The sequence below is a fragment of the Mobula birostris genome, unplaced genomic scaffold (assembly GCF_030028105.1).
Source record: "Mobula birostris isolate sMobBir1 unplaced genomic scaffold, sMobBir1.hap1 scaffold_296, whole genome shotgun sequence".
Classification (NCBI taxonomy): domain Eukaryota; kingdom Metazoa; phylum Chordata; class Chondrichthyes; order Myliobatiformes; family Myliobatidae; genus Mobula; species Mobula birostris.
The window spans coordinates 452,998-741,355 of NW_027276019.1; the positions used below are offsets into that span (position 1 = coordinate 452,998).

Genomic DNA, 288,358 nt, shown 5'->3' on the forward strand with positions numbered 1-288,358 from the left:
CTTGGCTGAACAGAGAAGCACTTTTGGTAATAGACTAAGACAACTGTGCTGCTCCAAAGAATGCTACATGAGGTCATTTACCTCTGCCATTAAGCTCCTATGAGTCAACCTAAAGCCAGGGAAGTGATGACCACCTCCTGTCAGACTGTTTGTGGTAACTTATGTTTCACTCTTTCTACTTCTCTTCTAATATTTATATCTGTGACACTAATTTCCTTTGGGATCAATAAAGTATCTATCTGTCTAAAATGCCAAGTTCCCGGGATGCTCAATATAAGCTTGAGGAACAACATCTCATCCTCCGCCTCAGTCCATTGCAACCTTCTGAACACCATGTCAAATCCACCAACTCTAAGTTAAAGTGATGAATGGCCCATTCTGAAACAGATGAAGAGAATTTATATAGTTTTTCACTTTCTACTGGTATTTATTGTCTTACTATTAGCCGTACCTTACACAGACAAAGAACGTCATAGACTGTCAACTGCTGCATTAAGTTACCTGATCTTCTATCAGAGTAGCTCCCTACCTGCACCTTCCTGCTACTGAAAGCATATTCTCTCCCTTTCCCAATCTCGGGCCTAAAACGCCTGTTTCTCCTTCCACAGACGCTATCTGATCTGCTGGTATTTGCAGCAGTGTGTTTCAATGTGAAGTTAACTCTTTTGTATTTGGCAATGAGCCAATGCAAATAAAGGGCATTGAATGTAAACAAATCCATGGAAACTATGAGAGCTTATTTCCCTCCCACCCCGGTCTACTTTGTTTACAATTGGGAATCAATTGTCCAAAAACTCATTTGGCTTAACATTATTCCAGTTTTGAAAATGCTTGTTAAAATTACTTTGTCTATTAGTTTCAATCTTTCGATTAGTAAAAAAAAAGTACTTTTGTCCTAAGTTTTAATTGTTTTTGTCAAATTGAATAGAACAATACAGTACAGGAACAAACCATGAAAATAGAGCTAATTAAACTCATAATTAAGTGTCTTACTAAATTATTCCTGCCTGCACAATATCCATATCTCCTCATTTTCTGCACTTCCGTGCCTATCTGAAAGCCTTTATCATATTTGTTGCCTTTATATATTATAAAAGTTATCCTGCACCTCTCCTTTGAATTTAGCCCCTCTTGACTTAAATACACACATTAGACATGCCAACACCCACGAAAATGATACTGTTTTTTCACTCTAACTGTGCCTCTCATAATTTTATAAACTTCTATCAGATATCCCCTCAATGTCTGCTACTCTTAAGAACACAACCCACATTTGGCCAGCCTCTCCTTGTAGCATTTGTTCTCTAATCCAGGTAGCATCCTTGTAAACCTCTTCAGCATTATCTCCAAACCTTCACCTCATTCCTATAATGGGTTGACAGGAACTACATGTAATACTCCCGGATAATGACCTAACCAAAGTTTCATAAAACTGCAGGGTAACTTCTGATTCTTGAGGTTAATGTTTTAATTAATGAAGGCAAGCATGTCATTTGCCAGTTTTTTTTTTTACCTCTGTCAACCTTTTTATCCACTTCAAGGATGTTATGTAATGGATCCCAAGAATCCTTCTGTACGTCAACATTCTTAAGGGTTTTGCCATTAACTCCCTTTACATGTGATGTCCCAGAATGCAATACTTTGTATTTGAACATAGAACAGTACAGGCCCTTCACCCTGTGATGATGTACCGATCTTTTAGCCTAGTCTATGATTGATTCAACCGTTCCATCTCACAAAACCCTCCACTTTTTTTCATCCATATGCCTAGCTAGAAGTCTCTTCACTGTCCCAAATGTATTTGCCTCTACCACTCCTGGCACCCACCACTCTTTTCTAAAAAACAACAACTACCTCTGCCATCCCCTCTATACTTTCCTCCACTCACTTTAAAATTATGCCTCCCTTCATATTAGCTATTTTCACCTTGGGAAAACATCTCTGGCTGTGCAGTTGATCCTATGCGTCTTCTATGCCTGTTTAGTCATCTTTGCATCCTCCTTAGCTCTAAAGAGAAACGCTTTAGCTGGCTTGACCTATCCTCATAAGGCATGTTCTCCAATCCAAGTAGCATCCTAGTAAATCTCTGCACCCTCTCTTCCACATCTTAACTGGAAGACCTGAACTAAACATATTACTCCAAGTATTTTAATACTAAACAGAGCTTTATAGTGCTGCACCATTACCTTGTGGCTCTTGAACTTAATCCCTCAGCCGCCTTAATCACCCTATCAACTTTAAGGTATCTGTGAACGTGGATCCTAAGATTCTTCTATTCCATACTGCTAAGAATTCTGCCATTAACCCTGTCTTCATGTTCAAGCTTCCAAAGTGTATAACTTCACTCTTTTCCAGATTGAATTCCACCTGCCACTCCTCAGCCAGCTACATTCTATCATGGTCCTGTTGTAACCTACAACAACCTATATTATCCACCAACTTTTGTGTCAAGATTCAAGTTTACTTATCATAAGCGGGCTGAAACTCCTGAAGACAGGTGGCAGATCAACTGATGATCCCACTGGTGATAGCACAGAACAGTTAACATCTTAGTCCACATGTATTTTTTAACTCACATGTTGATTGAAACATACAGTGAAATACTTTGTGTTAACAACCAAAACACCCACGGGTGTACTGTGAATAGCCAGCCAGTGTTGCTACACATTCTGGCATCAACATACCATGCCTATGATGCTCGGCAGAACAACACAGAACACAACAAGCAACAAAACAGCAAGAGTAAAACAAGCTCCATTCTTTCCTCCCACCCACACACGTACATCTTCTTTGGTCTCTGGTGGACTTGAACTCGGGCCTGTAGACACTGGGCTTCAGCTTAGATTATTGGATTCACAAAGATTTGCAGATATGGCTCCAGCTAATGGGTCTCAACTTCCAGATGTCAACTTTCTGTCATCTACAAACTTCTGCTTCTTCATTCAAATCATGAATGAACTTATTAATGCACTCTTCTGTTTCCTCATTCAAATCATTTATAAAAATTAGACAAAACATGGGTCCCAGAACAGATCTTTGCAGAATACCACAGGTCAGCAACCTCCAGACAGAATACACTCCATTTATTACCACCCTATATCTTATGTGGGCAAGCCAATTCTGAATGCAAGCAGCCAAGATTCCCTGGATCCAAGCATCCTTACTTTCTGAATAAGCCTACCATGTGGAACTTAGCCAGAAGCCTTAGTAAAATCCAGTTTCATGACATCTATTGTTCTATCTTCATCAGTTTGTTTTACCACTTCCACAAAGAATTCATCAACCTACCCCTCACAATTCATGCTGGCTATCCATTCTACACTTTCAGAACTAAATGACAGTCTCATGGCACAGACACCAATCATCATGAAGTGCTTTGAATAGCTGATAATAGCACACATCAAAAACTCGATTCCATTCACATTGAATACTCACCAATATGCTTACCAACAGAACTGCTCTACGACAGATGCCATAGCATCTGCCATGCACCTGGCCCTGGCACAGCTAGAAACCAAGGAAGCTTATCAGAGACCTTTTGTGAAGAAACCCCTACTCTTCAGTCTAATTACACCACTATGCATCTGGGTGCTGGACTTCCAAAGCAACAGACCAAAGATAGTCAAGATACTCAACTACTCTTCCCTTCCCACCATCCTCAAAATGGCTGCCCCCTAGGGCTGAGTGCCGAGCAGTTGCTGTACACTCTGCTCACACACGGCCAAACATCTGAGTAATCACATTGTCAAGTTCACCGATGACACGAGAGTGGTGGGGCTCATCACCAACAACGATGCGATGACCTACAGAAAAACGGTGGAAGACCTCATGGCCTGGTGCCAAGGAAATAACCTATTCCTCAATGTCAACAAGAAATCAGGAGAACTCTATCACTCGCATGTCTTTACATTGATGGTGGCAAATGGAAGCCGTGAGCAGCTTCTAACTCCTCTCGTGATCCCAATGCCTCTATTTTCTGATGAGGCTGAAGCGAGCTGGACTATTCACATATATACTCACGTCATTCCACAGATGCACAGTAGAGAGCATCCTCACATGGAGGGAAATTGTACTGCAGCAGACAGGAAGGCTGTGCAATGGGGAGTTAAAACTACCCAATACATCACTGCCATCAAGGACATATATACAAAAAGATGTTGAACCAGTAACATCGTGAAGGATCCCACCCACCCTCCCTCCTCATGAATTGTTTGTCCCACTCTCATCAGGGAGGAGGCTACATAACATCCACGCTAGGGCAACCAGAAATCAGTTACTTTTCCCAAGCAGTAAGGCTGAACAACCCACCCCTCCACACCCCTTACCACCTCTACTTTATCATTTCCTGCCTGAGTCACCTTATGTACAGACACTCATGTGCCTAGTGTCACCTTATGGACCCACAATCAATTGATGTATACAGTACAAGCTATATTTATTTTGTTTTATTTTATAACAGTGTCTTTATCTTATTGTGTGTATTTTTTTGCTGCATCATATCCAGAGTAACAAGTATTTCTTCTCCTTTACATTTGTGTACTGGCAATTAACTCTTGAACAATCTTGAAATCCTGTCTCTAAGGATCCTTTCTAATAATTTTCCCACCACTGACCTAAGATTCACTGTTTATAATTATCAGGATTATCCCTATAACCTTCCTTGTACAAAGGAATAACATTTGCCACTCTTGAATCTTTTGGTACTAATCCCGTGGCCAGTGAAGACACAAAGCCAAAGGCTCAGCAGTCTATTCCCTTTCTTCCTGGGGAAGATGCTGTCCAGACCTGGGGACTTATCTATCATATCAGCCTCTTTTACACTGCTCTCACCTTTAAGGTCCCTCCCATTGGTGAATATTGAGCTGAAATTTTCATTAAGGACCTTTCTACCTTCTTCAGCTCCAGGTATGTTTCCTCCTTTATCCCTGATTGATCCTTCCCTCAGTCTAGTTTTTTTTGTAATTCAAATTTTTATTATTATTTATTCTTATTTTACAAAGCAGCACAGCATGTCACAGAGCAGATAGAGTACAGTATATTTACACAGCCATCCCATGACAGGAAAACAAGTAAAACTCAGAAGGAAGTTCTAATTTAAGATTAAATTAACATACAACCAAAACTGATCCCACGCATCTTGTACTTTTCCCTCACTGTTAATCCTTCCCAACGTGTTCATATGATGAAATCAGATTAGATTAGATTATGAGGACACGCAGTCCTCTTTTATTGTCATTTAGTAATGCATGCATTAAGAAATGATACAATGTTTTTCCAGAATGATATCACAGAAACACATGACAAACCAAGACTAAAAAACTGACAAAAACCACATAATTATAACATATAGTTACAACAGTGCAAAGCAATACTGTAATTTGTTAAGAACAGACCATGGGCACGGTAAAGTCTCAAAGTCTCTCGAAAGTCCCATCATCTCACGCAGACGGTGAACCTCCAGCGCCGCAAACTTGCCGATGCAGCACCCTGGAAGCATCTGACCACAGTCCGATTCTGAGTCCATCCGAAAGCTCCAAGCTACCAACCAGCTCTCTGACACCGAGCACCATCTCTGCCAAGTGCTTCGACCCCGGCCCCGGCAATAGGCAAAGCCGAGGATTTGGAGCCTAACTGGCACCCATCTGAAATTAAATTGAGATACTGAATTTGAAAAGCACAATTTTGACATTGGCATAGTCTCAAATTTATTGCAGTTGATTTTATAACCAGATACCTCAGAATATAATTGAATTGTTTTCATTAGTGGGGGTAAGGAGTTAGGAGGGTCACTAATCAGTAATAAAATATCATCAGCATATAACATCATCTTATGCTCTTTTCCGCCTCCCTTCACCCCTCTAACATTTGGATCTGTTCTAATCATGATTGCCAGTGGTTCCAAAAAAGTCATGAATAACAGTGGGGAGAGGGAGCAGCCTTGGCGTGTACCCCGTGAGATGTTGTAAAATGGGGATATGATACCATTTGTAGTAACTGCAGTCTTAAGATTTTTATACAAAATTCTAATCCATGATTTAAAGATAGAGCCAAACCCAAAGAATGACAAGGCTGTGGTTAAAAATTTCCACTCAACCCTGTCAAAAACCTTTTCAGTGTCCAGGGAGATGGCAGTCACTGGGATACTACTTGGGGAGTTCAGCCATGTTAAGTGCAGTAACCTCCTTAAATTGTCAGCTGAGGATCTGCCTTTAATGAAGCCAACCTGGTCAGTATTAATTATAGATGGCAATACTTTCTCTAATTGCAAAGCCAGTATTTTAGACAGTATCTTACAGTCCACATTAATTCAGCTTATAGGCCTATAATTGGAGGGATCTATTGCCTCCCTGTCTTTTTTTGGGATCAACGATATTAATGCTTCATTAAATGTATCAGTAAAGATTCCAAATTAAGTGATTCTGAATAGATTTTTGTGAGAATAGAAGCCAATATGTCCAAAAATTTCTTATAATATTCAACTGGGAAGTCACCCATACCTGGAGATTTCCCCATTTTCATAGCCGCAATAGCCCGTCTGACCTCATCCTCAGTAATTGGGACATCCAAGGACTCAGCTTGTTGTGGGGATAATGTAGGCAATTTTATGTTAACAAAAAACTGATTCAGCTCCTCCTGGTCATGGTTAAACGGTGATGCATATAGATGTTCATAGAACTGTCGAAAGACTTCGTTTATTTCTTTAGATCAGGGGTCCCCAACCTTTTTTGCACTGTGGACTGGTTTAATATTGGCAATATTCTTGCGGACTGGTGACCCGGGGGAGGGGGGTGGGGTAGGGTTGCCAACGGACAAGAATAGCAGTCAAATACTTTGTGTTTACCCCGAGAAAGACTACAATGACCATGAAGCCTTGTGCGGGCACCAGTGCTCATGCGTGTATTTTTTTTTGATTTTTTTCTGCAGATCGTTTTTGGCGATTCTCTTCGGGGGGGGGGGGTGGTGTTAATCACTACCAGAATATAGGTGATAAGTGGCTAATAGACTCAATTTCGTTTCTAAAAGAGATTATCATTATAAAACGAATTTAATATTAAACACACAACGCATATTTTCCTCGCATGAATATAGTGATAAGTCAATTATCAGGGGAGGACGGGGGAGTTTGAAGTAAGTGTTGAAAGAACTTCCAGTAGAAGTGGTAGAGGCAGGTTCGATATTATCATTTAAAGAAAAATTAGCCAGGTATATGGACAGGAAAGGAATGGAGGGTTGTGGGCTGAGTGCAGGTCGGTGGGACTAGGTGAGAGTAGCGTTCGGTATGGACTAGGAGGGCAGAGATGGTCTGTTTCCATGCTGTAATTGTTATATAGTTATATAAGTCACTTATAAGTCAATAGCATCATAACATTTTAGGTAACGTTTGGATATTAAACACACAGCACATATTTTCCCCGTATGAACATATAAAATCATTGCAACACACCAATATTGCTGAATCAGTGGGAGCCCTGGGCTTGTTTCCCTGCAACAAGACGGTCCTATCGAGGGGTGATGGGAGGCAGTGATACTCGAACGGGGTTCCTTATGTCCAGTCTATTCCGCAATTTAGTTTTCGTTGCATTCATTGCAGAGATATGTTGGAAATGGAAGCAATGTTTTCAGTGCTTTCGTGGCTATCTCAGGATATCTAGCCTTGACTTTGATCCAGAATGCCCGCAGAGATGTTATGTCAAACATACTTTTCAGCCCGCCATCATTTGCAAGCTCGAGGAGTTGATCTTCTTCCTGCGCTGACACGAATGACACGTGGGTAATAACCTTGCGCGCGTTCAAGTTCAACAGGCTGCGACAGGGAATGAGGAAAGGTGCAGCTGACTCATATCGCCAAATCATATCGTTTCCTCGCGGCCCGGTGGTTGGAGACCGCTGCTTTAGATGGTGACACTAATGTATCCCCTTTCTTAATTACAGGTATAACACTATTCGTATTCCACTGCTTTAAACATCGTGCCAGCAGCTCACCAGCTCTGTCACCACCTTCACAGAAACTTGTTTTTAATCTAAATAATGCATATTCTGCTTCTTTGTTATATATGTTATTTAGCTGGAATTTCAAATTGCACAGATCTTTGTCTAAGTCATCGGTGTATTGTCTTGCTAAAACCTTTTCCAATGTGGTTGTTTCTGCCTCCAGATTTTTTATTTGTTCCATACCTTCCTTCTTCCTTTTAGATGTTTGTGCTATTAATTTTCCTCTTATATACACCTTGGATGCCTCCCGTACCGAGGACAGCTTTACTGTGGTCCCTACGTTCAATACAAAAAACGAAGTCAGATCCTCAGCCAGCTTATCATTGAAATCCTCATCTTTTAACAGCATAGTATTCATTCGCCATCTACCCTCCTTCCCCTTTCAGTATTTAAATCAATTTAAATTTCAACTGGTGCACGGTCTGATAATGCTGTTGGGCCAATTTTACAGTCTATCACCTGTTCTACAATGGAGTTGGATATTAGAAAAAAACTATTCTAGAGTAGGATTTATGTCGATGAGAGAAAAATGTATATTCTTTTCCCGATGGATTCACCAATCGCCATATATCCACCAGACCGATATCCTCAATAAGTTAACGTAAGGCAGCCCTGTCCCTGGGTACTGGTGATGTCTGAAATTTGCTTTTATCAATAACAGGGTCCATTACTTGGTTAAAGTTTCCTGCTAAAATTATTTTTCCTTCCTTGGTGCCTAAAATTTCGTTCACCTTGTTAAGAAAGTCTGGGTCTTCCTTATTAGGTGCATATATGTTACAAAGTTCTACTTTCACCCCATTAATAAGTGCATCTATACAAATTATCCTGCCTTCCTTGTCTTTAAATTCTCCAAGCAATACAAAATTAAGTTTTTTGTTAATTAAAATCATTGTCCCATTTTGTTTTTCCCTCAGTCTACTTATCCTATTCTGCACATACGTGTATAATGTCTTGGGGTTTTCATTAGTCTGATTCACCAGGGCCTTCTCATCTTCCCTTATAGACCTCCCAAATCTATTCTTTACCCCTACCTGGCTATGTTATAGCTCTCTTAAAGTCCTGGCTTCATCAACCTTAAGCTTCCTTCAAGACCATATATCCTGCCTTCTCCCCGTAACCCTTCATGCCCTGGGTAATCAAGAACCCATCAACTTCTGCCTTAAATATACCCAAATAACTTGGCCTCCACAACCACCTGTTGCAACAGATTCTACAGATTCACCACTCTCTGGCTAAAGAAATTCCTCCTCATCTCCATTCTAAATGGACGCCTCTCTATTCTGAAGCTGTGCCCTCTGGTCCTAGACTCACCCCCATATGATACATCTTCTCCACATACACTCAAGGTCTTTCAATGTTTGATACGTTTCAATGAGATCCGTCATCATTCTTCTGAATTCGGTTAGTACAGGCTGAGAGCTATCAATTAGTCCTCATATGGTAACTTTGCCATTCCTGGAATCATTCTTGTCATCCTCCGAACCCTCTCAATGTAAGAGGCCCGAAATTGCTCACAATACTCCAAGTGAGGCCTTACCACTTCATTATAAAACCATAACATTACATCCTTGCTTTTATATTCTAGTCCTCTGAAAATGAATGCTAACATTGCATTTGCCTTCCTCACCCCTGACTCAACCTGCAAATTAACCTTCAGGGAATCCTGCATGAGGATCCCCAAGTTCCTTTGCACCTCTGTTTTTTTGTATTTTCTCTCCATTTAGGAAACAGTCTATACTTTTATTTCTTCTACCAAAGTGCATGACTGTACACTTCCCAACACCGTATTCCATCTGCCACTTCTTTGCCCATTCTCCTAATCTGTCTAAGTCCTAATACAGCCTCTGTACTTCCTTAATACTACCTGCCCCTTTGTGTTACTTTTGTATTATCCGCAAACCTGGCCACAAAGCCATGATCATCCAAATCATTGACCTACAGCTTTTTACCCCATTTTTAGAGATGCAGCTTGTTAGCCCCTCGCTGACAGCCACTGGACCCAGCAGTGAGAAAATCACCTTTCTCAGACTCTATACCTCTAGGGTCGATATGACTTGGGTCCTATCAATCCCAGGAAGTTGAGATGTCTTGCCCACTCAAACCCCAATCTATGTGAACACTTTGTAATTATTGCCGCTTTGCAAATGTCCATTGGCAAAAAATAACAGACCACACACTGCATGCAATATTAGAGAAAGTATATTTACACATTTCAGCTTCGTTGGACAGTTAGTAGGAAAAAGAAAAGGGAAAAAAAGGGCCCAGTTAACCCAATCCAAACGTGCACATAAGTCGGAGCTCATCTCAAAGTTGTCTTTAACTCGCGCACTGGACCCACAGTCTGCATGAAAGCTCACACCACCTTCCAAATGTCGCTCAACTCAATCTTGAACAAACAGGCTCCATCCCCATGGGATTATTAGTCCGTTTTCCTTGAAGCCATGCATTTCCTTGTGCAACAGAGACAGCATACTCAACCATCATCCCTCTCGTCTTCTCCCAGCTCCCACCGAAAAGCTCTCGACCCACACCAGTGTCCATCACAAAAACCTCTCTGCCCAGCGTTCTCTAGAACCTTTTCCCAATTCCACCATCCTGGTTGGATGACACTACATTTCTAAGCACAGACATCACAATCCCTTATCTTTAGCACAAGCACAAACATGCTGAAAGCAGAAGAGACCATCCTTACAGAACTGCTACAATGAAATACCTACAACATAGCAGTAAAAATCTTAACCATAGAATTACCTAACGTAAAAAGGAGTGATCCAAACACTGACCCCCGTGGAACACTACCAGTCACCGGCAGCCAGTCAGGAAGTCTCTCTTTATTCCCACCCTTTGCCTCCTGCCAATCAACCAATACTCTATCCATGATAGTATCTTCCTGTAATACTATGGGCTCTTGTTAAACAGCCTCATGTGAGGCTCCTTGTCAAAGGCCTTCTGAAAATCCACTGATCCTCCTTCGTCTACCCTGCTTGTTATTTCTTCAAAGAATTCCAACAGGTTTGACAGGCAAGATTTTCTCTTAAAGAAACAATACTGCCTTTGAACTATTTTTTCATATGCCTCCACGGTACCCTGAAATCAGATCCTTAACAATCAACTTCAACACCTTCCCAACTACTGAGGTCAGGCTAACTGGCCCACAATTTCCTTCCTTCTGCCTCCCTCCCTTCCTGGACAGTGGAGTTGCACTTCCAATTTTCCAAGTGTCATGGTCCTCTGAAACCATGCTAAAATCTAGTAATTTTGAAAAGATCATTACTAATGCCTCCACAATCTCTCCAGCTACCTATTTCAGAACCCTTGGGTGTAGTCCATCCGGTCCAGGTGACTCATCTACCTTCAAACCTTTTAGCTTCCCAAGCACCTTTTCCCTAGTAATAGTAATTCCACTTAATTCTGTCCCCTGACACTCTTGAACATCTGGCATACTGGCTGTTTGGGTGTCTCCCGGTGGTTTTTAAAAGCTTCCCAATCCTCTAACTTTCCATTAATTTTTGCTTTATTATATGCCCTGTCTTTTGCTTATTTGTTGGCTTTGACTTCCTTTGTCAGCCACAGTTATGTCGTCCTGCCTTTAGAACACTACTACTACTTTGAGATATATCCGTCCTGTGCCTTCTGAGTTGCTCCCAGAAACTCCAGCCATTAAATTGAATTGACCTTATTTCTTACATCCTTCACATACATGAGGAGTAAAAATCTTTATGTTACATCTCTGTCTAAATGTGCAATGTACAATCAAAGTAATTTATAATAAATAGAACAGTCAATGTAACATAGAATACACAGTCTGATGGCCTGGTGGAAGATGATGTCCTGGAGCCTATTGGTCCTGGCTTTTATGCTGCGGTACCGTTTCCCAGATGGAGAAGGCAGATGGTAGCAGCTGGAATAGATCGTGATTGGGGTGATTTGGGTCCCCAATGATCCTTCGGGCCCTTTTTACACACCCGTCTTTGTAAATGTCCTGAATCATGGGAAGTTCACAACTACAGGTGCACTGGGCTGTCCGCACCACTCTCCTGCAATTAAGGGAGGTACAGTTCCCGTACCAGGCAGTGATGCAGCCAGTCAGGATGCTCTCAATTGTGCCCTTGTAGAAAGTCCTTAGGACTTGGGGGCCCATATCAAACTTCTTCAACCGTCTGAGGTGAAATAGACACTGTTGTGCCTTTCTCACCACACAGCTGGTGTGTACAGACCACGTGAGGTCCTCGGTGATGTGGAAGCTGTTTATCCTCTCAACCCCAGATCCATTGATATCAAAGGGGTTAGCCGGTCTCCATTCCTCCACAACCAGCTCCTTTGTTTCTGACTTCCACCCACACTGAGTGATTGGACGATCCCTCCACGATGTCCTCCCCTTCTGTAGCAGTGCCAATCCTCCATCTCTTTTACCTCCCTCCCTGTCACCTTTTGAAACATCTAAACACATGAACATCCAGCAGTTATTCTGCCCTTGTGTCAGCCAATTCTCTGCAATGGCCACACTTAATTATGCTCTAAGTTCAATACCCTTGTTCCTGATACATCTTGCAATAAAATAAACACTTTCCAGCCCATCCAACTGACTGAAATTACACCTCATCCACTGCCTATCCTTCCTCACAGTCCCTCTAGATGCTGCATCTACTTTTACACCAAATGCTCCATTCTCTGACCATTCCCCTGCCAAACTAGCTTTAACCCTCCCCAACAGCTCTGGCCAACCTGCCTGCAAGGAATTTGGTTCCCCTTGAGTTCAGGTGTAACCCATTCCTTTTGTACAAGTTGTAGCAAGAGGAAGTGCCAATGATCTACAAATTTGAAACCCTGTCCCCTACACCAATCCCTAAGCCACACAATCTCCTGCCAGGTCAACCTATTCTTACCCTCTTTAGCATGTAGCACAGGCAGCAATTCAGCGATTGCTTCCCTTGAGGCTGCAATTTACAGTTTCCTGTCTAGCTCACTATATTCGCTCTTCAGAACTTCATCCCTTTTACTAGCTATGTTATTGAAACCAATGTGTTCCATGACTTCTTGTTGTGATCCCTCACCCTAGCACCTGGGAGGCAACATACCATCTCGGAGTCTCTTTCCGTCCACAAAATCTCTTCTCACCACCGCTCTCGTCCTTCCTGCTTCCCTTCTGAGCTCAATACCACAGACACTGTCACTTGCAACTTTCTCTGGTAGTACCCAAAGCATTGTACTAGTTATTGAGGGGAATGGCTATACAGGGCATTATCAGTTTCTTCCCTTTCCCTCTCCTGACAGTCACCCAGCTGCCTACCTCCCTGCTTCCCCCAAGTGAGCTGTAGGTCATCTGGCTCCATTTCCCTAATGGTCTAGAAGGAGGTGCACCCAGATACACCTCCCACAGGTATAGCAATCATTCTGAATGAGGATCACACCATTGACCTGGGATCCATTTTCACCATTGTAGCTAAACACTAATAAAGAAAAAATTGACAGAAACATCAACATAGCCTCCACCGCTTGAGCCAAAGCCTCAGTTCCCCACTCTATTCTGTCCCTGGAAGTGCCACTTAAACCTAATTTATTTTTATTGGCCCTTGTCAGATGATCTCCAGCTCTGCAGGAAGTCCTGACATGTGGTGCTACTCTCTACAAAGTGACTTTCTTGCCATCTCAAGCTGTGTAGAAAGTCCAGACAGGCTCCACTCAGTTTTTAAATCTGGGGTTACCCTGAATGATGCTACTTTGGCAGGATTAAACTCCATATGCAATTTCTTTGCTCATATCTGCAACTGATCTATAACATTATATCTTTTGGCAATCTTCTACATTATCCACATCACAACAAAGCTTTGTTGTCTGCAGACTAACCCACTCATCCACATTTTCATTCTAGTCATATATATATAGATCAGGGACAGCAGAGATCCCAGTACAGAACTGTGCAGAATATTGTTAGTCACGGATGTCCGGCCACAATCAGTCCCATCTACCACTATCCTTTGTCTCCTATAGACAAGTAATTTATTAATTGAGATACAGTGTGGAATGGGCCCTTCGAGCTTCCCCGTCCAATAATCCACCAATTTAACCCTAGCTTGAGCATTTAAAACGACCAATTAACCTACCAACCGGTACGTTTTTGGATTGTGGAGGGAAACCAGAGTAAAGCCAGGTGGCCATGGGGAGAAGATTCAAACTCCTTACAGGCAACCTGAGCTGCCTGTGCAGTAAGGCATTGTGCTAACCACTACACTACTCTGCTGCCCCAGCGTAAGTCCTTGTCTGTAGAAGAATGAGGTTGTTGTTGATGGAACCTGTTCTCCAAATGGTTAAATCACCATGGATACCAATGTATTTTAATCTTTTGGATGATCTTCCATGCGGGTCTTGTCAAATGCCTTACTAAAATCCTTGTAGACTAGGGGTTCCCAACCTTTTTATGGCATGGACCCCTACCATCAACTGAGAAGTCCACGGACTCCAGGTTGGGAACCACTGATGTAGACAAAATTAATAGCTCGACTATTAATGACTTAATGTTCATCAGGAAACCCAACCCTATGTCTTCCTTAATCTCAAAACACCCAAGCATATTAACACGCTTACTTCGCATTCTTCTCCTTGGTAAAATGATGAAAAGTAGTCATTTAGGACCTCACCCATATCCTCTTGCCTCCAGGCCATGTTCCCTCCTTCATCCTAGAGTTGTCCTCGGTTCTCCCGAGTTATCCTCCTGCTTTTGATGTACAGTGTGCAGAAAATGTCTTAGAATTCTCTTTCAAGGGTACTCCTAGCTTTCCCAATTGTTTTCTTGAGTTATCTAGCTTCTTTATAATTCTCAAGCGCACCATTTATTTTAGCTTCCTAAACTTTACATAGAAACATAGAAAATAGGTGCAGGAGTAGGCCATTTGGCTGATCGTCCAACTCAGAACCCTGTACCAGCCTTCCCTCCATACCCCCTGATCCCTTTAGCCACAAGGGCCATATCTAAGTCCCTCTTAAATATAGCCAATGAACTGGCCTCAACTGTTTCCTGTGGCAGAGAATTCCACAGATTCACCACTCTGCGTGAAGAAGTTTTTCCTAATCTTGGTCCTAAAAGGCTTCCCCTTTATCCTCAAACCGTGACCCCTCGTTCTGGACTTCCCCAACATTGGGAACAATCTTCCTGCATCTAGCCTGTCCAATCCCTTTAGGATTTTATACATTTCAATAAGATCCCCCCCTCAATCTTCTAAATTTCAACAAGCATAAGCCTAGTCGATCCAGTCTTTCATCATATGAAAGTCCTGCCATCCCAGGAATCAATCTGGTGAACCTTCTTTGTACTCCCTCTATGGCAAGGATGTCTTTCCTCAGATTAGGGGACCAAAACTGCACACAATACTCCAGGTGTGGTCTCACCAAGGCCTTGTACAACTGCAGTAGTACCTCCCTGCTCCTGTACTCGAATCCTCTTGCTATGAATGCCAGCATACCATTTGCCTTTTTCACTGCCTGCTGTACCTGTATGCCCACTTTCAATGTCTGGTGTATAATGGCACCCAGGTCTCGTTGCATCTCCCCTTTTCCTAATTGGCCACCATTCAGATAATAATCTGTTTTCCTATTTTTGCCACCAAAGTGGATAACCTCACATTTATCCACATTAAATTGCATCTGTCATGAATTTGCCCACTCACCCAACCTATCCAAGTCACTCTGCATCCTCTTAGCATCCTCCTCACAGCTAACACTGCTGCCCAGCTTCGTGTCATCCGCAAACTTGGAGATGCTGCATTTAATTCCCTCGTCTAAGTCATCAATATATATTGTAAACAACTGGGGTCCCAACACTGAGCCTTACGGTACCCCACTAGTCACTGCCTGCCATTCTGAAAAGGTCCCGTTTATTCCCACTCTTTGCTTCCTGTCTGCTAACCAATTCTCTATCCACATCAATACCTTACCCCCAATACCATGTGCTTTAAGTTTGCACACTAATCTCCTGTGTGGGACCTTGTCAAAAGCCTTTTGAAAATCCAAATATACCACATCCACTGGTCCTCCCCTATCCACTCTACTAGTTACATCCTCAAAAAATTCTATGAGATTTGTCAGACGTGATTTTCCTTTCACAAATCCATGCTGACTTTGTCCGATGACTTCACCACTTTCCAAATGTGCTGTTATCACATCTTTGATAACTGACTCTAGCATTTTCCCCACCACCGATGTCAGGCTAACCAGTCTATAATTCCCCGGTTTCTCTCTCCCTCCTTTTTTAAAAAGTGGGGTTACATTAGCCACCCTCCAGTCCTCAGGAACTAGTCCAGAATCTAAAGAGTTTTGAAAAATTATCACTAATGCATCCACTATTTCTTGGGCTACTTCCTTAAGCACTCTGGGATGCAGACCATCTGGCCCTGGGGATTTATCTGCCTTTAATCCCTTCAATTTACCTAACACCACTTCCCTACTAACATGTATTTCCCTCAGTTCCTCCATCTCACTGAACCCTCTGTCCCTTACTATTTCTGGAAGATTATTTATGTCCTCCTTAGTGAAGGCAGAACCAAAGTAGTTATTCAATTGGCCTGCCATGTCCTTGCTCCCCATAATCAATTCACCTGTTTCTGTCTGTAGGGGACCTACATTTGTCTTAACCAATCTGTTTTCTTTTCACATATCTATAAAAGCTTTTACAGTCAGTTTTTATGTTCCCTACCAGTTTTCTCTCATAATCTTTTTTCCCCTTCCTAATTAAGTCCTTTGTCCTCCTCTGCTGGACTCCGAATTTCTCCCAGTCCTCAGGTGAGCCACTTTTCTGGCTAATTTGTATGCTTCTTCTTTGGAATTGATACTATCCCTAATTTCCCTTGTCAGCCACGGGTGCACTACCTTCCTTGATTTATTCTTTTGCCAAACTGGGATGAACAATTGTTGTAGTTCATCCATGCGATCTTTAAATGCTTGCCATTGCATATCCACCGTCAATCCTTTAAGTGTCATTTGCCAGTCTATCTTAGCTAATTCATGTCTCATACCTTCAAAGTTACCCCTCTTTAAGTTCAGAACCTTTGTTTCTGAATTAACTATGTCACTCTCCATCTTAATGAAGAATTCCACCATATTATGGTCACTCTTACCCAAGGGGCCTCTCACGACAAGATCGCTAATTAACCCTTCCTCATTGCTCAATACCCAGTCTAGAATAGCCTGCTCTCTAGTTGGTTCCTCGACATGTTGGTTCAAAAAACCATCCCGCATACATTCCAAGAAATCCTCTTCCTCAGCACCTTTACCAATTTGGTTCACCCAATCTACATGTAGATTGAAGTCACCCATTATAACTGCTGTTCCTTTATTGCACACATTTCTAATTTCCTGTTTAATGCCATCCCCAACCTCACTACTACTGTTAGCTTCCTTTTCCTTCTTGACTAAATTCATCACCTCTCTTGACAACCAAGGTTCCCTTATTTTTCCCTTTGTCTTTCCTTTTCACTGGAACAAACCTGTTCAATAATCTGCATTTAGACTTAAACACCCCCCAGATTTGGACTTATTTAAAAAAACAGTTGTTCCCAATTAATTCTCCTTCATTCCTGCCTAACACTCTTGTTATCTGTCCTTCTCCAATTTGATAATCTCCTGCAGGGTCATTACTTTTACTTATATTAATAACTTTAATCATTATTCCTTAAATGTTCTCCCACTGTAACTTTGTCATCCAGCTAGGATGGTTTCCCATCACCAGCTCCAGTATGGCCGTTTTCCTAATCAGTCCATCTAGAGCTATAGAACCATAGACACAGGCCCTTTGGCCTGTCTAGTCCATGCCGTAACCATTTAAACTACCTATTCCATAGAACCATAGAACCATAGAAACTACAGCACAGAAACAGGCCCTTTGGCCCTTCTTGGTTGTGCCGAACCATTTTCTGCCTAGTCCCACTGACCTGCACACAGACCATATCCCTCCATACACCTCCCATCCATGTATCTGTCCAATTTATTCTTAAATGTTAAAAAAGAACCCGCATTTACCACCTCGTCTGGCAGCTCATTCCATACTCCCACCGCTCTCTGTGTGAAGAAGCCCCCACTAATGTTCCCTTTAAACTTTTCCCCCCTCACCCTTAACCCATGTCCTCTGGTTTTTTTCTCCCCTTGCCTCAGTGGAAAAAGCCTGCTTGCATTCACTCTATCTATACCCATCATAATTTTATATACCTCTATCAAATCTCCCCTCATTCTTCTACGCTCCAGGGAATAAAGTCCTAACCTATTCAATCTTTCTCTGTAACTGAGTTTCTCAAGTCCCGGCAACATCCTTGTAAACCTTCTCTGCACTCTTTCAACCTTATTTATATCCCTCCTGTAATTTGGTGACCAAAACTGAACACAATACTCCAGATTCGGCCTCACCAATGCCTTATACAACCTCATCATAACATTCCAGCTCTTATACCCAATACTTCGATTAATAAAGGCCAATGTACCAATGTACTTTTAGGGAATTTTGTATCTGTATTCCCAGAGCTCTCTGTTCCACTGCACTCCTCAGTGCCTTACCATTAACCCTGTATGTTCTACCTTGGTTTGTCCTTCCAACGTGCAATACTTCACACTTGTCAGTATTAAACTCCATCTGCCATTTTTCAGCCCATTTTTCCAGCTGGTCCAAGTTCCTCTGCAGGCTTTGAAAACCTTCCTCACTGTCTACTACACCTCCAATCTTTGTATCATCAGCAAACTTGCTGATCCAATTTACCACATTATCATCCAGATCATTGATATAGATGACAAATAACAATGGACCCAGCACTGATCCCTGTGGCACACCACTAGTCACAGGCCTCCACTCGGAGAAGCAATTCTCTACCACCACTCTCTGGCTTCTTCCATTGAGCCAATGTCTAATCCAATTTACCACCTCTCCATGTATACCTAGCGACTGAATTTTCCTAACTAACCTCCCATGCGGGACCTTGTCAAAGGCCTTACTGAAGTCCATGTAGACAATATCCACTGCCTTCCCTTCATCCACTTTCCTAGTAACCTCCTTGAAGAACTCCAACAGATTAGTCAAACATGATCTACCACGCACAAAGCCATGTTGACTCTCCCTAATAAGTCCCTGTCTATCCAAATGCTTGTAGATTCTGTCTCTTAGTACTCCCTCCAATAACTTACCTACTACTGACGTTAAACTTACCGGCCTATAATTTCCCGGATTACTTTTCGATCCTTTTTTAAACAACGGAACAACATGAGCCACTCTCCAATCCTCCGGCACTTCACCCGTAGACAGCGACATTTTAAATATTTCTGCCAGGGCCCCCGCAATTTCAACACTACTCTCCTTCAAGGTCCGAGGGAACACTGCACCTGCACGGGGACCATAGCCCTCCATACCCCTACCATCCACATACCTATTTAAACTTAAATGTTGAAATCAAGCTTGCATGCACTACTTGTGTTGGCTGCTCCTTCCACTCTCACGATGGTCTGACTGCAGAAGTTTCTCCTCATGTTCCCTTTAAACTTCATCCTTAACAAATGACATCTGGTTGCAGTCCCACTCAACTTCGGTGCAAAAAACCTGACTGCATTTACTCTGTCTACATGTTACCATCTGAGGTGATCTCAGTCTGCATTGGGGAATTAATAATAGATTATTACACAATTGTAAAAACAATCAGCCCTGCCAAACAAAATCTGCAATTTGCCAGGCTCTGCATACTTTTTAAAGTCTGTTCATGCAGTGCAATTTTTTGAAAAGGTGGAGTGTGATTGCATCAGAGAAAACAGCTGATAATGCTGATAAGAGTTTTGGAGCATACCATTTATTTTTTCACAATTTTACTTCAGATTCATGCTTCATGGTGGGAAAATTTCCTGCTCTCAATACCTGAGGTGATAAGAGGAGAGGAATTCGTTGCTATAGACGGCTGTGCAGTCCAGTTCATTGGGTGTATTAAATGTGGAAGTTGATAGGTTCTTCGTTAGTCAGGGCGTGAAAGGTTGAGGGGATAAGGCAGTAGAATGGGGTTGAGAAGGAAATGGATCACAATGGCAGAGCAGACCTGATGGGCCAAATGGCCTAATTCTGCTCCTGTGTCTTATGGCCGATAAACTATTAAAGATTGGAATTGAGGGGTCTGACGAACTGGGACAAAACAGATCAGCCATACTGAACAGTGGCAGGACCCAAAAACACAAAATACTCTGCAGATGCTGGGGTCAAAGCAACACTCACAACACGCTGGAGGAACTCAGCAGGTCAGGCAGCATCCATGGAAATGAACAGTTGACGTTTCGGGCCAAGACCCTTCCTCAGGACTGAAGAGGGAGGAGGCAGAGGCCCTATAAAGAAGGTGGGGGGAGGGTGGGAAGGAGAAGGCTGGTAGGTTCCAGGTGAAAAACCAGTAAGGGGAAAGATAAAGGGGTGGGGGAGGGGGAGCAGGGAGGGGATAGGCAGGAAAGGTGAAGAAGGAATAGGGGAAAACACAATGGGTAGTAGAAGGAGGTGGAACCATGAGGGAGGTGATAGGCAGCTGGGGGAAGGGGGCAGAATAAAACTGGGATGGGGGAAGGGAGGAGGAGGGAATTACCGGAAGTAGGAGAATTCTATGTTCATACCAAGGGGCTGGAGACTACCTGGACAGTATATGAGGTGTTGCTCCTCCAACCTGAGTTTAGCCTCATCATGGCAGTAGAGGAGGCCATGTATGGCCATATCCGAATGGGAATGTGAAGCAGATTTGAAGTGGGTGGCAATCGGGAGATCCTGTTTGTTGTGGCGGATGGAGTGGAGGTGCTCGACGAAGCGGTACCCCAATCTGCGTCGGGTTTCACCGATGTAGAGGAGGCCGCACCGGGAGCACCGGATGCAATAGATGACCCCAACAGACTCACAGGTGAAGTGTTGCTTCACCTGGAAGGACTGTTTGGGGCCCTGAATGGTGGCAAGAGAGGAGGTGTAGGGACAGGTGTAGCACTTATGCTTGCAGGGGTAAGTGCCAGGTGGGAGATCCGTGGGAAGGACGTGTGGACCAGGGAGTCGCGGAGGGAACGATCCCTGCGGAAAGCGGAGAGGGGTGGAGAGGGAAAGATGTGCTTAGTGCTGGGGTCCTGTTGAAGGTGGCGGAAGTTGTGGAAGATAATGTGCTGGATCCGGAGGCTGGTGGGGTGGTAGGTGAGGACAAGGGGAACTCTGTCCCTGTTGTGGTGACGGGAGGATGGGGTGAGAGCTGAAGTGCGGGAAATGGAGGAGATGCGGGTGAGGGCATCAGTGATGACGACAGAAGGGAAACCACGATCCTTAAAGAAAGAGGACATTTGAGATGTCCTGGAACGGAAAGCCTCATCCTGGGAGCAGATGCGGCGGAGACGGAGGAACTGGGAATAGGGAATGGCATTTTTGCATGTGGCGGGGTGGGAAGAGGTATAGTTGAGGTAGTTATGAGAGTCAGTGGGCTTGTAGAAGATGTCAGTGGACAGTCTGTCTCCAGAGATGGAGACCGAGAGATCGAGAAAGGGGAGAGAAGTGTCTGAGATAGACCAAGTGAATTTGAGGGCTGGGTGGAAGTTTGAAGTAAAGTCGATGAAATTGACGAGCTCAGCATGGATGCAGGAAGCAGCACCAATGTAGTCATCAATGTAGCGAAGGAAAAGTTGGGGAGCAGCACCAGAGTAGGTTTGGAGCACAGACTGTTCCACATAACCAACAAAGAGGCAGGCATTGCTGGGGCCCGTGTGAGTGCCCATAGCTACACCCTTGGTCTGAAGAAAGTGGGAAGAGCCAAAAGAGAAGTTAAATGTGAGTACCAGTTTCGCCAACCGGAGGAGGGTAGTGGTGGTGGTGAACTGGCGAGGTCTATTGTCCAGAAAGTAGCAGAGGGCTTTGAGGCCTTCTTGATGGGGAATGGAGTTGTATAAGGATTGGACATCCACAGTGAAAATGAAGCGGTCGCGACCAGGGAACTGGAAGGTACTGAAAAGGTGGAGGGCACGAAGCGGCCATTAACAGAGCTGAGAAGGAGAGGAATCACCGGCTATTTCAATTTTTTAAAAAAATGGCCAACCAATTGGGAGCGGAGGAGCTGAAGACAGTCGGTCAGGTAGCGCACTATAAAAGAAGTTTAGTCTAATGAAGCAGCCATCGTCGTAGCGGCCGTTGTCGGAGTGGACTGAGTCAGAGTGGGACGGCTTTGGCGTAACCAGGCAGAGGCGAGGGTAGGTTCCGAATGTCAGTCCTGGGTATGACTCTAAACTGCAACCGGTGATGGGAACTTTCAGAGCTTTGGGGAAAGTGGAGTTACCCCTTAGTCATTTATTGCTCCCAGGGCTGCTCTGACCCGGAATGGTAGCACCTGCAAGGGTTCCTGCTCAGGATAGGAGCAAAGGCAACGGCAGATCCGGCAGGTTCAGTAACTGAACTCATGACGGAGAAGGCGGATGAGCTAGAACCTCAAATGTCAATGTCTATAGTACAGGCAGATGAAAATTTGGGAAGAGAAATGGCAATTTCTTTAGTTCGCCCAATGGTAGGCAATAGCAAACCACCATTGCTATTTGCTAAGAAAACCATGGTCAACTCACAAAACGTATCACACAACAACAGTGTCAGGAGGACCTCCAAGACAACTCTGAAGATGCTTCGCTCGGTAGGGTTGATTCTGGCCAGCAGGGGATCCCGACCGTCATCAAGCTACTGGTCATAAAATTGAGGTAACACAAAAGAAAATTATTGCCACTTGGAATGTAAGAACCCTATATCAAGCAGGAAGATTGGACAATGTGATAAATGAAATGGAAAGACTAAAGATTAACATCATGGGAATTAGCGAAGTTCGTTGGATAGGTGCTGGAACATGTCAGATTGGAAATAAAACACTAGTGTATTTTGGTGGAACATCCCATACCAATGGAGTAGGAATTCTAATGGATGAAAACATGGCAAAAAGTGTTTTAGGACATTGGGCAATATTGGAAAGAGTGCTCCTTGTTAGATTCAGAGGACAACCATTTGATTTAGCAATTATACAGGTATATGCACCAACAACAGATGGAACAAATGAGGATATACAAACCCCATTTCCAGAAAAGTTGGGATATTTTCCAAAATGCAATAAAAACAAAAATCTGTGATATGTTAATTCACGTGAACCTTTATTTAACTGACAAAAGTACAAAGAAAAGATTTTCAATAGTTTTACTGACCAACTTAATTATAATTTGTAAACATACACAAATTTAGAATTTGATGGCTGCAACACACTCAACAGAAGTTGGGACAGAGTGAAAATGAGATTGAAAAGTGCACAGGATATTCAAGTAACACCGGTTTGGAAGACTCCACATTAAGCAGACTAATTGGCAGCAGGTGAGGTATCATGACTGGGTATAAAAGTAGCGTCCATCAAAGGCTCAGTCTTTGCAAGCAAGGATGGGTCGTGGCTCATCCCTTTGTGCCAAAATTCATGACAGAATTGTTAGTCAGTTCAAAAGGAACATTTCTCAACGCAAGATTGCAGAGAATTTAGGTCTTTCAATATCTACAGTACATAATATTGTGAAAAGATTCAGAGAATTCAGAGACATCTCAGTGCGTAAAGGGCAAGGTCGGAAACCACTGATGAATGTGTGTGATCTTCGAGCCCTCAGGCGGCACTGCCTAAGAAACCGTCACACTACTGTGACAATTATAGCCACTGGGCTCGGGAGTACTTCGGAAAACCATTGCCACTCAACACAGTCCGTCGCTGCATCCAGAAATGCAACTTAAAACTGTATTACGCAAGGAGAAAGCCATACATGAACCCTATGCAGAAATGCCGGCGAGTTCTCTGGGCCTGAGCTCATCTCAGATGGACCGAAAGACTGTGGAACCGTGTGCTGTGGTAAGATGAGTCCACATTTCAGCTAGTTTTTGGAAAAAATGGGTGTCGAGTTCTCCGTGCCAAAGATGAAAACGACCATACAGATTGATATCAGCGAAAGGTGCAAAAGCCAGCATCTGTGATGGTACAGGGGTGCATCAGTGCCCACGGCATGGGTGAGTTGCTGTATGTGAAGGTACCATTGACCCTGCGGCGTATATTAGGATTTTAGAGAGACGTATGTTGCCGTCAAGGCGACGTCTCTTTCCGGGACGTCCATGCTTATTTCAGCAGGACAATGCCAGACCACATTCTGCACGGGCTACAACAGTGTGGCTTTGTAGACACAGAGTGCATGTGCTTGACTGGCCTGCTGCCAGTCCAGATCTATCTCCTATTGAAAATGTATGGCGCATCATGAAGAGGAGAATCAGACAACGGAGACCACGGACTGTTGAGCAGCTGAAGTCTTATATCAAGCAAGAATGGACAAAATTTCCAATTGCAAATCTACTACAATTAGTATCCTCAGTTCCAAAATGATTAAAAAGTGTTATTAAAAGGGAAGGTGATGTAACACAATGGTAAACATGCCTCTGTCCCAACTTTTGTTGAGTGTGTTCCAGCCATCAAATTCTAAATTTGTGTGTGTTTACAAAATACAATTAAGTTGGTCAGTAAAACTATTGAAAATCTTTTCTTTGTACTTTTGTCAGTTAAGTAAAGGTTCATGTGAATTAACATATCACAGATTTTTGTTTTTATTGCATTTTGGAAAATATCCCAACTTTTCTGGAAATGGGGTTTGCAGATAAATTCTATGAAGAGCTTGAACAAACAAAGAATGGATGCAAATCTCAAGATATTGTTATTGTCATGGGAGATCTAAATGTTAAAGTCGGACAAGGTGCTGATGGAAATACCATAGGTAAATTTGGATTAGGGGAAAGAAATGAAAGAGGTGAGAAATGGGTAGAATGGTGCAAGATGAATAATCAGGTCATTATGAAAACCTACTTTAAAAACCATCCAAGACACTTGTGGACCTGGAAAAGTCCAGGTGATAACACCAGAAATCAAATTGACTTTATACTATAAACCAAAGATTTAGAAACTCAGTGACTCAATGCAAAACATATCCAGGTGCAGACTGTAATAGTGAATGTACGCTTGTGGACCTGGAAAAGTCCAGGTGATAACACCAGAAATCAAATTGACTTATTACTATAAACCAAAGATTTAGAAACTCAGTGAATCAATGCAGAACATATCCAGGTGCAGACTGTAATAGTGACCATAACCCAGTAGTATGTCATGTAAAAGTAAAACTTAAAAAACTAAAGAAGCAAAAACCTGAACAATCCCTTGACTACTCACAATTAATTAAAGAAGAAAACTTAAGACAAAAATTTACAATTGAAGTAAGGAATAGATTTCAAAGTCTAGAAATAGAATTTGTTGAAGATGATAGCAATCATGTAGAAATGAAATTTAACTCTCTAAAGGATGCCTTGGTAGAATCAGCAAAGTCAGTGATTCCCAAAAAAGTAAAAAGCACAAAGAATAAATGGATGACAGATGAAATCAGGAAGAAAGCAAATCCTATAGAATGTAAGTCCTCAGATAAAGAAGTTAAAAGCTTATGTCAAAAAGCCAAAGAAGAATGGTTAAACCAGGAATGTGAGCAAATAGAAAGAATCCCTATTACTGACACAAAAAGGCTACATCAACAAATCAAGAATATTACTGGTAAAAAGCTCCTCTGTTCTTTAGGTGGACATTTGAAAGCAAAGGACAGTACCATTACCATGGAAAAAGATAAGATTATGAACAAATGGACTGAGTATATTCAGGAATTGTTTGAAGACAATCGAGGTGAAAAACCAGAAGTTAAGAAAAATATTGAAGGTCCAAGTATTTTAAAATCTGAAGTTCGTAATGCAATAAATAAGATGAAGAAAGGAAAGGCAGCAGGTCCTGATGAATTAGTAATAGAACAAATTATCACCCTTGAAGATTATGGAATTGAATATCTTACTGATTTAATCAATGAAATTTATGAGACTGGAATAATACCAGAAGAGATGAAAAAATCAGTATTTATCACTCTTCCTAAGAAAGCTGGAGCAATAGAACGTGAATTACATAGGACCATAAGTTTAATGAGTCTTATCACCAAGATACTTCGAAGAATTTTGATGACAAGAGCTAGAGGTAAGATACAAGCTGAAATAGGTAAAGAACAATGTGGTTTTGTGAAAGACAAAGGTACAAGAAACACAATATCGATGTTAAGGATACTACCAGAACGAGCTATTCAAGTGCAAGAAGATTTGTTTGTTTGTTTTATCGACTACACAAAAGCATTTGATAAAGTGAAGCACAATAAGTTATTTGAAATATTACAGAAAACTCTAGATCTAGATTTGAAAGACCTCCACCTAATCAGAAATCTGTGCTGGGAACAAACTGCCGCTGTAAGAATAGATGGAGAAGTGAGTCAGTCGATGAAAATCAAGAGAGGCGTTAGACAAGGGTGTGTTTTCTCCCCTGATTTATTTAATGTGTACAGTGAAACAATATTACAAAAAATAAGAGACATCTTGGGAATCAAAGTTGGCAGTGAAAACATCAATAATTTCAGATATGCAGATAACACTGTGTTAATTGCAAGTACAGAGAAAGAACTACAAACTTAATTGATATAATTGTTGAAGAAAGTGCAAAAATGGGTCTATCTATCAATTGCAAAAAGACAGAATGTATGGTGATATCGAAAAAGGAGAATCCTATCTGCAGGCTGAGAATAAATGGGGAAGACATGAAACAAGTACAGAACTTTTGCTACTTAGGAAGCTGGGTGACATCAGATGGCAGGTGCAACATGGACATCAAAAGAAGAATAGGGATGGCAAAAGATACCTTTACGAGAATGAAGAGTATACTGACCAACACTAAACTAGGCATGACAACCCGCCTCAGAGTACTGAAATGTTACGTTTATCCAGTTATGTTATATGGCTCAGAATGTTGGACAATATCTAGTAACATGAGGAAACGAATTGTAGCAGCAGAGATGTGGTTTTTGAGGAGGATGCAAAGAATATCATGGACCAGACGAATATCTAACGATGATGTCATGAACAGAGCAAACACAAAAAGCGAAATAATGTATGAGATCGTGAAAAGGCAACGTAACTTAATTGGACGTAAACACGAGGAATTCTGCAGATGCTGGAAATTCAAGCAACACACATCAAAGTTGCTGGTGAACGCAGCAGGCCAGGCAGCATCTCTAGGAAGAGGTACAGTCAACATTTCGGGCTGAGACCCTTCGTCAGGACTAACTGAAAGAAGAGCGAGTAAGAGATTTGGAAGTGGGAGCGGGAGGGGGAGATCCAAAATGATAGGAGGAGACAGGAGGGGGAGGGATGGAGCCAAGAGCTGGACAGGTGATTGGCAAAAGGGATACGAGAGGATCATGGGACATGAGGCCCAGGGAGAAGGAAAAGGGGGGGGGGGGGGAAACAAACCCAGAGGATGGGCAAGGGATATTGTGAGAGGGACAGAGGGAGAAAAAGGAGAGAGAGAGAAAGAATGTGTGTATATAAATAAATAACGGATGGGGTACGAGGGGGAGGTGGGGCATTAGCGGAAGTTAGAGAAGTCAGTGTTCATGCCATCAGGTTGGAGGCTACCCAGACGGAATATAAGGTGTTGTTCCTCCAACCTGAGTGTGGCTTCATCTTTACAGTAGAGGAGGCCGTGGATAGACATGTCAGAATGGGAATGGGATGTGGAATTAAAATGTGTGGCCACTGGGAGATCCTTGTCTCAGTTTGCTCCTGCCCCACCGAACTCGTTTCTGCATACCTCGACACGGTTTTATCCCCCCTTGTTCAATCCCTTCCTACCTATGTTCGTGACACTTCTCACGCTCTTAAACTTTTCAATGATTTTAAGTTCCCTGCCCCCACTGCTTTATTTTCACCATGGATGTCCAGTCCCTATATACTTCCATCCCCCACCAGGAAGGTCTCAAAGCTCTCCGCTTCTTTCTGGATTCCAGACCTAATCAGTTCCCCTCTACCACCATTCTGCTCCGTCTAGCGGAATTAGTCCTTACTCTTAATAATTTCTCCTTTGGCTCCTCCCACTTCCTCCAAACTAAAGGTGTAGCTATGGGCACCCGTATGGGTCCCAGCTATGCCTGCCTTTTTGTTGGGTTTGTGGAACAATCTATGTTCCGTGCCTATTCTGGTATCTGTCCCCCACTTTTCCTTCGCTACATCGACGACTGCATTGGCGCTGCTTCCTGCATGCATGCTGAGCTCGTTGACTTTATTAACTTTGCCTCCAACTTTCACCCTGCCCTCAAGTTTACCTGGTCCTTTTCCGACACCTCCCTCCCCTTTCTAGATCTTTCTGTCTCTGTCTCTGGAGACAGCTTATCCACTGATGTCTACTATAAGCCTACTGACTCTCACAGCTACCTGGATTATTCCTCTTCTCACCCTGTTTCTTGCAAAAATGCCACCCCCTTCTCGCAATTCCTCCGTCTCTGCCGCATCTGCTCTCAGGATGAGGCTTTTCATTCCAGGACGAGGGAGATGTACTCCTTTTTTAAAGAAAGGGGCTTCCCTTCCTCCACCATCAACTCTGCTCTCAAACGCATCTCCCCCATTTCACGCACATCTGCTCTCACTCCATCCTCCCATCACCCCACTAGGAATAGGGTTCCCCTGGTCCTCACCTACCACCCCACCAGCCTCCGGGTCCAACATATTATTCTCCGTAACTTCCGCCACCTCCAACGGGATCCCACCACTAAGCACATCTTTCCCTCCCCCCCTCTCTCTGCATTCCGCAGGGATCGCTCCCTACACAACTCCCTTGTCCATTCGTCCCCCCCATCCCTCCCCACTGATCTCCCTCCTGGCACTTATCCGTGTATGCGGAACAAGTGCTACACATGCCCTTACACTTCCTCCCTTACCACCATTCAGGGCCCCAGACAGTCCTTCCAGGTGAGGCGACACTTCACCTGTGAGTCGACTGGGGTGATATACTGCGTCCGGTGCTCCCGATGTGGCCTTCTATACTTGGTGAGACCCGACGCAGACTGGGAGATCGTTTTGCTGAACACCTACGCTCTGTCTGCCAGAGAAAGCAGGATCTCCCAGTGGCCACACATTTTAATTCCACATCCCATTCCCATTCTGACATGCCTATCCACGGCCTCCTCTACTGTAAAGATGAAGCCACACTCAGGTTGGAGGAACAACACCTTATATTCCATCTGGGTAGCCTCCAACCTGATGGCATGAACATTGACTTCTCAAACTTCCGCTAATGCCCCACCTCCCCCTCGTACCCCATCTGTTATTTATTTATATTCACACATTCTTTCTCTCTCTCTCCTTTTTCTCCCTCTGTCCCTCTGAATATACCCCTTGCCCATCCTCTGGGTCCCCCCCCCCCCCGTCTTTCTTCCCGGACCTCCTGTCCCATGATCCTCTCGTATCCCCTTTTGCCAATCACCTGTCCAGCTCTTGTTCCATCCCTCCCCCTCCTGTCTTCTCCTATCATTTTGGATCTCCCCCTCCCCCTCCCACTTTCAAATCCCTTACTCACTCTTCCTTCAGTTAGTCCTGACGAAGGGTCTCGGCCTGAAACGTCGACTGCACCTCTTCCTACAGATGCTGCCTGGCCTGCTGTGTTCACCAGCAACTTTGAAGTGTGTAACAGGAATAGGGTACTAGGATGGCCAAAGATGGGAGGATAAAGTGTGTGTGTGATTGGGTGAAGGGATTTAGAATCTTTGCAACGGCTACGCAACAGGAACGGACAATCACGGTGCACATGTTCAACCCGCACGTGCCAGTGGTAGATGTCCTTACATTCCTCGCTCGGTACGTGGAGAGCGTAGGGACACCAGCGGACGTGAGGGACGGACTGGGAATCTGGACCAGCAAACGGCAGGTCAAGGTGAAGCTGAGGTTGGATTCCAACGGCGGCGTCATCCACCCCCCCTCCGTCTTCGCCATCGGAGGGAACCGAGGGTACATGGTGTACGCGGGGCAACCCAGGGTGTGCCGAAACTGCGGCAAGGAAGGGCACATCGCAGCCCAGTGCAGGGTGGTGATGTGCAAGAACTGTAAAACCGAAGGCCACCTGACCAAAGACTGCACGCAGGCCAAGTCCTGCAACCTTTGCGGACAGGCTGGCCACCTGTACAGAGCCTGCCCGAGGCGTGGGGGCACCTACGCACAGGCGACCAGGGGAGGTGCTGGCACTGAAAGGGCCCCAGGCAGTTTCGGACGTACCCGCCAGCGCTGCAGATGAGGCACCCGACAGGACGGATGACGAGACCAGGGAGGAAGGTGCAAGCACCCCAAGACCTGCCACCCCACTGCAGACCCTCCAGGACCAGGCAAACGACGAGCAGGAGTCCATGGAGGAGGGGAGAGCTGAGGTGGAAACGGAATGGAAGGTCGTGAAACGCAAAAAGACCCAAAAGGCGGCGGCCAAGCGACAGAAGGCGGAGCAACGCAAGAAAAGGGCAGGGAACCACACAGCCTCTGGTACCCTGTCCTCTTCAGAGGAGGAAGGAGTTGGGGGAGGCCAGCAGCCCCGGCGGAAGAAGCGGCTGGCAGAACAGGTGGAGAGGAGGAGAGAGGAGGGGGAAAGCCTGCTGGCCACCCCCCAAGTACAGGAGGCGGAGAGCAGCAGACACACACAGCTCCGGGAATCCGGGAGCAGAGCCACGGCTGGCACCCAGCAGCCGGAAGGGGAAGCAGCCCAGGAAGCCAACAACCCCCAGGGCCCAGAACCAGAACGGCCACACACGGAGGAGTACTACCAGCAGTACCCGAGCCCACAGGAGGTGGAAAACTTCACAAAGGCGGTGGGAATGAAGGCTCAGGATGGCAAGGGTGAGGACGGAGAGCAGCCAAAATAAAAGACTTACAATGATGGCAGACCTTAAATTGGCGTGCTTGAACGTGCGAAGTTTGAAGAGTACTGGGCGATCAGCACGCTCCAGTACCTGGACACTGTAAAGGCCGACGTGACCTTCCTCCAGGAGTGCGGACTACCACATCTCCGTAACTACCGGAGGTGGTCACGGTGGTGGAAAAAAGGTTTGTCGGTGTGGTCGGGGGGCAACGATTGTTGCGCTTCCGGCCTGGGGATTCTGCTGCGGGGAGGCAGCTTCTCAATCACCCAAGTTAAAGAGGTGGTTGCGGGGCGCCTCCTGGTAGCAGACGTCAAATACCGGGGCACTCCGCTCCGGCTGATCAACATGTACGCCTCCCCCGTGCGGAGCGAGCGGCTGGCCGTCTTCGAGCAGCTCCCACAGCTGCTGGTGACGACCCAGCCGGTCGTTCTGGCCGGAGGCTTCAACTGCACCATTGATGCGGCTGGAGGACCCGGCAGCGCCGATGGCAGGCTGGACAGTACCTCCAGACTCCTGATGGGAACGGTGAAGACAGCCCAGCTGCGAGACGCCTTTGGCACCCCCACAGGTGGAACACAGCCACAAGGCCACCTGGACACGATCGGACGGCTCAGCCCACTCCCGGATCGACTTCCCCTTCCTCTCAGAGTCCCTCACGGTCAGGTCCACCGACGTCAAGCCGCTGTCCCTCTCTGACCACTGCCTTCTGAGAGCCACCTGTCTCTTACGGGAGGACCAGAAGGCAGGCAGGGGGACGTGGAAGCTGAACGTAAAGCTGCTGACCCCAAAGAACATCGAGGAACTAGAGAGGGAGTACACAGGTTGGAGAACCTTGAAAGCCTTCTTTGATTCCCCGGTTCACTGGTGGGAAGCCACCAAGGAGAACATCAAGAGGTTCTTCATCCGCAAGGGTATCCAGAAAGCAAGGCAGGAGCAGAGGGAACTGCGTAAACTCCAGACAGAGTTGCAGCAACTTCTCCTTCTGCAGTCAAACGGGTTGGATGTCAGGGAGGAATTACGACAGGTGAAGGGCCGGCAAGCCCAGCACCTCGCCGCCGAATCCTCCAAGATCATCTTCCGATCAAGGGTCCGAACCGTGGAGCAGGAGGAGATGTGCTCACGCTTCTTCTTCCAAAAAGTGCACAGGGGGAGCTCTGTGATCCACAGCCTTAAGGAAGAGGACGGCTCAGTCGCGTCCTCGCAGACGGACATACTGAGGATCTGAAAGTCCTTCTATGCCGGTCTGTACGATGAAAAGGCCACAGAATCCACAGCCTCCCGCAACTTCCTGTCGTCTATCACGCAGGTCTTAGACGATGGCAAGCGGGAGAGTCTGGAACAGCCACTGACCCTGGACGAGCTGACAGGCTCTATCCATTCCTTTGTGGCGAGTAGGACTCCTGGAAGTGACGGCTTACCGGCTGAGTTGTACTCGGCTCTGTGGAACTGGATGGGCCCAGACCTGCTGGAAGTGTACAACGCTATGCTTCTGGCCGGCAGCATGTCTGAGTCCATGAGGAAGGGCATCATCACCCTCATCTACAAGCAGAAGGGGGAAAGGGAGGACATTAGAAATTGGAGACCCATCTCTCTCCTGAATGTGGACTCCAAAGTCCTGTCCAAGGCTATCGCTAGGAGGGTCAAGTCTGCTCTGGGACAGGTGATCCACCCGGACCAAACCTGTGCTGTACCGGGCAGGAAGATCTCAGACAGCCTCGCGCTGCTGAGGGACACCATCGCTTATGTGCAGGACAGGGGTGTGGACGCCTGCCTGGTCAGCTTGGACCAGGAGAAAGCCTTCGACAGGATATCGCACATGTACATGGCGGACGTGCTCTCCAAAATGGGATTTGGGGAGGGAATCCGGAATTGGATTAGACTGCTCTCTACACAGACATCCGTAGTGCAGTCTAGGTCAACGGGTGGGAAACAGACAGCTTCCCCATCAGGTCTGGAGTCAGGCAGGGCTGTCCCCTCTCCCCTGTCTTGTTTGTCTGTTGCATAGAACCCTTTGCGGAAGCCATCAGGAGGGATGAGGGCATAAGAGGGGTGACGCTGCCAGGCAGTGGAGGGACCCAAGTGAAAACCTCCCTGTACATGGACGATGTCACCATCTTCTGCTCTGATCTGAGGTCAGTTTGCAGGCTGATTAGCACCTGCGAACAGTTCGAGCTAGCGTCAGGGGCCAGGGTCAACCGCACGAAGAGCGAAGCCATGCTCTTCGGCAACTGGCCTGACCGATCCAGCGTCCCCTTCACCATCAGGTCTGACCACGTGAAGGTGTTGGGGATCTGGTTCAGAGGGGCTGAGGCGTGCAACAAGAACTGGCGGGAGCGGACTGCCAAGGTGAAACAGAAACTGGGACAGTGGGGAGGGCGCTCCCTGTCGATAACGGGCAAGAACCTGGTCATCAGGTGTGAGGTGCTCTCAGGGCTGCTGTACTTGGCTCAGGTCTGGCTCGTCCCCCGCTCCTACAGCTCGGAAATCACCCGAGCCGTCTTCAGATTCGTCTGGGGATCCAAGATGGAGCGGGTGAGACGGACCGTCATCCACAAGTCCCTGGACAACGGGGGCAAGAACGTCCCCAATGTCGCCCTCACCCTGATGGCCAGCTTCGTATGTGGCTGCATCAGGTTGTGTGTAGAACCCAGGTATGTGGGCACCAAGTACCACTATGTGGCCACGTTCTACTTGTCGCCCTGGCTACGAAGGATGGGTCTGGCCCCACTCCCGCGCAACGCCCCAGTCAGCTGGTCGTTGCCGGCATACCTGTCCTTCGTAGCAAAGTTCTTCCAGCAGAACGCCTTTGACCACAAGGCCATCAGGCAGTGGTCGGCACGAAGTGTCCTGCAGGCCCTGCAGGAGAAGGACGTGATGGACACAGTGGGGTGGTTCCCTGAGCAGACTGTCCAGTTCATCTGGCAAAATGCCTCATCGCCAGATCTCACCAACAGGCACCAAGACCTCGCCTGGCTGGCGGTGAGAGGGGCCCTCCTGTACGCCCGGAATGTTGTCCCCGCACCCCACTGCCCACGGGAGGACTGCAGTGAGGAGGAGTCTGTGACCCACCTCTTTGCACACTGCCAGTTCACAGAGAGGGTGTGGAGGAGGATGGACGGGCTAGTGTCACGTTTTATCCCCAGCAGCTGCGTAACAGAGGACTCCGTGATCTACAGGCTGTTCCCGGGGACGCACACGGAGACCAACATCCGGTGCTGCTGGCAGATCATCAACTCGGTGAAAGTCCCTCTTTGGTCAGACCGAAACTTGATGGTCTACCAGCACATGGAGATGTCTGTGGGAGAATGCTGTCGACTGACACATTCTCGGCTGCAGGAGTACGTGCTGAGGGACACACTGAAACTCGGTGCAGCCACCGCAAGGGCCCGGTGGGGAAGCACCACTGTTTAGGGTTCTTCTCCCACGGGACTGGGAGGGGTCGGGTGGCGGGGAGTATACCCCTCAACAATGATGTGGAAAGGTGAACAACTGGAGTGCCATGTGGGTGGCTATAAATATGGATATGGACTGACTATAATGGAAACGTATGTAAAGGATGAAAAGTTATTGAATGGTTTATTGTATATATTTATTTTTGAATAAAGTATATCTTGAAATAAAAAAAAGTCTATTGCACACTCCGGAGCAGAAGGTGGCGGTAATGCACCGTTAAGCTGGGTGCCAACCGCCGTAGAAGAAGACCCAGCCAGGCAGACCGGGAGATAGTTAATGCCGCCGTACCTTCTACATACCAACCTCTCCCACACCCGGCCGCCTCGCAGGAAGTGACGACAAAGACTTCCGGTCCGGCCCGGTGGTGCGAGAGCGGCGGATGGCGGCGGCGGCGGCGGCGGCGGCAGCTCGAGGGCCCGGGGCCGCGATGGCGGTCGGAGCCGGAGCCTTGGGAGCTGTGGCCGGCGCGGCGGCAAAGTTAGCGCTGGGGGGAGAGAGGGTGAGGCGGTGGGAGATGGGACCACTTCAGTGCAAAGAGAGGGATGTGGACTATGGCGGGGAGCGGGTCCAGAAACTGGTTAATGGACGAGGAAGGGGAGGTGGACATGATCATGACGGGGTGAAGGAAGGGTTCAACCCTTAGTAAGGGGCAAATCCCCAAAGGGAAAGTGACTCTTCTTACATCTCTCCTATTCACATACATGCAATTTCTTTGGTAAATCCCAATAGGATAACCCTCTCGACCCAGATTTAAGTCATTTAATGACGGAGGAATAAACAAATACTTCATTGCGGTCTTCACAGAGCAAGACAAAAATGTTCCCAGAAATACTGAAGAACCAAGAGCCTAGTGCGAATGAGGAGCTGAAGGAAGCTATTGAAAGTATAACACTAGAAAAATTATGAAACTGAAAACTGATAAATCTGACGAATCCAATGATTTACAGCCCAGTGTTTGGAAGGAGGTGTCTATGGGATAGTAAATATTGACTTATCATTTTCCAGGGTTCTGTTGATACTGGAAAATTTTCCTATGATTGGAGTTTAGAAAGCTTGACCTTGTTATTTAAGAGAGGAAGGAGAGAAAATGGGTCTGCTGCTGTTTATTCTCAGTGGTAGAGAAAATGTTGGAATCTCCAGTGAAAGGAATAACAACAGATCACACAGACAGGAATCATGGGATTGATCAGGATTGTCATGGATTAATGAAGGGCAAATCGTGTTTGACTAAGCCACTGGAGATTTTCAGGAATGTGATGGGCAGTAACAGTGGATATGGTGCATTTAGATGTTAAGAAACTTTTTGATAACCTGACCTTGGTTGCATGTGGAATTGGGGTTTATATGAATGTGTAGTTTGAGTATTTGTTTATAATAAAAGACACAAGCTGAACTTGAATGGTTCTTCAGTTTGGTGGCTGTGACTATTTGGATATTGCAATGTCATAGCTGATTTCCAATTTTGCTGATGAAATTAATCTGATGTAAATAGAGAGAAGGACATAAATATATTTAAGGAGGATTTGCAAGATGAATGTGTGGGGTGGGAACCTGGTGGATGGAAACAAAGTGTGAGATTATCAACTCTAGCACTCAAAACAAGAAAACAGTTTTTTTTAAAGATACAATTTGGGAAATGTTCAAAGGGAATGGGGGGGATTCCTTGCATATAAGTCACTATGTACTTACTTCAAGCAATCAGGAAAACGATGTGTATGATGGCCTTGCTCAAGAAATTTTTCTTTGGTAGGGAAGGGGCTAGTGGACTAAGACAGGAGCAGAATTAGGCTATTTCGTCTATCAAGACTGCTCCACCATCTCATCATAGCTTATACATCTCCCTCTCAACTCCATTCTCCTGATTAGTCCTTGAAATTTGCCTAATCAAGAACCTCCACCTTAAATACACCCAATGACCTGGCCTCCACAGCTGCCTGTGGCAACGAATCTACCACCCTCTGGCTGAAGAAATTCCTCCACATCTCTGTTCTAAATAGATGTCCCTCTATTTTGAGGTTGTGCCCTCTGGTCCTGGACTCCCCCAGCAAAGGAAACATCCTCTCCACGTCCACTCTGTCAAGGCCTTTTCTCATTGAAACCTATTGAATGGTTTTTTTCTAAATCTAGCAAGTTTTCTCCAGTATTTTGAGTACAGGAACAAAGTTGTTTTTTGCAATTGTATGAAGCCTTGCTGAAGCTGCACCTGGGATACTCTGTACAGAATATTGTTATGTAGGAAATTGTTTACTTGCCACAGTGTGACAGCAGTAAACGTGCTTCCACTTGTTTTTGGGAGGGCAGGTTTGTGCTACCGGGAGCGATTGAGTATACTGGGACTGGAGATTACAATCCCAATCCACTCAATGTACCACAAACCCACCAGAGTTTTGAAGAGAGCGAGGGAAACTGAATACACACCAAATTTTTACAGAGCTTCACAAGCTAGATTTTGTGGGCATGTTGTCCCTGGCTGACAATCATTTAGAACTGAGATGATGACAAACTTCTTCAATGAGTGAATGGTGAATCTTTTGAATTTCTAAAGGATTATGGAAGCTCAGTTATAGAGTTTATTTAAAACAGATGGATAGGTTTCTAGATATTAAGAGAATAGAGGAATAGAGAGATCAAGGATGATCTATGATTCTGGTGATTGCCAGAAGGGCTGAAAGGCCTGTTCCTACTCTTACTCTGTAAATCCTACACTGATATTCATAACTTGTTCAATTGTCCAAGTGTCACTCGACCTTTATTAAGTTTCTGCAGAAGGTATTTGTCCTTTCACTTGAGCCCTAAGGTGGTCCCATCCTGCCAGGTGCATTTAACACCACTAGTGGTTATTACATTTGCAATGTACTAAATGATGAGTCCTTGTTTATTTTTGTTATAGCTCTGAGATTTCACTGTTTTGCAGCTGCAGCTACTACTTCGGGCAGGCTGTGGAGGGCTAGTATTATTCTGCAATGCTTTGATGTGGATGTTTTTTGCAAAAGCCCTGCGATATTCGACTTCAGCGCAAGCTTCCCTGACCAGTGTTGCTTCCAACTTTCTCTCATCAGTAAGTATGAAGGTTGTTTCATGACTATAAAATGGAAATTGCTGGAACAGTGTAGCGGTTGAGACAGCATCTGTGGAAAGAGAGTAGTCAGTATTTCAGACGCAGGTCGCTCCATCAGATCTGAGAGAGAAAAACACAGACTAGTCCTGGTAGAAGTGAAGGTAATGAGTGGAACAAAGGGAATATCTCTGATTGGCTGAACTCATCTGTCAGGTGGGATCGGAGTTAAGCTACTGCGACAATGGAATTTGAGGCTATAGTGGTTTGGTATACTGGGACATGATTATTTATTTATTTAGAGATACAGCATGATTGCAAGTCCTTCTGGCCCAACAAGCTCACTTACACCTGTGTGGGCAATTAACCTTCTAACCCGTAGGTCTTTGGAGTGAGTGAGGGAGGAAACCCACACGATCACGGAGAGAACGTACAGATTTGTTATAGGCAGTGGCGGAAATTGAACCTGGTCACTTGTGCTGTAAAGCAATGTGCTAGCCGTTATGACACTGTTGCACCCACACCCAACACAGTAAGAGTCACACAACACAGAACCAGGCCCTCTGCTCCATATCCAGTTCATTTCCATATACTGAACACTCTCTCAATGAAAAAGTTGTCACTCAGTTTCCTGTTGAATCTTTCCCCTCTCACCTTATGCCCTCTGGTTCTTGATTATCCAGTCCTGGGAAAATGTCTGAATATTGACCCTGTCCATGCCCCTCATAATTTTATACACCTCTAGCTCAACCTCTATCGATCACTCAGTTCCTCAAGTGTTGGCAAATTCCTTATAAATCTCTTCTCTCTTTTCACTCTTTCCAGCTGAATGGCACTGTCCTGTAGCACAGTGACCTCAACTGAACATAATAAGGCCTCACCAATACTCTGTACAATGGCAACATAACATCTTCTGTGCTTAATGTCCTGACTGTGGAAAGCTGGCATGCTAAAAGCCGCCGTTGCTACCTAATCTAGCTTGAAACGCCATGTTCAAAGAACCATATACGGGAGATGATCATAGAAAGGGAAAGAATAGTACAGCACAGAAACATTCTTACTGTTTCAAACTCTTATTATTTCATAAACCTCACATAGGTTTATAAAAGCTTTATGTGTTCCAGAGCAAATAAAGTCAGCTCATCCAAACTCCTTAGAATTGCAGCCTTCATTCCCAGCAACATTGTGGTGCATCTCTTCTGTACTCTGTCTATTGCTACCATACAATTCCTGTAGTGTGTTGACCAGAACTACACAAAATACTCCAAATGTGACTCAGCCAATATTTTGTATAGCTGCAACACAACGTCCCAATTCTTAATACTCAGTGCATTAGCTAATGAATACAACATACCAGCTGCCATTTTTGGTAGCCTATTCACCTCAGTCACCAATTTCAGGAAGCTATGGACTTGTACCTCAAGATCTCTACATCAATGTTTCTAAGGCCCCCAACCATTTACTCAGTATATTCTATTGATATTTGCTATCCCAAAATACATTACACAGAAACATAGAAAATAGGTGCAGGAGTAGGCCATTCGGCCCTTCGAGCCTGCATCGCCATTTATTATGATCATGGCTGATCATCCAACTCAGAACCCCGCACCAGCCTTCCCTCCATACCCCCTGATCCCCGTAGCCACAAGGGCCATATCTAACTCCCTCTTAAATATGGCCAATGAACTGGCCTCAACTGTTTCCTGTGGCAGAGAATTCCACAGATTCACCACTCTCTGTGTGAAGAAGTTTTTCCTAATCTCCGTCCTAAAAGGCTTCCCCTCTATCCTCAAACTGTGGCCCCTCGTTCTGGACTTCCCCAACATCGGGAACAATCTTCCTGCATCTAGCCTGTCCAATCCCTTTAGGATCTTATACGTTTCAATCAGATCCCCCCTCAATCTTCTAAATTCCAACGAGTACAAGCCCAGTTCATCCAGTCTTTCTTCATATGAAAGTCCTGCCATCCCAGGAATCAATCTGGTGAACCTTCTTTGTACTCCCTCTATGGCAAGGATGTCTTTCCTCAGATTAGGGGACCAAAACTGCACACAATACTCCAGGTGTGGTCTCACCAAGGCCTTGTACAACTGCAGTAGTACCTCCCTGCTCCTGTACTCGAATCCTCTCGCTATAAGTGCCAGCATACCATTCGCCTTTTTCACCGCCTGCTGTACCTGCATGCCCACTTTCAATGACTGGTGTATAATGACACCCAGGTCTCGTTGCACCTCCCCTTTTCCTAATTGGTCACCATTCAGATAATAATCTGTTTTCCTATTTTTGCCACCAAAGTGGATAACTTCACATTTATCCACATTAAATTGCATCTGCCATGAATTTGCCCACTCACCCAACCTATCCAAGTCACCCTGCATCCTCTTAGCATCCTCCTCACAGCTAACACTGCCACCCAGCTTCGTGTCATCCGCAAACTTGGAGATGCTGCATTTAATTCCCTCATCCAAATCATTAATATATATTGTAAACAACTGGGGTCCCAGCACTGAGCCTTGCGGTACCCCACTAGTCACCGCCTGCCATTCTGAAAAGGTCCCGTTTATTCCCACTGTTTGCTTCCTGTCTGCTAACCAATTCTCCACCCACACCAATACCTTACCCCCAATACCATGTGCTTTAAGTTTGCACACTAATCTCCTGTGTGGGACCTTGTCAAAAGCCTTTTGAAAATCCAAATATACCACATCCACTGGTTCTCCCCTATCCACTCTACTAGTTACATCCTCAAAAAATTCTATGAGATTCATCAGACATGATTTTCCTTTCACAAATCCATGCTGACTTTGTCCGATCATTTCACCGCTTTCCAAATGTGCTGTTATCACATCCTTGATAACTGACTCCAGCAGTTTCCCCACCACCGACGTTAGGCTAACCGGTCTATAATTCCCCGGTTTCTCTCTCCCTCCTTTTTTAAAAAGTGGAGTTACATTAGCCACCCTCCAATCCTCAGGAACTAGTCCAGAATCTAATGAGTTTTGAAAAATTATCACTAATGCATCCACTATTTTTTGGGCTACTTCCTTAAGCACTCTAGGATGCAGACCATCTGGCCCTGGGGATTTATCTGCCTTCAATCCCTTCAATTTACCTAACACCACATCCCTACTAACACGTATTTCGCTCAGTTCCTCCATCTCACTGGACCCTCTGTCCCCTACTATTTCTGGAAGATTATTTATGTCCTCCTTAGTGAAGACAGAACCAAAGTAATTATTCAATTGGTCTGCCATGTCCTTGCTCCCCATAATCAATTCACCTGTTTCTGTCTGCAGGGGACCCGCATTTGTCTTTACCAGTCTTTTCCTTTTTACATATCTATAAAAGCTTTTACGGTCCATTTTTATGTTCCCTGCCAGTTTTCTCTCATAATCTTTTTTCCCCTTCCTAATTAAGCCCTTTGTCCTCCTCTGCTGAACTCTGAATTTCTCCCAGTCCTCAGGTGAGCCACTTTCTCTGGCTAATTTGTATGCTTCTTCTTTGGAATTGATACTATCCCTAATTTCTCTTGTCAGCCATGGGTGCACTACCTTCCTTGATTTATTCTTTTGCCAAACTGGGATGAACAATTGTTGTAGTTCATCCATGCAACCTTTAAATGCTTGCCATTGCATATCCACCGTCAATCCTTTAAGTGTCATTTGCCAGTCTATCTTAGCTAATTCACGTCTCATACCTTCAAAGTTACCCCTCTTTAAGTTCAGAACCTTTGTTTCTGAATTAACTATGTCACTCTCCATCTTAATGAAGAATTCCACCATATTATGGTCACTCTTACCCAAGGGGCCTCTCACGACAAGATTGCTAATTAACCCTTCCTCATTGCTCAAAACCCAGTCCAGAATAGCCTGCTCTCTAGTCGGTTCCTGGACATGTTGGTTCAAAAAACCATCCCGCATACATTCCAAGAAATCCTCTTCCTCAGCACCTTTACCAATTTGGTTCACCCAGTCTACATGTAGATTGAAGTCACCCATTATAACTGCTGTTCCTTTATTGCACACATTTCTAATTTCCTGTTTAATACCACCTCCGACCTCACTACTACTGTTAGGTGGCCTGTACACAACTCCCACCAGCATCTTCTGCCCCTTAGTATTACGCAGCTCTACCCATATCGATTCCAGATCTTCCCGGCTTATGTCCTTCCTTTCTATTGCGTTAATCTCTTCTTTAACCAGCAACGCCACCCCACCTCCCCTTCCTTCATGTCTATCCCTCCTGAATATTGAATATCCCTGAACGTTGAGCTCCCATCCTTGGTCACCCTGGAGCCATGTCTCTGTGATCCCAACTATATCATAATCATTAATAACAATCTGCACTTTCAGTTCATCCACCTTATTACGAATGCTCCTTACATTGACACACAAAGCCTTCAGGCGCTCTTTTACAACTCTCTTAGCCCTTATACAATTATGCTGAAAAGTGGCCCTTTTTAATTCTTGCCCTGGATTTGTAGGCCTGCCACTTTTACTTTTCTCCTTAGTACTTTTTGCTTCTACCCCTTACCTTACACTTGTCTGGAATAAATTCTATCTGCTTCCACCCTGTCAAACTTTCCAGCTGATATAAATTTCCGGTATCCTTGGACAACCTTCCTTACTGCCTATGACTCCACCGGTTTTCATGTTATCTGCAAACTTATCAGTCATACCCTTACATCTCATCCAAGGAAACAAGGTCCAAGCAATGGTCTCTGTAGTACACCACTTATTACAGAGTTCCAGACAGATAAACACTCATCCACCACCCTCCCCCTCCCTTTACTTCCTATTATTCATCCAATTTTGTACCTGCACTGTATGGGTTCTTTGTCCTTAAACTTGTAGACTAGGTAAGGGACCTAATCTACTAAAGTCCACGTAAACTACTTCTACTTTGATTTAATCGGTTTTCTTAGTTACCTTCACAAAAAAGCTCAATCAGAATTGTGAGACATAATCTTCCCCACTAATAACCATGCTGACTCCTGATCAATACCAGCCTTTCCAAGTGAACACAAATCTTGTCCTTCCAAATCTTGCTCTAATAATTTCCGTACCACTGATGTAAGGCTCACTGACTGTTTTTTTCCCAGACTTAACCCTATTTCCCTTTTGAACAAGGCAACAGTATTGGCTATCCTCTAGTCTCTGGTACCTCAATTATGGTGAATGAAGATGCAACAATATCTGTCAGAGGCTCAGCGATCAGTTCCCTTGCTTCCCTTAGCATCCTACCAGACCCTGGGCTCCGATATTTCTAGCCTCCTTCCTGATACAGACATTCTGTAATATATCCCTCCCTTAACTCTCCAGCATCCCTGATTAATACAATCGAGATAAAATGATGGCAGGTAGAAATGGATCTTATTTAGAAAGGAAAAAGGAGTATGTTATCTGAAATACAGAACTGAGTGCCAAGTCTGGAAGTCAACGTGAGATGATGTTCCACAACCTTACCTTGGGTGTGGTAACAGTGCCAGAGGCCACAGACAGAGGTCAGATTGGAAGTAGTGTGGGTAATTAGTGGTAGCAGTTTAAAACTAAGGTCACCCTGTTGTAGTGGATTGTGAGCACTGAATGTGGTGCACTAGATTGGAGGAAGTGCATGTGTTTTGCTGCTTAACCTGGGACAACTGTTTGAGTCCCACCTGACATATGATTTCATCAGGGAGTTTCCCACTCACACTTTGGTGCTACCCAGACTAATGTACTTCTCCTGTGTTCAGGTTTGATAAAGTATCCCCCACACAAAACCATGCTAATGCCTTACCAAGTGAGGATAAATGTTATCCCTCTGAATCTCATCCAGCAACTTCCCTATAATTAGTGTTAGGCTCACAGAAAGTAGTTTCCAGAGGTTCACGGGGATTTAGTGCCAACCCACTCTAAGATCAATCTAACCTTTCCCTCATACATAACCTTCCATTTTTCAATCATCTATGTGCCTATCTAAGAGTTTCTTAGAACCCCTTGATATAGACAATAGGTGCAGGATTAGGCCATTTGGCTCTTCTAGCCAGATTCTAGCCACATTCACTGTGATCATGGCTGATCTTCCACAATCAGTATCCAGTTCCTGCCTTATCCCCATAACCTTTGATTCTGCTATCTTTAAGAGCTCTATCCATCTCTTTCTTGAAAGCATCCAGAGACTTGGCCTCCACAGCCTTCTGGGGCAGAGCATTCCGTATATCCACCACTCTCTGGGTGAAAAAGTTTTTCCTCAACTCCGTTCTAAATGGCCTACCCCTTATTCTTAAACTGTGGCCTCTGGTTCTGGACTTAACCATCAGCGGGAACATGCTTCCTGCCTCCAGCGTGTCCAATCCCTTAATAATCTTATATGTTTCAATAAGATCCCCTCTCAGCCTTCTAAATTCCAGAGTATACAAGCCCAGTTGCTCCAATCTTTCAACATATGACAGTCCCGCCATCCCGGGAATTAACCTTGTGAACCTACGCTGCACTCCCTCAATAGCAAGAATGTCCTTCCTCAAATTTGGAGACCAAAACTGCACACAGTACTCTGGGTGTGGTCTCACCAGGGCCCTGTACAACTGCAGAAGGACCTCTTTGCTCTTATACTCAATTCCCCTTGTTATGAAGGTCAGCATGCCATTAGCTTTCTTCACTGCCTGCTGTACTTGCATGCTTGCTTTCAGTGACTGATGTACAAGAACACCTAGATCTCGTTGTGCTTCCCCTTTTCCTAACTTGACACCATTTAGATAATAATCTGCCTTCCCGTTCTTACCACCAAAGTGGATAACCTCACATTTATCCACATTAAACTGCATCTGCCCACTCACTCAGCCTGTCCAAGTCACCCTGCATTCTCATAACATCCTCCTCACATTTCACACTGCCATCCACCTTTGTGTCATCGGCAAATTTGCTAACGTTACTTTTAATTCCCTCATCTAAATCATTAATATATATTGTAAACAGCTGCGGTCCCAGCACTGAACCCTGTGGTACCCCACTGGTCACCGCCTGCCAATCCAAAAGGGACCTGTTAATCGCTACTGTTTTCCATCAGCCAGCCAATTTTCGATCCATGTCAGTACTCTGCCCCCAATACCATGTGCCCTAATTTTGCCCACTAATCTCCTATGTGGGACTTTATCAAAGGCTTTCTAAAAGTCCAGGTACACTACATCCACTGGCTCTCTCTTGTCCATTTTCATAGTTACATCCTCAAAAAAATTCCAGAAGATTAGTCAAGCATGATTTCCCCTTCGTAAATCCATGCTGACTCTGACCGATCCTGTTTCTGCTATCCAGATGTGTTGTAATTTCATCTTTTATAATTGACTTGAGCATCTTTCCCACCACCAACATCAGGCTAACCGGTCTATAATTCCCTGTTTTCTCTCTTCCTCCCTTCTTGAAGAGAGGGACAACATTAGCCATCCTCCAATCCACAGGAACTGATCCTGAATCTATAGAAAATTGGAAAATGATTACCAGTGCGTCCACGATTTCTAAAGCCACCTCCTTAAGTACCCTGGGATGCAGACCATCAGGTCCCGGGGACTTATCAGCCTTCAGACCCAACAGTCTATCCAACACCATTTCCTGCCTAATATAAATTTCCTTCAGTTCATCCATTACCCTAGGTCCTTTGGCCACTATTATATCTGGGAGATTGTTTGTGTCTTCCCTAGTGAAGACAGATCCAAAGTACCTGTTCAACTCGTCTGCCATTTCCTTGTTCCCCATAATAAATTCACCCGTTTCTGTCTTCAAGGGCCCAATTTTGGTCTTAACTATTTTTTTTCCTTTTCACATACCTGAAGAAGCTTTTACTATCCTCCTTTATATTCTTGGCTAGTTTACCTTCGTACGTCATTTTTTCTCAGCGTATTGCCTTTTTAGTTACCTTCTGTTGCTCTTTAAAAGTTTCCCATCCTCCAGCTTCTCACTGGTCTTTGCTATTGTATACTTCTCTTTTATTTTTATACTGTCCATTACTTCCTTTGTCAGCCACGGCCTCCCCTTACTCCCCTTAGGATCTTTCTTCCTCTTTGGAATGAACTGATCCTGCACCTTCCACATTATTCCCAGAAACACTTGCCATTGCTGTTCCACTGTCATCCCTGCTAAGGTATTGTTCCATTGAACTTTGGCCAGCTCCTCCCTCATAGTACCGTAGTTCCCTTTGTTCAACTGTAATACTGACACTTCCGAGTTTCCCTTCTCCCCCTCAAATTGTAGATTAAAACTTATCATATTATGGTCACTACCTCCTAATGGCTCTTTTACCTCGAGGCCCCTGATCAAATCTGGTTCATTGCACAACACTAAATCTAGAATTACGTTCTCTCTGGTAGGCTCCAGTACAAGCTGTTCTAAGAATCCATCTCGGAGGCACTCCACAAACTCCCTTTCTTGGGGTCCAGTACCAACCTGATTCCTTCAGTCTACCTGCATGTTGAAGTCCCCCATAACAACTGTAGCATTACCTTTGCGACATGCCAATTTTAACTCTTTATTCAACTTACACCCTACATCCAGACTACCGTTTGGGGGCCTGTAGATAACTCCCATTAGGGTCTTTCTACCCTTAGAATTTCTCAGTTCTATTCATACTGGCTCTACGTCTCCTGATTCTGTGTCCCCCCTCGCAAGGGACTGAATATCATTCTTCACCAACAGAGCCACCCCACCCCCTCTGCCCATCAGTCTGTCCTTTCGATAGGACGTATATTCATTTCCCAGGCCCTGTCCACTTGAGGCCATGTCTCTGTTATTCCCACAACATCATACTTACCAACTTCCAACTGAGCCTCAAGCTCATCCACTTTATTTCTTATACTCCGTGCATTCATATATAATACTTTTAATTCATTACTCCCCTCACCTCCCATATCGATTCCTATTTCACTTGGCCAAACTGTACGATCCCTTCTTGAGCTTTCTGCTCTGTTGATTCTGCTGTCTTTCTTAACTTTTCTTATTCTCATTTTCCCTTTATCTCCATCCTTATGTTTCCAGTTCATCCCCTCCTCCTGACTACTTAGTTTAAACACACCTGTGTTGCAGAGGCAAACCTGCCTGCCAGAATGCTGGTGCCCCGCTTATTAAGGTGCAACCCGTCCCTTTTGTACAATTCATCCTTACTCCGAAACATACCCCAGTGGTCCAAGAATGTAAATTCTTGCTTCCTGCACCAGTTCCTCAGCCACACATTCAGATCCATTATCTCCCTGTTCTTGACCACTCCAGCATGGGGAACTGGAAGCAAACCGGAGATAACCACCCTGGAAGTCCTGCTTTTCAGCTTTCTTCCGAGTTCTCTGAAGTCACGCTGTAGAATGTCTTTCCTCTTCTTCCCCACGTCATTTGTGCCGACATGCACCACCACTTCCGGATGTTCACCTTCACTCTTGAGGATTCCCTGCAATCGGTCCGTGACATCCTGGATCCTGGCACCAGGGAGGCAACACACCATCCTTAAATCTCGCCTGTTGCCACAGAAACCCCTTTCTGTACCTCTCACTATGGAGTCCCCTACTACCACGGCTCTACCTAACGTCTGTCTCCTCGGCTTTGCTTCAGCGCCAATTGTTGACTTGCAGACCTGACCACCTCTCAGGCTGGCATCATCTTCTGTCCCGATAGCTTCCAAGAGGGTGAACCTGTTTAGAGAGGCACATCTCCCGGGGTTCCCTGTACTTCAAGCACCCTTTCCTTGCTCATCGTAGCCCCCCTTCTCTCTTCCGGTATCCTTGGGGTAACGACCTCCATATCTGCTCTACCACCATCCTTATCAGAGCGTTCTCTGTACCCACCACTCTCTGGTTAAAAAAAAAATTACTTCTGTACTTTCCTCCAATTACTTAAAATTATGCCGCCTTTCTGCCCTGGAAAAAAGTCTGGCCATCTACTCAGTCTATGCCTCTTATCATCTTGTACAGTGGCACGCAAAAGTTTGGGCACCCCGGTCAAAATTTCTGTTACTGTGAATAGCTAAGCAAGTAAAAGATGACCTGATTTCCAAAAGGCATAAAGTTAAAGATGACACATTTCTTTAATATTTTAAGCAAAGAAACTTTTTTATTTGCATCTTTTACAGTTTCAAAATAACAAAAAAGGAAAAGGGCTCGAAGCAAAAGTTTGGGCACCCTGCATGGCAGTACTTAATAACATCCCCTTTGGCAAGTATCACAGCTTGTAAGTGCTTTCTGTAGCCAGCTGAGAGTCTTTCAATTCTTGTTTGGGGGATTTTGGCCCATTCTTCCTTGCAAAAGGCTTCTAGTTCTGTGAGATTCTTGGGCCGTCTTGCATGCACTGCTCTTTTGAGGTCTATCCACAGATTCTCGATGATGTTTAGGTTGGGGGACTGTGAGGGTCATGGCAAAACCTTCAGCTTGCGCCTCTTGAGGTAGTTCATTGTGGATTTTGAGGTGTGTTTAGGTTCATTATCCTGTTGTAGAAGCCATCCTCTTTTCATCTTCATTTTTTTTACAGACAGTGTGATGTTTGCTTCCAGAATTTGCTGGTATTTAATTGACTTCGTTCTTCTCTCTACCAGTAAATGTTCCCTGTGCCACTGGCTACAGCACAAGCCCAAAGCATGATCGATCCACCCCTTGTGCTTAACAGTTGGAGAGGTGTTCTTTTCATGAAATTCTGCACCTTTTTTCTCCAGACATACCTTTGCTCATTGTGGCCAAAAAGTTCTATTCAAAAGGTTCAAAGGAACATCTAAACAAGCCTGATGCATTTTGGAAACAAGTCCTATGGACTGATGAAGTTAAAATAGAACTTTTTGGCTGCAATGAGCAAAGGTATGTTTGGAGAAAAAAGGGTGCAGAATTTCATGAAAGGAACCCCTCTCCAACTGTTAAGCACAGGGGTGGATCGATCATGCTTTGGGCTTGTGTTGCAGCCAGTGGCATGGGGAACATTTACTGGTAGAGGGAAGAATGAATTCAATTAAATACCAGCAAATTCTGGAAGCAAACATCACACCGTCTGTAAAAAAAGCTGAAGGTGAAAAGAAGATGGCTTCTACAACAGGATAATGATCCTAAATACACCTCAAAATCCACAAGCTGAAGGTTTTACCATGGCCCTCACAGTCCCCTGACCTAAACATCATCGAGAATCTGTGGATAGACCTCAAAAGAGCAGTCCATGCAAGATGGCCCAAGAATCTCACAGAACTAGAAGCCTTTTGCAAGGAAGAATGGGCGAAAATCCCCCAAACAATAATTGAAAGACTCTTAGCTGGCTACAGAAAGCGTTTACAAGCTGTGATACTTGCCAAAGGGGGCGTTATTAAGAACTGACTACGCAGGATGCCAAACTTTTGCTTCGGGCCCTTTTCCTTTTCTGTTATTTTGAAACTGTAAAAGATGGAAATAAAAAAGTTTTTTTTTGCTTAAAATATTAAAGAAATGTGTCATCTTTAACTTTATGCCTTTTGGAAATCAGGTCATCTTTTACTTGCTTAGATATTTACAGTAACAGAAATTTTGACCGGGGTGCCCAAACTTTTGCGTGCCACTGTACACCTCTCACCCTCTTCTGCAGCAAAGAGAAAAGCCCTAGCTTGCCAACCTATCTACATAAGACATGTTCTCTAATCCAGGCCACATCCTGTTAAATCTCTAATGCACTCTCTCAAAAATTTCCACATCCTTCTTATAATGAGGCGACCAGAACTGAACACAATATTCCAAGTGTGGTCTAACCAAGGTTTCTCGAGCTACAAATTGATCTTCCAAAGTGAATCACTTCACATTTTTCTGGGTTGAACTCCACTTGTCACTTCTCAGCCAAATTCTGCAACTTGTTAGTGAACTGTTTTAACCTACAACACCATTCTACACTGTCTATAGCTCTGTCACCCTTCCTATCATCTGTAAACTTACTAACCCACACTTCCACTTCCTTATCCAAGTCATTTATAGAAATCACAGGGAGTAGGGGTTCCAGAACACGACTGGTCGCTGACCTCCAGGCAAAATACACTCCATCTACAACAATCCTTTGCCTTCTATGGGTAAGCCGATTCTGTATCTACACAGCCAGATTCCCTTGGACCTCATACCTCTTGACTTCCTGTAACTCTAGAGCCCTGTCTGTTTCTTGCTTCCTAAATTGGGCAAGGCTGGACAAAGCTGGATTTTTCCTCTGGAGTGTTGGTGGTTGAAGCCCAATAGAAGTTGATAAATTATGAAAGGTACAGGTACACAGAATCTTCTTTTCCAGCAAAAATGTCAAATACTAGAGGATCCAGGTTGAAGTTGACAGGGGGCGAGTTTAAAGACATGCAAGGCAGGTATATTTTACACACAGTGCCTGGAATATGCTGCTGGGGAAGTGTGGAATCAGATATGATAGCACCATTTAAGCGTTCCTTAACACTTGCAGATGTTGGGACTGGAGGAATGTAGAGCATGTGCAGGGCGGGCAGACGGGATTAGTAAGTTTGGCGTCAGGGTTCTGAAGGCACTGTATGTTTGCTGAAGAATTTTTTATATTTGATATCAAAGCAGAGTCTTTATTCCAGGCTTTTCTTGGAAAGTTGCTGTTTGGAGAAGTTCACAAGCTGTTATGGTGGGTTGGCATCACAATGACCCTCTGCGGATTGCTGCTGCTCCACACAGTCAAGGATATGGACCAGAGTAACACTTACAAGAAAGAGGAATGAGGTGGAGGCCACGAAAGCAGGGAAATACTCAGACTGTTGGAGTACTGTGCAGTGTGTGATCCTGTAACACCTTTTGTTGAAACAACACAGATTTTCCTCAGTATTGTTACGTGAAGGTTTTCACTGTGTGAAGGAGTAAGTAAGATGCTGGTAGGTTCATCCTGCCTTGTATCCTGAGCATCCATTGAATTCTTGGCTTAAGGAGCTCTGGGCCATCTCTCCCCACACAGCCTCCACTCCAGTTTGCCCTCCCTTTTTTTGTAGCAGTACAGTGATCTCCATGTCCCACTCTGTGACACATGCTGCTGACTCCTCATTAAATCTTTACCCAGGAATACTTTTAAAGCTTCTAAAATCAGAGTCATACAGTCATATAAGCACCATGTTCAATACAACCATACCTGTACATAATGCAACTAGGTTTGAATCTGGCCTGTTAAGACAAAAGTGCAGTCCATATAGAGATTCTTCATATTGACGACTACTTTTCTATTTTCTTGACTCCTGACTGAATTTCCATAACATACAGTCAGTTTAGTTCAAGCTGGTTTATCTTTGGCAGTGTATCTCCTTCCTCAGGTGTTCCAATGTTTACATTTCTCATCCCTAAGTTTCACTATTTTACCATATTCCCAGTAGCCTCTGCGTGTTAGTTATGTTGGTTTCAACTTTCCCCACATAATGCAGACTGTCAGACTACCATTGGAAGCCTCTGCTCTGTTCTGAAATTCCCTCATCAAATGCCTTCCATTCTCCACTCCAACATCCAACACTGTTTCTAGAGGGTTGTTTTCCCCCACCAGCTCCAAACACAGACGAGGAGTATAAAAGCACAGCACTGGATGTTGAAGTGAAAAGCTGCTAATGCAGGTGTTTGGAGCCGCAGGTGACCAAGGCCATTGAAATCTGTCAGTTCAAACAGAGGAGTGCGGTATGTTTGTTCTGTATTGTGTATTGAGCCCATTGCTTGCTGTCCGAAATAAAGATAAATTTGTATCTCGCTCTTTTCAGTGTGCACTGCAAAAGAGAGCAGTAGTTTTAGGCTTACTAGCACTGGTCACACAAATGTACTGTATTTAGGTAGAATTGAATGGGATAAGCTATACTGTTCGGGGGCCATTCCATAAAAACTCCCACCATCCTACTCATTTATCATGCAGATCTTTGACTTTACAGATAGTTGAGATTGCTCACATTCAGCTTGAGGAATTAAGGACTGCTTTGGTTAATAAATTCAGAGGCTGAATGATAATGTGATGTAGTCCTTCACCAGTGGACCACACTGAAGGGGGGAAGTTGATCAACTAAGGCAGTGATGCTCAAAAGAGGACTTCTTTCTTCCTGCTTGTAAGTAACATTTGTTATAAAATTAATATTTTATTGCTGGGTGTGTAAAGTTTTGATTTAATACTTTAAAGAAGGGTATTCCTGTTTCTCACTACAGGTCCTTGCTGTGATCTGTTCCCACATTTGTTCGACTACAGACTAATTCTTTGGAAGTACTCACGATCTGAGTCACTGCTAAAATCAAACACAAAGCTGCATAGTACTTTCAGCAGTACTGTATTACTAAAACACTAAAAGACACTTGCTTCATCTATTAATTTAGGATTACCTCAACATATATACATTCATCCTTACCAAAATGGTGTGACCCAGGACTTGCAAAGGGAACGTTTCCTTTGAAATATCCACAGATGGCAATGGAGGCCAAGTTATAGGGTATGTTTAAAGCAGAGATCATAGATTCTTGATTTGTAAGGGCATCAGTGGTTATAAGACCACAAGTGGAATATGTGTCCAGATGGGCTCACTTTTGTAGCTGGTGGAAACTGCAAAGAACAGTCCTCTGAATATGGAGGCCGATGAGGTGGAAGAGAAAGATACATTAAGGACATTTAACAGATTCTTAAGTAGGCACATGTAAGAAGAATGGAGGGTTATGTGGGATTGATCTTGGAGTGTGTTAAAGAGCTGGCACAACGTTGTGCGATGAAGGGCCTGAACTCTGCTGTACAGTTCTGTGATGAAGGGATCTTGTACATTCCAGCTGAGATGTGGTTAAACTCAGGCTGAGGGGAAGACATTCCCAAAGCACCTCGAAAGACTCATCGAAGGACAAAGATAATGAAGACAGAGGAACTGAGATCACAGGATGGGGAGAGGATTGGATAGCTTTGAGGTCAGCGGGCTTGTAATGTATATTAGTCACTAACCTTGTAAAATAATTTGTCATGTGGTATCCCCTCAAAAACCTGATCTCATTGTCAATCATGGTATATTTAGAAAGATTACTTGCAGGGATGACTTACAGCGGACTGAAAAGCTTGAGCACGTAGATATTAAGGAAGAGGATGTGCAGTAGCTTTGGGAAAGCATCAAGTTCGATAAGTCACCAGGACCGGATGAGATGTACCCCAGGTTACTGTGGGAGGCGAGGAAGGAGACTGCTGAGCCTCTGGCGATGATCTTTACATCATCAATGGGGATGGGAGAGGGTTGTGGATGTTGTTCCTTTATTCAAGAAAGGGAGTAGAGAAATTATAGACCAGTGAGTCTTACTTCGGTGGTTGGTAAGTTGATGGAGAAGATCCTAAGAGACAGGATTTATGAACATTTGGAGAGGCATAGTATGATTAGAAAAGGTCAGCATAGCTTTGTCAAAGGCAGGTCGTGCCTTACGAGCATAAATGAATTTTTTGAGGATGTGACTAAACACATTGATGATGGTAGAGCAGTAGATGTGGTGTATATGGATTTCAGCAAGGCATTTAACAGGGTACCCCATGCAATGTTTTTTAAGAAAGTAAGGAGATATGGGATCCAAGGGGAAATTGCTTTGTGGATCCAGAACCGGCTTGTTCACAGAAGGCAAAGAGTGGTTGAAGTGGGTCATATTCTGCATGGAGGTCGGTGACCAGTGGTGTACCTCAGGGATCTATTCTGGGACCCTTACTCAACATGATTTTTATAAATGACCTGGATGAAGAAGTGGAGGGATGGGTTAATAAATTTGCTGATGACACAAAGGTTGGAGGTGCTGTGGATAGTGTGGAAGGCTGTCGGGTTACAGTGGGACATTGATAGGATGCAAAACTGGGCTGAGAAGTGGCAGATGGAGTTCAACCCAGATAAGTGTGAGGTGGTTCATTTTGGTAGGTCAAATATGATGGCAGAATATAACATTAATGGTAAGACTCTTGGCAGTGTGGAGGATCAGAGGGATCTTGAGGTCAGAGGCCATAGGACACTCAAGGCTGCTGCACAGGTTGACTCTGTGGTTAAGAAAGCATACAGTGCATTGGCCTTCATCAATCGTGGGATTTAGTTTAGGAACCGAGAGGTAATGTTGCAGCTATATAGAACCCTGGTCAGACCCCACTTGGAGTACTGTGCTCAGTTCTGGTCACCTCACTACAGGAAGGATGTAGAAACTATAAAAAGGGTGCAGAGGAGATTTACAAGGATGTTGCCTGGATTGGGGAGCATGCCTTATGAGAATAGGTTGAGTGAACTCAGCCTTTTCTCCTTGGAGCGACAAAGGATGAGGTGACCTGATAAATGAGGATAGTCAGAGGCTTTTCCCAGGGCTGAAATGGCTAGCATGAGAGGGCACAGTTTTAAGGTGCTTGGGAGTAGGTACAGAGGGGATGTCAGGGGTAAGTTCTTTACGCAGAGAGTGGTGAGTGCGTGGAATGGGCTGCTGGCAAAGGTGGTGGAGGTGGAAACTATAGGGTTTTTTAAGAGACTCCTGGACAGATACATGGAGCTCAGGAAAATAGAGGGCTATGGGTAACCCTAGGTAATTTCTAACGTAAGGACATGTTTGGCACAGCTTTGTGAGCCAAAGGGCCTGTATTGTGCTGTAGGTTTTCTGTGTTAATATTTCTGACAATGAGACTTTACTGAAACATTAACTCATGTTCTGTCTGCACACAGTGACACCATCACTCATAGATAACACTGTCACTGGACATGTAAATACCACCTCCTACTGTAAATTATATTATTGCTCTTATGTACTATACACTTGTTCTGGTTCTAGTCCATAAGACAGGAGCAGGTTTAGGCCATCAAGTCTGCTCCGCCATTCCATCATGGCTGATCCCAGATCCCACAACCCCATTCACATTGTCTCCCTCAGATCCCGTCAACTCCTGGGCCCTCAGGGGCTCCATCTTCCTCTCACCCCAACCATCCCCTCTCCACTGACACCCCCAGCCTCTTCCCCCCCCTCGATCCCAGCTCTCATCCGTGCCGGGTCTTTACCATCCCCTCCGACCTTCAACTGTCGGAGGCAGAGCGCTCTGTCCTCAGGAAGGGCCTCACCTTTGTCCCCCTTCACCCACACCTCAGCGAGTTCCGTGTTCGCCATGATGCGGAACTTTTCTTCTGCTGTCTCCGAGCCTACTTCTTCGGCAAGGACTCTTCCACCCCCACCGATGACCCCTTCTCCCGTCTTCAACCCTCCTCTTCTTCATGGGCACCCCGCTCTGGTCTTCTGCCTGCTCTGGATCTCTTTATCGCTAATTGCCGACGGGACATCAACCGTCTCGACTTCACCGCACCTTGTCCCCATTCCAACCTCACTCCTTCGGAACGCTCTGCTCTCCACTCCCTCCGCACTAATCCTAACCTTATTATTAAACCCGCCGATAAGGGGAGTGCTGTTGTAGTCTGGCGTACTGACCTCTACCTTGCCGAGGCACAGCGACAACTCGTGGATACCTCCTCTTATTTACCCCTCGATCGTGACCCCACTAAGGAGCACCAGGCCATTGTCTCCCACACCATCACCGACTTTATCCGCTCAGGGGATCTCCCATCCACTGCTACCAACTTTATAGTTCCCACACCCCGCACTTCCCGTTTCTACCTGCCCGTCCTGACCGACCTGTTGTCTCAGCTTGCTCCTGCCCCACCGAACTCGTTTCTGCATACCTCGACACGGTTTTATCCTCCCTTGTTCAATCCCTTCCGACCTATGTTCGTGACACTTCTCACGCTCTTAAACTTTTCGATGATTTTAAGTTCCCTGGCCCCCACCGCTTTATTTTCACCATGGATGTCCAGTCCCTATATACTTCCATCCCCCATCAGGAAGGTCTCAAAGCTCTATGCTTCTTTTTGGATTCCAGACCTAACCAGTTCCCCTCGACCACCACTCTGCTCCGTCTAGCGGAATTAGTCCTTACTCTTAATAATTTCTCCTATGGCTCCTCCCACTTCCTGCAAACTAAAGGTGTAGCTATGGGCACCCGTATGGGTCCCAGCTATGCCTGCCTTTTTGTTGGCTTTGTGGAACAATCTATGTTCCGTGCCTATTCTGGTATCTGTCCCCTACTTTTCCTTCGCTACATCGCGACTGCATTGGCGCTGCTTCCTGCACGCATGCAGAACTCGTTGACTTTATTAACTTTGCCTCCAATTTTCACCCTGCTCTCAAGTTTACCTGGTCCATTTCCGACACCTCCCTCCCCTTTTTAGATCTTTCTGTCTCTGGAGACAGCTTATCCACTGATGTCTACTGTAAGCCTACTGACTCTCACAGCTATCTGGACTATTCCTCTTACCCTGTCTCTTGCAAAAACGCCATCCCCTTCTCGCAATTCCTCCGTCTCCGCCGCATCTGCTCTCAGGGTGAGGCTTTTCATTCTAGGACAAGGGAGATGTCCTCCCTTTTTAAAGAAAGGGGCTTCCCTTTCTCCACTATCAACTCTGCTCTTAAACGCATCTCCCCCATTTCACGTACATCTGCTCTCACTCCATCCTCCCGCCACCCCACTAGGAATAGGGTTCCCCTAGTCCTCACCTACCACCCCACTAGCCTCCGGGTCCAACATATTATTCTCCGTAACTTCCGCCACCGCCAACGGGATCCCACCACTAAGCACATCTTTCCCTTTCCCCCCCCCCGCATTCCGCAGGAATCACTCCCTACGCAACTCCCTTGTCCATTCGTCCTCCCCCTCCCTCCCCACTGATCTCCCTCCTGGCACTTATCCGTGTAAGCGGAACAAGTGCTACACATGCCCTTACACTTCCTCCCTTACCACCATTCAGGGCCCCAAACAGCCCTTCCAGGTGAGGCAACACTTCACCTGTGAGTCGGCTGGGGTGATATACTGCGTCCGGTGCTCCCGATGTGGCCTTTTATATATTGGCGAGACCCGACGCAGACTGGGAGACCGCTTTGCTGAACATCTACGCTCTGTCCGCCAGAGAAAGCAGGATCTCCCAGTGGCCACACATTTTAATTCCACATCCCATTCCCATTCTGACATGTCTATCCACGGCCTCCTCTACTGTAAAGATGAAGCTACACTCAGGTTGGAGGAACAACACCTTATATTCCGTCTGGGTAGCCTCCAACCTGATGGCATGAACATCGACTTCTCTAACTTACGCTAGGGCCCCACCTCCCCCTTGTACCCCATCTGTTACTCATTTTTATGCACATTCTTTCTCTCACTCTCCTTTTTCTCCCTCTGTCACTCTGAATATACCCCTTGCCCATCCTCTGGGTCCCCCCCCTGTCTTTCTTCCCGGACCTCCTGTCCCATGATCCTCTCGTGTCCCTTTTGCCAATCACCTGTCCAGCTCTTGGCTCTATCCCTCCCCCTCCTGTCTTCTCCTATCATTTTGGATCTCCCCCTCCCCCTCCAACTTTCAAATCCCTTACTCACTCTTCCTTCAGTTAGTCCTGACGAAGGGTCTCGGCCTGAAACGTCGACTGCACCTCTTCCTACAGATGCTGCCTGGCCTGCTGCGTTCACCAGCAACTTTGATGTGTGTTGCCCCATTCACCTGCCTTCTTGCTATGAAATGCACAGCTTCTGCCTTAAACATACCCATGGACTTGGCCTCCACAGCAGTCTGTGACAGAGCATTACACAGATTCACTACTCTCTGGTTTAAAAAAAAATCCTCATTACCTCTGTTCTAAAAGGTCGCCTCTCAATTTTGAGGCTGTGCCCTCTAGTTCTGGATACCCCACCATAGGAAACTTCCTCTCCACATCCACCCTATCTAGTCCTTTCAACATTCAGTAGGCTCTAATGAGATCCCCCCCACCCCCCCGCATTCTTTTAAATTCCAGCAAGTGCAGGCCCAAAACTACCAAATGCTCCTCATATGTTAACCCCTTCATTCCTGGAATCATCCTTGTGAACCTCCTGGACTCTCTCCAATGACAACACATCCTTCTGTGATCATACACATCTTTACAGCATTTTGTTATAGTCAGAATTACATTAATACAACAGAATCAAACATTATCTGATTTTATTGGTCTTCGATTTAAGGTAGCAATATGCATGAAATATTTTTAAAATCTGTCTTGTTTAATGATTGGAGAATATCTGAAATGATTAATGTCAGCAAATGAAGTATTTTCATCCAAGCCACAATATTATCCTTGAATACTTGCATGAACAATGTTCTATGACAGACTCTTTATAAGAGTAAAAACACTTTTTTCATTTATACAAGGTGCCAATGTAATTTTGAGTTATGCAAAACCTATAGGTAAGAAACACTTTATAGTAGAGCAAATATTAAAATTCACCATCTGGATCCTGAGGTTCTTTATCCACCACTGAGGGACTCAAACCCTACCAGAGTGTAAATCAATTATTCTTTAGCGTTGAATACTGTTAGACAAGAGATTAGTGGAGGACAGAGTGTCTTGTGTCAAAACCAGGTACACAGCTTTGTGGCAGATTGTCAGTATGTGACCACTGGTCGTTACAAGGACAGGCATACATGGCAGAGGAAACTTTGGGCTCGTGAAAGGCACATCGCATTATGTCTCATTGTACAACAGGTTTCAAGGTCACGCAACATGTTCTTGTGTAGTAAAAGGCATTTTAATGAATGCCATTATAAATAATACTAAAACACACTTTCACAAACAGAATATGCATCTTCTAAATAACATTTCTGTGAAGTTCTATTCTGGTAATCTGTTTGGGTGATCAGTTTTCTTTTGAAATTCATCCATCAAATTGACAAAACCTCATTATGTCAGGTAGAAACCCTTCAGCAAGTTCAGTGGTTGCCTGGGCCCTAGTATGGTTACCCAGTCAGGACTTCAGCAGCCATGTCCTCCATGTTCCTTTCAGTAGGGGTGCTGTTGCCTGTCTGAGCTGTCTTCCTGCACTGCAAGCCAGAGAATGGGTTGAACCATCCGAGTGTAAAGCTTCCATCAAATGCTGCTTTCATTCCTTCCCAACCCAATGTCTTCTCCCAGGTGGGTGTTTCATTTTTGAGACGTTCTATGCCCTGGAAACAGTTATGATGCTGTGTAAAAGGTACTGAAACATTAAATACCATCATAAACATATTCCATCTCCAAAAAGAGTGGAAACTCCTTTACCAGAAGGGCTATGGCAGTTCACCACCCCCTTCTCTGGAGCAATTAATGCTGGCCTTGCTAGCAACACTCAAATTCAGAAAATGAATACAGAAAAAAAAATGCCATACTATGAATTACCACAAAACATCTTTAAGCACAGCTCGTGAGAGGGGAGGTTTCTCCAGCTGAAGGAGATTTGGAAGAACTTTAATCTGCATTACCTGAAATCGTACTTCCAGTTTTCCAAACTGTGTGACCTTTAGTCTCAGGATCCCTTGAACAAGGGATCCACTGTAAGAATCTTTCTCATCAGGAGCAGGAAAAGGTTGCCAGATCTCTTCCCTCATGGATGGCGGTGAACTAGCTGGGCTTTACAACTGTTTCATCTAGACAGCAGGTCTTTTTCAAATTAATTCCCAGTTCCCTGGTGGCTACAGTATCCCTCATACAGTGGGTGACCTCTAATCCAAGCAGTGTGCCATCGTACTGTTTGCAGTTGACTTTAATATTTACAGTACATCAACCATCAATATATTCTCCCTTGTACAACCCAGTACCTTGTCAACGTATGCTTTCAACATACAAGTTTTAACTGCCTCTAACCAATGTTCTTAAAACTCTAGTGTCAGAGAATCCACTGAATCCAACCAAATGTGAAATGAGACTAGTGAACAAACTGTTCATCAGGTCACTGGTTAACACCTCTTACGACACATTTCACTGTTTCATTTTGCCTCCAGAACTGGTTAGAATGCAATAAATTAATTACAGTATTTTACTTCTGAATTGTTTCTTAAAATGAGAAGGCAGCATGCAGATACACCCTTTATAGGTTAACTCTCACAACAAGCCTAGTTTACTTATACACAACTTCAGGACTGTGCATCCACAAGACCAAAACTTCATTTTCATAGCTCCAGGACTGTGTATCCACAGGAACAGGACTACATAAAACGTGGGGACTTAGGAAGCGTACGTCCCTTTCCTCTGGTTGAGATTAGATCTATAGCTCTGAAATTTACAAAGGCACCACGGACAAGAGATTGCCATTAATTAAAATGAAGCTCATGCAGAAAGATGTACCTGGATCATTAAAGGTCAAGTATCATTTAAGATTTCTAGACAGAGTTGTGCGGGCACCAACTTTATTTCCATGACAGGCTGCAGTGTTAAAAGAGGAAAGAAGTCAGTTAGTTGAATAAGCAAAAGTAAGGAAAAGTGCAAACAAGTGAGCACAGTTTGACTTCCTCAGAGTATAACATATTGGAACATAGTGAACTCACAGATCAGTGCAATAAATCTCCCATAACCTGTCACGTTAGTGCTGCCAAGGTGCCAGATTTTCGTGACTGTCGCAGGTTCTTTACTATTAGTCCTCTTTTATGAACATGTTATGCAAAAGTATCCCAGTGAATCCAGTGGGTAATATATGAATGGTTGGATCCTGTATCCAGTCCCACACCACCCACATTTCTGAATAACCCCACTCTGGCTCCAGCCACAGTGACCCTGATCCCAATCCTGGCCCCACATTCCGGACTATGAGTGAGCCGGGTACCTGACCGTGGTTATCAGAACTCGGGTTTTTCTGACTTTCACCAATCAGTCACAAGCTTACATGCTCTGAAGGGGCAGAACAGAAAGGCCGTTCTGCCCCTTCAAAACTGCAATGTAGTACACAGAATGTAAGCTCTGACTCATCCTGATAGGCAGAAATATTATAGCCCTCCCATATCCCTGCTCCCCACGAAGTTTTCTCCAGGCAAGTACCCCTCTCAGTTCTACCATTACTGGCTGTCAGTGCATCTAATACCATTCCATAACCAATTGTTGTGTAAACTCATTCGAACTATACCCAATCTCACTGGATCCCAGTGTAATACTTTGATCCTCTAGATGGTCTATGAACAAGTTAAAGATCTGGATGATATGAATGTGAATGTCTGTTTCACAGTTTCAGCATTAGCAGCACTGTTCTGCAGGCAGGTTTTAGTTGTCGACTCCCAGTATCAGCTCTATCAGTTTTCACATGCAAATATCCTCATGGACAAACCAGGGTAGGACATAGCTGGTGAGTGGTAGGGCAGTGCAGAGTGTGCTAGATCAGAGGGAGCTGGGAATACAGGTCCACAATTCTTTGAAAGTGGCATCACAGGCCGACAGGGTCATAAAGAAAGACTTTGGCATATTGGCTTTCATAAATCAAAGTAATATTCCAGTTCCTGGACTCGATATGTTGAAGTTGTAAAAGGCATTGGTGATGCCCAATTTGAAGTATTGTGTGCAGTTTTGGTCACCTGCCTACGGGAAAGATGTCAATATAGTAAGCTTTGAAAGAGTGCCCAGGAAATTGACAAGGATGTTGCCAGGACTAGAGGACCTGAGTTATAGGGAAAGCTTGAACACATTTGGACTTTATTCCTTGGAGTGTAGGAGAAGGAGGGGAGATTTGATAGAGGTATACAAAATTATGAGGGGTATAGAAAGGATAAATGCAAACAGGCTTTTTCCATGAGAAGTCATAAGGGTGAAGGGTGAAATGTTTAAGGGGAACTTCTTCACTCAGAGGAAGGTGAGAGCGTGGAACAACCTACCAGCGGAAGTGGTGGATGCAGGTTCGATTTCAAAATTTAAGGGAAGTTTGGATGGGTACACGGATGGGAAGGGTATGGAGGGCTATGGTCTGGGTGCAGGTGGGTGGGATTAGGCAGATGAATAGTTTAGCATAGACTAAATGGGCTGAAGGGCCTGCTTCTGTGCTGTACTGTTCTTTGACTCTAAAAAGAAAGCAGCAAGTCAGTGGGCTGCAGTCAGAAAGATCAGGTGTGATATTTGATGCCTTCATTCCCTCTCCTTCATTTCAAATGTTCCCTTCACCTCACGGCGTACCCTTATCCAGTATCTGCAGACAACATCATACCCTGGTCCATCCTAGGTAGAAGGAAAACACGAGAGGTTCTGCAGATGCTGGAAATCTAGAGTAACACACACAAAATGCAAGTCAAGCAGCATCATGATGAAGGGTCTCAGCCCAAAACATTGACCGTTTTTATTTCTGCTGAGTTCCTGTGTTACAGTGTAGAAGAAAGCCACATCTCATACCCTCACAAAGTTGCAACAATATGCAGACAAACCCTGCAGCTATGGGCAGCCACTTGTCTCCTCTGTCTGCAAGATGTCAAAATTACAAATAGAATTGTATTTCTGCTGCTATGCATTTTATTTTAGGAGATTTTTTGCAAATGCAGTGTTCTGTTACCCAAACTTCATAGACTAGTATTTTGGTTTTAGTAGGAGATAAACAACTATTTGCTTCACTTAGGAATGTTGAGTCTATTAGTCAGGTTTGTCTTTGTACCTGTTGTAGCCTTTTGCCCAGTGGGATGCTGTGGAAGATTCGAGAGAGCAGGGTGGGATCAGATTTCTGAAGGACAGTAGTCTGGTTTGTTTTTTTTGTGAGGAGGTGTGGAGAAGAGCAGAAGGGAAGATCCTGGAGGATCCCAGCTGAAGAGAAGACCCTATTGCAAAAGTGCTTTGTGCAGGCAGGTGGTTTCAAGGAGTAAGTGCCAATACCTCTGAGGCAGCCAGTTTGTTTGTGACACTCTTCGAGGGGAGTTTGGCCTGTGGCTGGTGATGGGAATTCAGCATGTGTAAAGCGATACTCCCACCTACTACAGAAACGAGCTCCAACATTTATATGTACAGTTACACAGCTTCAACTGTAATGGGCCCTTTTCTTTTTCTGCTAACTGTATGTTAAGGTTGAAATATTGGTAAATATACTTCTGTAATTTGATGGCAGTGTATGCCATTTCCTGGCGAATGGTAACCCTGCATGGGGCAGTACTTACCCACATTCACCATTATTACATTCCAACTTTCCCGTTCGGTTAAGCTCAAATCATATTGACCCTAAACATGTGATACCTAGAGGGTAGCCTTCTCACCAGTACCCATACAATGCTGAGTCCTGTGGTTGTTAGCCAGAGTTAGCTAATGAGCCGAGTTTGTTACGAGCCCCAGTGAGAGGCTTACACAAGTACATCCAGCTATCAATGGATCCAGCACAATCACACCAACTTCTAAATCAGCACCCACCTTCAAGATTTATGCAAATGTTTAAAAACTAATCCTTGGAGCTGACTCCCAGAGACCTCACTTGGCAAACTTACAAAATCAAGGCCCGATCTGATGTTTAGAACATATATAATGCCAGGCAACTACTGATAGCCTTAGTGCTGCCCCAAGTTGCTGTGATATTTAAGATGCATTTTAGATCACTGTAGTTTCAATTGGTACATTTAATCGTGTGTTCCATGTTTGAGAGAAACAATGCCATTGAAAAGACCCTTAATGGCATTGCCCCTGTAAAATACAGAGTCATGGAATGATGGAGCTCTGAAACAGGCCCTTTGGCCCATGAATTATCTTCCCTGGTAGTCTCAGATGCCTGCATTCTGCTCATAACCCACCAAACTCCTCCCCTCCATGTGCCTTTCATGTCTCCTCAATGTTGCAATCGTACCTGCTTTGACTGCTTCCTCTGAGAGCTCATTCTACAAACGTAAGTACCCTCTGTTACCTTTTCAGTCCCTCTCAAATTGCTCCACTTAGATATCTGTGCCCTCTAGTTTTGGATGCCACAATCCTGGAGAAAAGACTATGACCTTCCATCTTATTCATACCCCTCATGATTTTAAACATTTTTCTGAGGTTACCTTTCATTCTCTTGTGCTTCAGGGGATAAAGACCCGGCATAGCCAACCTCTCCCTGTAACTCAGGCCGTCTACCCCAAGCAACCACACTAATGACTGAAACAACTGCAACATCATGTCTCTAAACCTGATGCCCTAACTGAATGCCAGTGTGTTGAACGCCTTCCTCACCACATCTACTTGCATGGCCAGTTCACCAAACTGTGCATTTGTATTCCCAGGGTCCTCTGCCATTCACTGTAACATCCCCACAAGTGAAGTCAGGCTCACTAGTCTGTAATTCCCTGGCCTGTTCTTCAACAATGGAATATTAACCACCCTCCAGTCTTCTGGAACTTTGTTAGTAGCTAATGACGAAGCAAATACCTCTACAAAGACCTTTGAGATTTCTTCCTTGGCCTCCCATAATATCCAGAGTGGCATGGTCAGGTCCTGGAAATTTGCTTACCTTAATGCACTTAAAGGCAGCACATACCTCGATTGTAATAGGTATATGATCCAAGACCCCACCACACTGAAGAGAAATAGATATTAAAATCTCAGCCATTTGCTGCAGCTCTACCAACAGGCAGCCCTGATGGTTATTCTTTCTCTAGTCACTCTTTTACTGTTGATGTAACTGAAGAACCTCTTGGGATTATCTTTACCCTGCCCATTAAGTCCATCTCATACCCATTAATGTCCTCCTCATTTCCCTCTTCAGCTTGCTCTTAAATATTTTATATTTGTCAAGGGGTTCATTTGTATGCAGCTGCCTAAATGCAGTGAAGGCTTCCAACTTTTTCCTGATCAAAGTATGGACAGCTCTTGTCAGCCAGAGTTCCCTGACCTTTAAATGTCTACCCTTCACCTTAACAGGACAATGCCGCTACTGGACTTTCTAAATGCCTCCCACTTGCCAACCGTTCCTTTGGTTTAAAATAGTCACCCAGTTGTTTCCAGCTACATCCTGTCAAATGCCATCAAAGTTGACCCTGCTCAAATTAGAGAGTCATAGAAAAATACAGCATAGAAACAGGCCCTTCAGCCCATCTAGTCTGTGCTGAACCATGCACACTGCCTAGTCCCATAGCCCTACAGACACCTGTACTCCATGCACCTATCCAAACTCCTAAACGTTGAAATCAAGTTCACATGCACCATCTCATTCCACACTCTCATGACCCTCTGAGTGAAGAAGTTTTCCCTCCTATTTCCTTTAAGCTTTTCACTTTTCACTCTTCACCTTTAGTTGTAGTCCCACCCAACCTCAGTGGAAAAAACCTGCTTGCATTTACTCTGTCTATACACATAATTTTGTATACCTCCATCGAATCTTCCCTCAATCATCTACACTCCAAGGAATAAAGTCCTACCCTATTCAATCCTTCCATATAACTCAGGTCCACCAGTCTGGGCAACATCCTTGTAAATTTTTTTCTGTACTCTTTCAACCTTATTTATATTTTTCCTGTAGGTAGGTGACCAAAACTGTAGTCCAAAATAGGCCTCACCAACATTTTGTACAACTTCAACATAACATCCCATCTCCTGTTCTCAACATCTTGATTTATGAAGGCCAATGTGCCAAAAGCTTTCTTTACAACCCTACCTGTGACACTACTTTCAATGAATTATGGACCTGTGTTCTGCAGGGATCTGTTCTGGGACCCTCCTCTTTGTGATTTTTATAAGTGACCTGGATGAGGAAGTAGAAGAGTGGGTTAGTAAGTTTGCTGATGGCACAAAGGTTGGAGGTGTTGTGGATTGTCTGGAGGGTTGTCAGAGGTTACAGTGAGACTTCGATAGGATACAGAACTGGGCTGAGAAGCAGCCGATGGAGTTCAACCCAGATAAGTGTGAAGTGGTTCATTTCAGTAGGTCAAATTTGAAGGTAATATAATATTAATAGTAAGACTCTTGGCAGTGTGGAGAATCAGCAAGATCTTTGGGTCCATGTCCATAGGACATTCAAAGCTGCTGCACAGATTGTCAGTGTTGTTAAGCAACGTATGATGTGTTGGCCTTCATCAACTGTGGCATTGAGTTCAAGAGCCGTGAGGTAACGTTACAGCTATACAAGACCTTAGTCAGACCCCATTTGGAATACAGTCGGCCCTCCTCATCTGCGGGTTCCGCATGCACGGATTCAACCAATCGCAGATCGGGAAAACCCAGTAGTTCAGCATTGTTCGCCTTGCATCTCGTTCGTTCGCTACTTGTGTTGTGAGTGAGAGGAAGGAGATTAAGGCTAGTGAAGGATGGCTGGCTAGCTGTGTGAAGTGCTACAGCCTCAAGAACTTAAAGATCATGGGAGAATCAGCATCAGCGTTCCCAGAAGAGCTACGATGGTTGCGTCTGTACTGAACATGTACAGACTTCTTTCCTGGTCATTATTCCCTGAACAATATAGCATAACAACTATTTACATTGTATTAGGTATTATAAGTAATCTAGAGATGAATTAAAGCATACGGGAAGATGTGCGTAGGTTATATGCAAATACCTCGCCATTTTATATAAAGGACTTGAGCATCTGTGTTCTTTGGGTATCTGTAGGGGGTCCTGGAACCAATTCCCCGCGGATAAGGAGGGCCAACTGTACTGAGGGATGACCTGGTAGAGGTGTATATGATGATGAGAAGCATTGATCGTGTGGATAGCCAGAGGCTTTTTCCCAGGACTGAAATGGCTAACATTAGGGGGTATAGTTTTAGGGTGCTTGGAAGTAGGTACAATGGGGATGTTGGAGGAAAATTTTTCACACAGAGCGTGGTGAGTGCATGGGATGCACTGCTAGCGAAGGTGGTGGAGGCAGATACAAAAGGGTCTTTAAGACAACAGAGTCTTCAAATAGCGGGTTATGCAGTAGGGAAATTCTAGGCAGTTTCTAGAGTAGGTTACATGGTTGGCACAACATTGTGGGTGGAAGAGCCTGTAATACGCTATAGATTTCTATGTTTCCATGTATTCCCAGATCCCTTTGTTCCACCATACTCCTCAGAGCCTACCTTTCACTGTGTAAATCCTACCTTGGTTGATCCTGCCAAAGTGTAACACCTTGCACTTGTCTGCATTAAATTCCACCTGCCATTTTTCAGTCCATTTTTCCTGCTAGTCCATATTCCACTGCATACTCTGATAGTCTTCCTTGCAGTCCACTACAACTCCAATCTCAATGTCATCTGTAAATCTGCTTATCCAGCTAACATTATCATCCAGATCATTGATATAGATGACAAACAACAAAGGACCCAGCACTGATCCCTGCAGCACTCCACTGGTCACAGGCCTCCAGTCAGAGAGACAACCATCTACTACACAGTCTGGCTTCTCCCACAAAGCCAATTTACTACCTCATCTTGAATGCCAAGCAAGTGAACCTTCTTGACCAACCTCTCTTGCAAGACCTTGTCAAATACTTTGCTATAGTCCATATAGACAACATTCACTGCCTTACCTTCATCAACTTTCCTGGTAACTACCCTGAAAAACTATAACATTGGTTAGACATGACCTACCAAGCACAAAGGCATGCTGACTATCCCTAATCAGTCCATACCTATCCAAATACTCCTTCAGAATACCGTCTAATAACTTTCCCACTACTGACATCAAGCTCACTGGCCTATCATCTCCTGGTTTACTTTTTTAAACCATATTAACTACCTTCCAGTCCACTGATGCCTTCGCTGTCACCAAGTCTGATTTAAATATCTCTACTAAAGCCCATGAAATTTCTGCACTTGTTTCCCACAGAGTCCGAAGAAACACCTTGTCAGGCTCAGGAGAATTATCCACTCTAATTTGCAAACACCTCCTCCTCTGTAGACTGTACAAGGTCCATGATTATGCTGCTGCTTTGCCTCACTTCCATAAACGGTGTTCATCTCACGTGACTCAGTATTGAGATGCAAAAAATCTATTCTGATCTTCCACAGGACAAGTTTCGTCTCTTACAATCCTTTTGCACTTTATATAGATTCCCTTAGGACTCTCCCTCACCTTGCCTGCTGTAGCAACCTCATGCTTTCTTTTAGCTCTCCTGATTTCTTATCAATTACATCTTTGCCTCAATCCATAGTTGCCATATCCTTTCTGATATTTCCAAAATTGGCCTTTCTCCAATTTGGAATCTCAACCTGCGAACCAGACCTATCTTTTTCCATACTTACTTTGAAACTAACGTCATTATACTTACTAGATGCAAAGTGTTCCCCTACACAAACATCTAGGTCTCTGTACCTAATTGGAGATCAAGTATCACACTCTGTCTTGTTGGGACATCTTTGAGTATGTTCTTCTATGTATCTGTGAGGAAACTTCACAAATTCCACTCCACCCAGGCACTTTGCACTCCATGATCCAGTCAATACCAGGAAAATTAAAAGTTCCCACAAGAACCAACCTACTATTCTCACAATTACATGCATATTCCCATGGGGGAGGGGGAGAGGGGGTCTATATAACACGCCTGCCAAAGTGACCATTCCCTTCTTATTTCTAAGTTCTACCCAAAAGGCGTTGTTAGATGATTCCTCAAGAAAATTCCTAAGCACTAGTGTTGTGTCCCCACTTATCAAAACCCCTCTACTCTTACCTGTTTCTCTCACACCTGGAACATTAAGCTGCCAGATTTGGCCTTCTCTCAACCATGTCTCTATAATGCACCACAATATTCCAATTCCCTAGAGGCAATCTGTGCCTTCAGTTTATCTGCTTTATCTAACTACATGCATTGAAATAGATGCAATTGAAAGCAGTGGCTCTATCTGTCCTTTTACTGTAAACAAGGCTATCCTGATTGCTAGCTTTACATGCTGCACATAGCCCTGTCTGCTCAGACTTTGCTCTTTCAAGTTCCACTCCCCTGCCAATCCTTCAAAAGGCAGAATCATAATCAGGTTAGTTTATCCTTTATAGCCGCAGTGCAATGCAGACAAATATAGATCACAAAATAAATAGTACAAGGAAAAGGAGTAATGAGGTAGTGTTCGTTGGTTAATGGACCATTCAGAAGTCTGATGAATCACCGTGCAAGCCTTCAGGCTGCTGTAAACCCTCCCCAATGACAGAAACAAGAAGACTGTGTCCCAGTAGGTGAGGTTCCTGAGAGATAGATGCCACCTTCTTGAGGCATCACCTCAAGGGTGGGGATAGTTGGAGTTAGCTGAGTCGACAATCCCAGCAGTCCTACACTTTGGAGACTCCATACCGGGCTGTGATGTAGCGGTTCAAATGCTCTCCAACATGCATCTATAAACATTTCTAAGAGACTTTAGTGACACACAAATTTCCTCAAACTCCTAATTAAGCAAAGCTCAAAACTCCTAATTAACTGGTCCCAGGATAGATCCTTTGAGATGTCCACACCCAGGAGCTACTCACCCTTCCCGCTGCCGACCCCTCAGTGAGGACTTGCCTTTCCTGAAGTCCACAATGTCTTGGGTTTTGCTGATGTTGAGTACAAGGTTGTTGTTATGACACCACTGAATCAGTTGACATATTTCACTCCTGTACACCTCTTCAATGCCATAGTGAGATAGCTGTTATGCGAAGTTGAGGTTTGCACTAACTCAGTTGATCAGATGCGAGTATTTCCTCCCCACTGTGAAACCCAAAGCATCTCCCTCCATAGATTCTGCCAGACCGGCTGAGTTTCTCCACCATCTGGTTGTTGGTCTTTAACTTCAGTTTGTTTGCAAGACCAAGTACAGAGGTTGTGAAGTTAAAGTTAGAAAGTTACATTGCAGTTATGTAAAATGTCAGTAAGGCTGCACTGTACAGTTTTAATCACCCTATTATAAGAAAGGTGGTATTAAATTTGAAAGAGTGCAGAAAATATTTGCCAGGATGTTGCCTGGACCCGGGTGCATGATTTATAAGGAGAGATTGTGCAGATTAGTAGGACCTTGTTCCCGGCAACATGGGAAGTTGAGGGGTAACCTATAGAAGGCCAGGTTCGTTACACAAAGCGTAAGGGAGGTCATGCTGCAACTGTACAGGGTACTGGTGAGGCCGCACCTGGAGTACTGTGTGCAGTTCTGGTCTCCATACTTGAGGAAGGATATACTGGCTTTGGAGGCAGTGCAGAGGAGGTTCACCAGGTTGATTCCAGAGATGAAGGGGTTAACCTATGAGGGGAGATTGAGTTGCCTGGGACTATACTCTCTGGAATTCAGAAGAATGAGAGGGGATCTTATAGAAACATACAACATTTTGAATGGGATAGATAAGATAGAAGTAGGAAAGTTGTTTCCATTGGTAGGTGAGACTAGAACTAGGGGACATTGCCTCAAGATTCAGGGGAGAAGATTTAGGATGGAGATCAGGAGAAACTGTTTTTCCCAGAGACTGGTGAATCCGTGGAAGTCTCTGCCCAGGGAAGCAGTTGAGGCTTCTTCACTAAATATATTTAAGATGCAGTTAGATAGATTTTTACATAGTAGGGGAATTAAGGGTTATGGGGAAAAGGCAAGTAGATGGAGCTGAGTTTACGGACCGATCAGCCATGATCTTATTGAATGGCGGGACAGGCTCGATGGGCCGGGTGGCCTACTCCTGCTCCTATTTCTTATGTTCTTATGTAATGTGCACTTGGATTGAGCTGCCAGAAATAGTGGTTAAGGTGGGCACAATAACATTTAAAAGCCATCTAGATAAATACACGGGTAGAAGAGGTTTAGAGGGCTATGGGCCAAGTGCAGGCAGATGGGACTAGCTGGCCTGAGTTGGGTCAAAGGACCTGGCTCCATGCTGTATGACAGTGATACGTACCTTGGAAGCCGCCATTCAACAATATCAGTGATACTCACCATCACCTTCAGCACCTGGGGACTTCAAACATGGTGCAGAAACCTCCCGGGTAGCACTAATCGCTGGCTTCCTATGTACCTGTGAATCTCAGACTAGCCACAGCATGCATCACAAAGCCTCAGAGAACTTTTCCCTGCTGTGAGACCACAAATCCAGCAGATCATGAACAAACATCAACTTCTGCCAGGCACTACTGATTATTCTAGGCCTCCTGCAGTGGACGCCAGGCTGACTGTAGTAGACACTGTATTCTGAAATCCATCAGTAACAGAGAGTACCAGGTGAACAGAGGATGATCCCAAAGCCTCATAAAATCCACTCATTACTGGAAACTTGGGCCCACAAATGCTCAGAGCGTCAGTATTCAGGATACACTGAGAAGGGCGGGGGGGGGAATGGGGCAGTGGGTGAGCAGTTTACCGAAAACATTTCTCTCTCCTTATTTCCCCAGTTCCTCTTACACTCACCCAACTCCCATCTCTGTGTTTCTTTTTCCTTCTTCATCCCACTCGATTTGCCCACAGGTACCACTCCCCACCTTCTTAGAATACCAGCAGGTTTAATACCACCAAGCGTGGGTTATGAAATTTGTTGTAATGTGGCAGCAGTACATTGCAATACATACTAATAAAAACGGAATTACAGTGTATATAGCTGAAATTAAACAAGTAGTGCAAAAAAGTAGTGAGGTAGCACTCATGGATTCAACTTCCATTCAGAAATCTGATGGCACAGGGTAAGAAGTTGTTTTTGAATCATTGAGTGTGTGCCTTCAGGCTTCTGTACCTCCTCCCTGATGGTAGCAGTGAGAAAAGGGCATGGCCTGGGTGATGGGGGTCCTTAATGATGGATGCCACCTTTTTGAGGCATCTTTCCTTGAAGATATTCAGGATGCCTCGGGAGGCTGAATGAATTTCGATCCCGTGCAGTTTCACCCCCCATGAGACAGTGATGCAGCCAGTTAGAATGCTTACCATGGTATACCTCTAGAAATTTGCGAGTATCTTTGATGACATACCTAATCTCCTCAAACTCTTGATGAAATGTGGTCGTGCTCCATCTTCCTCTTTTCAGATTCCATCATTTTCAGCTTTTTATAACCTCTCACCCTCCCTACCTACATCTGCCAATCACCCCTCCTCACCTGCATCCACCTATCATCTGCCGGATCTTGCTCCACCCCTCCCTCTCACCTTCACCTTGCAGTTCAGATGACGGGTTGTGACCGGAAGCATTGTCTGTCCATTCCCAACCCCACACACACAGATGCTGCTTCACCCAGTGTTTGTCCAACATCTTGTTATTTTTTGCTCCAGATCCCTAGTGTGAGGGGGAAGTGGATGGAAATAGGTTTACAGAGAAGTGGCACTGATGCCAGTGCTCATGTTGTAAGAAGCTGCTGCTGTAAAAGATACAGTGATCCAAGATACAAGATCTGAAGTATTGTACAGTCAAAGAACCCAGGTCACTTACCAATCTCTGGAATGCTTAGTAAACACCAATGGTTCACACATTCCTCCCAAAACAATACCAAATGCTTAAATTAGTATTAATTGACCCCAGTATTAAATAGGATAGAAATTGGGATAAAATATCCATGGAATTCTCCCTTAAATTTGGAGAAGCCTACCCCCACCCAAACAAAAAAAATTATGTATTCAATTCTTGCAGAATAGGCCCTTCTGGCCCTGTGAACCATGCCACCCAACAATCTCCTGATCCAATCTGAGCCTAATCACGGGACAATTTATAATGACCAGCAACCACTACATCTGTGGATGGTGGGAGGAAACAGGACCACGTACAGGTTACCCAGGCTGTCACAGGGAGAAAGTGTACAAACTCCGTGGAGGCGGTGGTGGGAATTGAGCCCAAGTTGCCTGTATTGTTGGGCGTTGTGCTACCATGCCACCACAAATGCCTTGAGAATGATCATGTCTGGACATCTGCTCAAGACAAGTAACCATACACAGTGAAATTAAACCTGTGTTGAAGACGCTCTGAATGCATAAAAAACCCACCAGCCCCCTCTGCACAAATCCTCAGTTGGTTTAACGAGGCTTCATTTTCAATCACCTAGAAAAACATGAAAACTGCTTTTAGATTCAATGGAACATTGAGGTTTAGTGGTTCAGCTCCCTGTAAGGCTTTATAAGGCATTGAACAGACTGCGCCTGGAGTTTTGGGCCCCTTATACAAGAAGCAATGTGCTGGCATTGTTGAGGGTCTCAGAACATGTCCTTTAGAACAGAGAGGAAGAGAAATTTCTTTAGCTAGAGGATCATAAACTGGGAATTCATTGCAACAGATGGCTGTGGAGGCCAAGTCATTAAAAATCAGCCATGATGGAATGGCAGAGCAGACTGCATAGGCTAAGTGGCCTAATTCTGCTGCTGTCTTATGGCCTTATGGAGTGAGGAATCCGTGACAGAATAGATTAGTGCTGATTCACTGGATAAGTATTTCCCCATCAGTAATTCCCAGTGATTGTGCCTGGCTTCCAAAGATTTCTAAAGATCCAAGTGTCTGAACCACCAGACAGGCACCATCATGAAGCATCTTAGTTCTCATATGGAGTGCATTCCCACATATGAAATCCAAATCTGGTGTACTACCCAGGCTACGACTAGATGGGGGAAAGATATTTATATAGAAGAGCCTGGAAGGTTAATTCTGGGATCACTCTCAGCTGTAGGAAGCAGTGAACTCACATTTTAAAGTCACCCCAATTTAAAATATCATTCAACATGCCAAACGGTAATCTTACCCTCTGGAGGTTCTTCATTTCAAGGAAGCTTCCTTTCCATTCAAACTCTGGATTCTGAGCTGACCTATGAGAAGGTGATGTGATGTTCTTGATGCAGCAGCTCCAACCTCCACATGCCTCTCCTCCACTTTGAGCAGCCCTTGGTCAGGATCCCCCAGGACTCAGTCAGGGCCCCCCCCCCACCCACCCACCCACCCAAAGGAGACTTTGCATTATTTCCTTCTGCTCATAGGAATCTCCTTCCATCAGAGCTCAGAACAAGGTACATAGTTGAAGAGAAAAGAGTAAGGAATATAAATAACGTGGTCTGCCCTTCAGAGCTAAGAATTTAACTGGGTCTTCAATTTTGGGCACGTTGACCATAGAGGAGAGAGGAGACACTGATGTGGTTTTAGTAGATTTGGAAGATTTGTTTCAAACTGATATCGATACACTGCCAGTGCTTCAGGTAGTTCAAGTTTCAGAAGTCTAGGAGGGCAAGAACCACCACTGCCTTGTTGACCTTAAGTACAGTGCAAAATTTGACACTTTTAGCAAGTCTTATGCAGGGCCTTCGGCCAACATGTCCATGCTGTCCATCATACCCACCTACCAGCTCTTTGCCCCAAGTCTTCAGTGGCTCAACAATTCAAGTGCTATGTTTCTTAAATTGCATGAGGGTTCCTCTTTCCATCCTACAACTAGTGTCATTTAGCCAGTGCCTTCCAAAGCCCAAGCAAAATAATTGCACAGATTCCTTCCAAACCTCTTACCCCTCACCTTAAACCCATTCCTTCTGGTTTTAGACACCTCAGTTATTGGGGAACCTTTCCACTACCTACACCATCCACCTGTCTCCTCACCCTTCTCCACTGCAAGGAATATAAGCTGTCATTCATAACTGAAACACACTTATCCCAGGCAATTTTATGGTAAACCCCCTTCATGATCCAAGTCTATCCTGAGCAAACCTCATCACTGAAGTCAGCCTTCAGTAGGAGTTGGGTTGCAAGTTACAACTCCTCCCTTGGAGCCTTGGTGGGTCAGATACCCTGTGCCAATAGGCTGGTCCTGGACTTATTTCATAATTTACTGGCATAATTTACATATTACTATTTAACTATTTATGGTTCTATTTCTATTTATTATTTATGGTGCAACTGTAACGAAAACCAATTTCCCCGGGGATCAATAAAGTATGACTATGACTATACATGTCTATACACAGTACACATGGTTAAAAGAAATAATGATACAATAATTTTTGAGCAATGGTGTAACACAGATAGCACACCAACAGTTAGTGGTGTTACTGATAGCCCGATGGAAAGGTTAAAATCATAGCAACTTTTAAGAGGTATTTTGACAGATACTTGAACTGGCAGGAAATGGAAGAATATAAACCATGTGCAGGCAGATGGGATTAGTTTAAATTAGCATCATGGTCAGCATAGACAAGGACGGCCAATGGGCCTGTTCCTGTGGTGATTGAGAGTTTGTTATCAGAGGGCGGTGTTGTACAGCAGGGAGAACTCTTCTGCATAATTTTAAGCATCTGTTTCTTTGAACCAACTGATTCTGTGAATAAGTGTAAGGCTCCAATCTTATTCAGTTCAGTGAATTTGCTGATGGTCATTGGAGCTGCTTCCCTGCACATACACTGTGCACTGAATGATAGCAGAAAGAGAGGAATCTTGTCTTTGGACTGGTTGAATAGGTTCCAACTTGTCCTATTGATGAGCTCAACTCCACTGGAATCCGGTGTGATGTGCTGCTCTACAGCAAGAAAGTGCTGGGTCAGTGACCCAATTTCCCTCACAGTGACCCGCACTGAGGTTGGGTGTGTTGTGGACCTTTTGGTTACAAACACGATTGCCATCATGCCATCACAGCCCAGATGCAAGAGGCCAAAACTTCAGAAGGGCACCCTCTGGGTCTTGGGACTAATGGATTCAAAGGCTTCTATAAGGCCTCACATATATTTACTACAGTTCCTTGGAGGTGATACACAACGACTGCATCCACTGTGCCTCCGAATGGAGGAATTCCATACTGCTGTTGCATCACTATGAGGTGTTCCTAGGAACACCTACAAGTCAGCAAAATGACAAGATCTCTCCCTGACCATTCAATGTCAAATGAGCACGAACAATTTAAGAAGCACTGGCATATAGCTATAGGTTAGCTGCACAAAACCCGATTCAAACTTTAGTGCAATACCAATACCCTTTTGAAGAACGATCCATTTCTACTGCACTCTCCCTGCCACACTCTGATCATGATCCTTTTGAGCTGGTTGAGCTCGACTACTAATATGGATCAAGTACTTTCAAATGGCATCACCACGAATTTCAGAAAATCAATCCTCAAAAATTCTCCCAGAAATCTAGATATTTTCTTACTCAAAGACATATCTGCTTCAATATCAAAGCATCAAGAATAAGCAACGCATCATTGACCTTTAATTCTAGCTGGTAGTCAATCCAATATTTAAATGCAAACACTGCACAGAATCTTTGTAAAATGTTTTATTTGGTTATTTTCACACAGTACTCAGATTGCATCCAAAGTCAATGTTTAAGACGAACATGAAACAGAATTTTTCCAAATCCCAGGTTAAATATGCATACTTAAAATGTATTTCAGACTTGGCCCCAGCATACGCAGGACATATGGTTACCAGATATAATGATATTTTTGGCAAAGTTGTAATCTAAACAAAACCAACAATTTACATCTTCTAGCCTAATGTGAACTATTCTGTAGACTACAGAACGTTACCTTTCCGGACTCCAGCATTGCAAAACATGTTTCACAACTAACAATTTAAGCCTATCTTTTTAAATAGATAATTACTCATTTTTAGAGCCTATGAACCACATTATAAACCCATTTCTGGAATTCCAAAACTAAGACAACTTGAGTTTCTTAAAAATGTCTTTCTCCTTAAAAAAAAACTCCCAATCTTTGCTAGACACAGATTATCTTGCATTTGTACAAAACTAAATTTATCCATTACTCACTAAAACAAATGAGTTTTCCTTTCATCCTTAAGAATATTTTCACCTTGTTTGACCTCTCCAAAAGATACTGACATACTGTATAACGGTTGCCTTGGCACAGCTGCCCTTCCTGCTCAGGGTGTTAGCAGGCAACCTGCACCCTATCCAGTGTTCATCGAGGGCATTCACAGCACAACTTTACCCTTTCCCACCCAGCCAGCACCAAAAGCAAAACCTTCTGTAACCAGGGGCACTCTGGCTGACGTTACATAACTCACCGAATAGAAGGTATCACTGATCACTCTGGCTCAGTACTAAGCTTTGCAAAGAGATTCAGACCCTGCCACTAGCAAACTCATTGTTAAGGAGCAAATTTGAGAGATTCAATGTTCTCCTTCATTCCTTGGTTTTACTTCCCTTATGCCTTGATAACTATCAATTTAACTTTTAATGATTTATGAATGTAAAGAATAAAACATTGAAAATGACTCAGAAGTATCTCAGCAAAAGGTAGATTTCATTCTCCACCACAGCAGCCTGCTCCCTCAGTACCAGCCCCATCTGGTCCCAGAGGAGAGAACACAGCTGACAGCTGGAACTATCAGGAGCTAAGTGAACCCCAACCCCAAGGTGAAGTGTTGGAAATCACCTCACCAACTTCCCTTACCCTGAAACCAAAACTTATTTCTGAAAACACACCAGAGACATAGACGATGCCAATTGAACAACTCCTGTGGATGTTGACTGACAGTAAATTTTCACACACCGACAGCAGCAGATCATTCATGGTAATAAGGGGGTCAAGACCAGTCTAAACTGCATGTGGAAGAAACTTTAGAGTAGAATAGGAGTCTGAACACTAGAGAAGTACAACAATTTAAACCTTTTAAAATCTTGATGTTATGAAGTTCTTGAACAGAACATTTATTTTCCTGCAGCATTTGGAAGACAGCAATTATCTCCTGAAACTTAGAGCAAATCAAATGGAGCACCCCATGAGGGGTGGGGAGAGCTGTTAACAACAAGAATTCTGACAACATTTTCCTGGCTATGCTCAGTAACAGAATAGTCAATAGGCCAGATAAAACAAGTTCACAATTATTTGTCCAAATTTGTAATACTAAGATACAAAAGTAATGCACTAACAATCTGATATTTGTGGCCATGTGATACAGCTTTGGCACTTAACAGGTGGCTGCTTGTTACAATTCATCCTCACCATCAAAAATTGTTTGTTATTGTCAAAATATTAAATCAACTTTAATACAGCACGGAATAGGCCCTTTCAGCCCTTTGAGCTATGCTACCCAGCAAACCCAATTTAATCCTAGCCTAACCACAGGATAATTTACAATGACCAATTAACTTACCAACTGATAAGTCTTTGAACTGTGGGAAGAAACTGGAGCATCTGGAAAAAGCCTACATGGCCACAGGGAGAACATACAAACTTCTTAAAGGCAGAGGTAGGAATCGAACCCTGATCGCTGGTACTGTAAAGCATTGTGCTCCCCATGGTGAAAAGGCTTCTGACCAGTGCGCACTTCCAACTCCAACAACTTCTGACTTTAGATTGGAGCACTGACAACCTTTGCTCAACAAGGTCTCTGCTCCTTTAGCATTACATAGCTCACACAAAGCCAGAAGGCAGAGGCACAGTTTCCCTTCCACTCTGGATCACTAGTAGTAAGAACAATCTAGACTGAAACAAACAGAACTAGAAAGAGCTCAGGTTCTCAAAGGCTCTGGATAAATTACATGCTATAAAATCCATTACTGGTAAATAATGGGGCATTTCTTATTATGGTTTGGGGTAAGCTCAGCAGTACTCGCTGAAGAAAGATCAGTTCAGACTTTATCAACTGTTACACATCCAAAGGATATAAACCAATAAGGTGGCAAGTCCCAGAAGTAACTGTCACATCCTATTATGACAAGTCCCTGAAATTTCAGAATCCTTAAAACTTTTATTTCACTTGAATTGCTTAAATTTTCTTTATTTTGATAACTACATCTACAGTCTTCAGAAACCTGCTTTACATTATCCTTGCAGCACAGAATAGGTGAGGTGGTTTGGGACTGATCTATTGTTTCACTGAACAGAGAAGACTCCAGTACATTGAACAATGGAGTGGACTTATTCATCATTCAAGCATTCCTAAAATGTTAAGCCACCAGAAAGGATACAATATTGTGGGTAACTTATCAAGTAAGTTACAATTGATACTTTTTTAAAGTTTCTTTCAGGTAACCAGTTTGAATTGGATTGCTGGCTTAGGATGACTCAGACCACATATTGGTAAGGATCTACCTTCCCTTGATCAGGAGTTGCAAAGGGACTTAGCCACTCTATTGAAAATGGATGACCGAACACTGCTTTCATATTCATCCATTTTGTTTTTTTAGCCCATCTTCTCTCTTCCTTTTTCAACTGCTCTATTCCCTGGAAACAGAAATAGAACAGCTTCAATCAAGCAGGTCAAAGTTAGAGAGGAGGACTCACTTGTACCCCATTTCAAAGAACAGCATGCACAGAATCAGATTACTGATATTTTGTTTTACCATTGGATTAGGTTTTCAATTTAAACAAGTATTTATGGTAACAATTTTCTCCATTTTCATTGCCAACTGTCAGAGTGCTGTGGCAAACACCTCTTCAGAAGCTGCACACTGCCAGGTAGGCAGACGTCAGTCCACGCCGCTCCCGTTCAGAGGACGAGGACTGGATGCTCAGCACAGGAAGGGGACAACTAAACCTTGTTTTACCACCAGACAGTACAGCAGGGCACTGAGATGCTATGCCATCAATCCAACCATTGATTCCAATTTTAGCTCTGAAGCATGTATCTGTAAAGTTTATCACCACGTAGCATGGAAGCAGACCCTTAGGTTGAGATCACACTGACCACGAGCCACTCCTTTACATTATCAGACATTACTATGCATCTCTTTATTTTCGCCATGCTAACGAATAATTGTATGAAACACTGAAAAATACAGAAGACCAGAAAGGAAAAAAGCCAACCATAGCCTAACATGATCCAATCAGAACAGTTAGGATCTGTGGTCGTCCCATTAGCAATTTGGTGGTAAACTGGCAATTGCATAATCGACAGGCATAGACCGTATATTTCTAAACACCAGAGGTTCTGCATGTGCTGGAAATCCAGAGCGACATACATAAAATGGAGGAACTCAGTAGATCAGGCAGTAGCTTTGGAGAGAAATAAACAGCTGATGTTTCAGGCTGAGAGAGACCATTCACCCTGAGTTCCTCCAACATATTTTTGATGTTGAACTTGCAGTTATACAGATTTACCCAAGTCAACAACTTATAGCAATTTTAATGCAGGAAAATTATGGTACAGCTGCATCCCAGTTTCAAAATCCTGATCTTACAGGCAGTGTGGAGTTTACATATTCACCTTGTAATTGTGTGGGGTTCCTCCCCTACCCCAAAGATGTACAGATTGGTTGGTTAACTGGCCACTGTAAATTATCCTAGTGCATAGTTAAGTGGTAGTATCTGGGAGTTAATGAGAATGTGGGGCAATAAAAAAGGGGATCAATATAGGCTTGGAGTGAATGGTTGGTGGGCTGAGTCATAATTGTACAGCACAAACACCACAGCCACGCTGACTCCTTTACCCATTTATAACAAGCCCTCTTGACCACATTAGCACCATATCTTGCAGATTTAATATAAATGTCTCTTAAACATAGCAATTGTATCTGATTCCACCACCTCTGCAGCACACTCCACATACCAATCGTGAAAAAAATGCTCTTAATTAATACCCTTCAGATTCCCTGTTGTTTTTGAATTGGGGGGAAAAGAATCTAATTATCTACCCTATATTTCCTCTTAATGTTACATTCTAGCAGATCACCCTCAAACTCCTTTACCTCAGGGAAAAGATGTCCAGCTTATCCAATCCCTCCCCGTAACTGAAGTCTCCCAATCTAGTCAACAACTTGGCGAATCTCCTCTGCACCTTCTCTGGCACAACCACATCTAGAATGACACACAATACTCTTGAATGTGGCCCAACTTAGACTTTGTAAAATTGCAACATGACATTGAAACCCATGTTCCACTGTATATCTTGACCTGTGAAGGCAAGCATATAATTACTTTTAGGAAATATTAGACTTTGTGTCTCTGTTCATCACCATTCCTTTGGTCCATTTAGTGTATGCATCCTAATCGTATTTGATTTTTCAAAACTTCGCACTATTTGGGGTTAAATTCAGATATCAATACGTCAACCCAACTTTCTAACTGGTCTAAATCTGTCTGTACCCTTGGACAACCTTCCTTGCTATTCACAACGCCACTACAAAATGTGTGTCATTCTCAAACTTACTAATCATTACTACATTCACATCCAAGTCATTAACACACATCACAAACAGCGAAAGACCCTGTCATGACCACAGTGGTACACCACTGGTTATGGACTTCCAATCAGGAAAGCATGCTTCACCACTACCATCCGCTTTCTATAAAGCCAGTTTTGAATCTAATTATCCAGCTCATTTTGAATCCCATGTGCCTTCTGGAGCAGCCTACCATGTGGGACTTTGTCAAAAGCCTCACTAAAGTATATCTACCATTTTGCTGTCACCACTTTTTAGTTACTTCCTTTACAAACTCAAATTAGTGGAAAAGAATTTCCTCTGCACAAAGTCCTGCTGATCATGCACTGCCTTTCCAAATGTCCATAAACTCTAAATCAGTGGGAGGGAAATTCTGAGGGTAAAGTTCACCTGGCTGATCCCGGCTGCCTTTCTTAGATCAAGGAACAATATTAACTATTCTCCAGTCTTTTGATAGATGTTGGATAGGATCCAGATTGTTTTAAATGTGTTTTTCCTTGTTAGTTTTAGCTTTCTGAACACTTGCTTATAAGTTTTAATAATCAACTGTTTGTAAACTTCCAGTAATGTGTCGTATATTTGGTTTTACACTTGCAGTTTTTTGTCCTCAAAGCCTAAATGTGACTCAGTCAGCACCTGTTCAGCTAAACTGATTCAGTATAAAAGAAAAGCACATGATCAAGCTTGTTACTGCTTTACTTGTTGTTTTTGGTACAGGGCTGATAATGTGTGACCTATACTATAATGAACATCTAAACACAAGACTTACACCTCATTCTTGACTTCCAAGGAACCTTCTTGATAACACCATTTCCAAATGTAACATACCCCATCTGTGGCTAACAAAGTTGGAAAAACCTTGATCAGACCTTCAGCAGCCCATCTCTTGCTTTTCATAACAATCCGGGACAAATGTCATCTGGTCGTTGGGATTTACCCTCCTTTATTCCTTCCAAAGCATCCAACACTTCCATTTCCTTAGCGGTGTTACACTTCAGATCATCAATATAAACCAAAAAGTACTGACTTACGACCTCACATCCCCTAAACCAACACACGAATTACTCTTTTGGTCCATAAGGGAACCCACTCTCTCCCTGGCTCCCCTCTTGCTTCTAACATGCCTACAGAATGCCTTGGGATTCTCCTTGAACTTGTCTGTCAGGGTATTTCCATTGTTCCTTATGCTCCCCTAACTTTTTTCCCTAAGTACTCTTCTATATCCTCCAATAAGAAAAAATAACAAAGCCAAAATAAGTTATTAAGTCAGTCAAAGCATGTTCTAACTGAAGATTTTAAAGGAGGGACACAGGTTTAGGAAGAAAATTACAGACTTTAGAGCATGGCAGTAGGGAAAAGGCAACACAACTATAGATATGGGGGGGGGGGGCGGGCGGCGGCAATACAGTGGAATATTTAAATACAGGAACTTTACCCAAGTTAAGTGTTTGATAGATAAACTAAAAGTGCTGTTGAGCTGGGAGGAAAGGGGTGCTGGAGAAGGGAGGAGTCTACATGGCCATGGGGAGTGGGCTGAGTGATTACTGAAGTCTGCTGTTGTTCACACTGCTGACTCACGACTGTACTGCCAGATTCAGCTCAAACCGCATCAGGCACACTGATGATACAACAGTGGTTGGTTTCACCAGCAACAATGAGCCAGCACACAGAGAGGAGGTAGAGGGGCTTATCAAATGGTGTGAGAACTCCCACCCGAGTCTCAATGTGGAGATGATTGTGGACTTCAGGAAGGCACAAGTCAATCACTCTCCACTGCACATTGATGGCTCTGCCATGGAGAGGATGAAGAGCACGAAGTTCCTAGGTGTGCATATAATGGACGATCTAACCTAGACCCACAACTCCTCGCTGGTCAAGAAAGAACAGCAGCACCTACACTTTCTGAAGAGACTGAAGTGTGCAAGGCTCCCTGCCCCCATTGGAACAACATCCTACAGGAGCACCCTGGAGGGCCCTATCTGGCTGCGGCATCGTGTGGTACATGATGTGCAAGACCCCACAGAGGAACGCTGTGGCCTCCCACCCCCACCCCCTATTCATGACATTTACTGGAAGTGTTGCAGATGAAGGTCCCCAAGCTTCATTGAGGATCCTTATCACATATCCCACAATCTCTTTAAACCACTATCGTCAGAAAGGAGGTATGGAAGCATTAGGAGTAGGGCTGCCAGGCTGTGTAATAGTTTCTTCCTTCAGACTGTGAAACTAATCAATACCCTGCTACCACTGAGGTCTCATCACTGGGGCAGGGAGCTGTCTACCCTTTACTTGTGCTGCGCCTCACTGTGTGCTTTTTCAATTATATTTATTAGCTTATTTATAGTATAATACTCTTGTTTATGTGCTGTGTGATACATGTTGTGTTGGTCTGGAAGAATGTTATTTCATTTGGTTGTATGTACACATGTACAGTTAGATGACAATAAACTTGTTTGTATCTGGCGGAGTTTGAGTGAGGGTAGTGACAAATTTGAAAAGGGAAGGATGGATACCAACTAGCAAGATAGCCAGTGAATTAGTGCGAATAGGATGAAGATGGTAGGAAGTGGGTTTCATGGACAAAGTGAGATTAGACAGACAATGTGTTGGGAGGGATGTGTTAGAGACAGATAGAAATGATGAGATAATGGTTTGCGCTGGATGGAGAAATTGTAAGAGGGTTTACATTGAGGATCACATGGAAGATTGTTCTTGTATTTCAGCAAATCCAAGAGCAGCGACTAGGTCTGACATTGAACACCAGTACCTGATTGCTTAGTTAGAAGCAACGATAAATGGTCAAAGCAATTAATTTAATGACATATAAATGGGAACTATAACAGAGGGACAACCAAGGAGGGACAGAGAAAGTTAGGCAAAGACAAAAAGTGCAAAGGAGGGGAGAAATTGTTGCACCCCTAGTGATGATCTTTGCATCCTCTAGGGCCACAGGAGCAGTACCGGATGATGGGAGGCAGCAAATGCTATTCCTTTATTCAAGAAAGGGAGTAGGGATAACCCTGGGAATTATAGACCAGTGAGTGGTGGGAAAATTATTGGAGGGGATTCTTAGACACAGGAGTTAAGAGCATTTGGAGAAACATGGTCTGATTGGGGATAGTCAGCACGGCCTTGTGAGGGGCAGGTCATGCCTCATGAGTCTGACTGAATTCCTTGAGGATGTGACAAAACACATTTATGAAGGTAGAGCAGTGGATGTGGTGTATTTGCATTTTAATAAGGCATTTGAAAAGGTGCCCCATGGTAGGCCCACTCAGAAAGTCATGCTGCATGGTTTCCAGGGAAAACTGGCTGTGTGGATACTGAATTAACTTGCACAGAGAAGGCAGATGGAGCATGCTCTGCCTCCAGGTGGGTGACCAGTGGTGTTCCACAGCGATCCATTCTGGAAGCCCAGCTCTCCTATTTGCCATTTTCTAAATGATTTGGACAAGAAAGTAGAAGGGTGGATTAGTAAGTTTACAGATGACACGAAGGCTCATTGTGAGCAATTAGAGGCATCTTGAGGCCCACGTCTATATATCCTCCAAACTTGCCAGGCAGATTGATAGGGTTGTTAAGAAGGCAAATGGTGTGTTAGTCTTCATTAGTCAGGTGACTGACTTCAAGAGCCACAAGGTAATGGTACAGCTCAGTAAAACACAAGTTAGCCCAACTGAAAATATTGTGTCCGTTCTGGTTGCTTCATCACAGGAAGGATGTGAAAGCGTGAGGAAGGATGTCGTGGAGACTTACCAGGATGCTGCCTGGGCTAGAAGACAAGTCTTATGAAGATGGATCAGGTGATCTAGGGCGTTTCTCTTTGGAGATAAGAGGAGGAGGATGAGAAATTACTTGATAGATGTGTAAAGATAAAAGTCATTAATAGACTGGATAGCCAGGGACTTTTCCCCAGAGCAGAAATGGGTTATGCAAGAGGGCATAATTTTAAGGTGAATGGAGAAAGTAAAGGGGATATCAGTAGCAAGTTCTTTACTCAGAGAGTGGCGGGTGCTTGGAATGCCCTGTCAGGGGTGGTGGCAAAGGCATTTGAGAAACTCTCAGATAGGAACATGCATGAGAGAAAAATGACGGCTTATGTAACTGGGAGGGGTTAGATTGTTCACGAAGTTGGAAGGCTGGCACAACGCTATGGACCAAAGGACCTGTTCAGTGCTGTAACGTTCTATGTTGCGAGGGGTGATACTGAGCACCGTGCTGGCTACAGAAGCTCTGTAAAACAAAGGGCCAAAACTTGGATAAAACGGATTTACTCAGAGGTGACAGAGAAGGCAGTACGATAAAAGTAATGAGGGTTACGTGAAGTAACAGTAACACCCTTACCAACTATAATACAAATGAAGTGGTGAGCCTAAGTGGGTGGCCATAAGTATGGCAAAGGGAATTTCTCTGTGGAAAGAGGCTTGGAGAGGAGAGGATTGCAGGAAAATTAAGAATGACAGAATTGGAGTGCAGGCACAGGAAGTAACAATGCTGGCTGAAAGAATGTCAGGATGGACATCCTTCCTCCAGAAACAGGGAGAGAGGCTTGCATGTTTGCCAGAGGGTGGAACAAAGTGGCTATTCACAAAAGCCCACTGTAAGTGAAAACTTATTGCAAATGCCTAATACAGATGAGGATCGCAGCCGAGCATGTAATGAGTGGAATAAATAAAAGGGAACAAAAGATGTGGGACACTTGAACTTTCAACGGGTGAATGAAATGCCACATCTCCCAGTTTGCAAATGACACCAGCTGGACAGAGGTGTGGATGTTGGGAATAAGTTGGAGGAGTGGGTGGGGAACTTGAGCTGTGAGAAGGATGCAAATGGAAAGCGGGCTGAATGTGATTGAGACAACTGGGTAAGGGGGCACATGCATACCTGATGCAATTTATTGTGGATAAATGTGAGGCCGGCCTATCAAAAGCAAAATCTGAATGGTGACGGACTGTGAAAGGCAAAGGTACAATAAGAACTGGGTGTCCTTGTACACCACTCTCTGAGAGCAAGTGTTACAGTTAGAAAAAGTTCACCAGGATGTTGCCTGAATTGGACAATATTAACTTGGAGAGGCGAGACAAACTTGGATTTTTTTTCCCTCTGGAGTGTCAGTAGCTGATGAATGGCCTGACGGAAGTATATAAAGTTAAGAGATACACAAAGTCTATTCCCCAGGCGGAAATGTCAAATACTAGAGGTCATGGACTTAAGTGGAGAGGGAGGAAGTTTAAAGAATTATGGGGCAAGTTTGTTTTGACATGGAGAGTGTTAGGTGCCTGGAATGCAGATCTGATAAGTGGTGATGGAGGCCTTTACACAGACACATGAAGAGTCAAGGAATGATGGATTATAGAGACAGGTGCACTGTAATTGTTTAGATTGACATGATGGTCAGCACAGATACGTTGGGCTGAAGAGCTTTCTCTATGTCCAACCTCCATTGCAAAGGAATTTGAGAACGGGAGCAGGGATTCCTGCTTATTGAGACTCCATGTGGAATTTTGGGTGCAGTTCTAGTTCCTTTACCTGAGGAAGAATGCTCTTGCTCTTCAGTCCATCGCATCTGTGCCAAGCAAAATACCAAATTAAACTAAACCTGTCTGCCTGCAGCTGATCCATATTCAGCAAATCCCTGCCTGTTCATGTGCCCGGCTAAATGGCTGTTAAATGTTGTTATTGTATTGGCTCCACCACCTTCCCTGGCAACCCCCCCCATGTTTAAAAAACTTGTCCCCAAACATCTCCTTTAAGCTTCCCTCCTCAGCTTAACATTGCGCTTTCTAGTGGTTTGATATTTCTACTCTGAAAGAGACTTGACTTTCTTCTCTATTTATATCTCTCGGAATTTTATAGAATTCTATGAAGTCTTCTCAGCCTTTGCATCCCAGAGTAAACAACTCAAGTCTCTCCAACCTCTCCTGAATAAGCCCATAAGACAGGAGCATAATTAGGTTTTTCAGCTCAGTCTGCTCTGCTGTTCCATAATGGCTGATTTATTATCCCTCTCAAACCCCATTCTGCTGCTTTCTCCTCATAACCTCTGGCGCCCTTAAATTAGATTAGATAACTTTCTAATCTAGGCATAATCCTTGTGAACCTCCTTTGCAACCTCTCCATAACCTCCACATCTTTTCTGCACTGGGACGACCAGAACTGAACACAAGATTCCAAATGCTGCCTAATCAAAGTGTTATATAGCTGCACGTGACTTCAGTTTTATACTCAATGAAGGCGAGCATGCGTGCACCCTTACCACCAAACCTCTCTGTGCTACCAGTTTAAAAGAACTATTGACGTGGACTATAAGATCCCACTGTATACCAAGAGTGTACTGCTACTCAGTGTACCCTTGCCGTTTGCCCTTCCAAACTGCAACACTTCACACTTGCCGGATTAAACTATCTGCCATTTCTCCACACATCTGTAACTGATCTGAATCCCACTATATCCTTTACCATTCTTTTACGTTATCCAAAACTCCAATTTTTGCAGACTTACTCACCAGCTCATTTATATATTGATATGCAGTACAGTGAAGATGCAATGGAAGATAGAGTTTCTGAAACTACACTGGAACATTGTACCTGAACCAGAATTCGAAAATGCAAGTCAAAACTGCAGACAAAAATCAGAAATTAAAACTGAAAATGACAGATAATTCAATTGAAACATTAACTATTTCTCTTTTCACAGATGCTACCCAATATACTTAGTTACCAGCATTTTAATTCTGCTTAAATCATATACAAAAGTACTTGTTAGGAATAGATCTATTATTCCATCTCCACTGGCCAACAGCATCACAATGCCTTACACAGCCGAGGAACCAGGATCCAGCTAATCACTGGGAAAGACCATCAGCAAATCTCTGATTAAAAGCAGATGGTAAGGAAAAAAACTTCAAAAGTAAGATGCTCATAACATAGAAACATAGAAACCTACAGCGCAATACAGGCCCTTCAACCCACAAGGCTGTGCTGAACATATCCTTACCTAAGAAATTACCTAAGGTTACCCATAGCACTCTATATTTCTAAGCTCCATGTACCTGCCCTAGAGACTCTTAAAAGACCCTATCGTATCTGCCTCCACCACCGTCACTGGCAGCCCATTCCACGCACTCACCACTCTCTGCTTAAAAAACTTATCCCTGACACCAACCCCCCCGCCCCCCCCCCCCCCCCGCCGTACCTACTTCCAAGCACCTTAAAACCTGCGCCCTCTTGTGCTTGCTATTTCAGCCCTGGAAAAAGCCTCTGACTATCCACACAATCAATGACTCTCATCATCTTATACACCTCTATCAGGTCACCTCTCATCCTCCGTCATTCCAAGGAGAAAAGGTTGAATTCACTCAACCTATTCTCATAAGGCATGTTCCCCAATCCAGGCAACATCCTTGTAAATCTCCTCTGCACCCTTTCTATAGTATCCATATCCTTTCTGTAGTGAGGTGACCAGAACTGAGCACAGTACTCCAAGTGGGGTCTGACCAGGGTCCTATATAGCTGCAACATTACCTCTCGGCTCTAAACTCAATCCCACGATTGATGAAGGCCAATGCACCATATGCTTTCTTAACCACAGAGTTAACCTGCACAGCAGCTTTGAGTGTCCTATGGACACAGACCCCAAGATCCCTCTGATCCTCCACACTGCCAAGAGTCTTACCATTAATACTATATTCTGCCATCATATTTGACCTACCAAAATGAAGCACCTCCCACTTATCTGGGTTGAACTCCATCTGCCACTTCTCAGTCCAGTTTTGCATCCTATCAATGTCCCTCTGTAACTTACGACAGCCCTCCACACTATCCACAACACCTCCAACCTTTGTGTCACCAGAAAACTTACAAACCCATCCCTCCACTTCCTCATCCAGCTCATTTATAAAAATTATGAAGAGTAGTGGTCCTAGAACAGATCCCTGAGGCACACCACTGGTCACCGACCTCCATGCAGAATATGACCCGTCTACAACCACTCTGTGCCTTCTGTGGGCAAGCCAGTTCTGGGTCCACAAAGCAATGTCCCCTTGGATCCCATGCCTCCTTATTTTCTCAATAAGCCTTGCATGGGGTACCTTATCAAATGCCTTGCTGAAATCCATATACACTACATCTACTGCTCTATCTTCAATGTGTTTAGACACTTCCTCAAAAAATTCAATCAGCCTCGTAAGGAACAACCTGCCCGAGACAAAGCCATGCTGACTATTCCTAATCATATTATGCCTCTCCAAATGTTCATAAATCCTGCCTCTCAGAATCTTCTCCATCAACTTACCAACCACGGAGGTAAGATTCACTGGTCTATAATTTCCTGGGCTATCTCTACTCCCTTTCTTGAATAAAGGAACATCATTTGCAACCCTCCAATTGTCCTGAACCTCTCTCGCCCCCATTGATGATGCAAAGATCATCGCCAGAGGCTCAGCAATCTCCTCCCTCACCTACAACAGTAGCCTGGGGTATATCTCATCTGGTCCCGGCGACTTATCCAACTTGATGCTTTCCAAAAGCTCCAGCACATCCTCTTTCTTAATATCTACATGTTCAAGCTTTTTAGTGCACTGTAAGTCATCCCTACAATCGCCAAGATCCTTTTCCGTAGTGAATACTGAAGCAAAGTATTCACTAAGTACCTCTGCTATCTCCTCTGGTTCCATACACACTTTACCACTGTCACACTTGATTGGTCCTATTCCCTTACGTCTTATCCTCTTGCTCTTCACAAAACTTGTAGAATGCCTTGGGGTTTTCCTTAATCTTGCCCGCCAAGGTCTTCTCATGGCCCCTTCTGGCGCTCCTAATTTCTTTCTTTAGCTCCTTCCTGCTAGCCTTATAATCTTCTAGATCTCTATCATTACCTAGTTTTTTGAACCTTTTGTAAGCTCTTCTTTTCTCCTTGACTAGATTTACAACAGCCTTTGTACACCATGGTTCCAGTACACTAACATCCTTTCCCTGTCTCATTGGAACGTACCTATGCAGAACTCCACACAAATATCCCCTGAACATTCGCCACATTTCTTCTATACATTTCCCAGAGAACATCTGTTCCCAACTTATGCTTCCAAGTTCCTGCCTGATAGCCTCATATTTCCCCTTACTCCAGTTAAACGCTTTCCTTACTATCTCTTCTTTCAGTTGGTCCAGACGAAGGGTCTCGGCCTGAAACGTTGACTGTACCTCTTCCTAAAGATGCTGCCTGGCCTGCTGCGTTCACCAGCAATTTTTATGTGTGTTGCTTTCCTAACTTGTCTGTTCCTATCCCTCTCCAGTGGTATGGTAAAGGAGATAGAATTGTGATCACTATCTCCAAAATGCTCTCTCACCAAGAGATCTGACACCTGACCAGGTTCATTTCCCAATACCAGATCAAGTACAGCCTCTCCTCTTGTAGGCTTATCTACATATTGTGTCAAGAAACCTTCCTGAACACAACTAACAAACTCCACCCCATCTAAACCCCTTGCTCTAGGGAGATGCCGATTGATATTTGGGAAATTAAAATCTCCCACCATGAGAAACCTGTCCAGAATCTGTCTCCCTATCTGCTCCTTGATGTCCCTGTTACTATTGGGTGGTCTATGAAAAACACCCAGCAGAGTTATTGACCCTTCCTGTTCCTAACTTCCACCCACAGAGAGTCCGTAGACAATCCCTCCATGTCTTCCTCCTTTTCTGCAGCCGTGACACTATCTCTGATCAACAGTGCCACGCCTCCACCTCTTTTGCCTCCCTCCCTGTCCTTTCTGAAACATCTAAAACCCGGCACTCGAAGTAACCATTCTTGCCTCTGAGCCATCCAAGTCTCTGTAATGGCCACAACATCATAGCTCCAAGTACTGATCCACGCTCTCAGCTCATCCACTTTGTTCATAATACTCCTTGCATTAAAATAGACACATCTCAAACCATCGGTCTGAGCGCGTCCCTTCTCCATCACCTGCCTATCCTCCCTCTCGCACTGTCTGCAAGCTTTGTCTATTTGTGAGCCAACCACCTCTTCCATTTCTTCAGTTTGGTTCCCACACCCCAGCAATTCAAGTTTAATCAACCAATCAAAATCATCATGTTGCTGACAATCCATCAGTTCTTATAAAAATATCTTTAAGGTACACAGCTCCTCTAAATTTAATGCTACTACTGTCTAACTCTGTGTTGGATATGAATGTTAAATATGAGAAGTGTCTCAGCAGTGCGAGTCTGAGACTGTAAAACTGCCATAACTCAGCACTGGTGTGAAATGTTACACAATGAGCAGAGTTACTGTAATGGCTGGCTATGACATTGGCAGAGAGTTGAAGCAGTTTTCTCCACAGATAGCGTGTGTGGACCCAGTAACTGAGTGAAATCACACCTCCCAGCTTGATGAAGCTATTTAAAATTGTAACTTCATTAAGGTAATGAAAGAAAATGATGATGACACCAGAAAATGGCGGAGGTAGAAGATATGCCACGAAGAATGCCACATCATCTGCTCGTCGTGCTCTCAGGACCCATGTTGAGCTGTCATACTGCACAGTGAAGGGCACGGACGCAAGTTCGAGTGTGAAGATTGACAACTCAAAGTGGTCTCAACTTCCATACAGTTATACCAGGCGTGAACTATGAAACAAGGTCAGAGCTGTGCTCCTACATTCGAAGTGACAAATGTCATAAGATCCTGTGGCTCTAACTGGAGAGCAGCAGGGGATTTTGTTCAGTGCCCTGGGAAGTTTTCTTTTCTCAAAATCACCACTTTCTGCAGAGCCCATGTACAGATTGTTGTGGCGCTTACATAGAACATAGAACAGTACAGCACAGTACAGGCCCTTCGGCCCACAATGTTGTGCCGACCCTCAAACCCTGCCTCTCATATAACCCCCCACCTTAAATTCCTCCATATACCTGTCTAGTAGTCTCTTAAACTTCACTAGTGTATCTGCCTCCACCACTGTCTCAGGCAGTGCATTCCATGCACCAACCACTCTCTGAGTAAAAAACCTTCCTCTAATATCCCCCTTGAACTTCCCACCCCTTACCTTAAAGCCATGTCCTCTTGTGTTGAGCAGTGGTGCCCAGGGGAAGAGGCGCTGGCTATCCACTCTATCTATTCCTCTTATTATCTTGTACCAACAAAGTAGATTTCAAATTGATTGACAAAGCTATTATGTAGATGTTAAAGTACGAAGTAAGTACAAGTTTTCCGTTCCTCCTTATTTTCACCACCTTAGCTAGTGAGCTGCTCCCACTCTGAGCCAAAGCTGTACTATAAATTACATAAGATCAAAGTTTTACTCATTTCTCAGTATTGGCCTTAACAGACCAGAACCTTCAGCAGCAGGTAAACGCAGGGATCTCCAGGGCAGTTATATTTGAAAAAAAATACTGTGTACAAAACAACTGGCATAGCAACAGACATGAAGCGAAAAGGCCAAGTACTCACCGTCTCATCTGAGCAGATAGAGTGTACTTGGGTGCCAAACATCACAGCAGTGAAGATAAGGAAGAGCAGTCCCTCAAAGCACAGAAGGATGAGCAGTATTACTGTGGATGGTGGTGAGAATGAACTGCATTCTAGGAGAGGAGATGGATAACAAATACACACCATCAATATCACATTGACCTGTACACGTTTGCACACTTTGCTCAACAAAACGTAGTCGGCTTTGGACACATTTCTGTAACTGAGGAAAAGACGTGACTAATAATTGAGAAATAATGACAATGCAGCCAATCCCCTCTGATGAGCTTTAAAAATTAACTTCCAGTTTTGGAGGAAGAATTACAAATCTTGATTTTCTTGTAAGAAGACTTAAAGACCACAAGATATTGGAGCAGAATTAGGCCATTCAGCCCATCAAGTCTGCTCCGCCATTCCATCATGGCTGATCCTGGATCCCACTCAACCCCATACACCTGCCTTCTCTCCATCTCCTTTGATACCCTGACTGATCAGGAAACTATCAACTTCTGCCTTAAATATACCCACAGATGGCCTCCACCGCAGTCTGTGGTAGGCTATTCTACAGATTCACCACTCTCCAGCTAAAAATATTCCTCTTGAGCTCGTCAATTTCATCGACTTTACTTCAAACTTCCACCCAGCCCTCAAATTCACTTGGTCCATCTCGGACACTTCTCTCCCCTTTCTCGATCTCTCGGTCTCCATCTCCGGAGACAGACTGTCCACTGACATCTTCTTCAAGCCCACTGACTCTCATAACTACCTCAACTATACCTCTTCCCACCCCGCCACATGCAAAAATGCCATTCCCTATTCCCAGTTCCTCCGTCTCCGCCGCATCTGCTCCCAGGATGAGGCTTTCCGTTCCAGGACATCTCAAATGTCCTCTTTCTTTAAGGATCGTGGTTTCCCTTCTGCTGTCATCACTGATGCCCTCACCCGCATCTCCTCCATTTCCCGCACTTCGGCTCTCACCCCATCCTCCCGTCACCACAACAGGGACAGAGTTCCCCTTGTCCTCACCTACCACCCCACCAGCCTCCGGATCCAGCACATTATCTTCCACAACTTCCGCCACCTTCAACAGGACCCCAGCACTAAGCACATCTTTCCCTCTCCACCCCTCTCCGCTTTCTGCAGGGATCGTTCCCTCCACGACTCCCTGATCCACACGTCACTCCCCACGGATCTCCCACTCAGCACTTATCCCTGTAAGCGTAAATGCTACACCTGTTCCTACACCTCCTCTCTTGCCACCATTCAGGGCCCCAAACAGTTCTTCCAGGTGAGGCAACACTTCACCTGTGAGTCTGTTGGGGTCATCTATTACATCTGGTGCTCCCGGTGCGGCCTCCTCTACATCGGTGAAACCCAACGCAGATTGGGGTACCGCTTCGTCGAGCACCTCCACTCCGTCCGCCACAACAGACAGGATCTCCCGGTTGCCACCCACTTAAACTCTGCTACACATTCCTATTCGGATATGTCCATACATGGCCTCCTCTACTGCCATGATGAGGCTAAACTCAGGTTGGAGGAGCAACACCTCATATACCGTCTGGGTAGTCTCCAGCCCCTTGGTATGAACATTGAATTCTCCAACTTCCGGTAATTCCCTCCCCCTCCCTTCCCCCATCCCAGTTTCACTCTGCCCCCTCCCCCAGCTGCCTATCACCTCCCTCATGGTTCCACCTCCTTCTACTACCCATTGTGTTTTCCCTTATTCCTTCTTCACCTTTCCTGCCTATCACCTCCCTGCTTCCCCTCCCCCACCCCTTTATCTTTCCCCTTACTGGTTTTTCACCTGGAACCTACCAGCCTTCTCCTTTCCACCCTCCCCCCACCTTCTTTATAGGGCCTCTGCCCACTCCCTCTTCAGTCCTGACGAAGGGTTCCAGCCCGAAACGTTGACTGTTCGTTTCCACGGTTGCTGCCCGACCTGCTGAGTTCCTCTAGCGTGTTGCGAGTATTCCTCCTTACCTCTGTTCTAAAAGGTTGCCCCTCAGTTTTGAGGCTGTGCCCTCAAATTCTGGATATCCCCACCATAGAAAACATCCTCCTCACATCCAACCCATCTAGTCCTTTCAACATTCAGTATCAATGAGATCACCATGCGGTCTTCTAAATTCCAGTGAGTACAGACCCAAAGCCACCAAACACTCCTCATATGTTAACCACTTCATTCCCAGAATCATCCTTGTGCACCTCCTCTGGACTCTCTCCAATGACAACACATCCTTACTGAGATATGGGGCCCAAAACTTTTGGCAATACTCCAAGTGCAGCCTTCCTAGTGCCTTTTAAAAATCTCAGCTGCTGTAATTGAAGAGAATGATAATGCAACAGTTAATAGCAAATAAGTCTTTGATTAAACAGCACAGTGATTAATGGTTTTATTTAATTGTTCAGATAAAAGGGAATGGTTCCACTTGAGAACAATTACTTCCAACAACACAAATAACAGTCTGAGATCACCTTCCATTTTTCTGCTGAACAAAAGAACAGACCAGCTGTAATTCTGGGTGTCCAATGAGACAGGTATACAAAATTTTAATTATAAAATGCTGGAAGTAATCAGTAGCTTAGAAAGAGTCTGTGGAAGAAAGGGGTACCAGTACCCATAACAATGATAATGCCAGAGTCTACACGCACCTCGCACACATCCCGGATCAGTGCTGCTGCTGTGGGCCCAAACTCATCTTGTATCCTTGGCCCTGCTCCCAGGCTGTCCAGCTCTCAGATGATCAGAACTGAATACACATCTCCCAAGAAATGTTTGTAACCTGAAGCAAAAGATGCCTGCAAAGGGGGATTTTCCCATTGGGAAATATGGACTTGCGAGCCTATTTTGGGCTAATAATGATAATTGTTTAAAAGATTATACTGCGAAGGGCTCAATGTAGCAACGTTTCAACTGGGGACAAGAATATTTGTCTACAACTGGAAAGCAGATGGCAAATCCATCCCACCAGTCTCCCAAACGCTTCTTTGTAGGGTTTGTATAGAGTTGGGCATTTCTAAACCAGGGAGGGCCTGTACAGTACTTCAGTTGTATCCAGCAACACACATCAAAGTTGCTGGTGAACGCAGCAGGCCAGGCAGCATCTCTAGGAAGAGGTGCAGTCAACGTTTCAGGCCGAGACCCTTCGTCAGGACTAACTGAAAGAAGAGCTAGTAAGAGATTTGAAAGTGGGAGGGGGAGGGGGAGGGATGGAGCCAAGAGCTGGACAGGTGATTGGCAAAAGGGATATGAGAGGATCATCAGAAAGGAGGCCCAGGGAGAAAGAAAAGGGGGAGGGGGGAAACCCAGAGGATGGACAAGGGGTATAGTTAAAGGGACAGAGGGAGAAAAAGAATGTGTGTATATAAATAAATAATGGATGGGGTACGAAGGGGAGGTGGGGCACTAGCGGAAGTTAGAGAAGTCAATGTTCATGCCATCAGGTTGGAGGCTACCCGGACGGAATATAAGGTGTTGTTCCTCCAGCCTGAGTGTGGCTTCATCTTTACAGTAGAGGAGGCCGTGGATAGACATGTCAGAATGGAAATGGGATGTGGAATTAAAATGTGTGGCCACTGGGAGATCCTGCTTTCTGTGGCGGACAGAGTGTAGGTGTTCAGCGAAACAATCTCCCAGTTTGTGCCGGGACTCGCCAATGTATAGAAGGCCACATCGGGAGCACCGGACGCAGTATATCACCCCAGCCGACTCACAGGTAAAGTGTCGCCTCACCTGGAAGGACTGTCTGGGGCCCTGAATGGTGGTAAGGGAGGAAGTGTAAGGGCATGTGTAGCACTTGTTCCGCTTACAAGGATAAGTGCCAGGAGGGAGATCAGTGGGGAGGGATGGGGGGAACAAATGGACAAGGGAGTTGTGTAGGGAGAGATCGCTGCGGAAAGCAAAGAGGTGGGGAGGGAAAGATGTGCTTAGTGGTGGGATCCTGTTGGAGGTGGCAGAAGTTACGGAGAACTATATGTTGGACCCGTAGGCTGGCGGGTTGGTAGGTGAGGACAAGGGGAACCCTATTCCTAGTGGGGTGACGGGAGGATGGAGTGAGAGCAGGTGTGCATGAAGTGGGAGAGATGTGTTTGAGAGCAGAGTTGATAGTGGAGGAAGGGAAGCCCCTTTCTTTAAAAAAGGAAGACATCTCCCTCGTCCTGGAATGAAAAGCCTCATCCTGAGAGCAGATGCGGCGGAGATGGAGGAATTGTGAGAAAGGGATGGCATTTTTTCAAGAGACAGGGTGAGAAGAGGAATAGTTCAGATAGCTGTGAGAGTCAGTAGGCTTACAGTAGACATCAGTAGATAAGCTGTCTCCAGAGGCAGAGACAGAAAGATCTAGAAAGTGGGGGGAGGTGTCAAAAATGGACCAGGTAAACTTGAGGGCAGGGTGAAAGTTGGAGGCAAAGTTAATAAAGTCAATGAGCTCAGCATGCGTGCAGGAAGCAGCGCCAATGCAGTCGTCGATGTAGCGAAGTAAAAGTGAGGGACAGATACCAGGATAGGTTTGGAACATAGATTGTTCCACAAAGCCAACAAAAAGACAGGCATAGCTAGGACCCATACGGGTGCCCATAGCTACACCTTTAGTTTGGAGGAAGTGGGAGGAGCCAAAGGAGAAATTATTAAGAGTAAGGACTAATTCCGCTAGACGGAGCAGAGTGGTGGTAGAGGGGAACTGGTTAGGTCTGGAATCCAAAAAGAAGCAGAGAGCTTTGAGACCTTCCAGATGGGGGATGGAAGTATATAGGGACTGGACATCCATGGTGAAAATAAAGCGGTGGGGGCCAAGGAACTTAAAATCATTGAAAAGTTTCAGAGTGTGAGAAGTGTCACGAACATGGGTAGGAAGGGATTGAACAAGGGGTGATAAAACCGTGTCGAGGTATGCAGAAATGAGCTCGGTGGGGTAGGAGCAAGCTGAGACAATAGGTCTGCCAGGACAGGCAGGTTTGTGGATCTTGGGTAGGAGGTAGAAACGGGAAGTGCGAGGTGTGGGAACTATAATGTTGGTAGCAGTGGATGGGAGATCCCCTGAGCGGATGAAGTCGGTGATGGTGCGGGAGACAATGGCCTGGTGCTCCTTAGTTGGGTCATGATCGAGGGGTAAATAAGAGGAGGTATCCGCGAGTTGTCGCTGTGCCTCGGCAAGGTAGAGGTCAATACGCCAGACTACAACAGCACTCCCCTTATCGGCAGGTTTAATAGTAAGGTTAGGATTAGTGCGGAGGGAGCGGAGAGCAGAGCGTTCGGAAGGAGTGAGGTTGGAATGGGAACAAGGTGTGGTGAAGTCGAGATGGTTGATGTTCCGTCAGCAGTTAGCAATAAAGAGATCCAGAGCAGGCAGAAGACCAGAGCGGGGTGTCCATGAAGAAGAGGAGGGTTGAAGACGGGAGAAGGGGTCATCGGTGGGGGTGGAAGAGTCCTTGCCGAAGAAGTGGGCTCGAAGACGGAGCTGGCGGAAGAAGAGTTCAGCATCATGGCGCACACAGAACTCGCTGAGGTGTGGGCGAAGGGGGACATAGGTAAGGCCCTTACTGAGGACAGAGCGCTCTGCCTCCGACAGTTGAAGGTCGGAGGGGACGGTAAAGATCCGGCACGGATGAGAGCTGGGATCAGAGGGGGGAGGGGGAGGGAGGCTGGTAGTGTTAGTGGAGAGGGGAGGATTGGGGTGAGAGGAAGATGGAGCCCCTGAGAGCCCAGGAGTTGACGGTGGGATCTGAGGGAGATGGGGTTGCAGGGTGGTGGTGGGGGAAGGGGAGACGGGAGTCACAATAGCAGCACGTGAAGACCCGGCCTGGAGTTCAAGGCTGGGGACGCAGTTGGTGGTTGTACAATCGCTGTGAAGGTGTCCATGGTCGTTGCTGGAGTCCGGGTTTTGAATATGCCCTGGGGTGTTGGAGCCGGCGAGATCAATGGCAGGGGCCGTAATCAATTTATTTATTTATATACACACATATTCTTTCTCTCTCTCCTTTTTCTCCCTCTGCCCCTCTGACTATACCCCTTGCCCATCCTCTGGGATTCTCCCCCTCCCCCTTTTCTTTCTCCCCAGACCTCCTGTCCCATGATCCTCTCGTATCCCCTTTTGCCAATCACCTGTCCAGCTCTTGGCTCCATCCCTCCCCCTCCCGTCTTCTCCTATCATTTTGGATCTCCCCCTCCCCCTTTCAAATCTTTTACTAGCTCTTCCTTCAGTTAGTCCTGACGAAGGGTCTCGGCCTGAAACGTCGACTGCACCTCTTCCTACAGATGCTGCCTGGCCTGCTGCGTTCACCAGCAACTTCCATGTGTGTTGCTTGAATTTCCAGCATCTGCAGAATTCCTCGTAGTTGTATCCAGCCTTGGTTTTATAAAGATCATATTCGATAATAAATATCTCACTGATGTATATACATGTCAACCCAAGCTCCTTTATAACCTTTCCTAATGCCCGGGAATAAAACTCCCATTCTTAACACCCTCACCTGACAGCCACGCACACACTACAGTGAGACACGCAGCATGGCCACAAGGCACAAAGCATTGAGCCCCCTAGTACGACTAATTGTAACACCTTACTGTACAAGGTGCACCTTTAACTAGAAAATATATTTTAAAATAACTGAATTAGGGAATGTGCATGAATACTTACTCAGCCATTCCTCTTCAAAACAATACAGAAAGTGGAAGCAAACCATGATAAGAGCATGTAGTGATATCAGAGCAATATACATCTGAAATACAAACAAGACAACCTCATCAGTTAGTTAAATGTCAACAAAAAACTGGAAAATAAATGTTGAGGCAGTGCCAAGTTTAAGCTATCACTGATAACAGGGTATAGCCAAAATCCAGTATCACAATAATACAATAAATTACATTAGAAGGAACAGAGAAGCTAACCTCACATCTGTCCCACAATCTGTTTGACCCCCGACCATCAGGCAAGAAGTACCCGTTACACAAAGAGAAAGACCAGAGAACAGCAGCTTCCTCCGGGCTGAGAGATCACTGAACATCCTACCACTGCCCAGGTCTCATCATGTATGAAGCACCAGCAGCGTTATACTGTTTCGTTTTAAACTTAAGTCATTAATGCATCTTATGCTAAATGTCAATCTTCCCGAATATATTTTGTATTTTGTTAATTTATTTATGGCAATATTATTTCATGTGTTGTGTGTGTTGTATGTACTGTGTTGTACACATTGGTCCAGAGGGAAGTTGCTCCGTTTGGCTATATACACGAGTATGGCTGAATGACAAAATTGAACTTTAAATAACAATACAGTAGGTCCTCTTGGGAACCAGGAGGGTAATCTACATGTAATACCAGAGGATATCAGTGATGTGTGATCATAATGCCGTTCGTTTCAAAGCAAATGTGGAAAAGGATGGGTCTGGTCTGTGGGTCGAGATTCTGAATTGGAGAAAGGCCAATTTTGATGGTTTCAGAAATGATTTGGCAAGTGTGGATTGGGACAGGCTGTTTCCTGGCAAAGGTGCATTTGGCAAGTGGGAGAACTTCAAAAGTGAAATTTTTGAGAACGCAAAGCTTATATCTGCCTGTCAGAATAAAAGGTAAAAATAAGAGTTTTAGGGAACCTTGGTTTTCAAAAGATATTGAGGCCCCGGTTAAGGAAAAAGAAAGGAGATGCAAAGCAGGTATAGGCAGGTAGGAACGAAAGAGGAAACCTGGAGGGCTACAAGAAGGCATGAGGTTGCCCTAGCAGACACAATGAAGGAGAATACCAAGGGATTTCTACAGGTATGTTAAGAGCAAAAGGATTGCAAGGGACAAAATTAATCCTCTGTAAGAACAGAATGGCAATCTATGTGTAGAACCTAAAGAGATGGGGGAGATCTTAAAGGTATTTATTTGCATCTGTATTTATTTGAGGGACAGACTACAATCTATAGAAGTAGGGCAAAGCAACAGTGAGGATTACAGAGGAGGAGCTGTTTGCTATCTTGAGGCAAAATAGATTGGATAAATCCCCAGACTCTTCCAATGGTGTTTTCAGACCCTGTGGGAAGCAAGTGCAGAAATTTCAAGGGCCCTAGTAGAGATATTTAACATCCTTAGTGACAGGTGAGGTACTAGAGGACTGGAGGATAGCTAATGCTCTCCTGCTGTTTAAGAAAGGCTCTTTAATAAAAAATAAAACAAGGCTGGAAATCCTGACATCAATAGTGGAAAAGTTATTGCAAGGTAATCTAAGGGACCAGATATATGACAATTTGGACAGACGTGCACTGATTAGGGATAGTCAGCATGGCTATGTACATGGAAGGACATGTCTAAGCAATCTTAGGGTTTTTTGAGGAAGTGACCAGGAAAGTAGAAGCAAAGCAGATAATGTTGTCTAATTAGATTTTAGCAAGACATTTTTGACAAGATGAGGTAGTAAATTGGATAAGACATTGACTTTGGTGGTAGATAATTGCCTCTCTGACTGAAGGCCGAACTAGTAAGAGTGCTGCAGCGATCGGTGTTGGGTCCATTGTTGTTTGTTATCTATGTTAATGGTCTGAATGATAATGTGGTAAACTGGGTCAGCAAGTTTGCAAATGACTCCAAAACTGGGGATGTAGTGGACAGCGAGGAAGACCATCAGAGCTTACAGTGGGATCTGGACTAGCTGTAAAAATAAGCCGAAAATTGGCAGATGTAAGTTAACGCAAACAAGCATGAGGTATTGCACTTAGTCCGTGTGCCAGTAGGGTTGGTGGTCAGTACCATCTGATGGGAATAATGCTCATAGTGATTTTTGGCAAGGTATATATCTCCAGAGTTAGAAAATATGTGATAGCATTACACCAGTGGTAGCTTTATGGTAGCCACATTTCTGGAACAATGGGCCTCAATCTTGTCACAAAATGCTAAAGATGTGTGTCTTCTGAGCAGATCACTACAGACTGATATCCCTCTCCTGTGGCATGGGCAGCATGGAGAAGTAGGTGGCCATCTGCTTCTTCTTGTTCACAGTGAAGAGCTGACACCTCCTCACTGTCTTGAGATGTGATTCTGTAACACTTGTCATTCACAGTTGCATACAGAATCTTCTCCTGTGGCTTTGCTCTGTACTCCGCCTTCCTCCATTCATGGACTGTGAAGCTAATGAGACTATTTTTGTTACTGACTTTGGTCAGGAAGCTCCTCCACTGCCTCACCATCTGTGTGCCTGTGATACCTTGCAAATCATGACCTGTCCCTTCACCCCATAGAGATCTTTCACTATTCTTGATAGAGTTCTCCTTGTATGTGTTGAACACAACATCTGTTCTGCTATTCTGACTGCCTTCCCTCAGAGCCATACCCAGAATTGTTGTAGCAACATCTCTGAAAGTAACTTGATCACCTTTCACTCTTTGAACCAAGTTCATTCCATCAACCCCTGTAGCAGAGTTTCCTGGGAGTTGCTCTTCTACTGCGACATTTTTCTGCAAGGTTGTAGCTAAAGTAGCTTTATTTGTCTTTCTCAGCAATCCTTCAGGTGTGGACAGGGCCCAGAGCAATGGACCAAGGGGATGAGAAAGCATATCCTCCATACGTAGACTGCGCCCTTGTGCCATCACTATGATGTGCCCAAACAAAGACCTGTCTGCTACAAGGTGATCGCCCTCCCATTTGATTTCACTTCTCTCTTCTTACACATATCACTGAATGTTTTCAGCTTGTTGGTTTTCATTGAGTCATGGAATTTCTTTGCTGGTGGGTCTTCCTCTAGTCTCTCATCCTTGAAGGTTGCATAGCATTGCTCACCAATCTCATATGCCTTCATCAGGTCGGAGGCAATGTCCTTGGGGGCAGCCTTTGCTGTAGAGATGCTAATGAGGTCCCGCTTCGCTGCAAATGGGTTGACCCATTCGTGTATGAGGCTAACCACTGCTGAAACTGCTTCCTCATCTTTCTGGATTCTTGGCCGCTGTAGCTCCACATGACAAAGCCCTGATTTGTTGCCTTGCCCCAGCTCCCTTAACTGTCCCAGGAATGCACTGCGGTGCTCAGCTGTTATGTAGTAACGCTTGATAGCTCCAGCATTCAGGCTGAACCGTGATGTGCCTCCAGGAGTCTGTGTGTCTTTGTTCACTGTGGTTTCAATAGCCTGGTCCACAGGGATCTGCCCGAAGGGGTTGTTACTTGACAGCTGCACTGAGAATTGGCCTGTCTTGAAGGCCTCATACACAGAAGGATTCTTCTCTGGGAGGTTCATCATCTGAGCAAAGTAAGGGGACAGGTACCTGGCATAACTCATCTTATCACAGGCAGAGCACCATGGGATCACAGAAAGCTACCACCGCTGCAATGCTATCACATATTTTCTAGCACTAGGGGTGTACACCTTGCTGAAAATCACTATAAGAATTATTCCCCCCAGATGGTACCGGTGGCCCAAATTTGGGGTCCTGGCTCACGGACTAACTTCGGTAGGCCCAACCAGAGTAGGTCTTACATAGTGAACGGTGGGGCACTGAGGAGTGTGGAAGAACAAAGGGATCTGGAATTACAGGTCCATGATTCATTAAAAGTGTCGGCATGGGTAGAAAGGGTGGTAAAGAAAGCTTTTGGCACGTTGGTCTTCATAAACCAAAATATTGAGTATAGGAGATGGGATGTTCTGTTGAAGTTATACAAAATGAGATCTAATTTGGAGTATTGTGAGTAGTTTTGGTCATCTACCTACAGGAAAAATATAAATAAGGTTGAAAGAGTACGGAGAAAACTTACAAGGATGTTGCTGGGACTGGAAGATCTGAGTCATATGGAAAGATTGAATAGGTTAGGACCCTAGTCCTTGTAAAATAGAAGACTGAGGGGAGATTTGATAGAGGTATACAGAATTATGAGGGGATATATAGGGTAACTGCAAGCAGGCTTTTTCCACTGAAGTTGGAGGGGGGGGGGCGCTACAACTAGAGGCTACGGGTTAAGAGTGGAAGATGAAAAGTTTAAGGGGTACATGAAGGGAAACTTCTTCACTCAGAGTTGTGAGAGTGTGGAATGAGCTGCCAGTGCAAATTGTGCACATGAGGCCAAGTTCAATGTTTAAGAGAAGTTTGTAAAGGTATATGGAGGGCTATGGTCTGTGTGCAAGTTAATGGGAGTAGGCTGTTTAAATGGTTCGGCACGGACTAAATGGCCGTAAGGGCCAGCTTCTGTGCAGTCCTGAATGAATTCTTCTCATAGGCATTTACAAAGGAGAAGGATAAGGAAGCTGGCAATTTAAGGAAGCAGTACACTGGCAATCTGGAGCATGCCCATATCAGTTTCCCAATGAACGGTCCTCGCCCAAAAATTCAACTGATTATTCCTTTCCATAGATGCTGCCTGACCTGCTAAGTTTCTCCAGCATTTTCTATGTGTTACTCTGTATCATAAAGTATTACAAAGTTAAAAAGCTCTAAATGTTAGTATGTTAAGAAGTTGAGGCTTGACAGATATTTTTGTATTTCCACCAGTTACAGATGAGGTTCCAGAGACTAGACAACAACTAATCTTGGCCCCTCAATCAAAAAGAGCAGCAGATATAAGCTGATTAACTATGCATCTTAAAGCTTACAGCAGTAGTGAGGGACAGGACTCGTGTTTAAATGGAAACACGGGATGGTTAAGAAGGGTCAATGTGGTTTTGTGCATGGAGATCACATTCCAATTCTGACTGAAATTTACACAGATCAGCATAGATATTATGTTGTTTCTGCAATCATGTAGTTGAGCGAAGGGCAGGGCTGGCAGCTTATTGCTCCAGGGTATGGCAGTCACCAGAGGAAGTTGTGGAGGCAAGTACAATTACAATGTCTCAAAAAAATTTTGGACAGGAAATATTTAAAGTGGGCCAAATGCAGGCAAATGAATTGAATTGACTATTTCTTGCATCCTTCATATACATGGGTAAAAATCTTTACATTACATCTCCATCTAAATGTGCAATTTATAATAAATAGTATGCACAACAGGGCAGTCAATATAACATAGAAATACAATTGTATTAGCATAAATTAATCAGTCTGATGGCCTGGTGGAAGAAGCTGTCCCGGAGCCTTTTGGTCCTGGCTGTTATGCTACGGTACTGTTTCCCAGATGGTAGCAGCTGGAATAGATTGTGGCTGGGGTGACTCAAGTTTCCAATGATCCTTCGGGCCCTTTTTACGCACGCCTCTGTAAATGTCCTGAATAGTGGGAAGTTCACATCTACAGATGCGCTGGGCTGTCTGCACCATTCTCTGCAGAATCCTGCGTTTGAGGGAAGTATATTTCCCATTCCAGGCAGTGATGCAGCCAGTCAATTGTGCCCCTGTAGAAAGTTCTTAGAATCTGGGGGCCCAACTTCCTCAACCGTCTGAGGTGAAAGAGGTGCTGTTGTGCCTTTTTCACCACACAGCTGGTATGCACAGACCACGTGAGATCCTCAGTGATGTGTATGCCAAGGAACTTAAAGCTGTTCATCCTGTCAACCCCAAATCCATTGATCTCAATGCAGATGTAGCCCTTGGCCAAAGCATTTACTTATCATTGACATGAGTGCTTCAGAACGCCAGTCGTTCAGACACGTTACCTTGGTCTTTTTAGGTACAGTAACAATGGTGAATGTTTTGAAGCAGGAGGACATTCGAGAATGGGAGGGGGACAGATTAAAAATGTCTGTAAACACACCTGCCAGTTGTACCGCGCACACTGAGTACTCGCCCTGTGACTGTCCACTCGTTGGAAACACCTGCATACTTCGGCCTCAGAGATGACCAAGGTGCAGGTCACAGTGACTCTCCTCAGGGACTCAGTGTTGGCAACATCGAATCAAACGTAAAAAAAGATTTAGCTCATCTGGGAGAGAGACAGCGATGTTGGAAACTCCAGTGTGTTTAGCTTTGAAGTCTGCGACGGTGTGCAGACCTTGCCATAAGCTGTGTTGTCAGTGTGGACCTTGCCATAAGCTGTGTTGTCAGTGTGGATCTTGTCCCTGTATTGCTGTTTCGCTGCCTTGATGACTTTGCGCAGATCGCAGCTCAACTGGCGTTAGGTCAAGTACGTAACTTGGGCAGCATGAGATGAGTTGACCTGGAAGATGGGGTTGTGAAAGTAGTACACGGTGTGCCTGTTTTCATAAGTCAGGCCACAGAATATAAAATTTAGGACATTCTGCATGTTTACACAGCACTGTTAAGGTCACATTTCAAGTATTGTGTGCGGTTCCGTATACACCGTATGAAGATGAGGTGGTATTGGAGAGGGTGCAAAGGAGATGCACTAGAATGTGGCTTGGATTGGAAGACTTTGGTTATGGAGAGAAATCGGATAAGCTGGGCTCGTTTTCCTGTGAGTGAAGGAAACTGAGGGATGACTCAATGGAAATATATAAAATTATGACAGACATATATAGGGTAGAGAGAGAATATGTTTCCCTTGTTAGGAGCATAAAAATACAGGGCATGGGTTTGAGGTGTAAGGAAGGAGTTTTGAAATGGATTTGAAAGGAAAGTTTTTTTAAAAGAAGAAACATTAGTTGACACCCAGAACTCTTGACAAATGTTGGTGGAATCAGATACAATTACTACATTTTACATTCACATATCACCAGTACTTACTGTAAACAATACAAAGTACTTCTGGTTATTTTCTCCCACACAGTTGTTAACCCATGGACAATGATGATCCATCTTTCGAATACATCTTTTACATACACTGCAAGGCAAGTTTGAACATTTGAAGAAAGAGCAACAAGAGTCACTTAATCAAAATGGTTTATGATGCCTCCTCCATTACCAACACCCTAGCATTCCTGAATTGGAAAATTACTGATATTTTTAATTTTAAAGCACCGGTATATATTCACAGTAAACACAGTCCTCCTTTTCTCTTTGCCGGCAAATAGATCCACATTCAATATCTCTTCACCACAATATAGGGTGGTAAAACAGAGGCTTCAGCCCACTAAGGTCCATGCTGATCAGCACCCATTTACCTGTACCCCATTTTATAATGGCTTTCCCTCCACTCCCCAAGCTTCTCTTACTCAAGTACACACAAGGGGTAACTTATGGTCCTGAATTAAGCTAGCAATTCATCTTTCTTTCAAGGTCTAGAGAGTACCCCTGTGGCTGTACCCCTTGACAATAAGTACTCCTGTTTGAGTACTGTTGGGGTGGGGGGGGGGGGGCGACCAGCCTATCTGGGGGAAGCCTCTGGCACAGAGTCTGGCCCTGTGGCTCAGAAGGGGAGGGAAAGGAAGAGGAAGGCAGCAGTGATAGGGGACTCCATAGTTAGGGGGGTCAGACAGGCAGTTCTGTGGGAGCAGGAAAGAAACACGGATGGTAGTTTGCCTCCCAGGTGCCAGGGTCTGGGATGTTTCTGATCGCGCCCAAGATATCCTGCAGTAGGGGGGAGAACAACCAGAAGTCGTGGTACATATTGGTACCAATGACATAGGTAGGAAAAGGGAAGAGGTCCTGAAAACGGACTACAGGGAGTTAGGAAGGAAGTTGAGAAGCAGGACCGCCAAGGTAGTAATCTCGGGATTACTGCCTGTGCCACGTGACAGTGAGCATAGGAATAGAATAAGGTGGAGGACAAATCTGTGGTTGAGGGATTGGAGCAGGGGGCAGAGATTCAGATTTCTGGATCATTGGGACCTCTTTTGGGATAGGTGTGACCTGTACAAAAGGGATGGGTTGCACTTGAATCCCAGGGGGACCAATATCCTGGTGGGGAAGTTTGCTAAGGCTGCTGGGAAGTGTTTAAACTAGAATTGCTGGGAGGTGGGAACCGAATTGAAGAGACTGGGGAAGAGGAGGTTGGCTCACAAATAGAGAAAGCTTGGAGACAGTGTGAGAGGGAGGATAGGCAAGTGATAGAGAAGGGAGGCGCTCAGACTGAAAGTTTGAGATGTGTCTATTTTAACGCAAGAAGTGTTGTGAACAAATCAGATGAGCTTAGAGCGTGGATCAGTACTTGGAGCTATGATGTTGTGGCCATGACAGAGACTTGGATGGCTCAGGGACAGGAATGGTTACTTCAAGTGCTGGGTTTTAGATGTTTCAGGAAGGACAGGGAGGGAGGCAAAAGAGGTGGAGCGTGGCACTATTGATCAGAGATAGTGTCACGGCTGCAGAAAAGGTGGGATTGTCTACGGAGTCTCTGTGGGTGGAGGTTAGGAACAGGAAGGGGTCAATAACTTTACTGGGTGTTTTTTATAGGCCACCCAATAGTAACAGGGACATCGAGGAGCAGATAGGGAAACAAATCCTGGAAAGGTGTAATAATAACAGATTTGTCGTGATGGGAGATTTTAATTTCCCAAATATCGATTGGCATTTCCCTAGAGCGAGGGGTTTAGATGGGGTGGAGTTTGTTAGGTGTGTTCAGGAAGATTTCTTGACACAATACGTATATAAGCCTACAAGAGGAGAGGCTGTACTTGATCTGGTATTGCGAAATGAACCTGGTCAGGTGTCAGATCTCTCAGTGGGAGAGCATTTTGGAGATAGTGATCATAATTCTGCCTCCTTTACAATAGCATTGGAGAGAGATAGGAACACACAAGTTAGAAAAGCATTTAGTTGGAGTAAGGGGAATTATGAGGCTATCAGGCAGGAAATTGGAGGCTTAAATTGGAAACATGTTCTCAGAGAAAAGTACGGAAGAAAGGTGGCAAATATTCAGGGGATATTTGTGTGGAGTTCAGTATAGTTACATTTCATTGAGACAGAGAAGTTAATGTAGGGTACAGGAACCGTGGTGTACAAAGGCTGTAATAAATCTAGTCAAGAAGAAAGGCTTACGAAAGGTTCAGAGAGCTAGGTAATGTTAGAGATCTTGAAGATTATAAGGCTTACTAAGGAAATTAGGAGAGCCAGAAGGGGCCATGAGAAGGCCTTGGCGGACAGGATTAAGGAAAACCCCAAGGCATTCTACAAGTATGTGAAGAGCAAGATGATAAGACGTGAAAGAATATGACCTATCAAGTGTGACAGTGGAAAAGTGTGTATGGAACCGGAGGAAATAGTAGAGGTACTTAATGAATACTTTACTTCAGTATTCACTATGGAAAAGGATCTTGGTGATTGCAGTGATGACTTTCAGCAGACTAAAAAGCTTGAACATGTAGATATTAAGAAAGAGGATGTGCTGGAGCTTTTGGAAAGCATCAAGTTGGATAAGTCGCTGGGACCGGATGAGATGTATCCCAGGCTACTGTGGGAGGTGAGGGAGGAGATTGCTGAGCCTCTGGCGATGATCTTTGCATCATCAATGGGGACGGGAGAGGTTCAGGACAATTGGAGGGTTGCAGATGTTGTTCCTTTATTCAAGAAAGGGAGTAGAGATAGCCCAGGAAATTATAGACCAGTGAGTCTTACCTCAGTGGTTGGTAGGTTGATGGAGAAGATCCTGAGAGGCAGGATTTATGAACATTTGGAGAGGTATAATATGATTAGGAATAGTCAGCATGGCTTTGTCAAGGGCAGGTTGTGCCTTACGAGCCTGATTTAATTTTTTGAGGATGTGACTAAACATACTGATGAAGAAAGAGCAGTAGATGTAGTGTATTTGGATTTCAGCAAGGCATTTGATAAGGTACCCCATGCAAGGCTTATTGAGAAAGTAAAGAGGCATGGGATCCAAGGGGACATTGCTTTGTGGATCCAGAACTGACTTGCCAACAGAAGGCAAAGAGTGGTTGTAGACGGGTCATATTCTGCATGGAGGTCGGCGACCAGTGGTGTGCCTCAGGGATCTGTTCTGGGACCCTTACTCTTCATGATTTTTATAAATGACCTGGAAGAGGAAGTGGAGGGATGGGTTTGTAAGTTTTCTGATGACACAAAGGTTGGAGGTGTTGTGGATAGTGTGGAGGAGTGTGGAGGATCAGCGGGATCTTGGGATCTGTGTCCATAGGACACTCAAAGCTGCTGTGCAAGTTGACTGTGTAGTTAAGAAGGGATACGGTGCATTGGCCTTCATCAACTGTGGGATTGAGTTCAACAGCCGAGAGGTAATGTTGCAGCTGTATAGGACCCTAGTCAGACCCCACTTGGAGTACTGTGCTCAGTTCTGGTCGCCTCACTGCAGGAAGGACATGGAAACCATAGAAAGGGTGCAGAGGAGATTTACAAGGATGTTGCCTGGATTGGGGAGCATGCTCTATGAGAATAGGTTGAGTGAACTCAGCCTTTTCTCGTTGGAGCGATGGAGGATGAGAGGTGACCTGATAGAGGTGTATAAGATGATGAGAGGCATTGATCGTGTGGATAGTCAGAGGCTTTTCCCAGGGCTGAAATGGCTAACACGAGAGGGCACAGTTTTAAGATGCTTGGAAGTAGGTACAGAGGAGATATCAGGGGTAAGTTGTTTTTTTGTTTAAAAATGCAGAGAGTGGTGAGTGCGTGGAATTGGCTGCCGGCAATTGTGGTGGAGGCGGATACAATAGGGTCTTTTAAAAGGCTCCTGGATAGGTACATGGAGCTTAGAAAAATAGAGGTAACCCTAGGTAATTTCTAAAGTACATACATGTTCGGTACAGCATTGTGGGCCGAAGGACCTGTATTGTGCTGTAGGTTTTCTATGTTCCTATGTAAGTATGCGGCCAATTGAGGAATATATAGACCACATTCAGGCAGAAGGGATTAGCTTAATTAGTTCAGCATAATATCCTGGGCATAGGGCCTGCTCCTGTATACTCCTGTTCTGAGTTCTTACTAGACAAGACAAATAATATTTTGGTTCTTGATTTTCATTCTTCTTACCAATATGAATACTATTAAATTTCCACGGGTTTTATACCATCTGCCATAACTTTGCCCACTCACATAATGCACTTACAGATTCTTCACAACTTTCTCACTTTTCTTTGTGTTATCAAACTTGGGTATGTACTCAGCCACTTCATCCTAGTCATTATTATTGGTTCCTGCACTGATCCCCAATTTATTATTTAGAGCTTCCTAACCTGATCTCTAATCTTTTCTGTCTTTACCATGCAAGTTAATACTTCACCATCAACATCAAAGCCCTTGTATTGTGTAATGATCTGCCACCTTATCAAATGCCTTTTGGAATCCAGAGGCACCAGGTTCACTGTTTCTTGTTCACTTAGTTACACCCTCAAAAACAACACTTCTCAGTCAACCATATCAAACCTGCCTAATCATATTATGATTTGCTCTACTTGCCAAGTTCACGCGTTCCATCAACTTACAATACCCTGCTTCTCCCCTCTCCCTTCGAGAATAGTGAATGTAAAGTTACAAACTGACAATCCCTTGGAATACCTCCAGAGCAGGGGAATCTGTGAACACGTCTACTATCACAACATCCTAAAGATACAAGCAATCAGGGTCAGGGTTTGTCCCATTAGCATTCCTTCATACTTTTCCAACATGGAACAGCACAGCACACACACACAGAGGCCATTCAGCCACAATGCAGTGAAAAAGCAAATCAAAAACACCGAAACACTAATCCTCCCCCCCAACCCCACCTATACCATGTCCATATCCCTCCATCTTCCTCACATCTATGTGCCTGTCCAAACATCTCTTAAAAGCATCTAATGTATTTGCCTCTGCCACCAATGCAGGCAGCATATTCCAGGCATCCAAAACTGAGTAAAAAACTTACCCCTCACATCCCCTTTGAACCTACCCCCTTCTCACCGTCAATGCATGCCCTCTGGTATTAGACATTACAATCCTAGGAAACACATGCTCTGTCTACTCTATGCCTCTGATAAACTTGTAAACCTCTATCAGATCTCCCCTCAGCCTATGGTGTACCAGAGAAGACAACCCAAGTTTGTCCAGACTCCCATGATAGCCTATGCCCTCTAAACCAGGTAGCATTTTCTTCAAAGCCTCAACATCCTTCCTATAGAGGGGCAACCAAAACTGTATGCAATACTTTAGATGTGGCCTAACCAGAGCTTTATAAAGTTGCAACGTTACCTCCGAACATTTCAGCTCAATGCCTCAACTAATAGAAGCAAGCACTGCATTGGCCTTAACCACATTATCAGCTTGTGTAGCCACTTTCAAGGAGCTACGAACTTGGAACTGAAGATCTCGCTGCTCTGCAACACTGTTAAGCATCTTACCCTTTAACAGTCTACTGTCGATCTGTTTCAAGAAGGCTGATTGATGGCTTTTGAGAAATTAGTAACTAAATATTCTCTCTCATACTCACATTTCGGTTAAACTCCACCTGCCACGTGTCTGCCCATATTTGCAACTGATCTATGTTGTGCTGTATTCTTTGCCAGTCTTCTGCACTATCCACAACTCCACCATCTTGGTATCATCCGCAAATTGACTAACCCGCCCATCTACAATTTCATCCAGGTTATTTATATGCATCACAAACAGCAGAGATCCCAGCATAGCTCCTTGCAGAATTCCACGAATTAAAGACCTCTAGCTTGAATAAGACTCTTGAACCACTACCTTGTCTTCTCTGCGCAAACCACTTCTGAATCCAAACCGCCAATTCATCATGGACCTCATGCATCTTAATCTTCTGGACTATCCTCCCACGAGGGACTTTGTCAAACTCCTTGCTAAAATCCATGTAGACAACCCTCATCAAACTCTCTCGTCACCTTGTCAAAAAACTCAACCAAGTTAGCAAGTCACGACCTGCACATACAATGCCATGGAGGCTCTCCCTAATTAGGCCATGGTTTCCAAATGCTCAAAGATCCTATCCCCAAGACTGTTCTCCAGCAATTTCCCTACAACTGACATGAGGCTCATCAGTCTATAGTTCCCAGGATTTTCCCTTGTTACTTCTTTCATGATTGTGACTATTTCAAGTTCCTCACCAATTTTCTCTAATTACCTGTTGTGCTTTTTGCATATTTGCTGCTGTAAAGACTGATATAAAATACTTGCTTAAAATTTCTGCCTTTTATTTCACGTTAATTCTCACCCAAGCTCAGAGACAAGCATCCTCTTTTACTGTACTGTTGTTGTTCTCTACTTATAGAAGCTCCTAAATTTATATTACTTCCCAGTTTATTGTAATGCTAGTCTTTTTCATCCACGCTAGAGGTTTAAACATTGTCTCATGTTTCAGGCGTCTCACTACTTTTTGCATTTTCAGTAGCATGGAAATTATTGGAAGAAAGGTTGATTTCAATATCATAAACAGTTCCTGGCAGAAGAAACCTGGAAGCAGTTACATAGAGGTTGCTAGTATATTCACAAGAGAGAAAGGACAGCAGGAACAAGGAATCAGGGGATATTGATCACTAGGTTAAAAAATGGAGTATAAACAGAAGTGAAAAGGGGAAGGTCCTTTAAAAATAGTTAGGAAAGTAAACTGGGGATACTGGCAGACAAGATTAAGGAAAAGGCAAGGGTAGGTGTAGGGCCCATTAAGGACAAAGATAGGTGTGTTAGACCCAAATTTTAATTGAGCAGTACTGTTGGTGTTGTAATGCATAAAGTTTGGTGTGGAAGAGGTTAGTGAACTATTAGTAAATTTAATGTTGCTTAGTATGGAATATTAGAAAAAAATTGATACACGATCGCTATGTCAGTGGAAAAACAGATTAAACAGAAGTAGTTAGCATACTTCATTAGAGTGAGATCACACCTGACCAGTTTGACTGACTCTAATCACACCCTTCCATCCTTGGCCAATGACTAATCCCAAAACAATTTAAAATAAAGCTCATGATAATCTCTCAGAGAAAAGGTATCAATTTTTCTGTCTCTAATGTACTGCAATGTCATAAACTTATTTCTTCTGAGTCACTTCTTTAAGCTGCAAACCTCTTTAGTTGGTTTAGCTGCTGGTGGCCTTGCTCACTGACATAACTCCAATTTTCTAAAAGTGCAACGTATCATTTGCATGTCCCTTTGAAATTTTTGTAATTACTTAAGTATGCTTTAATACTCTGCAGCCACAAAACCATGTCAGAGAACAGAAAAAGGCACCAGCCCAACTAATCCATGCCGACTACTATTCCTCTCTGAGTTATTCCCATTTGCTCTTGCTTGGCCCATATTTCTCCAAATCTTTCCTATCCACATACCTTTTAAATGTTGTTGATATACCTGCCTCAACCAATTCCTTTGGCAGCTCGTTCCATAGTGTGAAAATGTCGCCCCCCAGATTCCCATCAAATCTTTCCCCTCTTCTTGATTCTCAACCCTGGAAAAAAGATTGTGTGCATTCACACTATCAAAGCCCCTCATGATTTTATATTCCTCAATAATATCACCCCTTATTCTCCTATGCCCCAATGAAAACAGTCCATAATTCAGCCCTTCTAGTCCTGGCAAAATGCTCACAGATCCCCTTTGCACTGTTTGCAGCTTAGTAACATCTCCTATAGTAGGGTGTTTGAAACTGAACACAATACTCCAAATGCAGACTCCTCACCTACAAGATAACATCCCAACTTCTATCTTCAATGCCCTGAACGATGAAGTCCAGTGTGCCAAAAGCCTTTTTCACCACCTGTGATGGCAACTTCAGGGAAATATCCTTGAAACTGTTCTGTCTGCCTGGTAACCTTTATCTATGACAAAGCTTTGAACAGTGTTTCTGCAGCAGGAGTCTGATGTTGTGCATGTGAACAACATGGCCTCACTAAGTAGCCAAATGAAGTGAACCAGGGTCTCAACACCAGGAAAAATGATCTGGGAAAGGCTACTAATGTTGCTGTGGTCATCATTTGAATAAATTCAGTATATTTTGTGGAAACAGTACAGCTGGTGTTGAGGCATTTCCCCATTGCCTCAAGATAATTGCCACTGGTACTACAAGTCTCAGAAGCAAACAAGGCGGCAGGTATCACTGTTGCAAAAGGTGATTTAAGCAACATATTGGCACAATCAGAGAAGCTGCGGACTCACAACATTAGTGATCATTTTGACCTTGGACCGTAAGAATTTAGCTCACTCTATTACCATAGTTTTTGGGTTACCAGTGATAGAACCAAGTCATTTAACCTCTTCAGCTCGTCGGATGATTGCATTTCTTACAATAATGGCTAGAAGATCCATTTTGCTGAATTGTTAAGAGATTAATCCTCCCACCACATTTCATTGGTTCTCTCAAACTACGTTGTGTTTAAACTTAGAAAAAATTAGAAGTGTTGTTTATGATCTCTCTATTAAATTTGAAAAGACTTGGAGGCCATTTATTCAACACTTCCATATGATGTAATTTGACCTTTTCAAACCTATTCTATTTCTTTTTAATGTTGAGAGGAGCAGAGTCAACAACACCAATGGTTCTTTATTTTTGATGTTACATAACAGCCCATGTCTTTTCTTTCTTTAATTTAGTTGGTTAGCTTTGTTTAGATTAGTTTTTCTTTTGGGGTATATATTATTTTATTTTCTCTTTTTTCATTTTTTTTTTGTACATTTTATTTGTATACTGTACAATTGGGAAGTTTAATACCTGTGTGTCAACTGGGCTTATATTTAAATATGTTAATTATAACAATGTAATCCCAATAACTTTGTATCAATACTATGTTATGTTTATCATTATGAAACTAATAAAAAGATTGAAAAAGAAACAATTTAGCCATTCAGCCTATTGAGTCTACTCTCTCATTCAATCATAGCTGAATTTTTATTCCCAACCCAATTATCTTGCTTTTTTCCTATAACACTTTTACTAACTAAGGACTAATCAATCTCTGTCTTAAATACCATAATACTATAAGATACAGGAGTAGAACTAGGCCATTTGGCTCAGTCAGTCTGCTCCATCATTCAACCATGGCTGAATTATCATCCCTCTCAATCCCATTCTCCTGCCTTCTCCCTGTAACCTTTGACACACTTACTATTCAGAAACCTATCAACCTCCGATTATACCCAATGACTTGGCCTCCTCAGCTTTCTGTGGCAATAAAATCCACAGATTCACCATTCTCTAGCAAAAAATTCCGCTTCATCCGTTTTAAAGAGATATCCCTTTATTCTGAGGCTATCCCTCACATCCTTCTGAACTTCACGGAATACAGACCCACAGACATCAAATGCTTCTCATATGTTGAGCCTTTCATTCCTGGGTTCACTCTAGTGAACCTTCTCTGAATCTCCTCCAAACTCGTGCCACTCAAATGCATTTTCCTGTTTACAATTCTATTTTACATAATTATTTTTTTGCAATCGATGAATCTGTTTATAAGTGAAATGAATGAGACCTGTTAATCCTGCCAAGGAGATGTTGACATGATCTGTTTTTACCTGCAATGGTGCGCTCTCTCTGGCTTGATACTGCAGCATTTCGGACATTTATAAACCACTTGACCTGGTTTCAGTTGTAAACTTTCAATGAATTCTTTAGTGGCATTCCCTTTTGGTACTGCACCCTGGCAAATAAACAGCAAGTTACAATAAAACAGTGCTCCAAACAGTACCCTTCAATTCTTGCTATAAATATATTATCGTAATATCTATGACATAATTGTAATCCTGCAAGAGCGACAGAGAAAAGAAACTACACCTTGAGGGAAAAAGATCAGTGATATACTTAACAGTGAGAAGATTTGCACCACTGTGTGAGTGAGCTTGCTTCAAAGCTTCAATAAATACTACGATGACATTGCCAGGACTTGAGGAACTGACTTATGGGGAGATTAAGCAGGTTGGGACATTTTTCATCGGAGATTAGGAGATGGAGAAATTCATCTATACAGTGTATAAAATCCTCAGAATCAGGTCTAATCTCACTGCCATATGCTGTAAAATTTTCTTTCTTTTTAAATCTTTTTATTAATTTTCCAAAATTACAAACAGAATAACAATATTGATACAGAGAGATTGGAATAATCTTATTGTTGATAAGCATGTACAAAAAAGATTTCAAATAATACAGGTATAATAGACTTCCAAACTCTTAATATAATTAATCATAGAGAAAAAAGAAATAAAAAGAAAAAGATACAAAGAAAACCCCCCCCAAAAAATGAAACTAAATATTAAACCCCAAAAAAAAGCAAACGAAACAAAACAAGGCTGGACCAATATCTTAAATCGAACACGTTCAATAATGTTGTCAACTCTGCTCCTCTATTCATATATTTTAAGTTAATAAGGAGGATTCGGAAAGGTCAAATTACATCATATGAAAATGCTGAATAAATGGTTTCCAGGTCTCTTCAAATTTAACCGAAGGATCAAAAATGTCACTTCTGATTTTTTTCGAAATTTAAACATGATATAGTCTGGGAAATCCATTGAAATGTAGTAGGAGGATTGGTCTCCTTCCAGTTCAATAAAATGGATCTTCTGGCCACTAAAGTAACAAATGTGATCATCCGACAGGCTGAAGAGGATAAAAATCTATGTTCTACCATTGGCAATCCAAAAATTGCCGTAATAGGATGGGGTTGTAAATCAAAACGCAGAACTGTTGAGATAATATCAAAAATATCTTTCCAAAATTTTTCCAAAAAAGGACAGGACCAAAACATATGAGTTTAGGAAGCCACCTCAGAGTGACATCTGTCACAAATAGCGTTTATATGGGAACAAAAACGGGCTAATTTATCTTTAGACATATGGGCCCTATGCACTACTTTAAATTGTATTAATGTATGTTTAGCACATATAGAGGAAGAACTAACTAATTGAAAAAATTTATCCCATTTCTCTATAGGTAGGCAAAGTTGAAGTTCCCGCTCCCATTCATTTTTAATTTTATCAGATATACCTGGCTGTAATTTCATAATTATATCATAAATAGATGCTATTAATCCCTTCTGAAAGGGATTTAAACCTAAAATTTTATCGATGATATCAGCAGGGTATGAGATCGGGAAGGTAGGCAGTGTGGTATTTAAAAAGTTACTGATTTGTAAATATCTAAAAAAATGGGATCTGGGCAAATTAAATTTATTAGATAACTGTTCAAAAGACATGAAACAGTTATTCAGGAATAAGTCACGGAAACATGTTATACCTTTCATTTTCAATATCAAAAAGGCTTGGTCCATAACCAAGGGTTGAGAAAAAATAGATATATTAGGGCTTGATAATATAAATTTATTCAAACCAAAAAATTTACAAAATTGAAACCATATTCGTAATGTATGTTTAACTACTGGATTAACCATTTGTTTATTCAATTTAGATAGTACAAAAGGAAGTGAAGTTCCTAAAATGGAAGCTAAGGAGAACCCTTGTACAGAGTAGCCTTCAAGGTTTACCCAATGTGGACTTGGAATTATATTCCAATCTTGTGTCCAAAGTATTAAATATCAAATATTAATTGCCCAATAATAAATCTTAGATTAGGCAATGCTAAACCATCATCTTTCTCGGACTTCTGTAAATTTTTTTTTAACTTAATCTGGGATATTTTTTCTGCCATATATAAGAGGAAATTTTAGTATCGATAGTATCAAAAAAAGATTTAGGAATAAAAATTGGTATCGCTTGAAATAGATATAAAAATTTAGGTAAAATAATCATTTTAATAGCATTAATTCAGCCAATCAGTGATAGAGATAATGGGGACCACTTAGTAATCAGTTGTTTAACCTGACTAATTAACGGAAAAAGGTTGAGCTTGAGTAAGTCCTTATGTCTCTTAGTAATTTTAACTCCCAAATAATTAAAATAGTCAGTAATCACTCTAAATGGTAAACATCTATAAATGGGAACCTGCATATTTAATGGGAAAAGTTCACTCTTACCTAGGTTCAGTTTATAACCAGAAAAACTACTGAACTGAGCAAACAGAGTTAATACTACCAGAATGGATTTCTCCAGGTTAGAAATATATAATAGTAAATCATCTGCATATTGTGATAATTTATGTGTCTCATTTCCACGGGTAATACCAAATATATTAGGGGAGTCACGAATAGCAATAGCTAGCGGTTCCAATGCAATGTCGAATAGTAATGGACTAAGAGGGCAACCCTGCCTAGTACCATGGAATAAATGAAAGAAGGGAGATCTTTGATTATTAGTAAATACCAAAGCCAAAGGAGTAAGATATATCAATTTAATCCAAGCTATAAATATCGGACTAAAATTAAATTCCTCAAGGGTAATAAACAAATATGTCCATTCGACTCTATCAAAGGCTTTCTCAGCATCCGATGAAATGACACATTCTGGAGTTCCGGGTGAAGGAGTATAAACAATATTCATTAATCTCCTAATATTAAAGAAAGAGTAACGATTTTTAATAAATCCAGCCTGATCAGCAGAAATAATTTGAGGCAATACATTTTCCAATCTCATTGTCAATATTTTAGAAAAAATCTTAGAATCCACATTCAACAAAGATATAGGCCTATAAGATGCACATTCAGCAGGACCTTTATCTTCTTTGAGAATTTTTGAGGCAGGAGGAGAAGATAGCGGCGTGCCTGCGCGTGCACAGCCCTCCGGTGAAAAATGATGTCGTATCTGTTAAATAGGGGCTGTGGACAATTCTGATTTGATGGAGAATGGACGTGAAAGCACAGAGGAACATCTGGAGAAATTTCTGAAACGCCCGTTTGCTGCTGTCGTCACTGCGTGGTCCAGAATCTTTCACAGGATAGGCCTCAAAATCCCCGGCCTTGCCTGCTTTTGGCAACCGAGAAGGAGGTCGAATCGTTTGGACAGAGATGGCGCTCAGTACTCAGTGTCGGAGAGCTGATCAGAGCTCGAAGTTTTCGGATGACTCAGAGTCGGATTGTGGTCGGCATGGCAGGGAGAGTTTTTCTTCTTTCTCCCGTCTGCGTGAGATGTAGGACATTTGAGAAACTTTGAACTTTACTGTGCTCATGGACTTCATCAAGTTATGGTGTTGTTGCACTGTTGTAACTATATGTGATAATTATGTGGTTTTGTCAGTTTTTTCAGTCTTGTGTTTTGTGATATCACACCGGAAATATTCTATCATTTCTTAATGCATGCATTACTAAATGACAATAAAAGAGGACTATGTGTCTTCATAATCATAATCTAAATTAGGAAAATAGAAGCTTGAGAAAAAGATTGTGGTAATTTACCTATAGATACTGCATCCCTAAAAATTCTACATAGTCAAGGAGTCAGTATAGTAGAGAAAAATTTTAAAAATTCTACTGTATATCCGTCTGGGCCAGGCGCTTTACCTGAGTTCATCGAAAAAATAGCATTTTTTATTTCTTCTACCGTAATAGGTACATCTAGTTTTAAACATTCATTGGATGATAATTTTGGAATATTCAATTTCTTTAAATATTAATGCATTATAGTGAAGTCATCAGGAAATTCTGATTGATATAGGGAGGTATAAAATTCTTGAAAGGATTTATTTATCTCATCATGGTCAACCATCAGAGTACCATCTTTTTTACGAATCTTAACAATCTGGCGCTTAACCGAAGTCGATTTCAATTGACTAGCCAATAGTTTCCCAGTTTTATCACCATGTATATAGAATTGACTCTTAGTTTCAAATTAATTGGCTTTCAATCGAAGATGATAGTAATAGACTATGCTCCATTTGAAGTTCAACTCTCTCTTTGTAGAGCTCCTGATTAGGAGCTATAGAATATTTCTTGTCAATTTCTTTGATCTTGTCAACTAATATTTCATTATTAGTTCGCTTTTTTAATCCAGCAGTATATGAAATAATTTGTCCACGAATATATGCTTTAAAAGTACCCCATAGTGTCCCGCTGGAAATTCCCTCCGTAAAATTCGTTGTAAAGAAAAAATTAATCTGTTCCTCAATAAAATTAACAAAATCCGAATCCTGAAGCAAAGTGGTATTAAATCGCCATTGTCTAGAACTAGAAGATGTATCCCTGACTTAATAGATAGTTTCAACGGTGCATGATCGGAAACAGCAATGGGATCATATTTGCAGTCAATAACAAGTGGAATTAATCGAGAGTCAATAAGAAAATAATCAATTCTTGAATAGTGATGATATACATGTGAAAAAAATGAGAACTCTTTCTTGTTGGGATACAAGAATCTCCAAATATCTGAGATATAAATTATAAAAGAGTTAATACGAGTAGCTGATTCATTCGGAAGTACTTGATTGGACATGGATCTATCCATCAGCGGATTTAAACAACAGTTAAAATCTCCACCCATAATCAACATATAATCATTTAAATTAGAAAGAGATGTAAAGAGATTCTTAAAAAATTCGGGACAATCAACATTTGGGGCGTAAACATTAAGCATAACAACTTTTTTGTTAAATAACAAACCAGTAATTAACAAAAATCTGAAACCATCTCATGATGCAAAGATGAAATTGACGGATCTATAAAAATAGAAACGCCTTTTACTTTGACCTGTGAGTTGCAGTGGTTCTGTTGGACCTCCCAGAACCTAAAAAAACGCTGATTATCCTCTTTCCGGACATGTTTCTTGTACAAAGATAATGTGAACATTCATCCTATGGAATACTTAAAAAATTTTCTTCCGTTTAATTGGGTGGTTGAAACCATTTGTATTCCAAGAAACCAAATTAATAATCTTATCCATAGTACTGAAATCGAGCCTAAGGTATGTAAAGGGTTAACCAGAATACAAACTCATGACCCCGGAAGAGGAAAGAAAGTCCAAAGAGGAACCAGAAGTCACGACATTTCAGACATTTTGGTAGTTTGTCAGCCCGTTTAAGGAGAAAAACTAAATTGAAAATAGGAACAAAAATGCGACCCCCTCCCACAAAAACCCAGAAAAAAGCCAGAAAGTGGCCAATGGTAAATCTACAGCTAAATCTAACTCCATCTCTCCAGAAGGCAACCCAAAAGAAATATGTTTATCGTAAGAAACACCACCCATAGCCAAAAAAGTTACTATAAATGTAAAAAGATTACAACAATTACAAAGACAAAATAGTTACTTCTTACTCATATTTCAAAAAAAAAGACCAAGCACCAGTTCATATTATTAGTTTTTTGTATATAAATGATCAGAAGTGAAGCAGGAAGAGAGAATTCTGGGAAGAAGGAAGGAATTCACCATCTTAAAATATAATACTTCTCCAGTAACGTTTCAAAAAAAAGGGAAAACATTAAAACTGTAACTAAATTGCTCTCAAAAAGGAAAAAATATTCAATGTGAGATATACAAAATCACTAACAAAAAAAGTACTATCATTTAAGAATGTAAGAAGTACCTACACTACAAAATCACGGCAAAAATTTGTTGTTTTGTGGCAGCAGTACATTGCAATAGATAAAAAATTGTAAACTACATTAAGTATATATAAAAATAAATAAATTAAATCAGTACAAAAAAAAGCAAAAACAAAGTGAGGTAGTAGTCAGAAATGTGATAGTGGTGGGAAGAAGCTGTTCCTGAATTGTTGAGTGTATATCTTCAGTCTCCTGTACCACCTCCCTAATGGTAGCAAAGAGAAGAGGGCATATCCTGGGTAATGGGGGTCGCATTTGAGGTATCGCCTTTGGAAAGTGTCGTTGATTTTGGGGACGCTGATGCTCATGATGGAGTTGGTGGAGTTTACAGTTTTCTGATCCTCAGCAGTGGCCCCTCCAGATCAGATGCTGATGCTCTCCACAGTACACCCATAGAAATTTGAGTCTTTGGTGACATACTGTAATGTGAAGGGTTAGTTTACTTGCCAGCTGAAAATTGCTTCCACTACGCAGGTCATTGATTGGCCTGCTCGACGGATGCAGCACCTCTTTCCCTTTGGTTGCCTTGTGCATTGCGGCACAGGTTTCCTGTTCCGCACACCTCAGTAAGAACAGTACATGCAAGAGACTCGCCAAGTTTCCTCTGCTCCAGGGACTCTTCTTTCAGTTAAGGTGGCACTACCGAACATGGGCGACAGTTTCTGGTAGTCAAAAAGATAAGAAATCCAACTAAAAACATCACTAAAATTGCCTTTCCTGTGGTAAACTGTTAAATTATTGCTGCAAATAGTGAAGGGGCAAGTGATGGCAAAGAGAATTTGGGGGATGCACTGAGATGGTATGTTGAAGAATCTTTGCAGATTGTTTTCCGATGGCCGTACAGCCGGCCCGGGAGCGAGGTTGAATCACTCTGGGTGTTGAGCTGATTTGAAGAGTTTGAGAGCTGCTTTGGGCAGGGCAACAAAATCTGGGCCTGAAGCAAATCAGTGGGTGGTGTGGTCTAGACCCTGAGCCCTTCACAGTTGCTGGGTCAAGCGCGAGGTACAATTCACTGTTCAGACAATTTAAACACCGACCCAGATTGGAGCAAGAGCTAATTTTGCTCACTCTCCATGATCTTCACTCACCTCTCCAGATCACTAGAGCCTTTTGTTGGCTCAGATAGACTGAAAACAGGATGTCGGTCCGCGATGGTCATTTCCATGGTGCTGAGGATATGAAGACTGCTCCGGCTGCTGTGTTTTGTGCCTGCTAATAAGCGAGGCTTTGGGGCTACTCTGGGCTACTCCAGGGTTCAGGTCTGAGGATTCAATTTTGGCTCGGAATGCTGTTGTTTGCTTCAGTTGTTTGCATGATCTGTATTTTTTTCCCTTCTCTTGCAAATCAAGTGTTGGTTTTTCCCATTTATTCTTTTTTTCTTTAATTGAGTTCTTTTGGGTTTCTTGATTTGTGGCTACCTGTGAGCAAGCAAATTTCAAGGTTGTACAATTTATAAATTTTTTGATAATAAATGGATCTTGAATTTTCACAGAGGTTGTGATCTATGCTGAAGACAATTGGGAAAGTACGCTGCAGATATAGGAGGGCCTACATGAACATTTAGCTAAGTACATGTCTGTTGAATGCTTAGTTTTGTTGTTGTGTGACTTGTGAAGACATAATGAAGAACCTGTTGAGTTTGAAGAGATACTAAATGTTCAGTGTTATAGATTTTGTAACTTAGATGTTTGGTTGAATGTTTTACTGTTTATCTGTAAACGGTTAATGTGCTTATTTGTAATCAGTGTCTTCTGTCTCACTTACCAAGCCTGTAAACCTGCTTCCCCTTTACACATACCAAATCTCCTCAAACTCCTATAGCTGTTGTCATGCCTTCTTTGGAATTCCATCAATATGTTGGCCCCAGGTTAGATCTTTAGAGGTGCTGACACCCAGGAACGTGAAACGGCTTGTATTTTCCCCCCACTGGTCCCTTAATGAGGAGTGGGTGTGCTCCCTTGACTTACCCTTCCGGAAGCCCACAATTAGTTCCTTGGTCTTACTGCTGTTAAATGCAATGTTGTTGTTGTGACACTACTCAACCAGCAGACCTGTCTCACTCCTCTATACCGCCTCATCACCATCTGAAATTCTGACAACAATATTTGCATTATCAGCAAATCTATAGATGGCAATTAAGCTGTGCCTAACCACACCGTTGTAGGTGTAGGGTGCTTGGAGCAGTGGGCTAAACACGCACGTATCTTTGAAGTGCGCCAGCGTTGAATGCCAGTGAGGAGATGTTCTTTTCCCGATCAGCACGGACTGGTCTCCCGATGAGGAAATCAAGGATCCAGTTGCAGAGAGAGGTACAAAGGCTCAGGTTTGGGAGCTGTTGATTAGAACAGAGGGTGTGATTGTGTTGAACACTGAACTGTAATCAATAAACAGCAGCTTGACATAGATATTACCTTAGATCCAGGTGATCTAAGGCCAAGTGGGGAGCCAGTGATGCAGACAGATTGTGGTGATAGGCAAGTTGCAGCAGGTCCAGTTCCTTGCTGTTGGATGAGATGGTTTTATTCTTAGATTAGACTGTTTAATTATTTTCTTCGCAGTTTAACAATTATCTGCTAGTATTTCATATAAATACTTGTATACATGTAACTGTTTAATATGTTTCCTAGACGTCACAGTATGTAAATGTGTGTCTCCTAGTGGCTATATTGGTATGATTCTGGAAAGCTCTGGAAGCTTTTCTTCGTTTGCGTTATTTGAATTGCAGCTTTCTCATTAGCTGACTCAGTTGCAAATTTAAATAGCATTTTCCTTATCTATGTATACAAGAAGAGCTGATCACAAAGCTGGTGCCATCATTTTTCTTTGTCTTCTCTTTTGACTTTCCTCTTCAATTAGTAGAGCTCTATCTTTGCCCATTTTTCAATTCTTTGTTCTAGTAACACTCAACAAAATGATCATGAAACAACCAGTTTTGTGCTTCTATCCTGACTTCTGAAAGAACCCTGAATTAAAACATCAGAATTCAGGAGCTGAGGTGAGTGTGCTTTAAAAGGAGCGCGGAGTGGGGACTCGGGACAGTGTGATTGCAGGACTGTCGCAGCAGGGGGAGGAGCGAGGGACTCGGGAGAGCGCTGAGTGCCGGGAAGCAGCTGAGGAGCTGCGGTGAGTGTGCTTTAAAAGGAGCGCGGAGGGCAACTGAATGGTTAAACAGAATGCTGATTAGTTGATTAAAGGGAGTGAGTACTTGAGATAATTGGCAGGGACAAATAAAAGGAGGGGTAACTGAAGAGGAGCGGCCAGTGTGTGAGTGGCTCAGGGTAGGAGTGGAGCTTTGAGGCTTTGGCTCGAGAGGCTTCGGTGAGCAGAGGCTGAGGACGAGCCTGCTCCCAGTGAGGTAAGGCCCGGTAATCTCCTTAAATTAACTTAATTACCTTAAGAGTAGGTAATGGAGGCAGCAGTTAGGGCAGTCGAGTGCTCCGTATGCAGTATGTGGGAAGTCAGGGACAGCACAATTGTCCCTGATGACTACACCTGTAAAAGGTGCATCCAGCTGCAGCTCCTGACAAACCGAGTTGGGGAACTGGAGCTGGAGCTGGAGCTGGATGAACTTCGGATTATTCTGGAGGCAGAGGCAGAAAGAGAGAGCAGTTACAGGGAGATAGTCACCCCTAAGAGTCAGGAGACAGGTAGCTGGGTGACCGTCAGGAGAGGGAAAGGGAATAGACAGAATGAGCGGAGCACCCTGTGGCCGTTCCCACCAATAATAAGTATACCGTTTTGGATACTGTTGGTGGGGACAACCTACCAGGGACAAGTTGTAGTGGTCGCGTCTCTGGCACCGAGACTGGACCCTCAGCTCAGAAAGGAAGGAGGGAAAAGAGGAGAGCAGTAGTGACAGGGGATTCAATAGTTAGGGGGACAGATAAGAGGTTCTGTGGGAGAGATCGAGAATCTCGGATGGTCTGTTGCCTCCCTGGTTCCAGGGTCCACGATATCTCGGATCGAGTTCTCGGTATTCTCAGGAAGAAGGGTGAGTAGCCAGATGTCGTGGTCCATGCAGGGACCAATGATGTGGATAGGAAGGAGGAGGAGGTCGTCCTGCAAAGAGAGTTCAGGGAGTTAGGTGCAAAGTTGAAGGACAGGACCTCCAGGGTTGCAATCTCAGGATTGCTACCCGTGCCACGTGCGAGTGAGGCTAGAAATAGGAAGATAATGCAGCTAAATACGTGGCTAAGGAGATGGCACAGGAGGGAGGGCTTCATGTTCCTAGACGATTGGGCTTTGTTCCAGGGAAGGTGGGACCTGTTCCAACGGGACGGTTTGCACCTGAACTGGAGGGGGACTAACATCCTTGCGGGAAGCTTTGCTAGTTCTGCTCCGGGGGGTTTAAACTAAATTTGCAGAGGAAGGGGAACCAGAGTGTTAGAGCAGATAGTGAGGTGGAGGAGGATAAAGGTCATGCGAGGACTGCATGTACAGACAGAAATCAAAGGTTTGTACATGATAGAAATGTTCTCGGGTGCATCTATTTCAATGTAAGGGGTATTGTAGGTAAGGCAGATGAGCTCAGGGTGTGGATTGACACATGGGATTATGAGATTATTGCTGTTACTGAGACTTGGTTGCAGGAGGGGCAGGACTGGCAGCTTAATGTTCCGGGGTTCCGATGTTTCAGATGTATTAGAGGGGGAGGGATGAAAAGGGGAGGAGTGGCATTACTAGTCAGGGAAAATATCACAGCAGTGTGTAGACAGGACAGCCCGCAGGGCTCGTCTACAGAGGCCATATGGGTGGAGCTGAAGAACGGGAAAGGTGTGACCACACTAATAGGGTTGTATTATAGACCGCCCAATAATCAAAGAGAATTGGAGGAGCAAATCTGTAGGGAGATAGCAGACTGATGTAAGAAACAGAAAGTTGTAAAAGTTGGGGATTTTAACTTTCCACATATTGACTGGGACTCCCACACTGTGAAAGGGCTACATGGCTTGGAGTTTGTCAAATGTGTTCAGGAAAGGTTTCTAAATTAATATATAGAGGTACCAATCAGAGGGGATGCAATACTTGATCTCTTATTAGGGAACCAGACAGGTCAGGTGACAGAAGTATGTGTAGGCGAACATTTTGGGTCCAGTGACCATAATGCTATTAGTTTCAAGTTAATTTCAAGTCTGGTCCTCGAATTAAGGTTCTAAATTGGAGAAGGGCCAATTTTGTGGAAATGAGGAAGTCCTGACGAAGGGTCTTGGCCTGAAACGTCGACTGCACCTCTTCCTACAGATGCTGCCTGGCCTGCTGTGTTCACCAGCAACTTTGATGTGTGTTGCTTGAATTTCCAGCATCTGCAGAATTCCTGTTGTTTAAGGATCTCGGAAGAGTGGATTGGGATAAGTTGTTTTCTAGCAAGGATGTGTTCAGTAAATGGGCCTTCAAAGGTGAAACTTTGAGAGTGCAGAGTCTGCATGTTCCTGCCAGGATTAAAGGCAAAGTTAACAGGCATAGGGAACCTTGGTCTTCAAGGGATATTGGCAATCTGGTTAAGAAAAAGATAGCAGGTATAGGCAACAAGGAATAAAAGAGGTACTTGAACAGCATAGAAAATGTAAGAAAATACTAAAGAAGGAAATCAGGAAGGCAAAAAGACATGAGGTTGCTTTGGCAGATAATGTGAAGGTAAACCCAAAGGATTTCTACAAGTATATTGAGAGTAAAAGGATAGTAAGGCACAAAATTGGTCCCCTAGAAGATCAAAGTGGTCATTTATGTATGGAGCCTCACAAGATGGGGGAGATCTTAAACAGTTTTGCTTTTACATCAGTATTTACTCAGGAAACATAGTGTATACGGAAGGAATGGAAACAAGCAATAGTGTCATGGAACATAAAGAGATTAAAGAGGAGAAGGTGCTTGCTGCCTTACAGCGAATGAAGATAGATAAATCCCCTGGTCCTGACATGATATTTCCTCGGACCTTGAGAGAGAGACTAATGTAGAAATTGCAGGGGCCCTGGCAGAAATATTTAAAATGTCCTTAGCCACGGGTGCGGTGCTGGAGGATTGGAGGGTAGCTCATGCTGTTCCATTGTTTAAAAAAGGCTCCAAAATTAAACCAGGTAATTACAGGCTGGTGAGCCTGACATCAGTAGTAGGTAAGTAGTAGGTGTTCTGAGAGATCGGATATACAAGTATTTGGACAGCCAACGGTTGATTAAGGATAGTCAGCATGGCTTTGTGCGTGGTAGATCGTGTTTAATGAATCTTGTAGAGTTTTTCGGGGAGGTTACCAAGAAAGTAGATGAAGGAAAGGCTGTGGATGTTGTCTACATGGACTTCAGTAAGGCCTTTGACAAGGTCCCACAAGGGAGGTTAGTTCAGAAGGTTCAGACACTAGGTATCCATGGAGAGGTTGTAAACTGGATTTGAAATTGGCTGTGTGGGAGAAGATAGAGTGGTAGTGGATGATTGCTTCTCAGACTGGAGGCCTGTGACTAGTGGTGTGCCTCAGGGATCTGTGCTGGGACCATTGTTGTTTGTTGTCTATATCAATGATCTAGATGATAATGTGAAAAATTGGATCAGCAAGTTTGCTGATGAAACGAAGATTGGAGGCGTTGTGGACAGCGAGGAAGGCTTTCAAAGCTTGCAGAGGGATCTGGACTAACTGGAAAAATGGGCCAGAAAATGGCAGATGGAATTTAATGCAGACAAGTGTGAGGTGTTGCATTTTGGAAGGACAAATCAAGGTAGGACATACACAGTAAATGGTAGGGCACTGAGGAGTGAAGAGGAACAAAGGGATCTGGGAGTTCAGAAACATAATTCCCTGAAAGTGGCGTCACAGGTAGACAGGGTTGTAAAGAAGGCTTTTGGCATCCTGGCATTCATAGATCAAAGTACTGAGTATAGGAGTTGGGATGTTATGGTGAGGTTGTATAAGACATTAATGAGGCCAAATTTGGAGTATTGTGTACAGTTCTGGTCACCTAACTATAGGAAGGATATCAGTAAGATTGAAAGAGCGCAGAGAAGATTTACTAGGATGTACCCGGGTCTTTAGGAGTTGAGTTACAGGGAAAGATTGAACAGGTTAGGACTTTATTCCTTGGAGCGTAGAAGAATGAGGGGAAATTTGATAGAGGTTTACAAAATTATGAGGGGTATAGACAGAGTAAATGCGAGTAGGCTCTTTCCACTTAGATTAGGAGAGATAAATACGAGAGGACATGGCTTTAGAGTGAGAGGGGAAAGATTTAGGGGGAACACTAGGGGGGACTTCTTCACTCAGAGTGGTGGGAGTGTGGAACGAGCTGCCATCTGACGTGGTAAATGCAGGTTCACTCTTAAGTGTTAAGAATAAATTGGATAGATACATGGATGGGAGAGGTCTGGAGGGTTATGGATTGGGTGCAGGTCAATGGGACTAGCAGAATAAGGTTTCGGCATAGACTAGAAGGGCTGAATGGCCTGTTTTCAGTGCTGTAGTGTTCTATGGTTCTAACATTGCTTAGCCAGAACCATCAACAGCCCCTCAAAGCACTCAATCACAAGTAGATATGAGTGCAACTGGGCGACAATTGTTGAGGCAGCTCACCTTGCTCCTCTTGGTAAAACAGCTACCCTTTGAGTACATTGGAAACTCCAACTGCAGCAGTGAAGATCTCCTCGAACACAGTTGGCTGACACAGGTTTTTGGTGCCCTACCAGGTACACAATCAGGTACAGGGCTATACACGTGAGAGGGTTCAACCTCCTGAATGATGCTCTGAGGTCAGTCTCCAGGACAGAGGTTACAGAGCCACCAGATGCTCCCTTTCAAAACATCACTGCCACTCCTCTGTAGGAAGTGATGGCCTGCAAACCCTGCCAGAGCTGCCATGCATCTGATTTCATCTCTAACTTCAATCAGAATTGTTTTTTCCTCTCTTAAAATAGCCTTCCCAAGCTTGTACCTGGACTTGTTGCACAGATCTGGATTACCAGTCTTGAATTCCGCAGATCTAGCCCTCAGTAGACTGAGAATCCATGGCTTCATCACAGCTTTTGGATTCGGCATGTCTGGTATGTTCTCAAGGACACATACTCATTGACACAGGTTTTAATGAAGCTGGTGACAACTGTTGCGCATTCATTTAGGTTCGAAGATGAATTCCTGAATACTGTCCAGTCCACCAACTCAAAGCAGTCTCGTAAGTGCTTCTCCCTTGCCCATAGCTTCATCCTCACCACTGGTGCTGCAGTCTTTGGTCTCTGCATACACACTGGGAGTAAACGTGCAGCCAAGTGATTGGACTTTTCCAAGTGAAGACGTGAGACGATGGGGTAAGCGTCCTTGACGCCGGAATAGCTGTGGTCAAGTGTGACGGCTCCTCTATTTCCGCAGGTGATATCTTGGTGTTAGTTGCTCAGTGGCTTCAAGCTGGCCTGGTGAAAACTCCCCCAGCGTGACAGGGAAGGCAGCCAAGTGCGCAGCTTTGTGACCACTGATTATGGTTCCAGTACCTGCCCCATGTTAGCCTGAAGTGGAATGTAGATAGAATGGACAACATTTGACTGTTGGATGTTCCAGGTCAGAAAGCAGGATTGAGACTGAACTGTGCTTACCTCCGTGCACCACGATGTGTTAATCATAAAACATACCTCACCTCCTCTACCTTGAAAAGACTGAGCTGCCTTCAGCTTGTTTGCTCGAGCAACCTCATGCCTCCTGATTTCTTTTGCATTGCATGTACTCTGTAAGTACCTCATTTGACCCTACCTGCCTCTGCCTACCATGCACCTTTTCTCCCGCTTAACCAGGGCTCAATAGCTCTTGAAAACCAAGTCTCCCTACACTTGTTATCTTTACCTTTTACTCTGAGAGGCAAGGATAAGCTTTGTACTCTCAAAATCCCACATTTGAAGGTCTCCAACTTATAAATGCACCTTGGTCAGAACACAGTCTGACCTAATCCACACTTGCCTGATCATTTCTAATACCTATCAAGATTAACCTTTCTCCAATTGAGAATCTCAACCCATGGACCAGACCTATCTTTTTGCATATTTTCTTTGCATCTAATGATCACAATGCCATTAGTTTCAAAGTATTCCCCTGCATAAACTTCTTTCACCTGCCCTGTCTCATTCGCTAATAGTCGGCCAAGTATCACACACACTCTCACTGGGGCTCCTACGCACTGATTCAGGAAAGTTTCTTTAAAACATCTGACAAATTCTACCCCATCTAGACCTTTTAAAATATGGGAATCCCAGTCAGTATGTGGAAAGTTAAAATCATCACTATAACAACCTTGTATTTCTCTACAAATTTGTTCCTCTTACAAGGTAGATTGTCCTGTAAGTTACTCTCACTGTTCCTATCTGTTCATCGATTAGTGCACAGTGTAGTGAGATAAACACATCTGCACCAGCTGAACCGAGCTGCAGTTCCTGAGAGAACACATTAAGGAACTGGAGCTGCAGATTGATGACCTTCTACTCGTACAGGAGAATGAGATGATGGACAAGAGCTACAAGGAGGAAGGAGTATTTTAAAGGCAAGATGACACAACCGTGGCTAACAAGAGAAATCAAAGTCAACATAAGTCATAGAGAGGGCATATAATAGAGCAAAAACTAGTGGGATTGGGAAGCTTTTAAATACCAAAAAAAAATGTCATTAAAGTAAAGATAGAATACAAAAGTAAGCTAGCCAATATTAAAAGGGATACCAAAGGTTTCATCAGATACATGAAGTGTAAATGAGAGATGAGAGTGGATATCACACTGCTGGAAAGTGATGCTGGAGAGGTAGTAATGACGGACAAGGAAATGGTGGATGAACTGAATAAGTATTTTACATCTGTCTTCACTGTGGAAGACCTTCAGTATGGTGGAAGTTCTAGGTGCCAGGGTCATGGTGTGTAAAATTATCATTACTAGAGAGAAAGTTCTTGGGAAACTGAAAGGACTGAAGGTAGACAAGTCAGCTGGACCAGATGGTGAAGAGGTGGCTAAAGAGATTGTGGAGGCATTAGTAATGATCTTTCAAGTATCACTACATTATGGAATAAAACACAGAAATTTACAGCACATTACAGGCCCTTCGGCCCACAATGTTATGCTGACCGTGTAAACTACTTGAGAGACTGCCTAGAATTTCCCTCGCACATAGCCCTTTATTTTTCTATGCTCCGTATACCTATCTAAGAGGCTCTTTAAAGGTCCTATTGTATCCGCCTCCACCAATACCGCCGGCAGTGCATTCCACACACCCACCATTCTCTGTGTGGAAAAACTTACCCCTGACATCCCCTTGGTACCCATTTCCAAGCACCTTAAAGCTATGCCCCCCCCCCCCCCCCCCCGTGTTAGCCATTTCAGCCCTGGGGAAAAAGTCTCTGACTATCCACACGATTGATGCCTCTCATCATCTTATACACCTCTATCAGGTCACCTCTCATCCTCCGTCGCTCCAAGGAGAAAAGGCTAAGTACACTCAACCTATTCTCATAAGGCACACCCTCCAACCCCGGCAACATCCTTGTAAATCTCCTCTGCACTCTCTCTATAGTATCCACATCCTTCCTGTAGTGAGGTGACCAGAATTAGATTAGATTCAACTTTACTGTCATTGTGCCGAGTACAGATACAAAGCCAATGAAATGCAGTTAGCATCTGACCAGAAATGCAAAGAATAGTGCTATATACAAAATAATTGTGAATAAAAAGTAAGTGCTACAACACACAAATATAAAAGTACTGAGACATGGCTGCAATATTGCTTAGTGCTGTGATGTGAGGTTCAGCAGGGTCACAGCCTCAGGGAAGAAGCTCTTCCTGAGCCTGCTGGTGCAGGAGCAGAGGCTCCTGTAGCGCCTACCGGATGGGAGGAGAGTAAAAAGTCCATGGTTAGGGTGAGATGCATACTTGATAATGCTTTTCGCCCTGCCCAAGCAGCGTTCATGGTAGATGTTCTCAATGGTGGGCAATTGGGTGCTGATAATCCACTGGGCAGTTTTCACCACACGCTGGAGTGCTTTGCAGTCCGATACGGGACAATTGCCATACCACACTGAGATGCAGTTGGGGAGTATGCTCTCAATGGTACAGCAGTAAAAGTCCATCAGTATCCTGGGACAGAGGTGAGCTCTCTTGATGCTCCGGAGGAATTAAAGGCACTGTTGCGCCTTTTTGATCAGGATGGAAGGGTTCAGGGACCAGGTGAGATCCTCGGAAATGTGGACACCAAGGAATTTGAAGCTTGATACACGCTCCACTACAGCTCCGTTGATGTAGATGGGGACGTGAGTGTGGCTCCTAGCATGCTTGAACTCCACAATGATCTCCTTGGTCTTCTGGGTGTTAAGGGCCAGGTTGTTGTCGACACAACACGTGGTCAGGTGCTGGGGCTTGTCCCTGTAGGCTGGATTGGGTCTGACCAAGGTCTTGTATAGCTGTAACATTACCTCACAGCTCCTGAACTCACTCCCATGGTTGATGAAAGCCATCACACCATACGTCTTCTTAACAACACTGTCAACCTGCGCAGCAGCTTTGAGTGTCCAATGGACATGGACCCCAAGATCTCTCAATCCTCCACACTGCCAATAGTCATACCATTTATATCATATTCTGTCTTCAAATTGGGCCCACCAGTTCCAGAACGGTTCAGGAAGACTGGAAAATCGCAAATGTCACTCCACTCTTCAAGAAGGGAGAGGCCCAGAAGAAAGGGAATTATTGGCTAGTTTGAAAAGCCTCAGTGGTTGGGAAGATGTTGTAGTTGATTGTTAATGATGTGGCTTTGGGGAACTTGGAGGCACATGATAAAAGAGACTGTAGTCAGCATGGTTTTCTCAAGGGAAAAACTTGCCTGACAAATTTAATGGAATTCTTTGAAGGAATAACAAGCAGGATAGACAAAGGAGAATTGGTTGATGTTGTTGTGTTTGGATTTTCCAGAAGGCCACACGAGGCTGCTTAACAAGCCACAGTCGGATAGTATTACAGGAAAGATTCTAGTGTGGATAAAGCAGTGGCTAATTGGCCTGAGGCAAAGAGTGGGGAAAAAAGAGAGTCTTTTCTGGTTGGTTGACAGTGACTAGTGGTGGTCCACAGGAGTCTGTGATGGGACAGATTCATTTTACATTATATGATGGAATTGATGACTTTGCAAAATTTTCAGATGATATGAAGTCAGGTGGAAAAACAGTTAATTTCAAGGAAGAAGGGACGCTACAGAAGGACTTGGACAGATTAGGAGAATGGGCAAAGAAGTGGCGGATGGAATAGTGTCCAGAAGCGTTTGATTGTGCACTTTTGTAGAAGCAATGAAACGGTTGACTATTTTGTAAATACAGAGAAAATACAAAAATCTGAGGCGCAAAGGGATTTAGGAGTCCTTGTTCAGGATTCTTTAGAAGTTAATTTGCAGACCAAGTCTGTGGTAAGTAAGCAAATACGATATTAGCATTCATTTCAAGTGGACGAGAATGTAAAAGCAAGGATGTAATGTTGAGACTTCATAAAGCACTGGTGAGGATTCACTTGGAGCCTTATGAGCAGTTATGGGGCCCTCATCTTAGAAAGGATGTGCTAATACTGGAGTGGGTTAGAAACATAGAAAACCTACAGCACAATACAGGCCCTTTGGCCCACAAAGCTGTGTCGAACATGTCCTTACCTTAGAACTACCCAGGCTTACCCATAGCCCTCTATTTTTCTCAGCTCTACACATCCATCCAGGAGTCTCTTAAAAGACCCTATTGTTTCCACTTCCACCACCGCCGGCAGCCCAATTCTATGCACTCACCACTGAGTTTTTTTTAAAAGAAAACAACTTACCCCTGACACCTCCTCTGTACCTACTTCCAAGCATCTTAAAAATATGCCCTCTCATGCTAGCCATTTCAGCCCTGGGAAAAAGCCTCTGGCCTTTTGACAAGGTCCCGCATGGGAGGTTAGTTAGGAAAATTCAGTCGCTAGGTATACACGGAGAGGTGGTAAATTGGATTAGACATTGGCTCGATGGAAGAAGCCAGAGAGTGGTAGCAGAGAATTGCTTCTCCGAGTGGAGGCCTGTGACTAGTGGTGTGCCACAGGGATCAGTGCTGGGTCCATTGTTATTTGTCATCTATATCAATGATCTGGATGATAATGTGGTAAATTGGATCAGCAAGTTTGCTGATGATACAAAGATTGGAGGTGTAGTAGACAGTGAGGAAGGTTTTCAAAGCCTGCAGAGGGACTTGGACCAGCTGGAAAAATGGGCTGAAAAATGGCAGATGGAGTTTAATACTGACAAGTGTGAAGTATTGCACGTTGGAAGGACAAACCAAGGTAGAACATACAGGGTTAATGGTAAGGCACTGAGGAGTGCAGTGGAACAGAGAGCTCTGGGAATACAGATACAAACTTCCCTAAAAGTACATTGGTACATTGGCCTTTATTAATCGAAGTATTGGGTATAAGAGCTGGAGTGTTATGATGAGGCTGTATAAGGCATTGGTGAGGCCGAATCTGGAGTATTGTCTTCAGTTTTGGTCACCAAATTACAGTAAGGATATAAATAAGGTTGAAAGAGTGCAGAGAAGGTTTACAAGGATGTTGCCGGGACTTGAGAAACTCAGTTACAGAGAAAGATTGAATAGGTTAGGACTTTATTCCCTGGAGCGTAGAAGAATGAGGGGAGATTTGATAGAGGTATATAAAATTATGATGGGTATAGATAGAGTGAATGCAAGCAGGCTTTTTCCACTGAGGCAAGGGGAGAAAAAAACCAGAGGACATGGGTTAAGGGTGAGGGGGGAAAAGTTTAAAGGGAACATTAGGGGGGTCTTCTTCACACAGAGAGTGGTGGGAGTATGGAATGAGCTGCCAGACGAGGTGGTAAATGCGGGTTCTTTTTTAACATTTAAGAATAAATTGGACAGATACATGGATGGGAGGTGTATGGAGGGATATGGTCCGTGTGCAGGTCAGTGGGACTAGGCAGAAAATAGTTTGGCACAGCCAAGGAGGGCCAAAAGGACTGTTCCTGTGCTGTAGTTTTTCTATGGTTTCTATCCACACAATCAATGCCTCTCATTATCTTATACACCTCTATCAGGTCACCTCTCATTCTCCGTCGCTCCAAGGAGAAAAGGCCAAGTTCACTCAACCTATTCTCATAAGGCATGCTCCCCAATCCAGGCAACATCCTTGTAAATCTCCTCTGCACCCTTTCTATGGTTTCCATGTCCTTCTTGTAGTGAGGCAACCAGAATTGAGCACAGTACTCCAAGTGGGGTCTGACCAGGGTTCTATATAGCTGCAACATTACCTCTCGGCTCTTAAACTCAATCCCACGATTGATGAAGGCCAATGCTCCGTATGCCTTCTTAACCACAGAGTCAACCTGCGTAGCAGCTTTGAGTGTCCTATGGACTATGACCCCAAGATCCCTCTGATCCTCCACACTGCCAAGAGTCTTGCCATTAATGCTGTGTTCTGCCATCATATTTGACCTACCAAAATGAACCACCTCACACTTATCTGGGTTGAACTCCATCTGCCACTTCTCAGACCAGTTTTGCATCCTTATCAATGTCCTGCTATAACTTCTGACAGTCCTCCACACTATCCACAATACCTCCAACCTTTGTGATTTTTATAAAGGACCTGGATGAGGAAGTGGAGGGATGGGCTAGTAAATTTGCTGATGACGCAAAGAGTAGGGGTCCCAGAACAGATCCCTGAGGCACACCACTGGTCACCGGCCTCCATGCAGAATATGACCCGTCTACAACCACTCTTTGCCTTCTGTGGGCAAGCCAGTTCCGGATCCACAAAGCAATTTCACCTTGGATTCAAAGGAGGTTCATGAAAATGATTTCAGGATTAAATGGCTCGTCATATGAAGAGCATTTGATGAGCATTTGAAGAGCATTGGTTCTGGGCCTGTGTTCACTGGAATTTAGAAGAATGAGGGGTGACCTATTGAATAGTGAAAGGCCTTGATAAAGTGGATGTGGATGGTAGGAGTGTCTAAGACCAGAAGGCACAAAATAGAGGGGCATCTGTTTAGAACAGAGATGAGAAGGAATCACTTTTGCCAGAGAGTGGTGATCTGCAGAATTTGTTGCCACACATAGCTGTGGAGGTCAAGTCTTTATTTAAGATCGAGGTTGATAGATTCTTGATTGGTCAGGATATAAAGCGATACGGTGGGAAGGCAGGAGATTGGGGCTCAGATGGAAAATGGATCAGCCGTGATGAAATGCCGGAGCGGACTCAATGGGCCAAATGGCCTCATATTGCTGCGATAGTCATGGTCTAAATCCTTCAGACTGTTGGGTAGTGTGTAATGTAGCCCCACTAACATGGTCATGCCTTTATCATGTAGTTCCACCCATGGCACCTCACTGGACAAGTTCTCCAGAGTCGCCTGACTGAGCACCGCCCTGACATTTTCCCGAACTTTTAACACCACCCCTCTTCCTTTCATCCCTCCCGCTCTGTTGCATCTAAAACAATGAAACCCAAGAATATTGAGCTGCCGGTCGTGCTCCCTTCTGCAACCAATTCTCACTAATGGCTGCAGTATCGTAATTCAAGGTGTTGATCCATGCCCTGAACTAATCCACCTTTTCTACAATACTGCTTTCTTTGACGCCAGCACAGATAGACTGGAAGTCCGAGTGTCGGGCAGAGAGGTGAGGGTCGGGTTGAGTTCATTCATTCTTTCGCAAAAGTTCATTCCTTTCTCTGTGGCACCGAGATAAAAAAATTGATCCAGCTGCTGTGTTTCTGCCCCATTGGTGTGATGAAATGGGATTAAGGACTGGAAAAGAACCCAATGATCCAAAAATCTTATGCACTAACTCCCTCCTACATTAACTCCTTAGCCATGTGTTAAAGTGCATGATCTTCCTATTTCTGGCCTCACCAGCATGTGGCACAGGTAGCAATCTTGAGATCACAACCTTGGAGGGGGTCCTGCCCTTTAACTTAGCACCTAACTCCCTGAGCTCACTTTACAGAACCTCACTCTTCAGAATCAGATTCATTATAACCGGCTTGCCTAGTGAAATTTGTTAACTTAGCAGCAGCAATTCAATACGTAATATAGAAGAAAATAATAAGTAAATCAATTACAGTATACGTATATTGAATAGATAAAAATGTGCAAAAAACAAATACTGTATATTAAAAAAAGTGAGGTAGTGTCCAAGGGTTCAATGTCCATTTGGGAATCTGATGGCGGAGGGGAAGAAGCTGTTCCTGAATCGCTGAGTGTGTGCCTTCAGGCTTCTGTACCTCCAGCCTGATGGTAACAGTGAGAAAAGGACATGCCCTGAGTGCTGGAGGTCCTTAATAATAGTTGCTGCCTTTCTGAGACACCGCTCCCTGAAGATGTCCTGGGTACTTTGTAGGCCAGTGCCCAAGATTGAGCTGACTAAATTTACAACCCTCTGCAGCTTCTTTCGGTCAGTCATGTACAGTAGCACCCCCACCCCCCACCCCAGACAGTGATGCAGCCTGTCAACCTGTCACAAACACAAAGGAGCTGGTTGTGGACTACAGGAAGAATGGAGACCGGATAGCCCCTATTGACATCAATGGATCTGGGGTTGAGTGGGTAAACCGCTGTAAGTTCTTCGGTATCCATATCACTGAGGACCTCGTGGTCTGTACACACCACTTGTGTGGTGGACAAGGCACAACAGCACCTCTTTCACCTCAGACGGTTGAGGAAGTTTGGTATGGGCCCCCGAAATCCTAAGAACTTTCTATGGGGCACAATTGAGAGCATCCTGACTGGCTGCATCAGTGCCTGGTATGGGAAATGACTTCCCTTAACCGCAGGACTCTGCAGGGAGTGGTGCGGACAGCCCAGCACATCTGTAGTTGTGAACTTCCCATGATTCAGGACATTTACAAAGACAAAGGGCCTGGAGGATCATTGGGGACCCATGTCACCCCAACCACAATCTTTTCCCGTTGCTACCATCTGGGAAACAGGACAGCAGCATAAAGGCCAGGACCAACAGCCTCCGGGACAGCTTCTTCCACCAGCCCATCAGACTGATTAACTCACGCTGATTTGAGTATATTTCTATGTTACATTGACAGTTCCATTATTATTATAAATTATTATGATTGCACACCTAGGCAGAGACGTAACCTAAAGATTTTTACTCATGTATGTGAAGGATATAAGAAATAAAGTCAATTCAATCCCCTTTATCTATGCGACTTGTAACCTCCTCAAAGAAGTCCAACAAGATCCTGTCTGTTCATCAGGCAAGGTTTTCCCTTAAGGAAACCACAATGAACTGGTCCTATCTTACCCCATGTCTCCAACAACTCCATAATTTCATCCTTAACAATCAACTCCAACATCTTCCTAATCACGGAGGTCAGGCTAAATGGTCTATAATTTCCTTTCTGCTGCCTCTCTCCTTTCTTAAAGAGTGGAGAGACATTTTCAATCTTCCAGTCCTCTGGCATCATGCCAGAGTCTAATGATTTTTGAAAGATAATTTCTAATGCCACCACAATCGCTAACGCTATCTCTTTCAGAACCCTAGGGTGAAGTTCATCTGGTCCGGGTGACTTGTGTATCTTTCCCTCATTCCGCTTTTTGAGCACCTTCTCTCTTGTAATAGTAACTGCACCCACTTCTCTTCCTTCACACACTACAACAGGCATACTGTCTTCCATAGTGAAGACTGATGCAAAATACTCATTTAGTTCATCAGCCATCTCCTTGTGTCCTGTTATTATTTCTCTTGCCTCATTTTCTAGCCGTCCTATGTCTACTCTCACTTCTCTTATTTTTAAACATACTTGAATAAACTTTTACTAGTCACTTTGATATTATTTGCTGGCTTGCTTTCATATTTCATTTTTTTCCTTCTAATGATTTTTTAGTTGCTCTCTGTAGGTTTTTAAAAACTTCGGATCCTCTATCTTTCCACTAGTTTTTGCTTTGTTGTATGCCCTTTCTTTTGCTTTTACAATAGCTTTGACTTCTTTTGTCGGCCACAGTTGTACTCTTTTACCATTTGAGTACTTCTTCATTTTTGGAATACACATGTCCTCATTTTTCCCAGAAACGCACACCATTTCTGCTCTGCTGACATCCCTGCCAGCAGCTCCTTCCAATTTACTTTGGCCAACTCCTCTCTCAAACTACTGTAATTTCCTTTACTCCACACATACTGTTACATCAGACTCTACTTGATCCCCATCAAATTTTAAGTTGAACTCAGTCATATTGTGATCACTGGTTCCTAAGGGTTCTTTTACCTGAAGCTCCCTAATCGCCTCTGGTTCATTACATAACACCCAATCCAGTATAGCTGATCCCCTAGTAGACTCAATGACAAACTGCTCTAAAAAGCCATCTCGTAGGCATTCAACAAATTCACTCTTCAGATCCATTACCAACCTGATTTTCCCAATTAATCTGCTGAAATCTCCCATGAGGTTTGTTGAAATCTCCCATGACTATCATAACATTGCCCTTTTGACATGCCTTTTCTATTTTCCATTGTAATTTGTAGTCCCCGTCCCAGCTACTGTTGGGAGACATTTGTAAGGGTCCTTTTACTTTTGTAGTTTCTTAACTCAAGCCACAAGGATTCAACATCTTATAATCCTACATCACATCTTTCTAATGATTTGATGTCATTCTTTACCAGCAGAGACATGCCACTCCTCTGTCTACCTTGCTATCTGATACAATGTGTAACCTTGGACATTCAGCTCTCGACTGCAACCATCCTTCAGCCATAATCTAGTGATGGTCACATCATACCCGACAATCTGTAATAGTGCAACAAAATCACCCACCTTATTTCTTGTACTCCACACATTGAGATATAACACTAAGTACTGAATTTGCGACTCTTTTTGATTCTGCATCCCTCATGCACTGATACTCACTGGGTTGGCTGCAATTCTGTCTTGTCATCTGTCTGCCCCACTTGACAGTCTGATTTTTTAACCACATGTCCTATTCAGAGTCCCTTCATTCCGGTTCCCATTCCCCTGCCAAATTAGCTTACACCGTCCCCAACAGCTCTAACAAAACTGCTCACCAGAATATTGGTTCCCCCTCAGGTTCAGGTGCAACCCGTCACTTTTGAACTGGTCATTACCCCCCCCCCAAGAGAGATCCCAATGATCCAAGAACCTGAAGCCCTGCCCCCTGCACCAGCTTCTGAGCTACTCATTAATCTGCCAGATCATCCTGTTTCTACCCTCACTGGCACGTGTCACAGGTGGGAACACAGAAATTACTACCCTGGAGGTCCTGCTTCTCAGCTTTCTACCTAGCTCTGTAAATTCTCTTTTTAGGACCCCTTTGCTTTGCCTTCCTGTGTCATTGGTACCGATATGTACCAAGGCATCTGGCTGCTCTCCTTCCAAAATTGAGTGGAGTTACTGTTACTAGGGAGAAGTTGCTTGAGGAAACTGAAAGATCTAAAGGTAGATATGTCACCTGGACCGAATGATGTACACCCTAGTGTTCCGAAGCAGGTGCCTGAAGAGATTGTGAATGATCTTTCAAGAATCACTAGATTCTGGAAAAGTTCTGGAAGTCTGAAAAATTGTAAATGTCACTCCACTCTTCAAAAATAGAGAGGGGCAGAAGAATGGAAACTACAGGCCAGTTAGTCTGACCTCAATGTTGACTGGAAAGATGTTGGAATTGATGGTTAAGGACGTGGTTTCAGGGTACATGGAAGCACATGATAAAATAGGCCACAGTCAGTATGGTTTCCAAGAGAGCATCTTGTCTGAAAAGATGTGTTGGAGTTCCTTGAAGAAATAAAAAGTACGACAAAGAAGAATCCGTTGATGTTGTGTACTTGGACGTTTTGAAGGCCTTTAACAAAGTGCCACACAAGGTTTCTTAAAAAGCTACTACAAGCCCATGGTATTACAGAAAAGATACTAGCCTAGATAAAACATTGGCTGATTGATAGGAGGCAAAGAGTGCGAATAAAGGGAACCTTTACTGGTTGGCTGCCAGCGACTAGTGGTGTTCCACAGGAGTCTGTGTTGAGACAGTTTCTTTTAACATTGTATGTCGGTGATTTGGATCATGGAATTGATGGCTTTGTTGCAAAGCTTGCAGATAATAGAAAGATAGGTGGAGGGGCAGGTAGTTTTAAGGAAATAAGGGCTACAGAAGGACTGATAGATTAGGAAATGGGCCAAGTATCAAATGGAAATCACTGTCAGTAAGTGTGTGGTTATGGACTTTGGTAGAAGAAATGAAAGGACAGGCTATTTTTTAAATGGAGAGAAAATACAAACTGAGGCACAAAGGGAATTGGGAGTCCTTGTGCAGGGTTCCCTAAATGTTAATTTGCAGGGTTGAGACTGTGGTCAGGAAGGCGAATGCAATGTTAGCAGTCATTTCAAGAGGACTAGAATATAAAAGCAAGGATGTAATATTGAGACTTTAAAAAGCACTGGGGAGACCTATCTTGGAGTATTGTGATCAGTTTTGGACCCCTTATCTTAGAAAGAATGTGCTGAAACTGGAGAGGGTTCGTGGGAGGTTCACGAAAATAATCCCAGGATTGAACAGCTTGGCATATGAAGAGCATTTGATGGCCTGAGGCCTGTATACACGAGAATCGAGAATAAAGTCTGACCTAATTGAAACCTATCGAATGATGAAAGGCCTTGATAGAGTGGATGGTGGATGTGGAGAGGATGTTTCATATGGTGGAAGAGTTTACGAGCAGAGGACACAGCCTCAGAATAGAGGGGTGTGCTGTTAGAACAGATTAAGGAGGAATTTCTTTTGCCAAAGAGTGGTGCATTTGTGGAATCTGTTGCCACAAGCAGCTGTGGAGGCCAAGTCTTTACGTATATTTAATGCACATGTTCATAGATATTTGACTGGTCAGGCCATGAAGGGATACGGGGGAGAAGGTAGGAAATAGGGGCAAGAGGAAAACGATCGGCCATGATGGAATGGTGGAGCAGACTCAATGGGCCAAATAGCCTAATTCTGCTCCTATATCTTATGGTCTTATAAAAGATCTGAAGAAGGGAATTAGGAAAGTCAGGAGGGGCCATGAAAAGTCCTTGGCAAGTCAGGTGAAGGTGAATCTCAGGGAATTATACATACATCAAGAGCAAAGGATAAACAGGATGAGGGTAAAATCGCTCATGGATAAAGAGCGGAACATTTGCTTGAATGCTGAGTATGTGTGTGAGGTACTTAATGAGTAATTTTCTTCAGTATTTATCAAGGAAAACAACATGAAGGACAAAGAGATCATTGCTGAGTGCAGAAATGTGCTAGGGTGTTTAGAGATCAAGGAAGAGGAAGTGCTGGGCCTCCTAATTAGAATGAAGGTGGATATAGAAAGAGGGCAGGTGCACGGGGTTGAATGGGATCCAGGATCAGCCCTGATGACTTGGCAGAGAGTGCTCGATGGGTTGAATGGCCTAATTCTGCTGCTCTGTCTTATGGACTGATAGCTAAGTCCCCAGGACCTGCTGGGAAAATCCTGTAAACTACAGACTGGTAAATCAGTTGTTGGGAAATTGCTTGAGAAAATTCTCAAGGATAGGATACATGAGAATTAGGAAATCCACAGCCTTAATGGAAAGCTTGTCATATCTTCCCAGCTTGAGTTTTTTTTTTGACAAGGAGGACAAGAGATTTATGAAGATAGAAGAGTGGATGTTGCTTACATAGATGTTAGTAAGGTGTTTGACGAAGTCCCTTGTGGGAGGCTAATCTAGAAGATTAGGATGCATGGGGTCCACAAAGGATTGGCTGTTTGGATTCAGAACTAGCTTGTGCAGAGAAGACCGAGGGTAGTGGTCAAAGGGATTTATTCAGGCTGGAGGTCTGTAATTTTTGGTGTTCAGTAGGGATCTTCCACTCCTGTTGAGGGCAAGACCCTTAACAGCATTGCTGAGGAGAGATCTTGGGTTCCAAGTTCATAGCTCCTTGAAAGTGGCTACATAGACCAACACGGTGGTTAAGAAGGGTTATGGAATGCTTACATTTATTAATCTAGGCATTGAGTTCGAAAGTCTGGAGGTTATGTTGCAACTTGATAGAACTCTGGTTAGGCAGTATTGCATGCAGTTCTGGTCGCCCCACTGCAGATGGATGTTGAGGCTTTGGAGAGGGTGCAGAACAGGTTTACCAGAATGCTGTCCATTTCAGAGGGCATGTGCTATCATGAGAAAATGGCTACACTTGGGTTGTTTTCTCTGGAGTGGCAGAGGCTGAGGGGAGATCTGATGGAGGTTTACAAGATTGTGAAAGGCATCAATAGAGTGGACAGGGAGCATCTTTTTCCCAGGGTAGAAATGTCGAATACCAGAGGGTATGCATTGAAGGTGAGAGGGGGTAGGTTCAAAGTGGATTGTGGTAGAGGTAGATACAATAGAGGCTTTTTAGAGAAGTTTAGGTAGGCACAGGAATATGGAGGAATATGGCCATTGTGTAGGTAAGAGGGGATGAGGTTTAGGGGATTTTTTGATTTACTTTTTAGCTAGCTCGGCACATTCTGGGTCAAAAGACCTGTTCTTGTGTTGTACTGTTCTATGTAATTTGTCACATCCTCAAAGAATTCATTCAGGATCATGAGACATGACCTGTCCCTCACAAAGCCATGCTGACTATCCCGAATCAGACTGCTTCTCAAGATGCTCATAGATTCTGTCTCAAAGAACTTTTTTCATAACTTGCCCACCACTGAAGAAAGACTCACTGGTCTAATTCCCAAGGTTATCCCCGCTCCCTTTCTTGAGCAAAGGAATGATATTGACCACCCTTCAGTCATCTGGCACTACTCCTGTGATGCAAAGATCCTTGCCAGAGGTATAGTAATTTCTTCCCTCATCCAAGTTCCAGCACATTCTCTTTCTTGTTACAAACATCTCAGTCCCTCTCACTGGTTAATACTAAAGTATTCATTAATGACGTTCCCTACCTCCTCTGACTCCAGGGACACACATTCTCTTCTATCCCTTATTGGTCCTATCCTTATCTACTCATCCTCTTATTGTTGAGATGTGTAGGATGCCTTGGGGGTTTCCTTAATCTTACCTGCCAAATCTTTCTCATGCCCCCCTTCGAGCTCTCCTAAGACCACTCCTCAGCTCTTTCCCGGCTAACTCTCTAGTGCCCTGCCTGACCCTTGCTTCTGAAACCTTAAGCAAGCATTCTTCTACCTCTTGACATGATTTTTGACATCTCGTCACCCACTGTTCCTTCACTTTATCATATTTTCTCTACCTCATGGGACAAACCTATCCAGAACCCCATGCATGCTTTCTCACTATTTGTATTGTGCATTTCCCCAAGTATGTCCAATGCCAATTTACTGCTTTATTGTATCATGATTCCTCCTCCCCAATCAACTACTTCCCTATATCATCTGTTCGTATCCGTGCCCAAGCTATGGTAAATGTCAGGAAGTTTTGATCACTGTTTCTGAAATACCCATGGAAAGATCTGACAGCCAACCTGGTTCATTGCATAGCAACAGATTTTTTTTAAAAACCCTATTACCTCTCTCCCTGTCCCTATTGAAATATATAAACCCCAGAATATTCAGCAGCCATTTCTGCCCTTGTTTCAGCCAGGCCTATTAGCTCCACGTACTAACCTATGCTCTAAATTCTTCGCCATTAATCCTGACACACTTCAAACCATCCCATTGACTACAATTTTGCTTGATCAACTGCCTATCCTTCCCTCAGTCTCATGACACATGCTGCATCTACCTGCACACCAACAACCCTATCACACTGGTTTCCATCTAGACCAAACCCTCCCCAACAACTCTTGCAAACTTACCTTCCAGGGTATTACTCACCCTCAAATTCAAGTGCAGCTATTCCTTTCGTCCATGTTATAACTTCCCCAGAAGTCCTGAATGATCCACAAAGCTGAAACCCTGCCCCCCGAACAGATTCCTCAGCCACACATTCATCTGTTCTTCCTCTCACTGGCACATGGCACAGGCAGCAATCCATAGATTACCACCCTTGAGGTCCTGCTTTCACCATTCTCATCTGTTTTCCTACCCACGTCATTGGTACCAATATGTACCACCACTTCTGGCTTCTTACCCTATCCCTAAAGAATGCTGTGGACTCAGACATCCCTGGCCCCTGGGAGGCAGCATACCATATGTCACATCAGCAAAATTTCTTGTCTACTCCCCTAGCTATTGAATCACCTATCACCACCACTCTCCTCTTCTCTCCCCGCCCCTCCCCTGCACTAGCAGCTCATCTTCCTCCCTCCTGACATTCACCCACTTACCTGCCTACTGCATCTCAGGTGCAACTATCTTCCTGTATCTCAAACCTTTCAACTACCAAATGATACTGAGTTTATCCCACTACGGCTCCATTTCCTAACACAGTGTTTAAGAAGCTACAGCTGGATGTCCTGCTTGAAGGTGTAGTTGTCAGAGACGATGGAGCTATCTCCCTACATTCTGCAAGAGGAAGCATTCCACTGTTCTAACTGCAAAAGATAAAGAGAGAGAGAGACTCACCAGAAACAAGAGGACACCCTCATGCAGAAGCTCCTTGAGCCAAAGCCTCAAACACCCCACTGCAGCAATGGCTAGTCTGTTTAAAACTGAGCTTCCTTTCAGAAGAGAATTACCCAACAATCTCAAGCACCACTCACTTTTTAAATCTCACAATCACCACAAGCAATGGCTTGTGCATCCTCAAGTCTGCTGAAAAGAGGGTGCCTAGACTAGGCCTTCATTTCCTCAAATGCAGAAGATGGGAAGATGATCTGATACAGTTCTGTAAGATCACGAGGGGCAAAAGCAGGGTGAAGTCAAAGTTTTTCCCTGGGAGATGGGCTAAAACAGGAGGGAACAGGTTTAAGATTAAAAGGGGCATCAGGGGAAGCTCATTCATGCAGAGTGTGCTGCATATTTTGAATGACATATAAAAGATGGCTGAGGCAGACACATTAGCAACGTTTAAATGCCATTCAAATAAGTACATAGGAGAGGCTGAGAGGGCTGTGATCTTTCAAGAATCATTGGACTCTAATTTTCCAGTCCTCTGGAATCATCCCAAATGTCGCTCTACTCAGAGAGGCAGGATGCAGTAGAAAGGAAATTATAGACTAGTACACCTGACCTCCGTGGTTGGGAAGATGTTGGGAGTCAATTGTTAAGGATGAGGTTATGGAGTACTTGGTGACACAGGAGAAAATCAGCAAGGTCTCTTCAAGGGAAAATCTTGCCTGACAAACCTATTGGAATTATTTGAGGTTACAAGTAGGATAAAGGGGATACAGTGGATATTGCATATTTAGATTTTCAGAAGGCCTTTGACAAGGTTCCACACATAAGAATGCTTACCAAATTAAGGGTCCATGGTATTACAGGAACGTTACTGGCATGGTTAGAGCATTGGCTGTTTAGGAGGCAGGGAGTGGGAATAAAAGGACCCTTTTCTGGTTGGCTGCCAATGACTAGTGGTGTTCTGCAGGGATCAGTGTTGGAACAGCTTCATTTTTATGCTGTATACCAATGATTCGGATGGGTGGAATAGATGGCTTTGTTGCCAAGTTTGCAGATGATATGAAGATTGGTGGTAGGTCAGGTAGTATTGAGAAAATAGGTCGGCTGCTGAAGGACTTAGATCAGGAGAATGCACAAGGAAGTGGTAAATGAAATACAGGTGCACATTCCTTTATCCGAAATTCTGAAATCCAAAAAGCTCCAAAATCCGAAGTTTTTTTTGCCGACAGCTGACGTCACTCAGGAGTGACGTGGCAGCACGAGCAGAGGCTGCCAGACGTCAGTTGTGGCTCAGCATGTCGTACTGGTTACACGTGCATTCGCTGTTCACTGATATTTTGTGTTCACTGTTGACTTAGTTTAATTTCACTGTGAAAATGTCAAAAAGTGCTGCAGATACCCCTATGGGTAACAATGAGAAAAAGAGAAGGAAGCCTCTATCATTATCAATAACGCAGAAAGTAGAGTTGTTGCAGAAGCCTGATCGTGGTGTGTCTGTGCGGCGTCTTACTGAAGAAAATAGTGTCGGAACTACCAACGTATATGATTTAAATAAACAGAAAGACAAGTTGCTGAAGTTTTATAGTGACAGTGACGTTCTACATTTATTCCAATAAATCATTTACCGTCTGTTTGATTCGGTTCGTTTGAAGCTGTATAAACAGGATTGAACAGCAGAGCAGACTCGATAGGTCAAATGACCTAATTCTGCTCCAACGTCTTAGGGTCTTTACTACCTCTGACACTCTTAAGCATCTAGTTTACTGCTGGTGCCTTTGACTGTGAAGACTGATGCAAGATACTTATTCCTTGTCCATTACTACTGCTCAGGCATCATTTTCCTGCAGTCCGATAGCCAGTCTTGCCTCTCCTTTACACAATGTATCTGAAGAAACTTTTGGTATCCTCTATTATTGGCTAGCTTACTTTCATATTCCATCTTTACCTTCTTAATGATTTTTCTTGTTTTCTTCTAAAAAAAAACTTCCAAATCCTCTAAATCCCCACTAATTTTTGCTCTAATATATGCTCTCTTATTGGCTTTTATGTTGGCTTTGACTTCTCTTGTTAGCCATGGTTGTGTCATTTTGCCTTTAGAATATTTTCCTCTTTGGGATGCACTCTTTGTGAACAGCAAAGGCTATCATGGCTTGCAGCAGGATCCAAACAAGTTGGAAAAATGTGCTGAAATATGGCAGATGGAATTGAACACAGAAGTGTGGTGTTGTACTTTGGGAGGACAAGCCAGGATAGTGAATGGTGGGGCACTGAGGAGTGTGGTGGGACAAAGGGATCTGGGAATACAGATCCGTGATTCATTGAAAGTGGCATCACAGGTAGATCGGGTTGTAAAGAAAGTTTTTGGCACATTGGCCTTCATAAATCAATGTAGTGAGTACAGGAGTTGTGATGTTATGTTGAAATTGTTTAAGACATTGGTGAGACCCAATTTTGAATATTGTGTGCAGCTTTTGTTACCTACCTACCTACAGGAAAGATGTAACTAAGGTTAAAAGAGTACAGATGAAATTTACAAGGATGTTGCCATGTCTGGAGGACTTGAGTTATGAGGAAAGACCCAGTAGGGTAGGACTTTACTCCCTGGAATGTAAAAGATTGGGAGGAGATTTGATAGGGGTGTACAAAATTATGAGGAGTATAGATAAGGTAAATGCAAGCAGGCTTTTTCCACTGAGGTTGGGTGGGACTACAGTCATGGGTTAAGGGTGAAAGGGAAAATGTTTAAGGGGAACAGGAGGGAAAACTTTTTCACTCAGAGGGTAGTGAGAGTGTGGAACGAGCTGCCAGCACCACTGGTGGGTGTGATTTCAATTTCAATGTTTAAGAGAAGTTTGGATAGGTGCAAGGCTAGGAGGGCTATGGTCTGGGTGCAGGTTAATGGGACTGAGCAGTAAATGGTTCAACACGGACTAGTTGTGCTGAAGGGCCTGTTTCTGTGTTGTTGATTTCTATGACTATGACACAAAGGTTGGTGGAGTTGTACATATTGTAGAAGACTGCCGGATGTTACAACAGAACACTGACAGGATGCAGGCTGAAAATAACAAATGGAGTTCAACCCAGAGAAGGGTGAAGAAATTCTCTTCGGAAGGTTGAGCTTGAAGCAAAATATAGGTTTAATTGCAGAATTTTTAGCTATGTGGAGGAACAGTGGGATCTCGGGTGTTCACAACCATAGATCCCTTAAATTAGACATGCAATTTCACCTGTTAAGTTGGCCTTTATTAGTTGGGGGACTAAATTCAACAACCGCAAGGTAACGTTACAGCCCTTTTAAGCTCCGGTTTATACTTGGAATTTTCGTCACTGCATTATAGGGAGGATGTAGAAGTTTTAGAGAGCGCGCAGAGGAGATTTACTAGTTTGCTTATTGGATTAGAGAGCTTGTCTTATGGATGATAGCTTGAGTGAACTGCAGCTTTTCTTTGGAGTGCAAGAAGATGATAGGCGACTTGATCGAGGTGCACAGGAGGGACAGATCAAGTGGATATCCTGAGACCTTTCCCCCCAGGGAGTAAATGAATACCAGAGGGCATAATTTTAAGGTGATTCGAGAAAAGTATGGGGGGGGGTGTCAAAGGTGTTTTTTGTTTTTAAAAAGAGTGGTGAGTGCATGGAACACCCTGCCAGAGGTGGTGGTAGATGCAGATACATTAGGGTCATTTAAGAAACTCTTAGATAGGCACATAGATAGTAGAAAAATGGAGAGCTATATAGGGAGTAGGGTTAGATTGATCTTAGAGCAGGTTAAAAGGACAGCAAGACATTGTAGGTTGAAGGGCCTGTACTGTCCTATAGTGTTCCATGTTCTCTAAATTCAGCCGAGCAACAGGTAACCAAATTCCTCAACTGCTCCTATTTGACTGTTATGCTCCCAGCAACAAATGAGTGCAATACTTTTGAAATAGAGAAAAATCAAGCCTGAACTCAAAAAAGTTTGCTTTTCAAATTTCCGAAGTATAGTGACTTAGTACTAAAATTCCTCCTGATTCTCCACCCACTTCTATGAAAAAGGTTTATGCAATGAACCTCCTAAAAATAAAATCAGATGAAAAACATTTGAAACAGCTTAGGTGACAAAATGATGCCTGCAACAAAAAAAAACCCATCAGAAGCAGTTGCAAGTTTAAAGCATCTTAGTTAACCGAGACAGCTCGCATAATTAACATGGCTATCAAATGCTAACTCCATGGCATTTTACTTATTTTCACCCATTTGTATTGACCAACTTCACTTTCACCCATTTCCCTAGTGGTATTGTTGAACTGCTGGGAACTTTAATAAAACACGAGTGAATGGATGACAAAGGAAGTGTTGCTGACTGATTCACATCTATGATTTTCTATACTGAGTTATTTACCAACTAAACCATTTTTTTAAAACAAGGTGGGGCGGTGGTGGAAGCAGGAAAAATGATGGTTAAAATAAACTAGTTTAACAACTTTCACAGGAAGAGTTGTACTTTGTTTTCAGTGAAATGTGATAGGAAATTCAAAGTTAACACACAATACTGGTGTCCCCCGCTTTTTGAACGTTCACTTTACGAAACCTCACTGTTACGAAAGACCTACATTAGTTACCTGTTTTCGCTAACGGAAGGTGTTTTCACTGTTACAAAAAAAGGCAGCGCGCGCCCTGAGCAGCCAAGCTCCTCCCCCGGAACTGCATTCTTGCCGGCATTGCTTAAACACGTGCCTGTGAGCAGCCGTTAGCAAGACGAGTTCTAAGGTATCGGAAAAGCTTAAAAGAGCTCATAAGGGTGTTACACTGAGCGTAAAACTAGACATAATTAAGCATCTTGATCGTGATGAACGAAGTAAGGACTAAGTGAGTTTGGCTTGTGGAAGCTGACGAAGATGATGTTGAAGAGGTTTTGGCATCCCATGACCAAGAACTGATAGATGAAGTGCTGATGCAATTGGAAGAAGAAAGGATAACAATCGAAACCGAATGCAGTAGCGAATGGACCGAAAGTGAAGTCGTCCAGGAACTAAATTACAGCAACTGCGTGAGATTAACTGCTGCAATGATAAAGTACGACTTTAATTTTGAAAGGGTACGTAGGTTTAGGGCATATTTGCAGGATGGTTTGAGTGCTTACAAAGAACTGTTACGATAGAAAAATGCGCAAGGCTAAGCAGTCAAGCAGACTGTCGTTTTTCAAGCCTTCCACATCAGCCACAGCAGACGACGAACCTCGACCTTCGACATCGAGGCAGGTAGACATAGAAGAAGATGACCTGCCTGCCCTGAAGGAAACAGACGATGATGAGATGACACCCCAGTGTCCCACCACCCCAATCCCTGGGCTGCAGAGAATGCAGTGGTAGCCGGGATGCACCCAACACATCTTTAAGAAAAAAGCCGAAATAAGCAAGCTAATTAATTAGGTGCCACCTGGCACATAAATGTCAGCCCAGATCAGAGGCGATTGCCAATTGCATCGCCTCTGATCTGGGCCGACATTTACGTGCCGGGCGGCACCTAATTAATTAGCTTGTTTATTTCACCTTTTTTCTTAAAGATGTGCTGGGTGCATCCCGGCTACCGCTGTACCCCTGCATGCTTCGCGGATCGGTATCGGTTGGCGGCCCGGAGGGTGGGGGCCACTGCACCTCCCCAACCTCCGACAACTCAGCCTAACACACCATCGTCAATGCGCTCGGCGCTGACTTCCTAATTCAGGTAAGTGATACTACACTGTACATACATTATTTCTACTTTATATAGGCTGTGTATTTTTATGTGTTATTTGATATGACTTGGCAGTTTCATCGATTAAAGGTTACTGGAGAGAGCGTTTCTGCCGGGAGCGCTTGCGTGAGATTTTTGCTACGGAGAACAGTGCGGCAATGAATGTAGAGAAGTATTTCTGCTTTATATAGACTGTGTATTTATCATATCATTCCTGCTTTTACTATATGTTACTGTTATTTTAGGTTTTGTGTGTTATTTAGCCCGATTTGGTAGGTTTTTTTTGGGTCTGCAAACGCTCACAAATTTTCCCCATATAAATAAATGGTAATTGTTTCTTCGTTTTACGACATTCCAGCTTACGAACCGTTTCATAGGAACGCTCTACCCTCGGGTGGCGGGGTAACCTGTATTGAAAAAGGATATAGGATATTATTTTGGCCTAGGAAGAGATAAAGTGAAATGAACAGAATAAAGTTGCCAAGTTTATTTAGATCCCAAAATATTTTTCTTATTCATAACTATTTGTCAATCATGGACTACTCTATATACTTCTGTTTAATACCGTCAAATGCATTCAGAAGGAGCAATTTAATTCCACAAAGCAAACAAACAAAAAAAAGAGAACCACAATTCACATTCTTTACTGTCTTCTCTTCAGAACGCTGTTTTCTGGATTATAGCTGGGCAACCTCTTAAGAGGGAGACACAAGAGATCAGAGCACAAAAACACTGCAGAAGTAGGAGATCTGAAACAAGAACTGGAAGAACTAGAAATAGGGTAATTTACCCATTTGACCTCTTTTACATCAGTCAGTCACAGATAAATTATCTTTGTCCCAGCTCTACAATGTTCACCAAGTGCCCAGGAACCACTTAACCTCAGTTTTGAAAAGTCAATAACATTCACAAGAGATAGAATTTCATGGCTCTATAACCATAAATAGACAATCTCAACATAGATCGTCTGTACAGGTTTACCCCGCCATCCGAAGGTAGAGCGTTCCTATGAAACGGTTCATAAGCCGGAATGTCTTAAAGTGAATAAGCAATTACCATTTATTAATATGGGAAAAATTTGAGTGTTCCCAGACCCAAAAAATAACCTACAAAATCATGCCAAATAACACATAAAACCTAAAATAACAGTAACGTATAGTAAAAGCAGGAATGATATGATAAATACACAGCCTATATAAAGTAGAAATAATGTATGTACAGTGTAGTTTCACTTATCAGAATCAGGAAGACTCCAATAAATTCGAGTTCAGTCACAGTTAAACACTTGCTTATACGAATAACCACCTGACTCAATCGACAATCGCCTCTAATCTGGGCCGACATTTATGTGCCAGGAGGCACCTAATTAATTAGCTTGTTTATTTCGCCTTTTTTTAAAGATGTGCTGGGTGCATTCCAACTACTGCTGCTCCGCTGTATTCTTCGCGGCAATGTATCAGTTCACGGCCCGGAGGTTGGGGACCACTGCTTAAACTCTGAAGCTGCCCTCGCCTCAGAAACCGATCAAACCACCCACGACTACCTTTAAATTCCACTTTTGCAACACTTTCATCACCATCATCCAGTGCTTTCTGTTTCAGCTTATCAAAAAGACTGACTGATTTCTTCATAAGTATAAGAAAGCTTAACAGAACACCATGCTTTGTACACCCATCAATCCACTCAAGCAATAGACTTTCCATTTTATCCATTACTGGATGCCGACTAAGAGAGACCACTTTGCTACGAGCAGAACCAACAGTAACATCGGTAGCTTTCAAAATTCTTTCTCTCTGCGTATAAATAGTGTGAATGGTGGATGCAGGCAAGTTCAACGCGCGGACAATGTCCTTACTTCGTTCACCACGATCGAAACTCTTAATTATGTCTAGTTTTACGCTAAGTGTAAGACGCTTACGAGCTCTTTTAGGCTTTTCCGATACCTTAGAATTCATCTTGCTAATGGATGCACAAAATAAATCGAGATAAAGCACGTGTTTAAGCAATGGTGGCTAGAATGCAGTTCCGGGGGAAGAACGTGGCTGTTCGGGCGTGCGCCGCCTTTTTTCGCACGCTGTCTTTTTTCACGCGCTGCCTTTTTTCGTAACAGTGAAAACACCTTCTCTTAGTGAAAACAGGTAACTAATGTAGGTCTTCTGTAACAGCGAGGTGTCGTAAACCGAATGTTCAGAAAATGGGGGCCACCTGTATTTGCCTGTTGTTTATTTTGGAAAAGTCAATAAAAACCCTAGGACACAATTAATCACATGGATTTGTAGTAATCACTTTTGTATGTATTCCATATTAACATCAGTACAGCTGAAAATGTGACACTGTCCCCCATCCCCCCCAAAAGTAAGAAACCTCATTTGGAGAGATTTCTGGAGTTTTATCAATGTCATGATATTTTCCATATTGTTGCATCAAAACAATCTAAAGCTTTTGTCATAGCGTATAGAATTACAGTACAATAATTCAAATATGGGGGTTCCACACAGCCATATTCTAGGCCCCATTTGGTTGTAAAATGAATATATTTAATCAGACTGCTCTCCATACCTCATAATAATTTTCCAAGTCTTCCACATCTTCATCAGAACTTTCCACGTTCTCTGAGGTGGATGCCTGGTTCTCACAGTCTGCCAGTCTACACATGTCAGTACACCTGAGGCCATTTGCAACACACATACATCTTGGGAGTGAACATTTTTTTGGACAGTTACAGGCCAGTAGATCCAGGATGGCATCGGGTGCTGGCTGGCCTTCCATCCAGTGCACCACCAACTGTTCAGCTTCCTCTTCTCTCTCCATCTTCCATCCTCTGCCAACAGGGCTTGGCACTTGTGGGTCCTTCTCCAAATATCTTCTCCATATACCAGCCTGGTAGTGGCTCGCTGTGCATGTTTTGTTAAGCAGTCCTTGCATGGTGGGAGTTGATGACTTTCAATTTCACCTTTTTTGGCACAGAAAAGGTGATACCTGAGCTCATTGACCTTGGAGGTCGATGCTTTTGGGGCATACAGCAGACATATAAGTGCCTCCGGTTTGTCCATCAGTTCTGGGGAGAGGTCCCATTCCTGACCCAACTCTAAGAATGTGTCCTGAGTTTCCCTGTTGCTGGTCAGAAGTTTTAGGGCACCTATCTTCCCTTTGCCTGCAAAAACACTTACAGTGTCACATCCTGTATATGTGTGCAACCCAATGAGAACCCTACAAACCTCTATGCCAACAGTGGCAGCAACCTTCCTGTTGTCTACAAGCCTTGTACAGGTTCTAGTGCCACACTTCTGGAACAATGGGGCCTCAATCTCGTCACAAAATGCTAAAGATGTGTGTCTTCTGAGCAGATCACTACAGACTGATATCCCTCTCTTGTGGCATGGGCAACATGGAGAAGTAGGTGGCCATCTGCTTCTTCTTGTCGACACTGAAGAGCTGACACCTCCTCACTGTCTTGAGATGTGATTCTGTAACATTTGTCATTCACAGTTGCATACAGAATCTTCTCCTGTTGCTTTGCTCTGTACTCCGCCTTCCTCCATTCATCGACTGTGAAGCTAATGAGACTATTTTTGTTGCTGACTTTGGTCAGGAAGCTCCTCCACTGCCTCACCATCTGTGTGCCTGTGATACCTTGCAACTCATGACCTGTCCCTTCACCCCATAGAGATCTTTCACTATTCTTGATAGAGTTCTCCTTGTATGTGTTGAACACAACATCTGTTCTGCTATTCTGACTGCCTTCCCTCCGAGCCATACCCAGAATTGTTGTAGCAACATCTCTGAAAATAACTTGATCACCTTTCAATCTTTGAACCAAGTTCATTCCATCAACCACTGTAGCAGAGTTCTCCATTGTTGTGACAGAGGTGTTCCAGAAAGTCTGTCCACAGGGTTATCAGCTCAGCTAAGAGTGGACTTTGCAGCAGATTGTTCAACTTCTGTTGGTTCAAGTCACTGGTCATGTCTTTCACATGGTCTAAGAATGATTTGATCATCCCACTCCTCTATGGAACGTTGTCCTCAACCCACGGTGTGAACTCTGCCCATGCGAGTCTCATCAGTGCTTCATCGATGTACTTGTGGACCCTGACAGCACAATTGTAGTGTTTACCATCAAGGACTCCATTGATGGACCCTTCTGCGACAATTCCAGCCTCTATGCATACATCCTTTAGACCAGCAACCCGAAATCGCTTCTCTAGGATGGCGAAGGCATAAAAAATAATATGGTCCTGAGAAGAATGTTGGAGAAGTGCTCTTTGTGCTTCCAGGCAATTTCAGTGGCTTTTGCATGGAGTGCTTGATCCATGACTACCACAATTGTTTCTCGATGAAGTTCCTTCCTGATGAGCTCTGATTGGTTCAGGATTTCAAATACTGTGGTCAACTCTGTGGCTGGTGAATTGATGGTTGGCAGATACCCAACAATATCTTGTGAGACTGGTTCTTGGTCCCTGGTGCTGATATTAAAAGCAGTCCAGCTTGGGATTGTCTGATTCTCTGGATCTGTGTTTGCCTTGCAATGTCCACACCAGGTTCTTCTTGCAGGCAAGAAGAGCAGCTTCCTTGGTTTCCTGGACACAGGGTTCCCTGGTTGGGCCCACACGTGCACCTGCTATATATACTTCCAGTGCTTGGTCCTCAATGGTGACTGATCTCTGCTTCAGTTTCTCAATGTTTGGAAGCTCAGCTCTTGGCAGATGTGGTCCATAGACATTGGCCTGTACCACTATGCCATTGACTCTATGTGATGTACCCTTTCCAGTGAGAGTTTCCTCAAGTCTATCGATATTGTCCCATGCAAGATTGGTGAAGACATGAGGCTTGATGGAGGCCGGAAGCACAACTCTCTGTTTGGAGGCTGTTGCCAGCTTTTGGAGAGACAGAGCAGGGTGGTTCTCTTCAAGTTGGGAGCAAGACACCCCATGCCCAAGCCTGTTCAGTGTTTGGATGAGCTCCGTGTTACCCGTCAGTGTTTTAACTGCGTAAGGAAGTAGAAGGTGCTTTGGTGGTGGTTTACGTTGACCACATGTCACAGCATATACTATGTCCTGACTAAATGACTGAACCAGAGCAGTAACCCTCTGTGTTTGAGTCTTGGTGTCAGGATGTCCAGTGAGCAGTCCAACAAGAAGCCACTCTAGTTGATCCGGTATGGAGGTGTGAGCACTGTCTTTCACATCAGATGGATGGAATGGCCAGGGAGTCACAGTCATCTCCTGTCTAGTGATTGATCTGATATGTGATGAAGTCTGATCCATGATCTTGTTGAAATTGGTTGCCTTGGCCCTCCAAACTTTGAGTTCCCTCTGTAGAGTTTGATTTTCCAAGACAACGTCCCTTAACGATACACTTCCAGGAACCATTAATAATTTTCCTTTGTCATCTGGAAATATATCTACTGAATTGCCCAGCTCAGATTCCTGTTTCCTACAAAGGTGCTTCCTTGTAGAATCTTGCAGCGGTGTAACTCCACCAGATAGCATGAAAGATTCAAGTTTCATGACCAAAGAAGTGACGTGTACAATCATCTTGCTGGGTATGATATCAGCTCTGATATACTTGAAAAGGTCTTTATAGGCTTCCCTTTTAATCCTTTTATACAGTTCATCACCATCTGTTTCATCGTCATTCTCTTTGTACTCGGGTTCCTTTTTCTTGATTCTGGTATAATCCTTACAGCATGAAACATGATAGTGGGTCTCTGCAGCAACTATGTCTCTGCTTGTTACCGCTAGAATCTTCTCATCTTCCTTTTGGTTTGCACACTCTCGTAGTGTTCGGTCAGCTCTGAGCTGTGCAACTTGTGTAAGCTTTTCACGTGACTTGGAGCCCTTCAGAAAGTTCACCGTATTACAAAAAAGTGCAGATTTGATCATACCCGCTTGCTTCTGAAGAAGAACTCCTACATGGGCCTTTTTGATGTACAGGTATTCTCACCAGCTTCAGCAGTAATGCTTTCCTTTTCAGAGTCTCTCGGTCTCTCTTCATGGTGACGAGGCTTCCGCATTTTCGGTGATAGTAGATTCTTGGGACACACAGAAAGCTACCACCGCTGCAATGCTACCACATATTTTCTAGCACTAGGGGGTGTAGACTTTGCCAAAAATCACTATAAGAATTATTCCCCCCCAGGTGGTACTGGTGGCCCAAATTTGGGGTTCCTGGCTCACAGACTACCAGAGGGGGAGCCTCTCAACAACCCTGTCAATCCTAAAAGTCTTGACTCAGTTTATTTCTTCCTTTAAAGCTCAGAAGCAAGCTTACTCAGTCCACCCTCATCCCAGGAATCAATCAATCAATAATATATTTACAATTACTATAGTAAGCAGAGCTAGTATATACAAGCAACACACACAAAATGCTGGTGAACGCAACAGGCCAGGCAGCATCCATAGGAAGAGGTACAGTCGATGTTTGGAGCTGAGACCCTTCGTCAGGAGCACCAGCATTTTGTGTGTGTTGCTTGAATTTCCAGCATCTGCAGATTTCCTTGTGTTTGCGCTACTATATACAAAATAGTTATTGGCATGCAAGATGGTTCCTCAGGCAAGCTGACCCAATTTAAAAGGAATGCTGCAGATTAAGATGTAGTGTAGGTTACTCAACAGAATTTAAATAATTAAGCATAGCTCAATGGTTAATTAATTGCAGGAAGATCAAGTAACAGTCTTCAACCTGCTTGCAAAAGCACCAATTTCTCAAATAGATTAAATAGGAGCACAAATTGAGTTGATACTGCACAACCTAACTCTAAAGATCACAGATAATAGCATATTATTTCCCAATTATCTTAATACTTTCTATGTATGATTTGAGCAGAAGGGGAATGGAATTTCACCACCTGCCCTGATAACCTTCAATGTGCCTGTACCCAGTCACCACTGCAAACTTCAGGTCCATCTTCCTGAGAATGAACCCGTGAGGAATATCCCGTCCAGATAGAGTTACTGGCTGTGTCTTTACATCCTGTGCAGATCAGCTGGCAGGGTTATTTCCAGACATTTTTAACCTTTCCTTACATCAATCTGAGGTGCCCATTGCTTTAAGACCAGTATCACCCAAGTACCTAGAAAGGCAAGGTGCCTTAACAACTACTGCTGGGTAGCTCTGACAACCACCATCAAGAAGTGCTTTGTGAGGCTGGTTTAACTCCAGCCACCCAGACAGCCTTTGCACATTGCAATTTATCTACTGCTGAAACACGTCCATGGCTGACACCATCTCCCAAGCCTTGCACTCTACCTATGGACAAATTCCAGATTTACCACCCTCTGACTAAAGTAATTTCTCCACATCTGTTACAAAAGGACATCCTTCAATCCTGAAGTCAAGCCCTCTTGTCCTAGAATCCCCTACCACGGGAAATAACTTTGCCATATCTAATCTGTTCAGGCCTCTTAACATTCAGAATGTCTCTATGAGATCCCCCCTCATCCTCCTGAACTCCAGGGAATACAGCCCAAGAGCTGCCAGACGTTCCTCATACGGTAATCCTTTCATTCCTAGAATCATTCTCATGAATCTTCTCTGAACCCTCTCCAATGTCGATATATCCTTTCTAAAATAAGGAACCCAAAACTGCACACAATACTCCCATCTGTGGCCTTACAGAGCCTTAACATCACATCCCTGCTCTTATAGAAACATAGAAAATAGGTGCAGGAGTAGGCCATTCAGCCCTTCGAGCCTGCACCGCCATTCAGTACAATCATGGCTGATCATCCAACTCAGAACCCTGTACCTGCTTTCTCTCCATAACCCCTGATCCCTTTAGCCACAAAGGCCATATCTAACTCCCTCTTAAATATAGCCAATGAACTGGCCTCAACTGTTTCCTATGGCAGAGAATTCCACAGCTTCACCACTCTCTGTGTGAAGAAGTTTTTCCTCATCTCGGTCCTAAAAGGCTTCCCCTTTATCCTTAAACTGTGACCCCTCGTTCTGGACTTCCCCAACATCGGGAACAATCTTCCTGTAAATACTTAAAAAAGCTTTTGGTATCTTCTTTGACATTAGTCACCAACTTCCTCTCATAACTTATCTTTTCTTTCCGAATGACCTTCTTTGTTTTCTTCTGCAAATTTTTAAAAGCTCCCCAATCCTCTATCTTCCCACTAGCTCTGGCTTCCTTGTATGCCCTCTCTTTTGCTTTTACTTCACTTGTCAGCCAAGTTAGTGTCCTTCTTCCCTTTGAAAATTTCTTCTTACTTGGAATATATCTGTCTTGTACTTCTCTCATTTTTCGCAGAAACTCCAGCCACTGCTGTTCTGCTGTCCTTCCTGCAAATGTCCCTTTCCAGTCAACTTCGGCCAGTTCCCCTCTCATGCCATTGTAATTTCCTTTATTCCACTGAAATACCAACACATTGGATTTTACTTTTTCCCCTCTCAAATTTCAATGTGAACTCGATCATATTGTGATCACTGTTCCCTAAGGGTTCTTTAACCTTAAGCTCTCTTTAACACCTCCAGATCATTGCACTACACCCAATCTAGCACAACCAATCTCCTAGTGGGCTGAACAACAAGCTGTTCTATAAAAAGCCATCCCTTAAGACATTCTCCAAACTCTCGAGCTCTAGTACTGACCTGGTTTTCCCAATCCATTTTCATGTTAAAATCCCCAAGGATTATCATGACATTGTCTTTCTGATATGCCTTTTCTATCTTCCTCACAACAATATCTTAGAAGCAATAATTCTCTTTGAGGCGGCCTTAGGGTGTGAATGACATGATCCATGACAGGATGTATGTAGAAGTCACAGATAGCTTGCAAAATACCACTTGGATGCTCCACAACACTTCTGGGACAAAGTTCAGTTGACAGATGAGACAAAAGTTGAAATTTTTTGGCAGAAATGTTTGGAAGAAGGACACTGCACACCAACACTTTATCCCAACCGTGAAGCTCAGTGGAAGGAGCGTCACGGTTTGGGCTGCTTTGTTGCCTCAGGGCCTGGACAGCTTGCAATCATCGATGGAACAATGAATTCAAAATTGTATCAAGATATTTCACAGGACAATGTCAGAGTAGCAGTCCATCACCTGAAGCTTAATAGAAGTTGGATGATGCAACAAGACACTGATCCAAAACACAAGAGGAAATCAACAGAATGGTTTAAAAAGAAGAAAATTTGTGCTTTGGAAGGCAGAGTCCAGATTGAGATCCTACGGCATGACTGAAGATTGCTGTTCATGCAAGGTATCCCAAAATATTGATGAACTGAAAAATTTGTATGGAGGAACGGACTAAAATTCCTCCTCACCATTGTGCAAGTCTGATCAGCAACTACAGGAGACATTTGGTGGAGGTTATTGCTGCTAAAAAAAGGTTCTATCAGATATTAAATACAAGAATTCACATACTTTTTCCAGCCTAGACTATGAATGATTAAATAACATGTTCAATGAAAAATACAATTGTTCGTCTGTTATTAGCTGAGGCAGATTGTGTTTGTCTATTATTGTGACTTAGTTGAAGATCAGATCAAATTTTCTGAGTAACTAATGCAAAAAACTAAGCAATTGCAAAAGCATTCACAACTTTTTCTTGCAACTGTAAAATAAACGAGTAAAAATGGAAGTTATAATTGGCAAGATTTCGAGCGACACAAAAATTGGTGGGGTTATAATGGTGAAGAAGATAGTCTAAGAATACAGCAGGATAAGCTGAAAGTTGAGTGGAATTTAATCTAGAAAAGTGTGAAATAGTGCATCAAAATAAGTCAAATTCTGCAGGACAATAAAAATGACAGAGACCTTTGCAATTTTAATATAGAGACACTACAGGATACGCCCATAGCTTGCTGAAAGTAGGGACACACATCGCTAGGGTAGTGAAGAAACCATACTTGCACCAAGACATCAAGTACGAGTCAAGATATCTGTTGCAGTTGTGCAAAGCATTGGTTATACAGCTCTGATACTGTGCAGAGTTCTCATGACACCACATGTTATGGTGCCTACAGAGTACAGGAGGAATTCACTCGGATTTCTGAGTATGGTAGTTCGAAGGGAAGATTGGAAAGGCTGGGCTCATTCTCACTGTAATACAGGAGGCTGAACAGTGGCCTTACAGAGACTATTAAAACTATAGATACTTTACTTATAATTCTTTACCCAGTGTGGGCAGGATTTAGAATGGGAGAGCACAGGTTTAAGGTGAGAAGGGAGAAATTTAAAGATCTGAAGGGCAAGCTTTACACATACTAGGTGGCAATTATCAGGAATGAGATGCCAGAGGTGGTGTGGTAGTGGCAGATAAATTACAGAATTTCAAATGCACTGAGACAGGTACTTAGGACACAAAACATGAAATGTACGCACGTTGGATTAGTATTGATAACAGAACAGATGAAGTGGGCTGGAAAGGCCTGTTTCTATGTTGTATGATGCAATTACTCTATAATTGCATGTCCTTGTTCTCAGAGGTGCAAAACCCAAATCCAGTGTTATAAATCAACGCAGTATGTTCCAAAACTCCTACCTTGACTGGGCACTGGAGGGCAAACAGCAAATTATTGATATGTGGGACAACATTTTAATAGACAGAAACAAATTTAAATCTGCTGGAAATATAAAGCTAAAACAGAAATTGTAGGAAATAGTCATTAAGTCAGGCCACATCAGTGGGAAATGAAAAAGTTAACACAATTTTTTTTTCATTTGTTTTGTCTATGTTCCCATTTTCTAACTGCTCCCATTCACTTACCCCCCAGCGGTCACCCTAATTACATCCCATGGGATACAACTCCCCCACTACCGAACAAGATGCTGTCTCTCTCAAACGATCTCTTCAAAGGATCCTTGGCCTGTTTTACTACAACTACTACTACGTCGACTCAGGCCTAGGAGGCCGACGTCAGGCACGATGATGGACTCTCCACTTCTCCCTCTCCCTCATCAGTGTGTTCAGTTCATCTACATTAGCTGTGCCGCTGTCTTCCAGCAGCGTGTTGACCATAGTCTTGGGAGGGTGCCCTGTTTTCCTTCCCTCAAATATGACCTGACCAGCTTAGTATTTCAAGCACTTCTGTTTAATATTAAACAATTCTAATTTTTTTAACTGTTAGTTTAAAAATAGACAGTACCCAAAGCTTTATATTTAGTATTTTTAGACATAATGGGACCCAGGAAAAGCCAGCTGAGGCTTGCAATATATTCAAATTTAGTCATTCAGTCCCAACAGCAATCAGTTATTGAGATAATGAGAGACTTACAGGATCTGTCAGCATGGCTCTAGAGTGAGAAGCCAAGGCAAGGAAAGCCAGTGCATTGAAGATAATCCCATTTACGATACTGTACACCAAATCTTTTCCAGGGATGAGCATTACAAAAATCACCACAAACTCTGCATAGAAAATCAGCATCCAGGTTACAATGACACAGGCCAGCCCACAACCATCTTTGATGAACCAGATCCTATCCATCGAGCTGTCACTGGAGGGGGGAGGGACACACTGGTCAGCTCGCAGGTATTCAGCTCGCCGCTCAATGTCTCTGTTGCGACTAGTTGATATCATGATCTAATATGCAGTCCATAATTAAACCTGTTAATTCAAGAAGAAAGAAAAGGCCATTTGCAATGGTACCACTGGACTTAGTTATGAAGCACAGAAACAACATTAAATATCCATCTGTACCAACCCTACTGCAAGGTCAGCTGAAGGGATCATCCGGTCTCTCTTCCCACCATTACAGACATTTACACCACACGCTGCATCCGTAAAGGAAACAGCATTGTGAAGGACCCCACGCATCCCTCATACAAACTCTTCTCCCTCCTGCCATCTGGCAAAAGGTACCGAAGTATTTGGGCTCTCACGACCAGACTCTGCAACAGTTTCTTCCCCCAAGCCATCAGACTCCTCAATACTCAGAGTCTAGACTGACATCTACATCATTTATTATTATATTGTAATTTGTCCTCTACTGTGCCTATTGTCTTGCTTATTATTTATTGTAGTGCCTGCACTGTTTTGTGCACTTTATGTAGTCCTGTGCAGGTCTGTAGTCTAGTGTAGTTTTGGTGGTGTTTTACATAGCCTAGTGTAGCCTTATGTTGTCTCACATAGTCTAGTGTAGTTTTGTGTTATTTCACATAGCACCATGGTCCTGGAGGAACGTTGTTTCATTTTTATTGTGTACTGTACCAGCAGCTTATGGTCAAAATGACAATAAAAAGCAACTTGACTTGACTTGATGTACTAACACTTGGTCCAGAGCCCTCTGAGTCTTAACAATTCAAAATCACAATCAGAGTCAGGTTTAATATCACCCGCATATGTTGGACCCCCCCCCCCCAAGCCCACCCTCGGGACGGGACATAACCCCACCCTCCCCACGCCCACCCTTGGGACAGACACGCACCCCCTCCCCCAGACAGGACGCCCCTCTCCCCACCACGACCACCCTCAGGACAGGACTTCACCCACCCCAAGCCTACCTTCGGGATGGGACAACCCTTAACAGTGAATTGTCTCCTATTATTGGCCTCACATTTATCTGGGTTAAACGCCATCTCACATTTCCCTGCCCATATCTGCAGCCGATCTATTTTGCACTCTATTCTCTGCCAGTCTTCTACGCTATCCACAAATCCACCAGTGTTGGTATATTCTGCAAATTTACTAACCCAGCCATCTACATTTTCATCCAGGTCATTCCTATACATGACAAACAGCAGAGCTCCCAGCACAGACCCCTGTGGAGCTCCATTAGTTACAGAGCATCAGCTCAAATGAGTCCCTTTTGACCACAACACTGCCTTCTATGAGTAAAGCCAGTTCTGAATCCAAATAGCCAATTTGACGTGGAGCCCATGCATCTTAATCTTCTGGATTAGCCACCCATGAGGGACTTTTTCAAACGCCATACTAAAATCCATGTGGACAACATCCACTGCCCTACCCTCATCAATCTCTCTCATCACCCTGTCAACAAACTCATTAAGTTGCTATGACTTGACCCACACAAAGCCACGCTGACTCTCCCTAATTAAGCCACGGGTCTCCAAAATTCCCGTATATCTATCCGTAGAAACATAGAAAACCTACAGCGCAATACCGGCCTTTCGGCCCACCATGTGTCGAACACGCCCTTACCTTAGAACTACCTAAGCTTACCTATTTTTCTGAGCTCCACGTGTCCATCCAGGAGCCTCTTAAAAGACCCTGTCGTTTCCGCCTCCACCACCGCTGCTGGCAGCCCATTCCACGCACTCACCACTCTGCGTAAAAACTTACCCCTGACATCTCCTCTATACCTACTCCCTAGCACCTTAAAACTGTGCCCTCTCGTGCTAGCCATTTCAGCCCTGGGAAAAGGCCTCTGACTATCCACACGATCAATGCCCCTCATCTTCTTATACACCTCTATCAGATCACCTCTCATCCCCCATTGCTCCAAGGAGAAAAGGCCAAGTTCACTCAACACACATCAAAGTTGCTGGTGAACACAGCAGGCCAGGCAGCATCGCTAGGAAGAGGTACAGTCGATGTTTCGGGCCGAGACCCTTCGTCTGACAAAGATGCTGCCTAGCCTGCTGCGTTCACCAGCAACTTTGATGTGTGTTGCTTAAATTTCCAGCATCTGCACAATTCCTTGTGCTCAAGTTCACTCAATCTGTTTTCACAAGGCATGCTTCCCAATCCAGGCAACATCCTTGTAAATCTCCTCTGCACCATTTCTATCGTTTCCACGTCCCTTCTGTAGTGAGGCGACCAGAATTGAGCACAGTACTCCCAGTGGGGTCTGACCAGGGTCCTAAATAGCTGCAACATTACCTCTTGGCTCTTAAACTCAATCCCACGATCGAAGGCCAATGCACTGTATACCTTCTTAACCACAGAGTCAACCTGTGTAGCAGCTTTGAGTGTCCTATGGACTCAGACCCCAAGATCCCTCTGATCCTCCACACTGCCAAGAGTCTTACCATTAATACTATATTCTGCCATCATATTTGACCTACGAAAATGAACCACCTCACACTTATCTGGGTTGAACACCATCTGCCACTTCTCAGCCCAGTTTTACATCCTATCAATGTCCCGTCGTAACCTCTGACAGCCCTCCACGCTATCCACAACACCTCCAACCTTTGTGTCGTCAGCAAATTTACTAGCCCATCCCTCCAATTCCTCATCCAGGTCATTTATAAAAATCACAGAGAGTAAGGGTCCCAGAACAGATCCCTGAGGCACACCACTGGTCGCCGACCTCCATGCAGAATATGACCTGTCTACAACCACTCTATGCCTTCTGTGAGCAAGCCAGTTCTGGATCCACAAAGCAATGTCCCCTTGGATCCCATGCCTCCTTACTTTCTCAATAAGCCTTGCATGGGGTACCTTATCAAATGCCTTGCTGAAATTCATATACACTACATCTACTGCACTACCCTCATCAATGTGTTTAGTCACATCCTGAAAAAATTCAATCATGCTCATATGGCCTGAACTGCCTTTGACAAAGCCATGCTGACTATTCGTAATCATATTATACCTCTCTAAATATTCATAAATCCTGCCTCTCAGGATCTATTCCATCAACTTACTAACTGAAGTAAGACTCACTGGTCTGTAATTTCCTGGGCTATCCCTACTCCCTTTCTTGAATAAGGGAACAACATCTGCAATCCTCTGGAACCTCTCCTGTCCTCCTTGTTGGTGCAAAGATCATTGTCAGAGGCTCAGCAATCTCCTTCCTCGCCTCCCACAGTAGCCTGGGGTACATCTCATCCGGTCCCAGAGACTTATCCAACTTGATGCTTTCCAAAAGTTCCAGCACATCTTCTTTCTTAAATTCTTTATGCTCAAGCTTTTCAGTCTGCTGTAAGTCATCCCTATAATTGCCAAGTTCCTTTTCCCTAGTGAATACCGAAGCAAAGCATTAAGCACCTCAGCTATCTCCTCCGGTTCCATGCACACTCTTCCACACAAAATTCGCTAAGAATTTTCTCAAATGATTTCCTAACAACTGAAGTAAGACTCACCAGTCTATAGTTTCCAGGATTTTCCCTTGTTCCCTTAAATAGAGGAACAACATTAGCCACTCGCCAGTCCTTCTGGACTTCGCCTGTGCCAAGAGAGACATGAAGATACTGGTCAAGGCCCAACAATCTCATCTTTTACCATCTTCAATAACCTGGGGTAAATCCCATCTGGCCCTGTGGACTTACCCACCTTCATACTCATTAGGAGGTCCATCACTTCCTCCTCCGTGACCCCTAAATGCCCCAAGGTATTTATGCACTCAGCACTGATCTCCTGGTACTCCATGTCCTTTTCCTTGCTAAATACTGAAGTAAAATTCTCATTAAGGACCTCACTCACATTTTCCACATCCAAGCAAATGTTCCTCTCTTCATCCTTGAGTGCTCTACCCTCTCATAAGTCACCCTGTTGCTCTTAATGCTGTGAGATTCATCTTAATCCTATTTACCAAGGATTTGTTACGGGCTGTCATCAAAGTTGCTGGTGAACGCAGCAGGCCAGGCAGCATCTCTAGGAAGAGGTACCGTCGACATTTCAGTCCGAGACCCTTCGTCCTGAAGGACTGAATCATCGACTGTACCTCTTCCTAGAGATGCTGCCTGGCCTGCTGCGTTTACCAGCAACTTTGATGTGTGTTGCTTGAATTTCCAGCATCTGCAGAATTCCTGTTGTTACGGGCTCTCCTGGCTTTCCCAGTTTGCTTCTTTAGCTCTTTACTGACTTCTATATTCTCTTCGTGCTATTTTTAATCCTGACCTATGAAGCTTTACAAACTTTTCCTTTTTCTTCTTGACTAAATTCATCAAGTCTTTGGACATCCAAGGTTCTGTATCTTTCCATCCTAATCCTTCCTTCTAACAGGAACGTACTTTTGCTGTGCACTTTGAATTGTCCTTTAAACACCTTCCAAATGTCTGATGTGGACTTGCCAGCAAATAGGTGTTCCCAGTTAACTCCCCCTAGTTCCTGTCTAATGCCCTTGTAATTTGCTCTACTCCAATTTAAATCTCTCCTGCAAGGATCATACCTATCCTTATCTCCAGCTTTCCTGAAAGTTGAAGATTTGTGGTCACTGTTCATCCACCAAAGGATCAGTCACTAGGTCCAGTACAAACCCCTCTCCCCCCAGATTACCCTTCTCCACCCCCCTTTCCTCGGCCAGCTCCATCTATCCGGGGACAACTCGACCTCCCCCCACACCCCACCCCCCGCCTATCCCGGGCCAGCCCTGCGTCCCCTCCCTCGCCTATCCCGGGCCAGCCCTGCGTCCCCTCCCTCGCCTATCCCGGGGCAGCCCTGCGTCCCCTCCCACGCCTATCCCGCGTCCCCTCCCTCGCCTATCCCGGGACAACCCGGCCATCCCGCCCAGGGCAGCCTTACCCCCCTCGCCTACCCCGGGACAACCCTGTGTCCCCCCCTCGCCCTCGCCCACCCCGGGACCCCCCTCGCCTACCCCAGGACCCCCCTCCCCCTCCCCCTCCCCCACCCCGGGACAACCCGTTCGTCCCGCCCAGCCCGGGGCAAACCCGGCTGTCCCGCCCAGCCCAGGGCAACCCCGCCCCTCCCACCTACCCCGGGACAACCTGGCCGTCCCGCCCAGCCCAGGGCAACCCCGGGACACCCCGTGTTCCCCCCTCGCCAGCCCCGCTCACCTCGGGACAATCCACCTTCACGCCAGGCCCCCCCCCCGTTACCCAGGACGCTGGAAGGAAACGGAAACCAGACTCCAGCCACCAGGACTGACGCCGGTTCCGCCCATGAACGTTCCCTTCCCCTTCTCTGACGTCAGCATGAACGTTCCCGTCCCCTTTCACTGACGTCATCACGTCAGCATAGTTCCAACAACAACAGGAATTCTGCAGATGCTGGAAATTCAAGTAACACACATCAAAGTTGCTGGTGAACGCAGCAGGCCAGGCAGCATCTCTAGGAAGAGGTGCAGTCGACTTTTCAGGCCGAGACCCTTCGTCAGGACTAACTGAAGGAAGAGTTAGTAAGGGATTTGAAAGTTGGAGGGGGAGGGGGAGATCCAAAATGATAGGAGAAGACAGGAGGGGGAGGGATGGAGCCAAGAGCTGGACAGGTGATAGGCAAAAGGGATACGAAAGGATCATGGGACAGGAGGTCACTCTGCCCCTCTGAATATACCCCTTGCCCATCCTCTGGGTCCCCCCCCTTTTCTTTCTTCTCGGACCTCCTGTCCCATGATCCTCTCATATCCCTTTTGCCAATCACCTGTCCAGCTCTTGGCTCCATCTCTCCCCCTCCTGTCTTCTCCTATCATTTTGGATCTCCCCCTCCCCCTCCAACTTTCAAATCTTTTACTAGCTCTTCCTTCAGTTAGTCCTGACGAAGGGTCTCGGCCTGAAACGTCGACTGTACCTCTTCCTAGAGATGCTGCCTGGCCTGCTGCGTTCACCAGCAACTTTGTGTGTGTTGGTTCCAACAACATTTATTTTCGACGTTCCCTGAAAAATCGCTATTACGTCATCCCATGATGCATGGCGATAGTATTGACGTCCTCCCGGCATGAATGACGTGGTTCGTCGTGGCCGCGCAGGCGCCGTCGGTCGCTGGTGCCGTGAAGATGGCGGCCGTGGTGTTGAGCGATGCGGAGCGTGTCTATGTGATGTACGGTGTGCAGGTAGGAGAGCCCGGGGAGTGCGGGGACCAGGGCTTGGGAGGTGGGCCGGTGAAAACGTGTCCGGGTGGATGTTCCGGGGCTAACTCGCAGTGTCTCTCTCCCTGGAGCGTGTCTGTGTGATGTACGGGGTGCAGGTGGGAGAGCGGGGACCAGGGCTCGGGAGGTGGGCTGGTGTTCCGGGACGGTGAAAACGTGTGTGGAGAATGTATGTTCCGGGGCTAACTCACAGTGTCTCTCTCCCTGGAGCGTGTCTGTGACGAGGAGAGACTGGGTGCTCTGACCGAACGTCGCAGCCTGCTGAGTTTCTGCACCACCGGTTTTCCGAGATTGTGGTGAAATGAAAAAGTCTGCAGGTCCTGATAAGATCTCAAGTTATTGAGAGAGATGAGATGAGATTGTTAGGTCTTTATATCTTCTCTGACCACAGGCGAGATACCAGAGGACTAGAGAGTACCAACATTATTCCTTTATTTAAGATATCCTTCCTATCACCAAGCAAATTAAATATCTAATTGTATGGCTCACCCTTGACCACATGATCAGTCTTCCAGATCTGCCCAATATGGGGCTAGATCTAGCAGACCTTGTCAAAAACTTTGCTCAAGTCCATATAGACAACATCTACCACCACGTTTTCAGACCTCTTGAAAAATTCAATCAAATTCATGAGCCATGATTTCCCATGCCTTTATCAACTTAGTGACCATAATTAAAATAATTATGGAAAACAGCAGAAGAGGTCTGCAAGCTGAGCAAGGCTAATGCTGATGCCGTTACACAGGAGCTCACAAAGGTTGACGAGAAGAGGCTAATATGTGGGAAACAAGGTAGGGAGAGTTCCAGACCAGCCGGTTCCTGTTTGAATGAAGAACGAGGCTAGAGGATTAAGGAACCTTTTAAGGACAAAAGGGTTGTAAGGGACAAAATTGGATCTCTGGGAAATCAGAATTGCAATCCTTCTGTGGAGCCAAAAGAGATTGAGAAGATCTTAAGTAGATTTTTTGCATCTGTATTTACTCAGGAAATGGACACAGAATCTATAGAAGTAAAACAAAGCAGCATCAACTTCATGGATCCTATAGAGATTACAGAGGAGGAGGTGCTTGCTGTCCTGAGGGAAATTAGGGTGGATAAACCTCCAGGGTCTGATAAGGTGTTCTCTTGGATCCTGCGGAAGACATGCAGAAATTGTCAGGGCCCTATCAGAGATATTTAAATCATCTTTAGCGACAGGTGAGGGGACTGGAGGATAGTCAATTTTGTTCCGCTCTTCCAAAAAGGCTCTAAAAATAAGCCAGGAAATCATAGGCCAGCGAGCCTGACATCAGTAGTGGGAAAGTTATTGGAAGGTATTTGAAAGCACCTGATATGAGTTTTGGATAGACATGGACTGGTTAAGGATAATCAGCATAGCTTAGTGCATAGTAGGTCATTACTAACCAATGTTAGAGTTTTTTGAGGAGGTTGCCAGGAAAGTTAATATAGGCAAGGCAGTGGATGTTGTCTACTTGGAATTTAGCAAGGTATTTGACAAGGTCTTGCATGGGAGGTTGGTCAAAAAGGATCAATCGCTCGTCATTCAAAGTGAGTTAGTAAATTGGATTAATCATTAGTTTTGTGTGAGAAGCCAGAGAGTGATGTGGTAACAACATTATTTATTTATTGAGATACAGAGCAGAATAGGCTCTTTGAGCCACTCCACTCAGCAATCTCCCAATTTAATTTGAGCCTAATCACAGGACAATTTACAATGACCAATTAACCTACTCACTAGAAAGAGGAGAACCTGGAAGAATTCCACGCAGTCACAAGGAGGAAGTACAAACCCCTTGCAGACAGCGGCGGAAATTGAACCAGGGTCGTCTGCACTTGTAAAGTTTTGTGCTCACCATGCACTACCGTTACCACTCAGGTCCGGAACCACTGGTAATGGAAGAAATCTTAAATTAATATTTCTCATCTGAATTTACCACGGAGCAAGTTCTGGAAGCAAGGGAATTTGAGGAAGAGAATCAGGATGTACTCAAGCATATTAACGTTACAAAAGAGGTGGTGCTGGCAGATTTAAAGCAACATAAAGGCAGAAAAATCCCTGCACTCTGACCAAGAACACTGACCAGGACATTGTGGAAAGCTAGGGGAGAAATTGCTGGGCCCTGGCAAATGTATTTTTTCATCATTAGTGAACTGTAAGGAAGTCTTAGACTGGGGAGTGGCTAACTTTATTTAAGAAGGACTGCAAGGATAAACCAGAGGATTACAGGCCAATAGTTCAGTGTTTCAGGAGCCTGAACTTTTCAATCACCTGGTCTTTAATTAATACAATAGATTTTTCATAGTTGTTTATTAAATTATTTCTAGTTCTTTGTGGGTTACATGGTCAGCACAACATTGTGGGCCAAAGGGCTTGTAATGTGCTGTAAATTTTTATGTTCTATATCTTATTGTTCCTACAAGAAATGTCCAAACTTGTTTGAACACAATACATAATTACACTTAGGACAAAATTTTATGTCACTTTCCTGGCTTGACTCTTTGCTTACTTCGGCTATTGTATTGTTGCAGTTATTCTCTTGTATGTTGTGTGACGAGAATACACATAAATTAAGATGTTTGCTGGCCTGGGTTAGCATCAGTGGCATCAGCAGTTGGTCTGCCACCTGTCTTCAAGAGAGAGATAAGGAACAATGAAGCAGCATCTGGAGATGTGTAATGAAGGGACGGGAGAGAGAGCTGTCTAGAGCGGCTCCCCCTTTGAACCCTGAACTGTTTGAAGTGATGGACAGGTGATACCCCAGCAGGGGGATAAAAAGGGACAGGTTCGCTAAGGCAGGACACACACGACACTCGAGGTAACGAGACCCTGGAAGCGGTGCGCCTCTCACGAGTCGGTGGGAAGTACTGGGCCATAAACGCACGGGGTGGAAAGGTACGATCAGCAGGAACCCTGTGTGTGTCCACCCTCGCTTGGGTGCCGGGTTCACTGCAGAGGATCGACCGCATCTGGAGGAGGGGTCACAGTCGGTGACCTCAGGTGACATCACAAAGGACCCGCTCGAAAGCTGCTTGTGAGCAATATGGCCGGTCTGTGAGTGGAAGCCGTTTCTGAATGATCAGTCGTTCTCTCTCTCCCTCCCCCCATGTTGTCCATCGCCATGGCAACGATTACTGCGAACTGAACTAAATTGGACTGAACTTTGTGTCACTTTGAAATTGGTCATTTACCCCTAGACAACGATAGAGCTTGATTGATGCTGTTATCTTAATTCTGTGCACATGTGGGTTTATCATTGCTGAACTGTTGCATTTATTATCCTTTCGATGACTGTGTTGCTTGTTTCTTTAATAAAACTTTCTTAGTAATCCCAGACTCCAACTGAGTGATCCATTTCTGCTGGTTTGGCAACATAGTTACGGGGTACGTAACAGTTGTTCTATTTTTAAGTTAAAAATTAATGTTTACAATTAGTTTTCTTTGTTTCCATTCCTCAGGATGATCTGCGAATTGATGGACGTGGTTGTGAAGATTACAGGCATATGGAAGTGGAAACAGATGTCGTGTCGAACACAAGTGGGTCAGCCAGAATGAAAATTGTAAGGACCACATTTTGCTATCTTTATTCCAATGACTGTCACATTAGAGACTGTCAAATGACGCATCTATTGCAATACCCAGTATAAGAAATGCAAGAGAGCACTTAAGAGGGAAATCAGGAGGGCTTAAAAAAGCATAAGGTTCTCCTAGCAAACAAGAACAAGGAGACTCCAAAGTACTTCTACAGATATATTAAGAACAAAAGGACAGCAAGGGACGAAGTTTGTCCTCTTGGAGATCAGCATGGCCATCTATATAAGCAGCCAAGAGAGATGGGGAGACCTTAAAAGAATGTCTTGCATCTGTATTTACTCAGGAGATGGTCATAGTCTGTAAAACTAAGACGAAGCAGCACTGACGTCATGGACCATGGATCATATATGGATTACAGCAGAGTAGGTGATTGCTGTCTTGAGGCAAATCCCTAGATGTCCTCTTATGAGAGAACAGTGCAGAAATTGCAGGAGTTCTATTAGATCAGGGGTTCCAAACCCTTTTTATGTCATGGACCAATACCATTTAGCAAAGGGTCCGTAGACCCCCAGGTTAAGAACCCCTGTATTAGAGGCACTTAAAACATTTTTATCCATGGTGCAAGTGCTTGGAGACTGCAGCATAGCTATTATTGTTCCATTGTTCAAGAAAGACCGTAAGAATAAGCTGGGAAATTACAGGCCTGTGAGTCCGATGTCATTAGTGGATAATTACTGGGAAGTATTCCAATGAACCAAATATATAAGTATCTGTATAGGCAGGGCCTAATTGGAGATGGTCAACATGGCTTTGTGCATGATAGGTCATATCTAACCAATCTTAGAGTTTTTTGACGTTACCAGGAAGGCAGTGGATGTTGTCCACATGAACTTTAGCAAGGCCCTGCATAGTGGGCTGGTTAAGAGGGTTCAGTCGCTTGGCATTCGACAACATGAACTTTAGCACGGCCCTGCATAGTGGGCTGGTTCAGAAGGTTCAGTCGCTTGGAATTCAAGATGAGTTAGTAAATTGGATTCAACAAAGGTTTTGTGGGAGAAACCAGAGAGATTGTTAGATTGTTGCCTCCCTGACTGGAGGCCTGTGACCAGTGGAGTGCCACAGGGATCTGTGCTGGGTCCTTTGTTGTTTGTCATCTATATCAATGATCTGGATAATAGTGTGGTAAACTAGATCTGCGGATTTGTGGATGACGCCAATATAGGGGGCATAGCAGACAGCAAGGAAGGCTATCAGCTTGTCACAGGATGTTGACCTGTTGGGAAAAGGAGCTGTAAAATGGCCGATGGAATGTAATGCAGACTAGTGTGCTGTGAACTTGGGAAGAGCAAATCAGGACAGGACTTGAACAGTGAATGCGAGGGCACTGAGGTGTGCAGTTAATCAGAGGAATATCGTCCATCATTCCTTGAAAGTGGCATCACAGGCAGATAGGGTCATAAAGAGAGCTTTTGGCACATTGGCCTTTGTAATCAAAGCACTGAGTGCAGGAGTCGGGATTTTGTGTTGAAGTTGTATAAGATACTGGTTCAAAATAAGCTTATTATCGAAGTATGTATATGTCACCATATACAACCCTGAGATTCATTTTCTTGTGGGCATAGTCAATAAATTCATAATAGGATAACTGTTATAGACTCAATGAAAAATCACACCAGTGTGCAAAAGACTGCAGATATGAAAAGAAAGAAATAATAATGAATAAACGAGCAATGAAGATTTGGAACATGAGAGAGAACCCTTGAAAGTAAGTTCATAGGTTGTGGGAGCGTTTCAGTGATGTGGTAAGTGAAGTGGAGTGGTTATCCACTTTGATTCAAGAGCCTGGTGGTTGAGGAGTAATAAATACTGTGTGACAATGTGAGTCCTGAGGCTCCTGTACCACCATCCTGATGGCAGCAGTGAGAAGGGAGCATGTCCTGGGTGGTGGGGGTCCCTGACGATGGATGCTGCTTTCCTGCGGCAGCGTTTCATGTAGATGTGCTCAATGGCATTCTGGTAAATCTCCTCTGTACCCTTTGCAATGCTTCCACATCCTTCCTATAGTGAGGCGACCAGAACTGGACGCAGTACTCCATTTACATACATTTACACCACACGCTGCATCCGTAAAGCAAACAGCATTGTGAAGGACCCCGTGCACCCCTCATATAAACTCTTCTCCCTCCTGCCATCTGGCAAAAGGTACCGAAGTTTTCGGGCTCTCACGACCAGACTGTGTGACAGTTTTTTTCCCCCAAGTCATCAGACTCCTCAATACCCAGAGCCTGGACTGACACCAACCTAATATACCCTCTACTGTGCCTATTGTCTTGTTTATTATTTATTGTAATGCCTGCACTGTTTTGTGCACTTTATGCAGTCCTGGATAGGTCTGTAGTCTTGTGTAATTTTGTGTTGTTTTACGTAGTTCAGTGTAATTTTTGTATTGTTCATGTAGCACCATGGTCCTGAAAAACACTGTCTCATTTTTACTGTGTACTGTACCAGCAGTTATGGTCGAAATGACAATAAAAAGTGGCTTGACTTGACTCTGATCCTTCACACTGCCAAGAGTCTTACCATTAGTGCTATATTGTGCCATCATATTTGACCTACCAAAATGAACCACCTCACACTTATCTGGTTTGAACTCCATTTGCCACCTCTCAGCCAGTTTTGCATCCTATCAATGTCCCGCTGTAACCTCTGACAGCCCTCCAGACTATCCATAACACCCCCAACTGTTGTGTCATCAGCAAACTTACTAACCCATCCCTCCACTTCCTCATCCAGGTCATTTATAAAAATCACAAAAAGTAGGGGTCCCAGAACAGATTTCTGAGGCACACCACTGGTCACCGACCTCCATGCAGAATATGACCCGTCTATAACCACTCTTTGCCTCCTGTGTGCAAGCCAGTTCTGGGTCCACAAAGCAATGTCCCCTTGGATCTCATGCCTCCTCACTGTCTCAATAAGCCTTGCATGGGGTACCCTGTTAAAGATCATCTGAAAATCCAAGCAACCAACATGCACTGCCTCTGCTTTATTTAACTTGCCTGTTATTTCCTCAAAGTATTCCAAGAGATTTGTTGGAAACGATTTCCGCTAAAGGAATCCTGCTGACTTTGGCCTGTATATAACTGCCATCATCATTCGTCCCCAATTACAGTACCGAAAAAACTCACCCTTAATACACTCTAACATCTTTCGAACCACTGAGGTCAGACAACTGCCCTATAAATTTCCTTTTTCTGCCTTCCACTCTTCTTAAAGAGTGGAGTGACATTTGCAACTTTCTAGTCCGCCAGAACCATTCCAAAATCTAGTGATTGGTGACAGATCATTACTCATTACTTTAAGGGAAAACTAAGGAGGAACTTCATTCAGAGGCAGGGAGAGTGTGCAACGAGCTGCCAGAGCGGGTTGCTTAGGTCAATGGATGAGAAGGTTATGCAGGGCTATGGTCCAGGTGGAAGTTTTTGGAAACTTGGCAGATTAATGCTTTGGCATGGACTAGATTGGCCGAATGGCATTTTCATGTGCTGTGGTGTTCTATGACTCTTATGCCTTCACAATTTCTTCAGCTACCTCTTTCTGAACCCTGGAGTGTTCACCTACTGGTCCGGGAGTCTTATCTACATTTAAGCCTTTCGGCTTCCAAAACACGTTATCTCCTTGGTAAAAGCACCTATCCTCACTTCTGCCTCAGATACTCCTGAATGTTTGGCATTTATGTAATAAATTTAATGAAACAATTGTCGTGGGTGACTTCAGTCTGCAGGAGGATTGGGGAAGTCAGATTTGTGTGAGATTGCAAGAGAGGGAGGGTACTGAATGCTTACAAAATGGGTTTTTAGAGCAGCTGATGGTTGAACCTACGCAGGGAACTGCTATCTTAGATTGGGTGTTGTGAAATAACCCAGATCTTATTAGGGAGGCTAATGTAAAGAAACCATTAGAAGGCAGTGAACATAATATGATTGAATTCCTACTGCAATTTGTGAGGGAGAAGCATAGGTCACGTGTAGTATCACAATGGAATAAAGGGAAGTACAGAGGCATGAGAGAGGGGATTCCCCAGGTGGATTGGAGAAGGATACTGGTGGGGATGATACCAGAGCAGTAATGGCTGACGTTTCTGGGAATAGTTCATAATGTACAGGATAGTTATATCCTGCAGAAGTAGTTCTCAAACAGTGGGGCTAGGCTACCGTGGCTGACAAAGGAAGTTAAGGACTATATAATTGGATAGCTATATGGACAGGAAATGAATGGAAGGTTATGGGCTGAGTGCAGGTTGGTGGGACTAGGTGAGAGTAAGCATTCGACACGGACTAGAAGGGCCGAGATGGCCTGTTTCCGTGCTGTAATTGTTATATGGTTATAATGGTGGGGAGGGCTTTACTGGCAGTGGACTGGGCCATATCCACTACCTTTTTGTGGGATATTCCATTTAATGGCATTGGTATTTCCATATCAGGATACGGTACAACCAGTCAGTATGCTCTCCACTACACGCACAATTTGTCAAAGTTTTAGGCGGCATGTCGATTCTTTACAAACTCCAAAGGAAGTAGAGGTGCTGTTGTGCTTTTTTTGAAATTGTACTAATTGGGCCCAAGACAGGTCCTCCGAAATATTAACACGGAGTAATTTAAAGCTGCTGACCCTCTCCACCTCTGATTCTCCAGTGAAGACTATCTTGTTGACCTTTGGTTTCCTTCTCCTGACGTCAATAATCAGCTCCTTGGTCTTGCTGGCATTGAGTAAGAGGTTATTGTTAAGGCAACTCTCGGCCAGATTTTTAGTCTCCCTCTGCGTGCTGATTCGTTACCACCTGTGATTTGTCCTACAACAGTGGTGCTGCCAGCAAACTGGAATCTGGCATGGGAGCTGTGCTCAGCCACACAGTCTTCAGTATAAAGTGAGTAGTGCAGGGATTAAGCACATAGCCCTGTGCACCAGTGCTGACGGAGACCATGGAGGAGATGTTGCCAATCCAAACACTGGGGCTGCAAGTGAGGACAAGGAGGTAATGGGGCCAAGGTCTTTGAGCTTATTGATAAGTTAAGGGGATGCTGGTTTTGAATGCTGAGCTGTAACAGATGAAGAACATCCTGATGTATGTATCTTTGCTATCCAGATGTTCCAAGGTTGAGATGGCATCTGCTGTGGTCCTGTTGCTCCAATAGGCAAATTGGAGCAGACCTAAGTGGCCTCTCAGGCAGGAATTGATGAGTTTCATCACCAGCCTCTCAAAACACTCCACTGTGGATGTCAGTGCTACTGAATGATAGTCATTGAGGCACGTTACCACTTTCTTCTTGGGCACCAGTATAATTGAAGCCTGCTTGAAGCAGGTGGGTGCCTCAGACTCAGTGAACACTCCAGCCAGTTGACAAACACGCTTTTCTAGTACTTGGCCAGGTATCCCATTTGAGCCAGATGCTTTTCATGGGTTCACCCTTAAACGATGCTTGCATGTCAATCTCAGAAACTGTTGTCACAGGGTCATCGGGGCTGGGGGAGTTTGTGATGGTTCCTCCATGTTTCGATGGTCAAAATAGCATAGAGGGCATTGAGTTCATCTGGAAGCGAAGCCCTGTTGTTGCCTATGTCGCTTGATTTAACTTAACAAGACGTGGTAGTATTCAACCCTTGCCAAAACTGCCAGGCATCCTTCATTGATTCAAGTTTTGTTCAGAATTACCACTTGGCCTGTGAGATGGCTTTCCAGATATTGCACCTGGACCTCTTGTAACTTTTTTTGGTCACCACACTTGAATGCTTCTGATCTGGCATTCTGCAGATTGAGGATCTCATGGTTCATCCAGGGCTTCTGATTGGGGAAGACTCTGAATGATTTTGTGCGGACACCTTGTCTACAACTGTTTATTACATAGAAACATAGAAAATAGGTGCAGGAGTAGGCCATTCGGTCCTTCGAGCCTGCACCACCATTCAGTACAATCATGGCTGATCCCTGTACCTGTCTTCTCTCCATACCCGCTGATCCCTTTAGCCACAAGGGCCTTATCTAACTCCCTTTTAAATATAGCCAATGAACTGGCCTCAACTGTTTCCTGTGGCAGAGAATTCCACAGATTCACCACTCTCTGTGTGAAAAAGTTTTTCCTCATCTCGGTCCTAAAAGGCTTTCCCTTTATCCTCAAACTGTGACCCCTCGTTCTGGACTTCCCCAACATCGGGACCAATCTTCCTGCATCTAGCCTGTCCAATCCCTTTAGGATTTTATACGTTTCAATAAGATCCCCCCTCAATCTTCTAAATTCTAACGAGTATAAGCCTAGTTCATCCAGTCTTTCATCATATGAAAGTCCTGCCATCCCAGGAGTCAATCTGGTGAACCTTCTTTGTACTCCCTCTATGGCAAGAATGTCTTTCCTCAGATTAGGGGACCAAAACTGCACACAATACTCCAGGTGTGGTCTCACCAAGGCCTTGTACAACTGCAGTAGTATCTCCCTGCTCCTGTACTCGAATCCTCTTGCTATGAATGCCAGCATACCATTCGCCTTTTTCACCACCTGCTGTACCTGCATGCCCACTTTCAATGACTGGTGTACAATGACACCCAGATCTTGTCGCACCTCCCCTTTTCCTAATCGGCCACCATTCAGATAATCTGTTTTCCTGTTCTTCCCACCAAAGTGGATAACCTCACATTTATCCACATTAAATTGCATCTGCCATGAATTTGCCCACTCACCTAACCTATCTAAGTCACCCTGCATTCTCTTAGCATCCTCCTCACAGCTAACACTGCCGCCCAGCTTCATGTCATCCGCAAACTTGGAGATGCTGCATTTAATTCCCTCGTCTAAGTCATTAATATATATTGTAAACAACTGGGGTCCCAGCACTGAGCCTTGTGGTACCCCACTAGTCACTGCCTGCCATTCTGAAAAGGTCTCGTTTATTCCCACTCTTTGCTTCCTGTCTGCCAACCAATTCTCTATCCACATCAATACCTTACCCCCAATACCGTGTGCTTTAAGTTTGCACACTAATCTCCTGTGTGGGACCTTGTCAAAAGCCTTCTGAAAATCCAAATATACCACATCCACTGGCTCTCCCCTATCCACTCTACTAGTTACATCCTCAAAAAATTCTATGAGATTCATCAGACATGATTTTCCTTTCACAAATCCATGCTGACTTTGTCCGATCACTTCACCGCTTTCCAAATGTGCTGTTATCACATTTTTGATAACTGACTCTAGCATTTTCCCCACCACAGATGTCAGGCTAGCCGGTCTATAATTCCCTGGTTTCTCTCTCCCTCCTTTTTTAAAAAGCGGAGTTACATTAGCCACCCTCCGATCCTCAGGAACTAGTCCAGAATCTAAAGAGTTTTGAAAAATTGTCACTAATGCGTCCACTATTTCTTGGGCTACTTCCTTAAGCACTCTGGAATGCAGACCATCTGGCCCTGGGGATTTATCTGCCTTTAATCCCTTCAATTTACCTAACACCACTTCCCTACTAACATGTATTTCCCTCAGTTCCTCCATCTCACTGGACCCTCTGTCCCCTACTATTTCCGGAAGATTATTTATGTCCTCCTTAGTGAAGACAAAACCAAAGTAGTTATTCAATTGGTCTGCCATGTCCTTGTACCCCATAATCAATTCACCTGTTTCTGACTGTAAGGGACCTACATTTGTCTTAACCAATCTTTTTCTTTTCACATTTTTACAGTCAGTTTTTATGTTCCCTGCCAGCTTTCTCTCATAATCTTTTTTCCCCTTCCTAATTAAGACGTTTGTCCTCCTCTTCTGGACTCTGAATTTCTCCCAGTCCTCAGGTGTGCCGCTTTTTCTGGCTAATTTGTATGTTTCTTCTTTGGAATTGATACTATCCCTAATTTCCCTTGTCAGCCACGGGTGCACTATCTTCCCTGGTTTATTCTTTTGCCAAACTGGAATGAACAATTGTTGTAGTTCATCCATGCGATCTTTAAATGCTTGCCATTACATATCCACCGTCAACCCCTTAAGTGTCATTTGCCAGTCTATCTTAGCTAATACACGTCTCATACCTTTAAAGTTACCCTTTAAGTTCAGAACCCTTGTTTCTGAATTAACTATATCACTCTCCATCTTAATGAAGAATTCCACTGTATTATGGTCACTCTTACCCAAGGGGCCTCGCATGACAAGATTGCTAACTAACCCTTCCTCATTGCTCAATATCCAGTGCAGAATGGACTGCTCTCTGGTTGGTTCCTCGACATGTTGGTTCAGAAAACTATCCCGCATACATTCCAAGAAATCCTCTTCCTCGGCAACCTATAACATGACAACCATAATGTATTCATTCAGCTCCACAGATGAGTCCTTGAACAAGTCCACTGACATGAAGCAATCCCACAGCAGCTCCTCTGCTTCCTGTGACCTCTTTGTTGTCCTAAGCTCTGGAGCTTTGCTCTAGCCTCTGCCTGTATGGAGGTAGGAGAAGGACAGCCAAATGATCCAATTTACCAAAATACGACTGAGCATGGAACGGGGGGGGCATTTCTCATCTTAGTAATGCAGTGGTCTAGTGTGTGAGGACCTCAGGTGCTGCAGGTTATAGCAAAACTGCTACATAGTTTATCATGAAACACACACCTTCATGTTTTGCCTTTTCCCAATTAGCAGTTCAGTCCATTTGGAAAATCAAGAAGCCTGACCGCTGTATCTGGAGTGCTGGGAGAAAGCCACATCTTGCTCAGATATAGAACACAGCAATCTCTCATTTCCATCTGATACAACAATCTTGCCCTCACATCCTCAATTTTTTCCTCCAACAACTGCAATTTGCAAACGTGAGGCTCAGTGGAAGGATCCTCACTCCATTGTGTTCCAGGCTGGTCTAATTTGGAGTATTGTGTGCAGTTTTGATTACCTACTTGCAGGAAAGAAATCAATAAGATTGAAAGAGTATCGTGAAAATTTACAAGGATGTTGCCAGGGCGTGAGGTCCTGAGATAAAGGGAAAGGTTGAATAGATTAGGATTTTATTCCTTAGGGCATCGGAGAATGAGGGGCGATTTGATAGAAGTATACAAAATAATGAGGGGTATAGGTAGGGTAAATGCAAGCAGGCTTATTCCACTGAGGTTACATGAGACTAGAATGAGAGGTCATGGTTAAGGGTGAAAATATTTAAGCGAAAGATGAGGGGGAATTTCCCTCATGGTGTTGAGAGTGTGGAATGAACTGTCAGCGGAAATGGTGGATGTAGATTTGATTTTAACAGTTAAGAGAAATTTGAGTAAGTATGTGGATGGAAGGAGTGTGGAGAGCTGTAGTGGATAAAGAACATTCTGATGTATGCATCTTTGCTGTCCAGATGTTCCAGGATTGAGATGGCATCTGCTGTGGACCTGTTGCTCCAGTAGGCAAATTGGAGTGAATCCAAGTCGCTTCTCAGGTACAAGCTGATATATTTTGTCACCAGCCTCTCAAAGCACTTCATCACTGTGGATGTCAGTGCTACTGGACAATAGTCATTGGGGCAGTTACCATGTTCTTCTTAGGCACCAGTGTAATTGAAGCATGTGGGTACCTATTCAGTTGCAACTCATTAGGAGAAGGCAGAATTATAGTGTAGCACAGACTGAATGGGCTGAAGGGCCTGTTTCTGTACTGTACTGTAGTGCTCTGTGACTCTCTGGTTTAATTCCCTTTGTTAAGCCTCATTAAATATTCTTAAGCATGAGACCAATCGGCACTAATGAATTATAGTTCACCTGTGGAGAATTATCAATAACTGTATTTATGCAAAGTATTTATGTAGTTCTCCTTAGAGATAAAAATACACTGCCAAGGATGTGAGATGCTTTAGTTGTTAAAATATAGTTCTTCCCATCAGTAACAGCCACAATTGTCATGGGTATCGTAGCCCCCCGGTAAGCCTCAGGCTCGCTCAGCTGGCTTCCGTCTGGGGGGAGCAGCCTTCGGCCCCACCAAACTGGGTAATCAAGATTGGGTGGATGCTGTGTGTTGTGTAAAGCGATTAAGATTTTATATTTAAGTATAGGGTTAGTAGAGAAACAAAAGAAAAGGAAAACAAATAAAAGGCGCCAATAATCTCATAAACATGTTCAGTGCACAACGTTGGAGCTCACGGATTCCCTTTCGCTGATCCTCCTTCACTCGTCTTCGACCCTTGGGCTCCTGCCCCGAGCCCAGGCCCAGCGGGTCCAGCAACCGTCTCCTCAAGCCACCTCTTCTCTCTTCATCCTCCTCACGCCTTCTCCCCCAAGCCCGCGCAAACTAACAGCTGTCACACAGACAGAATAACATCTATCCCAATTGGTTAACAAATGAATACAAGTCCCGTTATCACTAATGATAATCCAAGCATACTGCTATAGAGAACCACTGTCTCAGCAGTTAATAGTACAGAGAAGCCATTTTATTCACCTTAGCAGTAACATAAAAGAAGAAACCCTTATAGTATCTAACAGTTTCAGGAAAATGTTTTCTGCTACTAGCTATGACTTTTTGAGTCAAATTACATTATCAACTAGTGCAGTTCTTTTACATGGTTTGTCGTATAGCTCACAAGTTCCACTTTTCCCTTTGTGTCACAGGGTTGTAAGTTTAAGTCCAACTTCAGAAACTTAGATGTAACCATAGTCTGAGAATGCATTACTGTCAATAGAATATAGCAATAATCAGTGCAGATTAACAAATTTAAAATAATTTTATAAACAATACATCAACCAGATGTTTGGCCTTTCAATAGACAATAGGTGCAGGAGTAGGCCATTCGGCCCTTCGAGCCAGCACCGCCATTCACTGTGATCATGGCTGATCATTCACAATCAGTACCCAATTCCTGCCTTATCCCCATAACCTTTGATTCTGCTATCTTTAAGAGCTCTATCCATCTCTTTCTTGAAAGCATCCAGAGACTTGGCCTCCACAGCCTTCTGGGGCAGAGCATTCCATATATCCACCACTCTCTGGGTGAAAAAGTTTTTCCTCAACTCCATTCTAAATGGCCTACCCCTTATTTTTAAACTGTGGCCTCTGGTTCTGGACTCACCCATCAGCGGGAACACGCTTCCTGCCTCCAGTGTGTCCAATCCCTTAATAATCTTATATGTTTCAATAAGATCCCCTCTCAGCCTTCTAAATTCCAGAGTATACAAGCCCAGTCGCTCCAATCTTTCGACATATGACAGTCCCACTGTCCCGGGAATTAACCTTGTGAACCTACGCTGCACTCCCTCAATAGCAAGAATGTCCTTCCTCAAATTTGGAGACCAAAACTGTACACAGTACTCCAGGTGTGGTCTCGCCAGGGCCCTGTACAGCTGCAGAAGGACCTCTTTGCTCTTATAGTCAATTCCCCTTGTTATGAAGGCCAGCATGCCATTAGCTTTCTTCACTGCCTGCTGTACTTGCATGCTTGCTTTCAGTGACTAAGCTGTTAAGTTGAAGTTTCATCTGCCCTTGTTTGGTTGCCACCAAATAAGATTGTAGAGTTTTACGTTTCAGAAATAGGCCCTTAAGCCCATATCCATGGTGACTATTTTGTGCATCGACACTAATCCCATTTACTTCCATCCATTTGATGGACCATATCCATCTGTTCCTTGCCTACTTAAGTGGCTGTCTAAATTTCTTTTGAATTTAGTGATTGTATCCAATTCACCACCTCCTTTAGCAGTAAGATCCAGATCAAATCAAATGAAGTTTAATTATCACACACAAAATGCTGGTTCCTCCAACATTTTGTGTGTGTTACTTGGATTTCCAGCATCTGGAGATTTTCCTCTTGTTTGTTAATTATCATTCAAACCATTCATGGATACAGTTGAATGAGACAGCATTCCTCTGTGGCCCAGGTAGATAACATACATTCAAAATAGTGAGAGAGAAATAAAAACACACGCATTGTTGCTCAAGAAAATTTCAAGTCCCTGAGCACCATGCAAACTGATGTTACACCTCCCGGCAATCCATTCAGTCCTTCTGCCAGTCGAAAACTGGAAGTCAGCGCTGACAGGAGAGGCCAGCTGCCAAACAAGCACTCTTCACTACAACTGAGATCACGCTGCTGCCTCGTCATCTGTCTTACCATCATACAAGAGAAACAGGCTTGTGGCATCTCACAGTGTCTTGCAATCAAAACCACTCTGTAAAAATCCTATCGTCAGATTCCCTTTAACTCTCCTTCCTTTCACCTTAAACCTATACTTCCTCTTATTTTGATCCTTCTGCCATCAGCAAAGATTCTGATGAGATATACTCTATCACTCATAATCATTATACCTCCATCACGTCACCCTTGGCCTCCTTTGCTGCAGGAAATTATGCGCAGTCCATAGGCCACATCTCAGTAAATCTCCTGTGCATACTCTCCAGCCTAATCGCTTTCTATCTATACTGACTAAAATGGATCCAAGCATGGCCCAGCCAGTGTTTTCTGAAATTGCAGCTAATATACCAGTGAGCTTAATGTAAAGGGATGGTATGATAGACTTCATTCTGCAACTTGAGAGGGACCATAATACAGAGGAGTAGAATTAGACCATTCTACTGATCACGCCTGTCTGCCATTCTATCACAGCAGATTTCTTAACCCTCTTGACCCCTTTCTCTTGCCTTCTCCCTGTAACATAGAAAACCTACAGCACAATACAGGCCCTTCAGCCCACAATGCTGAGCCAAACGTACTTACTTTAGAAATTACTTAGCATTACCCATAGCCCTCTATTTTTCTTAGCTCCGTGTACTTATCGTATCTGCCTCTACCACCGTCGCCACTTGCCACCCTCTGCGTTTAAAAAAAAACCCCCAAAAAAAAAAACAACTTAGCCCTGATATCTCCTCTGTACCTACTTCCAAGCACCCTAAAACTGTGCCCTCTCGTGTTAGCCATTTCAGCCCTGGGAAAAAGCCTCTGACTATCCACACGATCAATGCCTCTCATCATCTTATACACCTCTATCAGGTCACCTCTCATCCTCCATCGCTCCAAGGAGAAAAAACTGAGATCACTCAACCTATTCTCATAGGGCATGCTCCCCAATCCAGGCAACATCCTTGTAAATAGGCGGGAGGAGAAGATGGCGACGCGACTCAGCTCGCAGCGGCCACTCCGGTGGTGATGTCTGTTATTTGTCAAGTAGGGTGCCGTGCACAATCCTGATTTGATGGAGACGGACGTGAGAGCACGGAGGAACTTCTGGTGAAACTTCTGAAATGCCTGTTTCACTGCCGCTGCTACTGTGTGATGCAGAATCTCCGGAGGGGAAGGCCCCGAGTCCTTGGCTTTGCTTGTTGCTCGGTGGCCGGAGTGGGGTCGAAGCGCTCGGCAGAGGATGGTGCTCGGAGAGGCTGTGTCGGTGGGGCTGGTTGGAGTCTTGAAGTTTTCGGACGGACTCAGAGTCCGCTGCAGTCGGGTGCTTCCAATGGTGCTGCGTCGGCAAGTTGGCGATGCTTGGAGGTTCATGGCAGGGAGAGTTCCTCCCTTCTACCGTCTGCGTGAGATGATGACGTTGAGACTTTTTTTTCCGTGCCCATGATCTGCTCTTTATCAAATTATGATATTGCTTTGCACTGTTTTAACTATGTTATAATTATGTGGTTTTGTCAGTTTTAGTCTTGGTTTGTCCTGTGTTTTCTTGTGAGATCATTCTGGAGGAAAGTTGTATCATTTCTTAATGCGTGTATACATTTCTAAATGACAATTAACTAAGACTGAGTGTCCTCATAATCTAATTTAATCTAATCTAAAATCTGCACCTTTTCTATAGTTTCCACATCCTTCCTGTAGTGAGGTGACCAGAACTGAACACAGTACTCCAGGTGAGGTCTGACCAGCGTTCTAAACAGCGGTAACATTACCTCTCAGCTCTTAAACTCAATCCCACGGTTGAGTTCAATGCACCGTATGCCTTAACCACGCAGTCAAGCTGTGCAGCAGATTTGAGTGTTCTATGGACTCGAACCCCAAGATCCCTCTGATTCTCCACACTGCCAAGTGTTTTAGCATTAATACTATATTCTGCCATCATATTTGACCTACCAAAATGAGCCACCTCACACTGATCTAGGTTGAACTCCATCTGCCACTTCTCAGCCCAGTTTTGCATCCTATCAATGTCCCGGTGTAATCTCTGACAGCCCTCCACACTATCCACAACACCCCCAATCTTTGTGTCATCAGCAAATTTACTAACCCATCCCTCCAATTCCTCATCCAGGCATTTATAAAAATCACAAAGAGAAGGGGTCCCAGAACAGATCCCTGAGGCACACCACTGGTCACTGACCATGTAGAATATGATCCGTCTACAACCATTCTTTGCCTTTTGTAGGCAAGCCATTTTTGGATCCAGATAGCAACGTCCCCTTGGATCCCATGCCTCCTTACTTTCTCAATAAGCCATACATGGAGTACCTTATCAACTGCCTTGCTGAAATCCATCAACCTTCATCAACATGTTTAGTCAAATCCTCAAAAAATTCAATCAAGCTCATAAGGCCTGACTTGCCTTTGACAAAGCCATGCTGACAATTCCTAATCATATTTTACCTCTCCAAATGTTCATAAGTCCTGCCTCTCCGGATCTTCGCCATCAACTTACCAAATGCTGAAGTAAGACTCTTACTGACCAAGAACCTATCAAACTCCATTTTTAATATACTCAAAGAATTGGCTTCCACAGCTGTCTGCGGCAACAAATTCCACAGATTCTCCGTGCTCTGTCTGAAGAAATTCCTCTTCATCTCTGTTCTAAAGGGACATCCTTGCATTCTAAAGCTGTGCTCTCTGGTCGTAGGCTCCCCCACAATAGGAAACATTGTCTCCACTTGCACTATATCTAGGCCTTTCAATACTTAACAGATTTAAATGAGATAACCCCTAAACTCCAGCGAGTATAGGCCCAGAGCCATCAAATGCTGCCCATACATTGACCTTTTCATTCCTGGGACCATTCTTGTGAACCTTCTCTGAATCTTCTCTGATGCCAGCACATCCATTCTTAGATAAGGGGCTCAAAACTGCTCACAGTGCTTAAAAGGAGGTCTGACCGATGCTTTAAAACCTCACCATTACGTTCTTGATTTTATATTTTAGTCCTCTTGAAATGAATGTTAATATTGAATATACCTTCAGCTGACTCAAGCTGCTAGTTAACCTTCAGGGAATCCTGCACGAGGACTCCCCATCCCTTTGCACCTTTGATTTCTGAATTTTCTCCCTGTTCAGAAAATAGTCTATACCCTTATTTTTACTGAACTGCATGACCATACACTTACCTGTGCTATATTCCATCTGCCACTTTCCTGTCCTCCAAATCTGTCTGAATTCTCCTGCAGACTCCCTGCTTCCTCAACACCACTTGCCCCTCCACTTATCTTCTGCAAACTTTGCCAAATCATTAGCATACAACTTGAAAGAAGCAGTCCCAACACTGACCCCTCTGAAACACCACTAGTCACCAGCAATTAACCTGATAAGGCTCCTTTATTTTCAGTCTTCACCTTCTGTCTGTCTGCCAATCTTCTATCCATGCTAGTATCCTTCCTGTTATCGGCTCTTCTTTAGCAGTCTCATGTGCAACGCCTTTTCAAAGGCCTTCTGAAAATCCACGTGAACAACGTCCCTGACTCTCCTTTCCCTGTTGTTGGATTCTGTTGTTCTTGATCCAAGGTTCTTTTGGAAGTTGAGAAAGAGGCGTAAAACGTGTTGCTTCACAATGGTTATATTAAATGCTAATAGAACAAAGAGAATTGGGAATCGAGAATAGTAAGAGGCTAGGAACAAAGAAAGGAAACAAAAAGAATAAAGATGGTGAGCCCACTCTTCCTGTTCTACATAGATAAGAATCATTCCATTCAAATGTGTAGATAAGAGTTAACCAATCAGATAACCCCTGTTCAAATGTGATGCCAAGATGCATCCAGAAAGAGACAGAACTGTAACCACTGGGTGGTATATACTATGACCACAAGGAAGCATACTGAACAACTCTGCATTTAGGTAGTTAGATACAATACAAGCAGGTATAAAAGTTAAACTACAATAGAAATAATTAAACAGTTTAATCCAACATCCCTCCCCCCACCCCTTTTGATTCTGAGTCACACATTTACAATCATTACATCTGAAAATTCTGAGACAGAAAAATTTGTATCTACATTAAGTATAAAATAATCAAAAATTGTTTGTCATGGAAATATCAATGGGCATTCATGGGGGTTATGTCATGTTTAAGTAGGTTAGTAGGTATACTTACATGAGTTTGAATTACTCTTTAACTTGATCTTATACAAGTAAAAAAAAATATGTAGTGCCCTGGTTCACATCTTTGCTGTTATGCTGTAGGTATTTCATTTAACAGCTCTGTAAGAGCTGTCTGTTCTGCTGTCAGCCTGTTTGGGTTATTATTGAAGATAAGGGATGATATAGAATGTGTGCCAACCAATTAGGAGGTTTTTCTTGGTGGGGGACAATAAGGTTGGTCTTAGGTTCGAGAGATGGAGAGAAGACGCTGGGGAGAACTGGTCGTAGCCTGTGATCCTGTTTGTTGGAGATGGATTGCGAGCGACGTTCGGAAGGTGGTGTGTGCTTTCATGTTGACTGAGGGCTCAGAGTGTGAGTGACAGAGAAGTTCAAGATGAGCTCCAGCGCGAGCACATTTCACTGTTTAATTAGAATGGCCCCTTTTCTTTTTGTTATTCTCTTCTAACCCTATAGTTCAGATTTATAAATATAATTCCTTTAATCATATACAGTGTACTGTGTTATTTCATGACATTAACTTGCAACAGGGTAGCGAATTACTCTCCATCCACACAGACAGGATTGGCGGGAGGGCTCGCGCCTCATCTCACACATTTGTCGGGGACAGAGATTGTCTTCCCGAGACTTACGCAGCCAAGGAAACCAGAGTGTTTCAGATGTAAATTATGAAAGGGCATTCTTCAATTATGTGAAGAAAAAAAGGATGACAGGAGTGAAGGTAGGACCGATTAGAGATAAAGGTGGGAAGATGTGCCTGGAGGCTGTGGAAGTGAGCGAGGTCCTCAATGAATACTTCTCTTCGGTATTCACCGGTGAGAGGGAACTCGATGACGGTGAGGACAATATGAGTGAGGTTGATGTTCTGGGGCATGTTGATATTAAGGGAGAGGAGGTGTTTGAGTTGTTAAAATACATTAGGACAGATAAGTTCCTGGGGCCTGACGGAATATTCCCCAGGCTGCTCCACGAGGCGAGAGAAGAGATTGCTGAGCCTCTGGCTAGGATCTTTATGTCCTCGTTGTCCACGGGAATGGTACCGGAGGATTGGAGGGAGGCGAATGTTGTTCCCTTGTTCAAAAAAGGTAGTAGGGATAGTCCGGGTAATTATAGACCAGTGAGCCTTGCGTCTGTGGTGGGAAAGCTGTAGGAAAAGATTCTTAGAGATAGGATCTATAGGCATTTAGAGAATCATGGTCTGATCAGGGACAGTCAGCATGGCTTTGTGAAGGGCAGATCGTGTCTAACAAGCCTGATAGAGTTCTTTGAGGAGGTGACCAGGCATATAGATGAGGGTAGTGCAGTGGATGTGATCTATATGGATTTTAGTAAGGCATTTGACAAGGTTCCACATGGTAGGCTTATTCAGAAAGTTAGAAGGCATGGGATCCAGGGAAGTTTGGCCAGGTGGATTCAGAATTGGCTTGCCTGCAGAAGGCAGAGGGTGGTAGTGGAGGGAGTACATTCAGATTGGAGGATTGTGACTAGTGGTGTTCCACCAGGATCTGTTCTGGGACCTCTACTTTTCATGATTTTTATTAACGACCTGGATGTTGGGGTAGAAGGGTGGGTTGGCAAGTTTGTAGACGACACAAAGGTTGGTGGTGTTGTAGATAGTGTAGAGGATTGTCAAAGATTGCAGAGAGACATTGATAGGATGCAGAAGTGGGCTGAGAAGTGGCAGATGGAGTTCAACCCGGAGAAGTGTGAGGTGATACACTTTGGAAGGACAAACTCCAAGTCAGAGTACAAAGTAAATGGCAGGATACTTGGTAGTGTGGAGGAGCAGAGGGATCTCGGGGTATATGTCCACAGATCCCTGAAAGTTGCCTCACAGGTGGATAGAGTAGTTAAGAAAGCTCATGGGGTGTTAGCTTTCATAAGTGGAGGGATAGAGGTTAAGAGTCGCGATGTAATGATGCAGCTCTATAAAACTCTGGTTAGGCCACACTTGGAGTACTGTGTCCAGTTCTGGTCACCTCACTATAGGAAGGATGTGGAAGCATTGGAAAGGGTACAGAGGAGATTTACCAGGATGCTGCCTGGTTTAGAAAGTATGCATTATGATCAGAGATTAAGGGAGCTAGGGCTTTACTCTTTGGAGAGAAGGAGGATGAGAGGAGACATGATAGAGGTGTACAAGATAATAAGAGGAATAGATAGAGTGGATAGCCAGCGCCTCTTCCCCTGGGCACCACTGCTCAATACAAGAGGACATGGCTTTAAGGTAAGGGGTGGGAAGTTCAAGGGGGATATTAGAGGAAGGTTTTTTACTCAGAGAGTGGTTGGTGCGTGGAATGCACTGCCTGAGTCAGTGGTGGAGGCAGATACACTAGTGAAGTTTAAGAGACTACTAGACAGGTATATGGAGGAATCTAAGGTGGGGGCTTATATGGGAGGCAGGGTTTGAGGGTCGGCACAACATTGTGGGCCGAAGGGCCTGTACTGTGCTGTACTATTCTATGTTCTATATCAGGACAAATAATATGATTCTTAATATTGAGTAACCCCAGCTTCCTGGATTTAAATAAATCCATGGTACTTGGAGGCATGTGGTAAAATAGGCCATAGTCAGCATGGTTTCCTCAAGGGAAAATCTTGCCTAACAAATTCTTTGAAGAAATAACAAGCATGTTCAACAAAGGAGAATCAGTTGATCTTGTGTATTAGGATTTTCAGAAGGAATTTGTCAAGATGCCACATATGAAGCTGCTTAACAAGCCATAATCGCATAGTGTTAAAGAAATATTCTAGCATGGATAAAGCAATGGCTGATTGGCAGGAAACAAAGTGTGGGAATAAAGGTGTTTCACAGGGGTGTGTGTTGGGAACAATTCTTTTTACATTATATGTCAATGATTTGGATGATGAATTTGATGGCTTTGTTGCAGAATTTGCAGACGATATGAAGATAGGTGGAGTGCAGGTAGTTTTGAGACAGTAAAGAGGCTACAGGAAGACTTGGACAGATTAGGGGAATGGGAAAAGAAATGGCAGGTGGAATACAGGAGGTATATGGTCATGCACTTTGGTAGAAGAAATGAAGAAGTTGACTGTTTTCTAAATGGAGGAAAAACTGAAATGCAAAGGGACTTCGGAGTCTTTATGCAGGTTTCCTTAAAGGTTAATTTGCAGGTTGAATCTGGTGAGGAAAATAAATGTGATATTAGCATTCATTTCAAGGGGACTAGAATATAAAAGCAAGGATGTAATGTTGAGAATTTATAAAACACTGATGAGGTCTCACTTGGAGTATCGTGAGCAGTTTGGAGCCTCTTATCTTCGAAAGGATTTGCTGAAGCTGGAAGGGGTCAAAGGAGGTACACGAAAATGATTCCAGGATTAGAACCTGTGTTCACTAGAATTGAGAAGAATCGGGGTGAAGAGTGACCTCGTTGAAACCTATTGAATGGTGAAAGTCCTTGGTGGAGAGGATGTTTCCTATGATGGGAGAGTCTGAGACCAGAGGACACAGCCTCAGAACAGAGGGATGTCCTTTTAGAATAGAGATGAGGAGATGTTTCTTTTGCCAGAGAATGGTGAATCTGTGGAATTCTTTGCTACAGGCAGCTGTCGAGGCCAAATCTTTATGTATACTTAAGACAAAGGTCGATAGGTTCATGACTGGTCAGGGCATAAAGGGATACGGGGAGAAAGCATGAGATTGGGGCTGAGAAGAAAATTGGATCAGCCATGATGAAATGGCGGAGCAGGCTCGATGGGTCAAATGGCTTAATTCTGCTCCTATATCTTACGGTCAATCAAAGAAATCTCATTCATCAGATTGTTATTTCATCACTGTCATTCTCACTTGAGTCACTAGAGGTGGCTGTAGAGTCCATTTCATGTCCATCCTATAGTTTTTCAGAGTGTGGATGGTGTATCTGTCTTGGAGGACTGTCCGTTGTAGAAGGTGTTTTCCCAGGAGGAGTGTCGGAAGAAGTGTCACTGGCAGGATTGCTCACTTGATGTCCCTGCTCAGCTTTTTGATATTGCTTTAGTTGTTCTCCTGGCTCTGTACCATGCACTTCAATTCGTTTATACTTACCATGTTTTCTTGCTCATTTGGTTAAAATAAAGATTTGTTCTTTAGACTTTGTACTGTGTCTATCATGCTTTTTTTGTAGTGTTTCACGTTTTTTTCCCCAATCGTAAAGGAGTCAACATCTTGTCCCCTCGTTCATCTGCTCACGTATTCGATTAAAACGGACTGCATGTTTAACTCACGTAATCCAGGTTAATCTTTTCCCTCAGACATTCTCTGGATCTATCACACGCTTTCTTAGTAAACTTTGGTATTTTGCATCTGGATTTTTTCACTTAATTTTATCAAATTGAGATGTTTTATTCATGAAAGAGCTCAGTTTCACAATGTTGCTATTTGTTTTAATTCAATCTCATGTAACAATTGATTTGTACGTACTTATTACTTTGACTGTGATCTTGAAATATTATTAGATTGCGACTGAATTTTTCCTCCATATCCCACCAGTTTGTACATATTTAAGTATTTCTCATACCCCAACGGCTTGTACATATTTAATCATTTCTGCATATCCCAATATTTTGTATATATTTAAGTATTTCTCATACCCCAATAGCTTGTACATATTTAATCATTTTTCATATCCCAATATCTTGTACATATTTAAGTATTTCTCATACCCCAACGGCTTGTACACGTTTAGATATTATTGTATCTAATCTGAGTATAGTGTTAATTTCAGTCCTCGCCTGATATTTACAGGTAGTTTTTATTTTTCAAAATAGCAATATCTAGTAGTTTCCTCACGCCTACTCTTCCACCAGATGGTGTATCAAAGCCAGAAGTAGTTGATTTATTCAGACAATTTGGAATTGAGGAAGCTCTTGCCTCCTTAAGAGTTTAAGCACAGAAAATTTCCATTTCATCTGGGATTCTTCTGAGTCGTTGAACCTTCTTGTCAACTACAACACATTGCTGGATTCTGGTTTTTGATCCAAAGTACTTCTGAAGCTATGAAGGAGGCATAAAATCTGATGCTTCAGAATCGTTACATTTAGTACTAATAGAACAGAGAGAATTGAAAATGGGGAATAGCAAGAGGCTAAAAACAAAAAGGAAAGGAAAGAAAAAGAATAAAATGGCGAGCCTACTTGGTCTGCCCTTTTTATACTACATAGATAAAAGACATTCCATTCAAATATGCAAACACGAGGAATTCTGCAGATGCTCGAAATTCAAGCAACACACATCAAAGTTGCTGGTGAACACAGCAGGCCATGCAGCATCTCTAGGAAGAGGTACAGTCAACGTTTCGGGCCGAGACCCTTTGTCAGGACGAGTGGTCTCGACCCGAAACGTCGACTGTACCGCTTCCTAGAGATGCTACCTGGCCTGCTGTGTTCACCAGCAACTTTGATGTGTGTTGCTGTCCATTAAAATATGTAGGTAAGAGTTAACCAATTAGATAACCCCTGTTCAAATAATGCATTACCAAGAAGCTTCCAGAAAAAGACAAAACTATAACCACTGGGGACACACTGAACAAATGCATATGCAGTGGCATGCAAAGGTTTGGGCACCCCTGGTCAAAATTTCTGTTACTGTGAATAGCTGAACGAGTAAAAGATGACCTGATTTCCAAAAGGCATAAAGTTAAAGATGAAACATTCTTTTCAACATTTTAAGCAAGATTAGTGTATTATTTTTGTTTTGTACAATTTTAGAGTGAAAAAAAGGAAAGGAGCACCATGCAAAAGTTTGGGCACTTTTGCAAGAGATTTGAGCTCTCAGATAACTTTTACCAAGCTCTCAGACCTTAATGAGCTTGTTAGGGCTATGGCTTGTTCACAATCATTGTTAGGAAAGGCCAGGTGGTGCAAATTTCAAAGCTTTATAAATACCCTGACTCCTCAAACCTTATCCCAACAATCAGTAGCCATGGGCTCCTCTAAGCAGCTGCCTAGCACTCTGAAAATTAAAATAAATGATGCCCACAAAGCAGGAGAAGGATATCGGAAGATAGCAAAGTGTTTTCAGGCAGCCGTTTCCTCAGTTCGTAATGTAATTAAGAAATGGCAGTTAACAGGAACAGTGGAGGTCATGTTGAGGTCTGGAAGATCAAGAAAACTTTTTGAGAGAACTGCTTGTAGGATTGCTAGAAAGGCAAATCAAAACCCCTGTTTGACTGCAAAAGACTTTCAGGAAGATTTGGCAGACTCTGGAGTGGTGGTGCACTGTTCTACTGTGCAGTGACACCTGCACAAATATGACCTTCATGGAAGAGTCATCAGAAAAAAAACCTTTCCTGCGTCCTCACCTCAAAATTTAGTGTCAGAAGTTTGCAAAGGAACATCTAAACAAGCCTGATGCATTTTGGAAACAAGTCCTGTGGACTGATGAAGTTAAAATAGAACTTTTTGGCCGCAATGAGCAAGGGTATGTTTAGAGAAAAAAGGGTGCAGAATTTCATGAAAAGAACTCCTCTCCAACTGCTAAGCACAGGGATGGATCGATCATGCTTTGGGCTTGTGTTGCAGCCAGTGGCACGGGGAACATTTCACTGGTAGAGGGAAGAATGAATTCAATTAAATACCAGCATTTTCTGGAAGCAAACATCACACTGTCTGTGGGGGGGAAAAAAACGCTGAAGGTGAAAAGAGGATGGCTTCTACAACAGGATAATGATCCTAATTACACCTCAAAATCCACAATGGACTACCTCAAGAGGTGCAAGCTGAAGGTTTTGCCATGACCCTCACAGTCCCCCGACTTAAACATCATCGAAAATCTGTGGATAGACCTCAAAAGAGCGGTGCTTGCAAGACGGCCCAAGAATTTCACAGAACTAGAAGCCTTTTGCAAGGAAGAATGGGCAAAAATCCCCCAAACAAGAATTGAAAGACTCTTAGCTGGCTACAGAAAGCGTTTACAAGCTATGATACTTGCCAAAGGGAGTGTTATTAAGTACTGACCTTGCAGGGTGCCCAAACTTTTGCTTCGGGCCCTTTTCCTTTTTTGTTATTTTGAAACTGTAAAAGATGGAAATAAAAAAGTAATCTTGCTTAAATTATTAAAGAAATGTGTCATCTTTAACTTTATGCCTTTGGAAATCAGGTCATCTTTTACTCAGCTATTCACAGTAACAGAGATTTTGACCGGGGTGTCCAAACATTTGCATGCCACTGTATATATACTGTGACTAAAAACATACTATAGTGTATATAGGTAGTTATATAAAATACAAGCAGGCATAAAAGTTAAACCACACAGGAAATAACATTTATACAGTCTTATCCAACACTATCCTGCCTGTTATTTCCTCAAAGTATTCCAACATATTTGTCAAGTAAGATTTTCCCTTATGGAAACCATGCTGACTTTGGCTTTTTTAATCATGTCTCCAAGTAGCCCAAAACCACCTCCTTAATAATCGACAATAACATCTTAACCACTGCTGAATTCAGGCTAACTGGATTATAATTTGCTCTCTCTCTCCTTAAAGAGTGAAGTGACATTTGTGATTTTCCAGTCCTCTAGAACCTTGTTAGAACCTACTGATCCTTGAAAAGTCAGTATTAATGCCTTCACAAATTCTTCAGCTTCCTCTTTCAGAACCCTGGAATGTGGTCCATTTGGTCCATGTGACTTAGCCACCTTCAGACCTTCCAGCTTCCCAACTACCTTCTTGGTAATAGAGTCTGGCCCTGGCTCTCTTGAATTTCTGGCTTGTTGCTGGTGTCTTGCACAATGAAGTCTGAGGCATCTACCATTTCATTGTTCCCCATTACTTCCTCTCCAGCATTGTTTTCCAGCACTCTGATGTCCACTCTTGCCTCTTTTTTAACTTTTTACATCTGGAAAAAATCTTCTGCCATCATCTTTTATATTATTGGCTGGTTTATGTCATATTTCATTTTTGTTCTCCTTATTGTTTTAGTTGACTTCTGTTGATTTTTAAAAGCTTCCCCATCCTAGAGTTTCCAACATTTTGCTGTATTGTTTGCCCTCTCTTGTTTTTGTTTTTTGATTTCCCTCGTCAACCACAGTTCCATTATTCTCCCATTAGAATATTTCTTCTTATTTAGGATGAACATATCATGCATCTTCTGAATTACTCCTGGAAACTCTAGCTTTTGTAGTTCTATGATCCTTGTTAATGTTTCCTTCCGATCACCTTTGGGCAGCATCACGCTCATGCCTCTGTCATTACCGTTACTCAATTGTGATATTCATACATCTGATTTAAACTTTCCCCGTGGCCATTTCACTTAGCCATAATTATACCGCTTTGGATGCTGTTTGTTTGTTGGGGGGGCGGGGTGGGGTTTAACCTATCAGGAAAGCTGCGGCAGCCAGGTCTCTGGCACTAAGTCTGGCTCTGTGACTCAGAAGGGATGGGTTGGGGGACAGGGAGAGGAGGAGTGCAGCGATAATAGTTAGATAGCAGACAGAAGAACCTGTGGGTGTGAAAGAGACACCTAGATAGTAAGCTATCTCTCAGGTACCAGGTTCAGGGATGCCTCTGATCAGATCTACGGCATTTTAAAAGGGGACGGTGAGCCGTCAGAAGTTGTGGTACATATTGGTCCCAACAACATGGGTAGGAAAAGGGATGAAATCCAGAGGAGAGAATGTAGAGAGCTTAGTAGAAAGCTGAAAAGCAGGAACTCAAGTGTAGTAAACTGTGAATAGTTGCCAATGCCATGTGCCATTGAGAGTAAGAATAGGGTCCTTTGGCAGATGAGTGTGTGGCACAGGGGGCAGTTTGATTTTTATTGTAACTGCTACTTCTAGTGATCGAGAGTGGGATGCCATTCTTATCACTTACAAAATGAAAGTTCTGCATGATCTGCATCTAAAAGATATGAGTAGATTATAGTTCCAAAAATATACTTAACTAATTTCAGAAGTATATTTGAATACTTGTGTAGAAGTCGAATCCGGATAAACTCACTCAGAGGCTGTATAAATATAAACCCTTTATTCAAAGCCTCCGGGATACTTCAGTTAGTTGCTCAAACAGGAACAGTCTGAAGCCAGCCCTACCTATGTAGATGATAGTACAGAGGGACAAATTACAGAATAGATATAGTGGCCACATACACAGGACAGGCTGGAGCCGATCTTATCTATGTGCATGACTGCACAAAGAGACAGGGACCTTGAAACACTGTCTAAATCCAAGAAGAAATATGGCTCAGCATGGCTTAGCATATCTGTTGATCATCAGTGGTCTCTTACAGAAAAATAGGCTGCTATTGTTTAACTGTCCGTGTTAACCCTTTACATACTTTATCACTCGAATTAACACATTTATCTTTGGGTAGTACAGAGTAAAGCAAGCAGCCTGGCCTGGAAGTTGTGTTTGACTTGCTAAATTTTGGAGAAAAGACAGCAGTTCTCTAGAATTTTTATGGAGAAACAGCATAAAGCTAATGCTTTTCAGTTATGAAATAAAATATAAAAAGCACTTGCAAAATACAATTTAATTATTACTGAACAGAAATTTGTTTCTGTTCAGTTTGTTGAGAAAAATATCTTTGACTTTTGCTGTTTATGTTCATGTTGATGTGATATTTGAAGGTCTGATCTTAATCTGTTAATAACAGTCTGTGCTTGCTTGTTCAGGATTATTTTGAGTTTTGTAAAGATCTACTTTCTTGTACCTTTAGCACCCTTTCAGAATATCCAAACACACAGCACAGACAGTAAAGTTCTTTTATGCTGTAGTCATTGCTTCAATGCAGGAAAGTTGAGCTAATTGCATTTAAGCATTTCTGAGAAAATACTTAGAATTTTGTGTTTAAGTTTCTGCAACTTGACATTAATGCAAATCCACCTTAGCCAAATTCTTGATGTGGAGCAATTCAGTTACCAGTTAAATATTGTTAATGTAACCTCTCTGTCTACAATTTCTGCAGGGTCACACAGATATTCTTGTTGGCATAAAAGCAGAAATGGGCATGCCGAAACTGGAGAGGCCAAATGAAGGATTCTTGGAGTTTTTTGTAGACTGGTAAGATCTACTTCAAATATGATTACTGCTGTGGAGTTATACAGACAGAAACATTCCCTTCAGCCATCTGTGTGCATGCTGACCATCAAGTATCTGTATATTCCGATCCCATTTCCCAGCACTTGGTCCATAACCTCTATGCCATGGCCATTCAAATGTCCTTCTAAATGCTTAAAATGCTGTGGGAGGACCTGCCTCAGCTTTCTTATCAGGCAGTGGACCTTAGCTTGCTGTCACCCGCTGAGTGAAAAAAAATTCCTCAGATTTAGATTCAGATTCATTTATTTTACATGGGTGCATCGAAACATACAGTGAAATGCATTCTTTGTGTTAGCGATATGCAAGCCACAAGAGTTGCCACAAGAGTTACCACACATTCTGGCACTAATGTGGCATGCCACAATGTTCAGCGGAACAACAGCAAATCAAGCTCCTTTTCTCCCTTCCACCCACTCACATATAGTCTCCCAACTTCCCCAGTGAGTTCACAGACTCGCAGACCCTTGCTGAACCTCTTACTCGCCTTAAACCTCTGCCCTTTGGACTTGGACATGTCTGCTTTTTACTATCAACAGGATCCACCACTCATTTTGTACACCTCAGTTAGATTCCTCCCTCAGTGTCCTGCTTCTAGGTCGACACACCCACCCTGCCGTATGCAGTCTCTTCTCATAACCAAAACATTCCGCCCTACCTTCTCCAGTACAATCACATCTTTAGTGTAGTGCCCAGGGCTGCATAATATGATAAACTCGAGATTCTGCAGATGCTGGAAATCTTGAGTAACACTCTCACAATGCTGAATGAAGTCAGCAAGTCAGGTAGCATCTTTGGGGTAGAATAATCACTTGACACTTCAGGCTTAGATGCTTCATCGCTCCTGAAGCGTATTGGCCCAAAGCACCAACAGTTTATTCTCCATAGATGCTGCCTGACTTGCTGAGTTCCTCCAGCATTGTGTGTCTGCTGCACACAATGTTCCAGATTTGGCTCAAACAATGTTTTAAAAAGTTGTATCAAGATCTCCCTGCCCTTGTACTGTATGCCCATAACTAATAAAAACAAGAATTGTTTACCTTCCCATTACCTTATCTACTTGTATTGCCACCTCTAGGAGTCTTTGGACTTGTATACCAAGATTACTTTGTTCCTCAACACTCCCCAGTGCCCTACCATTTACCATTGTGTATGCCCTATCCTGATTCATTTGTTTGCCATGTCAAATGACATGGGCGATCATGGTCTTTCCGTGACCATGATTGGTCTTTGCAAATTTTTCTACAGAAGTGGTTGTCATTGCCGCCTTTTGGTCAGTGTCTTTACAAGATGGGCGACCTCAGCCATTATCAGAGATTGTTTGCCTGGCCTCAGTGGTTGCATAGCCAGGACATGATATGCACCAGCTACTCATAACGACCATCCACCACCTGCTCCCATGGATTTACCTGACCCTGATCGGGGGGGGGGAGGTTGCTAAGCAGGTACAATACCTTACCCAAGGGTACCCTGTGGGCTAGTGGAGGGAAGGAGTACCTTACATCTCCTTTGGTGGAGACATATCTCCACCCTGCCTACCCTGGTTGGATCTCCTAACATTAGATTGCCCCGTGTTTCTGAAACTTTCATTGCCCTGTGCAGCTTAGCAGATGACCAATATAATTCTGTAGCCAAAGATTACTCTCTTCCCCCATCAACAGTGCCAGTTTTGGTGTCATCTGCAAGCTTAGTAATCATTCATCAGTAAACAGCAAGGGTCCCAGCACTGATCTCTATGATACACCACTGGTCAGAAGCTTTCATTGCCATCACCCTTTAACTCCTAATACCAAGCTAAATTTGAATCTAACTTGCCCTGGATCCCATAGGCTGTTAATTTTTCTATCAGTCTTCAATGTGGGATCTTGTCAGTTACCTTACTGAAAGTTGGTATTGATCTCACCAGCTGCTGTGTTCTCATCAAAATATTTGGTTACCTTGTTTAAAAATCAAAGTTCCAATAATTTCCTCAACACTGACATTAGACTATTGGTCGATATTTACCTCATAGTTATTAGGGCAAAATTTGTAATGACTCAGTTCATAAGGAATTAATTTGAAAATTCGTGAGAAAGATGTGTAGAAGCCCTGGATATAAACCTTGTGGCATTTTATTTGTCCATGGGCTAATGGTGTCGTTAGCACATTGGCTCAGCAATTAAGGCTGCTCCAGAGCCTCTGGTGCTATTTGTGTGGCACTTGTACGTACTCCATCTAATCATGTAGGATTCTCAGATCTCCAGATTTTTTCCTACATTCCAAAGACGCGCTGCTGGGGAGTTGATTGGTGACTGCACATTAGCTGTTGTATAAGTGGGTGGTCAGGGAATCAAGAGAAGCTGGTGTGAGGGGAAAATGGGTATGGGGGGTGTAAATAAGGGAAAGGATTGATTAGTTTGCTCTGAAGAGCTAACATTGTCTTAGTGAGTCAAATGGCCTCCTTTGCTGTAAAGTACTACTGAGATGGCAGAAATTTCTTCAGAGGTTTGTAAATTTTCAAAATACTTTACCCTAAATGTCTGTGTAATGTTCGGTTGTGCGTTTCCAAAAAGTTAAGGGATAGGGTGGGAAATGGAGCTGAGATGGAACAGTTGAGATGCTGTGTGGCTTATTTCTCCCATTTCTAAAAATGAATAAAGCAAGAATTAGAGGCTATGCCATGAAGTGCAATATTTAGAATTATAATTCCTTGCACAAAACACTCAGTGATGCTAGTGGAACACTTCCTAAAGCTGGACTGACTGTAAGATTAAAATGAAAACAGAAGCTCAGCTGAAACTTAGTCTGTTTCTGATTTTTAAATTGAAATAAAATTGTTTATTTTCTTGAAATCTACTGCAATGTTGATGAATGTTGTTTTATATTGTGACTTCTTTATAGTTCTGCCAATGCAACTCCGAAATTTGAAGGTCGTGGAGGGGAAGATCTTGGCACAGATATTGCCAACACCCTGTACCGAGTGTTTGACAACGGCAGTAGTCTGGATTTGAAGACGCTGTGCATCACTCCCAGACAGCATTGCTGGATCCTTTATGTAGATGTCTTGGTAGGTTTGGCTCAGAAAGCAAAGCTCCCTTAAAGTATTAATCCACTTTCTTCAGTAATTATAACTTTGACATAAAGCATTTTGAAATTCTGTCAGTGTAGTTAGGTCTTACACATCATTATCGTAAATAATTTTATGCATATGGGACTGGGGCTGAGGTGCTGTTGTAGATGGAGAACTGGTTGGCTAACTGGAATGAAAAGGTCAGGATGTATAGGGCTTTTGAGTATCAGTCAGTGACCAGTGGATCAGGGCTGGGACCTCAGCTATTCACAATAATGATTTGGACAGGGTCATTAAATGTAATGCTCCAGGTTGGCAGATGACTGAAAGATGGGGGAAGTGTATGCCTTGAGGGAACAGGAGAAGGTCCAGGGTGATTTAGACAGGATGAGGGATAAGGTAGATGTATGACAGATGAAGTATAATGTAGATAAATTTGAGATTATTCTCTTTGGTGGCCATGATAGGAAGACACATCATCATCTGGCTGGTGATAGATTGGGAGAGGAGGTGGCACAATGAGACTTGGGTGTTCTGTGCAACAGGTGACTGAGAGGGGAAAATGTATGCTGGTCCTTGTAGTGAGATGACTTGAGTACAGGAGGAGGAATATCTGTCTGAGACCCTGGACTTTAAATGGAGACACAAGCCTCCAGATGCTGGAATCTGGAACAAAAGAGTTCAAAAGTTTGGAGTTTAGACTGCTGGAAGAGTTCAGTGCATCTGCAGAAGCAAAAGGTATGTTGACATTTTTAAAGTTCAAAGTAAAATTTATTATCAGAGTACATACATGTCACCACATACAACCCTGAGATTCTTGTTCTCTGGGCATACTTAAGTCTATAGAATAGTATGAACAGTATCAATGAACACAAGCTGTGCAAGTGCAAATGTAGATAAATAGCAATAAATAATAAAAGCATCAACTAACAAGATAAAGTCCTCGAAGTGAGACCATCGGTTGTGGAAACACCAGAAATAGAATGAGTGTGGTTATCCCCATTTGTTCAAGAGTCTGATGGTTGAGAGGTATTAACTGTTCTTGAACCTAGTGGTGTGAGTCCTGAGACACCTGTACCTTCTACCTGATGGCATCAGTGAGAAAAGAGTATCGCCTGGGTGGTGAGGATTTTTGAAGAATTCTGCTTTTCTACAGCAGCATTTCATGTAGATGTGCTCAATGGTTTGTAGGGTTTTACCCATGATATCTGGGCCGAATCCACTGCCTTTTGAAGGATTTTCTGCTCAAAGGCATTGGTGTTCCCATAGAAGGTCATAATGCAGCCAGTCAGCACACTTTCCACCACACATCTATAGAAGTTTGCCAAGATTTTTGTTGACGTGCAGAATCTCTGCAGACTCCTGAGGAAGTAGAGATGCTGTCGTGCTTTCTTTACAACTATATTTATATGACAGGTCCTCTGAGATAGTGACACCCAGGAATTTAAAGTTACTGTCTCTCTGCACCTCTGATTTTCTGATGTTTACTGGCTAATGGACTTCTAGATTCCGTTTCCTGAAGTCTGCAATCAGTTCATTGGTCTTATTGACAATAAGTGAGGGGTTGTTGTTATTACGTCACAGCCAGGTTTTCAATCTCCCTCCTGTCTGCTGATAGATCACTATCTTCGATACAGCCCACAGCCGTGGTGTCATCAGCAAACTTGGAGCTGTACTTAGCCACAGAGTCATAGACATAAAGCGAGTAGGGCAGGGGCCTAAGGACACATCCCTGTGGTGCTCCTGTGCTGATACGGATTGTGGAGGAGATGTTTTTGCCCATCTGAGCTGACTGGGGTTTGCAGGTGAGGAAATCCAGGATCCAATTGCACAGGGGGTATTGAGGCCCAGATCCTGGGATTTACTGATTACTTTTGAAGTGGTGATGGTATCAAATGCTGAGCTGTAATCAATAAAGAGCATGCTGATGTATGCATCTTTGCTGTGCAGATGTTCCAGGGTTGTGTGAAGAGCCAATGAGATGGCATCTGCTGTAGACCTGTTGCTTCAGTGGGTGAATTGGAGTGGATCTAAATTGCCACTCAGACAGAAGCTGATGTGCTTCAATGCCAGCCTCTCAAAAAAAAAAACTTCATCACAGTGGATGTAAGTGCTACTGGGTAATGGCTATTAACGCAGATTACCACGCTCTTCTTTGGCACCGTATGATTGAAGCAGATGGGTACCACACACTGCCGGGGCAAGAGGTTGAAGATATCCGTGAACACACCAGCCAGTTGGTCAGCACGGGTCTTCAGTACTTGACCAATTACTGCGTATGGACTGGATTGCTTTCCTTAGGTTCACTCTCTTGAAGGCAGCCCACATGTATTCTTCAGGTACAGAGACCAAAGGCTCATCAGGAGTACGATGGTTCCTCCCTGTCAGATGGTCAATACGAGCATAAAAGGCATTGAGCTCAGATACTTTGTTGTCCCCTATGTCACAAGATTTAACTTTGTGGGAGGTTATGGCATTCAAACTCTGCCCTAGCTGTCGAGTATCCGTTGTTGATCCCAGCCTAGTTGGAGATTTCCTCTTTGCCTGTGGAGATTTCTGGAGATCATACCTACATCTCTTGTACCATTCTTGATCTCCAGGCTTGAATGTCTCTGATCTGGCTCTCAGCAAATTCCGGATTTCGTGGTTAATCCAGGCCTTCTGACTGGGGTAAATCCTGAACAATTCTGTGGGGAGACGCTCATCTACAGCGTTTTTAATAAAGTCTGTTGTGGCCATTCAGGTCCTCAGAAGAGTCCTTGAACGTGGCCCAGCCCACTGACTCAAGGCAATCCTGCAACCATTAGGTTCTGTCTGTATGCAAGAAATAGGAGTACACCCAAATGATCCGACTTGCCAAAATGCGGTCTGGGGAAGTAACAGATAAGTAAGTTCCTTATCTTAGTGTAGCAGTGGTCTAGTGTGTTGGGACCTCTGATGCAACAGATTATGTGCTGGTGATAATTTGAAATGCACTGGGATGGGCTGTTGCTTGCCTGCAGACTGCATCGTGCAGTTTCACAAGTCTTCCAGTGGTGGTATATAAACTGCGGTCAAGATCATGAATGACAACTCCCAAGGCCAATAGAACGGTCTACATTTAATTGATAGGTGTTCTAAGTCAGGGGAAATGAGGTCGACATAACCCCAACATCCATGCACCAATGAGAATTAACTAAAAAGCACACACCTTCACCCTTTTCCTTACCATAGTTTGCGGTTCATTCCATTCTGAAAATTGTAAAACCTTCCAGTCTTATAGCTGAGTCTGGAGTAGCCACATTTAACCAAATTTCAATGCAACAAATAATTGAGATCTGCCTCTGATAGAGCAGCCTTGCCCTGAGATCATCAATCTTATTTTCCAGTGACTGCACATTCCCCAACAAGATGCTGGGTAGAGAAGGCCTCATTTATCTGTGCTTCAGCCTCATCCAAAAATCTGAAATGTGAAGGCATTTGTGCAGAGCACCCTAAAGGTTAACTTGCAGGTTGATTCAGTGGTGAGAAAGGCAAAAGCAATATTAGCATTCATTTCAAGAGGGCTAGAGTGTGTTGCTGAGGCTTTATAAGGCACTGGTAAGGACTTGCCTTGGCTCACAGAATAAAGGGAAGGAGAAGGGGAACCAGAGGAAGTTGATGGGTAGAGAAGGGGTGCGATCGTAACCAGAATGGGCAATGCAAAAAGATGGAAGGAGGGAGGAGAAAATACTAGAAGTTGGAGAGATTGCTATCAGTTTGGAGGCTCCCCAGGCGGGATATGAGGTGTTGCTCCTCCAAACTGAGTTTGACCTCATCATGTCAGTTGAAGAGGACACGGACAGACATGTCAGTATGGGAATGGGAAGTCAAATTGAAATGGTTGTCCACCAGGAGATCCTGCCTTTTGTGGTAGTCAATGTGAAGGTGTTGAACGAAGCAGTCCCCCAATCTGCATCGGGGTCTCACCGATGTAGAGGAAACAGCACTGTGAGCACTGGATGCAACAGATGACTCGGACAGACTTGCAGATGATTTGTCACCACACTCAGAAGGACTGTTTGGGGTCTGTGGGATAAGGTATAGTGGGCATGATTAACTTCCAATTGTGTACATTAGTTTTAATTTCAGATTAATGCAGAAACTGTACTTGAAGTTTAAGGCTGGATAATTGTGCATTACAGCAGATGAGCTGGCAAAGAATGTTGGGCCAATGCGAACCATTTATCCGACTCTGGCACAACAAGCAGGAAAACTGTATATGTTCACAGCAAGTCAATAGCTCTAATGTTGGAGTCTAGCCCATGTTTCTTCAGCAAATGTAAGAGGAAAGTGGCTGTAGAGAGCTGCGGATTGATTACACAAGCTTTGCTTGGTCTGACTTTTGTTCATAATGTAACTTCCTTATTTTGGAGAATCTCTCCATCTCTTAACTGAAGTTATTGTTGGATCAGTAGAGCTCAATTTGAAAGCTGAATCCTGCCAATTTGGAATGTAAAAACATTTGTGTCTTCAGGTCTTTTATTGGAAGATTTGAATCCATGATCTTTGTTCATTGACCCATTCTCTTGAGCGATGAGTTTAACTTCCCTATATCACGGAAACTTTTCATCACCTTAAAAACCTCTTTACCTCCCTGATTCAAGCAGAACAACCCTAACTTTTCCAGTAATTTCTAACTGAAGTCCTTCCTCCTTTAAATTGTAGTAAACTTGATCAGACCTCTTTCAGGCTTTCCAGCAACCAGAATTGTTCCTGTCGGCCATTGTCAGTGCAAGGATATTTCATTTGAACCTGATCTCTTAGCTTGTATGTTTCCCTTGTCTTCTTAAATCCAGGGGACCTAGCTGCATTTTTAATTAGCTTGTATGTTTCTCTTGTCTTCATAAATCCAGAGAACGTAGCTGCATTTTTAACTCCACATGTCAAAATAAGGTGGGTGGTTGGTCTCTGTATGTGCAAGCTGCAGGGTAATCTTTTCCCATTTGTCTTGCAACTGTTGACCTAAGAGTATAACTTAAAAACATTGAAGCAGATTGGGAGCAGCTAGTAATTGTTTTTTAAGTGATATACAGAGTCACAGATTTTACGGAATTAAGTGTAGCTCTTAACTTTAGACACCTTTACTAAGTCTTGCCTTGTCCTTCTGTCTTCCAAAAGAAACAACCCACACTATTCAGTCTTTCCATGGTTAAAATTCTCCCATGTTCATAAATCTTGTAGTATGGTGACAGCAGGCAGTGCTCAAGCTGTGGCTAAACTGGTGTTGCACACAGCTCTAGCACGATTATTTATTTATATTCTATGTATTGGTTAATAAACGGAAACATTCTGTTTTTAAGGATCTGTGGACATGAACTCCACCCTCTCTGTTTCCTCACACCACACAATATCCATATTCAATGTATTCCCTTGCACTGTTGCATCTCCCCAAATACATCAACTTGCACTTTTCTGAATTAGCTTCTAGTTATCACCTTTCTGCCTATCTGCAGCATTCCTCTCCACTGCAAATCTTACAGCCATTCTTTGCATCATCCACAGACTTTATTGTGCCTCTACACTTGTGTCTAAATTAGTAATATGTATTACAGAAATCTATGGACTGAGATCTGAATCCTGTGAAACCCACTGGTAACAGCTTCCAATGAGAAAAATACCCATCAATCATTAGCCTTTGCTTCTGCCACTGAGTAAATTAATACTGCATTCCACTGTGACCTGCTGTCTTTTTCCTGGTACACTGGCTACCTCATCTTCCATCCAATTGTTCTGCAGCCCCAGGGTTTTGATAATGAATCTACAAAATAGGTAACTGATTACGATATCATTAACTTTGTTTCTCTGACCACAGATGTCTGACCTTATTGACCTTTTAGAACAGAGGTAAGGAGGAATTGTTTTTTTAGCTAGAGAGTAGTGAAGCTGTGGAATGCTCTGCCACAGACTGGTGGAGGCCAAGTCCGTGGGTACACTTAAGGTGGAAGTTGATAGTTTCCTGATCGGTCAGGGCATCAGAAGATATGGTGTGGAGGCAGGTGTATGGGGTTGAATGGGATCCAGATCAGCTGTGATGGAATGGTGAAGCAGACTCGATAGGCTGAATGGCCTTATTCTGCTCCTGTGTCCTATGGGACCTGTGGGTAGATCCAGCTCTCCATTTTAGTTAAGTTCTCCAGCATCTTGCAGCTCTGGTGTTGTTTATCCTACCTCTTTCTCTCCTCTGTCCTCATTCTCCCAGCAACGCCATCTCTCCAGACCTCCCCCTAGCATAGCTATTCCCCAATGTTCTCTGCATTGCTTCCTCGTCTCTGAATCGGTGGGCTGAAAAGGCCAAGCAGTGGATGTTATCTACCTGAGAAACTGGATAAACTTGGGTTGTTTTCTGTGGAGTGGCGGAGGCCGAGGGGAGATCTGATGGAGGTTTACAAGATTGTGAAAGGAATAGACTGAGTGGACAGGGAGCATCTTTTTCCCAGGGTAGAAATGTCGAATACCAGAGGGTGTGCATTGAAGGTGAGAGGGGGTAGGTTCAAAGCGGATTGTGGTAGAGGCAGATACAATAGAGGCTTTTTAGAGAAGTTTAGGTAGGCACAGGAATATGGAGGGATATGGCCATTGTGAAGGTAAGAGGGGATGAGTTTTAGGGGATTTTTTGATTTACTTTTTAGCTAGCTCGGCACATTGTGGGTCAAAAGACCTGTTCTTGTGCTGTACTGTTCTATGTGATTTGTCTCATCCTCAAAGAATTCATTCAGGATCATGAGACATGACCTGTCCCTCACAAAGCCATGCTGACTATCCCGAATCAGACTGCTTCTCAAGATGCTCATAGATTCTGTCTCTAACACATGGACTTCAGCAAGGCTGTTGACGAGGTCCCGCTGTGAGGTCTGTTGAGAAGGTTCAGTCACTTAGTATTCAAGATGAGGTAGTAAATTGGATTCAACATTGGCTTCATAGAGAAGCCAAAGAGTGGTAGTGGATGGTTGCCCTTCTGACTAGAGACCTGTGACCAGTGGTGTGCCGCAGGGATCGGTACTATTCAATATATGTATACCGTAATTCATTTACTTCTTTTTCTTCTATATCATGTATTGCATTGAACTGCTGCTACTAAGTTAACAAATTTCACGACACATGCTGGTGATAATAGACCTGATTCTAGGTCAGTTGTTGTTCGTCATCTGCATCAACAATCTGAATGATAATGTGGTTAACTGGATCAGCACATTTGCAGATGACACCAGGATTGGGGCTGTAGTGGACAGCGAGGAAGAATATTAAAGCTTGCAGCAGGATCTGGGCCAGCTGGAAAAACAGGCTGAAAAAGGGCAGATGGAATTTAATGCAGACAAGTGCAAGGTTTTGCACTCTGGAAGGTCCAACCAGAGTAGCACTTGCACCATGAGAGGTGGGGCACTGAGGAGTGTGGTAGAACAGAGAGATCCGGGAATAAAGATCCACAATTCCTGGAATGTGATCTCACAGGTAGATAGGGTCATAAAGAAAGCTTTTGACAAATTGGCCTTCAAAATCAATATATTCAGTACAGGAGTTGGGATGTTCTGTTGAAACATAGCTGAGGCTTAATTTGGAATATTGTGTATTGTTTTGATCAGCTACCTACAGGAAAGATGTAAATAAGATTAAAAGTATGCAGAAAAAGTTTACAAGAATATTGCCAGGAGTTGAGCATCTGAGTTATAGAGAAAGGTTGAATAGTGCCTTTTGAACACTGCAGTTAACCCTATCTCTCTTGCTGCGCCCTGCAGTACACTCTCACCACAATATCTACCTGCCTTTTGAACACTGCAGTTAACCCTATCTCTCTTGCTGCGCCCTGCAGTACACTCTCACCACAATATCTACCTGCCTTTTGAACACTGCAGTTAACCCTATCTCTCTTGCTGCGCCCTGCAGTACACTCTCACCACAATATCTACCTGCCTTTTGAACACTGCAGTTAACCCTATCTCTCTTGCTGTGCCCTGCAGTACACTCTCACCACAATATCTACCTGCCTTTTGAACACTGCAGTTAACCCTATCTCTCTTGCTGCGCCCTGCAGTACACTCTCACCACAATATCTACCTGCCTTTTGAACACTGCAGTTAACCCTATCTCTCTTGCTGCGTCCTGCAGTACACTCTCACCACAATATCTACCTGCCTTTTGAACACTGCAGTTAACCCTATCTCTCTTGCTGCGTCCTGCAGTGCACTCTCACCACTGGCAGTGCACTCTCACCACTGGTTACTTGCTGCATAAATGTTTTATCCTCAATTTTCATCATTCACGACTCTTTGGTTCTTGACTCTTCCGTTAACAAGAATAGTCTGTTCTATTGAACCTCTTCATGATTTTAAATATTTCTCTCGGATCCCTAGAACAACTTCTTAGTCCTCAGGAGGATAACCTCAGCTGCTGCAGTCTATATACAGAATTAATTAAGTCTTTTATTCTTGGAAGAATTGGTAGATGCCTTCTGATCCCATCCCAAAGCCTTTTATGTCTTTCCAAAAGTCTGGTTACCAGAGCTGGACACGCTACTGTAACTGTGTCTGAGTGTTTAAAGTATAGATCTTGCTTACTCTTGCATGGTTTTAAACATTACCCACTTGATCTGTCAGCCACTGTGTGCGCAGATCATCAGATAAGGATAATCTGGCCATAAAAGTAGTGGAAGGAACCATTTGTAACACACTGGAGGAAGTCAGCAGGTCGGGCAGCATCCGTGGAAACGATCAGTCAACGTTTCGGGCCGGAACCCCAGCATCTGCAGATTGTTTTGTGTTTAGGAACCATTTGTGCTTGTCTGTTTCCTTGGGGGCAGTAAAGTGGTGTTGCAGTAGAACTGCTGCCTCAGCTCCAGCAACTGCAGTCAATCCTGACCACTGGTGCTGCTGAGCTTGTACGTTCTCCCTGGAACTACACGTTTGTTCCCTTGCTTTCCTCCCTCGTCCCAAAGTGATGCATTTCGATAGGGTACTTGGCCAACGTACGTTGTCCCAATGTGTAGGTTAGTGACTGAAGTCGATGGCAATGCAGGAAGAATAAAATGGGATTAGTGTCGATTGTTGGGCAGAAGAAGCTGTTGTATGATTCTGTGACTCTCTAAGACTAGACAACCCCACAGTTATGATGCATACAGCTCTCTTTGACTTTGTCACATTGTGTTCTCCTGTGGAATAGGCAGGACTATTACAAAGTTGTTCCCATTAAGGGAGAAGTTTAATATCCTGTGTCCTTCTTACCTTGTATTCAGCATTCATATTCGAAGTTGTAATAAACAGCATTCATTTTGTGTCATCTGTGACCACGTTGGTAGTTCTCTCACTTGGAATAGAAGGTTTTGGAGCATAGTCCCACACCAGAAATGTGCACACAAGAAGCTAGGTTGTTTCTGATGAAATACTGAACAATTATTCTCTATTGCTGTCTTTCAGATGAAGCATTAAACTGCTCTCAGGTGGAGAGATGTTTGAAGAGCAGCAGGGAGTTCTCCATGGCAGTCTAGTAGATATTAATCACTCAGTCACAAAAAGCAGATCAACTGAATGTTGTCTGTGGAAATGTGTACTGATGAAGGGTCTTGGCCCAGAAACATCAAATGTTTATTCCCCTGCATAGGTGCTGCCTGACATGCTGAGTTCCTCTAGCATTTTGCGTACAGGTTGTCTGACGCTCTGAACCAGTGTGGATATTTCAGAATTCCTAGCTTGGGATGCAATGGGAACCATTTTGAAATTGCAATATGCAATGGTGCTAGAAGGTTTGTGAATCCTGTAGAATTTTCTCTATTTCTGCATTAATGTGACGTAAAATATAATCAGATCTTCACACAAGTCCTAAAACTAGACAAAGAGAACACAATTAAATAAGTAAGACAAAAACATTATACAGTACTTGTTCATTTATTTATTGAAAAATGATCCAATGTATTTGTTAGGCAAAGTATATGAATCTTTGTTTTCAGTAACTGGTGTGCAGCCTTGTACAACAATAACTTCGACCAAACATTTCCGGTAACTGTTGATCAGTCTGCCCATCGGCTTGGGGGAATTTTAGACCATTCCTTTTTATTAAGCTGCTTCAACTCTGGGATGTTGCTGGGCTTGCTTCATTCTGCAACATTTTTATTGGATCAAGGTCAGGAGTTTCACTCGGCCATTCCAAAGCACAAATTGTCTTCTTTTTAAACCATTCTGTTGTTGATTTACTCTTGTCTTTTGGATCATTGTCTTGTTGCACTATCCAACTTCTATTAAGCTTTAGGTGATGGACTGCTTATCTTGACGTTCTCCTGTAAAGTATCTTGATACAATTTCACATTCGTTGTTCCTTCAATGATTGCAAGCTGTCCAGGCCCCGAGCAACAAAGCATTCCCAAACCTTGATGCTCCTTCCACTATACTTCACAGTTGGGATGAGGTTTTAGTGTTGGTGCCCTTTTACCTCCAAACTTAACAATGTGCATTTCTGCCAAGAAGTTCAACTTTTGTCTCGTCTATCCACAGAGCATTGTCCCCGGAGTGGTGTGGAACATCCAGGTGGTCTTCTGCAAACTTGAGTTGTGCAGCAATTCTTTTTTTTGGAGAGCAGTGGTTTATTACATGGTGTTCTTCCATGAACACCATTCTTGTTCAGAGTTTTTCTTATTGTGGACCCATGAACAGAAACTTTTAACAAGTTCCAGAGATTTCTGCAGGCCTTGCATTCTTTTTCACCTCCTTCAGCATTCCACATTGTGCTCTTGGTGTGATCCTTACAGAACGCCCACTGCTAGGAATAGTAGCAACTGTACTGAGTTTCCTCCATTTGTAGGCAATTTCTCTTACTGTGGCTTGATAAACACTCAGGTCTTTAAAAATGCTTTTGTAGCCTTTTCCAGCTTGATGCATTTCTACAATTCTTCTAATGACCTCAGAGTTTTTCTGACTGAGACAATGTGCACATAAACAGATCTTTCTTGAGAGCCTGACTTTGTGTGGCTTTTTTTTATCGGTCAAGGCACCTCTACAACCCACAGCTCCAATCTTATCTCATTGATTGGAGCACCTGACTCCAAATAGTCTTTGTAGAACCCCAGAGGTTCACATACTTTTTCCAAGAAATACATGTAATATTGGATCATTTTTCTCAAATAAATGAACAAATATAATTTTTTTGTTAATTATTTAATTGGGTTCTCTTTATCTAGTGTTAGGACTTCTGTGAAGATTAGGTCCCATTTTATGTCTTATTTATGCAGACATGGAGAAAATTCTGCAGGGTTCACAAACTTTCTAGCACCACTGTCAGTGTGAGACTAACTCTAAATTGTCTGTTTTTCAGCTACTGGAGTGTGGTGGAAATCTTTTTGATGCAATTTCCATTGCAGTTAAAGCAGCACTTCATAATACAAGGTAAGAAATTAGTTTTCATTTCTCTCAGACGAAATCCCTACTTTTTGTAATATCAGTTGCAAAGAAATGGATATAGTATTTTTTTTCTGGGGAAAATAAGTCAAGCCTTATTGGAGTGGACCTCTAAGAATGTTCAGGGACAACAGAGGAAGCCAAAATCAGTGTACTGTAACTCCCCCGTGATGCTACAATTTCACACATGTTTAAAGTTAGTACATCGAGTTTTATTGCATTAACCACTTCCGGTTGAGAGCATTTTAAGGCCATAAGATATAGGAGCAGAATTGGGCCATTTGGCCCATCTAGTCTGTTCTGCCATTTCATCACAGCTGATCCATTTTATTATCAGCCTGAATCTCCTGCCTTTTCCCCATATCCCTTCATGCCCTGACTGAGCAAGAATCTGTCAACTTGTTCCTTAAATATGCCCAATGACTTGGCTTCTATGGCCAACCCTGGCAACAAATTCCACAGATTCACCATTCGCTGGCTAAAGAAATTCCTCTTCACCTCCATTCTAATTGAACATTTTTCTGAGGCTGTGTCCTCTGCTCCTAGACATCCCAACATAGGAAACAGCCTACCCACATCCACTCTATTGAGGCGTTTCAACACTCAATAGATTTCATTGAGATTCCACCCCCCCCCTCCCATTTCTTCTGAATTCCAGTGAATACAGGCCCAGAGCCATCAAATGCTCCTCGTATGATAAGCCGTTCATTCCTGCAGTTATTTTTGTGAACCTCCTCTGAACCCTCTCCAATGTCTGCACATCCTTTCTTAGATAGGAAGCCCAAAACTACACTCAGTTCTCTGTGAGGCCTCAACAGTGACTTACACAGCAAGCATTACATCCTTGCTTTGATTTTCTAGACCTCTCACAATGAATGCTAATATTGTATTCGCTTTCCTCATCACTGACTCAGCCGGCAAATTAACCTTTAGAGAATCCTCCATAAGGACTCCCAAGTCCTCAGATTTTTGAATTTTCTTTCCATTTAGAAAATAGTCTACGCTTTTATTTCTTCTACCAAAGTGCTTGATCATGACAATGCCATTCCATTTACAACTTCTTATCCCATTTTCCTGATCTGAACAATCCTCCTGTATCCTCTGTGCTTCCTCAACACTATCTGCCCCTCTACTTGTATTCGTATCTTCTGTGAACTTGGTCACAAAGCCATTAATTCCATGATCCAGGTCATTGACGTATAACGTAAAAAGAATCAGTCCCAACACAACCCTGTGGAACACCACTGGTCACCAGCAGCCAACCAGAAAAGGTTCCCTTTATTCCCACTCTTTGCCTCCTGCCAATCAACCAATGCTTTATCTATGCTAGAATCTTTCCTGTAATACCATGGGCTCTTAACTTGTTAAGCAGCCATATATGTGGCACCTTGTCAAAGGCCTTCTGAAAATTGAAGTACACAACATCCACCAATTCTTCTCTGTCTATTCTACTTGTTATTTCTTTTTAAAAAAAAATCCAACAATTTTGTCAGACATGATTTTCCCTTAAGTAAACCATGCTGACTTTGGCCTATTTTATCATGTGCTTTTAAGTACTTTGAAACCACATCCTTAACAATTGACTCCACCATCTTTCCAACCATATGGGTCAGACTCACTGGCCTATAATTTCCTTTCTTCTGTTTCTCTCCCTTCTTGAAGAGTGGAGTGACATTTTCCATTTCCCAGTCCTCTGGAACCATTCCAGAATCTACTGATTCTTGAAAGATCAATACTAAAGCCTCCACAATCTCTTCAGCCACCTCGTTCAGTTACCTGGTGTGTAGACCGTGTGGCTGTGGTGACTTGTCTACTTTCAGACCTTTCAGTTTCCCAAGCACCTTCTCCCTGTCACTCACCTCTGCCCCCTTGACATTCTTAAATTTCCGCCATAGTGCTAGTGTCTTCTACAGTGAAGACTAATGCAAAATATTTATTCAGTTTGTTCACAATTTCCTTGTCCTCCAGTACTACCTCTCCAGATCATTTTCCAACGGTTCGATTTCCTCTTTCATGCTTTGTATTTCTGACAAAACTTTGGTATCCTCTTTAATATTATTAGCTTTGTATTCCATCTTTTCCTTTATGACTTTTTAGTTGCCTTCTGTTAGTTTTTAAAAAGCTTGCCAGTCCTCTACCTTCTGACTAATATTTGCTCTATTATGTGTGCTCTATTTGGCTTTTATGTTGGCTTTGACTTCTCTTGTCAGCCACGGTTGTGTCGTCCAGTCTTTAGAATATATTTTTCTTCTTTGGGATATCTATCCTGTGCCTTCTGAATTGAGGGGAACAGCCACAGGTACTCTGGCTGCCCACTTCCCTGCTGTCTCCTGACAGTCACCCAGTCACCTGCCTCCTGCAACCTAGGGGAGACTACCTCCCTGTAACTCCTTTATATCACTTCCTCGTTCTCCTGGATGAGCCAAAGATTATCGAGCTGCAACTCCAGTTCCTTAACAGGTTCTCGGAGGAGCTGCAGCTCGGTGCACCTAGTGCAGATGTGGTTGTTTTGGAGACTGGAGAATCCAGAATCCCAGAATCCACACATCAGATCAAAACACAACTCCTGGTGCCATTCTCACTGCAGTAACTGTGCTCCTTACTTTTAGTTGGCCTTTCTAATGAAGCCAGGGCACAATCCGACACTGAAAGCTGCCACGAAGCGTTGCAGTTTTAATCTTCAACTGCAGACCTAAGTGAAATTCCACTTGTGTATTCGCTCACTGATTCAGCCCAGTCAGTGCAGTTGTTCTGCGATTATGGGTTTACTTCCAGGAGGGGTTATTTGGCTGTTGAAGAACGGTGTGTTTGAGGTTCCGTGCTGCCACCAATCACTAACATGTAGCATAGGCAGTAATCCTGAGATTACAACCAAATGAGTCCAACCTTTTGACTTTCCAACTAACTTCCTAAATTCACTCTGGTGGACTCCATCTCTTCTTGTCTTTGTTGTTAGTGGACCACAGCCTCTAGTTGCTCACAATCCCATATCAGAATGCTCAGAGATGTCTTTGATCCTCGTGTCAGGGAGGCAATAGACCATGCTGGAGTCTCATTTGAGAATGCAGATATATCGGTTTGTCCACCAGACTGCAAAGTCCTCTATCACTACTTCTCATCTAGACTTGGTCTTTCTGTGCTACACCACACAGCCAGTTGTGGTACCATTGATTTGGCGGCTGCTGCTATTTTCCTCTGAGGGCCCATTCCCTCCAATATTATCCAAAGCAGTATATGCTAGAGGAGAACAGACACAGGAAACTCCTGCACTGCTTGCCTTCCCCTCCTGGTGGTCACCAACTATCTGACTGAACTATTGGTGTGACCGCCTTTCTGAAATGACATTCTCTGCCTCCTGTGTGTTCCTCAGTGAGTCCCAGTGGTCACTCCAGCTGATTCACGTAGTCTGAGGAGCTACAGCTGAACAGTTCCTGCAGACGTAATCAGAAAAAGTTGACATTTGTCTGATCTAGCAAGGCGTCAGGTCCCAATGGTCTACCTGGCAGGGCACTGAAAATCTGTGCCAACCAACCGGCTGAAGTGTTCGAGGACATAGGTAACTTTTCACTGCATCTGCATCTGCTTCAAAAGGGCATCGATCATACCAGTGCTCAAGGAGAGCAGGGTGAGCTGAGTTAGTGTTTGTCGCTGACACATCTACTGTGAAGTGATTGGTCATGGTTAGCGTTTACTCCTACCTGATCAAGAACCTGGAAACACTGCAGTTTGCCTACTGCCACAAATAGAATTGAATTGACTTTATTGCTTACATCTTTCATATGCATGAGAAAAAAATCTTTGTTCCGTCTAAATGTGCAATTTATAGTAATTTATAATAAATAGTACGTTCAACAGGACAGTCAATATAACATAGAAATAGAATCATATCAGCCTGAATTAATCAGTCTGATGGGCTGGTGGAAGAAGCTGTCCCGGAGCCCGTTGGTCCTGGCTTTTATGCTGTGGTACCATTTCCTGGATGGTAGCAGCTGGAATAGATTGTGGTTGGGGTGACTTGGATCCCCAATGATCCTTTGGGCCCTTTTTACACACCTGTCTTTGTAAGTGTCCTGAATAGTAGGAAGTTCACATCTACAGATGCGCTGGGCTGTCCGCACCACTCTCTGTATTGTCCTACCATTGAGGGAAGTACAGTTCTTGGACCAGGCAGTGATGCAGCAAGTCAGGATGCTCTCAATTGTGCCCCTCTAGAAAGTTCTTAGGACTTGGGGGCCCATACCAAACTTCCTCAACCGTCTGAGGTGAAAGAGGTGCTGTTGTGCCTTTTTCACCACACAGCCAGTATGTATAGACCATGTGAGAGCCTCAGTGATGTGGATGCTAAGGAACTTAAAGTTTTCACCCCCTGAACCCCAGGTCCATGGATGTCAATAGGGGTTAGCCCGTCTCCATTCCTCCACAACCAGCTCCTTTGTTTTTGCGACATTGACACCACTGTGTCAGGGTTGTTTTCTTGACACCACTGTGTCAGGGTGATGATCTGTTCTCTGTAGGTTACCTCATTATTATTTGAGATTAGGCCAATCAGTGTAGTGTTGTCAGCAAATTTAATTAGCAGATTAGAGCTGTAGGTGGCAACACAGTCATGGGTATACAGGGAGTAAAGGAGGGGGCTTAGGACATAGCCCTGAGGGGCACCTGTGTTGAGAGTCAGAGGGGCAAAGAGGCAGAGGTGAGGGAGCCCACTTTCACTTGCCCGGTGATCTGACAGGAAGTCCAGGATCCAGCAACGCAAGGCAGGGTGAAGGCTGAGGTCTCTGAGGTTTAAAAGGTACATAAAAACAGAAACATAGAAAATAGGTGCCCTTCGAGCCTGCAGTGCCATTCAGTATGATCATGGCTGATCATCCAACTCAGAACCCTGCACCAGCCTTCCCTCCATACCCCCTGATCCCCGTAACCACAAGGGCCATATCTAACTCCCTCTTAAATATAGCCAATAAACTGGCCTCAACTGTTTCCTGTGGCAGAGAATTCCACAGATTCACCACTCTCTGTGTGAAGAAGTTTTTCCTAATCTCAGTCCTAAAAGACTTCCCCCTTATCCTCAAACTGTGACCCCTCGTTCTGGACTTCCCCAACATCGGGAACAATCTTCCTGCATCTAGCCTGTCCAATCCCTTTAGGATTTTATACGTTTCAATCAAATCCCCCCTCAATCTTCTAAATTCCAATGAGTACAAGCCCAGTTCATCCAGTTTTTCTTCATATGAAAGTCCTGCCATCCCAGGAATCAATCTAGTGAACCTTCTTTGTACTCCCTCTATGGCAAGGATGTCTTTCCTTGATTAGGGAACCAAAACTTCACACAATACTCCAGATGTGGTCTCACCAAGGCCTTGTACAACTGCAGTAGTACCTCCCTGCTCCTGTACTCGAATCCTCTTGCTATAAATGCCAGCATACCATTAGCCTTTTTCACCGCCTGCTGTACCTGCATGCCCACTTTCAATGACTGGTGTATAATGACACGTAGGTCTCATTGCACCTCCCCTTTTCCTAATCGGCCACCATTCAGATAATAATCTGTTTTCCTATTTTTGCCACCAAAGTGGATAACTTCACATTTATCCACATTAAATTGCATCTGCCATGAATTCGTCCTCACAGCTAACACTGCCGCCCAGCTTCGTGTCATCTGCAAACTTGGAGATGCTGCATTTAATACCCTCATCCAAGTCATTAATATATATTGTAAACAACTGGAGTCCCAGCACTGAGCCTTGCGGTACCCCACTAGTCACTGCCTGCCATTCTGTAAAGGTCCCGTTTATTCCCACTCTTTGCTTCCTGTCTGCCAACCAATTCTCTATCCACATCAATACTTTACCCCCAATACCGTGTGCTTTAAGTTTGCACACTAATCTCCTGTGTGGGACCTTGTCAAAAGCCTTTTGAAAATCCAAATATACCACATCCACTGGTTCTCCCCTATCCACTCTACTAGTTACATCCTCAAAAAATTCTGAGATTCGTCAGACATGATTTTCCTTTCACAAATCCATGCTGACTTTGTCCGATGATTTCACCGCTTTCCAAACGTGCTGTTATCACATCTTTGATAACTGACTCCAGCAGTTTCCCCACCACCGACGTTAGGCTAACTGGTCTATAATTCCCTGGTTTCTCTCTCCCTCCTTTTTTAAAAAGTGGGGTTACATTAGCCACCCTCCAATCCTCAGGAACTAGTCCAGAATCTAACAAGTTTTGAAAAATTATCACTAATGCATCCACTATTTCTTGGGCTACTTCCTTAAGCACTCTGGGATGCAGACCATCTGGCCCTGGGGATTTATCTGCCTTTAATCCCTTCAATTTACCTAACACCACTTCCCTACTAACATGTATTTCGCTCAGTTCCTCCATCTCACTGGACCCTCTGTCCCCTACTATTTCTGGATGTCCTTGCTCCCCATAATCAATTCACCTGTTTCTGTCTGTAGGGGACCTACATTTGTCTTTACCAGTCTTTTCCTTTTTACATATCTATAAAAGCTTTTACAGTCAGTTTTTATGTTCCCTGCCGGTTTTCTCTCATAATCTTTTTTCCCCTTCCTAATTAAGCCCTTTGTCCTCCTCTGCTGAACTCTGAATTTCTCCCAGTCCTCAGGTGAGCCACTTTTTCTGGCTAATTTGTATGCTTCTTCTTTGGAATTGATACTATCCCTAATTTCTCTTGTCAGCCACGGGTGCACTACCTTCCTTGATTTATTCTTTTGCCAAACTGGGATGAACAATTGTTGTAGTTCAGCCATGCGATCTTTAAATGCTTGCCATTGCATATCCACCGTCAATCCTTTAAGTGTCATTTGCCAGTCTATCTTAGCTAATTCACGTCTCATACCTTCAAAGTTACCCTTCTTTAAGTTCAGAACCTTTGTTTCTGAATTAACTATGTCACTCTCCATCTTAATGAAGAATTCCACCATATTATGGTCACTCTTACCCAAGGGGCCTCTCACGACAAGATTGCTAATTAATCCTTCCTCATTGCTCAAAACCCAGTCCAGAATAGCCTGCTCTCTAGTTGGTTCCTCGACATGTTGGTTCAAAAAACCATCCCGCATACATTCCAAGAAATCCTCTTCCTCAGCACCTTTACCAATTTGGTTCACCCACTCTACATGTAGATTGAAGTCACCCATTATAACTGCTGTTCCTTTATTGCACACATTTCTAATTTCCTGTTTAATACCATCTCCGACCTCACTACTACTGTTAGGTGGCCTGTACACAACTCCCACCAGCGTTTTCTGCCCCTTAGTGTTATGCAGCTCTACCCATATCGATTCCACATCTTCCCAGCTTCTGTCCTTCCTTTCTATTGCGTTAATCTCCTCCTTAACCAGCAACGCCACCCCACCTCCTTCTCTTTCATGTCTATCCCTCCTGAATATTGAATATCCCTGAACGTTGAGCTCCCATCCCTGGTCACCCTGGAGCCATGTCTCTGTGATCCCAACTATATCATAATCATTAACAACAACCTGCACTTTCAATTCATCCACCTTGTTACGAATGTTCCTTGCATTGACACACAAAGCCTTCAGGCGCTCTTTTACAACTCTCTTAGCCCTTATACAATTATGTTGAAAAGTGGCCCTTTTTGATGCTTGCCCTGGATTTACTGGCCTGCCACTTTTACTTTTCACCTTACTACTTTTTGCTTCTACCCTCACTTTACACCCTTCTGTCTCTCTGCACTGATTCCCATCCCCCTGTTGTGAACTAACCTCCTCTCGCCTAGCCTCTTTAATTTGATTCCCACCTCCCAACCATTCTAGTTTAAAGTCACCTCAGTAGCCCTCGCTAATCTCCCTGCCAGGATATTGGTCCCCCTAGGATTCAAGTGTAACCCGTCCTTTTTGTACAGGTCACGCCTGCGCCAAAAGAGGTCCCAATGATCCAAAAACTTGAATCCCTGCCCCCTGCTCCAATCCCTCAGCCACGCATTTATCCTCCACCTCATTGCATTCCTACTCTCACTGTCGTGTGGCACAGGCAGTAATCCCGAGATTACTACCTTTGCGGTCCTTTTTCTCAACTCCCTTCCTAGCTCCCTATATTCTCCTTTCAGGACCTCTTCCCTTTTCCTACCTATGTCATTGGTACCTATATGTACCACAACCTCTGGCTCCTCACCCTCCCACTTCAGGATATCTTGAACACAATCAGAAATATCCCGGACCCTGGCACCAGGGAGGCAAACTACCATCCGGGTCTCTGGACTGCGTCCACAGAATCGCCTATCTGACCCCCTTACTATCGAGTCCCCTATCACAACTGCCCTCCTCTTCCTCTGACATTTAATGTCAGAGAAATGTATACATTATACATCCTGAAATGCTTTCTCTTTGCAACCAACCATGAGGAGTGCCCCCAAAGAATGGACAACAGTTAAATGTTAGAACCCCAAAGAACCCCCCCCCCCCCCAGCTCCCCTCCCTCCCATGCGTTAGCGGCAGCAAGCAACAATCCCCCGTCCCCTCACCGGCAAAAAAAGCATCAGCACCTGCCACCAAGCACTCAAGTGTGCGTAAGGCAACAGCAAAGACTACATTGTTCACCTGGCATTCGACATACTGCAGGCGCGCTCTCTCCCTAATAAGGGAGAAAGGGGTGCCTTCGTTTCAGGGATATTGTCCCTGTATTGTTGTTTCGCTGTCTTGATGACTTTGTGCAGATCGTAGCTGCATTTCTTGAGTTCCTGGCAATGTAACCTCTGTGTGCTGTGGTAGGTGCTGCTCGCATGGAACTGTTAATCCAGGGTTTCTGGTTTGGATAGACCTGATTTCTGGAGGACAACCTCCTTGATGCACTTCTGGATGAAACAGGTGACCCCTCCAGTGAACTCAGAGTCATCCTCATCATGGAAGACATTCCAGTCGATGTCATCAAGCCAGTCCTGTAGCCTGGAGGCTGGTCAGACCAACAGTGGGCGCTTTTAACTACGGCCACCTCTTGTTTCAGCTTTGCCTGTACCTCGGCTGCAGCAAGATGGAGGAGTGATCCAACTTTCCAAATGGCGGGCGAAGGAGCGCTTTGCAAATGTTGCAGAATGGAGATTAGCAGTGGTTGAGTATGCTATCTCCCCGTGTGCTCACGTGGATGTGTTGGCAAACTTTGGAGAGACTTTAGTCAGTGGCGCTCCATGAAAGTCACTGGCAATGATGAAAGCAGTCTCCAGGGTGCTGATGGTCTCGTACAGTTCCTTGAGAGCCAGGTCAGTATCAGCCTGCGGCGGAATATACACCACTGTGATGATAACAGCTGTGAACCAGGCATTATTGACCATGAAGCACACCCCTCCTCCTTTATTCCTCCCAGAGAGGACCTGTCCACCCAGAACAGGGGGAACCCAGAGTGCTTGATGGCGTGATCTGGTATCTCCTCCATCAGCTAGGTCTCCACAAAGCACAAAATATTGCATTCCTTTGTTTCTCGCTGATAGGAGATTCTGGCTCTCAGTGCACAGCTTATTGTCCAGGGGCTGAACATTAGCCAGGAATGTGCTCAGGAGTGGTGACGATTAGCCGCCATCTCAACTTCACCAGGACGGCCCTTCTCCCTCACCTCCAGCGCCACTTCCAAGGTAGCGGGGGTGTAGTGGATGGGCCTTCCATTGATCGCACAAGCAGGAGATCCCAGTGTAGAAAAGGTGGCATGTAGTGCGTAATGCCATCTTCCTGATGTTCAGTCTATTGTATCTGATGTGACTGTCAGCTACTTGAACGAGAAATGTGTAGGAAATGAGGGGTGACATAGAATCAGGAGATGTAGAGTCAGTATGGATAGAACTGAGAAATTGTAAGGGCAAGAAGACCCTAATGGGAGTTATCCCCCAAACAATAGCCTGAATATAGGGTGCAAGCTGAATCAAGAGTTAAAATTGGCGTGTTGCAAAGGTAATGCTACGGTTGTTATGGGGGATTTCAACATGCAGGTAGACTGGGAAAATCAGGTTGGTTCAGACCCCAAGAAAGGGAGTTTGTGGAGTGCCTCTGAGATGGATTCTTAGAGCAGCTTGTACTGGAACCTACCAGGGAGAAGGCAATTCTGGATTTAGTGTTGTGTAATGAACCGGATTTGATAAGGGAACTCGAGGTAAAGAAGCCATCAGGAGGAAGTGACCACAATATGATAAGTTTTCAAATACAATTTGAGAGGGAGAAGGGAAAATCGGAAGTGTCAGTATTGCAGTTGAATAAAGGGGACTGTGGAGCCATGAGGGAGGAGCTGGCCAAAGTTGACTGGAAAGATACTCTAGCAGGGATGACAGTGGAACAACAATGGCAGGTACTTCTGGGAAGGTGCAGGATCAGTTCATTCCAAAGAGGAAGAAAGATTCTAAGGGGAGTAAGGGACGACCATGGATGACAAGGGAAGTCAAGGACAGTATAAAAATAAAAGAGAAGTAGTATAACACAGCAAAGATGAGCAGGAAGCCAGAGGATTGGGAGACTTTTAAAGAGCAACAGAGGATAACTTAAAAGGCAATATGGGGAAAAAAGATGAGATATGAAGGTAAGCTAGCCAAGAATAGAAAGGAGGATAATAAAAGCTTCTTTAGGTATGTGAAGAGGAAAAAAATAGTTAAGACCAAAGTTGGGCCCTTGAAGACAGAAATGGGTGAATTTATTATGGGGAACAGGAAATGGCAGACGAGTTGAACAGGTACTTTGGATCTGTCTTCACTGGGGAAGACACAAACAATCTCCCAGATGTAATAGTGGCCAGAGGACCTAGGGTAACGGAGGAACTGAAGGAGATTCACATTAGGCAGAAAATGGTATTGGATAGACTGATGGGACTGAAGGATGGTAAATCCCCAGGGCCTGTTGGTCTGTACCCCAGGGTACTTGAGGTGGCTCTAGAAATCATGGACGCGTTGGTAATTATTTTCCAATATTCTATAGATTCAGGATCAGTTCCTGAGGACTGGAGGGTAGCTAATGTTATTCCGCTCTTTAAGAAAGGAGGGAGAGAGAAAACAGGGAATTATAGACCAGTTAGCCTGACATCAGTGCTGGGGAAGATGCTGGAGTCAATTATAAAGGATGAAATAGCGGCACATTTGGATAGCAGTAACAGGATCGGTCCAAGTCAGCATGGATTTACGAAGGGGAAATCATGCTTGATTAATTTTCTGAAATTTTTTGAGGATGTAACTATGACAATGGACAAGGGAGAGCCAGTGGATGTAGTGTACCTGGACTTTCAGAAAGCCTTTGATAAGGTCCCACATAGGAGATTACTGGGCAAAATTAGAGCACATGGTATTGGGGGTAGGGTACTGACATGGATAGAAAATTGGTTGGCAGACAGGAAACAAAGAGTAGGGATTAACGGGTCCCTTTCAGAATGGCAGGCGGTGACTAGTGGGGTACCACAAGGCTCAGTGCTGGGACCACAGCTATTTACAATATACATTAATGATTTAGATGAGGGGATTAAAAGAAACATTAGCAAATTTACAGATGACACAAAGCTGGTGGCAGTGTGAAATGTGTGGAGGATGTTGAGATAATGCAGGATGACTTGGACAGGTTGGGTGAGTGGGCAGATGCATGGCAGAAGCAGTTTAATGTGGATAACTGTGAGGTTATCCACTTTGGTGGCAAGAACAGGAAGACAGAGCACTATCTGAATGGTGTCAAGTTAGGAAAAGGGGAAGTACAATGAGATCTAGGTGTCCTTGTTCATCAGTGACTGAAAGTAAGCATGCAGGTACAGCAGGTAGTGAAGAAAGCTAATGGCATGTTGGCCTTCATAACAAGGGGAGTTGAGTATAGGAGCAAAGAGGTCCTTCTGCAGTTGTACAGGGCCCTGGTGAGACTACACCTGGAGTATTGTGTACAGTTTTGGTCTCCAAATTTGAGGAAGGACATTCTTGCTATTGAGGGAGTTCAGCATAGGTTCACGAGGTTAATTCCAGGGATGGCGGGACTGTCATATGTTGAAAGATTGGAGTGACTGTGCTTGTTTTCACTGGAATTTAGAAGGATGAGAGGGGATCTGATTGAAACATACAAGATTATTAAGGGATTGGACACGCTAGAGGCAGGAAACATGTTCCCGATGTTGGGGGAGTCCAGAACCAGAGGCTACAATTTGGTAATAAGGGGTAGACAATTTAGAACGGAGTTGAGGAAAAACTTTTTCATCCAGAGAGTTGTGGTTCTGTGGACTGCTCTGCCTCAGAAGGCAGTGGAGGCCAGTTCTCTGGATGCTTTCAAGAAAGAGTTAGATAGAGCTCTTAATGATAGCAGAGTGAAGGGATATGGGGAGAAGGCAGGAACGGGGTACTGATTGTGGATGATCAGCCATGATCACAGTGAATAGTGGTGCTGGCTCAAAGGGCCGAATGGCCTACTCCTGCACCTACTGTCTATTGAAATCGCAGAAATTTACAGTATACTGTAAAGTTGGAACGGAACTCCAACTCGGCCACTGTACGCAGCGCCATCTTGGTTATCAGCCATGTCTACAATAGACTCTCCATTTGGCTTTGGAACACGTAGACAACAGCAAAATATACACGAGGCTGCTGTTGATTTCAGTTCTGTGTTCATCCTACTTCCTCACCTGGAGACTACATATTTTGCCTTTCCATATTTTCTGCTCAGCCTCCTTCAACCACAGTATTTCAGCCTCACTAGCAGCCACTCTCAGAATGACCATACCTGCTCAAATCTCTGTTGGTCTTGCCTCACTCTGTCACTGTCGTCATCTCTTGAATCCTGCTGGTCGCACTGCCTAAGTATGTTGACTGAAAGGTCTATTTTGCAGTCCTTACTCCCTTTCACTTTCTCTAACAAAAAGGCGCTTGCCTTTTTCCTAAAAATCTGTAACCCGTAATTATTAACCTCAGCTGAGGATAATGCTCCTTCTCTCTAACGTTTGTTCAATGTCTTCCAGCATGCCATGGAGATTTCGGATTAGGGTCCACAGTTACTGTGCAGTTAACTGCGTTGGGCAATCTGTGGGGTTTGTCTTTAGGCTGTATCTTTATACTGGAATGCTGTGTTCACTTTCCTTTGTGCCATTTGTTTCACATAACAAGAAAATGCTTTCCACTTGGGTCAGGCAACATACGTAGAAAGGGAAACAGTTAACATTTCAGGTTGCAGATATTTGTCAGACTAGGGAAAGAGATGAAGCAAGTCAGTTTATCTTGCAAAGAGAGTAGGAATGCCTGTGATGGGGATCTAACTCTCTTTGTTGCATATTTCCAGCAAGAAAAAGCATTTCAGGATGTATATTGGGTACATTTCTCTGACATTAAATTATACCTTTGAACCTTTAAACTATAGTCTTTGATGTTTGATCTATTTTTCTTCAAGTTCACCACCTGAGCTAGTAGTTGTATCTGAGCTTACCTTTATAAGTTGTATCCCCTTGAGAAAATAAATATGAAAGAGCCATTGTGTTTGCACAAACTATAGTTTGATGTTACCACCCTATGTAAGTTGACTTGAAAGGACATGGCTAATCTCCTGACCATTTTGCTTTTTGTCTGTTTCTTCTATCAAGAATTCCAAAGGTCAGGGTGCTGGAGAATGACGAAGGTTCCAAGGAAATCGAGTTGTTGGATGATCCATATGATTGTATTCGCCTTAATGTGGAAAATGTGCCTTGCATCATCACTTTAAGCAAAGTAAGTCACCTGTTCACTATGTATGTGCCAGCATTCCATCTGTTCAGTTGCTGTTGAGTATTCAAAGGATCTTGTTTAAGATTAGGGATGTTGTGGTGGGAGACTTAACTTGCCTAATATTGATTGGCATCTCCTTAGCACAGGGGGTTTGGATGGGATGGAGTTTGGTAAGTGTGTTCAGGAAGGTTTCTTGACGCAACCTGTCGATAAGCCAACCAGAGGAGAGGCTGTACTTGATCTGGGATTGGGAAATGAACCTGGTCAGGTGTCAGATCTCTTGGTGGGAGAGCATTTTGGAGCTAGTGACCACAATTCTATCTCCTTAACCCTAGCACTGGAGAGGGATAGGAGCAAACAATTTGGGAAAACATTTAATTGGGGTAAGGGGAAATATGCTATTAGGCAGGAAGTTGGGAGCATAAATTGGAAGCAGATATTCTCAGGGAAATGCACTGTAGAAATGTGGCAAATGTTCAGGGAACATTTGCATGGAGTTCTGCATCGGTATGTTCCATTGAGGCAGGGAAAGGATGGTAGAGTTAAAGAACCATGGTGTACAAAATGTAGAAAATCTAGTTAAGAAAAGAAAAGCTTACGGAAGGTTCAAGAAACTAGGTACTGTTAGAACTCTAGAAAGCTACAAGGTTGCTCGGAAGGAGCTTAAGAATGGAATTAAGGAGCCAGAAGTGGCCAGTGAGAAGGCCTTGATGAGCAGAATTAAGGGAAACCCCAAGGCATTCTAGAAGTGTGTGAAGAGCAAGAGGATGAGCTCTGTGAGAATAGGACCAATCGGATGTGATAGTGGAAACGCGTGCATTGAGTTGGAGGAAGTAGCGGAGGTACTTAAATACTTTGCTTCAGTATTCACCAGGGGAAAAAGACCTTGGCAATTGTGGGAATGACTTACAGTGGACCGGAATGCTTGAGTATGTAGACATTAAGAAAGAGGATATGCTGGAGCTTTTGAAAAGCATTAAGTTAGATAAGTCATCGGGACCGGATGAGATATGTCCCAGGTTACTGTGGAAGCGAGGGAGGAGATTGTTGAGCCTCTTGAAATGATCTTTGTGTCATCAATGGGGGTGGGAGAAATACCAGAGGATTGGAAGGTTGCAAATATTGTTCCCTTATTTACGAAAAGGGAGTAGAGAGAACCCAGGAAATTATAGACCAGTGAGTCTGACTTCAGTGGGGAGTAAGTTGAAGATCATGACAGGCAGGATTTATGAGCACTTGGAGAGACATAATCTGATTAGGGATAGTCAGCATGGCTTTGTATGTCATGCATTACCATCCAGCTACCTGAGACAACTCATACTTCTACAGTTTGCTTCATTTAGATCTAAGACTTTGATTTCAGATCAAACTAAACAGTTTTGAATCTGTATATAAAATTCTTTCATATTGTGATCATTCTTCCCTGCAGGCCTCTTAATTGCAAGATTATTAACACTTCATTGTGCAGTGTAAGAGCCTGAAAAGTAATGGTCTACACAGCTATCTCTTCATAGAGGATGACATAAGGTCATGCCTTACAAGCTTCAACTTACTCCCCACTGAAGTCAGACTCACTGGTCTATAATTTCCTGGGTTCTCTCTACTCCCTTTTCGTGAATAAGGGAACGATATTTGCAACCTTCCAATCCTCTGGTATTTCTCCCACCCCCATTGATGACACAAAGATCATTTCAAGAGGCTCAACAATCTCCTCCCTCGCTTCCACAGTAACCTGAGGAATTTTTTGAGGAAGTAGCAAAACACATTGCTGAAGGTAGAGCAGTGGATATAGTGCATATGGATTTCAGTAAGGCATTTGATAAGGTTCCCCTTGCAAGTCTCCTTCAGAAAGTAAGAAGGCATGGGATCCATGGAGACCTTGCTTTGTGGATCCAGAATTGGCTTGACAACAGAAGGTAAAGGATGGTTGTAGATGGTTCATACTCTGCTTGGAGGTCAGTGACTAGTGGTGTTCCAATGGGATCTGTTCTGGAACCCCTCCTCTTTGTGATTTTTATAAATGACCTGGATGAAGAAATGGAGGGAGTGGTTAGTAAGTTTGCTGATGACACAAAGATTGGGGTGTTGTGGATAGTGTGGGGGGCTGTCAGAGGTTACAGCGGGACATTGATAGGATGCAAAACTGGGCTGAGAAGTGGCAGATGGAGTTCAACCCAGATAAGTGTGAGGTGGTTCATTTTGGTAGGTCCAATTTGAAGACAATATAAATGGTAAGACTCTTGGCAGTGTGGAGGATCTGAGGGCTCGGACGCTCAAAGCTGCTGTGCAGGTTGACAGTGTTGTTAAGAAGGTGTATAGTGTGTTGGAAAGCTGAAAGGTCTGTGGGTAGATAAGTCATTTGGACCAGATAGACCAGTGGTCCCCAACCACTGGGCCGCGGACCGATACCTGGCCGCAAAGCATGCACTACCGGGCCGCGAGGAAACGATATGATTTGGCGATAGGAGTCAGCTGCACCTTTCCTCATTCCCTGCCACGCCCACTGTTGAGCCATTACGCACGCGAGGTCATTACCCGCGCGTCATCCATGTCAGCGCGGGAAGGAGATCAACACCTCGAGCTTGCAAATGACAGCAGGCTGAAAAGTATGTTTGACATAATATCTCTGCCGGCAGTCTGGATCAAAGTCAAGGCTCAATATCCTGAGATAGCCACGAAAGCACTGAAAAAGCTGCTTCCATTTCCAACATATCTCTGCAATGAATGCAACGAAAACTAAATTGTGGAATAGACTGGACATAAGGAACCCCCTTCGAGTATCGCTGTCTCCCATCACCCCTCGACAGGACTGTGTTGTTGCAAGGAAACCAGCCCAGGGCTCCCACTGATTCAGCGATATTGGTGTGTTGCAATGATTTTATATGTTCATACGGGGAAAATATGTGCTGTGTGTTTAATATCCAAATGTTACTTAAAATGTTATGATGCTATTGACTTATAAAACCATATAATAATTACAGCACGGAAACAGGCCATCTCTGCCCTTCTAGTCTGTGCTGAACGCTACTCTTACCTAGTCCCACCAACCTGCACTCAGCCCATAACCCTCTATTCCTTTCCTGTCCATATACCTATCCAAATTTTCTAAATGATAATATCGAACCTGCCTCTACCACCTCCACTGGAAGTCGTTCAACACTTACTTCAAGCTCCGCTGTCCTCCCCTGATAATTGACTTATCACTATATTCATGCGAGGAAAATATGCGCTGTGTGTTTAATGTTAAGTTCTTTAGATAAACCCTTTTAGAAACGAAATTGAGTGTATCACCTATATTCCAGTCGTGATTAACACAACCCCCCACCACCCAACCCGCATCCCCAACAGAATCGCCAAAAACCATTTGTAGAAAAAATCGGCATGTACACGCATGCGCACTCATTACCGTGCAAGGCTTCATGGTCATTGTAGTCTTTCTGTGCAAACAACGTATTTACCCCTACTCTTGTCCGTTGGCAACCCTACCTCTCCCCCCCCGCCGGGTCGACCGGTCCGCAAGAATATTGTCAATATGAAACCGGTCCGCAGTGCAAAAAAGGTTGGGGACCCCTGAGATAGATAACCATTCAGGGCTCGGAAGGAGATAGCTGAAGCGATTGTGTGGCATTAGTAGTGATCTCTCAAGAATGATTAAAATTGTGGAATGTTTCTGGAGGACTGGAAAATTGATACTATCACTCAATTCATTAAGAAAGAGGGAGGCAAAAGGGAGAAAATTACAGGCCAGTTAGCCTGACTTCATGATGTTGCAATCCATTATTAAGGATGAGCTTTTGGGGTACTTGGAGACAATTAATAAAACTAGACCAAAGTCAGCATGGTTTTCTTTAGGGGAAATCTTGCCTGACAAATCTGTTGGAATTCTTTGAGGAAATAACGGGCGGGATAGACAAAGGAGGGTAAGCGGATGTTATTTACTTAGGTTTTCAGGTGGCCTTTGACAAGATGTTAGGACTGGTTCTTTTCATGTTTTACGTCAATGATTTGGATGACAGAAATTGTGGCTAAGTTTGAGGATGATACAAAAATAGGTAGTATTGAGGAAGCAGGGAGTCTGCAGATGGACAGACAGTTTAGGAGAATGGATAAAGAAATGACAGATGGAATATAGAAGGGGGAAGTGTGTGGTCGGCAGTTTGGTAGAAGGAATAAAGGCACAGACTATTTTCTAAATGGAGAAAATTCAAAAATCAGAAGTGCAAAGGGACTTGGGAGTCCTCATGCAAGTTGAGTTGGCAGTTAGGGACTCGATTGCAATTTTAGCATTTATTTTCTGGACTAACATATATATGCAAGGCTATAACACTGAGGCCTGGTAAGGTATCAGTCAGAGGGTTTGAATGGGGTTGAAGAGGTAATAAATCAGCCATGACAGAATGGCAGAGCCAAGTAGCCTGGTTCTGCTGCTACGTCTTACAGTCTCATGACACATTCCAAGTGTGGTCAGACCAGAGTTTTATAGAGCTTTAATATTACCTCATGGCTCTTGAGCTCAATCCCCCAATTAATGAAGGCTAACACACCATACATCTTCTTAACCACACTATCACACAGATGAGTACCTGCTGAACTGTACAAGGCACTCAGCAAGGAGTCACTTGAGGCTTTCCACAGCACCCTGACTAGCATTTGGGAAGAAGGGGAGATGCCCCCTGACCTCAGAGACGCGAGGATGATCACCCTCTACAAAAATAAAGGTTCAAGGACCGGCTGCGGGAACTACAGAGGCATCTCACTACTCTCCATTGCTGGAAAAATCCTCGCCCACATCATCCTCAACAGACTGATTCCAACAGTGTCAGAAGAGAACCTCCCCGAGTCGCAATGCGGCTTTCGTCCGGAACGCAGCACTGTCGACATGATCTTCGCAGTGAGACAGATACAGGAGAAGTGCCTGGAACAGAACATGACATTATACTCTGTCTTCATTGATCTGACGAAGGCGTTTGACACGGTCAACAGAAACGCGCTGTGGATCATCCTTAGAAAGCTTGGCTGCCTGCAGAAATTCACTACACTCATCCGCCTGCTCCACGATGGCATGACAGGAGAAGTGTTCTCAGATGGTTCCCTATCTGAGACTTTCAACATCTCAAATGGCGTGAAGCAAGGGTGCATTCTAGCACCAGTGCTCTTCAACCTCCTCTTCACCCAAGTGCTGAAACATGCTGTTAAGGACCTAGACCTGGGTATTTACATAAGATATTGCCTAGACGGATCGATGTTTGACCTGAGCCACCTTGCTGCAAAGACCAAAACGTTGATGAGGCTGAAGCCCTGATCACTGAAGCCCTGTTTGCTGATGACTGTGCCCTCATGGCCCACCAGGAGAACCACCTGCAGACGATTGTCGACAAGTTCTCCGCAGCCTCAAAGCTGTTCGGCCTGACAATCAGCCTCGGTAAGACTACCTGCACCCTCCTCAGCCATGCACCACCATCGATGGCACTGTCCTGAAGAATGTGGAGAGCTTCAAGTGTCTAGGAAGCATCATCTCCAGTGACGGATCCCTTGACAAAGAAATTATAGCAAGGATCCAGAAAGCCAGCCAGGCACTCGGGGAAACTCCGTGTCAAAGTTCTGGAGCACAAGGACATTCAGCTTTCACCCAAGCTGAAGGTGTAGAAGGCTGTGGTCCTCACCTCTCTCCTGTACGGCTGCGAAACCTGGGCCCTGTACCGTAGGCACATCAAACAGCTGGAGTAGTTTCACATGCGCTCTCTGCGGTCGATCATGAGGATCCGATGGCAGGACCGAATCACCAACCAGGAAGTCCTTGACAGAGCCAACAGCACAAGCACTGAGGCAAGGATCCTCCAGGCCCAGCTATGCTGGACTGGCCATGTAATCTGCATGGGTGAAACAAGAATTCCCAGGCAGCTGCTCTACGGTGAACTTGAGCATGGCAGTTGCAATCAGGGCCACCCCAGATAAAGATTCAAAGACAATCTGAAATCGTACATCAAATGGGTAGACCTCCACCCTCGACAACTTGAGGTGTCCGCAGCCGACAGGGCTGCGTGGCGCGTCCTGACAAGAAAGGCTGCATCTGACTTTGAGGATGACCGAAATCAGCGCCTGCAGCAGCATGAGACCAATGCCACAAAGCTGTGTATGTGCCTGTTCTAACAACCGCCATTCAATGTCCAACCTGCAACCGCATGTGTGCTTCGGCCTCCGAAGCCACATACGTATCCACAGATGACTGCACAACGCAAGTCTTCCTCTGACCCCGAGAGACAACCACGACAACTGGCGTTGCAAAGTTGAAGGATCTCTGGACATGAACTCCAGGATCCCTCTGTTCCTCCACACTATTAAGAATCTTGCCAATAATCTTATATTCTGACTTTGTTTTGTCTTCCAAAGTGAATTACTTTACACTTTTCCAAATTGAACTCCATCTGCCACTTCTCAACCCAGCTCTGCGTCCTATCAATGTTCCATTGTATGACAGCCTTCTACACAATCTGCAGTACTGCAAACACTCGTGTCATCTGCATACATCCTAACCCATCCTTCCACTTTCTCATCCAAGTCGTTTATAAGATTCACAAGAAAGAACAGGGTCTCAGAACAGATCCTTGTGAATCACCACTGGTCATTGATTTCCAGATGGTATGCACTCCATCTACTATCACTCTCTGCATTATGGGAAACTTTGTCAAATATCTTACATCTGCTGATCTGCCTTCATCAAAATGATTTCCCACTTCCTCGAATAATTAATTCATGCTCATGAGGCACGATCTGCCCCTCATAAAATCATGTTAACTAGCCCTAATCAGACTATGCTTCTCTAAATGCTGGTAATTCCTGTCTAAGAATCCTGTCCAATAGTTTGCCCACACTGATGTGAGACTCACTGGTCTACAATTCGCATGGTTATTCCTATTACATTTCTTAAACAACGAAATAACATCTGTCACACCCTAATCTTCTGGTGCTACTCCTGTGGCCACTGAGGACACAGAGATGATCTCTTCCCTCACTTCCCATAGTAACTTGGCGATTATTCCGTTGGGTCCCAGGACCTTACTGATCCTATTATTTTTCACAAGTTCCAGCACATCCTCTTTCTTAACACTGAGATGTTAAAATAATAGCTTGGCCTGAGTAGGTTTGGATGGCAAACTCTCACAATTCACAGATGTTTGAGTAAATATGTTTTTTCTGTAGCTCAATCCCAAATCCTAGCCTGTGTCATGTGACTGCCTCCTGGTACTTTCTGAGTGTTGAAACAACTGGTCAGCTAATGTTGCTTGTCTTGCACAGATTGGTCACAGACATGTGGTAGATGCCACATCACAGGAGGAAACGTGCTGTATGGCTAGCTTGTTGGTGTCTGTCACCAACAAAGGAACCCTCACCTGCTTCAGGAAAATCGGAGGAGGCAGCTTGGATCCAGCAAGTGTGTTTGAAATGATGGAGGTATGACCTAGTCATTTTAGGCACAAGTTACTGAATGTTCATCTCAATGTTTTTCTTGCACCTTTTGAGCTTTGATTTGATCTTTATAGTCCAATCTACAAATTACTTGCAATTGTTTTGCACAACTTTTTAGTACATTAAAATGCCATGTTGGTAGCTTCCCACCCCAAAGGCAGGTCAGCCAGCCTAAACCATCAGAATATGCTGGACTGCTTTGACTAGGTACTCAGATCAATGTACAGACTTTCTTCTGCTCCTACCTAATGGAATCAGCTGACTTGATTCTCCAGTGCTTGGATGAATCAGGCCTTACTCAATCCCAGGTATGAACTTCCACCCTGCCAGTCTAGCTTTGTTGACAGTGTCATCAAACTAACAGTGTGAAACCACTGTCCACCAATTATCCAACACTATCAGATAAGCTGTTATTACATGTGGGTGCCTATTCTAACCCCCATCTGGTACGTTAAATGTAATAACCTTTTGTACTCTTGCTGCTTATCTGCTTCATGTAAACACATCTAATCTGATTTACTCTTGGGGTGTTTGCTGCCAACCCGATGCCGTGTGGTCTAGTATAGAGGCGCTCAAAGGTATGGAGGGGGAGGGAGGGGGTAAGTATATTGCTCTGCCCATGCACTCATCTGAGGTGTTGACAGTGGAGAAGTTGTCACTCCCTCACAGATGAAGACTTCAGCATTTTGGAGGACTTGTGTAAATTGCATCCCCAGTCTTGTCATTTATTTGCATAGACACAAACATTCCTTCCATGTCAGATTTGTTTGTACAAAAAGACCTGAATGCTGAAAGCTGATTTCCTGCAAATTTTCAAAACTAAATTTGTTCCATTGTGCAGTATTTACATTCACAGTTCAAGGTATCGCAGCTTTTAACCTCCATGGTTAGGCTTAATCGGGCAAATCCAGTTTCCATTCTTCAACAGTAGTTTCGTTTATTAAAAAAAAATGACTGCCTATTTCTCATCTCTACTACTCCTGAGAGGATGGTATTAACTTACTTTCTTGAGCAACTCCCAACGATGTTATCAGAATGGGTAAATGGGACGGTGAACAGTCAGCCATGTACATACGTGACAGCAGCCTCATATGCCTAGCTGGGAATAGTGCAGGTCTTTTTACAATGATTCAATACTTTAATTATTTCCATCGCCCACACTAGCTTTTTATTCCTGATTTACCAAATTAACGAGTGTAATTTTCCAAGTGCTTCTACCTATTATCATCTACAAACTTGGATATATTATGCGTGACCCTTTCCATTGATCTAGGGCGAGGGGTAGCACGGTGGCACAGCAGTTGGTGCATTGCTTTACACTGCCAGCTGTTTACCCTTTGGGGGTCAGTTCCCACTGCTGTCCATAAGAAGCTTGTACCTTTTCCCCACGACCGCTTTTCTGAATGCAAGTTCGGCCAGTGCTGTACCATGTGGACCATTGCTGGGAATCCTTATTTATCATATAGGACTTGGATGAGAATGTAAGAGGTGATCAGTAAGTCTGGTTGGGAGGAAGGATACAGCAGGATACGGATGAGATGGAAAACATTGGCAGGTGGCATTTAATCCCAACCATTTTGAAAAGTCATCAGAGGTAGGACACGTTTAGTAAATGATAGGGCGCTAAGAGAAGTTGATAAACAGTGAGTCCTGTGGTTTTAATTGCAGTGAAGAAGGCATGTATGGCATGCTTATCTTTATAGGTTGTGGCGCAGAGTGAGTGTTGGGACATTATGTTGCAGTTCGATGTAATGTTCTGGACACACTTTAAAGTACTGTGTGCAGTTCTGGTTGCCACACTCCTGCCCTGTTCTTGAACGTTTTCTGTGTTGCCTTCTGTGAGGACAAAGCAAAAGAATGCAACACAGTAGCATAGTAGTTAGCATAATGCTGTTACAACACCAACAACCGGGGTTCAGTTCTTCCGCTGTCTATTACAAGTTCATACGTTCTCCCAAGCTTGGGTTTCCTCCGGGTGCTCTGTGTTCCTTCCACAGTCTAAAGACGCACAGGTTACTAGGTTAGTTGGTCACGTGGGGTGTTATTGGGGCAGCGTGGGCTCTTTGGGTTGGAGGAGTCTGTTACTGTGTATCTCTAACTAAAATAAATTATTTTTTGTTTTATTTCTTGGCTAAGTTTGTTTAGCCTTCTTTCCCCTCCCCCCTCAGTGGGTGGGAAGGATCACCTCGATAGCAAAGAGTGAGTTATAACTCAAAATAACTTGTTTATCATTGTCACATATTTACTGCCCGTTATACCGTTACACTTAGGTCCTCCGTCTCTAACAGTGTTCAGGACTTCCTTCGTTGTGTCATTAGCTTCCTGTCAGTTTTTCACTACTGTCAGTCACGCAAATCCTGGGTGAAGACTCGGGTATAAAACACCATCACATTCAGGTATAGAGGAATTCTTCATTGCTATTTCTGTAACAAATTTGCCTAACCAATCAGGGTTGTTAGCTGTGAGCTGAACCCCCAAAGTTGGAGTACTGTTGAACTACTCATAGTCTGACCTCTACCCTTTGACCTTTTGGCATGGTGATCTTACCAAGAGCCAAAGCATAAAGCCTTGACTCCAGTCAACATCGCTGTCTGGGTCACTGAGGCACACAAGCCCCCAAACCACGACGTGGTCTTCCTGGAGATACAAGAAAAATGATTTGATTTGTGTGTAATCCAGACACCTCATTCATACACTGAAATATTAGAAAGGGAAAACAGTCGGAACCCATGGAGGCTGATTTTCATGATGTGCTAGCTGTCCTACTACAGATAGATAAGTCCAGAACACTGCAATTTCTAGCCATCCTGGCAGAGCAGTTGCTATTCCAAAGCCATGTTTCATCTGGATAGGATTTTTTCCGTGGTAAACATTGTGTTTGGATAGCGGTGTTTTGGAGCATCAGTAACCAGTTTCAGGAGGAGATCCATGGTCCTAATGGTCGAATGCTGTGTGTTCAGTTCATGCTATACTTCCAATTGGAAGCAGCAAATAGAAATGTGACACTCAAGCGTGGAGTGGAAAAACCTGAAGAACTGTTCTTAGTGCATGGTGGGGAGAATTTAATCCTGTCACAGAGCAGGAGGGGAATGGTAATTGTTATCTCTGGAGATATTCAGTGATTCCCTTTGAGATGTTTGGTGATAGACGTAGACATACTTTATTGATCCCGAGGGAAATTGGGTTTTGTTACAGCTGCATCAACCAAGAATAGAGCATAAATATAGCAATACAAAACCAAAAACAATCAAACAACAATATGCAAACTATGCCAGATGGAAGTAAGTCCAGGAGCAGCCCATTGGCTCATGGTGATGTTTAATCCCCAATGAGAGCAAAAGGATTTGTTTCCAAATATGCTCAGGTGAGGGGAAAATTGGAGCATCACTTTGAAATTTTGAAGTTTCTTTTTCTGAATAAAGTTTACTTCTTGCTCTGTTTCTCCCTGACAGACCGGAAAGCGAGTTGGAAAAGCTTTGCATAAATCATTAGAGACTACCTTGGCAAAAGAAGAAAGTTTGGGAAAGAAGCGACAAAAAGTTGGTTTTCTTGGTTAACCTTTTCATATGTAAATACTTCTTAATAAAAGTGGTTTATAAACTTTGTGGCTTTAAGAAATTTAATGTGTGTATTTTATTTGTGAAATGTACAGTGTGGTATAGCAGGGTTTTCTATATCTTCATGTTCTTATCTGGAGATCTCATGCCCTGCATAATCTTATTCAATTAATGAATCAGGGTCCAACTGATTGCTTTCAGCTAAGCCTCTCACAAACACTTACACCAGTCTGAAATGGCCAACCTGCCCAGCCCTCATCTCAGTGGTCACTGAAAGCCAATGGCAATGCTGTTGTTTTTGGGGTTTGTACTTATTCCCTTTTGAGTCTTAATTGGAAATCCCTAAACACTCAAAAGCATCAGGTTTCATCTGTAACAGATTTTTATTGTCATCATAAGCTAGCTTCAGTCATGTACCTTGTCCCTGCCAAATGTTTTTTTTAAAAAAAAAACCTGCTGCTATTATCAAGAGCTTGTCTTCGAGCAAAGGCTTATTTCCTAGCTGAGATCTTGTTATCACATTTCCTGTGTCAGTGACTACACATTCAGCACAGCTTCTTGTGCTGTTTCTATCAATTAGTAATCTTGTGGCTGATCCAGATCTCCACTCATTTCACCAGCTCACATTTCTTTTCATTTGTTTAGTGACCAAAATCAATCAATAAGACGTGGATGGTTGATGGTCGGCTGAATGGCTTGTTTCTGTTCTTGCATCTCTGTGACTCTTCTCACAGTACATGCAGACTTGTTCCAGCAGTTGGCCTCTCCTCCGAGAACCTGAACAGAAGCATCCTGCAGCTAATTCATCTATCCTTGAGCATCTGCTCCTTGCTGGCAAGGCCAGCCTTCATTGCCTCTCCCTGGTTCTCTCAGGGAGATGATGGTGAACTGCTGCAGTCCTCCTGGTGAGGGTGTTTCCACAATTCAAAGCTGGTGATGGTGAATGTATTTCAATGTCAGAATAGTGTAGGACCTGGAGAGGAACCTGCAGGTATTGGTGTTTAGCTATTTGCTGCTTTTACCCTGGCTGAACAAATTATGCCATTCAGCCTATCGAGTCTACTGTGATATACTCAGTGACTTGAGCACCACAGCCATCTATGGCAATGAATTCCACAGATTCATCACCATCTGCCTATAGAAACTCCTCCTCATCTCCGTTCTAAATGGATGTCCCTCTACCCCACTGCAGCCTGTAAGGAGTGTGTATGTTTTCCTCGTGACCACGTGGGTTTCCTCCCACAGTCCAAAGGTGTACCAGTTCATGGGTCATTGGTCACTAAATTGGGGGGAAGGGGGGTTGCTGTCTGGTGTGGTTCAAAGGGCCTGCTCTGTGCTTTATTTCAATAAATAAATAAAAAATTCTGAGGCTGAGCCCTATGGTCCTAGACTCTCCTAGTATAGGAAACATCCTCTCCACATCAACTATATTTAGGCCTTGCAATATTGGATAGGTATCAATAAGATTTCCCTCTCATCCTGTGTGGTAATTAATGGGTTAATCCTATACTACTGAGTTAGTCACTCCCACATGGGAGGAGTTCACATATTGTACAAGCAGCATTATCAATAAAGTTCAGTTGAATACCCTGGTGTGTGCCCTGCACTGCTCTCCCTCAAACGAACCCAGCACGGTGTCAGAAGTGGTTGACTGTCGATGAATTCAGGCTACAGATCAAAGGAGATGCCCAACAAGAAAGGATTTATAGTAAGTGTGTTCTTGTTGGAATATATTTGTGGGCGGTGTCTGGGAACTTGTTGGCCTAGACTGACTTATGTTAGTTGCTAACTGTGCACCAAGGTTGAGCTGAGATCTGGCTAGGGTTACTAGGCGATGGAAGTGAATACATTATAACAAATTGGGCCACTAGCCTGGGGAAGTACACAGAGACACGGACATAGCAGAGAAGTCGGTCAAACTCTCATGGAGAGAAAAGAAGTCTTTTGTAGACCAAATAAATAAAATACTGAACAAACACAACAAAATGACACAAATACTTGCAGTACCTACATCTACTTACCTAATAAAGCCCTCTGAAATGTTTGATTTCTCTAAACTAGAGGCTCAGGGATTGAGGGTTGCAAGCAATCTCACACAGGCTTCAGAAGCACATCAGAAAAACACTGATATTTTGCATGGGTGACAGATGCTCAAGTAAAGGAGTACAAGACGGTGCCGGACAAATTAATGGAATATTCCACAGGAAAGTGAGATGTGATATGCAAGGGCGAAGTTCAACTCCAGAATATAGGAGGAGGGAGATGAAAATGTAAATGATTTCATCACAGCTTTGTATGCCCTGAAACAAAGAGCAGGTAAAATGACTGGCTGCAAGGGATGTGGCAAGTCTCCATCTCATGTCATGAGCTTTTCTAATGCTTACTACTTCCATCCATGAAAATGAGAAATGGTTAAAAGAGGATGTTTTATGTTGTTCAGAATCTCTTCTCGCCAGTACTCGGATGACATGCCATTGTGAAGCTGAACCTCATTGCAAGGTTGGAATTGCTAAATGATGTTCAGTGGCAGGAGAAACAGCCAAAGTTGTTCACAGGCCTGAGGGTGTTGAAAGAAGAGTACCTTATCCAACTGAGGCCAGAAGTGATGCCCTGCTCTGACCACAGTGAGGTGTATACCAGTCCCAATGATGAACAAAGTCAAAGCTGAACGACAGAATGGAGGTTCTTGACATGATAACTGGAGTGAATGGACCTACTGACTGGTGTGCGGGTTTTGTTCCTATTCCCAAGCTAGATGGTACAGTGAGGATCTGTGTTGATCTAACAAAATTGAATACCGGTAAGCAGTAAGATGGTAGAATTTTATTCTGCCCTCTTTTGAGCATGTATTGGATATGCTGGGTGAAGCAAAGTTCTTCACCAAACTAGATGCACACCTAAGGAACTGGCAGATTTGTGGAGCTCCTGAATCATAGAAGCTCACAAACTTGGTCACACCATAAATGCTATGCCTTCAAGAGACTCCCTTTTGGCATCTTATCAGCCCCTGAACTTTTTCAATGAGGATGAATCAAATTTTAGAAGGAGTAGTCTGCCACTTGGACGATATACTCATCTTCGAAAGCTCGAGTGAGGAATATGGCAAAAGAGTGGAAGCTGCCTTGGAGAAACTGAAACGGTTTGGAACCACCCTGAACACAAAGAAATGTGAGTTTGTCAAATTGGAGGTGAAGGTCTTGGGCCACCAACTGTCCTCAGAGGGAGTGCAACCAGATTCAAACAAACTGGCAGAAGCTTCGAACGTGGAACAAACAATGAATGTATCAGAGATCCGCAGTTTCCATGGCATAGTAAACCAGCTGCGAAGGTTCATTCCAGATTTGGCAGAGGAAACAAAACCACTAGGTGACCTCTCAGAGAAACATTTGGACCTGGGACACACCACAGGCAAAGTCATTCTCATCACTTAAAACAGAACTTGTCTCTCCGCCAACATTCATTCTTTGATCCAAGCAAAGCAACCGAGCTCTCGTTCAATGTCTCCTCCTTTGTCCTGGGGGAGTGCTCATGCAAAACTGCAGTGGTGTGTGGAAACCAGTGGCACCTGCATCAAGATCACTGATTCCTACTGTACTGCCCAAATCAGAAGGAGATGCTGGCCCTTGTGTGGGCCTGTGATGCTTCAACTGCTACTTGATGGGCAGTAAATTGATTCTTGAAACAGACCATTAGCTTAACCCCTCTGTTATATTGGTGTAATAGGGAATATAAGGCTAGATGGAAGGAAATAGAATTTGGATTGGTTGACAGTTTTCCTCTACAGGCCTCAATAACTGACAAAGGATTGATGGCCCAATTGGTAAAATTTAAAAACAGTTGGATAAATCTTACATTAAAAGTATGACAAGGTGGTTAATTCGTGTGGAATTAATAACATGTTAAAACTCTTCAGATGGTGTGCATATGATACCGAATTCCTTCCCAACAGAGGAGATAAAAGATTTGAACTATGGATAAAGAAAGGTCTTACAACCTACCTCTCACTTATAGATAAAAGAGTATTACAAAGTTTCCAAATCCTGCAGGACAAACATGGTCTAGAACACAATGACTTTTTTAGGTACCTTCAAGTACGACACTATGTTAACCAGAGTTGTAGATATACAGACTTATCAACAGTAGAATTAGAATTTTTCAAGATCCTGAATTCGGCTTGCGATTCAATACCTAGTAAATCAGTTTCTCGATTATATAATGCACTCTCTCATGCTAAAAATGTAAACACATTGTATATTAAAGAGAAGTGGGAGAAAGAAGCGGGGTTGGTACTTTCAGAGGAGGCTTGGGGGAAAATCTGCAGCTTTCGGTGGTCCTCGACTAATTCTTTGACTTGGAGAGAACATTGTTGGAAAAACATTATAAGATACTTCAAGACCCCATATCAGGAAAAATATAAAGACAAAAACGTGACGTGTTGGGGAAGGTGCGGCTCCAAGGAGGCAAATCATTTTCATATTTTCTGGGATTGCCCTAAATTAAGTTTATATTGGGAAGGTATCCATAGAACATTAGTTAAGGTACTTAGGTCCCAGATACCTCTGAACTTTGAGACGCTCTATTTGGGGCATGTTTTGTTTCTTGAACGAAAGGAAGATATAAAGTTGCTGCAGGCCCTCTTAGCGGCAAGTAAGAAATCAATCACTAGAAAGTGGCTAAATCCAATACCACCTACATTAGAAGATTGGCACGAAATTATCTTGCAAATATTCAAAATGGAAAAGTTGACTTACTCCCCGAGAATTCAAGAAGAAAAATTTTATCAAATCTGGAATAAATGGATTGAATATATAACCCCAATGCGAGCAGACTTTGGATGACTCTCCTAATGATTTATACTGCTCTTCTCATCAACACAGTATTATTGCTAACGTAAGCACCCCTAGTCTAAATGTTTACTGTTTTTGTTTTCTTTTGGAAAATAGAGAATTAATACAAGTAAAGGAAAAGATTTGGGAAAGGGATAAAAATGATAAAATTAAGTAAATAAGTACATAGTGATTGGATAATTATGTCTGGGGGCAGGAGCAAGCATGAACAGGTTAGGATATAAACACCTACAATGGTTGTTACATAGGCTTATATACAACATTTTGGACCAGTGGAAATGGTCCAGAAGAGATATATGGAAACTATTATTACTAGTTTTCTTAACAACTAATACCATTACTTAGCCTAATAGATTAGAATTACCACTGTACATAATTATCTATTTAAGTGTCTAATTTCCTTTTATATCATCTCAATGTGTACTTAAGAATGTATAAATAATTATAGTTTTATACATATAAAAAAATGGAAAAGGTTATACGTGTGAAAAAAGTACATGATGCTTGTGAATTCCTTATCCAAATAAAAATAAAATTTAAAAAAAAGGAAACAGACCATTAGCCACTTCCCAGCCTCCTCGGCTCGAAAAACTTGGATAACTTAACTCCAAGTCTGTAAAGATTCAGAATTAGGCTTATGCAATACTGCTATTACATTGAACATTGCTTGTTTTCAGTCGAAGCAAGCAGCGGAAGAAGCGAGTGGAAGAAATCAGGTAGAAAAAGTCATTTTTTTTTAAACACTGCTCGGGGAGAAGGATCTGCACTGCGCAGGCACGTGACGTAGCGTGCCAAGGTTTAAAAAGCAGACCACCATATACAGCGGCCATCGTCAGAGTGGACTGAGTCAGAGTGGGGCGGCTTTGGCTCAAACAGGCTTCGTCGAGAACAGGCAGAGGCCAGGGTAGGTTCTGGTAAGTTTTTTGTTCAGATTGTCTAGCGTAGAGAGAATGCCAGGCAGGATGTTGGAATGCTCCTCTTGCAGGATGTGGGAAGTCAGGGAGCCCTCCGGTGTCCCTGACAACGACACCTGCAAGAAGTGCATCCAGCTGCAGCTCCTAACAAACCACGTTAGGGAACTGGAGCAGGAGCTGGATGACCTGCGGATCATTCGGGAGAATGAGGAGATTATAGATCGTAGCTACAGGGAGGTAGTTACGCTAAAGGAGCAGAGCACAGGAAATTGGGTCACTGTCAGGCGAGGGAAGAGGAAAGGGCAGGCAGAGCAGGGTTCCCCTGTGGCCATTCCCCTCAACAACAAGTATACCGCATTGGATACTGTTGGGGGGGATGACTTACCTGGGACAAACTGCAGTAGCCGGATCTCTGGCACTGAGTCTGGCTCTGCAGTGCAGAAGGGAGGGGGGGAAAGAGGAGAGCGGTAATGATAGGGGACTCGATAGTTAGAGGTGCAGATAGGAGGTTCTGTGCTCGTGACAGAGAATCCAGGTTCTGTGCTCGTGACAGAGTATAGAGAGCTTGGTAGGAAGTTGAAAAGCAGGACCTCGAGGGTGGCAATCTCAGGATTGTTACCTGTGCTAGGTGCCAGTGAGGGTAGGAATAGGATGCTCTGGAGGATGAACAAGTGGCTGAGGAACTGGTGTAGGAGGCAGGGTTTCAGATTTCAGGATAATTGGGACCTCTTCTGGGGCAGGTGGGACCTGTACAAGAGAGACGGGTTACACTTGAACTACAGGGGGACCAATATCCTTTCAGGGAGGTTTGTTAGTGCTATTGGGGAGGCTTTAAACTAGATTTGCAGGGGGATGGGAACCAGAGTGCTAGAGCTGACAGTGTGGCTAGGGTGAAAATAAATGTTGTTAAAAGTTCAAGCAAATCCGCTAATAGAAAGGTTGTGAGTGGTGGTAAAACTCTTCTGAGGCGTATATATTTCAATGCTAGGAGTATTGCGGGGAAGGCGGATGAGTTGAGGGCGTGGATTGACATGTGGAATTATGACGTTGTAGCAATTAGTGAAACTTGGCTACAGGAGGGGCAGGACTGGCAGCTTAATATTCCAGGGTTCCGATGTTTCAGATGTGATCGAGGCAGAGGAATGAAAGGTGGGGGAGTAGCATTGCTTGTTAGGGAAAATATTATGGCAGTGCTCAGGCAGGACAGATTAGAGGGCTTGTCTACTGAGTCCTTATGGGTGGAGCTGAGAAACAGGAAAGGTATGGCCACATTAATGGGATTGTATTACAGACCACCCAATAGTCAACGAGAATTGGAGGAGCAAATCTGCAGGGAAATAGCAGGCAACTGCAGGAAACATAAAGTTGTGGTGGTAGGGGATTTTAATTTTCCATATATTGATTGGGACTTCCATACTGTTAGGGGTCTAGATGGTTTAGAGTTTGTAAAATGTGTTCAGGAAAGTTTTCTAAATCAATATATAGAGGGACCAACTAGAGGGGATGCAATATTGGATCTCCTGTTCGGAAACGAGTTAGGACAAGTGATGGAAGTCTGTGTAGGGGAGCACTTTGGTTCCAGTGATCATAACACCATTAGTTTCAACTTGATCATGGACAAGGATAGATCTGGTCCTAGGGTTGAGGTTCTTAACTGGAAGAAGGCCAGATTTGAAGAAATGAGAAAGGATCTAAAAAGCGTGGATTGGGACAGGTTGTTCTCTGGCGACATGTGATCGGTAGGTGGGCAGCCTTCAAAGGAGAGATTTTGAGAGTGCAGAATTTGTATGTTCCTGTCAGGATTAAAGGCAAAGTGAATAGGAATAAGGAACCTTGGTTCTCAAGGGATATTGCAACTCTGATAAAGAAGAAGAGGGAGTTGTATGAAATGTATAGGAAATAGGGGGTAAATCAGGTGCTTGACGAGTATAAGAAGTGCAAGAAAATACTTAAGAAAGAAATCGGGAGGACTAAAAGAAGACATGAGGTTGCCTTGGCAGTCAAAGTGAAGGATAATCCAAAGAGCTTTTACAGGTATATTAAGAGCAAAAGAATTGTAAGGGATAAAATTGGTCCTCTTGAAGATCAGATCGGTCGCCTATGTGCGGAACCAAAGGAAATGGGGGAGATCTTAAATAGGTATTTTGCGTCTGTATTTACTAAGGAAGCTGGCATGAAATCTATGGAATTAAGGGAAACAAGTAGTGAGATCATGGAAACCGTACAGATTGAAAAGGAGGAGGTCCTTGCTGTCTTGAGGAAAATTAAAGTGGATAAATCCCTGGGACCTGACAGGGTGTTCCCTCGGACCTTGAAGGAGACTGGTGTTGAAATTGCAGGGGCCCTGGCAGAAATATTTAAAATGTCGCTGTCTACAGGTGAGGTGCCGGAGGATTGGAGAGTGGCTCATGTTGTTCCGTTTAAAAAAGGATCGAAAAGTAATCCGGGAAATTATAGGCCGGTAAGTTTAACGTCGGTAGTAGGTAAGTTATTGGAGGGAGTACTAAGAGACAGTATCTACAAGCATTTGGATAGACAGGGACTTATTAGGGAGAGTCAACATGGCTTTGTGCGTGGCAGGTCATGTTTGACCAATCTGTTGGAGTTTTTCGAGGAGGTTACCAGGAAAGTGGATGAAGGGAAGGCAGTGGATATTGTCTACATGGACTTCAGTAAGGCCTTTGACAAGGTCCCGCATGGGAGGTTAGTTAGGAAAATTCAGACGCTAGGTATACATGGAGAGGTGGTAAATTGGATCAGACATTGGCTCAATGGAAAAAGCCAAAGAATGGTAGTAGAGAATTGCTTCTCCGAGTGGAGGCCTGTGACTAGTGGTGTGCCACAGGGATCAGTGCTGGGTCCATTGTTATTTGTCATCTATATCAATGATCTGGATGATAATGTGGTAAATTGGATCAGCAAATTTGCTGATGATACAAAGATTGGAGGTGTAGTAGACAGCGAGGAAGGTTTTCAGAGCCTGCAGAGGGACTTGGACCAGCTGGAAAAATGGGCTGAAAAATGGGAGATGAAGTTTAATGCAGACGAGTGTGAGGTATTGCACGTTGGAAGGACAAACCAGGGTAGAACATACAGGGTTAATGGTAAGGCACTGAGGAGTGCAGTGGAACAGAGGGATCTGGGAATACAGATACAAAATTCCCTAAAAGTGGCATCACAGGTAGATAGGGTCGTAAAGAGAGCTTTTGGTACATTGGCCTTTATTAATCGAAGTATTGAGTATAAGAGCTGGAATGTTATGATGAGGTTGTATAAGGCATTGGTGAGGCCGAATTTGGAGTATTGTGTTCAGTTTTGGTCACCAAATTACAGGAAGGATATAAATAAGCTTGAAAGAGTACAGAGAAGGTTTACAAGGATGTTGCCGGGACTTGAGAAACTCAGTTACAGAGAAAGGTTGAATAGGTGGGGACTTTATTCCCTGGAGCGTAGAAGAATGAGGGGAGATTTGATAGGGGTATATAAAATTATGATGGGTATAGATAGAGTGAATGCAAGCAGGCTTTTTCCACTGAGGCAAGGGGAGAAAAAAACCAGAGGACATGGGTTAAGGGTGAGGGGGGAAAAGTTTAAAGGGAACATTAGTGGGGGCTTCTTCACACAGAGAGTGGTGGGAGTATGGAATGAGCTGCCAGACGAGGTGGTAACTGCGGGTTCTTTTTTAACATTTAAGAATAAATTGGACAGATACATGGATGGGAGGTGTATGGAGGGATATGGTCTGTGTGCAGGTCAGTGGGACTAGGCAGAAAATGGTTCGGCACAGCCAAGAAGGGCCAAAAGGCCTGTTTCTGTGCTGTAGTTTCTATGGTTCTATGTTCCCGGCAAATCTTTCACAACATCAGGCACTCTGTCGAGGATGCCATGTAAAAGTGAGTGGATGTCCTCATGAAAGAGATCAACATCTACTTAGCTTAGGTATGTGAAAGCTTTCCTGCATCACAGTAAACTGGAGGAAAATCACACAGGGTTGAAAAACGACTAAATCTGTGTCAAGGTCGTGCAATACTGTGAGCATGGATGACGAGCTGTTCCAAAAGGAGCTCACAAACTCAGGCCTCACTGACTTGAAAGAGACATACCATTCCTGGTGGTTTGCTGCTAAAGAGCTGCAGACTTGTCATTCCTGCTTCTGTGCACATCAAAATCATCAGTTAAATCCAATGACATCAAGGCATCGAAAAATATCGCCTAAGAGCAAGGTAATCCATGTGGTGGCCTGGTTTGAGCACACAGCTGGGAGATTATGTGCAGCAATGTAAAGTCTGCAGAGAACTGCACAAAAATCATGTTGAGCCAGAATTGCCAGACTTTCCAAGGCAGATTGGAGGCACAGACATCTTCTAACTGAAAAGAGATAAATTTCTGCTCACTGTGGATTACTACTCAAGGAATGCTGAGGTGCGGAAGCTGCCTCTGCACCCTCAGCAGCAATTGTACAGCACCTGAAAGCTGTATTCACTCACCATGAAATACCACAGACACTTGTGTCAGACAATGGTCTACAATTTAGCTGCTCAGAATTCAATGCCTTTTGCTAGAGACTATGAGTTGAAACACCGACAAGCAATCCACAGTACACACGGGAATGAAGAAGCAGAAAGAGCCGTTAATAGTCTCCTGCGGAAGGCAAAAGACCCCTGTAGTCCCCTAGTGGACTACTGTTCAGTATTCAACATCATAATTCCATCCAGGCTCAACAGGAAGCTCAGAGACCTCAACCTTGTGCAGCTGGATCCTGGACTTCCTGTCAGATCGCTGGCAGGTTGTAAGAGTGGGCTCCCTCACCTCCACCCCTCTGACCCTCAACACAGAAGCCCTTCAGAGATGTGTACTAATCCCCTCCTTTGAACCCTGTATACCTATGACTGTGTCATCACCCACAGCTCTAATCTGCTAATTAAAGTTGCTGATGACACTACATTTATTGGCCTATCTCAAACAATAATGAGGTGACAATAATCAGGGAAGAAGTTATCTCTCTGACACAGTGGTGTCAAGAAAACAACCTCTCCCTCAATGTCACAAAAACAAAGGAGCTGGTTGTGGACTACGGAAGGAATGGAGATGGGCTAACTGCATTGACATCAATCAGTCTGGGGTTGAGAGTAAACAGCTTTAAGTCCACATCACCAAGAACCTTGTAGTTTGTACACAGCAGCTGTGTGGTGAGAAAGGCACAACAGCTCCTCTTTCACCTCAGACGGTTGAGGACGTTTGATATGGGCCCCCAAATCCTAAGAACTTTCTACAGGGGCACAATTGAGAGCATCCTGACTGGCTGCATCACTGCCGGATATGGGAACTGTACCTCCCTTAATCACAGGACTCTACAGAGAGTGGTGTGGACAGCCCAGCACATCTGTAGATGTGAACTTTCCATGATTTCAGGACATTTACAAGTACAGGTGTGAAAAAAGGGCCCATAGGATCACTGGGGACCCGAGTCACCCCAACCACAATCTATTCCAGCTGCTACCATCCGGGAAACGGTACCGCAGCATAAAAGCCAGGACCAACAGGCTCCTGGACAGCTTCTTCCACCAGGCATCAGACTGATTAGCTCACACTGATTTGAATGTACAGTATTTCTATGTTACATTGATGGTTCTATATATTATAAATTATTATAAATTACAATGATTGCACATTGCACATTTAGACAGAGACGTAACATAAATATTTTTACTCCTCATGTATGTGAAGGATGTAAGAAATAAAGTCAATTCAATTCAAAGCACTGCTAGCTTATCGCTCCACACCTCTCGCAAACAACCACAATACATCAGAGAACAAGTCTGTCAATTCATCCTTTCTCTAACTCACTTACCGGACTTAGACAGAGTGAGACATTTTGAGACAACACAGCGTAAGAAAACAAAGAGTAATCATTATTTCAGACACAGAGCAAAATCTCAGAAGCTGTTGGGGTTCAGACCAACTCACCAAAGGAACAATAGTCCAGCAGCATGTACCATGATCATTTGTGATCAGAACATCACAGGGCGAAATTAGGCAGAACAGACGCACACCTGTGCATCTTCAAAGTGCATGAAAGGCAGTAAGCACAAAATACTCTGCAGATTCTGGGGTCAAAGCAACGCTCACAACATGCTGGAGGAACTCAGCAGGTCAGGCAGCATCCGTGGAAACATTCATTCTCACCATACAGGGCCCCAAACAGTCCTTCCAGGTGAGGTAACACTTCACTTGTGAGTTTGTTTGGGTCATCTATTGCATCCGGTGCTCCCGGTGCGGCCTCCTCTACATCGGTGAAACCTGACACAGATTGGGGGACCACTTCGTCAAGCACCTCTGCTCCGTCCGCCAAAACAGACAGGATCTCCCGGTAGCCACCCACTTCAACTCTACTTCACATTCCCATTCGGATATGGCCATATATGGCCTCCTCTACCGCCATGATGAGGCTAAACTCAGGTCGGAGGAGCAAAACCTCATATACCGTCCAGATAGTCTCCAGTCCCTTGGTATGAACATTGAATTCTCCAACTTCCGGTAATTCCCTCCCCCTCCCTTCCCCCATCCCAGTTTCACTCTGCCCCCTCCCCCAGCTGCCTATCACCTCCCTCATGGTTCCAACTCCTTCTACTACCCATTGTGTTTTCCCCTGTTCTTTCTTCACCTTTCCTACTATCACCTCCCTGCCTCCCTTCTCCCACCCCTTTATCTTTCCCCTTACTGGTTTTTCACCTGGAACATACCAGCCTTCTCCTTCCCACCCGCCCCCCACCTTCTTTATAGGGCCTCTGCCCACTCCCTCTTCAGTCCTGACGAAGGGTTCCAGCCTGAAACGTCGACCGATCTTTTCCACGGATGCTGCCCGACCTGCTGAGTTCCTCCAGCGTGTTGTGAGTGTTGCATGAAAGGCAGGGAAGGAAATAGAGTGGTCTGATCCTTATGCACAGGACCACTTACCTGACATGGACACACCTGTTCAAGAATCACGATCTGCTCCAACACGTCCAAGAACCTATACTAGATATGGTTGTCTAGTTGTCCCAGCACAGGGATATCCTCCATAGCCTTCTAGTTTAGGCCAAGTGACTAAAGAGGCACCTTAGAAGAAGAATGATGTATTAAGCTGGAAAAGGCTACAAAAACATTTTTAAAGACCTGAGTGTTCATCAGTCCACAGTAAGAAATTGCCTACAAATAGAGGAAACTCTGGACTGTTAGTAGGAGTGGACGTCCTGTACAGATCACACCAGGAGTACATATGCAATGGTGGAAGAGGTGAAAAAGAAACCAAGGGTAACAGCAAAAGACCTGCAGAAAGCTCTAGAACTTGGTAAAGTCTCTGTCCATCAGAAAAACACTGAACAAGAATGGTGTTCATGGAAAGACACCATGAAGAAACGACTGCGCTTCAAAAAACATCATTGTTGCCCAACTCAAGGTTGCAGAAGATCACCTGTTTGCACTACAATGCTTCTGTGGACAGACGAGACAAAAGTCAAACTTTCTGGCAGAAATGCACACCTCTATGTTTGGAGGAAAAAGGGCATTGCACTCAAACCTCATCCCAACTGTGAAGCTCGGTGGCTTGGGGCTGCTTTGCTGCCTCAGGGTCTGGACAGCTTGCAATCATTGAGGGAACAATGAATTCAAGACATTTTACCGGAGAATGTCAGAGGAGCAAAAATAAAAGTTGGATAATGAAACAAAACAACGATCCGAAAGACAAGAGTAAATCAACAACAGAATGGTTTAAAAAAGAACATAATTTGTGTTTCGAAATAGTCGAGTGAAAGTCCTGACCTTAATCCGATAGGAATGTTGTGAAAGGACCTGAAGTAAGTAGTTAATGCAAGGAAGCCCACCATCATCCCACAGTTGAAGCAGTTTTGTAGGGAGGAATGGTCTAAAATTCCCCCAAGCTGATGTGCAGGATGGATCTACAGTTACCAGAAACATTTGGTTGAAGTTATTACTGTACAAGGGGGTCACCTCAGTTACTGAAAGCATACTTTTTCCAACAAATATATATAATATTGGATAATTGTTTTCAATAAATAAATGAACAAGTATGTTTTGTGTGTTACTAATTTAATTGTGTTCTCTTTATTTAGTTTTAGGAATTACATGAAGATTTGATCATATTTTAGGTGATGTTTAGGCAGAAATAGAGAAAATTCTATAGGGTTCACTAATTTTCCAGCAATACTGTAGCCATCATGGAGACTGTCAGGTACGGTACACAAATCCCAGCATCGCAGCCATTCATGATGTCGGGTTTTGCTTTGCTGGAAGTAATGGCCTGTAAAACCTGCCAGAGTTGACGGGCATCCAACGTTGCCTCCAACTACACTCGGAATTGTCTCTTAACTCTTGAAATAGCCCTTTGCAACCATACCTGGTTTCCTTTTACACTTAAATGCCACAGTTCTAGCCCTAGCACACTATGACCCTCCTGATTCATGCATGGCTTTTGGTTGGGAATGTACAGTAAGTTCTTGTAGGCACACACTCATCCACTTGGGTTATAATGAAGTCAGTGACAAATGATGCATGCTCATCCAGACTCGAAGATGACTCCCTGAATACCACTGATTCAAAGCAGTCCTGTAAGCACTCCTGCGCCTCTCTTGTCCGTACCTTCTCGGTCCTCACTACTGGTGCTGCAGTCTTCAGTCTCTGCCTATACTCAGGGAGTAGAAGTACGGCCTGGTGATCAGACTTCCCGAAGTGAGGGCGTGGAACAGCACTGTAAGTGCTCTTCTGCTCTTGATGGAGGTGCAGTAGTTGTCCAGTGTGTCGGTTCCTCTGGTACCACAAGTGACTTGTTGGTAATAACTATTTAGAGATTTTTTTCAAGCTGGCCTGGTTAAAATCTCTCAAAATGATGGGGAAGGCATCAGAATGTGATGATTTATGCCTGTTGATCACATCACTCATCTTGTCCAGAGCCTGATGGACATGGGCCTGAGGTGGAATGTACCAAAATTATCTTTCAAATCTCCCTTGGCAGGCAAAATGGCCGGCACTTGATCGTGAGGTGTTCCAGATCTGGTCAGTCCACGAGGAATTGACCATGAAGCAAACCTAACTGCCATCGGTTTTAAAAGTCTCAGCAGTGCTATCTTGGTGGTGTCTAGTGAACCCATCTATTTGAATCACTGCGCCCGGAATGAAAGAAGTTGATCAAGATTCCATGAAACAAATGACCAGTGTTCCACCTGTACAGTGCCCTAGCTCTGAGATCTTCAATTTTATTTACCAGAGACTCTACGTTTGCCAGCAAGATGGTTGGTATTGGGAGTCAAAAACTACCAGTGCAACTACCTCTTTTCCGCCAACATCTTAAGAGGACAGTCTGATCTATTCCATCGGTTTTATGCAGCAATAGATATTTTAATTCATTTAAAATGTCATTACTAACTGTATAGACCTTAGACAGAGTTGTGGTTCTCAGTTGTAGCAGGCTGAAACGGGAATATTTGGCCGTTTCCATCGAGCTGCCACTTCAAGTCACCTTAATTTGATGCACTGGAACTGGCCTATAATTTCCTTTTCTCTGCCTCTCTCCCTTCTTGAAGAGTGGAATGACATTTGCAATTTTCCTGTCCTCTGGAACCATGTCAGAATCCATTAATTCTTGAAGGATCATTACGAATGCCTCTACAATCTCTTCACCCGCTTCTTTCAGAACCCTGGGGTGCAGTTCATCAGGTTCAGGTGACTTATCTACCTTCCGACCTTTCACTTTCTCAAGCACCTTCTCCCTAGTCATGGCAACCACTGCCCCCTGACGCTGCTGGACTTACAGCATTCTGCTACTGTCACAACTACGGATTCGGCAGTGCGGTAGATATGGTGATTGCACTTGTGAATATGCACGTGTCAGCTAATTATCATCTAATGGTGATAGTATTTAACTCCATACTTGTTGAGACTTGGACAGAGCACAGCAACGCTTTGCTACCTGTTTGCTGTCGGCCTTCCCTGAGAAATTGGACTTTGGAGTGAACTGACTCTGAAGACTAATGGTATTCGTTTAATATTTAGATTTTCTTTTCGGCTGTAGTATAGGTTTCATTTCCCATTTGAGAGTTTTAGTTAACGGCCCTGTTTGGCCTAATGTTTATTGTTTTATCTTCCCTTTAACACTGTTCGCATTAACGTTTGTGAGCTATCGACCTGCTTCAGTGTCTCTCACTCCGCATTTGGGCCATATCCGAACCGGGTAACAGTTACTGTCTTCCACAGTAAAGAATGATGCAAAATACTTATTAGTTCATCTGCCATTTCCCTGTGTCTTGTTACTACCTCTCCAGCATTGTTTTCCAGTGGCCCAATATCCACTCCAGTCTCACTTTTACACTTCATATCTGAAGAAACTTTTGGTACCCACTTTAATATTATTGGCTAGGTTACCTTTGTATTCCATCTTTTCCTTCCTTATGACTTTTTCAGCCTTCTTTTGGTTTTCAAAAGCTTCTCAATCCTCTAAATTCCCAATGGTTTTTGCTCTATTATATGCCTTCTCTTTGGATTTTTTATTGGCTTTGACTTCTCTTGTCAATTATGTCATCCTGCCTTTAGAATACTTCTTCATCTTTGGGATGGATCTATCCTGTGCCTTCCGAATTGCTGCCAGGACCTTCAGCCATTGCTGCTCTGCCATCATCCCCGCTGATGTTCCCTTCCAATCAATTTTGGCCAGCTCCTCTCTCAAGCCTCTGTAATTCCTCTTACTCCACTGTAAAACTGAAACATCTGACTTTAGCTTCTCCATCTCAAATTGCCAAATGAATTTTATCATATTATGATCACTGGTCCCTAAGGGTTCCTTTACCTTAAGCTCTATAATTAATTCCGGTTCATTGCAGAACATCCAATCCAGAATAGCTGATCCCCTTGTGGGCTCAACCATGAGCTGCTCTAAAAGTCATTTTCCAAATCACCTCCCTCTTGGGCTCCAACACCAATCTAATATTCCCAGTCTACCTACATATTGAAATCCCCCAAGACTATTGTAACTTTGCCCTTTCGACATGCAGTTTCTATCTCCCATTATAATTTGTTGCCCACATCTTTGCTACCGTTGTTACCCTGAAGTCTTTTTACCCTTGCAGTTCCTTAGCTCTACCCAGAACCTTCCTCTCTACACCTATGTCACCTCTTTCTAATGATCTGTTTTCATTTTTTACCAACAAAGCCACCCCATCCCCTCTGCCTACCTGCCTGTCCTTTTGATATAATGTGTTCCTTGGATGTTAGGCCCCCAGCTATAATCTTTCAGCCAACATTCAGCGATGCTCAAAATGTCATACTGTGCTACAAGTATCTATGTTATTCTGTATACTGTGTGTATTCAAATATAACACCTCCAGTCCTGCATTTATCACCCTTTTCAATTTTGTTCCCCCTTTACATTGCAATTCATTCAGTTCACCGGAATTTTGCCCTATCATCAGCCTCTCCTGTCTAGAAGTATCACTACACACTGTCTCTGTTTCTAAACCAACTACCCTAGCCTCAGCTCTCTCACTCCAGTTCCCATCTCCCTGCCAAATTAGTTTAAGCCCTCCTGAACAGCTCTAGCAAAGCTTCCCACAAGAATATTGGTTCCCATCAGGTTGTGGTGTGAGCCATCCCTTTTGTAGCGGTCGTACAAATAGATTCTAATGATCCAGAAATCTGAACCCCTGTCACTTGCAGCAGCTCCTCAGCCATGCCATCCTGTTCCTACCCTCACCTTCAGAGATTACTACCCTGGAGGACCTGCTTTTCAGCTCTCTACCTAACTCTAAAATCTTCTTCAAGACCTCCTCACCTGCATCATTGGTGGCAATATGTATCAAGACTTCTGGTTGCTAACCCTCGCCCTATAGAGAGCTGTGGACCCAATCCGAGATCCCTGTTGCTGGTACCTGGGAGGAGACATACCATCTGGGTGTCTCTATTCCATGCACAGAATCTCATCTCCATTCTTTATCTATGGACTTTCCTATCACCACTGCAGTCTCTTTCACCTCTCTTCTTTTCTGAGCCACAGAGTGAATCTCAGTGCCTGAGGCCCTAACACTGCCCCCTCACACAATGGCTTTCCAATTACACCTTGCTTCTTTTCGTTGGCCCCTACTAATTGTCTAAGAGATCGTTATGATTGCAGGCACCAAAAAGTTCTGGAAACCCCCGAGTCCTTTTTAAGCCTCATACTGCCTCACCAACATAGAAAATAGGTGCAGGAGTAGGCCATTCGGCCCTTCGAGCCTGCACCGCCATTTATTATGATCATGGCTGATCATCCAACTCAGAACCCTGCCCCAGCCTTCCCTCCATACCCCCTGACCCCCGTAGCCACAAGGGCCATATCTAACTCCCTCTTAAATATAGCCAATGAACTGGCCTCAACTGTTTCCTGTGGCAGAGAATTCCACAGATTCACCACTCTCTGTGTGAAGAAGTTTTTCCTAATCTCAGTCCTAAAAGGCTTCCTCTTTATCCTCAAACTGTGACCCCTCGTTCTGGACTTCCCCAACATCGGGAACAATCTTCCTGCATCTAGCCTGTCCAATTCCTTTAGTATTTTATATGTTTCAATAAGATCCCCCCTCAATCTTCTAAATTCCAACGAGTATAAGCCTAGTTCATCCAGTCTTTCATCATATGAAAGTCCTGCCATCCCAGAAATCAATCTGGTGAACCTTCTTTGTACTCCCTCTGTGGCAAGGATGTCTTTCCTCAGATTAGGGGACCAAAACTGCACACAATACTCCAGGTGTGGTCTCACCAAGGCCTTGTACAACTGCAGTAGTACCTCCCTGCTCCTGTACTCGAATCCTCTCGCTATAAATGCCAGCATACCATTCGCCTTTTTCACCGCCTGCTGTACCCGCATGCCCACTTTCAATGACTGGTGTATAATGACACCCAGGTCTCGTTGCACCTCCCCTTTTCCTAATCAGCCACCATTCAGATAATAACCTGTTTTCCTATTTTTGCCACCAAAGTGGATGACTTCACATTTATCCATATTAAATTGCATCTGCCATGAATTTGCCCACTCACCCAACCTATCCAAGTCACCCTGCATCCTCTTAGCATCCTCCTCACAGCTAACACTGCCAACCAGCTTCGTGTCATCCGCAAACTTAGAGATGCTGCATTTAATTCCCTCATCCAAGTCATTAATATATATTGTAAACAACTGGGGTCCCAGCACTGAGCCTTGCGGTACCCCACTAGTCACTGCCTGCCATTCTGAAAAAGTCCCGTTTATTCCCACTCTTTGCTTCCTGTCTGCTAACCAATTCTCCATCCACATCAATACCTTACCCCCAATACCGTGTGCTTTAAGTTTGCATACTAATCTCCTGTGTGGGACCTTGTCAAAAGCAGTGACTTCTCGCAATGATTGCTGTCAGCCAAAAGTCCCAACAGGCCACATTTTAATTCTAGAACGTAGAGTCCACAAGGAATTATCTCTAACTCACTCCATGATCTCCTGCTTCGAAGACGTCCCAGCAAGCCCAGGTCGCTTTTTAAGAACACAAGGATTTTTTTTTTTGCGATATTTCTCTGAGATTTTACCATTAAGATATTTCTTTGATATTTCATAACATTTCAGATTTGGTTGAGTATATCTATTTGAGGGGTTTAAGGGCATGATGCCAAATTTGAGCAAGTGAGATTATATTGGTGCTCACCATGGTTGACGTGGATGAGTTGGGCTAAAGTATCTGTTTCCAGTTGGTCATTAAGGATTTGAAACACAGATGCTGACCTGACCTCTTTCCAACATTTTCAGTTCCTGTTTTAGATTTCCAGGTTTTTGCTTTGTGAGATTAGTTTGTATTCTTCTTTTTACTGATTTCTCGGGTTTAAATCTGAGAATTCACCATAAGAGCATCCTGTGGGATAAAGTATCTTACTGACAACAGACTTGGGGTGTCTATTTGACAGCTGCCATCTCCATAGGATGTTGTCTAATTTACAGATTTATTTGTCAATACCATGATATCATTTTGAACTGGATGTCTGGAGGTGTTACTGATGCACTGTTATTGGGAATGGGATTATTCACGTAACGAGGTTCTTCGAAGGGCAAAGTGAAGAAGGATCTGTTGACTGCCACAATAACAGGGCTCTGAAAATTCGTCAGCTGCCCATTATTTTGTTTTGCAATTGATTCCCGGCCTTGGAACAGAGGACAGAGAGGGTTACAACCCAGACGAAAATGTGCTGTTTGTGTTACTGCTTCCTGAACTGCTACACTTTGGAACACTTCATGGAACTTTTGAGGATGGTTGCCAGACGTTAAAGGGAAGATAGATTTTATTTTCCTCATTTCAGCCTCCTGAGTTCAACATTCTGATCGGCACCAATAAGGTGCTTAGTTTTATATATTTTAAAATACATTTGGAATCTATCATCATCTGCTTGGTGTAGGAAAATACTGGTTCAGGCACAATCTCAGAACAGTCAGTTGAGATTTTTGTTTACACAAGACTTTATTGCAGCAAATGGAGTCATTAATGTTCTGGGTTTTGGGCAGAATATGTCAATACCAGTAGAGGTTATTAACTGTATCCATTTGGTGTTATTTCTGTGCAAAAATTCTATCTGGCCAGATTACAATTTAAGGGGTTGTTCTGAATTTGTGTGGTGCCATTATGATACTTTCAAAGTATGGTCACCATAGTGATAGGATTCACCAGAGCCATTTTGTTACCAAAAGGCAATGTGAGAATAACCAAATTTGGAACGATCTGGGAGAGGTCAGTCTTACCTAAACGGTACAGAACAGGACTGCAAGAAGCATACCACCATAAACCATCAGGTGAGATCAACTTCACTGTATTGATTATCAACTGCTGGTTGATCCTTTTCTCTGCAAATCAAACTCTCCTTAGAGTTTGCTGCACTCTATAGGCTAGCTAGCAGAGGTCATTCCACCATTGCCTCTGGTTGATAACATGTTTTTGACTGCAAATCTCAGCATCATGGATAAAGATCTGTCTTTTGTGCTATGGAGCAATGTGTTCAATGTCCAGCCTTTAACTCAACTTAGAAGAATTGTGTTTGAAGACAATAGAACTAAATCTCAGGAGAGGGTAAAGCACAGCCACAGATCTCTTTCGTCAGTGCAGATTGTTATTAATGAATATGATATAGTTGGGATCACAGAGACATGGCTCCAGGGTGACCAAGGATGGGAGCTCAACATTCAGGAATATTCAATATTCAGGAGGGATAGACATGAAAGAAAAGGAGGTGGGGTAGCATTACTGGTTAGAGAGGAGATTAACGCAATAGAAAGGAAGGACATAAGCCGGGAGGATGTGGAATCGATATGGGTAGAGCTGCATAACACTAAGGGGCAGAAAACGCTGGTGGGAGTTGTGTACAGGCCACCTAACAGTAGTAGTGAGGTTGGGGATGGTATTAAACAGGAAATTAGAAATGTGTGCAATAAAGGAACAGCAGTTATAATGGGTGACTTCAATCTACATATAGATTGGGTGAACCAAATTGGTAAAGGTGCTGAGGAAGAGGATTTCTTGGAATGTATGCGGGATGGTTTTTTGAACCAACATGTCGAGGAACCAACTAGAGAGCAGGCTATTCTAGACTGGGTATTGAGCAATGAGGAAGGGTTAATTAGCAATCTTGTCATGAGAAGCCCCTTGGGTAAGAGTGACCATAATATGGTGGAATTCTTCATTAAGATGGAGAGTGACATAGTTAATTCAGAAACAAAGGTTCTGAACTTAAAGAGGGGTAACTTTGAAGGTATGAGACGTGAATTAGCTAAGATAGACTGGCAAATGACACTTAAAGGATTGACGGTGGATATGCAATGGCAAGCATTTAAAGATCACATGGATGAACTACAACAATTGTTCATCCCAGTTTGGCAAAAGAATAAATCAAGGAAGATAGTGCACCTGTGGCTGACAAGGGAAATTAGGGATAGTATCAATTCCAAAGAAGAAGCATACAAATTAGCCAGAGAAAGTGGCTCACCTGAGGACTGGGAGAAATTCAGAGTTCAGCAGAGGAGGACAAAGGGCTTAATTAGGAAGGGGAAAAAGATTATGAGGGAAAACTGGCAGGGAACATAAAAACTGACTGTAAAAGCTTTTATAGATATGTGGAAAGAAAAAGATTAGTTAAGACAAATGTAGGTCCCCTACAGACAGAAACAGGTGAATTGATTATGGGGAGCAAGGACATGGCAGACCAATTGAATAATTACTTTGGTTCTGTCTTCACTAAGGAGGACATAAATAATCTTCCGGAAATAGTAGGGGACAGAGGGTCCAGTGAGATGGAGGAACTGAGGGAAATACATGTCAGTAGGGAAGTGGTGTTAGGTAAATTGAAGGGATTAAAGGCAGATAAATCCCCAGGGCCAGATGGTCTGCATCCCAGAGTGCTTAAGGAAGTAGCCCAAGAAACAGTGGATGCATTAGTGATAATTTTTCAAATCTCTTTAGATTCTGGACTAGTTCCTGAGGATTGGAGGGTGGCTAATGTAACCCCACTTTTTAAAAAAGGAGGGAGAGAGAAACCAGGGAATTATAGACCGGTTAGCCTAACATCGGTGGTGGGGAAACTGGTAGAGTCAGTTATCAAAGATGTGATAACAGCACATTTGGAAAGCGGTGAAATCATCGGACAAAGTCAGCATGGATTTGTGAAAGGAAAATCATGTCTGATGAATCTCATAGAATTTTTTGAGGATGTAACTAGTAGAGTGGATAGGGGAGAACTAGTGGATGTGGTATATTTGGATTTTCAAAAGGCTTTTGACAAGGTCCTACACAGGAGATTAGTGTGCAAACTTAAAGCACACGGTATTGGGGGTAAGGTATTGACATGGATAGAGAATTGGTTGGCAGACAGGAAGCAAAGAGTGGGAATAAACGGGACCTTTACAGAATGGCAGGCAGTGACTAGTGGGGTACCGCAAGGCTCAGTGCTGGGACTCCAGTTGTTTACAATATATATTAATGACTTGGATGAGGGAATTAAATGCAGCATCTCCAAGTTTGCAGATGACACGAAGCTGGGCGGCAGTGTTAGCTGTGAGGAGGATGCTAAGAGGATGCAGGGTGACTTGGATAGGTCAGGTGAGTGTGCAAATTCATGGCAGATGCAATTTAATGTGAATAAATGTGAAGTTATCCACTTTGGTGGCAAAAACAGGAAAACAGATTATTATCTGAATGGTGGCCGATTAGGAAAAGGGGAGGTGCAACGAGACCTGGGTGTCATTATACACCAGTCATTGAAAGTGGGCATGCAGGTACAGCAGGCGGTGAAAAAGGCGAATGGTATGCTGGCGTTTATAGCAAGAGGATTCGAGTACAGGAGCAGGGAGGTACAACTGCAGTTGTACAAGGCCTTGGTGAGACCACACCTGGAGTATTGTGTGCAGTTTTTGTCCCCTAATCTGAGGAAAGACATCTTGCTATAGAGGGAGTACAAAGAAGGTTCACCAGATTGATTCCTGGGATGGCAGGACTTTCATCTGGTGAAAGATTGGATGAACTAGGCTTATACTCATTGGAATTTAGAAGATTGAGGGGGGATCTGATTGAAACGTATAAAATCCTAAAGGGATTGGACAGGCTAGATGCAGGAAGATTGTTCCCGATGTTGGGGAAGTCCAGAACGAGGGGTCACAGTTTGAGGATAAAGGGGAAGCCTTTTAGGACCGAGATTAGGAAAAACTTCTTCACACAGAGAGTGGTGAATCTGTGGAATTCTCTGCCACAGGAAACAGTTGAGGCCAGTTCATTGGCTATATTTAAGAGGGAGTTAGATATGGCCCTTGTGGCTAAAGGGATCAGAGGGTATGGAGGGAAGGCTGGTACAGGGTTCTGAGTTGGATGATCAGCCATGATCGTACTGAATGGCGGTGCAGACTCAAAGGGCCGAATGGCCTACTCCTGCACCTATTTTCTATGTTTCTATGTTTCTGTGTCACTTTGCAAGTGACATGGTCACTGTTCTATCCCATGTTAGCACGTGCTGAGGGCAGGTCCCCAGGCCTGGTTCAGAGCCTGAGAAACGTTCCTCAATGCCAAGCTAGTTTTCTGTTTTGAGGTCATCTTCCATCACTGGCTTAGATGCCATACCTCTCAACTAATCCCCTCATGCTTCTAAACTGCAGAAAAGTCCATAGGTGTCCAGGGAATGACCTGGTTCTTAAACCACGTGATTTCAGTAGGCCAGGGCAACACGGATTTAGAAAGAAAGATATATTTAAGGATGCCTGACCCAGCAATGGTGGAGATTGAACCCTTGTTATCAGTTATTAGCGTGGGTACGTGGCCAAATGGTTAAGGTGTTCGCCTAGTGATCTGAAGGTCGCCGGTTTGAGCCTTAGCTGAGGCAGCGTTTTTATGTCCTTGAGCAAGGCACTTAACCACACACGTCTGTGTGAGGAGTGGCGTGCCACACAGTCCTTCGTTCCGCGTGTTCTGAGGCATGAAAATGCCCGACGCTGGCCTCTTAGGCCTGAGTCGACGATCCCTCTGTCCCCCTACCCTCCTATCAGTTAGAAATTGGATGGTACCCCTGGCCTTTGCTTCATAATTGAGTTTTTCTATGCTTGAGTGATTCTGTTTAACTAGATGTGAATAGTGAAGCTCATCTTTCTGCACTCTATCACTCTGTGATACTTTGACATGGCAAGCTTGTATTTAGAATTTGCATTGTATAAATTTGCAGTATATCACAGTTCAATGTTCATTAATTAAAGGAAGAAATATAATTTAATGAAAATTTAGGGTTTAAAACCTAACCTTATTGTCGTTTAAAGGAAGTGGAGTACTTGTTAGGTATTATTAGATTAGATTAGATTAGATTATAAGGACACTCAGTCCTCGTTTATTGTCATTTAGAAATGCATGGATTAAAAAATGATACTATGTTTCTCCAGTATAATAACACAGAAACACAGGACAGACCAAGACTAAAAGGGACACAAACCACATAATTATAACATACAGTTACAACAGTGCAAATACCGTAATTTGATAAAGAGCTGACCACGGGCACGGTAAAAAAAGTCTCGAAGTCCCGATAGCCCCATCATCTCACGCAGACGGAAGCACCGCAAACTTGCCGATGCATTGGAAGAACCCGACCGCAGCCGACTCTGAGTCCATCCAAAAACTTCGAGCCTCCAACCAGCCCTCTGACACCGAGCACTGAGCACCATCTCTGCCGAGCGCTTCGACCCCAGCCCCGGTCACCGAGCAACAAGCAAAGCCGAGGACTCGGGCCCTCCCCCTCCGGAGATTCTGGATCACACAGTAGCAGCGGCAGCGAAGCAGGCATTTCAGAAGTTTCTCCAGATGTTCCTCCGTTCTCTCACGTCCGTCTCCATCAGATCAGGATTGTGCACGGCCCCTACTTGACAGATAACAGAGATCACCACCGGAGTGGCCACTGCGAGCTGCGTCGCGCTGCCATCTTCTCCTCCCTCCCTCCTATTATCGTAGGAAACCCAGCATCTAATCTGTATACATTATTTTGGTGATACTTTGAACATTCCTTAAAACGTACTGTTTACATAAGCTCTCTAATTTAGCCCACACTTATGCTTTGCCTCAGATCCCTTAAAGTCAGTTCTAATAAAAAACCATTCACCTGAAACATTATCTCTGTTTCTCTCCCCACAGATGCTGCCTGACCTGCTGAGATCTCTTACTATTACTAATCTCTTACTAGCTCTTTCTTCAGTTAGTCCTGACGAAGGGTCTTGGCCTGAAACGTCGACTGCACCTCTTCCTACAGATGCTGCCTGGCCTGCTGCGTTCACCAGCAACTTTGATGTGTGTTGCTTGAACTTCCAGCATCCGCAGAATTCCTCGTGTTTGCGAATTCAGTACTGAGATGGGATGTGTAAGACATTGATGAGGCCTAATTTGCAGTATTGTGCGCTGTTTTGGTCACCTTCCTACAGGGGGGATGTATATAAGGTTGAAAGAGTAGAGAGAAAATTTACGAGGATGTTGCCAGGTCTGGAGGACCTGAGTTATATGGAAAGATTGACTAGGTTTGGACTTTATTTGTTGGAACGTAGAAGACTGAGAGGCGATTTGATAGAGATATACAAAATTATGAGGGGTATAGACAGGGTAAATGCAAGCAGGCTTTTTCCACTGAGGTTGGGTGGGACTACAACTAGAGGTCATGGGTTAAGGGTGAAAGATGAAAAGTTTGTGGGGAACAAGATGGAAAATTTCTTCACTCAGAGGGTTGTGAGATTTTGGAATGAGCTGCCAGTCCAAATGGTGCATACAAGCTCAATGTCAATGTTTACGAGAAGTTTGGTTAGGTACATGGAAGGTAGTGGTCTTGGTGCAGGTTGATGAGAGTAGGCAGCTGAATTAGCTCGGCACGGACCAGGTGGGCAGAAAGGCCTGTCTCTGTGCTTTACTTTCCATGACTGTAACACTCTGCCCAACCCCAGTCATGCTCTAACTCTGTTCAGTCTGCCCCTCCCCATCCACAACACATACTCCGACCCCCACATACACTCTGACCCCCCCACACACTCTGACCCCCACACACTCTGACTCCCCCACACACTCTGACCCCCACACACACTCTGATCCCCACACACTCTGAACCCCACATTCTGACCCTCACACACACTCTGACCCCCACACTGCCTCTCCCCTTCCACAACACACACTCTGACCCTCCCACACTCTGACCCCCCCCACACACTCTGACCCCCACATTCTGACCCTCACACACACTCTGACCCCCACACTGCCCCTCCCCTTCCACAACACACACTCTGACCCTCCCACACACTGACCCCCACACACTTTGACCCCCCCACACTCTGACCCCTTCCCCTTCTACATATAATCTCCCTTCCCCCTCCCCTACACAATCTCCCACTCGATCCTCCCCCAAGCACACTCTCTCCCATAGACACTATGCCCCCTCCACACCCTCCCCCCATGCACAAACACATCTCCACACACTCAAAGCCTCCTACTGCTCCCAACTCGAACAACTCCATCCTGTAAATACCCCCCTCCCTGAGCACACTGCCCCCATGCACCCTTCCTACTAACCAACCCCACACTCACTCCCTTCCCCCTGTCCCCACACACACTCTACCCTTCCCTCCCCCATACACACTCTCCCCCTCCCCAACTGCTCTCACCTCTCCTCAATCCCCCCTCTCCTCTCCTCTCCTCTCTCTCCTTCAGCCTCATTCCTCGAACTCACTCTCCCTCCTTGATCCCCAGCATGCATCCATGTTCTCCCTCCCTGCTCCCCAGTGTGCATCCATGTTCTCCTTCCCTGATCCCCAGCATGCATCCATGTTCTGCCTCCCTGATCCCCAGTGTGCATCCATGTTCTCCCTCCCTGATCCCCAGTGTGCATCCATGTTCTCCCTCCCTGATCCCCAGTGTGCATCCATGTTCTGCCTCCCTGATCCCCAGCATGCATCCATGTTCTCCCTCCCCGATCCCCAGTGTGCATGTTCTCCCTCCCTGATCCCCAGCGTGCATCCATGTTCTCCCTCCCTGATCCCCAGTGTGCATCCATGTTCTCCCTCCCTGATCCCCAGCGTGCATCCATGTTCTCCCTCCCTGATCCCCAGCGTGCATCCATGTTCTCCCTCCCTGATCCCCAGCGTGCATCCATGTTCTCCCTCCCTGCTCCCCAGTGTGCATCCATGTTCTCCCTCCCTGATCCCCAGCGTGCATCCATGTTCTGCCTCCCTGATCCCCAGTGTGCATCCATGTTCTCCCTCCCTGCTCCCCAGTGTGCATCCATGTTCTCCCTCCCTGATCCCCAGTGTGCATCCATGTTCTCTCTCCCTGATCCCCAGTGTGCATCCATGTTCTCCCTCCCTGATCCCCAGTGTGCATCCATGTTCTCCCTCCCTGCTCCCCAGTGTGCATCCATGTTCTCCCTCCCTGATCCCCAGTGTGCATCCATGTTCTGCCTCCCTGATCCCCAGTGTGCATCCATGTTCTCCCTCCCTGATCCCCAGTGTGCATCCATGTTCTCCCTCCCTGATCCCCAGTGTGCTTCCATGTTCTCCCTCCCTGATCCCCAGTGTGCATCCATGTTCTCCCTCCCTGATCCCCAGTGTGCATCCATGTTCTGCCTCCCTGATCCCCAGTGTGCATCCATGTTCTCCCTCCCTGCTCCCCAGTGTGCATCCATGTTCTCCCTCCCTGCTCCCCAGTGTGCATCCATGTTCTCCCTCCCTGATCCCCAGCGTGCATCCATGTTCTCCCTCCCTGCTCCCCAGTGTGCATCCATGTTCTCCCTCCCTGATCCCCAGCGTGCATCCATGTTCTCCCTCCCTGATCCCCAGTGTGCATCCATGTTCTCTCTCCCTGATCCCCAGTGTGCATCCATGTTCTCCCTCCCTGATCCCCAGCGTGCATCCATGTTCTCCCTCCCTGATCCCCAGTGTGCATCCATGTTCTCTCTCCCTGATCCCCAGTGTGCATCCATGTTCTCCCTCCCTGATCCCCAGTGTGCATCCATGTTCTCCCTCCCTGATCCCCAGTGTGCATCCATGTTCTGCCTCCCTGATCCCCAGCGTGCTCTCCCCACATGCCCTCCATTCTCCATCGCATACACTCTCTTCCCTCACCCAGTCCCACTTGTGTTTTCACACACAGACTCCATCTCACTCTTCCCTACATACCTTCACCCCCTGCTCTCCCCTTACACACTCTGCCTCCCCCCTACTTTCCCCTCTCCCCCCCTTCTTCCTCACCCACATGATCTCCAGCTCCAGAATGCTGTGGCACTCCCTCTGCCACGTCTCAAATTGGCTCCAAACCAGTGGAAGAGAAGCTGTTGGAAAGAAGGCAGATTCTTTGCTGGATCTGTGCGCAGCACACTGGCTTCTCGGCAGCTGCAATGCGTCAGACTTCCTGCCAGACAGACCGAGCTCACGGCCACTGCACTGCTGAGCATTTCAGAAGGGGGAAAGAACGGGAGAGACCCGCTCGTTGTGCTCAACATTTAAAAGTACTGCTTATCACTAGAAAGTCCAACTCAGTGTGATGTTCTGCTCTTAATTCATCCCAAACTGATACTTGTATAAAAATGATTAATTCTGCAAATGCTGGAAGTCTAAAGCAACACGCATAAAATGCTGGAGGAATTCAGTCCTGACGAAGGGTCTCGGCTCGAAACATAGACTGTTTATTCATTTCCATAGATGCTGCCTGACCACCAAGCTCCCCAGCTTAGAGTCATAAGCGTCAGAGAAAAGTACAGCACAGAAATAGGCCATTTGGCCCATCTAGTCCATGCCAAACCATTTAAATTGCCTACTCCCATCGATCTGTACCCAAACCATAGCCCTCCATACCTCTACCATCCATATACCTATCCACACTTCTCTGAAAGGTTGAAATCAAGTTTGCCTGTACCACTTGTGCTGGCAGCTCACTCAACACTGTCACGATCCTCCGAGAGAAGACGTTTCACCTCATGTTCCCTTCACCCTTAACTCATGACCTCTGGTTGTAGTCCCACACACCCTCAGTGGGAAATCCTGCTTGCATTTACCCTATCTATACCTCTCACAATTTTGTATTCCTCCGTCTAATCTCCGTCCAGTCTTATACATTCCAAGGAATAAACTCATAACCTGTTCAATCTTTTCATATAACTCTGATCCTCAGAACTGGAAACATCCCTGTAAACTTTCCATACACCCTTGCAACTTATTTACATCTTTCCTGTAGCTAGGTGACCAAAACTGCACACAATACTCCAATCACAAACACGAGAAAATCTGCAGATGCGGATCCAAGCCACACACACAAAATGTTGGAGGAACTCAGCAGGCCAGGCAGCATCTGTTGGTAAAGAGTACATTAGTGGTCACCAACCTTTTTAAGCCCAAGATCCCCTACCTCGACCTCAGTGAAAGGCAAGATGCACCTACTAAATCGTTTAGAGAAAAAACAGCTCAGATTGTACTGCCAATTTGAGGCCTTTTATTTGGGTGAATTGTATTTGAATTACACAAAATACTTTTGTCAAACTTTCAAAGTAATTCAAACAAGAAAGCACTGTAACTAGCATATCAAACAGGCCATAGCTGTCTTTCTTTAAGAATGTTACAATACTTCACACCTTTAATTCTAAGGTTCATTATTTAATTTTATTTCAACATGAAAAATAAATGAATAAAAATTGACTGTTGCACTCAGTGTGATGACTGGGGCTGAATACTTTCTGCTAGTTCCCTGAAATTTGGCTCATAACTACAGACAGCCAGTCTGAGACAGTCTGTGAGGTGTAGGGTTGCCAACTGTCCCGTATTCCCCCCACTAAGGTAAAACGTTCCTATGAAACCTTTCGTGCCGAAATGCTTTACGCCGAAGAAGCAATTACCATTAATTTATATGGGAAAAAATTTTGAGCATTCCCAGACCCAAAAAAAACCTACCAAATCATACCAAATAATACATAAAACCTAAAATAACACTAACATATAGTAAAAGCAGGAATGATAATAATAAATACACAGCCTATATAAAGCAGAACTAATGAAAATTAAGCCAAAACCGATTGGTTGGGTAAAGAGATCGGCACGTACGCGCATGCGCACACAGGTGCCCGCACAAAGCTTCATGTTCTTGGTAGTCTTTCTCGGGGTAAACACAAATACAGTATCCCAGGATTTGACTGCTACTTTTGTCTGTTATTTGGGAGTGAGAAAGTTGGCAACCCTAGAGAGGTGTCTGTCAGTAAGTCAGCTCCTGTACTTAGATTTAATAATTTTCATCTGTGAAAATGCAACTTCACATAGGTAAGTTGACCCGAAGTAGGCACTGACGTTTAGTGGTATAAAACCAACGTGCACACCGTGCATTGCTCGGCCCCATCAGTAGTAATTGCCACCAGTTTATGAACGGGGTTGTCATTTTCATGGGCATATTTTTTTAAACTCATTGTAAATATCCTCACCTCTCGTTCTTTCCTTTAATTGCAAAAGAGTGAGGAAGTTCTCCTTTGTTGTAAAATCCTGGAAAGCCATTCTGACAAATACAACAAGCTGAGCTGTTTGCATTACATCCAGGGATTCATCGAACTGTAGTGAAAAATACCCACGTCCTCTGACGGTGACCCTACCCTCCTTGTCACTGTTGCAGGGCCAAGCAGTATATTACGTATTGCAGTTGTGATGCCATTTTTGTTTTTAAAGTTATTAAAAACAGTCTCTGCGGTAATGACCATTGCTTCCTTGAATAAATCACCATCTGTAAAAGGCTTCTTGTGCTTAGCCAAAAGGTGACTTACACGAAATGATGCTTCAATAGCAGCCTTATTCTGAGCAGCATGTTTTGTGGAAAATGATTGCTGGGCCTTCAATCCCGATTTCAATTCCTCAACTTTCCAGGCACGAATTGCGCTCTTTGGGGGGTAGGTGTCTTTAAATTCCTGGCGGTTGGTGTTGTGGTGCCGCTCCAGATTCCCTCTTTCAGTCAGTGCTTGTGTTTGGTGGCACAACATACATACACACTTGTCTTTCACCAAGGCAAATAGAAATTCCTCTTCCCATTCTCGATGGAATTTGTACGTTTTCGCCTTCTTTCGTGGAGCCTCCGCTATGCTATCAGGATATCACGAGTGACTGCCGATTGCGTCGCCTCTGATCTGGGCCGACATTTACGTGCCGGGCAGCACCTAATTAATTAACTTGTTTATTTTGGCTTTTTTCATAAAGATGTGCTGTGTGCATCCCGACTACTGCTGCACCCTGGCATGCTTCGCGGCCCGGAGGTTGGGGACACTGCCGTATATTGATGTTTGTGACAGTCTGTACTCTTATCTAATCTGATTGGTCACTTTGATGCAGCATAGGCTACGCTGAAAACGCGGTGCATGGCGGGGGAGCTACACACATGCGCACGGGGCAGAACGAACGGAACTAAACCCTCGCAACCCGGAAACAATCTCTCTTTACAAACAGCTTTTCAGTGAAAATATTGCTGTATTACCATTATCCTAATTAATATTACTTACTTTTATAATGCTCACATTACAACAGTACTTGTGTATTTATTTTTGATTTTTCTTCGGGATCTACTGGGAAAGTCTGAAAGATTGACCGGTCGATCGCGATCAACGGGTTGGCGACCTCTATAGTACAGTCAACATTTCGGGCATTTTATGTGTGTTGCCCCAATACTCCAAATTAGGCCTCAGCAATTTCTTGTAAAACTCCAACATAGCATCCCATTTCCTGTACTCAGTTCTTTGATTTACGGAGGCCAGTGTGCCAAAAGCTTTCTTTACGACCCTATCTACCTGTGATGCCACTTTCAATGAATCATGGACCTGTACTCCCAGGTGCTTTGTTCTACCTTTACACTCCTTAGTACTCTACCTTTCACTGTGTTAGGCCTACCCTAGTTGATTCTACCAAAGTGCAACACCTCACATTTCTCTGCATTAAATTCTATCTGCCATTTTTCCAGCTGGTCTCGATCCCTCTGCAAGCCATGATAGTCTTCCTCACTGTCCATTACACCCACAATCTTAGTGATATCTGCAAATTTGATATAGATGACAAACAACAATGGACCCAGCACCGATTCTGGCAGCACTCCACTAGTTACAGGCAGAGGCTCCAGTCAGAGAGGCAATCATCTACTACTATCCTGGCTTCTCCCACAAAGCCATTGTCTAATCCAGTTTACAACCTCATCTTGAATGCTGAGCAACTGAAACTTCTTGACCATCCTCACATGTGGGGTCTTGTCAAATGCCTTACTAAAGTCCATGTAGACAACATCCACTGCCTTGCCTTCATCATCTTTCCTTGTAACTTCCTCTGTCCCTTACAATTGGTTTGTCCTTAACATTTCTGTAGAATTCCTTAGGACTCTCCTTTACCTCGTCTGCTAAGGCAACCTCACGCCTTCTTTTCGCCCTCCTGATTTCACGCTTAAGTGTTCTCTTGCATTTCTTATACTCCATAAGCACCACATTTGTTCCTACCTGCGCATATCTCCTTTGCACCACCCTTTTTTTCTTAACCAGGGCCTCAATATTTCTTGTAGGTTCTCTCCACCTGTTATATTTAACTTTAATTCTGACAGGCACATGCGAGCTCTGTCCTCTCAAAATTTCACCTCTGGAGTCCTCCCACCTTTTCCAGAAAACAGCTCGTCCCAACCCCCACTTGCCAGATCCGATCTGATACCATCAAAATTGTCCTTTCTCCAATTTAGAATCTCAACATGCATATTTACTTTGAACCCAATGACATTGTGTTCATCTAGACAAACCTCTGTGTATTGATTAAGGAACCTTTTCTGAACGCATTTGACAAACTTCATCCCATTTAGTTCTTTTACAGGTAGTTGTTGGGCTGTCCTGAGGTAATGGGTTGGAGGGAGGGGGTGGATGAGTCATATGGGATGGCTTGGTGCAGAGCCAGCTGAGTACTTGGTTGGGTTTTTTGAGGTGGTGCTGAGGGTGATCAATCAAGATAGAGCATCAAGTATTGTCTATATGAGTTTTGGTATGGTGAATGGAATCCATGGTGGTTTGGCTGCTTGGATTCAGAATTGGCTTGTCCATGGAAGACAGGGTAATTGGTTGATGGGACTTATTCACTCTGCTGTTTTAGAGGTAGAAGATAAAGTCAAATGTTCCAGTATTATACTGGAGTAAAGGGATTTACAGAGGCATGAGAGAGGAGCTAGCCAAGGTTGGACACTATCAGGGGTGATGGCAGGGCAGCAATGGCAGGAGTTTCTGGGAGCAGTTCAGAAGGTACAGGATAGATAAATCCCAACGATGAAGAAGAATTCTAAAGGGAGGATGAGGCAACCATGGCTGACAGGGGAATTCAAAGACAGCATAACTGCAAAGGACAGGGCATATAATGGAGCAAAAATTAGTGGGAAGCTAGATGATTGGGAAGCCAACAGAAGGCACTAAAAAACCAGAAGGAGTGAAGATGAAATATGAAGGTAAGATAGCCTATAATATCAAATAGAATATCAATTTTTTTTCAAAGATATAAAGAGCAAAAGAGGTGAAAGTGGATATTGGACAGCTGGATAATGATGTTGCAGAGGTAGAAATGGGGACAAAGAAATGTGGATGAACATAAGTATTTTGCATCAGTCTTCACTGTGGAAGACACTAGCAGTATGCCAGAAATTCATGAGTGTCAGGTGGCAGAAGTGAGTGTAGTTGCTATTACTAAGGAGAAGGTGCTTGGGAAGCTGAAAGATCTGGAAGTTAAGTTACCGAGGTTAGATGGATTATACCCCAGGGTTCTGAAAGAGGTGGCTGACGAGATTGTGGAGACATTAGTAATGATCTTTCAATAATTACTAGATTCTGGAATGGTCTGGGGGACTGGGAAATTACAAATGTCACTCCACTCTTTAAGGGAGGCAGAAGAAAGGAAATTATAGGCCAGTTTGACTTTAGTGGTTAAAAAGATGTTGGAGTCCGTTATGAAGGATGAGCTTTCAGGGTGGGTTAAGGCAGATGATAAAGAAGGCCAGAGTCAGCACCATTTCCTTCAGAACCGACCCTGCTGAAGAAATCAGTTGGAAATCTTTGAGGAAATGACAGGCAGGATAGGCAAGGGAGAGTCAGTGGGTGTTGATTACTTGGATTTTCAGAAGGTCTTGCACAAGGTTCTGCACATGAGACTGCTTGAGAAAATGAGAGCCCATGATATTACAGAAGATAAACTAGCATGGATAGAAGATTGGCTGACTGACAGAAAGCAGAGAGTAGGAAGACATGGGGCCTATTCTGTTTGGCTGCTGGTTACTAGTGGTGGTCTGCAGAGGTCAGTATTGGGTTTGCATCATTTCATGTTATATGGCAGCAACTTGGATGACAGAGTTGATGGCTTTGTAGCAAAAAATTTCAGATAATACAAAAGCAAGTGAATAAGCAGGTAGCGTTGAGCAAGCAGGGAGTCTGCAGACAGATGTAGACAGATTGGGAGTCTACATAGGGATGTAGACAGATCGGGAGACTGGACACAGAAGGATGTAGACAGATCGGGAGACTGGACACAGAAGGATGTAGACAGATTGGGAGACTGGACACAGAAAGATGTAGACAGATTGGGAGACTGGACACAGAAGGATGTAGACAGAATGGGAGACTGGACACAGAAGGATGTAGACAGATTGGGAGTCCATAGAAGGACGTAGACAGAATGGGAGACTGGACACAGAAGGATGTAGACAGATTGGGAGACTGGACACAGAAGAACATAGACAGATGGGGAGAACGGGCACAGAAGGACGTAGACAGAATGGCAGTCTGCAGAAGGACATAGACAGATTGGTAAAACGGGCACAGAAGGATGTAGATAGATTGGGAGACTGGACACAGAAGGATGTAGACAGATTGGGAGACTGGACACAGAAGGATGTAGACAGATTGGGAGACTGGACACAGAAGGATGTAGGCAGATTGGGAGACTGGACACAGAAGGATGTAGACAGAATGGGAGACTGGACACAGAAGGATGTAGACAGATTGGGAGTCCGTAGAAGGACGTAGACAGAATGGGAGACTGGACACAGAAGGATGTAGACAGATTGGGAGACTGGACACAGAAGAACATAGACAGATGGGGAGAACGGGCACAGAAGGACGTAGACAGAATGGCAGTCTGCAGAAGGACGTAGACAGATTAGTAAAACGGGCACAGAAGGATATAGATAGATTGGGAGACTGGACACAGAAGGATGTAGACAGATTGGGAGACTGGACACAGAAGGATGTAGACAGATTGGGAGACTGGACACAGAAGGATGTAGACAGATTGGGAGACTGGACACAGAAGGATGTAGACAGATTGGGAGACTGGACACAGAAGGATGTAGACAGATTGGGAGACTGGACACAGAAGGATGCAGACAGATTGGGAGAACGGGCACAGAAGGATGCAGACAGATTGGGAGACTGGACACAGAAGGATGTAGACAGATTGGGAGTCTGTAGAAGGACATAGACAGAATGGGAGACTGGACACAGAAGGATGTAGACAGAGTGGGAGGCTGGACACAGAAGGATATAGACAGATTGGGAGACTGGACACAGAAGGATGTAGACAGATTGGGAGACTGGACACAGAAGGACGTAGACAGATTGGGAGACTGGACTCAGAAGGACGTAGACAGATTGGGAGACTGGGCACAGAAGGACATAGACAGATGGGGAGAACGGGCACAGAAGGACCTAGACAGAATGGGAGACTGGAAACAGAAGGATGTAGACAGATTGGGAGACTGGACACAGAAGGATGTAGACAGAATGGGAGACTGGACACAGAAGGATGTAAACAGATTGGGAGAATGGGCACAGAAGGATGTGGACAGAGACTTCTGGTGGAGTTCATGGACTGAGGTCCTGTTCTAGATCCGCTCCATTACCTCTGATCTTTATCCTATGATCAGCTACATTTAAGCTAACTTTAAGGCACCGACCTTTACAATACCTCAGAGTTGATTGTCATTATATATTTGGATGTTTTTAAGGTCCGGTATGTCTAAGAACGGGAAAAATGTCAAACTTCCTGTCAGACCGAAAGCTACTGACCCCCCTCTGGTTGAATTGGCGGTAATTATACAAGCTATATCGGATTTGATCCGTGCGGAGACTTCATCTAAACTGGAGAGAATCACCGATGAAATTGATAAGTTGAAAACAACTATCACGGAACATCAGACTGCTATATCTAATCTCCAAGTTTATACGCAACAGAATGATTTTAAGATTGGAAAAATTGAAGAAACAATTACTACAATGAAGAAAAAACTTGAATTCCTTACCTTTAAAAATTCTGATTTAGAATGCAGAATGCGTCGTCAAAATGTAAGGATTATTGGCCTCCGGGAATCTGCCGAATCTGAAGACCCTATTCAGTTTTTCTCTCAACTTTTAAAAGATTCATTTCGCACTGTGTTTCCTGACCAACCACCACTGTTGAACAGGGCTCACAGAGTCCCAGTATATTTGTCTAAGTCGGACAAACCTCGGCATGTTATTTTATGGTTTCATTATTTTCAAGACAAGGAAAAGTTGCTTCATTTTGCTCGACCTAAAGGCTACATTGATTTCTCGGATCTTCGTTTTCAATTGGTGGAGGATTTTAGCAAACAGGTTCGCGACCAACGTGTTCGTTACAGATCTGTGATGGCCGAATTCTACAAGATGGATTTAAAACCTGTGCTGCTATATCCCGCACGTTTGAGGATCCGATTGTCTGATCAGTCTTCCCGTTTACTCGACTCTCCGTTGGATGCCCAGAGTTACCTGGATCAACATTCCCCTTCAACATCCTAATCGCACTATTAAATTATCAGTGCTTGATTTGAGTCTGTTAATCTTTTGGGTTTTTATTTCTTTTATTTGCTCTATCTGAGGGCAGAAATTTTTTTTTTGTTTAATTAATATGGTTGCCAAATTCTTTTTTTTAACTGCGTCATTCCTTCTTCTTCCCTGGGGATTCTGGGTGGCCACTCCCACAGCATCATTTTTCCCACCTACCTGGAGGCCTTAAACCTCGTAATTTTTTTTGTTCCCTAGTCTATGTAGATATTTCTTTTCCTTTCCTAATTTTAAGGTTTGTTGTATGTCAACGGTTTTTTATATATATATATATTTTTCTCTTTGTATTATATCGTTTTCATTTTAATCGGTGTACTTTTCGATTTTTTTTACTTTTCTACTGTTTTATAAGTTTAGCTGAGCTTTTTATGTTTACACTTTTTTATTGAGCATCTATCGGAAGTCATGGGGGTAGGTTTAGTGCTTGCTTCTATCTGGCTAGTCTATTTTAGATTTAGATTTATGCTTTTGGGGTGCGGGTGGTGGGGGGGGCTTCACTTTTTAGTTTTTTCTTATTGGGCTACGCTTATATTATTGATGTATTTTTTGCGTCCTTGCTCTGGGTTTCTCCTGTTTATTCTGCTCCCTCTCCGGGATCGTGGGTTGAACCTATTGTCAATCCTCGCCTTACTTGAGGATTGACTTTAGGCATTATGGATTCTACTATTAATTTTGTCTCTTGGAATACTAATGGTCTTAATCATCCTATTAAAAGGGAAAAAACCTTCAAAGTATTCCGGAGACTGAAAGCACATATTCTATTTTTACAAGAGACCCATGTGCGGAGGGGGGACAGATTACATTTTTTTAAGTTCTGGAAGGATCATCATTATCATTCGAATTCCAATGCCAAAATTCGTTGAGTTTCTATTTCATAGATCCCTCAATTACATTTGTCCAACAGGATACTATCTCTGATCCGAATGGTAGATTTTTACTGGTTAGTGGTTTACTCTTTAATAAAAAGGTAGTTCTGGTTAATGTTTATGCTCCAAACTCGGACTGTCCGGAATTTTATAATTCGTTATTTAATTTGTTCCCGAATTTGAATGAGTTTTCAATAATCTGGGGCGGAGATCTTAATACCTGTTTATCCCCATTATTGGACCGTTCGGCCCCTATACGGACACTTCCCAATAAATCTGCAACCTTGATTAATTCACTTCTCTCAGATTTGGGGTCGACGGACATTTGGTGGTTTCTGCATCCCCAGGAAAAAGACTTCTCTTTTTTTTCACACGTTCATCACTCTTACTCAAGAATTGATTATTTTTTTATTGACTCTCGTCTTACTTCTTCAGTAGTTAAGTCTGAATATGATACTATAACCATTTCGGACCATGCTCCACTTAAACTTTCGATTGAATTATTGGCCAGTACGCAAAATAATAGACAATGGCGTTTTAATCCGCTGTTGCTGCAGGATATTCTAGACTGGCTATTGAGCAATGAGGAAGGGTTAATTAGCAATTTTGTTGTGAGAGGCCCCTTGGGTAAGAGTGACCATAATATGGTGGAATTCTTCATTAAGATGGAGAGTGACATAGTTAATTCAGAAACAAGGGTTCTGAACTTAAAGAAGGGTAACTTTGAAGGTATGAGACGTGAATTAGCTAAAATACACTGGCAAATGACACTTCAAGGGTTGACGGTGGATATGCAATGGCAAGCATTTAAAGATCACATGGATGGACTACAACAATCTGGCAAAAGAATAAATCAAGGAAGGTAGTGCACCCATGGCTGACAAGGGAAATTAGGGATAGTATCAATTCCAAAGAAGAAGCATACAAATTAGCCAGAAAAAGAGGCTCACCTGAGGACTGGGAGAAATTCAGAGTCCAGCAGAGGAGGACAAAGGACTTAATTAGGAAGGGGAAAAAAGATTATGAGAGCAAACTGGCCGGGAACATAAAAACTGACTGTAAAAGCTTTTATAGATATGTGGAAAGAAAAAGATTGGTTAAGACAAATGTAGGTCCCCTACAGACAGAAACAGGTGAATTGATTATGGGGAGCAAGGACATGGCAGACCAACTGAATAATTACTTTGGTTCTGTCTTCACTAAGGAGGACATAAATAATCTTCCGGAAATAGTAGGGGACAGAGGGTCCAGTGAGATGGAGGAACTGAGGGAAATACATGTTAGTAGGGAAGTGGTGTTAGGTAAATTGAAGGGATTAAAGGCAGATAAATCCCCAGGGCCAGATGGTCTGCATCCCAGAGTGCTTAAGGAAGTAGCCCGAGAAACAGTGGATGCATTAGTGATAATTTTTCAAAACTCTTTAGATTCTGGACTAGTTCCTGAGGACTGGAGGGTGGCTAATGTAACCCCACTTTTTAAAAAAGGAGGGAGAGAGAAACCGGGGAATTATAAACCGGTTAGCCTAACATCGGTTGTGGGGAAAATGCTAGAGTCAGTTATGAAAGGTGTGATAACAGCACATTTGGAAAGCGGTGAAATCATCGGACAGAGTCAGCATGGATTTGTGAAAGGAAAATCATGTCTGACAAATCTCATAGAATTTTTTGAGGATGTAACTAGTAGAGTGGATAGGGGAGAACCAGTGGATGTGGTAAATTTGGATTTTCAAAAGGCTTTTGACAAGGTCCCACACAGGAGATTAGTGTGCAAACTAAAAGCACACGGTATTGGGGGTAAGGTATTGATGTGGATAGAGAATTGGTTGGCAGACAGGAAGCAAAGAGTGGGAATAAACGGGACCTTTTCAGAATGGCAGGCGGTGACTAGTGGGGTACCACAAGGCTCAGTGCTGGGACCCCAGTTGTTTACAATATATATTAATGACTTGGATGAGGGAATTAAATGCAGCATCTCCAAGTTTGCGGATGACACGAAGCTGGGTGGCAGTGTTAGCTGTGAGGAGAATGCTATGAGGATGCAGGGTGACTTGTATAGGTTAGTGGGCAAATTCATGGCAGATGCAATTTAATGTGGATAAATGTGAAGTTATCCACTTAGGTGGCAAAAACAGGACAACAGATTATTATCTGAATGGTGGCTGATTAGGAAAGGGGGAGGTGCGTCGAGACCTGAGTGTCATTATACACCAGTCATTGAAAGTGGGCATGCAGGTACAGCAGGCGGTGAAAAAGGCGAATGGTATGCTGGCATTTATAGCGAGAGGATTCGAGTACAGGAGCAGGGAGGTACTACTGCAGTTGTACAAGGCCTTGGTGAGACCACACCTGGAGTATTGTGTGCAGTTTTGGTCCCCTAATCTGAGGAAAGACATCCTTGCCATAGAGGGAGTACAAAGAAGGTTCACCAGATTGATTCCTGGGATGGCAGGACTTTCATATGTTGAAAGACTGGATCAACTAGGCTTGTACTCGTTGGAATTTAGAAGATTGAGGGGGGATCTAATTGAAACGTATAAGATCCTAAAGGGATTGGACAGGCTAGATGCAGGAAGATTGTTCCCGATGTTGGGGAAGTCCAGAACGCGGGGTCACAGTTTGAGGATAAAGGAGAAGCCTCTTAGGACCGAGATTAGCAAAAACTTCTTCACACAGAGAGTGGTGAGTCTGTGGAATTCTCTGCCACAGGAAACAGTTGAGGCCAGTTCATTGGCTATATTTAAGAGGGAGTTGGATATGGCCCTTGTGGCTAAAGGGATCAGGGGATATGGAGGGAAGGCTGGTGCAGGGTTCTGAGTTGGATGATCAGCCATGATCATACTGAATGGCGGTGCAGGCTCGAAGGGCCGAATGGCCTACTCCTGCACCTATTTGCTATGTTTCTATGTTTCTATAGGATTTGGATTTTGTTAACTTTATGAATGAACAGATTGATCTTTTTTTTACAATTAACAGTACAGACGATATTTCTATGAATACTTTTTGGGATACTTTTGAAGCTTATATTTGTGGCCAGATCATTTCGTACAGCCAGAGACTCATTCCACCGAGATGCAGCACTGAGCGTCATAGGAAGTCATTCCTGCCCATGGCCATCAAACTTTACAACTCCTCCCTTGGAGGGTCAGACACCCTGAGCCGATAGGCTGGTCCTGGACTTATTTCATAATTTACTGTCATAATTTACATATTACTATTTAATTATGTATTGTTCTATTAATATTTATTATTTATTGAGCAACTGTAACGAAAACTAATTTCCCCCGGGATTAATAAAGTATGACTATGACTATGACTAAATTTAACTGAAGTATCATAAAGATTACTTCTAATTTTTTCCAAATTTAGACACAGAATTGTTTGAGAGAACCAGAAAAATGTGGTTGGGGTATATTAATCTCCTTCCAATGTTGTAAAATACACCTTTTCGCCATTAAAGTAAGAAATGCAATCATTCTACACGCTGAGGGGGATAAATTACTAGAAGTTTTAGGTAATCCAAATATAGCAGTAATAGAATGGGGAGAAATATCACTATTCAAAACCTTTGTAATAATATTAAAAATGTCTTTCCAAGAAGTTTCCAGAGTAGGACAAGATCAAAACCTGGATGTGGGGGTAGAAGGGTGGGTTGGCAAGTTTGCAGACGACACAAAGGTTGGTGGTGCTGTAGATAGTGTAGAGGATTGTCAAAGATTGCAGAGAGACATTGATAGGATGCAGAAGTGGGCTGAGAAGTGGCAGATGGAGTTCAACCCGGAGAAGTGTGAGGTGGTACACTTTGGAAGGACAAACTCCAAGGCAGAGTACAAAGTAAATGGCAGGATACTTGGTAGTGTGGAGGAGCAGAGGGATCTGGGGTACATGTCCACAGATCCCTGAAAGTTGCCTCACAGGTAGATAGGGTAGTTAAGAAAGCTTATGGGGTGTTGGCTTTCATAAGTCGAGGGATAAAGTTTAAGAGTCGCGATGTAATAATGCAGCTCTATAAAACTCTGGTTAGGCCACACTTGGAGTACTGTGTCCAGTTCTGGTCACCTCACTATAGGAAGGATATGGAAGCATTGGAAAGGGTACAGAGGAAATTTACCAGGATGCTGCCTGGTTTAGAAAGTATGCATTATGATCAGAGATTAAGGGAGCTAGAGCTTTACTCTTTGGAGAGGAGGAGGATGACAGGAGACATGTAAAGGTGTACAAGATAATAAGAGGAATAGATAGAGTGGATAGCCAGCGCCTCTTCCCCAGGGCACGACTGCTCAATACAAGAGGACAGATTGGGAGACTGGACACAGAAGGACGTAGACAGATTGGGAGAACAGACACGGAAGGACGTAGATAGATTGGGAGACTGTGCACAGAAGGATGTAGACAGATTGGGAGACCGGCAAAAGAAGGATGTAGACAGATTGGGAGATCGGACACAGAAGAACGCAGACAGATTGGGAGAGCAGACACAGAAGGACGTAGACAGATTGGGAGACTGGAAACAGAAGGATGTAGACCGATTCGGAGACTAGACACAGAAGGATGTAGACAGATTGGGAGACTGGACACAGAAGGATGTAGACAGATTGGGAGACTGGACACAGAAGAGTGTAGACAGATTGGGATACTGGACACTGAAGGACGTAGACAGATTGGGAGACTGGACACAGAAGGATGTAGACAGATTGGGAGAACGGGCACAGAAGGATGTAGACAGATTGGGACACTGGACACAGAAGGACGTAGACAGATTGGGAGACTGGACATAGAAGGAAGTAGACAGATTGGGAGACTGGACACAGAAGGATGTAGACAGATTAGGAGACTGGACACGGCAGGACGTAGACAGATTGGGAGATTGGACGTAGAAGGACATAGACAGATTGGGAGACTGGACACAGAAGGATATAGACAGATTGGCAGACAGGACACAGAAGGACGTAGACAGATTGGGTGACTGGACACAGAGGATGTAGACAGATTGGGTGACTGGACACAGAGGATGTAGACAGATTGGGAGACTGGACACAGAAGGACGTAGACAGATTAGGAGACTGGAAACAGAAGGATGTAGACAGATTGGGAGACTGGACACAGAAGGATGTACACAGATTGGGAGACTGGACACAGAAGAATGTAGACAGATCGGGAGACTGGACACAGAAGCATGCAGACAGATTGGGAGACTGGACGCAGAAGGATGTAGACAGATTCGGAGACTAAACACAGAAGGATGTAGACAGATTGGGAGACTGGACACAGAAGAGTGTAGACAGATTGGGATACTGGACACTGAAGGACGTAGACAGATTGGGAGACTGGACACAGAAGGATGTAGACAGATTGGGAGACTGGACATAGAAGGAAGTAGACAGATTGGGAGTCTGGACACAGAAGGACGTAGACAGATTGGGAGACTGGACACTGAAGGATGCAGACAGATTGGGAGACTGGACACAGAAGAATGTAGAGAGATCGGGAGACTGGACACAGAAGGATGTAGAAAGATTGGGAGAATGGGCACAGAAGGACGTAGACAGATTGACAGACTGGACACAGAAGGACGTAGACAGATTGGGAGAACAGACACAGAAGGACGTAGATAGATTGGGAGACTGGGCACTGAAGGATGTAGACAGATTGGGAGACTGGACACAGAAGGATGTAGACAGATTAGGAGACTGGACAGAGCAGGACGTAGACAGATTGGGAGAATGAACGCAGAAGGGGATAGACAGATTGGGAGACTGCACAGATAAGGATGTAGACAGATTGGGAGAGAGGACACAGAAAGACATAGACTGATTGCGAGTACAGGCACAGAAGGATGTAGACAGATTGGCAGACTGGGCACAGAGGGATGTAGACAGATTGGGAGACTGTACACAGAAGGATGTAGACAGATTGGGAGACTGGACACAGAAGGACGTAGACAGATTGGGAGACTGGACACAGAAGGACGTAGACAGATTGGGAGACTGGACACAGAAGGACGTAGACAGATTGGGAGACTAGACACAGAAGGATGTAGACAGATTGGGAGACTGGACACAGAAGGATGTAGACAGACAGGGAGACTGGACACAGAAGAGTGTAGACAGATTGGGATACTGGACACTGAAGGACGTAGACAGATTGGGAGACTGGACACAGAAGGATGTAGACAGATTGGGAGAACGGGCACAGAAGGACGTAGACAGATTGGGACACTGGACACAGAAGGACGTAGACAGATTGGGTGACTGGACACAGAGGATGTAGACAGATTGGGAGTCTGGACACAGAAGGACGTAGACAGATTGGGAGACTGGACACAGAAGGATGTAGACAGATTGGGAGACTGGACACAAAAGGAAGTAGACAGATTGGGAGTCTGGACACAGAAGGACGTAGACAGATTGGGAGACTGGACACAGAAGGATGTAGACAGATTAGGAGACGGGACAGAGCAGGAGGTAGACAGATTGGGAGACTGGACGCAGAAGGACATAGACAGATTGGGAGACTGCACACAGAAGGATGTAGACAGATTGGGAGAGTGGACACAGAAGGACGTAGACTGATTGCGAGAACAGACACAGAAGGACGTAGACAGATTGGGTGACTGGGCACAGAAGAATGTAGACAGATTGGGAGACTGGGCACTGAGGGATGTAGACAGATTGGGAGACTGGACACAGAAGGATGTAGACAGATTGGGAGTCTGGACACAGAAGGACGTAGACAGATTGGGTGACAGGACACAGAGGATGTAGACAGATTGGGAGACAGGACACAGAAGGATGTAGACAGATTGGGAGTCTGGACACAGAAGGACGTAGACAGATTGGGAGACTGGACACTGAAGGATGCAGACAGATTGGGATACTGGACACAGAAGAATGTAGGGAGATCGGGAGACTGGACACAGAAGGATGTAGACAGATTGGGAGAATGGGCACAGAAGGACATAGACAGATTGAGAGACTGGACACAGAAGGACGTAGACAGATTGGGAGAAGAGACACAGAAGGACGTAGATAGATTGGGAGACTGGGCACAGAAGGATGTAGACAGATTGGGTACCGGCAACAGAAGGATGTAGACAGATTGGGAGATCGGACACAGAACAACGTAGACAGATTGGGAGAGCAGACAGAGAAGGACGTAGACAGATTGGGAGACTGGAAACAGAAGGATGTAGACAGATTCGGAGACTAGACACAGAAGGATGTTGACAGATTGGGAGACTGGACACAGAAGAGTGTAGACAGATTGGGATATTGGACACTGAAGGACCTAGACAGATTGGGAGACTGGACACAGAAGGATGTAGACAGATTGGGAGACTGGACACAGAAGGAAGTAGACAGATTGGGAGTCTGGACACAGAAGGACGTAGTCAGATTGGGAGACTGGACACAGAAGGATAGACAGATTAGGAGACTGGACAGAGCAGGACGTAGACAGATTGGGAGAATGGACGCAGAAGGAGATAGGACAGATTGGGAGACTGGACACAGAAGGATGTAGACAGATTGGGACACTGGACACAGAAGGACGTAGACAGATTGGGAGACTGGAAACAGAAGGATGTAGACAGATTGGGAGACTGGACACAGGAGGACGTAGACAGATTGGGAGACTGGACACAGAAGGGAGTAGACAGATTGGGAGACTGGACACAGAAGGATGTAGACAGATTGCAGAGACTGTACACAAAAGGATGTAGACAAATTGGGAGACTGGACACAGAAGGACGTAGACAGATTGGGAGACTGGACACAGAAGGACGTAGACAGATTAGGAGACTGGACACAGAAGGTGGTAGACAGATTGGGGAGACTGGACCACAGAAGGACATAGACAGATTTGGAGACTGGACACAGAAGGATGTAGATAGATTGGGAGACTGGACACAGAAGGACGTAGACAAATTGGGAGACTGGACACAGAAGGGTGTAGACAGATTGGGAGACTGGACACAGAAGGGAGTAGACAGGTTGGGAGACTGGACACAGAAGGACGGAGACAGATTGGGAGGACTGGACACAGAAGGACGTAGACAGATTGGGAGACTGGACACAGAAGGACGTAGACAAATTGGGAGACTGGACACAGAATTATGTAGACAGATTGGGAGACTGGACAAAGAAGGACGTAGGCAAATTGGGAGACTGGACACAGAAGGATGTAGACAGATTGGGAGACTGGACACAGACGGACGTAGACAGATTGGGAGACTGGGCACAGTAGGATGTAGACAGATTGTGAGAACGGGCACAGAAGGATGTAGACAGATTGGGAGACTGGACACAGAAGGACGTAGACAGATTGGGTGACTGGACACAGAGGATGTAGACAGATTGGAGACTGGACACAGAAGGACGTAGACAGATTGGGAGACTGGACACAGAAGGATGTAGAGAGATTAGGAGACTGGACACAGCGGGACGTAGACCAGATTGGGAGACTGGACACAGAAGGACGTAGACAGATTGGGAGAGCAGACAGAGAAGGACGTAGACAGATTGGGAGACTGGAAACAGAAGGATGTAGACAGATTCGGAGACAAGACACAGAAGGATGTAGACAGATTGGGAGAGCTGGACACAGAAGAGTGTAGACAGATTGGGATACTGGACACTGAAGGACCTAGACAGATTGGGAGACTGGACACAGAAGGATGTAGACAGATTGGGAGACTGGACACAGAAGGAAGTAGACAGATTGGGAGTCTGGACACAGAAGGACGTAGACAGATTGGGAGACTGGACACAGAAGGATGTAGACAGATTAGGAGACTGGACAGAGCAGGACGTAGACAGATTGGGAGAATGAACGCAGAAGGGGATAGACATATTGGGAGACTGCACAGATAAGGATGTAGACAGATTGGGAGAGTGGACACAGAAAGACATAGACTGATTGCGAGTACAGGCACAGAAGGATGTAGACAGATTGGGAGACTGGACACAGAAGTATGTAGACAGATTGGGAGATCGGACACAGAGAACGTAGACAGATTGGGTGAATAGACACAGAAGGACGTAGACAGATTGGGAGACAGGACACAGAAGGATGTAGACAGATTGGGAGACTAGACACAGAAGGATGTAGACAGATTGGGACACTGGACACAGAAGGACGTAGACAGATTGGGAGACTGGAAACAGAAGGATGTAGACAGATTGGGAGACTGGACACAGGAGGACGTAGAGACAGATTGGGAGACTGGACACAGAAGGAGTAGACAGATTGGAGACTGGACACAGAAGGATGTAGACAGATTGGGAGACTGTACACAGAAGGATGTAGACAGATTGGGAGACTGGACACTGAAGGATGTAGACAGATTGGGAGACTGGACACAGAAGGACGTAGACAGATTGGGAGACAGGACACAGAAGGTCGTAGACAGATTGGGAGACTGGACACAGAAGGACGTAGACAGATTGGGAGACTGGACACAGAAGGATGTAGATAGATTGGGAGACTGGACACAGAAGGACGTAGACAAATTGGGAGACTGGACACAGAAGGGTGTAGAGAGATTGGGAGGACTGGACACAGAAGGGAGTAGACAGGTTGGGAGACTGGACACAGAAGGATGTAGACAGATTGGGAGACTGGACACAGAAAGGACGTAGACAGATTGGGAGACTGGACACAGAAGGACGTAGACAAAATTGGGAGACTGGACACAGAAGGGTGTAGACAGATTGGGAGACTGGACACAGAAGGGAGTAGACAGGTTGGGAGACTGGACACAGAAGGATGTAGACAGATTGGGAGACTGGACACAGAAGGACGTAGACAGATTGGGAGACTGAACAAAGAAGGACGTAGACACAATTGGGGAGACTGGACACAGAAGGATGTAGACAGATTGGGAGACTGGACAAAGAAGGACGTAGGCAAATTGGGAGACTGGACACAGAAGGATGTAGACAGATTGGGAGACTGGACGCAGAAGGACGTAGACAGATTGGGAGACTGGGCACAGGAGGATGTAGACAGATTGTGAGAACGGGCACAGAAGGATGTAGACAGATTGGGAGACTGGACACAGAAGGACGTAGACAGATTGGGTGACTGGACACAGAGGATGTAGACAGATTGGGAGACTGGACACAGAAGGATGTAGACAGATTGGGAGACTGGACACTGAAAGGGACGTAGACAGATTGGGAGACTGGGACACTGAAGGATGTAGACAGATTGGGACGACTGAACACTGAAGGATGTAGACAGATTGGGAGAGAACGGGCACAGAAGGATGTAGACAGATTGGGACACTGGACACAGAAGGATGTAGACACATTGGGTGACTGGACACAGAGGATATAGACAGATTGGGAGACAGGACATAGAAGGACGTAGACAGATTGGGAGTCTGGACACAGAAGGACCGTAAACAGATTGGGACACTGGACACCAGAAGGATGTAGACAGATTGGGAGACTGGACACAGAAGGATGTAGACAGATTGGGCGTCTGGACACAGAAGGACGTAGACAGATTGGGAGACTGGACACAGAAGGATGTAGACAGATTAGGAGACTGGACACAGCAGGACGTAGACAGATTGGGAGACTGGACACAGAAGGACGTAGACAGATTGCGAGAACAGACACAGAAGGACGTAGACAGATTGACAGACTGGGCACAGAAGGATGTAGACAGATTGGGAGATCGGACACAGAGGATGTAGACAGATTGGGAGACAGGACACAGAAGGATGTAGGGAGATTGGGAGTCTGGACACAGAAGGACGTACACAGATTGGGAGACTGGACACTGAAGGATGTAGACAGATTGGGAGATTGGACACAGAAGGATGTACACAGATTGGGAGACAGGAGACAGAAGAATGTAGAGAGATTGGGAGACTGGACACAGAAGGACGCAGACAGATTGGGAGACTGGACGCAGAAGGACGTAGACAGATTGGGAGACTGGACGCAGAAGGATGTAGACAGATTGAGAGACTGGACACAGAAGGACGTAGACAGATTGGGAGAACAGACACAGAAGGACGTAGATAGATTAGGAGACTGGGCACAGAAGAATGTAGACAGATTTGGAGACCGGCAACAGAAGGATGTAGACAGATTGGGAGATCGGACACAGAAGAACGCAGACAGATTGGGAGAGCGGACACAGAATGACGTAGACAGATTGGGAGACAGGAAACAGAAGGATGTAGACAGATTTGGAGACTAGACACAGAAGGATGTAGACAGATTGGGAGACTGGACACAGAAGGATGTAGACAGACAGGGAGACTGGACACAGAAGAGTGTAGACAGATTGGGATACTGGACACTGAAGGACGTAGACAGATTGGGAGACTGGACACAGAAGGATGTAGACAGATTGGGAGAACGGGCACAGAAGGACGTAGACAGATTGGGACACTGGACACAGAAGGACGTAGACAGATTGGGTGATTGGACACAGAGGATGTAGACAGATTGGGAGTCTGGACACAGAAGGACGTAGACAGATTGGGACACTAGACACAGAAGGATGTAGACAGATTGGGAGACTGGACAAAGAAGGAAGTAGACAGATTGGGAGTCTGGACACAGAAGGACGTAGACAGATTGGGAGACTGGACACAGAAGGATGTAGACAGATTAGGAGACGGGACAGAGCAGGACGTAGACAGATTGGGAGACTGGACGCAGAAGGACATAGACAGATTGGGAGACTGCACACAGAAGGATGTAGACAGATTGGGAGAGTGGACACAGAAGGACGTAGACTGATTGCGAGAACAGACACAGAAGGACGTAGACAGATTGGGAGACTGGGCACAGAACAATGTAGACAGATTGGGAGACTGGGCACAGAGGGATGTAGAAAGATTGGGAGACTGGACACAGAAGGATGTAGACAGATTGGGAGTCTGGACACAGAAGGACGTAGACAGATTGGGTGACAGGACACAGAGGATGTAGACAGATTGGGAGACAGGACACAGAAGGATGTAGACAGATTGGGAGTCTGGACACAGAAGGACGTAGACAGATTGGGAGACTGGACACTGAAGGATGCAGACAGATTGGGATACTGGACATAGAAGAATGTAGAGAGATCGGGAGACTGGACACAGAAGGATGTAGACAGATTGGGAGAATGGGCACAGAAGGACGTAGACAGATTGAGAGACTGGACACAGAAGGACGTAGACTGATTGGGAGAACAGACACAAAAGGACGTAGATAGATTGGGAGACTGGGCACAGAAGGATGTAGACAGATTGGGTACCGGCAACAGAAGGATGTAGACAGATTGGGAGATCGGTCACAGAACAACGTAGACAGATTGGGAGAGCAGACAGAGAAGGACATAGACAGATTTGGAGACTGGAAACAGAAGGATGTAGACAGATTCGGAGACTAGACACAGAAGGATGTAGACAGATTGGGAGACTGGACACAGAAGAGTGTAGACAGACTGGGATATTGGACACTGAAGGACCTAGACAGATGGGGAGACTGGACACAGAAGGATGTAGACAGATTGGGAGACTGGACACAGAAGGAAGTAGACAGATTGGGAGTCTGGACACAGAAGGACGTAGACAGATTGGGAGACTGGACACAGAAGGATGTAGACAGATTAGGAGACTGGACAGAGCAGGACGTAGACAGATTGGGAGAATGGACGCAGAAGGAGATAGACAGATTGGGAGACTGCACACATAAGGATGTAGACAGATTGGGAGAGTGGACACAGAAAGACGTAGACTGATTGCGAGTACAGGCACAGAAGGATGTAGACAGATTGGGAGACTGGACACAGAAGGATGTAGACAGATTGGGAAATCGGACACAGAGAACGTAGACAGATTGGGTGAACAGACACAGAAGGACGTAGACAGATTGGGAGACTGGACACGGAAGGATGTAGACAGATTGGGAGACTAGACACAGAA

General features: G+C 44.0%; 3 protein-coding genes across 11 annotated transcripts; 2 read left to right on the plus strand and 1 right to left on the minus strand.

Annotated features, from left to right (window-relative positions):
* Positions 1 to 5,276: 5,276 nt before the first annotated feature.
* On the minus strand, positions 5,277 to 167,656 carry LOC140192879 (palmitoyltransferase ZDHHC3). Of its 8 annotated transcripts, none has more exons than XM_072250387.1 (9): positions 167,379 to 167,656; positions 165,726 to 165,808; positions 161,953 to 162,282; positions 114,628 to 114,752; positions 105,007 to 105,103; positions 98,072 to 98,153; positions 91,416 to 91,546; positions 59,421 to 59,498; positions 58,181 to 58,264 (listed from the first exon to the last, which is right to left on the minus strand). In XM_072250387.1, the coding sequence occupies exons 3-8, from the start codon at positions 162,253 to 162,255 to the stop codon at positions 59,436 to 59,438; spliced, it is 801 nt and encodes a 266-aa protein (XP_072106488.1). In that variant the 5' UTR covers positions 162,256 to 162,282; positions 165,726 to 165,808; positions 167,379 to 167,656; the 3' UTR covers positions 58,181 to 58,264; positions 59,421 to 59,435. The 8 variants fall into 8 exon arrangements, 7 of the variants coding, with proteins under 7 accessions (XP_072106490.1, XP_072106483.1, XP_072106484.1 ...); XR_011884485.1 differs by lacking the exons at positions 58,181 to 58,264; positions 59,421 to 59,498 and adding exons at positions 68,453 to 68,578; positions 77,784 to 78,039 and having other exon boundaries at positions 167,379 to 167,655; XM_072250389.1 differs by lacking the exons at positions 58,181 to 58,264; positions 59,421 to 59,498 and adding an exon at positions 5,277 to 5,642 and having other exon boundaries at positions 167,379 to 167,655.
* LOC140192880 (transmembrane protein 42-like) lies at positions 34,549 to 51,332 on the plus strand. The gene is made up of 3 exons (XM_072250390.1): positions 34,549 to 34,753; positions 37,169 to 37,312; positions 49,841 to 51,332. The coding sequence occupies exons 1-3, from the start codon at positions 34,634 to 34,636 to the stop codon at positions 49,979 to 49,981; spliced, it is 405 nt and encodes a 134-aa protein (XP_072106491.1). The 5' UTR covers positions 34,549 to 34,633; the 3' UTR covers positions 49,982 to 51,332.
* A 448-nt stretch (positions 167,657 to 168,104) lies between the features above and the next one.
* On the plus strand, positions 168,105 to 237,448 carry exosc7 (exosome component 7). Of its 2 annotated transcripts, XR_011884486.1 has the most exons (9): positions 168,105 to 168,370; positions 171,863 to 171,964; positions 198,123 to 198,217; positions 201,134 to 201,299; positions 212,619 to 212,689; positions 226,256 to 226,379; positions 233,673 to 233,828; positions 236,114 to 236,239; positions 237,296 to 237,448. XR_011884486.1 is itself a non-coding variant. In XM_072250393.1 (8 exons), exons 1-8 carry the CDS (start codon positions 168,260 to 168,262, stop codon positions 237,398 to 237,400), a joined length of 930 nt encoding a protein of 309 aa, XP_072106494.1. In that variant the 5' UTR covers positions 168,106 to 168,259; the 3' UTR covers positions 237,401 to 237,448. The 2 variants fall into 2 exon arrangements, 1 of the variants encoding a protein (XP_072106494.1); XM_072250393.1 differs by lacking the exon at positions 236,114 to 236,239 and having other exon boundaries at positions 168,106 to 168,370.
* The last annotated feature ends 50,910 nt before the right edge of the window (positions 237,449 to 288,358 follow it).

Coding starts and splice junctions, on each gene's coding strand:
- LOC140192880 (XM_072250390.1), top strand. CDS start 34,634: ATGGCGGCGGCGGCGGCGGCGGCGGCAGCTCGAGGGCCCGGGGCCGCG. Junction 34,754..37,168: donor TAGCGCTGGGGGGAGAGAGG/GTGAGGCGGTGG, acceptor ACTGTTTTGCAG/CTGCAGCTACTACTTCGGGC. Junction 37,313..49,840: donor CTTCCAACTTTCTCTCATCA/GTAAGTATGAAG, acceptor TCTTTATTCCAG/GCTTTTCTTGGAAAGTTGCT.
- LOC140192879 (XM_072250385.1), bottom strand. CDS start 162,255: ATGATATCAACTAGTCGCAACAGAGACATTGAGCGGCGAGCTGAATAC. Junction 114,753..161,952: donor GAGCCATGCTGACAGATCCT/GTAAGTCTCTCA, acceptor TTTATTTGCCAG/GGTGCAGTACCAAAAGGGAA. Junction 58,265..91,415: donor CTATCTGCTCAGATGAGACG/GTGAGTACTTGG, acceptor AACTGTTTCCAG/GGCATAGAACGTCTCAAAAA.
- exosc7 (XM_072250393.1), top strand. CDS start 168,260: ATGACGTGGTTCGTCGTGGCCGCGCAGGCGCCGTCGGTCGCTGGTGCC. Junction 198,218..201,133: donor TTGGAGTTTTTTGTAGACTG/GTAAGATCTACT, acceptor ACTTCTTTATAG/TTCTGCCAATGCAACTCCGA. Junction 233,829..237,295: donor GTGTGTTTGAAATGATGGAG/GTATGACCTAGT, acceptor TCTCCCTGACAG/ACCGGAAAGCGAGTTGGAAA.